We start from the raw sequence: 288358 nt of genomic DNA on the forward strand, positions 1-288358 counted from the left end.
AGCAATCCCATAAGCGAGTCGGTATTAGACTTATATCATGTATCATTTAAAATATGACTTATGTATATAAAAATATTACACGCAAACATTGTTTATTTAATATATGTTAAGATTATTTAATTTTAGATGATTACCGACACATTAATATTTCACAGAATACATCTTATTTACTTTTATTACATTACTGTTGTGTATATCAATAAAATAATTTATATTTTATTATTAACATCTCCCTGGTGTTTGCTTACTATATACATATTTAGTTTCAAAATATAATTCATAATAACTTAAAATACCATTAGTAATTCATTAGTTTGAAAAAAAATGAATCGAAATGTAAATTTTAGCTAACGCATTACTAAAATATATACTTATATTTATAAACAGAAATATATTAGATCAATTATTTACCCAAGATTTCCTAGAAATTATACATTAAAATAATGATAAAAACGTTGACATTTAAAAACCACATACAAGTAGGTATCATAAAGACAAATTATTATAATTTTTCACTCTTTAAATTAATTTGATTTGTATTTCTACACTTCCTCTTCAACTGTAAATAAAAAACTAAATAAACGATGACTTCCTAAATTATTATTAAAAATCAGAAATTATTTGAAAATATTTAAAATCTCAAATGCTGGAGTTTTTCAGAATAAAACATATGAACTAGCACGTCATTTCTGTATACAGGTGTTTATGATTCGAATACCTGAATCGATAAATGGTGCTAATTATTTATTATTTTAATTACTCACTTTGCTATAAAAATTAAAGTATCAGATTATGTACATCATTTATATTTGCATTCGATTCGAAGATTTAATATTATCTTTAAAAGTACGTTGTTCAATAATACAACATTTTTTGTCAAAAAAAAATTTCATGCTCGTAATATTCACGTCTACGTATGTAATCGCACAAAATGCGCTTTGAACTTTACGAGAAAACTAGTAATTCCAAGGCCGTTGAATATCGAGCACCTCACCGCAGGTGTTAATAGATGACGATGACAGCTTGCTGTCAGGTGGACAATTTGCGACAGAACATGTTCTTATGACAAAACTACTTTTCACATTTATGACAGATAAGTATTTTTGTCGGCACGTGTCGCGAATTTTTTTTTTTATAAAAAGAAAGAAATTCCTTGTCTTCTGACCATACTTAACGGGTACTAGCCATTTGTGAGCGAAATATTATAGTACAAAAGTGTCTATGGGAAAACCGGTGATCCCTCTGTTCCCTCACACTTTTGATCCGATGGGATAGCAATAGAACAAGACCAGAGTTTAAGAATAGGACAATCGGCTTTATGTATTTTCCAGAGCACGGAAATGTTAACATCGCCACCTTCCAGGCTCCGGGCTACTACTGAGAATTTCTTGAGATAAAGTCCAGTAACATTTTACTGAACCGATCAATATTAAAACCGAGAACCTCGGGATCTGAAGCCCGCTATAAGATATACGACATGGAATAGGGAGCTCCAAATATGTATGTCTGTAGTGAATGGTTTGTTACAATTGACCATAAGGATAAACGCTGAAGTCTTTCAAAAACACTATATTTATGCAATTTTTGTCGAGTCACTTTTAATTACAAGTTTAATACAATCAGTAGTGTGATTTAAAAATATATTGAAATCAGCAAGTCTTTAACGAATAATATTAAAATGAAACCATAATTGTATGTTTAAATTACCGTTGACGACAAAAATAATTAGACGTACCTTGGTCGGTGTACTCGGTATACTCGATGTGTCGGAGTACGCTTCGAACTAACGAAACGAATTCATATAAAAAGATAAATAAAGTTTTTACAGATTTAAATTGTTACTTATTTAAAATAAAAAATATTTTATAATTTTTTTTCAACAGACTATAAACAATAAAATTAATTAATGTTATAAAAATATCAAAAATCAGAGAAATAAATAAACTTACCCCATATACAAAATATTTTAATCGTTTACAAACTTATTCGAATTCTATTTGGCTTAGCAAAATGCCCATCATTCAGCGATCAATCAAAAAACCTTTAGTCCGGGTCAATAGTTAGACAAAGGCTTAGTAAGATTGTAGTAGTCTCCGGTCGGGTCGAGTCAAATACTTTACGGTGAGTTTATTAATTAAAGCAGCCGACCTTGCGAGCGGCACTTGCAAGGAGGTCGGGCGCGTGCGAGCGAGACGACACTCAATTGCGCAGCTCGCACCTCCTTCTTCGATGCGATAGAATTAGGACTCGTTATTGAAGAGGGATACGCCGAGTTTGAAATCCACTGAACGTTGCATATTGAACGTACTATGTTCAATCCATTGGCAGACATCAATATGTTTTAAAATTTCATTTTAATTAAAATGTCGCAAGGGCGTAGCATCTGATGCGGCGCGTCATCAAGCCGCCATCCGATCGACTCTCCTCATTGACCTTCCGTTATCTGCAGATTATCGGAGCTATAAACACTTTTGCATCATTTCCTGAAAAGCTAAAAATCGTTACTTATAATAACAACTTCTACATTTTTACTAAATTTAATTAACAAATTTTTTTTTATTACTTTATGATTAATAAAGTAATTATTATCGTAAAAATACTAGTTTATGAAAATTCAATAAAATTGACAATAATTGAAAAAATATCAATCTAAATATTCAATAATTACGACGAAACAAGTTTTTTGAGTAAAATTTACATTACAATTTTATGTTTATAATGAAGATACTTTATGCCTGTAACTGCCCAAAGATACGAAAATCAAATAAAACAAACAATTAGTAACAAGTGTTTTAAAACTATATAAATCAACGCGAAACTAATCAACAAAGAGCTTTAAAAGTAGCTTGGACGCCGAGCAATTATGGATGCTAAGAGGCGAATCTACAGTAAGCCGGTACACAATGACGTATCATACCAACACAAACACGCGTCGAGTAGCGGAGAGAACAATCACAGAAGAGCGCGAGCCGGCCGCCGGGAGATCACTCGAAACCGCACCTTAAGCTCATTGTCAAACCGATTACAATAAACAAACAGGGACAGACGCGGTTGGAATCCTGTCAAACAGGCGAGTTCGAGCGTTGACTTATTATCGGTAGAGCATTTCTGTCGCCGAGGTCGTTAACCTAAAATTGTCTTTATATGAATCGAAAAAGGTCCATTTTAGCATGAAGCTCGATTCGTACAGGTAAGACACGGGCGCCGTCGCTTACTGCCCACACACACAAACGCAGCTCTGCGCTGCCATAAATAAAAGATTCCTACAGAAACAATTGTTGCGTGGAGGCGAGTTGAGGCCTCAGTGAATGTACATAGTCGACTAATCGCCGTCAGTCGATCGCGAAAGTAGGTGACCGCCTGTGATTGACGTTCTTACGAAATCTCGTCCGATGACATTTAAACGAGGATGGCCAATATTTTATGCCTTAATTTAATATATTTTTCATTGCAATTTTAATATTTTCATTCATATTAGTAGTTGTAACAACATATAGTAAATCGATATCGACGATATACATTTTCACAGTTGATAAGATTATTGACATAACTGTTAATCAGCAATGATAAGAAATCGGATGATAATAACCAAATTACATGTACAATAAATTATCGCATCGGATGGGTGTTTCTAAAATTAAATCACTTTGGAAAATCAAAGTACTTAAATATAATATTGTTTTATTAATCCGAACTCCACGGAAACCTCTGTTCCGAGATAAAGCCGCTCTACTTAACCTCACCACACAGAGACGCGTAAACATGAAACAATACGGTACAATGCAACAACTTTATTCATGCATTCAATATTACATAATTTATCATATTTTAATCAGTATTGTTATGGAAATAAGGTTCTGATAATGTTTATCGACAACAGTGATGATCTGGATGCCGTATGTACGGCTACGTGTACTCATACAGTCGTAGGCGTGCTACGACATACAAACACATGGAGGGAAAAGTACGTTCACGTAGGTACGCGTTGACGTTAATGTGTGGGAATGCTAGGGAAATTTATACGCGTTGTTCATTTCGTTCAGCATCACACGCCCGACGTAATTCACACATTTGTAACACTTTACAAAACGTTCACTCCTTGTGATATTAACATTAATTGTACTAACTTTACTGATGTGTGTCAAATCAGCAGTATTTATATTTATTGTATTTAAATAATGCAGTTTTGTTCTAAAATCATACTTACTTTTTTATATTTCATGAACTCAATAAAATACTTCGTTTAACATATATTAAGTTTAATAATTTATGTTCATAATCTATTCAATACTTAAAATAAGTTACTTATAATTAACTTGCCTTGGCCCGATAGTGTTTCTTATCTGAATCATTACAGAGAAACTCACTGAGTTTTCACAAATAGTTTTTTTAGTTGCATTACCTCTGTAGGCAATTGGTATATCAATTGCGATATTTGGAATTTCAAAAATGAAGATGTTTTCTATATTATTACAACGCCAATTCCCTTAAGAGAAGATTTTTTAAAACCAATGTATCAATTTTAGTTACTCATAAATAGAAGCATAAACACTTTCATCCTGTTTTTGTTCTCTTTGGTGATAAAGTTGCAAAAAAAGTTTATACAACTGTCTTTAAGACATTAAAAGAATACTAAATACCGATATTCATATTTCTAATATTAGAATTGATGAATTTCCATGCAAACTTTCATCCCCCATTTAAGGAGAGAATCTTTAAAAATCCATCCTTAGTGCCCATCTATATTCGATAAGGAATTCCTGTACAAACTTCATTTCGTTCGATCCAAATGTTAGGATTGTGCTTTGTGTCATATCATTCAATATAAATTTATTATTAAGTGGTAATTTAACTAAAATATGTTCACAAGGAGAGAATGTAATAAAAATATCTTACAAATGTAAAAATTTAAGCAAATGAGTATATAGCAATAAATGTTTTCTAGAACTACGTACAAACACACACACACACACACGCACATCTTTTGGAACTCGGCTATTGAACAATCTACGCCTAATGGTATCGAATCCCTGAGACATTTTCGAAAGTTTTAGTAATGGTCACTTAAAATTTAAATAAGCAATATTCTAATGAGATGCTTCGGATTATTCCCACAAACAAAATTACCTTGAAGAAAAACATAATTCGATTGTCTATAAATATAGTATACAATACGAAGAGTTAAATATTCAAGATTGGTACGTATGGAGTATTTTATTCCAAAATTACATTGTATGTGTAATAGCAGTGAGTTATAAATCTAATATATCTTAAGAGCAAGCTACGGAATCCACTTCTCACACTCTAGACTTATACTTGACCAGACTTGTGTACACATTTGTACTTAGCGAAGCGCGCCCACTCTGATGAACACTCGACCAACCATAATAGTTTTATAAACTGGATACGGTATTTTTAACACTCGTTAATTGCATTTATACATTTTCAAACTATGTAAAAAATAGATATCTTCGTACAAGCATTTTTTATTTAATATTAAACGTGAAACGTATTTCAAATGTTCTTGTAATGTAGTCTCATAATGCTTTATAATGTGATGTATATAAAACTATATTTAATCTGTAGGAAAGATGTATTTTTTTAATACTTCACTCATTTATAGTATTATATATGAAGAAACTATGAAATGAAATTATTTTCTAACTTCTTGTCATTTTATTTGATGCAGCGCTAAGCGAGATGTTAATAGTAACGTCCAACGGGCGCCGTTTTTATTACTAAATGACACCCACGACTATCTCTGAGCTATATAATATTAAGTTAGCTATCGATTCTAGAAAAAAGTATTCTGACACAATGAATGAGTGTTTTCAAAAAATATCTCGAACTACAGAATATATCGAAAATAATTTGTAAAATTTGGTACAAAAATTTTTAAACGTTGTGTAATATACACAAACAACTTCAAATATTTTTATTAAAAAACAAACTAAGTGCCTGTTGCTGATATATATAAATATTGCCCTACGATAAAAAAAAGGAAAAATTAATTCTCTCATAATTTATATGAAGAGGTCTATGAACTTCTAAAACCTACCACTCTCATGAAAGTTATAAATATATCAAATGATTGGAATAATTCATCATCATTGTTTTCAGCTGAACTTGGTCTCTCAACAACGATATAGGTATTGATTTATTAATTCACACACAGCTCCGGGCGGTCATTGAAACTAGACATATCAAGTATTATAGTCGGTTCAGATGTGTGTATAACCCCATTCAATTGATAAACTTCACTACTATATCAATATATTTACTATTTATCGGTTATTTATTGCAACACTGTGAGTAAGCGAAAAAAATAGTAAATACATACAAAATGGTAATTACTGCTCGCACTCATTGTACATTAGAGCATTCAAACTCAATCAACACTTCGTTGATTAAAAGCTCAAAATTAGTCGTATTAAAACAATTTGATTACTAGCAGACAGGTACGAACTAAGTAACTAAGGTAGTAAATAAAAATACTAACCATTGTTTCGTTGCAACATAATGACAGCCTCATAGTTACAACATTTAATTAACAAAAATAAAAACAATAAATTCGAATAACACCTATCACTATTTTAGTATACTTATTCAATTTATATACCAGAGTACTTCTTTTTGTATTTAGCATTAAAATATAAGTAATATATATAATGAATAAGTTGAGGTCTTAGCCTCAAAACGATAAAACGTCAAGTTCGTAAGAGGGACCAATTACATACAAATGTAAAAAATGTAATTATTCAGTAAATTGTGTCGTAACTTAGTTATTTGTTTGCCTTTTACGTCACGCTTTAATGTTCGTATTGTGAAGTGACACGTGATATGTCGTACGTTCGCATATAATACCTACCGCAGCCGTTATGACATCAGGGTAACAAAAATAGGAAATTGAAAAATTTTCTTAACACCTATTTTTGCCTAGATCGTGAGATTTTCAACCTCGCTGAGATTATGTACCTAAGTGTGTTAATAGGTAAATTGTGTTAAAATCTAATAAATATAAATAAACTGAGGGTCGTTTAACCCGGAGCCCGTTTACCTTCTGGATCGCAACTTGAACTTCCGTCCATAACAAATTATATCATCAACTATACATAATTCTATTATTTGTCAAATTTGTACTTTTTTATATGTTGATAAATAATGTCAACATTAACGTGTGTCACACTATGGCGCCATTTAAATGACTTAACAATATTAAATAAAAATCGGTCTAAGAAGTGCATGACGTGGAATGGAGTATAGTAAGAGATCACATATGTTTTTCCTACTATTTTATTATTCAAATAAATCGAGCAAGTACGTAGTCCGTAACTAGTGAAAATATAAGACATACCGAAATTTATTTAAATTAAAATTTTAGTTTATAGTGTAATAAAGCTCTATAAAGCCGATAAAAAGATAATTTTTAAATAATTGTGCGCAAAAAATAAAATACTTTTATGTTTTCTCAACATTATCTAAAATAAGTCTTAATTATATTCACATAAGACTGCATTTTCGTACATTGTTAACTACGTGATTCGTACGTATCACATAGTTAACATTGTACTTAAAAAAATATGATAAAAAAATACTGAAATAAAGTAATGCGAAACAAGGACGCTATGTCCAATAGCTAGAATAATAATAAGAAGTAGTTTTGCTACCTCTACAAGGCCTCGCTTTTGTGACATCATACGTCCGCGTCCAAGATTACAATCGCGACGATTTACATTATTGTCATATTGATTAACTACTACCAAGTATACGTATAACAGCCTGTTATTTATAACGTATTAGAAATTAATTGGCCCAAACCATATAAAAGTTTCGTGTTACTAATTATTCTCCTGTCAACAAAGATGTAATATTAAATAAAGCAGTCTGTAAAATATTCCGGTTGATGATAGATCAGATATACATCAAACTTTATCCGTAAATTAAAATTGATACTATTTCGTATAAATGATTCTTAAGACCACGTTTTTGTGCGTAAAACTTTAACCTATTATAAACTTGTCGTTTGGAACTTATTGAAGTAGGCTACTATTTCTGGGATACTAAATTGATGTCTAAATTGGACGACAATCCAAAATTGAGGTCTGCAAATATCTTACTCAAATAATTGTTATAATTATATTGTCTTTTTTTACTTTTAGAATTCTACCAAAAATAACTTAAAACGAATCTTAAAAAGTATAATTAGTCACAAATTACGTAAAATGGAAATTTGATAATGTTGACTTAATATACTATACTGTTTACAATGGGTCATAGATGCTTTTCTTGATAGATTCAAATAATTTAGCACAACCCGGCGCGGCTTTACCTTTGGATATTTTAATTAAAATATTCAATATACTAAATGTGAATTTTCAGCACGATATAAATTTGTAAAATGTATATGTATCATATGAACATATTCAAATTGACCCATTCAACGAATCGATTGATTGAATTAGTTTAGGGGAATGAAGAGATTACAATAAATATTTTGCTTAATCCTTTCTTATTGTGTTAATTTTATACACATAAATAAATTATCTCCCATTTTTAAGTCTAGTCTAGTCTATTACAGTTTAAGCTGTACTTTGTCCGTCAGACGGACAGGCTGTAAAGCGAATTATTTTAAGAAAATATTAGGTTTCATACGGTTGATATATTTTCCTAGTAGTAAAAATGTTCCTAATGTTATACATAATCACACCGTCTTTACTACATTTTTAATTACAATTCGAAATAGGTAAGGTGTATTTTATGTACCTAGTTGTTTTAAGAAACAATAAGAAAACTATACTAAGTATATAACTATTTATAGAAAACCGTTAATACTTATTTCTATGCTACGGGATAACATTTTACAAACCATATCGATTACAGACTGCCGGCTGAACAGTTAATCAGGTATGTCAACAATCGATTGTCACTTGACACCAGCACGTGGATATGTGATATGTGTTAACCCTGTCTGCTTTTCGACTATCGTATTGATATACCGCTGAATCTAGCTACTGTATATAGCTAATTATATTTGAATTATTTATTTTTCAATCGTCATACATATTTGAATAGTAATCTATGACAAAGAAAAAAAACAGACATGTCTGATCTCGTGAACTTTCGCGAATAGTTGACAGTTACAATTATTTTGTAACTTCCTGACAATTTAAAATAATGCTTCGAAGTCAGTAGCGATGTAATGCCAGACGTCAATAGCACAAATGCCTATTTATCTATCCTAACTACCTAAATGAATGCGAAAGTGACTTTGTCTATGTGTTTGTTCCTCTTTGACGCCTTAACTAATAAACTGATCATCATGAAATTTTGCATACAGTAACATACATAGGGTAACACCTACCATCACATACGATTGAATATATTTACTAATAAAATTTATTTCGCAACTTACAATATTTATATATAAAACGTTGGTATTAAAGTAAACATAAATCAAATGTTTGAAAAAATTATCCTAGAGTAGAAAATAGTTTCCTTATCAAACAATGATTTCCTAGATACTCCGAAAAAGGTCAATTCCAGGACATTAAGCGCCCACGGTGCAACATTGTTATTAGTTACGGATAAGAGTTGCAGAATAATGAACGATAAGTGAGCATTGCGGTAGAAAGAGACAACAAATGTACGACCTCGCGACTCATCTGCCATGCTTAATCGGGTCGAGCGTTCAATGTCACATACGTCATCAAGTTCTTCAAGGGAAGAGAGGACGCGGTTCGCAAATCGCGATATCTATATGCATACTTCGCATTAATTATTATTTTTTATTTTTTTTATATTTGTTATTTTCAGAATTTCATCTATGATTTATTCATTTACTCATTATGCGATTAAGATCAGATTTAATAACCTTATCGTTTTACTTTCTCGATATTTATATTTACTAATAATTTAATCATTATTTATTGACGTGATCTGTAGATAAAATTTTAATTAGATTATCATTACAGTCAGACAATCTTAAATCTTAATTTAAATATTTTGACAGAGCTTAAACATAGAACGAATATTTGTTACAATTCAAGCTTAGCTTATACGATCTTCGATCCGATTTTATCGTTGAAAAATAATCAAAGAGTTCAACCAATATCTTTTTTAAAAGTAGTATTAGTAGTAATTCGACACAAGTCGCGAGATCTTCAGCAAAACAGTAATCATATTGAATGTCGTTTGCAGAATAAAAGTTAACAAGGAATTTACACAGTACTACATAAACAGCTTTTTATCAAAATTCGACTATTTTGGTAATAAGAACTATAAACAAAGTTTTAGACAGGCGTAACATTTTCGAATATTCTAAGTTTTAATATATGATAAGAAAAAAACACGATTATCGCTGTGCTTTATTCTTGTAAACAATCCGCTTAAAACCCTAGTCTGTAGAAAAAATAAAAATAGTTATTTCTAATACATATGATATTCGTAATATTGATCTTGAAATCCTAAAAGTAATTTTGTATAAAAGTTTATATAGAATTCGATGAGATGATTTTAGGTTATTTGTCTCGCGAGTGACTGATATCAACGTATTCGTATGCACGTAGCCGTCTAAAATTAAAAACAAATTGTTCAGAAGACACCTCTACGTAGCAAAACAAAAGTCACTTTGACGAGATTTGTAAATTGTTTATACATACTCGTCTCTAAATAAATTTAACGACGCGCTTGGCATTGTTAAATTAATTAAAAATAAGACAGATTTTCTAACACAGACGTATAGCTAGTGTAATTAGAATTTCACGTTAAAAACAATAGACATGAGTTAAGAGTTAAAAATATTAGTTCGATCAGGTAATTCGCTGGTATGTGATGCACTAAAATTTTATCTCACCAATTAATTCCATACATCCTTGTCAAATAAATTTCAAGCAAAAAATGACTTTGTATCTGTAAAGGTCAAAGTTATAAAATTGTGTCAAATGTTTTAACTACACTACTACGAAATTATACCTACTTCTAAGTATTATCCCTAATAAATTATAATGAATAACGACAATTTAATTTCAACATTTAAAAACTTCAATTGGCTAATCTATAAAATTGTAATATTCACCAACAAAAAACAGTGGCTGACATTCACTTATCAGGTTTAGCTAGCCATAAAATTAAACAAGTACGTCGAAATATATATATGTAATATAAAATATAAATATTAAATATGGTACAAGATATTTTAAAAATTACATACACAACAAGTATATGGATTTTAACAAAGCATACATAAATCAATGATTTCTTTTCCTGATGTATATAATGATCGTTGGTCCGGCCGCGTGTTATGGAAAATTTGTTGACATTTTAAGTAATTATATAACGAGTTCACAGGGAACAGTAATGGCATATTTTATGTGAATAGATGGAATAATTACATTTTCATACTAAATGTATCCGCTATGAATAGGTTTTTAAGATGTCTTATGTATGATTAAAATATATATTATAATACAAATTATAACGTTTTAAAGATTTGAATAATATACTACTACATTTATTACTAATAATTATATTCACGATTTCACAAATTGCCTTTTAATGTCACAAACCATACCTACCTTATAAACATATAATACTATGAAAATTTTATATTTAATTACCTATCCGTACTAGATAGATGTTTTTCGAAAATCGTTTACACAGTAATATATTAATAATATAATAATCATAAATTTTTTACAAAACATATCGTGGTATTTTTGATTTGCTAATTCAATGCATTTTTGTGTCAACATAAATAAAAGATACAGCTAATTTATGGTCATGGTGCCAAGGCAGTTTTAAATAGTTATTCAATGGATAATTAACTGATTTAATAATTAAAATCAATCATAGCTATCGAATGTATCCTTATTCGCTAAATACAATCACTCCTCTGTAACATTCAAACTTGACACGCCATGAATAAACATGACTACTAAACATTTAGTTTTGACATTATCAATCATCGTTAACAAATTAAAAGTTGTACAAGTACTACCGTATTATAAAGACATACTTTACTAATTAATTACATCATTATGCCAGACAGTATTAACATCATTGTAGCATAGTTATGCATTTTATAAATATGCACTGTAAATAAATCAACTAAACGGTAATGCGGTACAAATTTCGATAAAAAAATATATATTTAAGAAATTGAATATGTATTAATATGTCCAAGGTAATATAATTATAGAATATGTATTTGTAATGGACTTATCGGGCAAACGGGGTTAGCTATGACGAGGCACGCACAAACTTACATGTCAAATTAGGCATATGTTGCACAAAATTTGTGTCTTAACCGATACAGCATTCCATGCATCGTTGTATATTAACGCTTCTAGGTTGTATTGAGGACAAGTCGGGCCTAGGAAAGGTAAAGGCTTCAATGCTAGTTGTTATAGAGCGAACGCGGACGGAGAGGCCGGCCGCTCCAACGCTGCGGCCCCGAAACAAATACGCACCATTTGCCAATACACAAATAATCTTAGTCAACGTAGGTAACTGTACTCGTAATCAACGTTGTTTACTATTACACCATTTAAAAAAAAAGAAAAACTGTATTTGAAACCTTATTTTATTAAACTTACTTAAGTTTCATATAAGAGTTCAAATATCGAACAGGGTTTTTTTTTATAAAATTTATTTAATATCAATAGTAATTTATGATTATGAATTTATTAACAGTATCAATAATTATTATATAACATGATTGCAGTTCTTCATTTCCACCAAGTTTACATTACATTCAAGTGCCAAGTAGTATTCAGAGCATTAATTAAGATGGGTTAGATTAATGATTACCCGATAAGATTCTAGAACGATTCAATCATGAACGAAGTGTGAATATGATACTGCAGTTCGCGAGCGCACATTATTTGTCCTCGAGAACACGTGACTCTTCTCGCTCGATTATAACAACAATAACAACCAAAGCCGCGTCAGCATACTACACACGTTAACAGCTATTAGGTCAGATAACGAAGCTCTTATTACCTATCGCAGAGAGACTATAAAATGAAAATATTATATTACTTATCTTGAAACTTTTCAGATTTACTATACTAACTCGTAGTTATTGTTATGATACAATGACTGCAACGTCTATTTTAAATTTTAATATTTTTATTACTTGTTGACATATAAGGTGCATAATTTAAACTGTCTTCTAAGGTATTGTTTGATACGATTCATATATTTTATCCCTATAGACTAGGTTCTTAGGTAGGGCAGACAAACTGGCATCATTGACTATGGCGAAACAGGCATAAAAACATTTCAAGGTAAGTAGTGCAATGGATGCGACGCGGCGGTGCGCGTTCGTATATGGCAAGGTCGGCGGGTGCGCCCGCGCACGCGACATCAGCGCAATCACTTTCACTACGCGTCTTACCAAATGCACGGATATAAACAAGCTGGAACAGGTATGCAAGTGTTATAAAAACTACACAACTCGTGTAGCTCGTGCGAAAGTCGTGGCTCTCATATTAGGAAATTAAAGTTGAAATATACTTGAGATATCATATCATATAAAAATCTAAATTTATTCATTCAGATTAAATTTTATATAATTTCGATTATTTAGTTATATATAGTTTCGATTTATTTAATAGTAATTTTTTTTAAAAACATCAGGCAGTAACAATAAAATACCAAATAATAGCAAAAACAAAATAATTATCACTAAAACGATTGTAAACAGATAAATAAATTACGTAAAAAATTCAGTATAATATTTAATCTGGTTTAAATCACGTGTATGATATGAAAACTAGAGATAACGTTGAACATTATTTTCGTAGGTATACGACTAATTAAATTTTGATAAACGATTAAACAAAACAAAAGTGTATTATAAAATTCTGTGAACGATAATAACAATTTAACTTCCATTGTTATTTAAGCTTTACAAGCTGCATTGCATTATCATGCGTGCAGAAACTACTTTACCTTTATGTTATTTTAACTTCAACTACGAATTAACGAGTAATGGTAAGAAAATCTAGAATATGTTTTTGTTACAAACTTTTCGATTCTAAAGATTCTAAAGACAGGGTGTAATCTTTTTTGACCTATCATGTTAGCTATACAATAACTTTCATAAAATCAATAAAATATTTCCTTTAACCTTATAAGTACACAATTAAAATTACACCAACTAAATTTCCTTTAGTTTTATTTGTAAAATGTTATGTACTGAGCAGTCTTATAAAACATGTTATATTGTGTCTGGGTAAGTAATCATAATGATAATTATTTTTAAATAATCTTACTTTGTTTAATCAGTAATGTCACATCCAGTAAGCTAATCACACACAGTCATATCGGTCTTTGCTTCCTCTTCACACTGCGCTAAATTCATTTCAGTGCGAACTGTATTGTGCTTTCGTAACTTGACTAAGCTCACGTAATCACTGTTACAAAGCACAAACAACATACGATACCCACACCTCGCAGCCTTTCTTAAATAAGAGTTCCTCTAAGCTATATTACTCATTTACACGTCTGTGTGTTATTTAACATTGTAATATTTAACAACCCTTATTTTTACAAGAATACAATATACTTCAATGTAAAATGATCTTAAAAACAATCGTCAATAGGAATATTAATCGTCATTCAAGTAAATGTTAAATAAAAATAAAACACATTTATGTAATGAAAAATAAATGCTTAAGTACATGGGTCTATGTTGAAATAGTCAAAATTATTATATATATTTAAGTCTTTCTTGATGGTCACAATAAGTATGAAATTTCTTTGTGAATTATCTAAAGGTGGAAGTACACGCAGTCATGGCTCATTATTTAAAATACAGTAAAAATCGTGTAAATGTCAATATAACAACAAAATATATATTAATAATTTATTAAAAGACATTAATTAACTCACATTTCGATTGCATGTAAAGATTCCACGTACGGTAAGCGTGAAAAAATTGCTCGAGTGGCGTGCACACATAAAATTAACCGATAACACAGACGTTACAACCAGCATGTAAACTGAACGAATAACGAATTTCAACACGTTTTAAAGATTTGTAAGTAATAAAGCAAAATAAATCAAATAATTATTTATATTCGTTGAAACTTTTTGTATAAATATTTTAAAGGTATTACATACATACATATATATATAACTCTTGCCCTTGGTTTCGTATTGTAGGGTATGATAAAACATTTTTAGAAAATTTTATTATCAGCAACCCGCGGTCGCTGTTTGATAACTGTTGGAAAATAATTTTATATTTGTGTCGCTTTTATTTTAAAAATATAATAAATATATACCGGTTTTAACAATATCTGAAGAAGACCCCAAACTGAAGTTCTTGAAAAATTTTCTTAGTCACTTAAACATTTGTAGTGTCAGTCAGTTCAAGAAATGACATTTCCTGTTTAAACATCAACTATCGTGCGATTGTTCGCACGCCTAAATAGAAATAAGAAACTTTCCACAATTGTTTTACATTTACTATTGAACTTTATTAAAAAATACATTTTAATATTAATAAGGTATTATTATTTTAAAGCTGTCAGTGAATTGATCGATCACTACGAAATAAAACTAAGGAGCTTAACTCAAATATTAGTTGTAAAACTTTATTCGATTTTAATTTACAATCTCCGATTTCTTGTAATCGTGTGAGTGACTTGTTTCATAGAAATCCCAGTGATTCTTTTCATATATACCGCACGTTTGTATATGCAAAGGTACTCAGAATGACTCACATGAACCCAAAAATTTCCAACTCGAGCAAATGACTTCATGCGATGCGGTCAAAATTATCATATGACTGTTTTTTTTACAAAATCCTTTTTATATAAATGTTAGGCTTATAAAAGAGGTTAAATATAAGGTAAGCAGAAGTTATATTATGATGTGCATATAAATAAAATAATACCTAACGTTTTCCAATATTTTAAAATTACTTGACTTATTAATAGATTTTATAAACTCTTGTGATTTTTTTATATAATCAAGTAATTATAAATAAGACTGTAGAGCATCATTTTATATATTACTTAAAATTATATAAACGTTAAAAATAAACAAATTAACGTGGTCAGATTTAAAAATCCGTTCAAATTCCTTTATTTCAACTATTTCACTTAAAAGGCATATTTATGGAGCTAGTATGATATATGTCTCGAGTGACAAAAACAGAATTAATTTCAAAATCAGAGAAACAAAATCATATTGCATGTGTGTCGCACAAATCAGATGGAAAGGTTAAGTTTTTTAATTCCGATTGACAGCTCACCCTGAATAATACACTGATATTGATATACATATATACTGTAAGATAATACTTTACATATCGTGAATGTTATAATAGAAGGTCTCAAAGTCAGTCATTTTTTATAAAATATTAATTAACGCTTTTGGTATATTTCCTATTACCACAATTTTATTACAGTTAGCGTTTTACGATGTCCCTAATGTTTTTACATATTTTATTATACGTTTTGAATTTATTAATATAGTTTTTATACTTGACTGGTTATTTATTGATTGTGTTTCTAGGTCATATAAATTTGAAATACCCTATTTTTTATGGTGACAGGAGGGCTGGTTCGTTTTTAGCCCAGAGGATCGGAATTGCGTTTCAACGGGTCCAACAGGAATCTGTATATACAGCTGTATATGCAGATTCCGGCTGGATGGGTTGGTGAGCTCACCAGTAAACTAAGCCTCGTAGTCGGCGAGGGACCTATTGGAGAAGCATAACGACTTCACACTACACAAGATCAGATAGCATGAGTCTTTTCTTGGCAATTGACATGACCGCAACTACTGAATCCTTTGGCCATTCCTTCTTAAGCGGCTTCCTTTTGACGTCGAGCCGCTTTCAGCTGGGACTTGAGCATCACTTTGTTATTTGTCATCTACACCCAAGTCAGTGAGCGCCGCTGAAGTCAGCTTCGTTCATCACATTGCGCATAGCTAAGGACAAGCCGTGGACTAGGCTCTCTTGATGTTGCGGGAGCGGTCTTTTCAATTACCACCACCCTAGTCACCATTAATTCATACAATCAAATGGGAATTGACACAATTTAAGGTTTAGAAAATTAGAGACGTATAGAGTATAATATGGTAGTTTTCCTAGTTTTTATAATTGTTCATGATAATATTCATAGCCTAGTGACATAAGCAACACATTTAAACTTTGTTCTTTGTAAAAACAAAACTGATTAACAAACCAATATAATTAGGCCTGTTTGAAGCAAATGATTAGTATCAACTATCAAGATGTATCATCTGCAAGTAGCGCGTCATCGAGGCCGAGGCATGGATGAATCAATGATCTGCACTTCTAGGTATGTGCGTCCGTGCAGTCATCATTCTCTGCCTGCACTACAATAATGAATACAAAGGACGGTAATAATTAATTAATTCGTCTAATGTACGAGGAATGTGCGATATGCGATGCGGCTACAGCTCAATGTAACTGGCTCAATCAGGATGTTAGAATATTAAGATATATACACTTGTTTTTTATTCTTACCGCACATGTCAAGAATTATTAAACAACATACATTAAGTACTATTTCAATCATTACTACAAATTATGTCATAGAAAAAAAAAGTACATGTATCTATTCTAAAAAATATTTAAAAAACAGTGATAGAAATATTTTGTGATCACCTGTGATGAATGGATTGGTATAAATAAGAAAACACGACGTCAATAACATATTACATATACACTAAATATGTAAGTCGCTGTTGTCCGATGACGGAAGGCAAAGCAAATAACATCATTATCCGGGTACAGTACATGTTACGAATGACATTCATTCATAGCTATTGTTATAATCGCATGTTTTGTTCAATGTCGCGCAAACTACTCTTTTCAAGCGTTTCGGTTGTTACACGTTTTTAAAACTTTAAACGCTTGCCATTATCAACTCTCGGTTAATATGAAATTATTTTTTATTTTTATATGATTACAGATATTTTCTTCATTGAAAATGATGTTCAATCTATCATATCTAATATACTAATCAATTTACGGTATATCATATGTACCTACATCAGTATAATAATTATTATGTAATACCTCTGTGTTTATAATTCAAATGTAAATATTAACTATAAATAAAAATAAATAATTAAATTTACTCAGACTTTAAGAAACATTATGTGAATAGTTAAATAATTCTATAAATGAAATAAAACTGATTTAAACTCATAACAAATAAACAATTAAAATAAAGCATAATTGCGAAATGTAATGATTTATTTCCCATAAAAATCTATAGTTACGACAAACTGTATTTACACGGTAAAATCTAAACCAATACAATCAACGCTTCAAGGTATGTACTCGTATATAAATGAAGATATTATGAACACTAGCTAGGTGACCGGTTCGCGCTGCATATACTTACAAATACAAGTAATATAGAGTTACAATTAGCTATATTCATAACTATTTACATAAAATAAAAATCATAATTATAATAAGAATATTGAATATAATACAAAATATGAGTAAATTCTACTCAGCTAATTTTGGCCTTTGCGTTGTATAGTCCATTTATAAAAGAAGGTTATAGGATATTTTTATTCACACTAACAAATTTTAATCTACTATTCTTAAGAACAGAGCATTAATTATAAGAGTCAACTAATCTGGCAAACTCTTCCCAACTCATCGTTTGTGTCAAACAGGCTTTTATGTATAATCAAAAATTTAGCGCGGATGAAATCGCGAGACAAAGGCCATAAGTAATAGTATATAAACATAATTTATAACGCGGTCAGATCTAACCAAGCGACCCATCTATACGCCACTACTATATTCGTGTTCTATATTGTATTCAAAATATTGTGTAGTTTTCGTTAGTGTCAAGTTTTAGTTAAGATAATTAATATATCCTGTTCTGAAATCACACGCGTCAATCTGTGTTGATATAAACCTACTAAATTTTACAAATTGGCGGGTGAAACACTTCTCACATTGGGCGGGTTGCAGCAGAAATCGCAACCACGGCGCATGCTCTAAACAGAACGGGGCTACCTCACCCACATTCCTGTCTTCCGGAATTTCACTTACATTGACAGTCATAATTGTAACCATAATATACTGATAATATGGTTGTGTTACCTGAATCGGTATCCTTCAATTATCTCGTTATTTCGCTTGTATATGTGTCTCTAAAATCAACATGTATGACAATATAATTAGGAAATCTAAACCTTATATTTGTAGTTAAATTTTCTATAAGTACTTTGAAATGAAAACAGTAAACACAGTGTGACCTCGCAGGTTCAGCTCAATAGTTTTAACCGATGAAACAAATGACGCCTTTCAATCGTTTTATTAAATAGGTCAGGAAGCTCTTACTGTAATATGTTGTTATAAACTTTATGGGTGCGGCAGATCAATGCAATAATTATGTAATACCGGACTTACCTTAGTAATTTGGTATACATTTTATAAAATATATGATTGTTTAATATACATATTTATTGCATGTACCATTCAATCAATAACAAAAACTATTTCGGAATCATCATAATCATGTCAATTTCTAAAGCGTGTGTTTTACACAGATCAAAAGTGATTCTAAATAATGTATATATCGAAATATCTTTTTTATTATGTAGCTGGTATAAATAAACATTGGAAAATATCTATGCTTATTTCTAAGGCTATATAAGTAGAAAATGAAAATGAGTCGATATAATTAATTCAAAATATAGTAAAATAAAACACTGACCATGTTAAAACTATATATAGTTTGAGTTTTCGATGTTGGCTTGCGGACAGAGACAAAGAATTGCCAATTATTCCACCTGCCCCCGCCGCACCTGGACCGGCTGCTCTTTTTATTTATTTCAACGACGCTTATATTTTTATTGGTAACCTTCTGACGCTACTCAAATGAACACTGAGTGCACTACTTTACTAATGCACCACAGCATTAGGTAAGAAAGAAAAAATATTGAGTTATTATATTAGAACGTAATATACAATACAGATCTATTTTAAAATTGGCAATGCTTTATCTTTGGACGTTATTATACTTAATGTATTTGAACATCGAATTAACATATTTATTGCAATAAACTATGATATTTAATTATAAGCTTCCTTAAAAACCCTTTGATGATAAATTAATGTACGGAGTAACCTTTTGTTCTTATAAGTGCAGCTAATGGATCGATCTTATTTTGTTCATCCAGAACCTCCAGACACAAACAAAAAATACTATAACATTCAAGCTCGGTGGAGAGACCGACTTAACCTAACTGGTTGCAGATAAGAACCACATGATATTGATGTGATTTAAAGATGCGGTTTGTATAAATTGAAATAAGGCAGCATTGACACTTCTTTTTAAAAGTAATTTATTAATATTCACAAAGTTAGGCCACAAAAAACTATACAAGCATATGATAATGTTTTTAAGACAGCGAAACGGAAATTTTCTTAGCAGTGTTTTGTAAGATCTTGTCACAAAATGTCGCAATGAGAGTAGGAGACACTTGTTCAGTCTTACATAACTCCCGAACACAATCATTAATCTCAATTAGACTACAATAGACGTTTCAATCGGTAACTTTCCGAAAAAAAATAAGGTGATAGTGCCACCAGGAAGCTTTCATAAATTATTAAAATCTAATGGTAATTAAGTTTTAATATTTCAGCCGTCTTATTGACTGTATTTGTGCTATTTGCACATGTTATACTCGTAAAGCAGTAACACTTAAAAAGTGTCAGTAGTAAGACACTATCAAAAATCACCATAATGATCCGAAAATATTTAATAAAATAAAGCGAGAAAACACGGACAAGATGCGTCGACATGGTTCATCGACCTCGTCGATATTTCTCGAAATTCGCTGCGGAATCCACGCTCTTTTCGCTTTTTAATTGTAAGTACTCAACTCACCGTCAAGGTGATACATTTTCAACGAATAATTAATGCCATTATCCTCAAACAAAAATCAATGTAATAGCATACATTTAAATGAAACACAAATGATATGAAAGGTATTACGAATCTATAAGTAAATAGAAAACTATTAATAAAGTCCTATATTTGAATATTTCCTGGTAAGAAAAATAAGACCGCACCGCAACCTGTTATGCTAGAGCCCACAGCAGAAGTGGGAAACGCAACTGTTGTGCAAATATTCTACACACCGAATCACGTTCTTCAGCTTTCTATATTTTGGAGGTTAAAAATATCTACATATGAAAACATTATGCTACTGCTGCTACAAAACAAATTCAATGAGATATTGCCGTTTCCCATGTTAAAGTTTTTGATATTATTTCTAATATATGGGTCATTTATAGACAATACAGTCTCCATTTATCGCAAGGTAATTGAAACATATTGGACAAATGAGAAATATAATATTTACTACCATTGGCCTTGGTCTTGCACGTGTATGACTACAAAAAGTTTTAGCTGAAAATATTCTTTAATACAAATGACAGTAAAATAGAAATAATCTAGGAAAATTTTCGATACTGATATCGAAAAATCGTATAATCATTTGATAAGGAGTTTTTGTGGTATACGAGAACAACAAGTAAAGTAATGACTGTATAGTGTCACTTGTCATTAAGAATTAACCCATTATAAATATATTTTTGCATTTCTAATTAAAGAATTCGCGATAAACCGAGTAAAGTAATTATATCGTGCCTTTCTATTGACACTAACGCATACAACACCAATACGTATTTTTAACATGATGTTAAATAAGATACGTTGTGTAGTTGTGTAAAAGACAAAATAATCTAAATTTGAGCAAAATGCAGTTACATTAGGGTTGCTCCATCTATAATGTCAAAAAAAATAAAAAATCGGTAACGCGTAAACAGGAATTGTCAATTTAATAAGTGCCCCTGATTTACATTTTAATGGTAATTATTTAAAAATATTTTTTGCTCAATAGTTTTTTTATTTGTTACTAGATTTTATTATTACCCTATTATTACATCTAGCTTAATATAGCGAAAATTTACTCTTTATACTGTAAAATTAAAGTGTACCTAACGTATTCGTATGTAGAAAATTAACAAAGGACAACATTTTTAAAAATACATTTTCGAGGTGCGACCCTAAGTTACAAACACTCGATGATGTTTAGTCGATTATAATTAGCCGCGCTCCCGCGCGGTGAGTGGTGTAAGTTATGAGATTTATCAAAATTATCTTGTGGTTTAAGAAAAAATATATATTTGTACACAAATTAACACTAGTGACAAAAATACTTTATTAAAAAAAAGTTATGATCTTTACTCAGGTGAAATAATTGTCATAATTCTAATATACATACTTGAATTTTTTTACAACACGTATATGTGCACCCAAAACGTCGCTTATAATAAATATTAAATAAATAATATTTTGTTTAAATTATATTAATTTGTTTTTACATATTCAGTCGTTTACTTAGACTAGATAAGTCTGCAGACGGCTGCATGTAAGCGCGTGCCAGCGCGGGCGCGGGCAGCGGCAGATGTGCGCACAAGGCGCGTATGCGAGCTTGCATACACCTTTGCATAACTCACTCCTATTTACCTAGTGATATACTAAGATCAGTTTAAAAACTAGTTATATCGATAAGTGTACTGAGAAAAAGGTTGTTCATCCAGTATTACTTAAGAAAATAAACGCCAACACATTTTTCACACAATGATATATGATATATGTATAGTCATACAAACATTCATTTCTATTATTATATTGATAGATAATAGAAAAATCATTAAAAACTCACTTAATGCTTGTAGCATTTACCTACTCGTAAATTCAAGTAGGTACATTAGTATGATATATGATTAATTAAAAATGAACAAGTGAGTATACGACACAATATCGTAGAAGCAAATTCAGACGGAGCTACTACCAAAAGAACACTATTACACTTTTATAAATGGAACTTCTGGCACTTTGACTCAGACGCGAGAAATAATAAGGATTCGGAACTATATTTAGTTCATTTGTGCCATGAATAGACGCGCCCACGATGTATAGCTCCGTAAATCAACGCCCGACTAATGTATTACAAACTCAAATTGGTGATGTCTCAGACGGAAACAGAATAAGAGTTCATATTTACAACAAGCTACTCTCATAATTTAAAACTATTTTCTTTTCATTAATATGGAATAACCACATTATTCATCTCACTACATAGTTTAATACAAATCTAATCAATAGTTAAACGATATGGACTTATAGTAAAAACATATCTCCACTATCTAAATTCTCAGGTTGGGACAAATGAAGTACGTGTATAATAATTATATTGATACATAAGACTTAAATTATTTGTATGCATTTACAATATAATATAAAGATAAATATAAATGTGCCAGTAAAGGGCAGAAGCGATATGTCGACACATGCCGGCACACCGCAATGCGGCAATGTTACTCCTCTGTACATATTACGAGCTGCTCTCCACTCCCTAATACTGTTGCTATATTTATAAATACAGAAAGTGTTTCAAATATTTGTAGCTACATCCCTTTTTTAAATATAAACAATATATATATTTTACATATGCTTTTAATCGCTTATAAATTTATACTTCCGAGTTTTCTAAAAACACTTGGTACTTAATTAAAAAAACTGTAGTACAAATCTGAAACATTAAAAAAAAATTGAACGAAAGCACGTAAATATGGTTACAAATTGATAATATGACCCGTAGCGAGCACGCTACTTCCTGTTTTTCCCATAGCTTGTTTTTTTATTGTCAATGGGTTCGATGAGTGTGTTTCATTCAGTGAGCTATACCAACCGCAGATGATTACGTTCGGATTCGTTCTCGATGCGGTTTAGTTGAAACGTTCGCGAGCGATTGAGTTGAGGTGCTGGACGGATGCGTGCGATTATAATTAGGATTGTATTTCTGATTCCGACGAAGCTCGGTATGGCGGACACCACTGAATTCCATCTGAGTCATTGTGCCCGTTCTGTAGCCTTTATTTTCGTAAAACACTTAACCCTTTCACGCGCATCATTGTTTCGCGTCATCTTTACGAGTGTTCGCGCCAATTAAACTTCAATTATACAGTTTTGGTTGTATATTTCAAATTATGTTTTTATATCAATTTAGTATTATAATATTTCTGTATAATTTAAATTGAATACAAATATAAATTTAGCTTTAAATTTTGAAAAAAGTAATTAAAGTTTCAAGTTCTGATGACTGAATCAGTCTATTTTTTTGAGACAGTTCTTCTAGAAGAGCAGAGAAACACCTAGCTAATTTAATGTGAAAGAAAGGGCAAGGGGTGGCGCATTCATGCATTTTATAACTCTTTAACGGAAACAATATGACAATTAGGTATTGATTATATTTGACAAGATATTATATTAAGGAATAATTATCATATTTTTAAAGATGTTAATAGTTAAATAACAAATCAGCTTTGATTAAAATTAATTAAACTTTTTTAGATGTAAAAGCAAAAGCCCTAATACAATTAAATATATTATTATTTCCAAAATAAATGCACTACATACATTGATTATATATACTTAATTCCACAAATATATTCAATCCGTACAAATCTACCCACACAGGCGAAGCTATTGCGAAAAAATACAAATAATTTGCTGTAATGTGGTGTGATGGAAACAAGCCGGTTACCACGCGCGATTGGCGACATATTTTCCGAACGAAGCGCAGAACAGGTTTGTGCATAAGGGAGGTGCATGTAACTGCTTGCGAGTAGCGATGCCGACATACCCGCTTGCCACATTACATTATGTGCTACTTACGACCACTCTAATATACTTTAATTGTAATTACGTTATAATAATCTTAACATTAATATTTTTTTATATAGATATTAAGTTATATTATATAATTTAATTTAATTCGTCTCCATACTATAGCAGCTATATTAATAACTATAAACAATTAACATGCGCTCTTATGAATTTTACATAGTATTTTTTAAACGACGTTATTAATTCTTGTTGGTGCCGCAGACAATATTACGATTTAAATAAATACTTTAGCTTAGTACCTAATTTGTTAAGATAATCCTGATTAACTGACATGAGCTATAGATATATTTTAACTTATAATTAAACCTTAATTATTTAATTAGACGAGGAAAGCAATTTAATAAATAAAATATTACTTATAGATATAAAAATAAGAAAATCTTAAAAATCTATCATTAGGATTCTAATTATGTACTTAGAAAAGTCTTACTAAAGTTGTATGATTACTTAATAAGTTTGAATCAACGTCTGAACGTATCGATCATAAGAAATATAATAGGTTTTAATAACAAAAAAGTTTTACACTTAAAAAATTGTCAAACCTGGGTTTGACGTTTTCTAAAAATAGTTGATGCATATTCAACTATATCCGCTTTTTACGACTCGTGCGCATCAGGGCGGGCGTTGCGGCCACGTTGCAAAACCACTGAGTTGACGATTATAGCTCGATCATAAAATAAACATGGCGAGTGTGATTTATACCAGGTATCCAAAAGAATAAAAATCCTTTTTTTTATGATTCTCTTTGTCGGTGATAATTTCAACAATATATCCAGGTTCTGTTAATCAAAGTATTTATAATTTATACAAAATTTTGTCACGTAGTTATATTTTCATGGTCATTCGGGTAACTATAGGTAAAAATACATTACGTGCTTTTTATTTAGATAACTCATAATCAGCCACGATTTAACGTCATAACATTATCTCTAATGATAAGATTTCTACATAGCTAGAGGTAGTTCTCACTTATATTATAATCAATGCGGTACATTTAAATATTAATTTCACCTAATAGTTTTGCAAAAATATACATACACAAAAAATGGAACTAGATATTTTTTTTAATGTAAGCAAAAACTGAAATCCTAATATTCATCTGAACACATTTATGCAAATAAATAAGTTTGGATATAAAAATTGTAAATTGTATTGTTTTCTTTTAATATTTGACTAAAAGCGAAAAGCAAACTGATAGGAAATAACAACATACTAGGTATTTCTAAATTTATACTACAAATTAGATTTGTTTACGATTTGGATTATGCGCAGGGAAGCGCATCGGAACGCGGACAAATGCGCGTGCGCTTCGCTTTTCTTACTTTCCAGTCAACAGACTGCTGGTGGCTAAACGAAACTTATTGGCATATTGTATATAAACGTTTGCACACTGAATACGGTTCATAAGCAAACATTATTACCACATAACTATGATAATAACCATAGCAAAAATAAAATGTTTTAATTATTATAGATAGTGAGCATATCGATGACTATTTTCTGAATTGTAGGACATATATTTAATGAGAAGATACGAAGTTATCATGTATTAAAGACCGTCATTAAAAGAAGTTGTGTCATAATCTGCACTAAACATATACAACATTGGCGAGCAAGGACATCTCAGGACAAGTCACTTGTCCTCTATCGTCAGGCGCAGGTAGTGACCAGGGGACATGCCCATTGTTTACCGCAGTTAATTATTATGCCTCAACACAGTCGCAGACGGACTCTTGGCAAATGCCGATTGAGCTTGTCGCTGTCCACAATTCTCACGAAAATAACAATTATTACGATACTAATTTTAAACATTTCTGAAATCAGTGTTTTATTGAAGTATTCGTAATTATAAAAAATCATAATACAAAAACATTGTCTTGGAATCTATAACATATCTTAATAGCATTGGATGAAAGATCACTGCGACTATCATACTCGCAGTATCGCGCTCGATTGAGGACCGTTACGTGAAATGAAACATCGAGTACGCGGGGTGGGGTAGGGAGTCGACTTGATGACGATGGCGCCCGAGCTCTGCCGAGTACCGAATGCCGAGACGTCGACATACGGTGGGGGACGCGGGGGTGCGCCACTTTATCGCAGCGAGCTGGCAACGTCGCGCGGGGTGGGAGCGCCCCGCGGCGCAACCTCTCACTCACCGTCGCCGGTTTGCCAGCCAGTGTTACCTTTGACGGTCGAACGTGTGGTTGTTTGATGTCAGTGACGTTGGCGTCGGCACTCGTGCAACACGTCTATCATGTTTCGTTGAATTTAAAGTCAGTCGTTTATGGACGATAACAATTAATATTAGTACCTAATGCTTAAATATAGTGACAAATACAAACAATATTGGATTTGGATGCTCCTCTTGAATTGTGCAGTGACAATTTAATTTTAAGGAACCAAAACAGTGCAGTGAACTACCGAAAGGATTGCTAAGTGGTTTAAAAATTGGATTTTGAAGAAGATATCGGGATTTTTTTACTGCTTACATTGGAAGTGCTCATGATTGATAAAGGAATAGAAGTGCATTAAATAAAAACTTTCAAGGTGTGTGATGGAAGTTGCTAAAATATATTTTTAAATTTTGGCTAAATATTCGTTTAAGTTGAAGTTAAAAAATATATAAATATATTTATATATTTTTAAAGGTTTTCAAAATTTTATTTGTGCTACGTTTAAAACGCTCGTAGGCTTATGCTACGCTACATTTGCCTCAGCTGATCAAAAAAAAAAGAACACGACGATCGAACCGTTCATCGACACATAAAAACTGGAGAACAAAATAAAAAAAACACCGTTACACATCACTATTTGTGTGATTTTTTTTAACACCAAGTGTTGTTGTTTTAAAACTTAAAATATTTTAACGTACCTACGAACATAAAATTATAAAAACCAACGTGTAAATTCGTGTTTTGATGAACGTTTCGTCGTTTAAAGTTATGACGACTAGTTAGTCTGAAAACTTTCGTCTAACGTTAACATTAAAATTGAGAACGATCGAGCGCAAGTGACACGAATGCACGACAATAAAAGGAAACGGGTTGAATCAATTGATTTTGCGTTGACAACAAGGCCAGCTGAGCATCATGAAGGTTATCTACAGTGAAGTGCATCGTGTTTCAGGGGGTGCGTTGAAACGACAGGACGGCGAACTCTGGTAATACGGCAGGATACGCGGGAACGAACATAAGCTACGTGGGAGCACACGCTCCCGATTCTGAAAAACATCATATTCTGCACGATAACATAGGCTACAGAGTCAACGCGCCAAGGTAAGTAGTGAAGTACAAAAAATATAATTCAATTATAAATTTTATTTTAACAATCCTTTTATTTTTCAAAAAAATTAAAAATATTTTTATTGCTGTGGAATTTATTATTGATTGGCTTTATCAGTTAAAATCAAAATTAATTTAAAAGGAACTTTTTATCTCAGATGAATTTACTGTCATCAATTTGAAAACTTAACGTTAACAATTCTAAAACATCGTATTTTTATATAATAAAACCAAAACCACGTTTATACTGCATAGAATGTTTTTATCTTATCCGGAATAAGTTTGTTTACATTTCAACAAAACGCTGAAACGTGACTCGCTTACCTTTGCTTACCTTATCGTAGTTAACAAGCAATAAAATCAAAAATAAAGTATACTTAAAATACCGCAGGTGTACGACATCTACAATTATAATGCTTATTAATTTAAAAAAATTATATCAGTCGATATTAATTAAATTAAACAAATACGTTAATAATTAATAAATCAACCAATCGCTTAGTTATTAAAAGATTGTTACTAATCTTACAAAGCAAAAATGTAACAATTTAAGTGCGCGATGCACATCGCTGCAATTATAATGAAAGAAATGGAAATGTGCTCTTCCATTCACACGCACAGACGCTTTCGGCACCAAGCACGCACACTATCAAATGTTGACGCACACTACGACAAACTAACGCACACACTACCACTTACACTCACACTTACGCGAGATGGGAATGCAAGCGGTGACTGCACTTTAGCTCTTACAATAAACACAAACAAACAACACATTAACACACTAAGCGCATCGACTAATTAAAGGCTCATTAAAATAATTTTAATGCTTCTATATCGCCAATAAAATTAAACAACTAAATATAGAATATAGTGACGTTTTAGAAATTGATTATAAACTAAAATATTTAAATACAATAATTCTTAAAGGCAGATGCGACATCGATTAATGTCATGCAGAATTCTGTTTTTTAAACGCTTGTAATATATTTTAAACTTTAAACGAAACATGAGAAAATAAAATTTTCTTGATACATTCGTAAACTTATGCTAATTACTCGAAGAGACATCAGACTTACAGTTGATATATATTATGTATATATATTTTAAAAAAAGTATGAAATGAAATGTGTTGGAATTGAGTACCAGCAAGATCCTAAATCTATATTAGTACACAACGTATAAGTTAATTTAATGATCAATACGAAAAAACTATTAATAGATTTAATTTATCTTATACGGAAAAACAAATTGTTATCGCAGTATCGTAATAAAGCCCCATATTGACGTGAGCAGGCCCACTTACCCTAAGCGGGCGACTCGGCCTAGTCGACCCTTCCCGCTCATTGTGTCGTATTCACCCCAGAACGCTTGCCTCCATTTGCAACCCCCGGAATTTGCTCCTTGAAGCATGATTCATTCGTTCCCAACTCGGGTGTCAATTGACAAAAATAAGATAAAAATCGATGCAATAACAAACAATACAAATGTATGTATCGAGCTTTAATATTACTTTAGCATTTTAAAAGCAGAGTTTGGTTAAGTTTTACGATAATAATGAGGTATTTAATTAATAGTATAATATTTGTAAACTTATTCTTATCCATGTCATATCTTAATATGCAATATTTTTGTAACAAATATTTTTGGACATAGATGGCGTAATTAATTATTTGGCAATTTTACGACGTAAAAACCATAATACTATTTTGTATGAACAATGTGCTCACAATTTTGAAGTAGTGTTCAAAGGGGGGTGACCAACTGTCAGCTTACATAGGGGCGAACATGCCATGGCTTCACGCTAACTCATTTACAATCTATACGAAACTTATAATGATTAATACCTTATTTAACATCGTGTTAATATTTCAAAACAAAGCTAACAGTAGAAATTTAACATAATGTTATCAATTTAAAAAATATATTTAGCAAGCTTTCGCCTAATTAAGTAACCCATGAAATAAGTTATTACTGTACATAAAAATACATGGAAAGGTTATTTAGTATCATTTTATTTATTTATTTATTATCATCGGAATAGAAGGTTTTTAAAGAAATCAAAATTACACGTGATTATCTAGCTACTGCCAATTAGCTAAGAATTCATCACGTCTGCGCAACAATCTAAAATTAACTGCAGTCTATGTATCAAAATACCTACATGTTACTCGCCCATCTCTCAATAGTATGCCAAACACCTTCCAGCTTCTGAAAATAGCACCGTAGTCATTCAAAATGATTTATTTAGGCGTCCTACGGCAATTGAGAAATAATACATGTGGGACGTCGAAACTACGATATTATATAAAGATTAAATTAAAAACACTAAATCAAATACATATCGTCGATGATAAGTACAGGACACACTGTACTTATCATTGCTATTGTAAAGACATGTTCCAAGAATCGTCACAAAAGAAATTGCTTGCTTTCAAGACCCAAAATATTTTGAGCAGAACGTAAGTTATTATTCGGATGTGGTACCTCTTTACAAAAAACCAGGATGCAGAACACTCTTGATTTTTTGTCGGTCGCGCTCTGTGATCGGCAAAAAGAAAAAGTCTCAGACAAATCTATAAAAAGAAGTGTAGGTCGGGCCGAGTTTACCTAAGAAAAGACCCTTGTAAATCATCTGCAGTGTCGATGTATTGTAAAGCGACGCGACGAGTTGAGCGTTGTTGACTTGTGTTTATTGGCTGTCGACGCTACTAAGTATCTGTTAAGTTATTTATTTTGAAGTATTCTAAAGTGGCATTTATATTAACCAAAACGGTTTTTCATAGCTACAAAGTTAATTCTTTTATATTATAATATTTTTATGTTTTAAACTATTTACACACTCATTATAATTAAGTTTCGTTTCCACGCCTTATTTAAAGAGTTACAATAAAATTTTGTTCTCATATTGTTTTTGTGTGAGTTTATATTCATTATAAAAATATCGCGTAACACAATAGTCCACATTGTAGCACTACTACAGAAGCGAAAGTAACAATAAGCCCGTGCGAGTGTTTGTCGGGCATTTGTCGAATGGGAATTATTAGAAAGGGCTCCGGGAAGGCTCGGGAATTCGCCCCAAAAGCAGTTCACATGAAATGTTCTCCCACTCCGGCAACGTAGAAAAAATCAAACACACATCCCGATTGAAACACAGGGGTAACACGTCACTCACTGTATATGAACATATTGATTTTTTTGTTCGTCATTGTTCACATAATAATAAGATCTCTGTACGTTCTAAAAAATGTCTTACGTCAATAAAATTCGGGTTGAATATTGGGTTTGAGTGTATTAATAATCGATGCGTTAACGCGTGGAATGTAAAATGTAAGACTCTGCAAGGCCACTTGCAATGGAATAGAAACTATTCATATCGTAGGTGAAATAAAATTAACTACAATGATTTCACGTTTTAGTATGTGCTCTGGGTTTGTAACAATAGTGTGACGAGTTACTCTAGTATAATATATATAAATGTATATCTCTATTACTATATTAATATTTGTTACTAAATCGATACAAAATTATACAAACGTATAAGCTGGATAAAATGATTAAATAAAAAAGAATAAAATGAAAATACATATTTTGTCTTTTAGTTTCGGTTCGGTTCATTGTAACGTTAAAGTTGAAATTCATTCCGCATATCGGTTTCCCCGAAACGCGTAAGCAGGCTAAAGGCAACCTTTTTAAAAGCTTTTTCTATTAAAACTTTGTTTCTGTTGCGCCTTTGGATCGATACTAAAATCCACAACAATTAATACCCACTACCATGAGACAACAGAAGGTGTCGTTACAGTTTTTTTCAATTAAACTTTTCAACAATTGAACGAATTCGATATTTAACATTATGCATTTGTTCTAAAGCGGCTATGGGTGCGCCGGCGGTCCGGGCGCGATGAGCGGCGGGGGCGAGAACGCGCAGTTCGGCGCCACCGCCGCGATGGTCGCCGCGGCCACGACGGCCGCGATGCAGGACTCGCAGCCCTTCTCGCAGGTAAATAATATTTAAGACGAGTTCTTAAAGCACGGCTCGATATTGAATTAGTTGATTGTTTTACCTTCTATAGAGGAAGTTCTTTTCCTTTATAAAATAGTTAGATTGCGAGGGTCAATATATTGATTTGTATTATAACTTTTCAGATGCAAAACAATATGACTATGGGAAATCCCCAGTACAGTGCGATGAACGGCTACGGTCAGCAACGCAACCATAACCCCGCTATGACGGGAATGGGAATGGGCGGCAATGGCGGCATGAATGGCATGACTGGCATGGGCCAGATGGGAAACGCTATGAATGGCATGAATCCTATGGCTCAAATGGCCAACATGGGCATGCACGCTAATATGATGTCTTCACAAATGGGTCCAGGACAAATGGGCGGATCAGCAAAAATGGGTCCTGGATACCAAAGGCGACATACGCCGTATCCTTCAGGAACAATGCTTATGGGATCCAGGAAAACTCAATATATGGGGGCACAACCTAGCTTTGGTCCCGGACCTGGCCAATATCCCACAGGTTACGGAGGAAGACCAAGTTTTCAGAGTCAATATCCACCCCAACAACCTCTCGGTCCAAGTGGTAATTTTAATACTGGAATGAGAACTACTATGAGGCAGTCCACGCCACCCTATTCAAACCAAGGCCAATACTTCAATAGTGCTGTTCCGAATCAATTCCCACAGCATCAAGCTGGAAATGGGCAATACGGAAGCCAGTATGGCGGACAATTTGCACAAGAAGTAGCTATGCGATCCAATATGAGTTATCAGCATAGTCCGGTGCCCGGAAACCCTACTCCTCCGCTTACGCCAGCAAGCAGTATGCCACCTTACATCAGTCCAAATGCCGATGTTAAACCTCACTTTAATGAACTGAAACCACCGATCGGCATGCAAAGTAAGAAACGCATTAAAATATGGCAAACGACTTAATTTGATTAACTTATAATTAAAAATGAATTTTTAATGATTGATGAATGTCAAAGTAAAGTAATATATTTAATACAGTGTAATTAATTATTTAATTTATTTCCAGATGATGAGCTCCGGTTAACATTCCCCGTACGAGATGGTATTATATTACCACCTTTTAGATTAGAACATAATTTAGCAGTTAGCAACCATGTATTCCAATTAAAACCTACGGTTCACTCAACACTTATATGGAGGTAAACATTTATCGCATCTATTTAATATACATAATAAAAACTTAAGGAAATGTTCTTTATTTAAAAACACAGTGAAACATATTTTTATCACCACTTGCAGATCGGATCTGGAGCTACAACTTAAATGCTTTCATCATGAAGATCGGCAAATGAACACTAACTGGCCTGCAAGTGTGCAAGTTTCTGTAAATGCAACGCCATTAATCATTGATCGAGGAGAAAACAAAACCTCACACAAACCATTGTACCTGAAAGAAGTATGCCAACCTGGCAGGAATACGATACAGATTACCGTCTCCGCTTGTTGTTGTGTAAGTCGATAGTCTTTAAATATACACTAATTCTACCAAAATATTAAAAATCATCTGAGAAAAATTATAATACATTAATTTCTCCTTTCAGTCACATTTGTTCGTTTTACAATTAGTACACCGGCCGAGCGTACGAAGCGTACTACAAGGATTACTAAGAAAACGGTTGCTTACAGCAGACCATTGCATTGCTAAGATTAAAATGAACTTTAATCAAACTCCAGTCAACCCTAACAATGGTTCTAACCCTACAAGTGATAGAGACAGTGTTGAACAAACAGCCTTGAAAGTATCTTTAAAATGTCCAATCACATTTAAGAAAATAACATTACCCGCGCGAGGGCATGAATGTAAACATATACAATGTTTTGATTTAGAATCGTACCTACAACTAAATTGTGAGAGAGGATCATGGCGATGTCCAGTTTGCAAGTAAGTCATATTATATTATATTTCTTCTAGTCGTAAGTATGGAAAAGTATGAAAGAAATATATATTATATTTTACTATTACAGTAAACCTGCTCAGTTAGAAGGCTTAGAAGTGGATCAGTACATGTGGGGTATCCTAAATACCTTAAACACTTCTGATGTTGATGAAGTAACGATCGATAGTGGGGCAAATTGGAAAGCTACTAAGATAAACACTAATGCTGGTATCAAGGTAAGCAAAAATACTTTAAATAAAATATTTTTTGTTTGTTTCTATGTATGTATGCATATCGTGAATGCGAAAATGGTAAAATTCAAATATACTATTGTAATGAATTACCTATAATATTTCTTGTTTTGTTTCAAAATAAAAACTAGACTTTTGTTTGATTAAAATGTTACTTAACTAACATTTATAGTCAATAAAATTTACTTTACAGCAAGAAGATGATAGCAATGATACACCTGGGAAAAGAAGTAAAGCTGTGTCTCCTGGATCAATGAATATGCCAACAATGAATAATTGGGACATGAATCAAGCTCTATCACCCTATTTACCTCCAGATATGAACACAATTGCTAGCGGTTCTATGATTTCGTCATACAACCAAGGAGGCCAAAACAGGAACTCCGGGTCGAGTAATCAAAACTATGACTTCGGTATGAGCAATGGTCCAGGCAGCAACGAATATGCGGGCAATGGGCCACTTTCACACTTGAATGAGAGCGTAAACTCTTTAGATCCCCTTAATGCAATGGAGAAAAGTCTAAACGAGCAGGTTAGTACTGTATTTATTATAATAAGTATTGTAATTATGTTTTAACTAGGTAAAGTAAAGCCACCTAATAAGAGTATAACTTTAAACATTAAAAGTATAATAAGGATCATCAAATTAAATTATCTAAAAAAATTAACTTTGCAAAATGTCTGTGTGCCAGTCCCGGTAGTGTTCTTACTCATTAATTATCCTAACACCAAACTGTCCAAATCCTTTGTATTTTTTTGATCTGATGTATAATATCAGTAGGAAGCTGTATTTACAGTGTAAGGAAAGTTGACTACTTCTGCAGTGCCTGTGTTGACCACGTACCATCAGGTGGCTCATTTGCTAGTCTGCCTACCTATAATAAATTATTTAAAAAAAACAATAGATGCCGCACACACCTCACACGCCGCACACGCCGGGCTCTGCCCACACGCCGGGTGGAGGCGGCGGCGCACACACGCCGGGCTCCAGTCACACGCCCGGCCCGCCCTCTGTCGACCATCATCCACTAACAGATGTCGACATCCCGGCAGACCTCAACTTTGATCCCGCAGCCGTTATCGATGGGGAAGGCACCGATAATCTCAATGTGAGTATATCTGCAAAAAAATATTCAAACAAAGTAGAAAAAAAAAGACAATTGAAAATATTGTTTTAGGTATTTCATAAAAAATCCTATAGCACGCCTAAACATAGTATTTTCACACAATATTTTTTGTTATTAAAAGACAAAATAAAACTTGTCCAAAGCAACGCGTGTTAACATTAACTCATATTTAACACCAATTTATTTTGGTGGAGGAGATGTCTTAATGTCTAATTGATTATTCATCATTACAGTTGCTTCCGGAGACGAGTGTTGACCCGATGGAATTGCTTTCTTACTTGGATGCACCTGCACTCGGAGAGCTTTTGGCAACTCCGCCTTCATCTTCATCGTCAGCTGGTTCTCATCCACCTCGGGCACCTTCCTCTGACGATCTCCTGGCTCTCTTCGAATGAACCAGAATCATGTAAGAGAGGGCCACAATCTTACGAATGAAAGCTAATGAGGTGAAGAGATCTCGTTTAGTCATTCAGCTTCCACGTGTTTGCCGTGTACGGCCAAAATCCAGCTCTTCATACAAGTGGAGCCCGATATTGTGATACTAGATTTTAGTTCCTTCTCCAGAAGTGAAAACGTTGAGTGTCGCAAAACTTTTCCAAATGTATTACTCTAAAATTAATCATTATAAAGTGAAGAAAGCGACATTTGACATAGTCACGTGTGTCTTGTTAAAACAACGGCGCAGGAGAAAATTTAGTAGGTATAATATTATAGTTAATATTGTATTAAGACGAGCCGTGGGCGGCGCCCGCCATGCACTGCGGTGTTGTGCATGTATAGTTCCTCGCACCGCCGCAAACACGGTGGCGCACCTAAGCTATTCTAAACTGTAGTTTAAAATGTAACACAAATTTAAATTAATTATATATTAATTCAACTTCTTATTCGATTTGATAATATTATCGTCGATTAAAGTTTTTGATTTGTGTCCATACTTTGTGAATAATTTATCATGTGTAAATAAAAGAATATATTTTATTCATATTGTTATTTCGGTAACATACAGGACGTCGCACCGCCTGTAAATATAGATTAAAGCATCGCGACGGTCGCGGGAGGCATCATGAATCTTATAGTTCCTATTTAATGCGAGCGAACTATAATGTTCAATTGCCGTTTATTGTAAGATATTCATTGACGTTTTCGCATATTCTGCATTTTTAAATGGTAAGGTATAGGATACGTGAGTAAAGTGCTACTCGCTTTTTGGGTGATATATTCTAAATGAGTTGTTTCCAATCAACTTTGCGTAACGAATCATTTGTTACTAAACTATATTGTAAATGTGAGTGCAAAATTGAACTCTGTTAAATTATTTTGCGTTATGTGAATCGAAGGATGATAGAAATATATTTTAATTTCTATAAATAAAAGAGTAATGAACTGTATTATTTGTAAATAAGAATCTAGTTAAGAATATTATATTATCTAGTTATATCTAGAAGAACATGGCAGATACTTATATGATGGCCAGTTTTAGTGTAGTATTACTAAATTAAAAATCTACACATGGTTTTACATGTACATACAAATTATAAATACCATATACAAGTCGTTGCGTTCAGAGTGCAGATGTACTGACAATATGCCTTATAACATTTGAATACCATTTACCATTTAAAAAAATTAGTCAAATTTAATAGCTCAATATTTCATAACAAAATAATCATCAGACTTCTTAATTTAAAAACTTATTATATCTTAGTCAAATTATAAAACGAAATGTTTTATTAACAAAAAATATACTTGATTCTGTACTCTGAAACGCTTTTCTTATAGTTCTGAATCTAAGCTATTAGCAAAACCTCTCAATCTTTGCTCATCTTAATTCTACATTGTCAATATCAACTTTATATGCATCTATAGAAAGTCTAATTGAAAGCAATAATCAATAAATACAATATATATACAGACATATATATTATATAATTATCTCTAGATGTTATTTTAAAATATTATATTATATAGTTTTATTAACTGTTGAATAACTGATAAATCAGGAAATTGTGATGAGCATAGTATTGACAAGAACTTGTTTCACATATTTTCAAATGTTTGGTTCTAATTAGATGTTTGTTTATAAAATATTTAAACAATTATAATTTATATTTTGAGATAATTTAATAATAATTATTGAAATCTAAGTGGAATTAAGTTCCCATAAAACAAATCAATACAAAATAGATTTTTGACTCCATTGCTTATTTTGAACTGCCAAGCCAGACTAAATCAAAACAAAGATAAATTACCTAACCCTTGAGATTATTTATAACTCTTAAAAACAGAAAAAAGGATTTGCTTTTTTTGGATAAAAGCTTAGAATCCGAAGATAATTATATGATTCAAACAACTGAAGATACTAACTTATTATGAAAAACTTATTTATTATTACTATCTGCAATCACCACACTTAAACTTTTTATGTTAAAGTCTATTTGGCAGTTCTTTGTTTCTAAACTTTGTATAAATACAATCAAAATGGAGTATATAGAGTAACTAATCATTTGAATATTGAAAACCTACAGTGATAACTTACTCTTTAAAGTTAATGAACAGTTTAAAATAATCTGTAACTTAAGAGTTATATGTATAACTTCTCACTAACTTTTGTAAAAAATTGGTGATTTGTGCATCTTTACTTCATGCTATGAATATGGACGCCTCTTTAGAGTTAGTCAACTATTATGAAAAACAATATAATAAGTCTTATACAAAGCCGTGGTCAATTATTCCTCTATTAAAACATGAAAATGACATTACATCTTATTAAAGTCAATGGTAACAGTAAGTGTAGTTGATCACAGCTTTTAACTTTAAAATACATACTTTTAAGGGACCTTCAATTCCAGTTAGCTAGTTCTATTTATTGTAGTGAATATTGCTATTGGATGGATTATCACATAGATTTTTGCAAGACCAAATCATACTTTTTTACAATTTTACCTTTGTAGGGTAAAAATTAATTTGTTTATATAAAATGAAAAATATCATAAAAATGTATAGCATATCACAGTACAGAAAGCAAAGATCAAATGTGTAATTCATCCAAGATAGTAAATTATTACAATATATTTTGTTGAATATTGTAATGAACTTCTGTCAAATAAAGTAGATTTTGTGCTCATACAATTTTAAGAAGCAGCATTTGGAAATAAGTGAAGAAGCAATTTTAATACAAAATGTAACCGTGACTCAAAGTTCATGGAAAGCCAAACTGTACTTTAGTAGTAATACTTTAAACTTAACATGATAATTCTTAATCAGGTTGGTTTCCACTGGAATTCATTTTGAAATGTGTAAAATGGGAAAACATAACATTTTTATGTTATTGAAAATAAAAGGAATTTAAAACATTACGATAGATCTTTCATTTTACTATCTATTATGAACGAGTCTTCCGTGTTAAATGAAAGTTTATTATTCCAAATTACAGTTCTGCATGTCGTATTCGTCATCATCGTTCGTCATTTCCATTTATATTTATGGCAAATTATAAGCAATAACTATTCTAAAAAGATTTAATAGCAAATAACTTACCTCTGCGCGAAAGAAGTTCTTGTGGTACCTAGTTGTTTTATTGTTATTTTGTCGTAAATAGTTAAATACTTAAAAAATATCTGCACATTACAACTTATACCTTCTTCTTCCTTTATATAATATTTTAATTTTAAATATAAAAATAAATAGAAAACTTGTTAAAATTATATATTACTTGTACAAGTTATACATTATCAATTTTCAATTATTAATTCCGATCGCAGATTTTCTATAGAGTTACCAGTGTATGAAATTAACTCCCGGGAAAACAAATTAATATTTTATGGATTTACAAATTATGTTATAGTATGTAATGAAATTAAAAACACTTAGTAAATCATTAATTATTTAAAAAATGTTTATTTCAAATACGAAGATAATGCAGTTTAAGAACGCCTAATTATAACTTTTGTATGTAGGTTCTCTTTGAAAACTTAATGTGAAGCTCCGTGAAATCTGAATTGGAAAAAAAAGTTATACTCTTTTTATTCAATCTGAATTGACTCTGTTTTTACGTGACTAATAATAGTGAATAAAATTATTTATACATAAGATTACACTACATAGCCAAAATCAAAACCAAATTTAGATTTTTTATTTGATTATTTTTTCCCGGTAGGCATATGACTTCACTCCACCTGACGGTAAGTGGTAGTAGAGTCCAAACGTAAACGGCCAGTACAATCAGAAAGAATGAACTGCACTAGCCGCCCACGCCGTGCCGGACCGCAAGATGCTTTTTTACGCCTCCTTTCAAAGAACCCAGGTTATAAGAGGAGGAGAACACGTATCCACCAGGATAATTTAAGATAATTCAATTTTTCAGCGGTGTGACAAAGAAAAGAGTTGCCAAATTGATGTCACAGTTAGGTTAGGTTAGAGCCAAGGGCAGAGAAAGGAGCAGTAGGAATTACTAGGAATTACAGAAAATAATTCCTTAGAGCACTTACCGTAATACAGACATACAGTCGGTAAAAAGCGTTCAGTGATGCTCTCGCTGGACACAATTGTAAAGGTTTAAAGGTGTTTGTGACATTTGCATCACCAATAATGTGGACCGTACGTCGTTGCAACCGATCAAAAGCCACCATTATTTAGTGAAGTACTTGTGAAGTCATCCCAAAGGTCGTACAACAGTAGCAGTTGTTGTGGCATGAAAAAATGCCGCACTTTGTTCAGGACCATAAGTTTCCGTGAGGCTGTTTTATTCTTGTTCCTTGGATTAAGGTCGCATTAACACTGGAGACTCCACTGCACACTTCTTCAGGACTAGTTGGTTTTCCATCAGGACCGCTAGTTTTCTGTACGGCAAGTGATTGCAGCTAACGTTACCTGATTTTAATGTCAGGTATTGTGTGGCGATTACAGAAATGTATGTAAATAGTTTTGTCAAAAGATCGGCTTTCTCCTTCGGTCTGTGAGCTGGTGATCCATCCGAATATCAGAGCGGTGGCAGTGAAGGTTAGTCGATTTTTTAACAGACTTTGAAAGACGCCTTTGTAAGGTAATGGTTAATCTGAACAATGCTTTGTGTATCCGTGCTTACGAGTATGCATGTGTTCCTTCAGAATTTGGATTCTTTGTTGTAGGTTGCTTTCAGTAAATCAATGTGCGAAGCTCTCCTAACGCCGGCTGCGTTAGGAGAGCTTCGCACATTAATCCACGCGCGAAATTACGCCTTCTTCGATGACCCAGCATCGGAATTACCCCTACTGATAAGATCTGAGTTATGAATGTGGTACTCCATGCCCAACAGGGTCTCACCAGCAATAGTAGCGGCGCTAGTTGTCGGATAAACACAAAATAATCGCGCATACCGTTCCAATCTGCCAACTTATAGTGCCACATGCAACGTGTGCCTACTACTGGAGGCAGCAGTTTTGTCTGTGGCACTTTGGTAGATATCAGGAAGTGATTCGAAGAACAAAAAGAATCTGAACCTTAATCTGATATTCTACTGCCAGAGAATCTTAACTCTTAGATCCTGGTGGGCTGATCAACCAGATAGGTCAAGTCATGCGTGATGGTCAGTTTTGGAGTAGTTCAACTATGATTTATAATGAGCATTGATATACCCCGAAAACACCAATGCCGCGTTAGTAAACGTCTTGTGCGCAACATTTGCCATCCGAATAAGATGGTCAAACAGTCAGCTTGTTGGAGACAAGCTGACTGTTTCGTGTCGTTCAATCGGTAAGGACAAACAGTCAGCTTGTCTCAAAGTCAACATTTTAGGATCTGAAGAGGCACACGTAGACTCGACTCTGACGAACCAAGCCCACATGTACCACCAAGATGGAGAATGAGGGGTCCTCCAAACAACGCAATCATCTTGACAACAAACATTCGTCAACAGCTTTTGCTTTAAAGGACTCTCAAAGCATGTAGCCGAAATAGCTGAGGCAACAGGTATCGACAGTTCGGAGTATTTGTGTCTCCGTAAGAGATAACATCCGGGCGGTCACAAGATGACGGTGAACAGCATTGAGGTTATCGTGGAGTCCACGGATGGTAGCAAACTCAACAGCATATTATTTGTGAAGGAGGTGTGCACCGCTGAACGGCTGTTCTTTCTTACAATATGCGCTACCATGATTGCTATACGAAGAACACAATGCCAAAATGCAATATTTTGAGAATCTGGTTTAGCATCAATTGTTGTTATAAAAATATATTTATTCGCTTTTTAATTTTGTAAACAATAGGTTACTTGATTTTACACACAATATATCCCAATCAGTTAATTTTCTTTTCTTTTTTCTATACATAATATGTAAATCTGACAATATAATATTATATTTATATATTTAGAAGAATCCTTGATCCACACAACTGGCTAGAACTAAAAAAAGAAAAAAAATGAAAGGGCACTTATCTGAATTAAAGCACCATTAATTTTTATTTTTGGGCTAAGAGTTCGGACAGTAGGCGCGACTGATCATTTTTAAAAGTGTTTGTTGTGTTTTATTTGGATTTGTAAGTATGACTTGCTGGTTTATTTATATCAAGATAAATATGAAGATTATTTTTGGTTAATTAGTAAATAGTTTTAAGTAAATTAAATTCTGTTTTTTTAAAAACTATTTATCTTTTGGTATTTCTGCAGCATCGTCACGCAACATGGTAAATTTCAAGAGTTCATTCTGAGCGCTCGCTTTTGTTTTATACTGTGAGCAAATAGTATTGCTATGCTATTTGGTATTATCCTATATGGCGTTTTTATGCGTCGCGTCTATGTTATCTATTGGTCTTAGGATTAAGACTAACATAATGGTTATGGAGTATAGAGGTAAGAAAGTATTTGTATGCAAAAAGTGTACCTCAAACAGTATGAAATGTAGATGGAACACAAGTGCTTTAGCTACTTACATTGGGATCAGAGTAATGTATGTGATGTTGTCCAATATTTATTTTATTTTTTATTTTTATGTGTCATTTATTGACACAAAATGGTAACAATTGGTACAAGTATGTACCATATTTAACTCATATATTAATATATTTTAAAATTTACATAAAATAAAAATAAAAAAAAATAGTAAAAACAATTTGAGAGATTTAAAAATAAGTTCATTTTAATGATTTAGATTAGACTTAGAACATCGTAAAACTGTCTTAGTGTTATAGTATTCCAAGCTCTACTTACGCACTCAAACTAAAAAGAATATATTTTAGCTCTACAAATTTATTAATTATTGAACTTCTATTTAGAATATAAAATTAAACTTAGTTAAATTTGTAGTACTTATTTTAAAATATTATAAAATATAATTTCATAATTCGTGTATCATGCACAAGATGGCAGCAACTTTTTTCTCTCTCACACACGTACTGTAATGTATAACTTTTGTTCCGTTCTTTGACTTCTTTGTGATAGAGGCTTTAGTGAATAGCGATTGGCCAGTCTACAACACGACGGTCTTTGGACAGGTATCGTACTTGCCTTACCGGTTGAACGACACGAAACGATCGAACGAACGTCACTATTTAATTTAATTTTTAAAGCGATTAAACTAGGCACTACAACCCTCTAAATCGTGAAAGCAATGTATTGTGTATTTTATTTATTTTTGTAAGTTTTAAAGTGTTCAGTGAAGTTTTACAAGGAGTCTGTTTTTGTTGCAATAACATGTTTATTTACTAAGTTTTTGTTGGACTTCATCGTTGTTTCTTGATTGTTGAGGTACGTATGGGAAATTTATTAATATAGGTAATTATGTTTTAATATCGTTTTGTTCAAATATGTATGAATAAACTAGCTGAAAAAGTGAACTGAAGCGTGTAAAGTAGGTAATTTTGTAAAAATATCTGAAAATACTCAATTCGAATATAATATTGTCTCGTCAATCTGCACGTAATGAATGAAAACATGGATGGATTATATTAAAAGTCAACATCATCATGTATTTTATCCTTCTTCTACTCTAAGGTATACATATATTATTAATCTAAGTACTTAGCTATTGTTTTACTTGGACTATAATTAAAATTATATGCATAATCGAAAACCAGTTATGTATACCTATCGTTATAATGTTTAAATATTTCCTTGACTGTATAAATTGACAGATTTTTGTGTATTTTTATAAATCAAAACAAAGATAAAAGTCGGCATTTTACAGAAATGTGTTTGCAAACTCTGCCGTCAAGTAAAAACTAGTTGCACATATATTATTGCAAAACATTTTTATTGTTACCTTTCAAGTTCTAAATACAGCACATTTTATAATATAGTAGGTATATTTAAGCTAACGCAATCGTCTTATAAATCCAACGGCGCGATACGTTAACATATTACAATAAACGTTTAGTTATCCCGTCACATTTTTCGTATTAAAGAATAATCATACCAAACATGACTTAAAAAATTGTTAAAGCCTAAAATCAAAAAATCTTTATTCAATATAGAAGCTAAAAAGTTATTTAAATTTTGCCAAAAAAACTCTATCATCGGTTCGGAAAGAAACACCTGATAAAACCGGCAAAAGAAATTCAGCGAATTTTTTATTTTATTTAACAACTGTTATTCTCGGAGCAATTATTTTTATTTATATTTGTAAGCCTGAAGGCGTTTTATTCCCAAAGTGTTTTATCATCTAAGAAGTCATTCGTTTTGTAATGTATACTTTAAGATTTATAGGTAAAAATTCAGTTTTTTTTTTAATTTGAATATGTATAGTGAATATGAATAGTGTGTACTTACATAACAATTTTAGCAACATCTTTAGAATCCTCTTGGGAACATATATCACATTACCCTATATAGGTATTATGCTGAGATGCGTGGGGTCCAGGTTTTTGCGCAAGTAACCCTTCTCTGCACAGACTCATATCACTTATGATGATCAACAACAGCGCTTATTAAATTTCCAATAATCGTCGCCAAAGCTGTGTTTTGAAGAATCAATCAATATAAATTAAATTATTACTTTGCACTATTTTTTTTTATTTTTGTTAAATACCAATTTAATTTAAATATAAAGACATTTTGATGTTCCGATATGTTTTAATATTGTAGCGATAAATCAAATAGATTTAAAAGATATAAAAAAAACAAAGTTAGAAAGTTCAGAGGCCTCAATATGGTTGTCACAATACGCCGTCGCTTATTTTGCCTACATGGTCCTGCATGAATAAAATATCCTACCTTGTAAAAATATTTTTCACTGACGATTCATTAGCTATCTAATAGGTTACTTTCATGGTGTAAGTATAAAGTACCAACCGAACGTGACTCTAACATTAAGAAGATGTTACTTTAACGTGACAAATCACGGCTAATTTATTTTTCATTCACACGCTTTTAATAGAAAATCTTAAATTTTATACATGTAACAATGTTGTAAAAAATTACACTGTAATAAAATATTAAAAACAAATGTTACAAGTGTTTTTAAACTTTCTTTTGTAACCAATATGGTACGTGATATACGAATCGCATAGAAACAAGAATGATACTTGAGACTGACTTTGCTTAGATACATTAGAAAAAATCTTCTTTAAATAAAAATGTAATCCTTAATTCTGTAAACAATAATAATAAATTTAAGTTTAATTTAATTACGTACTTTACCTGTATAAAAATGCGAAGCAATAATATGAGACACCTCGAACACACAGCGTCCTACCGTTACGCAATGGTTCCTAGCATGCGGTGTTTATATAGGTGTATGTATGTTTAGGCAGAGAAGAACGAGAATCAAGTACATGATATATAAATTTATTATGTACGTTAGCAAAACAAATATATACAAATTACCGTTGCAAGTACACCGATCGAGTAGGTATATAATTGAATAAGGTCAATATTTTTATAACTTAATAATTGATATAATATTTAACAAATATGTACTAATGAGAGAATTATTGACCCGAGCGATATCGTAACTCATAAATTCACACATCAGAATTTTAATGGAAAGTACCGTTTTTTCACATTATTATTTTGGAAGAGCTTACAAAAGCAAAATTTGCTTTATACGATCAAACAAAACTTATATAACAACAATATAACACTTTATTTCGTACATTGAAATCAGAAAAGGTAGTAACTTTCTTTTAGTGTAGACGCAACGTTAAACTGAGAGTAGATAACCTACCTAACTCTGTAAAGATATTTACAAAAAATAAATTTCACACTCCGATGGTCGACACCATCGTAAAATGTTTAAAAACTTATGACATTACATATTTCATATCACTTTGTCATTTCACGATCCAATTCTGCATCAAGTTTTAAGTTTGTTCTTACAGAACAGCTTCACAGATCGTTATCAAGTCAGCAAGAAAAATAGTAATCTATCATCCCGAACCATGAACTCAACCAGTTGGAATGAAACTGCAACAAAAACATGTATAAGCATGGCGATGGGCGATCAAGTATAACAACATAGTTGAAACCATTTCCTTCTATAGTAACATTTATATTGTTAACTCCTAGAAATCGATAAGAAATAAATGCCAAGGAGCGTTATAATCGTTTCGTAATTGCACTAACCAAAGTTATAAAATTAGTAACAGTTTAATTAGGTACTTCTGATTTCTTTCCATTGGTTGAAACCTTTTCTTAAGGGCACATTTTACTAGTACGCACCTAACAAAAAAATGTAAAACAAAATTTATCTATGAATTCAATTTATACAAAAATAAATGTACTTTTGGTAGTACATTATTATTTTATTATTTATAATCTGTTTTAATAAAATCATAGTTATACATTTCAAATATATAAATTATAAGTATATTTATTAAAAACTAAATTTTACTTCACTGAGTAGATTAGTCCAGTATATTAATAAATCTAAATATTCGGCCATGCAACGTATTAAAAATCTTAGCCTTTAAAAACTTAAAGATTATTTTGTTACAACGTTGATAAACAAAAAGAAATTGGTGTATATATAAATAAATAAATTATCAATTTATATCTTTTTTTATTTCATACCTCGAACGCAGATGTCTTGGTTTGCAGTATTTATTTATTACTATAAGTATTATTTACATGGAATACTACAATTTATTAAATACAAATCATAATTAAAAACTCCTTTCTTCACAATTTATTTTTATTTTTATAAATTTATGTAACACGTAAGTGTAAGTAAATTGTAAAAATAATATTTGCCACTAATAATCACGTATTTGAGCATTGTAAATAATATAAGATTTAGATGATATAAATAATAGCTTGATTATATCACCCACATCAATTATTTGATTTTAATAGAAGCATAAGACAACAGATTTATGAATTATTCTCTTATTCTCTCAAAAATGTTTGCACTTGTTTTTGATTGAGAAAGTAAGATTGATTGAATGTACTGTTTTTTTATTTGCTGATAAACAGTTATAAGGATCAAGATATGGCTAACGTCTACCTTATAGAGGATCTAGTCATAAATATGGGAAGAACGTTCACCAATATTATGATTCAGTCACAGTAATGCGATGACGCATACTAATGTTGGAAAAAACTTAGGTATAGATAATTCTTTAACAATGGATCTATATAGATATTAGTTAATATTCATTCAAAAATATGTCTTTTGCATATAACATGAAATGTTTAGCTAAAAGAAATCGTCCAGAATAATGAGTGATATGTATATTAATGTATTTACATAAATTATTAAATATATATACATAAATTGGTATATATGAAAGAGCTTATTTAAAATGATACACTTGTTTAGAATGTTAGGGCGTGCGAAATTTTGATTTTAATGGGAGACAAAAAATATTTTATATCATTTAATCTAGCCGTCTAAACCCCTTCTATAAGGAATGACACAAGAAACACTTTGAGAATTTAAAGATCGCATTACTTATTTATGTAAGTACTAGGAACTCACAATAACAATTAAAATAAAAATTACCTTGGAAGTAACTTTTTAATTTCTTTGAGATTTCATTTATGTTGAATTAATATAATTCTGCTTGTTACTACATTTAGCGGTTAGTGGTCGTGCTGTAGCTTGCTCCGTCTGTCATCTTCGAGCTATGTTGCAAGGAGTATCCGCTACCTGTCATTACTAACTGTCGCTATAAAACCATCGTGCTTCCCGTGTCAAGTTAGAACCGTTAACAGTGGGAACAAAGACCTTTATTGCGGGTCTGTATCAAATACTTTTATTTACAGAGAATCCGTATAATAAATAAGAAAAAAATATATTATTATGTGATTGAGAGATGTGCTGTAATATGATAGTAATTGAATATAATAAAATATTATGCTTCTGCTTTCTGATTTTGTATATTAAATATTTACATAATAATAGATGACTTAGAAAACATTATCACAAGCATAAAAATATTTGTCTTTTATAAGTACAGTTACTTGTGCTGTGACTTGTGGCTATACTTATTGCAATGACAATGTAGGAGATGTAATTAACATAATCATTATACTTCTCATCATGATCGTGATCACGTATGAAGGTTATGTGATGTAGAACTAAACATGGTAACTTAGAACAACAACAAAAACGACAGAAGTAATGCCAACATCATGAAAGTAAAAAAAAAAGTAAGGAATTCAAAATATGTAGATTGCAAATTAGATTTCCTTTTTTTAATATTATTTCTTTTGAAATTGGGAAAGAAATGACCTTGATCAAAACAGACTTATTATATATACACAGACTTTGGAAGTAGATATAAAAATGCAATGTAAAATACAAAATATGCTCTAGGTTGTTTAAGATCTTATCTATGAGAGGAATCGGGGCGCGTGTAACTATTTAACTAACAGTACGTAAAATCGTTTATACTTATTCCTGATCAAGTCACTGTGTACATGCGCCTTTATGTCAAATGTTAATATACTTATAATAATCATTTAATTGTCCCAATGAATCCCATTTGTGTATAACTTGCGAATTGGCCGTAATAACATAACTACTAACAAGAAGCAGACTTTATTGAATTTGCCTTATATCTTTTTACAACTCATCTGTTACACTGGTTTTAAGTCATCAATTGAAATAGTAGCATTAAATGTATAATTCGGATTTAATGCTTTCCTTGGTCAGCGTCACTTAAATATGTGGTTTACGAGTAAATAATTATACTAGTATTGCTTAGGCTATTATGTATGCAACGCAGCAAACAGTATGAGCCCGGACGTTGCCCTCGTCGCCCTCACTCCCACTGGCCTATCGTAATATATAATATGAATGAAATACATATAGTTTATAAGAGACAGTGCCTTTTTTCGTCGAATTTTAATTAGATTTATGTTTACGAATTTAAAATGTATAATATAATGTCGAATTATTCTTTAATTTCCATTAAAACGTATGTTTTGCATAATTTTATGTTAATACCAATTAGTCTTATAAATTGCACAAATATGTGTTACTTATACGTATAAAACTTGCAGCGTTGATTGCAACATTTGATTTTAATTTGATACATGCGTGCAATGTTCAGATGCAGAGTGAAATTCACATAATATTGAAATCAGTCGTCAATTTCACCTGTTCTTGATAATTGTGGCAAGCTCTATTGTTTCAAATTATGTGAAAGCAATTGGGTCTCAGTTGTTATATAATATTCATTGACTTATGTCATTTCATGGCTATAAAACTTCAAAATCTATATGATATTCACAGTATAATATACTCATATAAAACCCTGCATGTCTATCGATTTCGTCGTTTTCAGAAAGTTTTTTAACATAAACACCAGTGCCTTTCATAACCAAACTATATAGAGCTCTCTTTCTTTTTTACTAATCGTTCTAATTTACAATTTTCAAATGATATATTTAATAGAAAAATTATTATTAAAATTGCTTAGAATCTTTTACGCAATCCCACGAGTTTTGTTGCGTGTCGTTTCATACCTACAGATAAACTGAGATCATTGCATTTTGTTTAAGCGATTAAAAGATGTTACATATGGTGATGCAATCTTTTAGTCATGATTTATATATATAGATATATATAATACTTCTTTTAAAGCTGAACCAAATGTTTAGAAATGAAAAAAATATAAATAAGACATATTTTGATTGTTATGTCGAAGCCGTCATTATGTAAACAAATTCTATAAATGTACAAATTGTATTAAATATTTAAAAAATATAATTTCTGGAAGATAAAAATATTGAAATAAATCTACTAATGTAGATGTGTTGCAAGTTTTATTTATTGAAACATATAATATTCTTGAAAATCACGATGTTATGCTACCAATTAGTGAAGGCACGCTAAAACGACTTTTTAATTATTTTAAAAATATATTTAATCGTCTATTGCAACCACGATTCGTATCCACGATGAAGCCTAGCTACCTCACGTATGCTGGACAGTTATAATAAATAATATTCGATACAATGTCTGACCCAAAAATAGAGGTTATGATAATGAAGCTTATAAAATAGTACATATCGATATGGTTAAGTATGTTTGTATATTAGGCCAATGCCTGCCATAACCTTTAATAATCTCCAATAAAGGAATATCGAGGAACTATGTATGAGAATGATAGAATAACTTTGAAATAACTTGCACCTGGTTAAAGAGAAAGCCCAAATGTATTTTTACTATAGATATACCTTATTTTAAAAGAGTAAAAGTTATTTAGCGAAGTACCGTCTCGATATACAAAATAAAAAACCAGCGTTATCTGTTAAAGATTATAATTCAACAAGAGCCTTTTAAACAAAATCAATAAATGGATCTATAGATAGTCAACTGGTCTGTTCCGTTATTTCTACAAATCGGCACGCATACTAACATATTTTCAATGCACTCAGACTACGGTCCACACAGAAATGTCGCCCTTCTATATTTATCTCGACAGGTGAATGTTCTGTAAGAACACCTAAAAGATAAGTCGTTTCAATATTGCTTTCATAATTTGTGCCCGATGCAGACAGTCGTTAGCAGCGACTGTTTTTTTTTTTTTAATAAGTGATGAATACAATCAGGCTTGACACTAAGTCAGTACATAGATTTCCATTATCACGTAATATGAAGTAGACATATCGGGAATAGAAAAATTTAATAAATTTGTATATTTGTCTGTTTCCCCGTAAAAAAAATACATTAGAATATGACCTGCTTCTGTTTGTGCGCAAACACAGGTGGATTCTCTTTTCCTTCATTCTTTTAATCTGATCATCCTTTAGGTCAGACATATTTTTACTAACACGTCTACAACCTTTTGTTGTTCTGTTGCAATATATAAGCAATAATAATTAAATAACTTAAAAAACTAAGCTATCTATTTAAAACCAGAAATAACATTAAAATAATCAATAATATTAATATAGTATTAAATAATAATAGGTATATAACGAAAATGTCAACATACACGATGGTATAAATAAATTTACAAAAAATTCTAAATGCTCTTATAAAGATTTATATAAATGAACGACAGGATATATTTTTTTTGCTTAGATATGAATAAAGCTTTATTATTTAAATTCTAATACTAAATTTGGCAAAGTTTGTGAACCAGTTGGGACTGATAAAAAAAGAATATAATATTACAAGTCGAAATGGCCCAGTAATTAGAATACAAGAATCGTAACTGAAGATTGAGAGTTCGAACTCGGACAAGCACTGCTAAATGTTCATTTTTATAAATTCATCGCGCACTCAGCGTTGAAACAAAACATTGTAAGGAAATTTGTATGGGAAGGATGATGATCTGTCACGTGTGTATCCACCAAGCCGGATTGGAGCAGGGAAGTGGGGTAAACTCCAAACAGTCTCCTCAAAAATGAAACCATAGAGCCGGGTAAAGATAGAGATCTTCGCCCGGCTGTGAGACACAATTAAACATAGATAACAGAATAAGTAAGGTACCAACAAGTATATTGTTAGTATCGAGACACTATAGTACTACAAAAGAGAAAGCGAATTTAACTGCACTTTGCATTAACTTACGATAAGTTATTTATATACTTTTAAGTTATCTGATGGTTCGGCTAAAAAATGCAAACACGCAACTTACGTAAACAGAGGAAGCTATTTGTTGATTGAGCCATGATTACAATATATAGTTATAAAAAATAAATACTATATTTTTTAACTAGAAAACTAAGAATCCGGACGAGGATTTTCTTCTTTGATTTTATTGGATAAATATTTATCCTTAAAATAAGATTGAACATGATATTTAAAAAAAAGCTACAAAGGAAGATGACCAGATAGATTTTAACCATTTTTATAAAAAAAGTTTTTGTAATAAAACTCATGAAAATATCATCACGTGTCTTGCCATAGACACGTAGTTTTTTTTATTCCAAATTATCATAGCTTAGTTTACAAATATTCAGGTAATTCTCCTTCTTTTTTAATGTCGTCTATAAAGAATTTAGTCTTTTGTATAGTTGTGCATTTGTAGGATTCTTACCGCGAGTATATTAAAAAAATGACACAGTAGCCAAAATTTTACAATTTAAAGCTAAACTCTTAGAAATGAATTTTTAAAACACTCACGGCCATAGAAGTAGGTACATTTTGTTGTTCATAACTGTATAATGATTATTAATTTTAATGAAGCTATGGCCTTGTAACAGGTATTCGGAGAGAGGTAGCGTAATCAAGGTGACAAACTAGAAAACAATGCATGTGGGCAACACATGTTTTACTATGGAAACTTTACTTAAAGGCCATTACGCACTACTCAATATGTAATGGTACATATCATTTGGATTGTGGCCAAAGAAATAGGGAAACAGACAATTTAAACAGAGCTTAGCTCTATTATCGTTTGTAAATGCATAAATATTAGCAAGCAATCATTTGTTTATCGAGGCTTGTCATAAATAATTAAAGTAATGCTGTACTGAGTACTTGGAATGCAAGTATATAAAACTTATTCATACATATAATGATCTTCTAATAATACGCACAAGTTAATTAAGTATCGTATCGTTGAGTTAATAAAAAGTATCGTATGACGTATCATATAAAACATAATTTAAACCAAATATATAAAATGACTGCTGACTTGAGACAATTATTAGAAAAAATAAATATCTTATATCTGTATAGGTAGGTACTTACTATTCACGTTTAGCGTTATAATGTTTACCATTCATTAATCATTGGTGCGTAAAGACCTTTAAGTATATAATTGTCTGAATATGTAAATACAGTTTTCATAATTATAAAGTTATGTCACTACATATTATATACATCTAACTCTATCTATATGTATTTGGAAACTCTGGTCCTTGATTTATAATTGTTATTGAAATATCCTTATATTGACGAAAATCTTCGCATTATTATACATATTTGAATATTATAATATAATATAAATATTTGTAAACGATGCTATTTTCAAATCGCATTTAATTTAGCTAAATAAATAAGATTTTCACAAAAACATATGAATTATAAAATGAAAATAAGATATTTTATTTATTGTAATTATCAACAACAATAACATTATATTATTTTTTTATATTGATGCCACGACCTTCCCCGTTTAGCTTCTTGTCCTTCAGAGCGTTAGTGAACATTTTCGGCGATAGAACATCACCCTGTCTCACTCCGCGGCGTAGATGGTTCAGTCTGTTGGGTATGTACCAGGATGGTCATCGTTGCGACTTCAAAAATACATCTCATCACTTCGATGTATCGTCAATCGACTTGGTATCCTTGCAAGGAGTCCAAGTCGAGTCGACTTTCAGAACAGACCAGGTTTCGACAGTATCAAAGGCTAGATTATATTATACAATATAGATTGTATTGTATATAGATATAGAAATATATTGTTCTTTTAATTTTATATCATATTTTATTAAAATATTTCGTATAAAATAAATAATAAAAAATGATAATTCAATTTTATGTACCAAAATTAAAAGATACCCATATAATTCTAGAATGGAAAAAGTTCTCAAAGGGAGAGTAGACTAGCCCAGCATTATATAATTATCTACCCATAATACATATTTCTTTGAGTGAATTATTCATACAAAGAAAAAATGTAAGTTATGTTCTATACAACTTTGCAATCATTATGTTATATAGACGTAGAATATTATGTTTTAATACAATAATATTTGATGATGAAATACGACCCTGTTACATTTTCATTATTTGTTTATATTATTAACATTTCAATAGACTTGTGGTTTTTAGTCGGTCTTATGTATAGGAAATAAATTCTTAACGAGACCAGTGTGCGTGACGGAAGACGTAATCCAGTAAAAACTACATCGTTCTACATCAGCAGTGTCTACAATTCAGTTACTATTGTCCGCGATCTTCACACTTCGTTAACGAACTCAATGTCGGTACAAAGAGTAAATATAAACGAATTGTAAGCAAAACGTATTAAAGGAAAGTAAAATAATATATCTATATTTAATTATTTATCTTTAAAAAATAGCTATCTCAACTCATCATTTAAAAAAAAATATCGAAATAAACAGCATACTCTCTAACTCGTTTATTATTTTATTTTTATCTTTAAAAGTTTTTGTATTATTATTTCCTTTTCATTTATTCTATATATGATTTATTTTTAATTTAATTTATTATTTAATAACATGCATGTTCTGTTTAAATATTTTTAAATTAATTTACGAACGTTTTGGCAATACTTGTAATACATTTGGACATATTAGTACTGAAATTACGGATATTGAGATGAAAATGCATGAAATGGAATTCAAATCAAATTTCTCTTATTAATAAACATTTTCATGCAGGCAATTATGTATTCACCGTCCACTGTTTCCGACAATGTCAGTTAATCTAATAGATTACTAATACTACAAATTGTCGGTTATTAAAACAAAACGGTAACCGAATCCTATTCCTCAATTAAATTTTGGTAAAATACTTAAATGGTAACATTTTTCTTCTATCTTGGACCATAATATAATATAGGTACTTTTATTATAGGAACTTAAACTATTAGTTGATCAATAATAATAATTAACTTTTAATAAATGTCACAGAAACAGTCGCTTGTCCGAGTAAACATTAATTCGAAATTTATTATATTATATATACATATATTTGAGGTACCTATATTTTTCTATTCTATTAAAAACTTCTCCGATTTTGCAAAAAAATACAATAAATTTTACCGTAAAATTTTGTACGATAAAAACTATGACTAGGTACGACTCGTTGCAGTTTGTTTTATGAATAATCTATTGTTTAATCTGTAGCATTGCCTTCGACTTTTAATAAATATTTTTATATTATTTATATGGACAATACTCTAGTATTTTTTATTTATTATTAAATTATCAACAATTTATAATAGAGCGGCAATAAATCAAAAACGAGCTTCAAACATTTGCCCTTCTTGATTATTATTTAATATTACTAACGGAAATATTAAAAAAATATTGTAGTAGCTTAGTTTTTTGCTTACATTGTAGGTAATAGGTATTGCCATTTACTTGTCCTAGATATCCAAGTTACTATGTTGAGTAAGAATTGATACATCCTGTCATATAACGCATATAATTTGCATGTATAAATAAGTAGTTGTCAGATGCTACTTATTATTAATTTATGTTTTAAAATATACGTTTTTTTTATCTTATCTCCAAAATAAATAACACCAAATAATATTTTAGCAAAATAATAATGATTTCAATGATGAATTGCAGAAAAATAGAATACTAGTTGAAATCGCGCCTTCGACCGCATATAATTCAGTTTGTTACATCATTACATAGTATAAAACAAAGTCGTTTACCGCTGTCTGTCCCTGTGGATGCTTAGATCTTTAAAATTACACAAGGGATTTTGATGCGGTAAATAGATAGATTGATTGAAGAGGAGGTTTATATATATAATACATGCACAATATAGTAGAACAACACTGATAATATTAGAGGTTTTTGAGATGATGTCGTAAATAAACACACTTTTTGCGCTTATATTGCAAAATCTGGCTGAACCCAACGAGAAAGATCAATAATGTAGTACTGTACACCTGTAATATTGTACAACTTAAAAAGGTCTTCAAAAAAGCTTGCAATGGTATATGTCTATCTCTCAGGGATAACCCACAATAACCATTTTTTATCCTTTACTTTTTACGAGAAATAATTGCTTATTTTCGATGCGATTTTAAGCAATAATCCTTATCCAATTAATTGCGTTAAATACATTGTGCATTTAATATAGATCAATATGGCCCTTTACAGAATGTAATTTATATGAATATTTTCAGAGATATTACAAATTTATAACGCATGGACATAGCGGTTTGTATTGTCTAATTACTGAAAAACTGTGAACGTTGTAAGACATTCTGTAGTATATTTATAGTATCAGCTTTGCACTCATACGAAGCCGGGGCGGGTTTCTAGTATTTATATAAAAGATAGAAAATATTTTCAAAAAGTTAGATCCCACGGCACGCACTGCTAAATTTTGGAGGTTTGTTGACTATTATTTTATTGACTAGTGACTTTTCGCTGCTGTTAACTTATTTTTAACATAAAATCCATTATAGTTAACTTATTTTTTTAAATTATAGAAATATTTATACTTGTATTATATTGTACTTTGTTTTAGATTTATTAATTTTTATTAATATAGGTACAAATCGTAATACATAGTATTTATGTATAACGGACCCTTTAGTCAGAGCACGCGAATAACGCAACTCGGTATCACTTTTTCCTCAAATACCATTATAATATATAGTCTATGTTATTTCTGCTTATATAAGCTTTCTGATGGTGAAAGAGTTATTAAATGCGTTCAGTAGTTTTAGACTTTATTGGTTACAAATAAACAAATATTTTCTTTTTCAACCTTGCAAATTTTCGGGATAACAAATACCATCTTTATTAAACACTATTAGGCAGAAAGGCACATCGCTGCCTTGTTCTGTGAAAAACACCTGGATATAATGTATTTGCTGTTCTATGTATCTCAGTTTCATTCAAATCCGTTTAGTCGTTCTGGCGTGATTGATTAAGAAATATTCATTCATCCAAACTTTCACATATGTGAATGGTATAAAACAAAGTCGCTTTATGTCTCTGTCTGTATCTTTGCCAACTACTTCTAAATAACTTAACGGATTTTGATGATCAGTAATAAAAAAGAACGATAAACGAGGAAGGAGGTTTTATAAATAAAGTTACAAAATATGTTGTACTAAATGTCTACCTTTGACGGATATTTAATGGTAAAAAAAACTTTTATATGCTTACATTAGGTTTATGCTAGCTTAACCTTAGGAGATACATCCAAACAATTTATTAGAAAATCGTAGGTATTAAAAAAGTTTACAAAAAAGTTCCCGACCACATACTTATTATTATTTTCTTCCATTACAGATTAGCAAAAAATAAATGGCTGAAATCTTTATTCAAATATATTGTCATTTGTATTTTTTAAGAATACCTTCAATACTATCACAAGACAAAAGCACATTTACATGTAAGCAGTTCTTGTTTATTTTCATTTTTTTTTAAAAAGATTATCTGTACATATTAACTTTAAGACGGTTCTTTTGTGGATACTATGAATAGATGGATAAATTCTCGTAAAATTAAAATTAAATTACGACTCCCACAACGTAGTTCAAAATAACAATTAAATATTAATAAAATGAATAACAGAAAAAGTTGAATCACTAACTAGCTAACTAGTGAAAGTAAAAAAGAGGTAGGTGAGATCTTTGATTACAAGGCTTCAAGATAAAACAGGAAGGCTGCACGCCAAGAGTAACTACGGATAGATATTCAATACAAATATATGATGTGAAAGCAGATATGATATTACTCTACTCCATTCCAGGCACTAATTATATAATGCAAATTTTATCACAGTAATAATATTATTATTTAAATCACGTTCATATATTTTTATTAAAAATGTATAGGTACATAATATTCTTAGTCCTAATGTTTTAGTTATTTTTAAATTCGTTCTTATAATGCATTTATCATTTAATTCTGATCAATATTTGGCAATAACTATAATTTCCATGCTTCGTTTTTTGTGTCACGTCGAAAAGTTGTAAAAAGAAACGCTAGAGTTATATCTTTAAATTATTTTTTAGTTGCTACGACGCATTCTTTTTGATTAAAACTTCGTAAGTAAAGATATAATTAAACTAGCTGCACGCCACAATTCGTCGAGGTGATATCAGAATTGTATTTACTTCTACTTACCGGGTAAAATCTAAACCAACCAGGGACCCACTCATATAACCACAAAATAATCATCAAAATCGGCCCAATCGTTTAGGGCTTCAGTTACATACACACTTACAGAAGATTTATATGTAGATATATACCTATACTGAACTAAAATATCAACAGTATATTTATTAAGGAAATGCCGCCTGTATTGATTGACAAGTGCTTGTCAAGGCTAGTGCTTATCATTATAATGGCATTTCATTTCACAATATATATTGCATACGAATACCTTATTCCGAACAAAAATACTCCTAATACATATATTTTGATGCAAGCAGATTACAATAAAAAAAATACAAATTAAAGATTAGATACACCAAAGTTCGTGCCTTTGGTGTATCATATCTGTGAAGATACAAATATAACAACAATAATAAAATAATAGATATTTTATTTTCGTTAGCGTACATAATTTTATTATCTCATAAATATTTTGTGTTAATTAATTATTCGAGTACATACATATATATAACTATTTCGTACGTAACGATTGATTGCCTTCATTTTATTTATTTATGTTATTAATATAATCCTTTAAGTAACATAGTTAAAGGCAAATATGTGTGAGTATTTGGTCTGAAATAAACATTTTTTAATTTTACTTTGCGACATTTCATACGTATGAAAAAAAATATTCTCTTTAATTGGTAGGGATGTGTCAACTGGATCCGCTACGATATGTGGTACGATATAATACCATTATGTCATATTGTATATATTTTATTATTTATAAGGATAATTATTATCAAGTTACTTTGTATTTACGTAAGCTGTATATGCGTTTTTAATTCATGTGTTCAGTGGTGAAGTAAAGACACGAAGCAAGCATATTGTTATGAAAATATACCACATATATATCCAATTATAATAAAATAAGCTTTAAATATGTTCTTTAATAATGGTTTGTACAGCGGTAGAGCATATACGGGTGCAGTTAACCAGTCATCGTAAACTTTAGGTTACATTTGATGATCAACCATTTAATAGGCTAAGGTCTCGTTCAAAATACCTTGCACTTAAGTCATATTTAGCGCTATTATACATGCTGGTCTGCAATTATGAGTGCATAGTAATATATTTTAATTACGTACATAATTTCCGCAACAGTTATTTAGCACAGGGCTAATAATCGTAATATTGCGCGTTGTGATCCGTTGATAATTACTGTAACCTACCATGACACATCTGTTTGTATATATTTTTCCGCCTGTATAAAATGCTGCAGATAGACGCTTCCGTGATTTGAATTAATCAATAAAATAAAATGTACATTTTTCTCAACCCGTTGATCGTTCTTTTTATCAATTATTCAATAATAAATAGATAAAGTTTAATAATAAACATAATTTAAAGTGAATCTGGTAAAAAGAAATATGAACCTCAAACCATATAATTTTAAAAACAATTAAATAAGCTAATTACATAAAAATATTCGTTCTCACGTTGTTGTAATGTAAGTAAGTATGATGTCGTCGTTTTGTTATATCGTTGTTATGATAAAAATCTGTTTCTATTGATAGTAAAAGACTATTATATAAAATAGCATCAATCAACAGTTAGTTAAATAATTGTATCATTATACTATTTTTAAAACATGAATACAAGCTAGAAGTTAATCACTTTAAAGAGTAAATTAGTCAAATCGAAGTAAGTTACAAGTTGAAGGTGTTACGTGAAGAAAACTAAACAAGTGATTAAACAAGCAAACAAAGAGCCATAGACCATACGATACCGACCCGCATTGTCTGAGGGCATGGGAAACTTGCAACCTGACTGATTTTTTATGGGAACGTGAACTTGTCATACACATATACTCTGATTACCCCCACAATTATGAGTGTAAATTAGCTTAAACTTACATTTTTATATTTGCCATAGAAAACTTATGTTTGTTATAAAAGTTACTCTAATATTTACATAATATATTTGATGTTGTATGTCAGTCAATTTTCGATTAGTTCTCTCTTGTTTACAAATATATTTTACTTCAATTCTCTTTCAATAGAAATGATTTTTAAATCAACCATTGAATATTTTATCCAAGATTGTTGTATTTGCCGTAAAACTGCTATTTTACAGTCTGTTGCAAGACCAATTCAGGTTAACAGATGCTCTCCGGTTGATTCAGGTTAACATGGTTCCGTTAATTGGTCTCTAAATGTGGATGGCCATTAGATTGATAAAATACTTCACATTCGCACTACAGACTAACGAAAAAATATAAAAACTTTTTTTGTCTTCATTATAAAAATATCAGTAAAATTGAACTCAATTGTAATAAAACATATCATATTTACAACAGAGACTCACAAAAAATTTGAATTACGTTTTTTCGATAGTCATACGTCTCGTATATCCAAAAAATTAACAGAATAATTTAACTAAAAGTACTTTATATTTAACTACATAAGATTAAGAATATCTTCAATAAAATATAAATGAATTTAAAAGAGTATAAACTGATTATAAAAGTAATTTAATTTCGTGTACACAATACGAGGAAAACCAATCGACGATGAGACGATGTAAATATTTCTTTATCTTTTTTATCTTATCGGTCTCTCAAAACAAGTTACAGTGTCAGTTTTTTTCTGTTTGCCTTATTATGTAGATGTTTTCATTTATTTTTTTAATTAACAGTTATTGAGTATTTTCTAATAATGTTATTTTACTTATCTGAATATGAAAATCGCCTCGTAAAAAATATCGTCTTGTCAAGCACAAACAACAGTTCATGGTATTACGTCGCGCCTACTGTAAACTGTGTATATACACTTTATACAGCCAGTTGAACGTTCAGAACCGTTGGCTATGGACGTTACCGCGCTACCTTCTCTAGACCGCGACCTTTGACGAGCAATGTTTCATTTTGCAATCCCACATAGCTACAACATGAAATACCAACTGTCTCTATATTAGAATACAACCTTTGTGCCGCTGTTTTTTAAGATACGATTTGGTATTTTAATTTTTATTTCGCGTAGATAACGTCCTTATGACGTACGTTTGTTTAGTGAAATTGAAGTGATAGGATGCAGTGTAGATAATATTATATTTCTTCGGTTTGCGGTTGTGGTTCGTGTTGAAAGGTACTGTCGCTATATGTATTTAACGTTACATTTCTCCATCTTCTCAATGTGTTCATTTATTAATATGTAAGCAAATGTTAGTAAAAACAAAGGGAATTCTAATAGAAAGGTCAGAGAAACAAGTGAACTAAAACTAATTACTCTTCATTAAATATATTTATAGTACGAAATTATTGATACATATAATATATTGATTTTTGTTTACACGTCGAAATAACTATATACTCTTATTGCTATCAATATAATCTTATTAAGATAAATCGTTTTTCATATAATAAATAGGTTCTGTTTATTTGCTTAAGTTGTTCAATAAAATTTGAGTGTTTATTTTTTATGACTTCAAATCAAAGAATCAAAGCTTATGTTTTTAATAACGATCTAACTGTGTACTTGTAACTTTGTATACAAACAAAAACAGTAAAATGTCAGATAAGATAAAATTTAGTGGATACTTTTAACATAGAATAGTAAAATTCAAACATTGCTACTATAAAAATATCTTATTTAAAATTGAAAATTTACTGAAAATAAGAAATGGAAACAAAACTATACATGACTGATATTTAATAATTAGTTACTTAATAAACTAATTAGTGCTTATGTAAATAATTATTTAATTTATTATATAAGGTACCACGAATCAAAGAACTCCGCTATTCATTAGATTAGCAAAAAACGGGATCAATGGCGTAATTAAAAGCCATTGTCAAAATAATACTACTAACGATTAATTTACACATTCTACACAGTTGTTACACGTTAAATAATAATTGATAGAGCTATTTCTATCAAACCTATTACAAAATATTAATGAAATTATGTAGATAATTAAATAATTGATGTAATTAATCGTATTGTTTAATGTCGGTGAATTGAAAATAAAGTCAATTTATAAACAGCTACTTATATTTTTTCAGATCGCGCAAATGCAGCAACAATGCAGGCTCAAAAAGAATCAAGCAGACCAAAGCGGAGCATGAAAAGGCGCAATTCTAGAAAAAAATCTTTGTCACCGTCAGACTTAAAATTTACTCAAGGGGACACGAAAAGCGAGAACAAATTGAACGGTAAAAGATCATTATCCGAGGGGTCAGTGAAAGTGAGACACAAGAAAAGCAACATACAGAGGACTTTGACCTACCCCATTTCGTGTGCCGATTTCGAAGATGTTTCTATGGACGCAGTGTTTAAGATGAAAGGTGAGCCCGGGCCACCTGAAAGTGACGAATCAAATCTGCCGCCGACTAGTAGTGATAGAGATACAGAGGATGATGTCCGTGTCATGGCTCAACCTTTGCCGCAAAGGCCTCGATGGGATTCGGGAAGCGAAATGGACTCATTGGTCTCCATAGCCGTAAGAAAAGCGTCGGCACGACGACGCCGAACGCCATCTAACCTTGGTAAGTTTTTCTTTGTATTGAATATTTGCATTAAAACGACACGCTCAAATAGGTAGAGGTGGGCATTGTCAACGCTATCCATAGTGTATTGAAGGTATCATATCGTATTCTGTTTTACTTATCTGAAAAAACTCGTGTCGTATGAACCAGTTTCCAGCAGTGCTTAGTCCAGATAAACTGGATTGTAAAATTAGAATGTAGACTAACGAATGAAATAAAACATATTTTTTAATCGATATTTAAACAACAAAATGTGACATTTGTGTTCAGACGTCAAAGTAATTTGAGTAAAGCTCGAGTACTTTAGGTATCTCAATAGATTAAGATCATCTAAATAATTTCATATGCAATAAAACACATATGAATTCAGAGCTTCTTAAACAGGATATAATTACTAAAAATTGTCTTATAATTAAAATATTTTAAATGGAATGGTTGATAATTATTTATAAATTTAAATTCTCAGAATATTTTATCCAATTTCGCAATGTCTTGAACCGCTACAACCGGTCTGAGATTGTCATTTTGCAAAGAAGACCCCAAAAGAAACTAATTATATTAAACATTCACAAATATTTTTTTTTAAAAAACCGTCAATTCAAATGAAAATGCAGCTTCAATGTTAAATTATTTCGACATAAAACTTCGGAAATGTAAAGGTCGTGATTTCTTGCAATATCACCTCTGTTTATAATACAAATATTTATCAAGTGAAGTTAAGCTTTAAATATATAATGTACCGTATATTTAAAGTAGATTATAAATATAATAATGGTTATTGAATTCAGTCTGATACATTTTAGTAATATGATAGTCATTCGTAACTAAACACGTGGTAATTTAGTTGCAGACTTGTGGAAATTATCACCGAGTCAACATTGATTTATTATTTGCACAAACATTCGAATTTGAATTAGTATGAAAATAGTTTGTGTAACCAGTACATAATCACACGTATCTTATAAAAACGTTGCTCAATGTTTTTCTACGATGGATGCAAAGGGACTTATCAGACAGTTATTTGTTATTGTTATATTAATATTATGTTTGAAAATTAACATAGACTACATGAATACAATATTTTGCTGTATAGTTTATGATTAATAACTAATTATGATAAAATATATTGAGATAAACTGTCATATTGTAACATCGTACTGTAATGTATGGACTTCACAAAAACCCATAAAGAAAATTTCTCAAGATTATCTATAGAAAAAGACCAGTTAGTTTAAAAAAATATTTGATCTTTTGTTCCTTTAATAATGATTATAACCTCATCAAAATAATGATTGCAGATATTTTCTATTGAAGGCTTGGTTATAATGCTTATTTAAATACGTTGTTTGGAGGATATAACTTAAATAATGAAAGCTTAAAAAAAGGTGCGGGGCGTCACGGTACTCTTCTAGGTTCAGAACGGAGAGATCACTAGCCACGATAACGATAATTTTTTGTACCTCTGCGGTATTTTGAGTGTCGGTATTAGCCAAAGTAACGCAAATGTGAATTTAGATAAGAACATTGACTAAACGTAACTGATTAGGCATTGTAAATATTTATTTGTTAAACATTATTTTTAAACAATGCTAACAAATTTTAGAGTTGTAAATTTTGTCTCAACATTACAACTGGTACTTTCAATATAAGGACACGACTTAATAACAAATATACAATGTATTATTTCCTATTCGTTAAGAAAATGGTTACTGTGACTATATATGTGAAATATAGAGAAAAGATCTTCAGTTATAAATTATATTTTCGGGTTTTAAAAACCTTTGTGATGTTTGTTTGTAGAATTTCGAAATACAGTTTTTGTGATAATATATTTTTGACATCCTTCACTTAAAAAAATCTTTCTAAATAAATTGAAATAATAATTCCATAAAAATCGTTTTAGAGAAAAACATGGGAAAGATAAACATACTATACTTGTAGATAAAAACATAAACTTTTATTATTACAGATCGAGCGTGAATCTGGAAAGATTAAATAAAAAACCAAGTTACATCTTAAAATATTAGATAACATGTTACTTGGTATATTTTTGTTTGACTTATAAATATAAAGGGATATACAAAATATCTCGATGCAATCTGTTGCTACTTGCGATAGGAACTTTATCAAACGTAATATTATAAAATAATCGAGAATTACTTTTAATAAATTGTCACTTAAAAACAAAGCCCTGCCATCTATACATAGTAAGGTAAACATGGCATCGATGGGTTGTTAATATTCTTATAGTGTTCGGAGTTACCAACAGGTGGCGCTTACGTGAGGTTTTGTGGTATGAAAAAGTAGCTTACTTAAATAATTCTAATAAATACAAATTTCGTATTATTTATTATTAATATATAAATCAAAAAGTAAAAAAAAGGGACCTTGGTCATTTTCTATGAAATAATTTGCCATTAATGGTTTAATTGTATGAGCTGTAGGAATATAATTATAAAGGACTAGGTATTTTATAAAAATATATTTTACGAGTCAAGATCATTATGACTGTCTTGGTAGGTGATCTACGCAGAGGAAGTGTCGGCATCCTGTAGGCTGTATGCGTGTGGGATGCCCTTGGGGAATAGGCCAATGCAACGCTTCTATTATTAAGCGTAGGTAAAGCATTGACATAGAATTGATTTTTAATATAAAATGTTATTGTATACAGTTCTTTGTTGCTCAATCAACAAAATTAAAAAAATACAATTCCCGTTAAGCACTATCTCTGCTAAAGACGTAGAGAAAGAGGACCAAAAAAATTGTATTCAATATTAAATAATTTTAAATAAGTCTTGTATTTATCTCGTATAACCGTTTGTTAAATGAAATAAAAAAAAAACGATAATAATTTATGTGAAAAATAGTCTTTAAATTATAAGTTTAATAGTAATAACCTTACGTTATATGTATACCTATAGTTCCTATCTCAAATATAGGTTATAAAATTATATGTATTTGTTCTACTAAAATATACACATATATACATTCGTAGGTATATACATGTAGGTATTCGTATTTAAACTGTTAATGTTTACCTATAACGTTGCTAGCGTTGAAGTCTTTTACATGTTCGTCTCTTAACCCATGTCTTGGAAACGAAATGATTTAACAAAGTATTAAATATGAATATAACAAAAGTGTCCGTCGTTTTATTGAATTTATTAAATAATTATTTTAATTAAAGTTATTGTCTTACAATGATAATTATTAAAATTAAATTTTAAAATATTTTATGTATAAAGAAAAAAAAATGTTCTCGACCTTCACTAGTGTATTGACCTTCTTTATTTATGACATAATATTAAACCTTGGCTGTAATTGTTAATATAATTTTGTTTCAACAATAACTCGATTTAACGCAGATGTAAGAGTTACCGCGTGCCCAATGGCTGAGTGCAAAGCTGTAATTGCTAAATGTTATATAACTCCGAACTTATTTTTAACAAATCTTCTATTGATGTAAAGTTATTTTATAAATTAGAATACGACAAAGTAATAAAATGTAATCTTTGATTACATTCAGGTTTATCTTTTGTATTTTAAAACTGGCGTTATTGTTACGCACGTGTGCTTGGGCAGGCTTTACTTACACAAGCATACGAATCATACTTTATTTGAAGTTGGCTCTATACTAAACAGTTCTACCTCGCAGGCTGTTTGGGCTAGTTTGCTAACACGAGTTCATTGTTCCTCTAGTGCTGAATATTCGGAGAAGTCTTAACCGCCTACCTGTGTGTGAATCTTTTTTGCACCAAAGTTTGGCCCTCAATAGAGGTAAAGCGTTTTTGTGTATCATCAAAGGTCACTTACGACTTTTTACCATTTAGTTCTATTTTGTTGTTGGCGTTGAGACGCCAGTGAGTCACGACATTAGTTCGTTGAAAATTCGATAAATTTAGTATCGATAAATTTTTAATCGATAATCACTAATCCGAAAAGTACATAAATGTAATTTAATCGGTGGAAAAGAGGAAAAACAGGTTTTCTAGAATATACAGTCTATCAAATCGAAAAGGCAGTACATATAAACAAACCTTAGATTTCAGATATTCCATGCAATCTGCTAATATCTCTGCCATATTTTGCACTACAAACAGTTCTTTGTCTAATATATCTTTATTCTTTATTTATAAAACATGTAATATTCCACTAAACTACTAATATCCCCTTAATTTTTTTAAGACTAAGGTCCGATTACAATTTTACCAACATTCAAAACTATATTTTGGCACGAATCCATAATGATTACGGTAAAAAATATTTAAGATCCCGACAATGATACCACATTATTACGATGTCTATGTTATTTATTTTAATCTTAATTTCTCGTGCGATTGGAATAGCCAATCATTCGGCTTCAGCGGCGGTAGCTTTACAATAATTAACTAAATAATTGAACAAAACTTAAGATTTTATACTCATTAAATACGGTACATATTTAACTTCACTTTTATATTTGATTATTTTAATTTTTACTCTAACAACAATAATAATGTAATGTTACGAAGGGGATAGTAAAATGTAGTATTGACTATTTACTGAGGTTTTCTCTCAATATTCTCAGTTAATGTATTATTATTCATGTAGAAAGACAAAAAAAAAATCAAATACTTAACTAGATTTAATGTGTATATTACCGTAGTATCACCAAAAAAAACATGTCGATAACGAAATAGTCGAACAACTAGATACAACACTAGCCGCGGTGAGCGCAGCAGTCGGCCGGCTCCCTGCGCACATCCGCTTGCGCGCTCAGCCCCGCGCTCGTTCGAAGCCCTACGCATACAAGCCAAAACAAAATACACGTTCCAAACTTAACATAAAAACTCTTTTGAATAAAATATATTTCACATTTAAAATTGTGTTCCATGTGTTTGTACAATTGTGTTGTGTGTTTATGTTGTCCTAAAGTTGCTAGTGTGTGTTGTGACCGTTATACCGAATGTCGTTAAACAATAACTCTTTTAAAGTATTGTAGCGTTTGCAATAAAGTTTTTGTATTAAAATAAGATTAAATAAGACGTATATATGGGAATTTTATTGAATACATCTCATAAAAAGTAAGTAAATATTTAACCGTTTAATATTAGGTAATTGGATAGAGACGAAATAAGTGAGTCAGCGTAGTGTAATTCTATCTAACGTACCTAGTTGCCTTTGTAAGTAAATTAGTAACGAAACCCTTCGCGTTCTCTTTAAATGGATTATGGACCCAGTAAAAGAAACAGTATGTAAACCAATATCGTATAACCACACGTCGTTCTGTATTATATCTAAGAAGAGTGATATTAGTTTAACACATTTGATTATTTACCGCTATTGTATAAACAAACTATATAATTTCATGAAATTGCTATAACACAATACTAAATACGTGTGTCTAAAATAAGAAACCATTACAAAAACTTTGAATTTACCCCAACCTGATCTTAGTATAAAACAAGATGGGGTTTAACCATTTCCAACAAATACGAAATCAATTCGGCATGGGCTTAAGATGACGTAAGGTAAAACCAGCACGCCTTTTGTTACTATGGCATAGATCTTGATTGTGAAGATGACCTAAAAAAACTTTTTTATCTGACAGTCCGTGTGAATTGATTGACTTTTCGTGACTTGTTCGAAATCAGCAAAATGATATGCTATTATGATTAATAGCATCTACGATCACTATGGTGGTAACTCTAAACGCCTATATAATTTTGACTTCCAATCAAAAACATAATATTAAAGGCTTAATACAGATTATTCTTAGAAAACATGCACGATGTATGCATGTTGCACATATTCACCATTGACGTGCACCTCAATCTTAGTAGAATAAAACAATAATATCCAGCGGACCGCGTTGATCAGAATCATAAATCTTCGAGGCAAAAAGTATTACATAAAAGAACTGTGTAAGTTATTGTAATGGTTTTAGGACGTCTTATCTTTTTTTTTGTTAGTCTTAAATGAATATCGATAATATTAGTATTTCAATTTTTGAACGAATATTTCCATGGATTAGGTACTAGGGATGAAGTCCCGATTTTTCTATCGGTTTTCGTTAAACGTAGTTAAAATAAAGTAGTACAGATGGATCGAGATATATTCTTCATCCATAAACAAACAATACAAAACTGTACCATGGTCACATTTGGATCTATTAATCTTATTGCCAAATAAACTAGCCAACTAGTCAAGTTCTATATAAAGAAAGGACAAGCTAAATCTGTGTCCTGGCCTCGCTGCCTCCTCTCGGCCCACACGCAAGAGCCTTGGGCTAGCGCCAACGTCCAAAACCTTACTTTCATTGTTTAGTACCCTAACATATATATAACTAGGTTGTACGCTACTCTTATTAAGAACATAACATAAAAGTGATCATTTTTTGTTAATTGTCTACTAATTAATTTTGCTACCTTCGTTTATTGTTAAATATAATGAATCTTACCATCAAGAACAATTTTCATTTAAAGCTTATTTTATAAATATAAGCCACATATTCGTGTCATTGAACACGTTACAATACCGATTTCATATTGATGTCAATACTATGTAAATACGCGCTATATTAATGGCGTGTTTGCAACAATGTAATATAAGTATATAGCAACTCTACTTTAAAGTCGCGTCACAGGTAGCACATGATACGAATTTTTAATAATCGCATGCTAATTTAACATCTATTGTTCTGCCATTAATATCCAAATTTCATTAATTTATACTGAAAATCATGGCAATACTTAAGGTCTCTTGTTATCAGTTTGATACAGTATGATACATTCTTGTCACGTTGCTCAATACATATATTATACTTTCAGTATAAATTTATGTCCTTATTAAGGTTGGTTTAAAATATAACTCATAAAATTGAAATTAATTTATGTACCACCCACATTATGATTTAGTATTTTAATTTTGAACTTAAACTTTAGTAAAATATAAGCGTTAGTTCTTTTGTAATTTAAACTTGGAATAATCTTGCTCTATTCAGATAATATCATAGATATTTTGTTATGATATTGACTCGTGTGGTACCTTACTTTCGACTCACGACGCTGAACGGGCCACCCATCCGTGGTGCTTTCTAGAGACGAGCATTTTACATTGTAATTTCACGTTATATGAAAATAGCGTGAGACACACGGTTTGTTCGAAATTATTTCAAAGACGGCAAATTATGAGGCAAACTAATTATTATGAATGTTCCGATAATTTGTTTATCTGTAATCATTTATGAAACACGTATCTGTTTAATATTACCTCTCTCAAATATACTCGAAGTTATTTGTTACATCCGAACAACGAGTATATATGAAACATAGATATCACTTAATACGAGCGTAAATAGAATACTTATATTAAAATCAGGAATTAGTTGTAATTAGAATTAGCAAATTCTAATAAATAAATTTTATTATATTTACTATAATTAACTAGGTTACTTATCAGTTTTTAGTGATTGTATTATAATTCATAAATTAAGTATATTTTGATGACAGTATTTTGTTATTTACACAATAGGTACTTGAAAGCATTTTTGATATAACGATATTTAATTATGACATTTCAGTATTAAATGATATTTGAATACTTTTATAGAAGTTATTGATGGTATTTTTTTATACTAATTAAATAAATTAGTTTATTTATACTAATAACCTTTTATTTCACATAAACAAAGAAAGTAACTTAACAATTGAGCAGAACGCCTTACAGTATTTAATACAAATTTGTGAAACCGACGCTTGCCTTTCAATATTCTACAGGAGTAGTTATACGGAATCGCTTCATCACTACTATTTTATTTAACATTAAACTTAGATTTACTACATATATATTTGTTACCTGCATGCTACTAATTTCAATTAGACATTACTACGTCCTCGTAATGATTACGTTAGTTGTTAAATGTTATTATTTCATAGATATACTATAATAATACTAGGATAACTAATAATAAAACTGTAAATAGAAAATAACGCCAGAAAGATGCGTTTTACTTAATTTTGTTTTTGTACGTGTTTTCATAAACCAGACTTAACGCCCACTCAAAAGACTTCGACAAAGGCCGCTGTCGTTTTATTACATATTTGAAATAATTGTTTGAATACATTATATAGTTTATGTAATATTTATTTGTAATTGTAATTTCTTTTAATTTTAGATTGGGGCGTCAATAACGAACAAGGAGAAATAAGTGAACCAGAGGCCGGTCGCATGCGTCCCGAAGACTACCGTCTTGTGTTTCTAAGCTCCGATTCATCGTGCCGCGAAGACACGGAAGACTCAGCATCTACCGCGTCTTCGGCTGCGCCGCCCGCGCCCGACGACTGTGATTGGGATTATTTCGAGCCGGGCGCATCGGCGGCGCAGTCACTACCACCACAATCACCACCAACAAAACATACACCGCAAGCCTGTCTCCGCACTTGTTCTTGTGGCGCTGAACCTCGTATAGTCGCTGTCCCTGTGCCTGTGCCTGTACCGGTTCCCGCGGCGCTTTGGCCGGCTCTTCTTGCTTTCCCAACGCAGACGCCGCCAGCTCCGCATTGGAATACATATCCGGGTTTTCCACCTCTCGATGCTGCGGCTTTCGCCCGTCTCACGACGGCCGCTGCCGTCGCAGTCACCGCTGCCGCCACCGCGTCCGTTTTACCGCAAAATAGACTCGAAATGACTGTAGAAAAAACTGATAAAGCGATTCAGTTCGAGCAACAAGTGCCAACAAGTGGTCTTGATAACGATAAGGACGATAACATTATCGAACGCGCAGTCGAACATGAAACGCCAGATGGAATAAAAGTAATCGCAGAAGACTCTATATCAATTTTGTCGGAAACCGTGGAAACAATGCCAGACCACCTCGATGCGGAGAATGCGTTTGCATCATCCAATGAATCTGCAAATTCAAGTGATTCCGAGACCGGAATTGCACGGAGAAGTTATGACCTCAGAAGTGGCGCCCCCGAAGAACCAGCGACATCGGACGAAGACTCTGACGACTCAGGGGGCGGAGGTGGACAATTTTCACGTGTGTTTGTCGTTAATCCTGCGGATTCTTCCTCAGACATGGAAGATAATGCAGATAGCAGTGGAATCGACTGTGACGATTCTTATGACAAAAAATCCGATAGCTTAGAAATAATGGCTGTGGAAATGCCTTTAGAAAATAACATTAATATTGAACCGGAGGTTGCAAATGAAAGTATTTCGGGAAATAGTGATAATATCGTTATTCTAGGTTCAGTTAATTTTTCCGAAAATTACCCTATGATTAATTTTGATAGTAATAGTGAAGAAAATTGTGAAAATGAGTGTAATAAGTCTAATTTTATAAAGTTTTGCGATGAAAACATGCTTCAAAGTGAAATGTGTGAGAAATTCAATAGTTTTAATACAGTTAGTGACGACTACACGAATAGCTTGGATTATCAAAGTAATTTAGACAATAGTCGGACCAGTGGCATATCAGAAAATATCGAGTACGATTCATTAGATAATTCATTTAACTCGGACTGTAATATAAAAGTGTCTGTCGAGTGTTCTTTTGATAATAATTACGATAAAAACATTTCAAATGAAATAAAAAAAGACTCATACCGAAAACTATCACCCTCGCCGGAACTAAAACAAGCGGATACAAGTTTATTACCATTACCGCCACAGAGCGATGAAAAAATAGACTTGTTTAAAGGTATTGAACGCACGCTCAGTGAGTTATTGAAGAAAGAATTAATGGAGGACCAAGGGGAGGAGAAAATGCACGGTTCGCGGCCGGTTTGCGCTGAGACGGAGGGGAGCGCGGGCGCACCTGTAGCGACAACAGTTTGCCGCTCGCGCACGGCCGAAGCGGACGGGTCCGCGCGTTTCACGAGCCGCGTTATGATAACGCACGATCGTGTCTCCGTTGTCACGTCAGACACGACGCGGCTCATGCGTGACATTATAGTGCATCATACAAACTCGCAAAACGAACCGGAACCGGGCGCTAGTGAACAACAAAACGATACAAACGAACGATTATCCGACGACGAATCGGCGCAACCTTCAGGTGGAGTGACTGTTGTTAGTAATGCCGACACTCTCTCGGCGGTTGTGTGCCTCGAGGAGGGGCTCGCAGATGACGACTCGTGGGTTGAGGACGTTAGCCACGACGATGCCACTTCACCTTCGGACTCAGATTCGGGAGATGAGGCTACACTGCCCGCTCGAGGAGACGATTTTGCATATTGTAGACGTTCCTTAGATTTTACGTTGCATACTATAGTCGAAGAAAGTTGCGAAGAGAGCGAAACAGAACCCACAACAAAGAAACAAAGACCCATCTCAGCTACTGAACTGGAAAAATATTTTTTCTTTGGCTTAGGGGACGGAAGGAACATTCGGGATGATGAAGATCCAGTGTCGGAAACATCAAGCATCTGTAGTGAGGGTGATGAATCAATAGTTGATACGGAACAACCGAAAAGAAGTGTTGATAGTGATGAACTTGTGTCCTCGCGCTTAGAAAACTATTTTTTGTCTGGTTTTATGGGTTTCAACCAAGAACGACGTGATTCTGATGGCTCTGGAAGTGTTGGAAGCGATAGTGAAGGTAAACAAAGTCCCGAGCAAAGACGAAAACGGTTAGTTCGGGCTCGGGGAACACCTCGGTCACATTCTTCATCTTTAGATAACTTATTAACTGGCGATGAACCTTCTCAAGATAATCAGGAAATTTCAGATGGCTCTAGTACTGAAACAGAAGACCGGCATGAATCCCTTGAAAGACTGGATATGCAAGGTGAAACAAAAAGAAAAAAAAGTAAAAAGCCACGAGGTTCACCAGCTGACGAAAGGCGTCAATCAGTTGAATTTCCAGAGGAAACTCGGGATGATACAAGGTCTGTTTCAGAAGGAGAAGATGGAAGGTCATCACCACGAGTTGAATTCCCACCCTTAGGATCTGAGCTTTCAGAGTCAAAAAAACAAACAAGCAGAGATAGTGGTTTTGTAGGTAGCTGTGACGACTTATTAAGGAATGGAGACTCGAGTTCAGAGTTTGCTAGGTCTCACGAACCTAAAACTGAGCTGGAAGAGATAATTGAAGAGGTGCGGCAAGACGTTGATGAGCGTCCAGAACGACCGCTTTCATCCCGACCCCCTCCGAGTCCATTAACAAGAAAAGATAGCTTTAATAATTGGTCATCCGATGAGGAAACGAACCTCATGATGACAAAAATGCGCCAATTTTTCAAACAAATGATTAACACGGCGAACGTTAGAACCTCAACCCCCACATCAAATCCATCCAACACAGAAAGTCCACGTCCGCCAAAGCCGCCGCAATTGCTTTATTTTGAAAGTGAATTAACTCGATTAATGAAAACCGTACCCGGCATTCGAGACGAGGAAGTTCGTGAAATTGTAGAATATTTGTCAAGTGAAGACACGTGGAGTGATTCATACGACTCTTCAGACTACGCCGGTTCCGATTTAGAAGGTACGGCAGCCAATCGGTCAGCATTAAGAAAGCAAATATCTGACAGCTGTAGAGAAATAATTGATGAATTTGATCGCGGAAATAGTGAAGCAGGGTCTCTAGAACGAGATGCTGTTGGCGCTTATCAAAGATTAGCGGCGACGTTGGGACGAGCTGGAGACGGATCACCGCCGTTGTTTGGGAAAGTAATGCGCCATATTGGCGGTAGACTGGTAGCATTAATGCATGAAGTATCAGGTGGTGCATCTCCGAGCACAGATGATGACAGTGCTTCGGAGCCAGGAGCTTTAGCTCGTAGTCGATCTCACGATATCCTTGAGGCTGCGGCGAGTAGAGGAAGTGTTGCGAGTGATTGTGAAAGGTTTTCATGGCGTGGTAGTTTTGAGTCAGCTCTGCTCGCGGCTGACTCCCGGGGAACATTGGGTGGCGGTGGGTGTGAAGCGAGGCGATCCCCAGGCGTTGCCGACCTGGCAGCTCAAAAGTCACACTCAAGAAGTTGTGGGGCAATTAGTGGTAGTGAAGACCGACTATGGCGAGGGAGGAGACGAGCATCGGCTCCTGATGCAGAGGTAAGAAACATTAATTAAAACTACAATGTATTTATTTCAATATATGATACATCTAACTGTACAATAAACGCAGGAAATAAATCAATAGCTAACTAACATTTTAACTTATAGATGAGTGTTCAGTTATAGTAACTTATAAAATATGTTAATCAGGTTAGTAAATATAAGCATAAAACTTACATTGAACAGACATTAATCTTTTCTTAATTCGCATGATCGAAATAAAGCTAACTCACTAATTAGTTAAAATTTGCTTGATACATAAACATCCAAACGTAATTGATTCTACGAAAAGCCGAGAGAGGGCGTACAATCGCCATTTATCATTTAATTCATGCAAAGCCACATATCACAATTAGTTGTCACATCAAAAAGTATAAACTTTTGCTTCAGGCAATCTTTCAATTAGTAATAAAAATTCGATTACAGTTATCTATATGATAAAAAACAGCTATCATAAATATAATAAATCTATTAGTGTTCAGATAAGATCAGAAGATACCTGTGATACAATGAGATTAACGCATGCCTATTTACCGTCTCAACTTATTTTATAGAAATATGAAATAACCAAAACAATCTATCAATTTTAATCACTATAAAGATAAAACTTCATAAGTTTGTATTGGACTAATAAACATATATAAAAAGGATACATTTGACATGCTTATGCAATTACTTGTCAAAGCATAAACTTATAATTACAATACATGCACAAAAATAACAAAGAATTTCTAATAATTACCATAATTGCTTGTAATGTGAGTAATTAATGCCGTAATCTATGTATTGCATTCATGCAATAATGGTGGATAATTACTTTTATTTGAATAATCTAATAGAAAACAAACATAGATACCTACAAATACGCAAATCATCAAAATATACTTCTATTCTTTTGCTGTATAATAACTAATAGATTGCTTCAATTCATTAAACTTAAGCGTTAATTCAACAAAATACATATCTTTATCTTCATTAATTTTTGAAAAACGTACCTACTAAAAATTTAAAACAAAAAATAAATAATTTGAATATATTCCAAGTTTAGTTATTATCATCGTCATAAAGAAATTCACAAATTCATAAAGAAATTCAAAAAGCCACAAATTCAAACGTTCGCAATATTAATAAACTAAAAATCAACTAATATATTTCGATTTTCACTAGTGTAAAGCATTTTTTTATTGATGAATCCAATAATCCACTATTTTATAAGTATATATAATATTTATCAATTAGTTTTAAAATTAAAAACATGTTTACGTGAAGTGATATGATATATTCAGTTGTACGTTGGTGGTAGGCAAACCCGTCTGGGTAGGTAGCAATCTTGTATTGTTGCTCCGATTTGAAGGGTGAGTAACTAGGGTGAGGTACAAGGGTTAGGTGATGTAAAGAATGATTAAAATGGCTTATGATCAGTCAAATTTCGCTAATGTCTATGGGCAGTGGTAAACACTTACAGGTGGCTCATATGTCCGTCTGGAACCTTTGGTAACCTTAGTATACCTTAGTGCCAGCAGGTACAATGTTTGTATAATAAAACTAAAGTGTTGCTTTGTCTACACATCAATTATTTTCCATTAAACGATAATTGACATGTGTAGTGTATACAAAATACACTTGTCCTAGAACTATCTATATATAAATTGACCTTTGTTGGATACGAATTGCTAAATATATTTAACAAATATTACTATGTACTAAATATTTGATTACAAACTGTTTGTGTTCGTCAGAAAATCGATGGAACCGTTAGATATGCAACGTAGTAACATCGAGCATATAATATAGAATTACTTATCTTAAAACGATTTATCTATAACAATAAAAAATATATATCAGCTAAATTAATAGTTTTTTAATAATTAGTTAAGACAAAAGCAAGCAATACATACGTCTTTTAAATATAATAATACATATGAAAATAACAAGACTAAATTTTTAAAAGCTGATGTTATTAGAAAAGTATATAGCACCCACTTAACTGAGATCGGTGGCGTACGAGTTTGGTACATATGTACAGATTGGTAGCGTATCAAAAGGCAGCTGTTATACACGTATTTCTAACGTTATAATAGGTTAAATTAAAAACTTTCGAAAATAAATCGTAATATAACAAATGCAAAACAAAAAATTGTTCAAACAAAAGTAAATTCAAATATTTTATTTTTCGTCTCTTCGTTTTGAAAAATAATAAATGAGTAAGGGTAAATAATATATATGTTAACAAAAATAAATACCTACTTTTTATATAAATAAAATACACTCTTTCTTAAGTTTCTGTTTTTTTTTGTCATAGTCTGAAGAAGAACAACGCGCCGGGTCGCTACCTCGACTTCCGTCTATCACTGGCACAAATACGGTACCGGCAGGGCCGGTAAAATCAGCTCGGTATCGAGCTCCTGGCTTCAGAACTGCGACGAGAGCAGCCTCGGCCCCAGGTCTACACGTTCCCAGACGTAGACGAGCTCCACCAACACCTCAACCCGCAACTCCGTCGGCACCCGCGTCCGCTCCTAGCTTACAAGGTAAGCCATTGAAATTTAGAAAGTCGTTGAATATTTACATATTTTTTTAAATACTTGACAGCTTTAAATATAAAGGAACCGAAAATACCACGAATACAACAATATTTACATACGCAAAACGCACACACACAAGTACACTCGATTAGTAACGACTTGCATTTCAATTGGGCAAAAGCCATAACTTTTGATACATACTCTACATGACCTAGGTATGTGTAATTATGTATTATAATACAATACAAATTGTTTTCCTCACAATGTTTTGTTTAAAAACTGAACAAGAGATAAATTGAAAACTTAAACATGAAAATCAAAAAAGAACTCGTACTGTTTTCAATGTTCATACACAATCAATAATCAACCTACAACGCTTGAATAGTACATTCCTTTGGATTTGAAAATTGTAAACGACTTATTATGAAATGTGAATTCCCGAACAGTGGTTTCTTTACAATAGTGATTGTAAAGAAAAAAATACAAAATACCACAACACAAAATATTTAAGGTATTCGATCGCATCCTTATCGACTCTCGATTTTTCTTATTTCTTTATGGACTTCAAGAGCACAAAAATGCTTCGTATACACTTGCGATATGTTTTACGATAAATCAAACATTGCTTGTCAAAATACATTACTTATAGCTTATTCGTTTTTAAATATATACATAATACATTTTCGATACAAATAATATAAAAGTCGAACCATATAATAACCGTTCTCACGCGAAATATAAGTATTTACAAGAAAAATGAATGCAATGTATATTGTTATACTCTGACGTATTATTTATAATGTCGATCTTTTTATATATTCATCAGAGAAACTAGCTAAGAATTCGTAGCCCAACTTTAAAAAGTTTATTACACGGCGCGTTTTACTTTCGCCTCGGTTGTATAATAAAATCAAATGTCAGAAATTATTACTTTAGATAACACCAGACTGGGATGTCATATTTTTTAAATTAACATTATATGTAAATATTGCAGATAAAATGCGTTTTTTTAATACAAAATTTTGATGTTTGCAATTATAGTGATATTATAGACTTTTTTAATACCTAATAAATTAAATAAAAACGAATTCATAGATGTTGAATTTGATATACTTTTTAAATATATCTAAAAATTAACAAAGATAATGATTCAAAATGCTCTATAATTAATAACTTACGTAACGTACTTTGACGAATTGAATATTTATTCGTTATTATGGTTATATAATAACTCTTAGAAGCGGCTTATATTTGTTATAAACAATTATGAATATATATTAGATATTCAAAGATGCTTGCCCATAACAGGCGATCGAGTCTCATACATAGGTACATATACGTATATAATAATTACTAAAAGTTTAACATAATAATTGATTTTCGTCAATTATACGTTTAAGTTCCATAATATCATGCGCACGTTTGGCTATTAACGATTAAAATTATCCTAAGGATTAGATATAACGCAGTATCCACCATATTCATTTGTATCGAACATTTATAAATGGAACAACGAACTGAGCCGAATTTAATTAAATTTGGTTTGAAACAAGCTTGAACCTCAAGCACGGACATAGAACCCCTGAAACGCGAGCGAAGCTGCGGGCGATAACTAGTAATATATATACCCGCGTCTGATTGTAATCTTTGCTAGGTCATTGTTTGTATCTTATAAGGAAATATTTTTTTAATTTAATGGTGAAACGTAAATGAACTGATTTATTTGATTTTTACCTCTAGGTCTGTGAACTTTTAAAATACATCTTTTCCACGCGCCAATTAGTGGTCACAGATTGTGGTTCCATTATGTTGGGAAAATTTCATCTACAAAATTTATAGTATCAGTTATGAGTGAATTATTTTATTTACTTTTCCTTATATATATTAATTTAATTGTACATACCTGCTCGAGTAATTATATAATGTTTTCATATACATAAAACGTACTTAGGTACTTTCTTATTATTATTTAATCCAAAATAGAAATTGACAGTGAATTATTCAATGCAAAATAGAAAAGGTTTCATTTCTTATTAACTAGACTAAAAAATAATTTAGATTACATACAAATAAACTTATACCCAAATTTTGTATGTATATTTTAAAAAGTATATACTTAATATCGGTTAAAACCCATCACACGCAATTCAGTCGGCAGTCTGTTCCCCAACCCGTCACACCATTATGACCAACTTGACCAGGTTAAAAAGTAGACCTAACTGTTGTATAACTATTTTCTATTCGTGACTCCATTCTTTGTAACCATCGATCCTAAGCATTCAAACTGACACCGTATTTAACGGTTTAAAACAAATGATTAACTAATCCCTAGATATAATACAGCACTTTTCTCGCTTTAAAAGCAGTCGTTGTAAAATACACGCTGAAGGGTCGAGATCAGGTATATGCAGGTATAGGCCAATGTTACGAAGCCAAAAAATCCATAAACGCCAACATGTATTTGTCTTGCTTTTTCATGCAATTTTTATGAGAGAAATATTATTATACTCTTCGGTATTTATCGCCTATATATTATTGTGGTATTTGCTAGATCATAACGTAATACCTTTCAAAAAGAGCTACACTGGTTTCGTGTTTCCGGTTTATCAGATGTAACCGTTCTTGTTTGACTACATCCATACGCAATACAGCATCTGGTTTAATAACTGGGCGCTTTATTAGGCTGACCTTACGATATTTAAGTAAGCCGAAAGTATTACTCAACGTTCACTTGATTTGACCCGGATCCAAATAGTATTGTTTCTGTGCTGTTTCGCAAAAGCTTGCTGTTTAGTCGATTGTTTGATTATTCACACTCTAGTCCTTATGTACCTACGAACATCCTCAAACGAAATATCTTCAGACACTAGTTTGGCATAAGACGTCACTATCAATGTCTACAAAAGTGATAAATTATATTAAATTGCACTGGAACTGAAGACGAAATGTTCATTTTTAATATCATAAATATTTCTTTCACACTACAAAATAAACTTGTTCTTGAAATAGAAAACTGAATTTCAAATCATTTGATAAAAGTTCGGTAAATAGTTTGCAATTTTATTACATAATTAAAATGACTTTTTTTAGCAAAAGTACAATTTATTAATCTATTAAGTAAAAAAAAAAAAAATTAAATATACGTTTACGACATTGTCATATCTATATAATGTTGCGTACTATTTCGTTCACGTTTTTTTTATCTACAAAACAATATATTTGTATTCACGCAAACTATAAAGTATACAACATAAAACTATTTACTTATAATCGCGTAAAAGTTTCATATCAGTCGATCAATTGTTTGTTCAGTCCAAAAGAACAAAAGCAACTGAGTTGTGCGTTTTTAATATTGAAATGATAACACGGTCATGATGACCGATCACCATTGTTTTAAGATAAGTATATGGCATCTACCTACGTACCTCCGTAAATATTGGTAGCGTGTCAGTAAGCAGGTGATTAGAATATTTAATCATTTGACACCATATTGGTATTTATTAGATGAATAAGAAACGTTTAAACGACTAGGAAAATGTTTATCATACTATGGTCAGCTCTGTGACATTATATAAAATTAAACTTTTTATGTACACTTTACAAACTTAAATTAGTTCTGGATAATTTATATATACGTCTCATAAACTTATTTCAAATTTGTCACGTAGGAATCGAAGGTGGGAATTATTTGAACAAAATAAATTTTAAATGCCATCTATTTGTTTTAAATCGTTGACCGTGTTAAAAGTTTTGTTTTTTGAATGGAGCTAAAACACGAATGAAGTATCTTATAATCTAGCTGTTTCCTAATTTTACGCTTAAACGATCACTGTTTATGGTATCCGGTAACAATTTAAGTTTACAAGAATAATGCAATAAACATAATAAGATTCAGGTATTTTCTCCGAATTATTTAAATATATTACAATATATGTTATTTTGATTTGATTTCACTTATCTATATTCAACTCACGTTCTATACATATATGTTTTACTAACTCGTTTTAGATATGTATTCGTAAAACCAATATGTCAAATTTTCAAATTAAATATGTATTGACTTTAGTTTATATTATAATGTTCAGATATATAATATCGAACAATATTATCCATCATTTCTCAATTGCCTTCTTTTTTAGAATTTTTTTTTTTGATTGACAGTATTATTATAAAATAAAAAATGGTCAATGTTAAATTAATTTTATTAAACAATAATTAAGTTATTTATACAAGCTATCTAAGGTGTTTATGTGTCACGTCTGTTGACTACAGCCAGTTTGGACGGAATTATTTTCCTTTATTCAATAAATACAAGTTTAAAAAAGTAATAAACCTGTTGTTAGTGTAGTGTACGGGACTTGTCAAAATAGATCAAATAAGCCGAACTTGAAAGGTTTACCAGTGGCCATGGAAGTGTTCCGTTATGAGATCAGTTTAATGGTACCAAGTTGTTGTATTGATTTTGTTACATTAGGTGAAGCTTATATAAAGCTCGAAAAAAATAACTCTTTTGAATGTGTCCATGTAAGGAGAAAAAGTGATAGCCCAAAATATTTTACTTATCCAAAGAGAAGATACATAATTTAAAACATATCGTTGCGTGAACGAGACTAAACACTTGAGCTATATTCGTATTTTACAAAGTTTTTAGTCAACTTGTTACAAATGATCGATTGGTTCGAATTCCTATTCGTACATTAATCAATATTATAGAAAGTTTAATAATTCATAAAAGATCAATCGATTCCTACTTTATAGCTATTAAGAAAAAACTCGGAAAGCATTGTTAATGAACGCAACAATTTTTATCGTGTACATGTAACCAATTGTGATAGTAGTTACTATATTGACGTGTTATTAATGCTTTCACTCCACTCTTTCTCACAACCGCTGGAGACCAACACTACTATTGTAATTACTGAATAAACAATTAGGTATATTATGAAATAATTTAAATATATACAATATTACACAACTTGATAATATCTAAGGTATATTTATATTTCTTGTTTCATGACAATTGAAATGAAAAGGTCCTTCAATATGTTCGCACGGTTTATTTTAGACGTACCAATTAAATTTGCCATGAAAACTTACATTGGAGTAGCCAATGTCAGAGGAGGGGTTATGGAGGACCCACACTTCTATAAATTTGGGTTTGGATAAAATTATGATTTATTAGGTTTTTATGGCGAGTGTTTTTGGTGCTGTTGGTTAAACGGGGGTCATACCTACCCATCGCCCTACCTGGCTAGGCTAATGTCATCATCACATGTAGTATGACTTATAATATATTAAATATTATTCGTTACTAATTGGTACACCTATTTTAATCAACAATATGGTAAATTATAATAATTTTTGAAATTTATTCAACTATGTAAGTATTTAAATTTTTTGAATAAAAAGAAATATTATTTCGCACCCGATTCGTTTGGAAGTAAAGTCAAAATGTATAGAGGTAGTACAGTCTATGGTTTTGTGACTGTAACTTATGTTTATTGCCCCATCAATTTTCGTCCCCTATAAAAATTAAAAATCATTATTAACGGTGTACGTTATTTGGCTTTATGTCTCCAGTTCTCTCTATCAGATAAACTAATGATACATTAATTTCAGTCTTAGTTCATTGAAGTGCTTGAGCAAGTAATAGCAAAGCAATATTAACAAGTACCTACTACTTTTAAATTGCAATAATATTAAAAGATTATTGCTAAATAATCGAATGTCATAAGCGTGGGATCGTCAACGTTGTGTAAGTGAGTTTCGAGACCTTTATCGTTATGATATTATTACTTTATCTGAAACGCCAATTAATTGCACTTCAACACGTTTTATTCATTTAACAATATGCGCTTGTGTCAAACCTATTTATTTAGGGTTGCAGACTTGCAGTGTAAATCATTTATAAGGATTCGGCAGTTTGACTGCCGGCCGCCTGTTTGATAACCTTGTAAACGCTTTTGTTGATGGGTTGTTTCCATGCCGTAACACGGATGATAAAAGCGCATAAATACTTAATGCTATTAATATTTGCGCTTAATAAAAATCCATTAGTCGGTGGTTACGACACCTGCGATTTAAAATAGAGTGGCCCTATTTTACTTTGCCTCATATGTAGGTACTTATTATTATAAAATAGAATCAGTTCGAGATAATATTACTGTATTATAGTAATATGGAAGCTTGTCGTGACTACTCAACTAAAGGCTTATATTTCGATGAAGTAACTATGCAAATAGAGTGTATGGTACCTCAAGCAATCTTAGTACGCTCCAAATGTCACACCTATCATTTCACTGAATAGCAATACTTAAGCAAACGCCACTAAGACTGGTATCGATATCACTTCACTATCGAGTCTTACACAAGAACAATTTATTATTAAAGTGAATTTTACTCTTTGTCAAGTTTTGCTCATTGAATATAAAATTCTATATCTTGATGATTTGTGTAAAGGTATGAAACATTTATATACGAGGAAGGCGGAGATGTCAGAAACTTAGATCTAACCGAGGTCAACTGGTTCGAGTGACGCAACTCCTTAGATGAGTTTATTTTAACAATAAGTTACCTTCGGAGTTTTAACTTAATTTAAATTTTATTCGCAAAAAATATATGATTAACGTTAGTTGAAAAGACAGATATTTTGAACGTATTATTTTACGCCTTTGTCTTTGAATAATCGGATTGCGAACTACGACACGATACTGAATCAATATTTAAATCACAAATATTAGCTTGCTTTAACTATAATAGCAGTAACTTATGAAGTATCGTTATTATGTTATAAATATATGTATAGCGGTACACATTCCAGTAGAAATCATATCTAGCCACAGCACCTCCTATATATGAAATGTTTACTTTTGCTCCCCGGATCCGTTTACTCGTCTCACCGGTTATCGACCTAACTTGAGAGTAAAACCAGATAAAGCGTGCTGTGGTTCATGGTTATCGTCATAACAAACTAGATGAGCAATAATTAATAAAGCCTCGAACATAATGTCTTCGAATATGCCTTAATGCTTGAATATATCTCGACATATAAGTAAACATATTTTGAAGCATGATATAGTCTTTAAATTACCTAAGGTTATGTAAAAGTCTTAAATAGTTAATTTCTCTGGGATTTGATTATGTATCAAGCTGGTTTATAAAATTTAAATTGAATCATTTTACGGTCTTAATTTTTATTTCGATTAAGTGTTTGTATAATATTTTATGAATTGTGATTAAAAAAAAATCATTACGGTAGAGGTTCCCGCTTAACCACTTTCTATCGTCATCATGGGAAAACAGCATTCGAATGTTCACCCGTGTTTACGTCTAGATGAGAACTTTCTCTATGTCCACGGTGATAATTTACTGACTTCGTAGTCGATAAAACAAGCATAAGTATGTTCCATTGTTCACGCCTCCTATATTCAGCGTCATGCTATAAACATTTATTAAAATGTAAAAGTAAGCGTTAGTATTAGAAATTAATCAAAGTTATTATGAATGTTATGATAAAAATGAAAACAAGCTGACGAGAACTGTTCCTACCAGTTTTTGTATCATAATTGTAAGACGTGGTCTACCTCTGACAAAACTTGCAAAAAAATTAGGTGCCATGTTTCTTTTAATAAAATACGGCACGCATTAAATTAACTTGCCTAAAATCCAGTATTCTAATAAATATCCATTATCATATTTATGAACTTGTTCTTTCTGTTTCTACCGATGTCTTTATTGCAAAATAGTTGCAAGAGGTTTATTATTTTCTAAAAGAAACAAAAAATCGTGCCTGACACATTTAAAAAAAAATCTAATTAGGTTTTTATTACAGTATTCTGGTTGTGATATTTTCTGGAAACAAAAACATGCTGGAATTTAAAAAATAAACTCGTTACAATAAAATAAAAATTAACCAAAGGATGTCTGTTGAGATTTATTATTGAAAAAGAAAATAAATATATCTTATCCTATATGTAGATATTAGATTTCCCAACGAATAAAAAATTAAAAGATTTTTAATATTCATGTCCATCGCAATCTCATATACAATAAATAAATAAAGGGTATTTAGAAATATACATAATGCACACGTCTGAGTTGATCGTTTAGTAGTTTCACAACATTTACAGTGTGCATAGAATTATAATCTTTATTGTCATAAAAATAAAAACTAGAGATGTATCGTCAGGTCACGAGTAAACATATTAAAAGTTGTTTATCAACACTTCAATGGATTCAATGTCAAGGTTGTAAGACTGACAACAGTTGGTAGATTTGCTTGTTCGACTAGGTATGTGGAAACTAAACGTGGAAGAATAATTTAATACCTAAAAGTTTAAACAAATACAAATTGGTAAAAAAAAAAATACTACAAAACCATTGTATATTATAAAGATATTTTTGAATAATTATTCCTTAAAGTAATAAACAAACATAGCAAGTTTATTTTATTTTTCGAAATCTAACTCTGAAATTAAAAGTATTTGGGTGGCCATTCATCATGTATTCTACCGCTAAGCAATACTCAGTATTGTTGTGTTCCGGTTTGAAGGGTGAGGGAGCCAGTGTAACTACAGGCACAAGGCACATAACATCTTAGTACCCAAGGTTGGTGGCGCATTGGTTACGTAAGAAATTATTAAAATTTCATACGGCGCCAATGTATTACTTGTCTAAGTAGTGACCACTTACCATCAGGCGGCGGATTTTCATGTCCGCCTACCGATGCATAAAATAATTGTGTCGCAAGTAGTTTCAATTGCAATGTGTAAATACTATTATTTGAAGTGATGAATAAAAATAATTTAGTAGGTTCCCTGTGGACATAATCTCTATAATTATTTATTTATTTGTTGTTTTGTTCTGTAAATGGTATGGAATTTTTTAATATCCTGGTCTTACAATCAGTGTCATTAAGGCCTAATTATTTTGTCGGTCAGAGTTTTACAGCGCTGTGGTTACCCAACACGATTGATCAATATGCGCAGGCGCCACTTGAGTGTACCTACTGCCTGTAATGGGAGCAAGTATTCGCTATATTTAGCCATTCATATTGGTAACAACATATTTATATAAGGTTTTAAACATGTACACATAGCCGTATTAATTTCTTTCTCGTCCTTTCATTTACAGTTGTATTTAAACATATTATGTACGTGAACCCGTATTTATTATGGAAAATATCCATATAAATTGAGGAGGAAATAGGAAATTCCTTGCTGTGGGACATAGCCTTCAGTTAACTTAATGAAAAATTTACTTTGTATGATATTTTCGTTTGAATATTTTATATGTTTGCTTTAATATATTTGAAAGTAAATTTTAGACAACTTCTAAAATGTTCGATCATCCTGTTAATGTGTGGATAGCACCCATCTTCAAAAAATAAAAATACCGAAATATGTTTGTTTCTTTTATAAAATATATATTATTTTATAAAAGAAACAAACATATTTCGTGAGCGATTTACAATATGCATTAATAAACTGTATTATAATTACAAACCGATTACTTGTTCGAATTGTGGCCAAAGAGCAATCGTTATGCAATAACGCATACCGACAGAACAATTAAAAAATTATCGTTATCGGGTCATCAATTAAAAACTTTTTGTACTGGTCATTTCGAAATGAAGTAAATTATGAGCTCGTTATTAAAGAAAAAACTCGGACTTCAGAGGAAACCAAAAGATCATCTCAAATATTTTTCACCTCGTATTTGTCTCGTGATGGTGACATATACAAGAGTTTGTTCATTTTTCGATAAAAGATTTCCTCCCGAATGTTGCTAATTGTTCAAGTAACATGTGTACTTCGTAATGATGTGTTTCAAGGGTGTTAACATCTTACAAAGAGTGAATGCTCTACATTGATGAAATAAATGGTTTTTTATTACTTTTATGTATACTAGTGTAATGGAAGAAAGTAACTATTTACTTTAAGACATTGTGCTATACAAAAATATGTGTGTTTTTATATAATTCATGCCTTTTTTTCGACACCTACAGATAGTACATAATTAATTTTCAATTTTGTTCTGTATATATTTTATTATTTCATTATTGTAAATAATTTGGAAGTGAATAAAATTCAAACACTTCAAAATAAATTCTAATATAAATTAATTGTACTAATAAAATGTAGCGAAAATAGCTTATCCATAAAATTGATTTAATAGCAATATCGTTTCTTTGTGTTTGAACACCAGTTAGTAGGATTCTTGCAAAATCATGACGATAGAAATGTGTAAATCTAATGATAACATTGAGTCATTGGCGTGAGATATTTCTTTAATGCTACACGAAGTCTGCTTCTTTTTACAAGCTCTTATTTAACTTGACCTGTTGTTGTGTGTGGGGCGTGGGTTGATTCTTGTAACTGACTTTTAAACCAATTCCACACAACTGACTGAGATAACATTTTAGACCCCATTTTGATACAAGTGACAATGTAATCTAATATTGTTGATTAAATAAAAAAAATTAAAGTAAGATACTGTAATGTACACACAAAAGCTTGCAAAAGCTTTCCTTTCCTTATGGAGAAGGTTTGAAGGAGTCTGTATATTAAATTGAACTTAATTTAGTATATAAATGTAAGTTTTTTTTTATGATGATAAATTATCTCGTATGTGTATTACTATAGTCAAATATTTTAAAAGATGCCTGAACTTATGCATCTATGTCAATTGAAACTCTATATATATACTGTTTTCAAAAAATTAAAAATAGTTATATTACAAATAAATATAAGTTATTTAGATTAAAAAAATCGCATGGTAGGTCCTTGTTGGTTGTACTCATTATAAACAGTATCATTAAATCAACATGTAGCAAGTGGGTAGCTATTATATAAGTGGTTCACGTACCACATAGTGTCAAATGAAACACATGACAACTATTTGACCTATTGCTGCATAGAATTGCATTAGCTCACTAACATAGTTCAAATGAAAACAATATTATTAAATAAAAAAAATAGATTCGTGCCTTATATTATTTACGTTCCATGGTAAGATTACAAAAATTATATTTGAATGTATTATTAAAAGTAATTCCTAGAAGTGAAAGAAAAACTTCTAGCCTTATTTGTTTTACCAAATTATTTATAAGGAACGAAAGTAAAAGTTCCGTTCCGTTTGTGTTTTTTCTTCAATTATGCAATTAAAACACGATAAGCTGTAATTAGACTACACCTTATCTGTCAGAGAGAGCGGACAACGATCACACAACGATGTGACAATGGCATTCTTTTTTTTCGGTCACCGTGGACATTAGCCTGAACAATGCCACTTTATGTCCACTATTTTAATTCTTGACTTTACCGAAATTTATTCAAATTTGATCTCTATAACCATAGTATAAAGTCTATATTGCTGTTTCAGCAACATTTATAACAAATACGTGTCGATTATGCTAATTGCAGAAAGTATTTTGAAATTTTTGTCTCTTTATAAACAGTAATCAGATTACATATATTCATTTTAATGTTTTAAATATTTTGGAAGTTATTTTAGAAAATTTATGTTAATTAATGTATTTTGTCTCCTTTGCTTAAATTTCGCAATAAAAGGAAATTACTAATCTGTCTCACATAGACTTTCGCGTATTTTTATGTACTGCTCATGTGTTAAGTCTTTTGTACAAGTGCCTACTACTACTACTTCTGACCTTGTACGAGTGTAATTTAAGTTAATATAATATTCCGGAACTAAGAGTTTCTTACGCTTGTTAACATACACCGGAGTATACACCAAAAGCAATTTTTGACAACTTCAAATAAAAAAAAATATGGCATTTAGAATTGCATTGATAATAATAAAAAAGTACTTTTTAAAATATGTACCAATGCTTGATAAAATTGCGTTTTAAATTTGGAATTTTCAATAATATATTAATGGGTTTATAGTGTGTTTAGTGGGTCTGAGTGGCCAGAACACAACTGTAACCACTGAGCGTTAACTCATGGTTACAATATCAATGAATGTATTGTTGAATATATCAACTATAAATATAAATCTAAAAATCTATGCCTTTATTTTTGTGCAAATACAAAACGTTTACATTTATAGAATAAAAAAATATAGCGTATGAAACTGTCAAATAGTTTACAAACGATGCGAGTGCTGTACCCTATAAGTAGTTTTATGTCCGTGACACACATACCTACTAAGACCAATAAAAGTCTATCGTGATTCGAGTGACAAGACATAGGTGGCGTTGTACATCGATATATTAATTTAAATCGATTTTAATTTAAGTTGTTAACAATTTTACAATTATGTTTAAAAAAAAATCAATATAGCTTTTTGCGTATTTATTGTTTATTTTTTTAAATTAATTTCTAATTCAGTTCCTTGAGATTATTAAGTATTGATATTTTCAATAAAATGTTTTGCTCAGTGGATTTTAGATAAGTCATGTTCCCCGTGTCTTATATTAAATAATCCAATTTTGATAATCATTTTTCCTAGTTGTTATTAAAATAAATAATACTCATTTATAATTAATAATAACTGTTAAAAACTATTTTCAATTACACGTCATTTGGTAATTTGTTACGACGATGATGATGCATCATCATCATCATCAACTCATCACAAATGTTAAAATGTACTAACGTTATTAAACTCTTATTATTATTATTTTATGAGATTTAACTGACCTTATATAAAAATGTCGATTCGATAAATTAAATAAATTAAAATCAATTAAGTACGTAAGATCATAAGGCAAACCTAAATTATATTAACTGTGACCCTTGTAATGATTCACTTAGTCTCAATGTTTCGTGTACGTTTCTATTGCTTGCATACTAATGAATTTGAAATTGAATTATTCGAATGTGATATTAAATATATTTAAATGAATTTAATGTCATATCTGTATTTTAATGACCTACAATGTTGTGTGTTTATAATATGTTATTAAGATCATTGAGGTTTTGATAATAGGCTATCCAATTATCGTAATTAAAATTCTTGCAACAGTTTTTTAATAGTTATTATGCTATTTATAACTTTTATTCGTTAAGTGTCGGTGGTTAATCTGAGTTAAATACGGAAATTAAAGTGGTTTTTTGTCAGTCAAGAACAGTAACAAATTGGATTTATATAATACATATAAATCCTAAATATAATACATATAAAAAATATCATAACCTTGACGCTATTTGCTTAATAAAATGACATACTCAATGATATGTCTAATGAAGACTATTTAAAACCAATAATAATAATGTAAATTGTACATGTTTAAATAAAGACAATTATATATTGTAGTAATATAAGAAACTGATCTGATCAATAATTATAAAAATAAACTTTGAAGGTTTTTTATTGTTGCGCAACTTTTTTATCTATAACATTAAGGTGTCATGAATATTTACGTCGTTTAAAATATATTATATTTTATATAAACCTAACCGGTCTCACCTTATTTAAAGTCTTTACGTCTCGGAGTAGGTTTAGTCTCTTGAGATCCGACAGCTAATAAGGTTGTTTATATTCTTAAGAAGTTGCATCAACATGAGTACAAGTAAATCAAAAGATAAGAGAAGTACTAATAAAAAAGATACCGATGTGATGTGTTGGAATTGTTTTACCTCAGAAGATTTTGACAACCATTTGGAGCCTATCACTTTACCAAAGGTACGACAGGAAAACAGGGAAAAGTTGAAAGTATACGCTTTTTTAGCCTCTGAACTAAATAAACCCAAAGCAGTGTCTTTTAAGCAAAAAGTAAGTGAACATTATTCTGTAAGTAAAAAAATTGATGAAAAAATATTAAAAAAACAGGCAAATGAGCTAGAAAATTCTAGGGATGTTAAAAAATATGGTCAAAATGAAAAATCTGAAAATAAATTAGAAAGTGAAATTGTCGATAAAAATGAATCAATATTAGAACCACCTGGCAGTTTTAGTAATGATTCACATTCTTTCAGTGTAAATAAAAATCAATATGGTTTTACCGATGATTTATCTAAAGAATCTGATAAAGTATCAAAAGACATTAGCCCCGAAGCGTCGGTAAAGCTTACACCACCTTTAGTAAAAAAAGAAGCAGAACAACAATCGGTTGAATCTATCTCTGTAAAAAAGTTAAGTTTATATAGAGATATAAAGATTGGATCAAATAGCATACCACCAAAAAAACTAAAAGAAAAATGTTATATCTCCGAAAAAGAATCACACCAGATAATAGAACCATCCACCAGTGGAAAAACAAGCGATAATTCAAACTTAAAACACATTCTTGTCCGATCTCCTAAACTTTCGCCTAAAAATGTAAAAAACGATTCAATTCCAACTAAAATACCCGTATTAAAACAACATTTAAATAATAGTCCTGTTAATAAATTAATGGATGAACCTAAAAATCAATCACCCAGAAAAAGTAGCTATACTTCGGAAAAAAGTTTATTCATTGATGAAAAGTCATTATCACCCCAAAACACAAGTAAGGAAACTAAAAAAAATGTAGATGAACTTAAAAGAGATTGCAATGTAGAAAATTTAAAATCTATTTTAATATCTGATATGTCATCAAAAGGTACCAAATCACCTTTAAATCAGCCTATTGAAGACGGCAATGATAAAATTGTATATAGATTACAAATCGAAACTTCTACTCCTAAAAGCAAAGATATAGAAAATAGTTATTTGGAGTGCGAAACTAACGAAAAAACATTCCAAACTAAAGAAAACACTGTTGTAAGTTGTGATAAAACAGATAATTCCAGTTCCAACTGCTCTGAATCAGGATACGCAGGTTCTTCGACAACTGTTCAAGATTTTTCCGACGGTGAAAAATTCAATAAAATTAAAATTCTCGATACAAAAACTAAAGAATCAATTGATAAAAACCAAAAGATTATTGGTCTGGAAAACAAAAGGGCATCACTTTCTGTTTTGAATACATTTGGTAAAAAACAGTTACACATATCTTCCTCGTCTTTGTCTACGGGAAATAATGAAACAAAGAAATCATTACGATGTAGCACATTATCAATGGCTCCCCGATCAATCAGTTTTGAAGGTATATTTTAGTACATAGCAAGTTTTCACGCATGAATAATTTTAATTAAAATTAATTTGATTTTTTTTTATATGAAGTTGTTATATATTATTGTGTTAAATTTAGTCCTTTTTTCAGTAATCTTTGTTCTTGTTTTTACCTCTTTTTTAGGCATCTTCTTAAATAATTCGATTTATATTTTAAAATACCTTATAAACCTGTACCAACTTTCACATTTACATCTAGAACTAAATTGGATTGGCTTTATTCTTGTGCTATTATAATGTTACAATTTTATAATCTAAATAAAACTAGTAAGCAACCGCAACAACTAACGGCTGAAATTTATATCTACAATGCCATATTGAAATCGATCTTTTGTATGTACCAATCAATTATCGAAGGATCGATCTTCAACTACGCCCCAATTACAAAATTAAATCTTCACACCTATTAATTAAATAATATATTTGCGAACTGTTCATTCCAGTTTCACGTACAACATAATATCCTATTAATAGTAACTTTTAATTGGTAGCGTTATTATGGCAGTATTAGTTCAGTTTATTGAAGTTTGCGAGACGTATCGCCAATGTAGTACGCAACAGGAAATAATCGCAGCCAGCAGGATGCGATAAAAACGGGATTTATAATTTTACTAAATGAACAAACAGTCACATTTAGTTTCGATACGTCGTGTTCGGAGTTCATCTTATATACCACTATGGCGACTCCTAGTTCAGTACCACAGTCACGTTACCGTTCTTTTGAAAGTAGTGATGTTAGTATTAAAAATCAATCCCAACAGGCAAATGACTGTGAATTTGTTAATATTTATTCTGTAAATTCAGACGGAGATGAAAACCAATCAAAGTTATGCAGTTTTCGTGATTTTTTTTACCGGTACTGTATTTGTTGTAAGAGTAACTCAGACGAAGCTTTTATTTCGCCCATGGACGACCCGAATTCGTCTCTTGTAGGACACATCGGTCACAGATTTACTTTAAATACAGAATCATATGCTCCGGTACAACGAACAAATCCATCTGTCGTTATTACTAACGTAACGGACAATGATTCGATAAAATCAACCACTTTACTTTTACTCTCAAATGAACAAGATGCGAGTGCTATTAGTCTTTCCAAAACAGACGTAAAAAAAAATACTCCTAATGTACGAGACAGTTCAAATGATTCTGGAAATAATAGTGGAAGCAGTACTCTTAGAACTGGTGAGAAAGTGTCATTCATTCGCGAAATTATGAGTTGTCGAGATTCCTTTTTAAGATCTTTGGAGTGGTGTGATAATTCTCTGACAAGGGGAAAAAAGTATCGTTTCGTAAAACGTGACGATTGGCTTGAAAATAAAAATGACGGTACCTAGAAATCTATTTGATTTCTTGGAGCACGCATGTCTTGCATGATGCACTGTTTCAATATATAATGATTGGGTTTTTATTTTTTAAAAAGTAATCTAAATCATATATTTGAATTATCCATATGTCAAACCCAGTTCTTTATACTATCCACATGTAAATGTGGACTTCACCCTACTTCTCATTACGTTATTCATAATATTTTCTATCTTTTTTGTAAGTCTTGTCACCTTTTTATATTAATACTAGTTTAGTTATTAAGCGACAGTTTTTTTTTTATTTGCTTAATGCAGCGAATGTATCATTTGATGTATCATAATAATCTTTTAAATGTTATTCTAAAACGAAGTGTATCCATATATAAAAATGTTTTTTTTTTATTAATAAATATCTTTTATTGTTATTAATATTCAAATATTATCTATAAATAATATATTTTGAAATACTTACCTATTATACTATTCATATTATACTCCCGAAGTGTTACGATTATGATTTAAACTGGATTTCATAAGTCATTAAAACCTTTTTATTCCAGATGAAATGTACATATCAGAAGGGTTATCCCCTGGACACGCTACACTTCCAAGGCGTTCTAACTCACCGCTTCCTCATGATCGCGATATGGACAGAGACAGGTTTCCCATCAATAGAAGTGGTCTACAGGTAAGCTTAGATTATTATGTACAAATTAAAATAAACTCTTTAATAAACAGAATATATATATTGTAATGAACAATGTAAGAAAAGTTCGGAATAAGATCTAATAAATTCTTATAAAGTGTATAATTGTATTACCAAAAAGTTTATATATGAATGTGCCTAACATAAAAAAGTAAAGACACAACAATCCGAAGTTTATGCTGTACTTGGAAATTACGAAACAGAGTGGAAAGATGGATAAGTCGAATGTTTTATTGGCGCTTAAACTTAGTTTGTATAACTGTAAAGTTAGAAACAAGTATTGTTTCGGAGGCCGCGTTTGCAATTGTATTATGTTACCAGCACATTGTCATGACTCTTACAACATGGCCTGCGAAGTGCGAATAACTGGGTTTGCAAAATATTTACTACAAGTATTTAACAAAAGTTTCTCAGTGCGATCATGATTATTAGGTAGAATCGAGATCATTAATGTTTTTAATAACGTCATTTAACTCCAAGAAATGTAAATAGTTTCAATAAGTTTATTGACAAAAACATTTCTTTTTTTTATACGTAAGGTTTTTATAAAATATACATTACTTTCAATATTTTGGAATAATGTATTTCTCAATAATATACGCCTACTTTTTAATATCAAGGCAAACAGGAAATTATTGTATTTATCAATAATCAACAATTAAAATAATTAAAAAGGTAGGTTGATAAAATTAAACAATCGAAGGTTTTTAACTTTGTATTTTGTCCAATTCGATGTACCTCACCTCACTCAGAATTCAAGAACCGTCTCGATCAATTCGAATGAAGGTCTTGTCATGGGATTTCAATGTTACTTTTTGTTGCATAGGTTTACAATAAACAACTTAATTTTATTTACTTAAATGTCGCCATGGAATAACGATAGCCTTCAGTGGATGCATGTTGTGCATAAAATGATGGAAAAGCAATAGGTAGGATAGAATAGTATTATTTCATTAAGGAACACTTAAAAAAATTTAAATTTTCATGTTAAAAAAATATCACGATTACGTGCCTCAGCTCCGGAAAGTAGTTTATGACTTGTTTTTTATCACCGAATATAATAATCTAATTTATATATTATAATGATTAATGTTCGAAAAAGGTTCTAAGTTAATAAGAGAGACCTAATATATATTCTAATGCATTGGATATTTTTCTGAATCATTTTTCAAAAGCCTTAAAGTACAATAAGTATGTTGACATACCGTAATGTCTATTTACTTTATAACATGGAGGCTAAATAAAGTTCTTACTCAACATAGTATGTGGTCCGCCGACCCACTGCATTGCATAATAGACACATATTGATTTAAAAAGTATCGTACCTATGTAACAAAGAATTTCCGTTTAAATTCCTTTACTATTTTAACATATTATACAATTATACATAAAGTAATTTTTGTTATATTATAATGTATTTAGATAATAGTATAAAATGTAATCCGTACTAATATTATAAATGCGAAAGTAACTCTGTCTGTCTGTCTGTCTCGCTTTCACGTCAAAACTACTGGACCGATTTAAATGAAATTTGGTACACAAATAGTCTAGAGCCTGAGAAAGGACATGGGCTACTTTTTGTGGTGTGTCTTAGTGCTGTGAGGGGTTGAAAGGTTGTAAGTTGTTGAAAGTATTGTCATTTTTAGGACTAGAAGCATAAAACTTATATTTTAGTCTGTATAGATATAAACTAACATATCATGACACCCGAATTTTGGAAATTCTACCCCTAAATGGGTGTAATAGGGGTTTAACGTTTGTATGGAAGTCCGTAATTTTTTAAGTTAGAAGCATGAAATTTAATTTTTTGGCTACCGATTAATAATGAGTTGATTCGCATTTAAGCGTTTTTGGATATTTTACGCATAAGGAGGAAAATTGGGTTAACATTCCATATACAGGTTAGTCTGGAAGTCTGTAATTTTTCAAGTTAGAAGCATGAAACTTTATTTTTGGGCTACCGATTAAAAATGAGTTGATTCGCATTTAAGCGTTTCTGAATATTCTACCCTAAGGGCTGAAATACACACCAATGAGTTATACAAAGAGGTCTTAAATTTACGTAATATTTTAAATTAATTTATAAATATATTCATATTTTACGCGAGCGAAGCCGCGGGTAACAGCTAGTACAGAATATAATATATGGACTGTAAACTGTAGTCCAAAAACGAGTAAAAGAATAATACAACTGGTAGGTATGAGTTGGTAGCACGCTCGTACGTTATCGTGTACGCAAAACGAAGGCCAAATATAAAGTCACAACAAACTGTCTGATAAACATTTTAACAGCATGAAAACAGTTTTTAAACATATGCAGACAGACCAAATTAAGAGAAATATAATACCTACCTACGAGAGGATTATGATAATCCGAAATGGTCGTTATTTTATATATCTTTATTTTAATAATGCAGTATATTTTATTTCAACGTTTTTATAAAACTTATAAAAACGAATCGATTCTGTTCAAGAGCAACTCAGAGATTAAATTGGTATATAATTATATTTTGTTGTTGACTTAAGGTCATTTAAAAATAGAAGTCAATTTAATTAGAATAAATTGAAAACATTTGAATAATAAATACATTATGAACGAAGAATTGTATGTTCTCAACATCTCACGTATTATTATGCATATTTTAAAATAAATTAAATTAAATAAATTCTCAAACGTCAGTCAGTAGGAATTTATATAAAAACAGCTTTTATAAAATAATATTTTTTTTAAATAAAATTATATAGAATATTATTATTTGTAAGTGAAATACCTTTATATATAATGTAAGTATATATGTGAGCCAAGACATATTATTAATTTCCAGTTCCAAACACGTTCAAATGATCGGCTATAGGTATTTAGAACGAAACATTTAAGTATAACATACAATTAATACTAAATATAGACACAGGAATTAATCGAAAATAACAACTAATATAAACTAAAAATAATAATATTTATTATTTTTTAGATAAAATTATTAATAATTATGTTGTTTCTAACCAATTGCAATTAATTACTCAAATATAAATTTTATCTGATTGTGTGTTAAGTAGCATTAGCAAAGTGAAGGCAATAAATACATTTTATAGAATTATTAGGTATACCTACTTAATTACAATTTGAAACAATATATTACAACACGAATCTGTTACACATCACACGTGAATCTCAATCGATGATGAAGGTTCAAAAAAAGAACATAAGGAAACCTGCTGGTATCAGATTTAAATTTACCACGTGTACACCAAACCGCTTTGGAACAGCATCGTGTAATAAACCTTCTCCTCAAAAGGAGAGGAGCTGGTACTTACTTTACTCGATGTTAAAAGTAATCCAAACGGTATACAACAGAACTTAAATATATCAAATTTCGAATGCCATTACCTTAGTTTATTTGAGAGTGCGTGTGTACGAACATATGCAAACATGACTGTGATGTTGTCATTGTTACACGTATCTGACGTATCATGTGGCAGGAGATAATAAGCGTAAACAAAAACAATCGAGTCTTGTGTACGCTTGCGACACAATGTACAAAGGGCTCAACGGTCTGTTTTTACACAACTATTAATTTGTGTGAATAATCCTTATACACGATCTGTAACTGTTCGACGTTCAACTCCTTTCAAATGACTAATCGTTGTTAGCATGATACGCTTCAAACGTGCGGAATAAAGTAAATACTATTAATTATTTTAGAAATTATCATTTGTAACAATTTTTCCAGTTGTTGTCTAATCACTTTTTGTTTTACTCAGCTTTGAATGTGTTAATTGAATGGTTTTTTTTTGTTTTGTTTAAAGGCACGATCGGAGTCTATGGCTTCAGTTTATTCGGGAGCGGGAGAGGGTTTGCGAGGGAGTGTGACGGTGCGAGGAGAGGTTCAGTTTTCGTTACTGTACAACTATCGGCTCGGAGCTCTGGAAGTTGGTGTTAAGCGGTGTCGAGATTTGGCTCCCATTGATGTGAAGCGAAACCGCTCGGATCCATATGTCAAGGTATTTATTTTGAACTCTCGCTTGACCTTATACAAACTTGACCCAATACACTTGTTGCAATTCCTATCATCATCATGAAAAAAATGTGTCCAAATAAATCTGCTTATAATTTAGCTGTCGCTTTCAATTCTCATAATATTTTTAATTCGCTGAGTGGGCGGAAACCGTGTCCAGATAAATCTAGATTTATGCACTGAAATCTTTTTCATGTAGTAAATGTACATTTACAGAATTTTATACTTTTCAACTACTTACCTATACCTATATACTTATAAGCATATCTTGACTAAAATCTGTTGCATTTTTAATTATTTAAATTAACAGGTGTTATGTATCGAATTGATGAATAGTACAAAACTTTTTGCTTTATTTTTTAAGTTACCTATTTTGTTTGAATGATAAAAATTTCTATTTTTGTTTTTTAATTTATTTGTGCTATAAATTTGGAGACTGAGTTTGGAGACTTTGGAGACTGAGCTCTGAAAAATATTAAAAACACTTTATAAATGAAAGTCACTTGTAAACGACCCGTCTATTTATTTTTGTAATTAAATAAATATTAAAATGCTCATGAATAAATATATGTTCATCTTATTGAGGTGACTTCTACTTTAAAAATATTTGTAGATTTTGGTGATGATTATTATCATGTGATGTTAAATACTGCTCGTGCGATGTTAAAAAGGATAGCAAATCCATTCACATCGGATTAGTTAAGGGATGGCGTAAGAAGGAACTCATATGTGTATATTTCTCAAATCTAATGTAACTCGTCCGTTCCAGGTCTACTTGTTACCGGACAAGTCTAAAACTGGCAAGAGGAAGACAAAGGTGAAGAAGAACACACTGAGTCCCGTGTTCGAAGAGACGCTGAGCTTCGCGCAGCCGCTCGCCTCGCTGTCCGCGCGGACACTGTGGCTGAGCGTGTGGCACGCGGACATGTTCGGACGGAACGACTTCCTTGGCGAGGTCACGTTGCCGCTGGCCGACGTCGTGTTCGACGACCCCGAGCCCATGTGGTACAAGCTTCACGAGAGGGTATGTTCATACTTCATATAAAGTAACAGCCCGCACAAGACATAACGCTCAATGCTAAGGTCTCCTCTTCCTTTGAGGAGAAGGTATGGAGTTAATTCAGCCATGCTGCTCCAATGCGGGATACATGTGGCCAATTTTATGAAATCAAACACATGCAGGTTCCCTCACGATGTTTTACTTGACCGCCGAGCATGAGATGAATTATAAACATAAATTAAGAACATGGAAATTCAGTGGTTCATGCTTGAGTTTGAACCTGCAATCACCGGTTAAGATACACGCTTTCGAACCATTGGACCATCTCATCTTATATACTCCATGTGTTGATTAATATCTCGTTCTTCCTAGATTTGCATCGATCTGTCTGGATAGTCTGGTTCCCCATTCGAATATTTAGTCAACTCAAATGTTTAATATAGATAAATATTTTCGAAGATATTACAGATTTAAAATGCAGGACGGTTTGTATTGTCGAATGACAAAAAGCTGTAAACGTTGTGTATAGACATTCTGTAGTATATTCAGTATCAGCATAATATCAGCCCTTGCGAAGCCGGGGTAGGTCGCTAGTACATTATATGTAGACAATTACAATATGTACACGCAATAGATATTTTAGACTTATGTACACAGAAATATTATAAGAATTGTAAAAAAAATAATTAAACATTCTTCAGGTGTGCTTATTGCTACCTAGAAAACTTTTAGACTAAAATTTGTTCAACATATTTTTTTTCTGTTCTGGAAATATTAAAAATATGGACTTCAATTTTTTCATTTTATTCAACGTAATTAATTATAATATGTGAAAAACCATCTTAGTTAAGTATAATTTTTCCTAGTACTTTAAGTATATCTTTAAGTATCATATAGACTTATTTGCATATAAATATGTGTATATTTATTTTATATATGCAGACGGAACAATTCGATGAGCACCAAGGCTCGCGAGGTGACCTCATTATCGGTCTAAAGTTCGAACTACAAGACGTCGCCCGCGGAAAGGGCACGCTACACGTACTTGTTAAGGAAGCCAAGAATCTCGTTGCTACTAAACCTAACGGTTTGGCTGATGTGTTTTGTAAAAGGTAAGCAAACATTTATTTTAAATAATTATGTTAATCACATTCCAAAATTTAAAAAATATATACAGCCATATGTAAATAAATAAGTTAACTGTTACGTTTTTTTAATTTAATAAGAAAATACAAAGAAATATGAATTAAAATTATCTTATTTTTTTATATTTAAAATCTGCATTTGTTCGTAATTGTTTTGTAATTATTTTAAAGTAAAATAATTCGTTTCTATTCTCAAGATAATATCAACGATTAAACTACCTATTCATTGAAAATTAATCGTTTCTGACTACATATTTTACTGATTATTATCAGTAGATAAAGTTAAGTAACACTATTGTTAAACTTGTTTACCTTTTAATGGCCTTTATCTACCCGTCAATCCCAGCTACCTGCTGCCGGAGCGCGGGCGGCTCGCGAAGCAGAAGACGTCGGTGAGCCGGCGCACGCTGAGCCCGCGCTGGGAGCACACGTTCGCGTACCGCGGCGTGGCGCTGCGCGAGCTGGCCACGCGCGCGCTCGAGCTCAGCCTGTGGGACCGCGACCGCCTCGCCTCCAACGACTTCATGGGCGCCGTCCGGCTCTCGCTCGGCACCGGTGAGACGCCGTCCGTTTCGTTGACGACGGCCAGGGGTCAACGACCATTGATCCCGGCTATTTATCGTTTTCATTAAAATGCAATTCAAACGTTTATGGGTAGCACCTTCGGCAACATCAGCTAATATATCTATATGTATACTCTACGTTTGTACGGTTTGAAAGGTAAGCGAGCTGATGTCCATTCAGACGCATGAGATATATGTTACTACGTGTAGTGCCATTGTCAAATTGTCAATGTGCGAGGAAACCATTTATTTCGAAACATTTATTCTTGAATTTTTCTGACAGACTTCAGAGTCATATAATATGTATAATATATATAGTATATGTCTTATAATATGAAAATTATAAAAATATCATAATTCAAATCATATATTCGTAATATTAGCTAAACTTTAATTCTGTTAGTAACACATTAAGTACCTGTTATTAACTTTTTAATTTTTGTTAGAAACGTATTTAATATGTATCTACAGCTGAAACTACATTATTCCAATAATAAATGTGTAACGTAATTTTAACATGTCTCTCAGGTACATACATGGGTGCAACAGTTAACTGGATGGACAGCGTGGGTAGAGAAGTTGCTCTCTGGCAAACTATGATGCAGCGTCCTAACTTCTGGGTCGAAGGTTCTCTTCCCTTGAGACCTCAATTGAATAACTAAATACAATTGTAAAATTTACATTGAACACCGATTCTAATTAAAATAGATTATTAAATTACATTTATTTTTCATTGTAAAGTATACACGCGACATTTTTCCACATATTACTTAATAGACTAAGAAATTGTTATCTCATTTGAAGTTTCTAAACGGAAAATTTTTAGATGTATTTTTTAATTGCTATAATTGTTAGATGAAGATTAATATGTTTTAATCTTGCATTTTACTATAATTATATTATCTCAGTGGGGACTATTTAAAATAATACTCTTATTTAGAAACTTTAGTGCTAAGTGTATTGTCTATTTCAGACCTGTAACAACATGTGCCAATCATGTCGTAATTTATTTAATACATAAGTTCGTGGTGGTTGAATATTGATGTTTTATTACGAAACTGCTAGATCTTTAATCTACACAATATATTTCATTCTTAATACTTACTTTTCTACTTGTATTTCGTTTAATATTTACACTCTGACACGATGTAGACTATTTTTAAGTATATTAATGACAATAGTATCCATCTTTAAACTGCCTATTAGGTAATAACTAGGGATATATGTTTAAGTTACGCATTTATAAGTAGGATTATAATGTACAAATTTAAGTTCTCATGAGTCCATAAGTTTCTGCTCATGCATATTGTGATTTATAAATATGTTAAAGTACTAATTAATAAGATGTCATATAAAGAAAGAGTGTTGTAGTTTAAATTGTTTTTGAAAGAAATATTAATGGTATATAACATCGAATTTTCCAGAATACGTCCATAGGTTTATAGCTAATTATTATAAATAACGTTACTAAGCTACTTAAACGTTAAGTATAGTACATTATTTTGTAATAAATATTTTTTATAGAAATATGATTATAATTGAAAATCAAAAACGATTAAATAAATAATTTTGAATATTTGATATTTTAATTTCTTCCCTTTTTCTTCTACTATGCTAATGTCTAATAATTTATGATCTACCAGAAGAAAGTGTAGAGGTGGAAGAAAAATCACCTATAATGCTTGTTCACTTTAAATAATATAAATTTAAGTATCTTATATATATCTACAGTACTTTGGCACGTGGTGACCGAAAACGCCAATGCCAAAGGACAATACGTGCACGTAGTCCTTTGTAGAAAAGTTAGTCCCATTAGGTACAGTTTGATTTAAACAATGGTTGTTAACCATGTACCTGAGGTGGGCCAGCTCGCTTTTATGATTCCTTATGATATGCTTGCCGATTGATTCGTGCATTGTCGGTTTTTCGAGCATACATAACAGCGCACATAAGTTTGCCTCCTATTCAGTAGTAACATTGATTAAACTGATTTATATTAAATTTAGAAAAATAAAAGTTAGTATTGTTAGTATAGAAATAAAATAAATAATATAATTCAACTTACATTGCAATCATTGCATGAACGCAAGTCGTAACCTGATAAGCTTATAACGGCAAGTTTCCGACTCCGCCAAATCAATAAATCTGCGTTGGGGCCACCGGCCAGGTATTTGTCCTTATAATAAAATTCCGCAGGTAATTCTAACTTTCCCGATTCATATCATCATTACATAGTATAAAACAAAGTCGCTTACCGCTGTCTGTCCCTGTGTATGCTTAGATCTTTAAAATTAGAAAACGGATTTTGATGCGGTTTTTTTTAATAAATAGATTGATTGATTGAGGAAGCTTTTATGTATAATATATGCATAATATAGTAGAGAAACACTGATAATTTTAGAGGTTTCTAATGTGATGTCGTAAATAAACACTTTTTTGCGCTTACATTGCAAACGCTGACTAAACCCTACGCGATAGATCAAAATATTGTACACCTTAAAAAGGTCTATCTCTTAGAGATAGCCCACAATAACCATTTTTTATCTTTTACTTATTTGTGAATATTAAAAGATTTTATCTTTCATTATTGCATAAGCCCTAAATATAAGGTAATTTAAATCATTCATAAATGTCGTCTACATTATAGTAGTTTATTATTAATTTTCGGTAAAAGTTAGGACTTCCAGTTATAAGGACTTGTGACTAAATATTGTGATTTATGGTTTTGTACTCTGTGCGGACAATAAGACTAGAGTCCAGACCAAATAAGAATTAGAATAACCAGTAGTGTATTATCTATGCAGTAGTGTCTATTGTCCATTGGTTATTGATGTGTATTTATTGTTTTGGATTAATATTTTAAAATTAAATATTTATTAACACCGCTTTTTTAACAAACGTTGAAAGAAGTAAAGTATAAAAGTTAACGATGTACATAATTACAGCAAAATATGTATTATTTGTTATGTTGACAGCAAATACGTTAAACTCAGGTATTTACGAATTTGAAACGCCCTATTTATTTATTTTTAATTTGCATTACATATACTTTATTTAATATAATATATTATATGTATTAATATTGTTCTAATTAATTGTAGTGAATTCTATAAATTGTTATCAATGCTCTGGAACTGACTCAAACGAACCCTTTGAGTGTAATGAGTATTTAGACACCGACACGGCCTTAATTCCAACAGATTGTAATAGTATTCATGATGCTCAATATTGCATCAAACATGTTGGAAGATTTGAAGGTATATAAAATCATAAATAGATATAAAACCTTGGTGTATGTTTAACAACTACTTATGGTTTTGGCTTAACTAATTAAATAATCACGTTTTGGGGCTACATATATTTGTGTTAATAAATTGAAATTTTTCTACAGCAGTCTCCATATATTGGAATAAAATTGACATTTCGTTATTTTAAAATATCACTTTAAACTGCTTTTTATCAGTGAATATTTTATTTTATAAATCTAATATTGTTTTGAGTATAAAATCACTATAACAATTTTAATAATTCTCAGTTAAAGGTATAGAATGTTTCCAATGTAATTCTTCATCAACATTGGAATGTAGTGATGGGCTTATGACCTTGGATGGTGGGATATTGACAGCGGTTCCTTGTGATCATGTCTACAATGCACAATATTGTATAAAATTAACAGGTGTTGACTAAACTACTAATATATCTCATTTTATAAAGCACATTAATATTTACATAGAATTATGTGTGACAGCTAAAGAGTGTAGCAATTAGCATATCTTAAAGAAAAAATTCTGATCAGTGTGGTTTTCATTTTATGTATTATTAATCTATGAAATTTTATGTTACAACCCTAACAGCTCATAAACCAATGTTGGGCAAAATACATTTTTTTCTGTCCAAGATAGACATACTGCCATGCTTTCCTTAATTTTGGCAAAATTAACTATATATTTCATTTTGCTCTATAGAATAGCTAAAATGGTCACATGAAAAATTTAGTACTACAATGACATTACATACTTAAGACTTGACATTCATAATTCTTACTGAGATGCAGAATTGGAATTGGTTTTTATATATAAGATTTTATGTCCCTTGTGCCTCTAATAACAGTGGCTTATGCCGGCATAAAATTAAATCTATTACAAATAGGTAATACTTTTCAGACATACTTACATATAAGCTTATAACCTGAATTCTAAGCACTATTCATTTAGTCGAAAGTGCTGTTTCTTCTTAGAAATCCTTCTAGTGGAGAAATAATATTTTGAGATTTAGATTTTAACTAAAAAAATAACATGTATGCATGTAAATACTGCAATAATTTGGTGCACAAACAGCTTTTAGAGTTTCACAGCACAGGGTACTGATCATCACTAACAATAAACTTTCCTGGAATATAATTTGGTAAGTACATGGTGAATAGCACCTGCATGCAAATGTGTTTAGTCCATGAAAGATAGAAAAAAGGGTGATTGCAATAATTTTTTTTTCTATGGAATATGTTAGTAGGTAGCTCATTTTATAACTCAATATGAGATTTTATGTGATGATATAGTTGAACGATTTTTTATTGTAGGTTTATTTCAACATTACATTAGTCTGTTTCTAGAATAAAAGCAGTTTTGGCAGTCATTGCAGAACTCAAGCCTCAATTTATATATATACATCATATTTTTGTTTCAGTCTAGATCTAGATAGATAGTATAGTTTATCTAGAAATGTGACATCTTACATATATGCATGCTCTATATGCAATAAATGTTTACAGTTACTAAGTTGTATTTTCAACAATAATTACCACTTATATTTTTAGTTACTTCCAAACTAGTTCCAAAGTTACCTTTTATTTTTCAGAGTTTATTTTTATTACAAGTCAATGATGACAAAGTTTTTAATTACCATAATTTGTATCAGTCTTTATTTATCTTTAGAATAATTTGAATGTACCTGTGTTATAGTACAATCTGAAAATTAAATAAAAATAATCTTAGGTTAGTCTATTTACATCTAATCTATTTTGGCAAGTAGCAAATTAATCTTGTCTTAAAAAATAATATAAAAAGTTTTAAATATACATATATAATTTCACATTTGTCTGAATAGGAAAGATTGATTTACACTAAATGAGCAGACACAAACATATTTCTATTGAAAAAAACATTGTTAGGATTTTCTGTTATGTATAAATAATTAAGTATCATTCTTGGACTAGTATAGCTGAGCTATATTTTATTAGGACTTGTACAAATGTAAAACTGTAAACTAAAGTTAATTTGGTTAGTTTATTTTGAAATGGTAAATGATTTGTACAACTTCCGATAAAATATATTATAATATGTAGAATATATACATATGCATGTATAACAAATGCATGTGTACACAAAACAAGCAGGTTTCTTAGAACAATTTCTTGGTCATATTTATAACTTAATTGTGTATATGTTCACTTATATTGTCTGTTTATTTTCTAGGTGGGATAAGTACAAAGAGATATTGTTCTTCTTTAGATTTAGGAAACTATTGCAATTATGTCCAACAGCCTGGGGATAAACTAGAATACAGGACATGCATTCATACATGTAATACCGATGGATGTAATGGTGCTTCTAGCATTCAAAGTTCTGCAATATTTTCATTACTAGTTTTAAGTATATCCATATGGATTATAAAAGTGTAGGTATTGTGACACTATTTAAGATATTTTTTTGAAATTGTGTTAGTGTTTTTATACTACCTCTTACAATTATGACTTTGTATATTAGAATCTCAATGTAATGTGACATTCCATTTTACAAATGACATCACTAAATATTTACAATTTTTAATAAAATATTTAAGAAATGTAACATTTTCATTTCAGTTAATATATAATAGTTAAAAAGTATATAATAGTTGAATATATATTTTTATTACGTTTGCAAGCTTTGCATAGACTACTAAGTAAATATATTTTTATGACATGAAAAATATAAATAAGCCTCTATGAAAAACTCTATATACTTTATAAACAGCTACTCAAAATCGTACGGTTATAATTTTAAGAGTTATGCCAGGTTTTTTAAAATGGCAATTAAAGAATTAATTGAATATAGTCAATATTTCGCCACCCAATTTATCCAATGAGCTCTCGGTATTATAACTTACGGCATACTTTTATTTCGCTAGCGTCAAGTCTAAATTTATTTTATTAATTATATGCTTTCAAAACATAAAAATTATAACTGTAACTTGATCGTAAAAGGCAGGTATATGCCACAGACTTTATACAAATCTACATATTGTTAGTAACAGTTTTTGAGTATTCATTATATTGTAGCGTGTAGCTATCGTTGAATAGCCTTCAAACCCACTATTTTCTATCATATTAAGCTATATTAAAAAAAAAACACTCAAAATATACCTACTACAATGTATCCAAGTATGACATGAAACAGGGATGTTATGGAGCTCCGTAACCGCAACCGATAAAAAAGTTAAGTTTTATTATTTTGTTTTTACAGTGATTAACTTAGAGAGTAGCTAATAGTATTTTAAAGGTTTTAGTTTTTTTCTGTGATTATATCTTTTATAACTACATCTTTAGGACATCAAAGACAACAGATAGATGTTCAAACATTTATTGAAAATTTGTGCTACACAAGCATAATATAAAAATACACAATAAATATTAACATAGACTTAGCCACAAAACTAAATAACTAATTTAGCTTATATGAAATAATACTTTTTGATTCATTTCACTTACCTAATATCGATGCTTTAAGTGGAATGTAATAAACTACAGTATGAAAATACTTCCCTTATTTTTCAAATATAATTTTAATAAATTTTTAACATGAACAATTGCCTTTACGATTTTGATAGACTACATATTTAGTATTAGTAGAGCTTAATGTCTCAAAATACATATAGTTTATTTTTGATGAAAATTGAATACTAATCTATTCTTTCATATATATTATTTTTAATTAGAAGCCATACATTTTGTTAAAGACATTGATTCTTATAAAAGCTAGCTTACTACAATTACGTTGATTTATATTTTAAGCAATCTTATATCTCAATTAAGCAGAAAGCTGTTCCAGGATGTAGCACCTACTCTAATTCACGTTTAAGAAACTAAACCATTTCATCTCAATATAATATGTACAAAAATTTCAGGTAACATTTTTTGTACACTTTATTTTTAAACTGTTCTTGGCAGTACATTTTTATGCAAATTACAAGTAGAAATACTTGATATACAATGATTAGAAAGTATTACAATAAAAAAATACTAGCTTCTAACTTTAGACAAAAACAAAAGCTACCATATGATATTTTAAATGCTTGTATGTAAGATAAAAAAAATTGATCAACCAGTGACTACATTTACATTCAAACACCAAAACCTAATTTGTAGACATTTCCTGTGTTGTACATAGTGTACATAGTGTCTGTAGACAAGAAATTCAGAACATCGAATATACCTAATATTACATTTTAATCAAACACATACAAAATTGTCACATAAAAAGAAACAAACATTTAAAATTAACAGGTAACAATAATTGTAAATCAGACTAAATTAATTACTAACAAATCAACTTAATAATAAAACTGGGAATAAACTTTAATCATGTGCTTTTTAAAATAGTGCTCTAAGCAGTATTGAATTAATTACATTTAAAAAAAAGATTTCATTCGTAATAACCGTACATGAATTGCACAAATGGAGCTAATTATAGTGTTTAAACGATCTTGTTTCGTTGATCTGCTCGCTTGCTTTCGAAAATTTTATTTATTTACTTTGCTCGGGCGCACATAAAATTCTTCAACATAAGCATTATATACGACGACACGGACAGAAAACAGAACAAAAGGCGGGTTTCTTAATATCGGAGAACAATCAGAGAATTCATAGCATATATGACAAAAATATCATATGCTACTTATCAGATAATAAAGGATAATTTTAATTTTCTATATAAGATGTAAATACAAACAATTTTACTAAAATTATAATCACAGTGTCGAGAGCAAAGGGACTTTTTTATTTTCGCAATTATAGTTGAAAGCAAGGGAGCGATTACGTCAAATAATACATTATTTTTTTTATAAAGAAATCATCACAACTGTCATGTCCTAATTTGTAATAACTATAGCCTTGTAATAATATTTTTATTATAATAAAACATTAGGCCATATAAGTATATAACATACAAATGTAAAAATACTATTATGGAATGATAATTTTGTTCCCACTGGGCTATCGCAAGTCAACGAATTTTATTCCGACAAGTTGTTGCGTTTACACAAATACGAGTAATTTTGTATCAACGAATACATTGAAATACATGTTACATAGTTAATAAGTCACGAAGAATCACATAATACATTGACATAGAAAAAAAAAAGAACCTATTTTATATGCCCAATGTTTTTTACACGGAGCAATATTATCACAAGTACACGAAGAATGAAGTAATAATAATAATATTTTGGTCAACATCTTGTGTACGAGTCTTATATAGTTCAATAAGTCACATTTTAAAAATAATAGTGGAGGATACATCTAGTATCGAAAATATCACTAAATATAAAGGTATCATTGCTGTATTGCCCTTTCTTAAGACAGCTCAAAGTATAATCTTATAATCCAATACAGAACCAACTATACTTAAAGTATACATCAAGCATTGTCTTGTTCGACAAGCTTCGACTTCTGGTTGGCACTACAAAATATTAGTACAAGTGAAGTCCACAACGATTGCCACAGGACACATTCCGCCGGACAAAGTTAAGCACACAGCTTTTAAGACTATTTCATAGTAATGTTTCACAATGCATTAGCTTTAGCATAATGTACTTCAGTTATATTATCTAACATAAAAAAGCCAATTTTCTATAAAGTAGGTGACTATTATATCATGAATCAAGTTGTGCCCAAAAATCAAATGCACAATATATAAAAAATATAATATTGTTTCAATAAAATTTAAAGTTATGTCACTTTTCGAGTAAAACATTAATCACAATCAACTAAATATTATCGATCCAGTTTGATATATAAACATTTGCAAGATCAATCTGAAAGGCGTCGTAGGCAGTGTAATGTTAAGCTTAGGTTTCTTGTTGTAGCCGCGATTGGAGAGACGCGATGTGTTGCTCCAATTCTCTCACCCTCTGCTGACTGTTCTGTAGCTGTCGCTTTACGATTCTCAATTCTTCGCCTTGTCGGTTGAAAGCGAGACGTAACTGGAAATTTTGCATTAAAAGCTTATACAGAATTAAAAAACAAAACAAAACAATTTTTTTACCAAGCCTTTGTTTTTAACAGAAACAACGTTATATTTTGTGCAATAAACAACAAATGTAAACACTTTGATTTATACATTAGACAATTTTTGATAAAAGTTTTCAAGGAAAAAAATGACAGAATTACACAACACGGAATCTAAGGGCGAAGCTGCACAATTCATTTTGTTCACTGTGAATTGTCTGCCAATTACAGGTCTGAATGTCATGTTACTTATGCCTGTAATAGTGGCCGACTCACCGTTCAAACCAGAACAAGCAGTGTTGCTGTTTGGTAGAACTGATAAGTGGTATCCATACAGATGAGCTTGCACAACGTCCTACCGACGATGATCAAACATTTGGATATAATGGGATACTCTACCTCATTCTCAGTGTTGAAGACATCTCCCTGGTTGATCTGCTTGTAAAGTGGCACGGGCTCCGTCTCGCCCGTCTGCTTGCCGAACATTCGTTGCAGCTGATGAAACTTCGTGTTCTGATTTGCGTTTGTCTTCTGACATTTTTCCGTTACTTGCACCTGTTTAAATAGACGGTAACTAAAATATTCTTACTATGTTTATTTTTTTTTAAAGAATAAGTTTATTTATAATTAGTATGCTTTTATTATTTCTTAGATCCTTAAAATATATAAATATTTATGGTGACAAAATGTATCTTGAATGGTTAGACAATTAAATATAACCGCCACGGATTGTAGATTTGCAGAAAACTGAATTAGTCCTTCATTACACATATTCAGTATTGACAATTGACATTGATTAATTTTGTGTAAACAACAAGGAAAAAACAATAAACCTGAGGCGTTTCGTTGTCATGGTTTTCCTGCCAGGTGGCCAGCGGGCGGTAGTCGGGCGTGGTCTCTCGGGAGAGGAACGCGAACTTCTTCCGGTTGTTGGCGTCCTGGGGTTGCAGCGCCGGCGCGTCCTTGTTCGTACGGGGCTTGTGAGTCGATATGGTCACACCTGTATCGTGTTACAATTTAACACTATTATATACAGCCAATATATACCTATATACCAAATGTAGATTAAATATTATTAAGAGTATAAAAGGAATGCATATCTTGTAATTTGGGTAACACTTATTTTACGTGTTTTTATAAATTTTAATTAAATGCTGTTTTTGTTATTTTAGTGCTAGTCAGTAGTTAATTTTTATTAACATATAACATAACATAATCAGCCTGTAAATTTCCCACTGCTGGGCTAAGGCCTCCTCTCCCGTTGAGGAGAAGGTATGGAGCATATTCCACCACGCTGCTCCAATGCGGGTTGGTGGAATACACATGTGGCAGAATTTCGTTGAAATTAGACACATGCAGGTTTCCTCACGATGTTTTCCTTCACCGCCGAGTACGAGATGAATTATAAATACAAATTAAGCACATGAAAATTCAGTGGTGCCTGCCTGGATTTGAACCCGAAATCATCGGTTAAGATGCACGCGTTCTAACCACTGGGCCATCTCGGCATTACTTTTATTAGTTGAAGGAATATCTAAACAAAACATTTTTTTAAATAATCTCACAAGGAACTTTTTTTTAATAAAAACAGTATAGGTGTTTCTATAATACTCTACAATAAAATAATTGCAGTAGCTGCGAGGTCTTTCCAGGCGCCTGGTGTGAGAGCGACAGTTACATGACGCGAACTTAACAACATAGTATCGGTCGGGCCGTACCGGTCTTCATGCTGATGAGCAGCGGCGGCGCGTTGACCCCGCCCAGCCAGTCGCGCGCGCTCACCGCCGGCTGCGGCGCCGCCGTGTCGGGGTACAGGTCCTCCTGCAACCCACGCACAGTCGCGCTCACTGCGTGTCGGTGAACTTGTATGATCGTAATTATTCTAGACCGATGTAATCTTGCAAGCAATTTTAATCCCTACCGTACAATCACGAAATACCTTCGAAACACAAATTGTTTCATTTGAACACACAGCAAGATATATTTGCAGTTGATTTTTTTATTGCCGTGGTACAAACGAAATAATTAAAAAAAAATAGACATAATTATATCCAATTTCGGTTAATAAAACTAGATTACACGGAAACTCAAGTTATATATTGCGACCAAAAATCTTTATCAAGACATTACCATCCTAATATTATGATGTACGTTTTGACTTACTTCTCGGTAGAATCTACTTTCCGAGCCGGTGGTACTGGTAGCTGTACATTTTCTACAATGTAACATGACGATTCAAAGTGCTCCTATGAGCCTACTCGCTTAGAGCCCACACTGCGTGTCGTACCTGGAAGCAGTCGGACTTGCGCGGCACGATCATGGAGATGGGCTCGCACAGGCCGCGCGACGTGTGCAGCTTGTAGAAGCGGAACACCTCGCACGCGCCCGTGTGCACGCCGCGCTTCGGCATGAAGCCCAGCCCGCGCTGCGCACGCGCACGCCGCACGTTATGAATATATAGTATAAGGAAATCGGTTCAGTTAATAATAACAATATAATAAAAACTTAAGGTTAATAATAATTAATTTATGTATGTACAAAAATGTTAACGTCAATTTTTAATGAATATATAATTTAATGAATTCGATTTTAATATTATTCACTTGTTTAGTTTACAAATATTTTTATGTCATTTATTAAACAAATCGATATACTACGTTTATCTTACCTGAGGATTTCCAGATAGAAACTGGTTCAGGAAATGCACGTATGGTGGCTCGTCGACCACCTCGTAGTAGCGTATGTTTCCATCACCTTTGCCAGCGAGATAAACCTGTTGGAAGTAATTATTATTCGACTGAACGATATGATGAAACCGTAGAAAATAATTTTCATCTTTTCTTTTATCGTCTGAGTAGGCGGACGGACAAATAGGCCATCTACGGATACTAAGAAATATTAACCACTAAATATTGCTATTTGGCGGTAGAACATTTGTTGAGTGGGTGGTACCCAGGTGGGGACATGGGCTCTCGCCACCCGCTGCGTCTCACCATGTTGGTGTCGTGGTCGTAGTAGGGGAAGACGACGCCGGAGGAGCTGTCGATGGTCTCCTGCAGCAGCGGCGCGGCCAGGCTGTGCTGGTCCCACAGCGCGTACTGGCGGTCGCTGTGGCGCGAGAAGCCCGTGGTCAGCACGCGGCCCTGGCTCACGAACGTGCACTTGGACGCCTTCGTGCCGCCGTGGCACGTGCCCTCCTGCGCAAACGAGTGCCGTACATTCTCGGGAACTTTCTAACTTGAAACCGAGTATGTCGTATTTTCGAGCATTCGGGACAAAGTGATACTGTGTGACTTTGGATATCGTTTTAAACAAATCCAGTTGCTAGTGTCATAAGTAATAAATTTTTTTAAACGACGAAACAAAAAAAGGAAGTTGTGTGTAATTAGACGCGTACTTTAAATGACCGCGCATAATTATTATTTTATTGGTTAAGATACATTTTGAAATTGATACCGTATGAATAAGGAAATAAGTTTCTATACATAAATGTAAAATAGGATGACTGTTATTAACCCAATAATTTTTACCAGTTAATCAATTCAACCACAAATAAATAGCTAAATAAGTCGAAAGGTTAAGTCATGGGACTTAACGTACGCCTGTATTTACAATGGCTCACTCAAACCTCAAACCAGAAAACAACAATACTACATAGAGCCTACTACTTTATTTATATTACAACACTATTCCACTCAACTACATATAAAAATTTTTATTCCAAATTACCGATAACAATTACGCATTTTAAATGACATTTTGGCAGGAATCCATAATGAGTACCATAGATTACTTTAGATTGCGACCAATGATGTATCTTCAATTCAAGGTCAAAGTTTATTTCGCATTACTCCTGCCATTGCATTGGATATAAAATAATATGGAACAGTTCATAAACAATAGAGAATAAATCGTCAACTAATACAATAAACAATAAAATCTGTTATACTCTATTTGAATAGAATTTAGATAGCGTTTTATTATATAGACTTACCGATAGAACGATCCCTCGCCTCGGTTCGATAACCCTCAACTTCTTGTCCTTACAAGTGGTAGCGAGCAGCGATCCATCGCGGTTGAAGGACATGCAGTAGATGACGTCACTGTGGCAGTCGATCACCTTCACCGCCTCCCCTTTGCCCACGTCCCATACGAAGATCTATAACGAAAAAAAATCATCTAGTGAGCTTCCTAAAAGATATTATAAAGCGTTTTCCACCATAGATTGACTCAAAACGTAAAAAAAAATATTTAATAAAGAGGTTTTACACTTTGCTTATTAAGTGTAAAAAATTTGAAGACCTGAAAACCGACAAAAGAAACTCAGCGAGGTAATTTTTTTGTCTCAAATTTACCAATGTATGTATGTGATGAAGTGATGATTATTACTGAAATTATATTTGAAATGAGCAGGCAATCGTTCCATTCGCAAGGCGTTCGATCATCTAAAAAATCATTGGTATTGGAATATCCCTTAGCAAGAAAAAAATCCTAGACGATTTTTTAAAATTTCACCATTGAATATTTTTAACGCTTACTAGAGTCCCTGTTGTTAAAGCGTATACATTGACCCGCAAGAGTGACTAAATTTTTGTAACAGGTAATAGAAGCTAAAGTTAATATATTTTCCTTGTTAACTTTATATGTACGTAACAATTTCTATACATATTATATAACGTTAGCAAATATATATTGAGAAGAATTATGATTAAAGACAGGGGCGGGTCCGGCCATATTGCTTTTTGGGCTTCAGCCCAGGGCCCCAGCTAAGTCATGTCAATGTCAAAAATAGACGATAATTCGAAAGAATCCATAACTTTATTAAATTAAACAGATCGTATGGTTTGCAGCCCTACGAGTCCTGCAATTAATCAAACCCATTTTAATAAATTAATTCAAGTCTACGTTCAGATGTCTTAGCCCTTTGGGCCCCTGAGTAGTGTTAGCCCAGGGCCCCCTAAACTTCCGGTCCGGCCCTGATTAAAGACATATACAATATACATAAGTTAAATAATTGCAATATATTTGAGAAAAACAGGTTTTGTTTCAATACAGATTGATAGACCCTTTAAATGTATTTTTTTTAAATAACGTTAAATGAATACTTACCAAGTAATCGAACCCAGCGCTAAGTAAGATATTTTCAGCAGTAGGATGCCATTCAATGTATGCAACTCTGCGCTTGTGTCCGTGCAACTCTACGAGCCAGTCGGTCAGGTGCATGGATAAACCTCCATCCGGAATGTGCCATAGTTTTACCTACATAACCATAACAATAAATAATAGCAACACACGAATACATAGAACGATCGTTCTGAATGATAACAGAATTAATTTTTAAAAAGCAGAGTTTCCAATACTTATTTATCCGTATCTTATATAAAAACTTTACTTTTCAATAAATTAACTATCAAATGAACCATTTCACAGTGAATAGTTTTTATACTTTGCTTTTTGCTTGTAGGAAACGCATAATTTTAAATACTTTTCGTACTAATAGTAATGTATTGGGAAGGTGTTGTTTTTTATTATAATGTCAGTATTAATAAAAAAATTATATAAGATCTTACGTCCCTTGTCCAAGCTGACAACACCTTCCTCTTCAATACACAGCAATACAAAATATTTATTAAGTTTCACTAAGTCTTATTATGTACAATGTTCTTTTTCGTTTCTGGCAACATTACTGAATATTCTGTAAGCATGCCTAATGTATGCGTACAGTTCCTTTATAATATTTTATAGGTATGTATGACTGAATTTCAAATACACTTTTGAAACATATTTTATATATCAAGTGGTTCTAAGTCCATAGAGATAGCATATATTGACGGTTTCCATTATTACTTAGTGCTGATAACAAGCATTATCAAGTTCACAAATACAATTTCATTTAGAAATATAGTATAGTCATATATTGTTTCTAATATCCTCGTGATAAAATCATCATCGTTAGAGTCCATACACCTTTCATGAAGCAAATTTAACCGATGTATCGAAATATCTTGTCAGACATAAAAAACAATTATCAGTTTGTCCATGTAAATATAAAATGTTTATATTAAGTATAAATTGAATATCGTTCAATATATAGAAAATCTATACTAATAAATTAGGAGGCTGTTTTATTCAAGCGCTGCTCGAGCAGTTCTGTTTTGTTTACACAGTGACTTTGAGAGATTCAGATTAGAAGAATGTAGAAACTACCCAAGCCAGCTAAGGGACCGCAATCACCGAGGCGTACCTTAACTTTGCCTACAAGTAATTAAATTTATCATTACTTGTGCTCACGTTTTCTTTAAGCACTGTGCTTTATACTCTCTATGTCTTCTATGCACCGTTATCGCTTCAACTAAACCGAAGATGTACAATCGTTTTTTTCGCTTTAACCGCAATCTACATCGACTAAATCGTACTAAAACCTCGTATTTAACTGTCAAAAACAGTTGGAATGGAACACGACCGCGTAATGGGTGCCATTTTCCACGGGCTAATTGGAAACCTGTATTAAAATTGTAACGAAATTACCGTGCAGTCATCGGAACACGAGGCTATGATGTTATCGTTGAACGGATTCCATTTGATGTCGAGTACCGGGCCTTTGTGGCCCGTGACGCGACTCGCATTGAAGTCTAGCCGACCAGTCTGGAAAAATTAAGTTTAATTAGTTTCATCCAAATTTATTAATATATTTGGGTTTTATTGCAAGTGTTTTTTTTCTTGTCTGCTTTTTTAACATCTACTTACTTTCTTGATCTTTCTAAGCCAATGAATTTATACTTATTTAGGTAAAATATATGAAGACTTAACGCTGTAAATGTTTACCCCCTTAGTCGTGCATTATTTTCATTAAAATTATTACATTACGAGTGACTTTGTACAAAGTATCTTTGTCTGATTATTATAAAACGCGAATTAAAAAAAAATAAAATTAAATTACTCTAGCAAATTTACCTCTATGTGTATAATCGAAATATTTCTGATATAATAAACGTTGTTCGTCATCCGGAATTGAAGATAGCTGCGAACGAGTTTATGTTCCGTCAAGCGTTGTTTATGATGGTCACAAATCCGTATTTGAATTTGGCAATTATCATAAATAAACCATAACAAGATTATGGTGGAAAACGTTTGAAACGGTGTTATTTGCGCAGTACCATATGGTATGTTATCATAGCAATAAAATTATTGTTATACATTTAGGGTCTTGATCGGATACGTAATTTATTCAATAAAATTAATACCAGCTGTTTGCCTAAATAAACATATAGTTTAAATCTGTCAGAACACTTCGTTATGTCATCTCTACTACATATTGAAACAATTTGATAAGTCAAAGCGACAAGTTTTAATTTCGTGCAATGACAATGTAGCGACGAATGAGTGACAATTACAAGAAGTAATTACTTCGTAATTCGACACACGAACGCCGTGCTCTCTTGAGACAGATAACTGTGGCAATATTATATTTCGGTTTAATTTCCTCACGCGAGCTATTAGTTTAATTTCACTAAGAATACGGTCAGTCGCGTGTATTAAACTAAACATATAAAATACTTTATTTAGACTTAAGACACAGCTTAAACCAGTAGTTCCCAAACTTATTTTTCTCGTGGACCACTTTCAAAATTTTACTGATTTCGGTGGACCCCCTGCTGCTACATTTCTACCACATTCGTAAAGTCGCCAAAAAATAAAAATTGTGTCGCTCCTGAATTCCGTCCCTATATTCCGATAGGTCAAATAAAAACGAAAATGGTACATTTTATAACACTTAATTTATTAAAAGAATAGAATTACAAGAAAAAATTAATAAGGTAATATAGGTTCAGGTCATAATTTTAATTAATGGGAAGGATGTATTTGATGGAGTATCAGCAAACGATAAATGTTTGGCTTTATTTTTGTGAGCAATAACTGCAAATCCCCCCGCTCTGTGATGTTTAATTTGCTCCTTTTTTTGTTAAGAGGTTTGTAACGACACAAAAACTCCTTTCGACAAGGTATGACGAGGGAAAAGCTATTAAAAGTTTCCCTTTGATTTCCCACAGTCCAGGATATTTTTCGGGTATTTCTGCTTGCAGCCAAAATGTTTGGTAGCCTTTTCTAAATTTCACCTTCAGCTCCTCATTGGTGCTTAGCTCGAGCAGCTCCTCTTGTAATACAACATTGGCCACTTCCGTTTCATCAAATGGATTTATGATCCATGGTGGTATATCCATCGTCAGCATATCTTCAAACCTGGTTTTGAAGTCATCATGCAGGGTACTTAAATGTTGACTGTAGGTATGAATATCCCCAACAATACATTCTACCTGCGACAAGTTTGGAAATTGAGAGAATTCGCGCCGACTAATGTTTTGCTTCATAAATTTCAATTTGCCAAGAAAAGCTGAAATTATCCCCTTTGTTTTTATTAAATTCAGACTGTCACCTTGTATCTGCAAGTTAATATCATTAAATGTTTTAAACAAATCTGCCAAATACGCAATGTCGGCTTTGAATTTGATCAAGTTTTCTTTTAAATCTGGATCTCTACTTTCTAGGAACTCTAATAGGGAATCGAAAACAGAGTAAAATCTCGTTAAGCATGCACCTTTCGACAACCAGCGTACTTCAGTATGTAAGAGCAGCCGTTGGAAGTCTTCATCATTTTCGTCGCACAATTGAGCAAATAAACGCGTATTCAATGCATTGCTTCATCATTGATTTTGTTGACAGCTTTTATTACAAAATGAAGAGATTGGTTCAACCTGTCACTTAAATGTTTTGCCACAAGATGTTGTCGGTGGATTACGCAATGAATAGCTGTAAGTCCTGGTATAATTCTTTTGAGATGACTTATAAACCCACGATATCGCCCGACCATTGCAGGAGCTCCGTCTGTTGCCACTGAAATAATGTTTGTAAATGAAATCGATTTTTCCGTAAAAAAATTACTCAGGACATTAAATATTGATTCGCCTTTAGTGTCAGTCTCCAAAGTTCTGGCAAATAGCAATTCTTCGTGAATTTCTTCCTCCATAATAAATCGGACATATGCCAATAATAATGCTTCAATATCGGGTAAGGTTGACTCGTCCAGTTGCATAGAAAAATGAGTTTTTTTTGCAGATGATTGCACAAAAAATAATTCGATATAATGGAATTCTTTTTAGTACGTCAAATGGAGATTTGTGCAAAACAGTTTTTAAAACCTCTTCAACAGCGGGTAAAATTAATTGTTCTCCGATAGTGTGCGGTTTTCCAGATGTTGCTATAAGTAATGAGATATTGTAAGATGCCCGCAAGCCATCATCGTTACTTTGAGATGTTGAAGCGAACATACTGTGCATGGTGGGTCTCTTTTCATATTTTTCCTTCAATGTTTGAAAATATTTTAAATCTTTACCTATTTTATCAGTATAACACCTTTTTAGTTGATCTTCGAGCTTTGATTGTTTCATAGAGTCATTGCTCAAAACTTTGTTTCATAATAGGCACATGGGCAATTGTTTGTCTGCCTCTGATAGAACAAAACAATATTTCAAATAATCGACACTATATTGTCGACATTTTTTTCTTTACTGTAGCCATGTTTCGTGTCAGTTACCTTACCTGTAAAAAAAATGTTTTAATAACCAAGTTTTTTTCTGAATATAGGTATCACACCGCAGCCTTTGTCAGCACGCGGAAATAGAATTACGGCTTGTAAAGGGACCAACTAATAAACCGCTAAGACAAGTACAGACGTTTTCACAAAACGGTATCAATTTTAAAGTACCTAATTTACCACTAATTTTTAATAGTACAAATAGAAATTGGTGTACTCAGTATCGAATACTGATAAAAACGATAACTAACATTTCATCAAATCAATGAGTTCACGCGCTCCGTGTATTTGCGTATTTTTTGTCTGCGGCTGCATTGTTAAAACGTGACAAACTGGCATCGAAGCTCAAGCCCCTCCCTTTTCCCGTCGCCCGCGCACCGCTCGCTCTTTCCGAAAAGGAATAGTTTTGATAAAATAGTTACTTCAAAATCAATTTAAAATGATTGTGAAATTACTGTTTTATAAAATTAGTAGTTATTTGCAAGAAAAATTACAAAATTAATTGCTCTGCAATATTGCTTATTCGGCCTTTTTAGAGAGGTAGTGCTTTTCTCATGAAAAAACAATCGTGAAATAACGTGCTGTGTTTGTCTTCAAATCGAAAGAGGACAATTAAAATATCTGTAAGTTACTAAGGTACCTATCTATACAAGCAGTTGTGATCAATCGACTAGTACACGTAAACAAAATACTTAAGTATTATAACAAAAAAAAGGTACGTACTTACTTTTCTCCGGCACTAGCAAACACTGATATAAATTTTCTCACACCTTTTTTTCGAAATTCCGGAAACAAATAAATGAGTTTGCCTTTGGCATCAAGTATTTATAGTGGTGATCAAGTTCATGTCTGAACAAGCATTAAGCATTGTCGGGCGGATAGCGCTTTGCAAGTCTGTACACGAAATTGTAAGTAATATCAAATACGCAAGTTTGGACAAGTAACAGTCGCTCGCCTTATTAAAATATTATCTGCTTAGTTAGGTACTTAAAACAATGTAGGTAGGCCCTTATAAAAACTATGCTTACATTTTTGTTCTTTACTATCAAAAGCAGATACATTTTCGTGGACCCCCATTTTTTATTCACGCCTACGTAGACCCCCAGCAAGACTTCCGTGGACCCCTGGGGGTCCACCTGGCCACTTTGGGAATCACTGGCTTAAACAAATGAGTGCAGAAAGCAGACATTTGGAATTGAAAGGTGTGAAGTTGTGTTAATTAACTCTTACGAAGTCGGGACGGGATGCTAGTATATTATATTTGCGCCGTTCGCTTAACGCTCTGCATGTGCAGTGTTACATTATTTCATTATGATAATATGTTAATGCTTTTGCGGTCATGAACTACTAATACAGCATGACTACGAAGAATAAAATATGTTGGAGCGACTACGTGTATTGTTTCAATCAATGTGTGGATGGTCCGAGGTTAAATTATCATTGATATTGTTCACACGTTTAGATATTTGTTGATTTAAACGAAATTATTCAGTATTGATAGCTTCCGATTGTTCATGAAAATCTGGTATAGTTTACATTTATAATATGAAGCGTTAGTGGACATATGGTTGAACGAACTAATTTTTGGGAAGTACCCTTTCAATTCGAATAATTATTTATTCGCACTGAACTGGTAATTACTACCAGTCGTATCTGCCAGGAAGGTTATTAAAGTATAATAAGTACATAAAATCACGGTACTCTAAGGGCTATAAATATAAATAAATAAGCCTCGTGTAAATCATGGTAAATTAAACAGGTATGAAATAAACTCGAGTCTTTTACTTACGTGGTCTAATGGCAGCACGAGGAAGGCACCGCCACCAGCTACCTCCGTCACGATCGCCACGAACTTAGGATTGACCGCACAGAAGTTGGAATCGTGGGCATTCCTTGTTATCTTTATGTTATCATAGCATCGTTCCCGCTTGAATGGCACTCCGTATACGTGGCGGAACTTGGAGCTTCTCACCCCACGGAACCATACCTAAAACATATCATTATACCATTTATGTTTAAAATGCTAATAGTAGTAGGCAAAGTACAGCATGAGATCCTGCCGGTTTCCAGCCAAGAAATATATTAATATTCTTTATTTGATGATATATAAAAACGTGAAAGAACTATGTGCAAGGTAAACCGTCACCAAGACGCCATTTTCTTACAAACCAAAACACATAAGAGGACCAAAGAAAACAGTCGATTGGTTTTAAATTATTGCTAATGCTAATCATGCCAGTGTAGGGAAACCTTATCAAAGTCCTTATCAGTTGCCGTTATTTGTAAATGTAAATTATCATTTATGGAAAAAGTGCTCACAAATTCATTGCGCTTTTATTGCAAATTTGAAAAGATATTGATTTAATTAAATCTCATCTATCTTTGCTCTCTAGTCTTTACCAATTAATAAAAACCAACCAAATACATTTAGTGCCGGGTTACGCACACCAAGAACGTACAACTTGACAAATTGTCAAAGTTACATAAAGATTCACATAAAATGATGTTCAGTTAACACTATAAAGGTGATAATTAGCTGTATTGTTGAAATATTTTTCTCATGCCTTCAAAAAAGCGCCATGTGAACTTCCAGGGGAAAACACAATGTACTCGAAGTAAGAGTTACTAATAACATAATTAACAATTAAAGTTAATTCAGAGTGCGGAAAATATGTAATCACCAACTGTATGTAAGGTTGTACCACTTGTGACCTATGCCAGTAACAGGTTCGATCCTGATCTCTTAAGACTACTGCCGTACCCAATTATAATATAAGAATACTTGGAAACAGGCATTGATAGTATTCTTTAATAAATAATTAAAATGCATAAAATTAACTAAAACCCAAAATATATACTCAATAAAAAAATGTTGCAATTTTCTTAAACAAAAAGCATTTATTCCTTTGATAGCTTACGATAAATATTTTTTAAAAAAAATAAAGCTTGTACCTGAGAATTAGTCATGTCGTCTCCACTACTCGGGTGCGATTTCAAAGCATGCACTACAAAAGATTCACACTCCAAAACTATGAACACTGTGCATTTTACAAAACATAATCACGTAAACAAAGTAATGAAAATTCTGTCGCCCACATCACGAGCTGCGATATAAACACTGAAAATATTAAAGACACAAAAAAAAAAATGATAGACAAAACGGCTACATGAAATTGTGCAAATTAAAGTAACAATACAATACGTAATAGACGTTACATTGCGAATCAACGTTTAAGCAATATGAAACTGTTTTATTATGATAGCGGCAGAGACGCGTGCCTAGAGCGGCAAGCGAAAAAAAAGTGAAAACGCTTTACGATGTAGACTGATGCTGGGACTTGAGAAATTATATTCATTGTGCTGTGTAGCGATAGACTGAATATCAATTAAGTACAATTTAACTAATAAAATTTATTACGTAACGAGTTTTATGCAACACCGTTTAAATATCTTTATAAAACATATGTAAATTTTAAAATAGAAAAGATGCGTTTATGTATGTTATTTTTACTGTAGTCATTCATAATAATTATAATTTAGAAATTTGTTGTTAAATTATCTAATGGATGGTAAGGTGAAATTTAATGGACAGGGTTTGAGCTTATGGTTTTAAATATGATAGTTGATAAAATCAGAATTCAAACTTAGCTATATTTTTTCTAATATTTGTATTATTTTTATTTTAAGCACAGTAGTCAAACAAATTATATTTCAAGTTGGCTAGAAATAAATTATATGGAATAGTATTTGAAGTCTATTCACTTTTATTTACCAATAAAAAATGCCAAACAAATTTTTGTATACCGTAATTTAAACAACCTTCTCTTGGATTACTTCTTTTAAAATTATTTTTAACACAAAAGAATACAGATTTATGATAACAATGTTAAACCCCATCATTCCCCAAAACCCAATTTTGGTGCTATAGCTCTTCTTCCTTTCCACTGACCATATGTATCAAGTGGTTACACTTTTAATCATAGAGATATTGATTTTTTTTTATTAATGTCAGATTGACCATTGCATTCCTCATTTTTTTATTTACACCAAATTTATAATTTTTTTTTTTAAAGTATATAAATTATTTTGCTTAATCAGTAACAACTACTAAATAGAATTACAAAAAACAACATTCATTTAAAATGAAAGCATAAATAGAAATCTAATATAACTTTATGTAACAATACATTAACATGTGCCCAGTGATAGCCATTCTCTAGTTTTACCGATGGATTACTTGTGCTTAACTGGTAAGACTGCAGACATTCATAAGCCACTACTGTTACATCACAGATAATAAAGCAGTTACAAAATAACTAAACAAAGCAAGACATCTGTATATATAATGTAACCATAACAGGGTACATACATTATATAATTTACTTGATAGTGCTATGATAGTACTGGAGTTGATAAATGAACTTTTTTTTAAAATTTATTTAGGTAAGGTAAGCTAATGGGATATCTCATTGTGCTTGCCTTTAGCCATTTTTTTTATGAAATATAAGTCATTCCAAACACCGTCAGTGCTTACACAGGCGCTCACCCTTGAAACAAGAACACGGTACAAACAATTACAGATGTATAATAATAGGACTTCTAGCAACTGTTTTTTACTATCAGGATAAAACTGAGATAGATTTGTACAAAAACTAAACAATGTGTCTTAGTTTATATAAACCTAATAGGTCGAGTTGACCACTCAACACCACAGCGTTTGCTGCATGTAGTAAGAGTTTGACAATTTATTATTTTTTAATTTTGAGACTGGTAAATGTGTAACCAATTTTTTTTTTAAAATGATTTAGTCCTTCTTGCGTTTGATTTAATTGTGATCGGCGACTGTTTAATTATGCCATCTTTGTTATTTATGAACTCAATTTCAAGTTAAACTACTTTGTAAATTATGTAATATAAAATAACTGAATAGTATTTGTAATCCAGATCTAATTGTATCACATCATGAGTTATTAAAAATGTTGCAGTTATGATTAAATAAGTAAAATAAAGAAACCTTGTGTAACTTTTCTAATTTAACCGAGGTTAAAAGTACTTTCTATTGTTATTTAATGTTAATTATTTTCTGTTTTATTTTTAATGATATCCATTTTTAGGTCAGTATACGATTTTTTTATGATTAAAAAAAAGGGATTTTGTAAAGTTATGGATAGATTTGAACTTAATTAATAGTTTGATTTTAAATTAATAAATAAAAATTATTTATTCTTAATCTCAAATATTTCTAATAGTGTAATTATTTAATCTTATCTAATGTACTACATACTAGTCTAACATGATAGAAAACTAATATTCTAGCGATCAATAGCTTGTGGTATTAAGCTATACATAAGCCGATTTATTTTTTATAGATCTTACCTTAGCGGCAGGTTTATTACAAGCTCTTACATCAACGAGTGCCGTCCCTTTTGCTGGACTTTTTTCAGATAAATTTATATCTATACAATTAATTTCTCTTATCAAATCATCCTTTACCGGAGGCATATCCCTAAGCAAAACCTAATATTTGAGGAATAAAAACTATTGATTGCATACACTTTATAAAAAATTAATAGACTCTTGATTTAAGAGGTCTAGTGTCGCTAAAGTTTTTAAGTTTTCTTATTAAAATATAATATTACTTTACAATTCACAATCCGCATGATTAGCATCACATCACGAACAAAAAATCGAATTAAGACTAGTTTCTCATTAGGGTTGCCGGTTCATAAAAAAAATCCCCGATATAAGCTTTAATACCCCGAAAAAAATTAAAGCTATTCTATTAGTATTTATTATTAATTTAATATAGACAGTGTTTTCTTGCGTTATCTTCGAAATATATAAATTGTTACTTAAATTTTAGAAAGCAAATCAAACACAACATGTGGTACAGGTGGTTAAACCATATTAAAATTATTTTTTCAACCTTACACAAGCGCCTTCGTCTCATTTGCTTTGTATAAAAAGTTTAGTTTAACTAAAATAAAAGCCTTTTATATTTAGTATGGAATATGACTAATAAATAACTGACTTAAAGATTTTTTTTCAAAATGTTCAAGAAAAACAACTCATTTTAATGATAATCATATAATGATTTTATTTTAATTTATTTTCTCCAATGTAGTATTGTCGTCCATGATTTTTAGTTAAAATGACAAACCTCGGGAATGAAACAACCATACCATTTTTTTTAAAATATTGTGTTTAAGTTATTATTGTTTTATTTAATGTAAAAAAGTTCGCTGGGTTTCATTGACCGATTTTTAGGTATTTCTTTTTGAATTGATGGAAGATTTTGGATAATTAATAAGTAAGTACATTATTTGTCTTCATAGATAATTTTATATAATATCGGAATAATCGGAATATTTTTTTTCTATTTTAAATTTTTAAGCAAAACAAAAAATAAAATTTACACCTAATAAATATTTAAATAAGTGACTTCAAAATCTACCGTCACGATGTCATATTTTCACAAAGTTTACGGGTGAAGAAACTTAGCTGGTAACCCAAAATATGGTAGACTATAAAAGTCTATAACAGTCACAGATTATAATCCGTTGTCATAATATAAAGATCTTTCTGCACTATCAATAACTTTAAAATTATTTTAATTAAAAACCAGACATAAAAATATATATTTTTTTTTATTCTTGTATATTATACTATTATTTTATTTATTTATTTATTTATTTATTGGAAAAGTTACACCATCAACATATCACTAAGCACTTAAAATTAATATCTGTTGGGTAACATACAAAATGATACGCCATTAAAGGTGTAAACAACATTTTTTTGATATATTTATTTTGATGTATAAAGAATATAAGAAAAATAGCTTTCATATTTTCTTTATGTATTCTTTTTGTATGTATGGGGCACAAGTATCCGACTTCGTTAAAATTTTTAAAATAATTACTTTATCATAAAATTATGATGCTTTATTCGTATTTTATCAACAAATTGAATAAAATGACATATTGCGTCGCAATGTCATAATAAGTCTAGCAAAGAGTAAAATAGCGTTTAAAAGCTATAATAATAAGAGATAGAGTAAAATAATATATACTCGCATCTAGTAAGCCTCTAATTGTTCCAGTCGGCCGCCGTCAATCGGGATGATAATTACCTTTACTTTTCACGAAACCTCATAGCCCTTCGTGAATGCTCGTGTAAGATTGGAGATTAGGACATTGTCTTGTCTCTTATAAAAGAGAGTGCATAGTAGTAATCCTACTTCCTACTAATATTGAAAGTTTGTGTGTATGGATCTGGCTGATTTCTCTGAGGTATGGATGGAAGTTTGTTACTCTTTCACGTAAAAATTACTGAACAGATTTGGATAAAATTTGGCACACAGATAGAATATGTACTGGAATAACATATAGGACACTTTTTATCCCGGGAAAACATAAAATCTCTCGGAAACGCGGGTGAAACCACAGGACGGAAGTAGTAAATAAAATAGTAAAAATAATTAGTAATTATTATAAAATTTATTAATTTAAACAAATCTTATTTATTTTGTTAAAAACGAGTATATCCGCCATTCGTAACAATCACAGCTTGTAGTCGCTGTCGCATTGATCCAACAAGGCGAGAATATATGTTGATTCCTCTGAAGCCCTCCCAGACACTTCGGCAATGTTCTACGACAGCTGCTTTGGTTCTATCGTTATTATTTATCCACCGCTGCACCATCAAACCCCATAGATTTTCGATGGGTATATCCGCCGCTTTTGCAGGCCAACAAATCACCACCACTTCCCGGTGCCGTGGAACCACTCATCACACGTCACGTCATTACATTAACCGTCGCTTAAAATAACGGCCGAATAATATTTGAATCGTTTTTATTCTAAGATTGTAAGATATTGCAAGAACATATATAAAACTGACAGACTTTGACAATTGACAATTAAGATATCATATCTACAATATAATTTAAATCTTGTAATGATTAATTAGGCCATAAAAAAGTTTTTATGTTGATATGACACTAGACGTAGTGCAAAGATGTTACGCTATTTTGGACCAAGTTATCATACCATGTCAGTTTAATTTTATATGCAGTTATCTGTTTAGTGCTTTAGTTTCAAAAGGTACTAAGAGTTTACGACTTGAATGAATGAATTTGAAAACTGACGAAGGTTTTCTTACTCTGACTGTACAATGGTGACAATACGTAGATGCCCAGCTGACTGGCGCCTTACCGAGTAGTATATGATTCATACGCACTTCGAGGTCATTATTAATCGAAAATAATTAACGTTATGACCTCGACGATAATCCAATGTGGTTTTCAATCAATCTATTTACATTTTTTTCGTGCAAAATCGATATCAAAAGGTAAGTAATGTACCAAAAAAAATTAGAAATCCAACACTTCCGAGTGAATGTGTTGTCGCTTATTATTGAATTGAATTTTAGGTAAAAAACTATTCGAAAGCAGGCATGTCTCCAACTTGAGAGAAATTATCGATGTAGATGGTAAACGTATCATCGAGGGAAAAGTTTTACCACAAACTAGGATAACAAACCCTCCGTACGATGTATTGAAGTATGAAGGTATATGAAAAAAATTTTTTTTATGTAAATTGTATTATTAAGATCTGATGCAAACGACACTAAATCATGAATTTTTAGTTACTTGTATAAGGATAACAACTCGTTGAAGCAAATATGCAGGATCGTACAGTCAAACTAAATAAGTATTTTTAGAGTAATTGTAGATTCTAGTTTCATAGCAATTTCATTAGCCTCTTGCACTAATAAATTAATGCTTTGCTCTTTCGTTTTCCTCAAAGCATGATGTATGGCACTGGTGCTGTGGTCCATGTGTGACTAAAAACATAATTTTTGTGTTGTTTTGTTCTTGACAATTATGTGCATCTGTTTGGCAGCCTACACTTATAGAAGTAGACGTCTCTCCAACTTCTTGCAACCCTGAAAAATTCCCGATTTATAGTTTGCTTTTTTTCCATTGTATTCATATTTTTGAAGAAAAATATTTCTGAATTTCCACAAACCTGTTTCGACATTTTCTTGTACTACAGCCTCCACGTGTACCTCCGATGGATTTGAAATCTTTCGTTTCCGGAGTCGATCATGTCGAGCAGCGGCTGCTTGTGATAAAGCCCTTTTTTTATAGATTGGTGGAAAAATCGTTGGGATATACGCTGGGCTTTTTTCAATCGTTGATTTCGCACCGCCAACAAAATGAGCACTGCAGATGCGACTGTTTACGTTCGGCTCCCACGGTTTGTTGTCTGCACTACTAAAAGATAAATATGAAATAACGCATAATGAAAAAAAAAATCCTATTTCCTTATGCATATTTCGTCCGCACTGTCTTATATAGGCATATACAACGATAATTTTGAGAAATAAATAAATAAATGTAATATTGAGTAAAATTTACTCACACTCGTCTCACAGCTTGTATCCACTTTTTCCTTCGGTCAATTTCGTGGCTATTTCTCGGAAACGAGTAAAATTTTAAGTGCCGACTATTTTGTTCGGAGTTGTTGCACCCAATAACACAACAATATCTTTTGGCAGGCATTATTTTCCGATATTTTTAGGTATTTTCACAAGTTCAATCCGTATGCACGGGCTCACTCCGTACGACTGTTGTCACCACATGGCCACACGGGCATCTACTAACTTTCCGATTGAGCCGCGAGGGTGGCGCCACATGCGATGCGCACGGGGCCTATACGATATCACGCCTTCCCTCATTCTTTTGTAATATTCAAACCATTTAATTGTGGCCGTCACTGTCAGTTAAAGCAAAGCGAGGCAAAAAATATTCTATTTTCTTAAAACTTTTTGTTACGCTAATAAATAAAAATGAAATTGGTTTTGTTTCTTTGACCTTTTTTATATATTTACATATATACTATGTTAGTAACTATTATAGGGAGTAGCTATCGTCAACAAAACTTACATAATAGTTCATAATATGTGTAATGTCTTATCTAAGTGATATTCATGCATTAATTTTATTATCTATTGCATGTGCGTTATACCCACGTTTTTCGTTTAAAGTATACAACAATGCGTATAATTATTATTATACCTATCAACATGTTACTCATAAACAGCTATGAAAAAATTACAACAATCTCTCCGTATAGGATCCCCTGATCCTATTAACAAAAACTATTTTTTACCAAGAAGTCCATTTTAAAAATATGGTAAGTATATAATTTCAATGAGTTTATAAAATAAGTTAGAGTTAAAATTATCGGCTGTTTTATAATATTACTATGATTTAAAATAATTATGTACTTTTTTTGTTTTGTTCGCAAGTAATTTGTTTTAACAGTCAAACTATAGCAAGTTATATGTATTTTTAAATATTCGCTTAAAAATAATTCTGACTAAATTGATAAAATTATTTGCGTATGACATAGCGGAATTTCAAGTAGGTATCTTGAGGTACATTTTCATAGTTACTACTCACACTATTTCTATTTAAATAATAAATAAGATTTATAGGACATAAATTTAAAAATATATAAATGAAAAGGCACTTCAAAGTAAATATCCTGTTTAAATGAGGTAAAGTTGTACTGTATATTTTTATTTGCGAAGTTGTAAATGTAAATACAATTCTTTTATATTGATCTTGAAGAAATACAGAATTAGATCGGTTTATCGGATCGAGGACTTGAAGAGGTTCACTAAGAATTGTTACAGATTTGAATAAGGTTCTTACGTAAAGCGAAAGTATCAAAAAGGATTTATTTTAAATTAATATTGCGTCGCATGTTTGAAGTTCGCTTGAGATACATTTTTAAATATAGCATATCTACTTTTTTATTGGTTATGTTTTTTTTTTCAATCGAATCGAATCGAAGAGGATGTGTTTTTAGAGGATATAAAATGTTTTTGGTTCAATTGCTCAGTTTAATAAATTGATTTACAAAATGCGGTGGCAACTGTTGATATTATGCGCGTGTTCTTTATTATATTGACGTAATATAATAACTGGTCAAATAAAAAATAAATTTATATAAACGCGAACTGTGTTCAAGAGTTTACGAAAGAATATTTCATTATATTATCTTTGAACGGTAAACTTTTAGGTTGTGCCTTAATAATTTGTATCTGAGATAATTTTAAATGTTTCTTGTCAATGTTGGTATTTAATAATTAAGTATAAAATTTGATTTGGTGATGAAACAGTAGCGGCTGTGTGCTAAATGTAAACGTAGTATACGTACCTGTAGATATTTATGTAATTGCGACAACCTGTTATCGAAAACAAACTCGTTTGTCCTCAGACAGGTACTACACTAAATAAATATAAGTACCTAAACTATGAATAGTGATGAAGGTAAATATATCGTGAGTCTGTTTAATTTAGTACATTAATTATAATACGAAAATAGGTCATGTGCTTGATTAAATTTAATAAAATCTCCTAACAGCTCCAGCTCATAAACTTCGTTAGGTTGGTTTTAGACTGAGATAATCTATAGACCTTCCTCTAGTAATTCTTATTGCTTGCCAGACACAATATTTTTCTAGCATTACAATTTATCGATTAAATAGAATGATCAAAATTTTGAATTATTGTTAAATAAGTAAAAAACTACTGAGAATTTTTCTAAAAAACATGTATTCCAGCCTGACGTAATAGCATATTTTTATAGCGTAACAAATAGTATAGTTATCACAATATTATCATTTATTGTATGAAACGTTCTTTATATAGCAAATACATTCATCGCGTCAAACCACTTATTCGGACGAAGACCAGTTGTTAGTGATAACTTATACGGGGAACTCGTGTCGTTCGTTTTAAAAACTTTATTTTAAATCATCATGTCTAAAATACACAACTTCGGCGCAGGTCCGGCTAAACTGCCAGAAGAGGTAAGTTGATGATTATCATAACAAAGTTTGTAAGTTGTAAATATTACTTGATTTGAGAATTTAAAATTTCAATGACTTGCTTTAGGTGTACGACATACTTAAGAATGAATTAACTAACTTCGATGGTACGGGAATTAGTTTATTGGAGACCAGTCACCGCTCACCGACGTATTTTAAATTAAATAAAGATGTACAAGATGTTGTACGGAGATTATTGTAAGTATTTTGTGGTTTCTAATATAATTTATTGATCTAGTTTAAACTTTTGTAGTTACGTACCGATGTGAAATTATTACATGAACATTAGTTCAAAACTTTTAAATAATTGTTTTTCATTGCAAAGTTATGTATATTATTTAATTTACAATAAGTTATACGTTAAATTTACAATTTAAGAAAATCAGACACTCCTTAAACAGATTAACTTACTCGAAAACTCGAAGAAGAATTGAAATAGTAATGTGTAAAGCAACAATTTGAATAGGTACTTGAACATTAAAGGCAGTCTCATCATTTGCAACTGAAACCATATGCATAAAATGTAAATGTAACTTTTATTTGATATAGCATCTAACAATACTATAAATTAACAAAGTTTTCGGAGAGTTACCTTAAAATTCGATATACTTACATTTTAATATTTCAAGCTCTTTTTCAAACTAATGTGAGTTATTTGTTTTTCGAAAGACCTTGTCAGGTCTTAAGAGATCTCGTGACAATATTAATAATAAATAATTTTTAATATTATTTTGCGATTTTTAGTAATAATGGTATGTAATTGAAATCTAGTAGACACGAAATTAATAATTGGTTTCATCTTTGCTTTGAATAATTTTATTATTTCATTTGCATTATACTCATTGTTTTCATTGAATTTTTTTAATTTAAATTTTAAATCAGCCACTTCGTCTATCACCGATCTCTGATAAGTACTCATTCTCAAATATAAGATTAAAAGTTTAAGTCTCAAGGAGATTCCATGATCTCAAGAATTACAGTCATAAATTTTTAGAGTATTAAAATACATAGATAACTTGAAAATCGATGTTTTTAAGATTATTTAAGTCGTAACGCTATTATAATTGACGACAAGTTTAAAGGTCAACACGGCATGATATTCGTTTCAGCTCTCAAAAGTAATGTTTTTGATGATATTTCAATTGTACATTGTGCTGAATACTTTGTTGAATATTCATATCAAATTTTGTTTTATTAATTAAATACTATCTACAAATATTTCATATGTTATTTAGTTTTATCATGCATATAGGATTACAATGAAATTATAAGTTATGGAAGTTAATTAAACTCAATGTAACCATTGTCAAATTACGAATATGTTGGAAGTTACTCGTTTATATCAAACAATGATCTTTGGTTGATTGCAAACTGTGTCGACTGTAAAACACCAAATCGTTCGATTTATAAAAAAATATTATTTATCTTTGAACAATTGTATTCTTTGAAAGTATTGTGTATCCTGATATCAATTTCGTGAATTGAACGCCTCCAAGTAATTTTCCGAGCTAAGAAACGTTGTACAATTTTGTTTAATAACGTTATAGGTATCATGAAATTTCTACTGTAAATAAATACATTTTATTTATATTAGCGGGGTAACTGACATTATTTACTATCAAGAACTCAATACTTGATCGATTATTTGCCAAGTTTGATTAGAATCCGTTTACCCGATCGAGCATGATTAAGTAAAAACTCAACTATAATGCAATTTTTAAATGAGTAGGCTTAACTGAATTTTAGTATAGTTATATATATGTAACAAATTAATTAAACTTTGTTTAATATTAAATTATGTAGCTCCGTGGTTTTTCAATAGACACAATTACCTCCTTGTTTAAACGTGTTAACCAATCTTCGTTTTAATACAATTAATAATATATTAATTTGTTTCATTGCATTTTGGGCTGAATATGTGTTATAATAAATATTAAGCCATTTTTCAATATACATGTAATTTGTATACATTCATCAAAAAAATTAATTAATATTTATTTTTATTTTTCAGAAATGTTCCAGACAATTACAAGGTTATCTTCTTGTCTGGAGGGGGTCAGGGTCAGTTTGCAGCAGTGCCACTGAACTTAATATCCAGAACTGGAACAGCAGACTATGTAGTTACAGGTAAATTATAAAATTAAAGTAACAAGTCTGTTAAAGTACCACAGCTGGGCCAAAGCATTTTCCTCTTGAGGAGAAGTCTTAGGTGCTCACACCACAATAGCTCCAATGCTCCAGGCTGGTGAATTCAAGTATGCTATATTTTTATTCGGCGCGTGCAAGTGTTTTCATGATGTTTTCTTCCACCGCCAAGCACAAGATGAATAAACACAAATTAATTACGCAAAAATTTCGGTGATAATAATTGACCGGGGATTGAAACCACAATAATAGGTTATAATTCACGCACTTTAACAATTAGAACCTATCGGCTACTTATAACTAAAGCATATTTAAATCATATGTTACATTAATCTAAATGTCATCTAATTGTAAAATTAACCGCTTTATCTTTTGATATTTAATATTCAGTTACAGTTAATTCTGTCGTAAAAGTGCATTTTAATGAAAATATGGAGAGACTTTCTTTTTTGATCATTTCGCCTTTTTTGAGGACATTTTTAATACATGTTTTAAAAATTATATTATTAATAGATCTCATGATGTAAACAAACATTGATAAGGTTAAAATTATAATCATGAAGTAATAAATTGTATGTGATCAACACTAACGAATTAGCGCTCGTGATGAAGTACGTAAATAATTTACATTGCTAATAACATTAGGTGCTAGTTAAGGAAGGAAAAGCTTATGATTTATTTCACAACCTCGGGTTTTGACTAAAGATAGGTTTATATTCAAGACAATATAGATTTATCGGTGGTTTTATATACTACTATTGTTTGGTCAGTGGTCAAAATTCAACTATAATAATTATTAAAATATTAAGGATAAAATATGTTTCCAACATATTTTTGTACTCTTATTTCAAATTTTTTGGTTTATGATAAACCTGAAGCTGGCCAATAAAAAAAAGAAAGAAAATCGGTTGACAAACAGAGCAGAAAAGTTAAGTATTGTATACCGAGTGCGAGTTTTACGAAATTAGTCGTCTAAATTGACGCCCGCACTCGCTTAATACTAAAAAATCACGGGCAATGTTCTCACTTTCGAATATTAGTCGATCGTCGATACTCATTAATGCGAAGTTAAAATTCAACTCATCAATTGTGATTCCGATTTCTGTTACTAGATGGCATTGGGCGTCAATTCTAGTAGATATCCTAGTACTAGTAGATATATTCTAGTAGAATTGGCGCCCAAAGTCAGTTTATCGCAATCGAATCGAAGCGTTATCGTTGCCGTTCAGCGATATTGTTATCCTACTAACACAAAGATCCAGTTGCGGTTTGGTCGAAGTTGGATCTGATCATAACCAATATAAATAAGATATTAATAAGTAGAATTCGCCCTCAGTTACAATTAAGCCGAGTTTTACTTTCTTAAATAAGTTCAAAGTTAAATGTTAGTAGAATCATAACTGCAGTGTTAGCAGAATTTCCACCCTGTTATGATTCCATACAGATCGCAGTAAACGTCAGCGTTATCAAATAAATTATAAAAACTCTCACTAGACACACAGAACTGTTTTGTCTTTGTCTATTTATACAACATATAAAGAAATATACACATATTTGAATGTAATATATTATACATTCGAATAAATTTATACTTATAATATTACCATCGATATTAGTGTAAACTATTCTTTTAGTACATTGTAGGTAACACTAAATTTTTATTTCAAGGTACATGGTCCGCAAAAGCAGCAAAAGAAGCGAAGAAATACGGCAAAGTGAACTTGGTATTGCCGTCAACTGATCGTTATGTCGACATACCTGACCAGTCCACATGGAACCTCGACCCTAACGCCTCATATGTACACATTTGCACAAATGAGACCATTCACGGTAAGCGTACGACGTGGTAGTTAAGAAAATAATGAAAAGAATTCATATAAAAGGCTCGTCTCGTTAGGCATAAGCACTCCTCGCCTTTTAAGAAGAAGGATTCGCGGTTGAATACGCAACGATGCTCCCTAGATTGACGACGGGCGATATTTGCGTTTTAGAATTTCGTTTTCGTTTCATTAGGAAACAATATATCTTCCTGATATTAAATATAACAAGAGATCATTTGGACTTAGATATAAAAATTAAGAAGGATAATAAAATAAATATAACATGTAGAATGCGGAAAATATTGTTTTCAAATGACATGTTCTGACTTGGCTAGTTAATTCAGTGTAATTATTTAAATAGGAACTGTAAGTTTCGTAGTTACCAAGAGGGTATTTTTTTAATGAGTTAAGCGTTTAAAATTTTTATATTATTTTATATATAATTTTAACTATGTTTATACGATATGGAAGTGTCTTAATTTGTTTGAAATGCATTTATTCTAAGTCCTTTCAATTATACGCGAACAATATTTCAAAATATTTCTTCAACATAATTCTTACAAAGTACGGCACGTGTACGTGGATATTACGTACACGTACAGACACAGTTACCCCAACGAATTTATGTTGCTACATGTCTTATTATTTAAGGTTTATATAATAGATATATTAAAAAGGAAATAAGAAAAAAAAAATCGCCGGCGTATTTATATGATGAAATGTGTTTGTTTTGTTAATATTGAGAATTAATGTTTTTCCAAATTTATAGTAGCTATTCATAGTACTATCCGATCACATAGCGACTGTTGGTTGCTAGTACTTATAAAAAAAAAGACATGTTTATTAGATCGTATTTATCAGATAACATTTTCAATTTGATAAGATTTAAATATTAATAGTTATAGTTTTGTTTGCTTACTGCAAAGCTTATACGATAAATGTAGTTTATTTAAATCCATTAACTGTGTAAATATCGCTTGTGGTAGGCTTTCAATATGAATAATTATCTTACGCGAGTGCTTAATGTAAATAGTGAAATGCAACGAAAAACAAGCTGATTGTCTGATTAAATTAAATTTACATAAATGTTACTCGCTTGGCGTTTTCGTCAGGTGTTTCTGCTTCGTGCCAGAATAGAAGACATCCTCTATATACCTGTATATTTGATTAATATACTTTTCTTTTCACGAAGTTCTGTTGATTTATAATATAAAATAGGATCTCACACGGCGGCACATCTAAAATGTAGGATTCTTTTTCAAAAACTATCAAATTTTTGATCACTTGGTGTGTGGGCTTTGTGTAAGCTCGCCTGGGTAGGTTATTTGTCAACTCTTTTTCTACCGTTGAAATGTTCATATAAATGTTCAGATAATTTGTTGTGTTCAGATTTTAAACGGTGAGTGAACAAATAGCCAATAGGGACTGAACTTCTTGATGTCCAGGATTGATGATGGCATTGGCGATGTAAGGAATGGTTAATATTTTTTACAGCGACAATGTTTATGGGCGGTAGGTTCAGTCGGCCTACATATTACAAATTTAAAAAATCTATCGGATTTGAAAATTAAATGACTTTATTTATTTAAGTTTATGTATAAAATGAATTATTTAATTGTTTTAGGTATTGAATTTGATTTCATACCTGACACGAAAGGAGTACCTCTGGTTGCTGATATGTCCTCAAATTTCATGTCAAAGAAAGTTGATGTTTCCAAGGTCAGTAATTTGTAACAAAAATAAACCTTTATCCTATTTATTATTCCGATTTAATTCGTGACAAATATTACGATAAGCGAATCGAGAAAAGCAATATCAAGTAAAAGTAAATATACATCGTGAATGAAAAATATTTTCAATTTTTTTTTCATAGTTTGGCGTTATCTACGGTGGTGCTCAAAAGAACATTGGTACAGCGGGTGTTGCTCTCGTGATCGTCAGAGAAGATCTCCTCAACCAAGCATTACCGATTTGTCCTTCAATTCTAGATTGGACTGTAAATTCAAAGGCCGATTCTATACTCAACACGCCACCTATGTTTGCGTATGTACTATATACTCAAACAATTGTGTTACAATATGCTTCAAAGTATCTTATACGATTATACACAAATTAATTATATATATACAGATCAAAATGTATATGTATCATAATAATTATTCAAATAATGAATGTATATGTTGACTGATAAATTAGCATAGTTTCGCCGTCGAATTGTAACTCCCACTTATCCTATAGATCTGTTCACTCACGAAGGTGCGTCCTCCAGTTTAAATTTTTTGCTGCAAGCAAAAAAAATATTTCGATAAGATGTAATTTTTGATGCGTTAATTCTTACATTATAGTCATATCACGCACACTAAGAAATCCTGTAAGCATGAACATCATCCTTACTATAATTTAGCTAGAAGGGGCGCGCCTTCCTGAGTGTATAGATCTATACCTACTATTAGTATAGGAAAAGGACATTTCTAACAATATATGTCTTTAGTATATGTACATACCATTAATATCTGTACAATGATTATAGCATGTGGTATATCTCTAAATATGGAAAACTCGTAAAGCCGTTGGTTCTGTGCGTGATCTCTGTGCGGCCGACTTGGATTACCGTCTCATCGGACATTGATAATATTCATAAGGGAATAGAGAGTATCTATGGAGCTTGCACACGCAACCCTATAAAGCCTTCTGCGCAATTTTTTAGTCTGTGAAATAGCCACCGTAGTCGAAATTCGGTCAGGAGGAAATTATACCTAACATAATATACACATTTCAGTAATGTGTACTTTAAATATTTCAGGATCCACGTTATGGGAAGAGTTCTACAATGGATCGAAAGATTAGGAGGTTTGGACACAATGGCCGAACTAGCTAACAAGAAGTCATCATTGATTTACGACATAATCGAACAATCGAATGGCTTTTATTACGCACCTGTCGCTAAGAATGTTAGGAGTAAAATGAACATTCCGTTCAGGATAGGTAAAGCTGATGAGGCTTTAGAGAAAGAGTTCTTGAAAGGCGCAGAGGCCCTAAACCTAATCCAACTTAAAGGACACAGGTGAGAAATGACAACTAAATTATTATCTATCTCTTAAACACCTCTTTTGTTTTTTTTATTCAGATTTGGATATTTTCTAAGATATGCGAGCTTCATTAACACACGGTGGATGAAATGGCGGCAGGTTATGGGAACAATTTGTGACCCCGTATTCCCCTTAAACTTAAGGGGAAGATCTATAAGACCATGGTCAGACCTGCTGTTCTATATGGATCAGAGTGTTGGGCTACAAAAGGGATGACTGAAAGACAACTGCATGTGGCGGAGATGAGAATGCTGAGAGGAATGTGTGGTGTTACGCGAGTGGATAGAGTAAGGAATGAGTACTTAGTAGTAGTGGTAGGGGACGACCCAAGAAACGATGGATGGATTGTGTGAAAGACGATATGGTTAGAAAGAATGTTACTTGTGAGATGACGTGCGACATAGAAGTATGGAAGTAGAAGACATGCTGCGCCGACCCCAAGTAAAATTGGGATAAGGGCAGGATGATGAATGCGAGCTTCATTAAGGTATTATAATATATTTTTTTCACCATGCTTTTATGATTATATAGGGACGTTGGCGGAATACGTGCATCAACTTATAATGCAGTTACAGTCGAAGAAGTGGAGAACCTAGCGAAATACATGAAAGAATTTTATAAGAAGCATGCTAAGTAAATTCTAATAACATCTCTTGTTTTTATAAAGCAACAATTGAAAACGGTTTAATTGTCTCGAATTTGTAATAATGAGTTGTTATTATCTTAATATACTTAACGATTGGCTGTGTTTAAATTGTTATTTTCATAAACTTGCTTATCTAGTTTTATATTTTATCACGAATTAGAATAAGATACAACTCTTTATTTGCCGTTTATGGTGTTGGAAATAAAGATTAATGTAATAAATAAAATCATTTCATATCAAGTTTTTACCTTTAAAAATATCATACTTGTCAAACAAGCATTAGTTTTACCTCAAGAATTTATGTGCAGAACCCAAAAAAATACTCGAAGTGAAACCCTACTTAAATAAAGCTATTAATATTTATCCTAACCTTTCATATGAATAAGTTAAATTGTATTGTAAGTATTGTCATACAAGTATTTGAATAAAACAAAATTTTATTTTATTGATAATTTATCTCTTTGTATGTAGGATACATAAGATAAATTTCTTAATGAGTGTTTTTGTATCTAGTAGAATAATCTATTTAAGTACCGTGTTATCAAATTGATTGCGACTTACAATTAGGTGCTCTATATAATGTTGATATCATTGAAACGGTATTTTTTTGTTTATATGTTGTTACGCATTCGTGAAAAAATGTTGCTATCTAAATATTTTTTTTAGAATTTATGGTTTTAGCAATATACCGTTATGTAGTGTACGTTAAAACGATAACTTTATTTGATTAAATATACATATTTTTAAAATGCGGAGCTTATTAAGAAGAAGTAGTCTGAAAGATAGTCGTAGTTCCGATTTTCAAGAGACGCTTCCGACTTTAAAGTCTACACACACTATTAATTTTAATGATAACCGCAGACAGACACCTTTGACGCGATAACGGCTATAAAAAAACTAACTTTAAATAAGGTTAATACAAAATATTACATGAAATAAAAAAATCAATAAAACATTACTAACATTAATACTAAAGTCAGTAATGTTTTTGTCACACGACATAACTTATAAGATATGTAATCTTTCTTGTCAACAGCCGAATATAGTTATAATGATAAGTCGTAGTATTCTAATGCTATTCTGATTGTGTTATCGTTTTAATCGCCACGACAGCATTAAAAGTGGAAAAATTCCTATGTTTCTATAGTTATTAAGTAATACAAATTTATAATGAATTTGAATGTTTTCATTATCTCTAGATTATGAGAAGTTTTGGTGCGGTAGTAGAGTTAAGATGAAGGACAAAGGATATAATCCTAAAAACGCATACACGGGACACTCGAAATTTCTATGTATAAACAATAACTCATCAGGTTTTTTGCAGAAAACATTAATAATAATGTTTGGATAAACAAAGAAGTTCAAGTCACGACGATACATCCGAAATGTTCAACATTTTTAGGGGAGTAACTATTAACAATGTGTATAATATGTGTATAATGTGTATATTATCTAACTATTCTTTTAATTAGCTTTATATACTATTACCTGAGCCTGCGGCTTTACTCGCTCCAAATTTATAAAACTTTACCTATAGTACACCCCTCGAGGGGTGAATCAAAAGAAGTAGTCTATGTCCTTCTTCGGACTCAAACTATCTCAATATCATAGTTCATCTGTATCGATTCAGCGGTTTAAGCGTCAAGAACTAACAAAGTATAATATTTGTATAGATTCTTTTAAAGATTGTTATATCGTTACTATCCGAATTATTTGAATTTCAAATGAAATTCAAATAATTCGGAATTTCAATTGAATTGAAATTTGAATTAAATGTATTTATGTACTGCTTGTCCCGAATGTTTATACGAATTATGCCTTTATTATTTATTAGCTTTGCCCAGCGGTTTAACCCAAATGCGATTTTATTTATACTTAGTCTTCATATGTATATATGTATGATTCATACACTTCATAACTACGTAACCAAGTGTGTCTCATTATATAAATATAATAATCTGTAGGCTATGTGCAAAACAAAAGGACTCATCGCTAATGAATAAATATTTCATAGGCACCAGTTTTGGTTTCATGGATGGATATTATGCAGTATGTACCAATAAGTAAGAAACCGCCACGGCCATCGTACCATCGTCACCCCAGCCGAGTCGCCTGTGTTTATTATTGTCGCATCTGCTTTCCGTTGCTAAGTTGACGTTCATAATTAGTACTCTAAATAAGCATGAAGGTCCGCTTTTAGTGAGTACATAATTTATAATTTCTTTATAAAAATCAAGACATTCTTATATTTATATATTATCCTTTGAATCGTTATTTTACAAAACTAAATCAAATTTAGTTACCACTACGTCTGAATATAGATACCATCGAGAAGAACGCGCATTGTTGATTATAACAACGGTATATTACTTGACTGATATTTAATGTAAGAATATTGTTTTGACACGATACTATTGCGATAAAAACAAAACAAATAATTATTTATTAACAGGATTCCCGATTTAAAAAAGGTTGTTATTTTTTTTTAATTTTATCACAATAATTTCAATTTTCGTTGAACCATTACTATATATTTCAACAAGAATAAATTTGTAACTAATTGCACTAAAACACAATTATGAAATGTTAAAAATTAATGTGGCTTTGACTCAAACAATCAATATAACAATTATAAGACACTGATCAAAATAGCGTGTCACCATAAGTTGGTTTTCAACTTATCACGATTGAGAAGAGACGTAAGTTCTTGCAGAATATCTCAAATGAGTTGTTAAATCGCTTTTAATTGCATTTAGCACTAAGAGGATATTAGTATTCTTGAACTTTATTATTCACAGTTGACATCTCATTTGTAACCAATTTAATCCGTGATTTATGACAAATTGATGATATGATGTTGAATGATCGACTGATGGATAATACGAAATGATTGATTATTATTAAATATTTTTATTAACCTGATTCACATTTGATTGAATGTTGGAATTAAAATTGCAATAACAATTGATATAGAGGCCCTAAAGACAATGCAATAATGATAGTAAATATCAATATAATTAGAGATACTAATGGCGATAGCGCTAAAAGTATTTTTTTACATATATCTTGAATTTCAAGCGATAATACTAAAACCAAAGCCGATAAATCCTTTATTTTGCAATTTTTTACATTGTATACGATGGGATGGGTGGAATTGAGGTAGTATTTTCTACAATTTTGTCAAAATCTAAGTTACGACATTATTTTATTTCGCAAAATATGTAGTATGATAAATTATTTACCATTAATTTTAGTTGCATAATCTTCTATTATGAATTGTTTTTTTAAGTAGTGGATTAGTTTATTTAATAATGCAATAAAATTACGCAAATTTTTAGTATCAATCGACATCCTAAAATTTTAATTCTTAATTTAAAAGATAAATATTTTTTTAGTTTTTTTGTTATTTAATTAAAACATAAACCATGCCACATTTACTGGCACCCCGATTTGTGGCATTATTACATTAAATTTCATCATTTGGCACGTTTTAATCTAAGTTGTCTATAAAGATATGTGTTTGATAAGGCCTTCTTCGAGTCTGATGTTTTTAAACGCGTTACGTGATTTATATATGAATACAAACTAGGTCATCAATGAATGTTAGAAGTAATATTTACTAAAGGTATTTTTGTTTAATTGGTATTAAAATAAAACGTATGTAAATCAATACGTAATGTTAATTTATTTTCTTTGTAAACATATTACTGTTAAAGTAATCACTAATGTGGTAATAATTGTGATGGGATACAAACCACGCACGAAATCAATGAGTATTATAAAAAATATTATAATTTCAATGTTTATTAATATTATTCATGAGTCCTTAAAACTTCTTAAATTGGACGGTTTATTTTAAATAACATAATAATCATGTTCCCGTATTATAGCAGATTAAATTATATTCACTTTATAAAAAACATCCTATACATTCATTTCACAATATACAACCACACACATTTTTACATATTATATTGATATAAAATACAGTAAGTACAGTCCGGTTTATAATACAAAACGTAAAAATTTAACTTATAATATCAACACAACATTTATGAACCGATCATTGCTCTCGCAATGCTCAATGTATCATAGCTTACACCTAAAATAAACGTAGAATTATAATTAACGCATTTGAGGTCTACTATAAATATACAAAAATATTATAAAGTATATTTACACTTTGTTGTAAGAGCTATAATTGCAGCTGATTGTCTATCTTGTTATAATGTAAAATTCAAATGATAGACCTGCTTTTCGTTATGGCTTTTGCCTAAAATATTTGAGCATTTTATTTTTGTTGATCGTAATCTCAGAACATCAACACATTCACTGTTTCCTGTCAAATAATCTTATGGCAATTAAATTGTCGCTATAAAATTTTGCTTCAGCGCTTAAAGTGATTTGTTGTATAAAAATATTACGTTTGGTGGGGCTGCATGTTAAACAGTGAGTGTGTTAATCTACATAATTTAAATTAAACTAATTAATAAAGCTAGGAGAGTACAAAATTCTATAAAAATATCTCTCGGCAAACTAACCGATAAAATTAAGTCCATAAAAAGTTGTAATTGTATAACAAGGCACCGAGAGTTGAAACTAATACGACATAGTATTATGTAAGTTTGACCAGAATACGACAAAACGCAGTCCTCCGATATATTTATTGACCCTCACTGTCGCTGTCACTCTTATCTGAAACGAAACAAGCGTGTTAACGTTGCATCATTATGATGTCGTCATGCAAATTGTTTATTATGTCTTCATAATAATTACAAAGCGGGAAATAATTTATGTACATAAACGAAACAATTTTAATTATTGGCGAATGCTGATATCGTGCAATATAATTTGAAATAGATGAATAATTCAGTGCGTGTCAATATTTTAATATTGTGTGATAATTTCTGTACAAATATATAAAAATGTTTAACTATCTGAAGTTTAAGTGATATATGATTCATAAAAGTTACAAGTAACAAACTAATAAAGCGATGACGTGTAATGCTGCTTAAGAAAACGAAGTGCGCACTAATCTAAGTGCTCCAAATACCAACCTTTCTTACCCGGATACGCATGCCTTTTTAATCTGTCATACAGATCCTCCTTCGTGCCATAGATGCTGGCGTTCGATCGTGCTAAGCTATTCATTTTTCCGTTCATTCCGTTATGTAAACTCTCTTTCATGTATGTTTCGTTGTAAAAGTTTGGCATTTCCCAGCCGTCTTCTTCGTCGTCGTAATAATGAGCGTACGTGGAGTGATGTGATGGCGCAATAGATTCCGCGTATGGGGTGTGCGCTCCGTAATAGAAGTTCACTTGAGATCCGTTTTGATCTATAGCCGGTGTTAGTGTCTTCTTTGGTTCTCTCTTCTTAGTTGATCTATTTAGAGGTACAGAAAAAATATACATCAAAATTTCCGTTAGGCTTATTTATAATTTAAATCAAATTGTTATAAAAACTATAAAAGATTCTAACCTCGCACAAATCATCCAGACGAGAAGTACAAGGAATATTATGAAGATCACTCCGCCTGCTACACCACTAGCAATGTATGCGAATTCGCTCTTATCTCTGCAATGGCGACCTGTGAAGGAACCGGCGCAGCGACAAGAAGCTTCCCCTCGAGCGTCTTTTACACACTCACCACCGTTATCGCAGAAGTCCTGGCAAACGTCTGGAAATAAAATGAAAAAGTTTAATGATTTGCCATAACACGGAAAATAATAATGTAGATGATACTGAAAATTTTGCAAGTTTGTATTTTACATATTTTTAAAAACATTTAAAGACATTTAGACGAAAATCCATTTTATTTCTAAGTAATATTCAATTCCTGATATTTTAAGCTTTACAAGAATTGTTAAATGATATTATTAGTATCAAGATAAAACGGTACTTATACATCGTATAATATTTGTATAATAATTATACATCATCAGAAAATCTGTAACATATAGTTAAGCTAATCGTAATTATCTTTATCCAAAAAGTATTTTTTTACTGAATAATATGAATTTATTTATTATTTTGTCTTAATTATTGTTAAATATAAGACAGTCTTCTAATGATTTAAATATAGACTTACCAACACAAAATTTGCCAGTTCCATTAAAACCAGGTTTACATTGGCATTTAAATTCACTAGTTTCAGGTATCAGCAAGCAATAGGCGTTGGCGTCGCAGTGCATCTCGGGACCCAAAATTTCGCATGGATTTGTGCAGTCGGATTCTGATGTCTATTTAAAAAAAAAAACAAAACTATCTGATTATCGTTTGCCTTTTCTTGGTTTAATTTTTAATAGGGGAGCACAAATTGATGGTCCACAATGATATTTGTATATTTGGTAGTGAATGACAACGTCCATAGTTAGTAAAATTATCTATGATTTGAAGTAACACTGTAATACTACGTTAGTTGAGGTGTTACTTGTGAAAATTTAACCTGATAATTTTTTTGTAACAGTCGATTTGTCATCCATTTGTGATTGTATTTTGTCAATGTATAATTATTTTGTCAAGTATATTGAGTACGCGGTGTTGCGTAGTTCTTGTTAATAGTATAGGCAATAATGAGGCCCAAGAGCTAATTGTGTAAATGCTTAAATAAACAATAATCAACGTTTGTAAACAGACACACATAATATGTATAGTCTGTATCAGTCTGAATTCTATTTGGTTCATTTATTCGAACTCTGTACACAATTTCGGAACACGCCAATCAACCTCAATTTGTAAATAAGTGTCTCATATGACTGATTGACAATCTATATTATTCGTGTATGCCCAAATTTATTTTTTATATAGGACAGACAAATAAATTTGCTGACAGATGCTATTTAGCGTAAACAACCACTACTTTGTTCGTGCTTAACATTACACTGGCACACTCATTCTGCATCACATAGGAATACACTCACCCTACACTATTTTAAAATATAGAATATCAGTATTAATCAGATTGTTTGCAGTAGACACCTATATTCAAGAGCTTGATGTTAAATACATCACAAAAGGGGTAGTGAATATAGGAAGTATCTTATTGTGCCGGCTTATCTTAGTAAGTAAGGTTATATATATAATTACCGCGCCCGGTCCCTTTGTACTGGTGTTGATCGGGCAAGGAATACATATCGTTTGTTGCATTTCTGATTGGTATGTTCCTTTCTTACATTGTATGCATGTATTCAGAGTCGCGTTGAGGTAGGAACCTGAAATTTAATGACATAAATCAAATATTAAAATGTCAACGATCATTATTTACTAAACCAACGAGGTGGAAAAATAGTAAAGTTTTTGCAAAAAAAATACAAACTATTTTATCGAATGTGGGTAATTTACCTGCTCTGCACACAGGAAGTGAACATTGGTCAGGTGAAGCCGCACCAGCTTGAGGTGTGGTAGTGCCCGACGGGCACGGCGCACATGCTGCGCCAGAGCCATTGGCTCGCCACGTGCCGCGTGGGCAAGGCTCACATCCACCATCACTGCTCAGTTGCTCGCCTGAAATTTGAATAGTTGTCATATGATACTTTTATTAACATACATACATACATACATACAACAACATATGACACATTACTAATGTTGATTGTGATATTTTTTGACAAATCTAATCTTTTAAATAATGAAAATGCTCATGGAAAATTTATATTTGTAAAAGTTTGATAAGTTGCCATTTTTGGTTATCGTGTTGGTAGAATTTTTTGAAATTTTTTGAACATTCTATTGAGTCGGTTACAGTTATCATTGAATCGAACTATCAGTTTTGTTCTTGTATTTAGCCCAAATACACTCTTAACAATATATAAAGAGGAAATTCTGTTCATGACATTTTGCGGTGTTATTAAAATAATTAAATAAATATTTACCTGATGGGCAATCGTCCCTACATTCTGCAGCTGATACTGCCTCAGTGGCTCGTGTTGTTTGACCTCTTGGACACGCAATGCAAGAGAAAGCTCCTTCGCGAGGTTGATAAGAGCCATGACCGCAAGGCCTGCATAGTTCTGCTTCTGCGTCGTAGTATTTGCCAGCGGCGCATCTCTCTAGATTTGACATGAGGATATTGCAATTTATTTCAAAATACATTTACTTTTTACTTGTTGAAAATATAGATGTTTTAACGTTTTCTGATTAAAGATGAATAAGTTACATCTTTAATCAGAAATCACGTATTTGAATAATAATTTGTTTCTGAGGAGTAGTAGTTAGATATTAAGTTAATGATAATTAATTCAACAAGTTATGCAATGGTAGGAAATATAAAATAATGATATTACTACTATTTTTAATTGCGATAATTTACCTTTACAATCAGCTGCACTTCTAGCGCCTGCCGCTTGAGTGACACCAGATTGTCCAGCAATAGCAGGACAGGGCGTACATTGCAATTGACCAGCTTCAGATTGATAAGATCCCGCAGGGCATGGCTGACAAGAATCACTTGCGGCATCAAGGTAAGTACCCACAGCACAAGACACTACAAAGAGATAATATTGTCATGTAAATATTGGTATAAAATGGATAAATATAATATTGTCTACTTCTAAGAACTTACCGCAGTCAGGTGCCATAACTACTTGACCCATAGGACAGGCATAGTCTGATTCGAGTTTTAGACTGGCCGGATCTGGTACAGTATTTGGAAGTATATTTCGTACATCAAATTGTTCGTCTTCGAGGATGAGTTTCTCCAGCAATCGTTTAACAGTAGAGCGTTCATTGTTACCATTGTTGATTACTGGGTCGCTGTAAAGTTTAATTTTGTATTTACTATATGTTATGTGAATAATAATAATATTTTTTCATGTCGTTAAAGGTAAATTATTATTTGAAATATTTCAGCAATATTTTATAAACAATATTAGTGTGTGTTTTAGAAATTATTTTATTGGTTACACCTGGTATTTTCGCATAGATTACGAAATTTCTATTAATTAAGCTAAGATAGAATTAAATTTCAATATCACCAAATATATGAAAAAGAAAACATTTACTTTGAGTTTTACAATAAAATAAACATAATAAATACAGTAGCAAAACTTCTAAGTTTTGTTTTTAAGGTAAATAAATACCTAAAAATCGTTTGAATTTGTATTGATTAGTGTTAATTTAAACACTATGGTGCTAAGTGCAATAAAACTGTTACTTACTTTACAGCCGGAAAAGATAGTTCGATGCTGTATGTGTCTCCGGCTTGACGGCCTTCTCTATTGCTTCTTGTCCTAGGTGCCAAATAAAAGTCATGCAATAGTGTTTGAAGAAAAACATGCGATCTTGATTAAATTTATTATTGTTCGAAGTATTTTGTGCTTGTACTGTTATAAACTTGTAAATATAATCTCTATAGTGATGAAGTGTCTTGTTAAAACTATTACAATAGAAGTGCACTAAAATACAAATAAGTTCGATCTTCTAGCACCTACGCCAAGATTTGAAACTTTTAATATAATTGTTAAAGTAAAGTAGTGACTCGTTATAACTATTAAAAAAGATGTGCACTAAAATACATAGAAGTTTAATCTACTAACAGTTACGCCAACACCTAAGTTATAATATCATTTATTTTCTGGCGCTACTTCTAAGTAATGACAAATTACGTAAATTTTAATATTTGCTTAAAACTTACTCTTCTACTGGTATTATAGCATCAAGTACGTAAGTGTCTTTTGAAGTTGCCGTGGGAGGAGAAGATACTTGTCTAGTTTGTCGGACGTTAGCGCGATGATCACATTTCACATTAATATCCAGTTCCTTACACTCCCTTGTACCTAAAATTAATTTTATACGTGACAAAATATTTAAATATTTTCTACATTATATTAATTAAGATATAAGTACTACTCACCGTCAACAGCGTATGAACAGAAGCTCCAATCTCTATTAAGTTGATTAATAGCACTGCGAACTTTTTGTCGGAGTACTGCTTGTCCAGCGTCATTACAGAGTACAGAACTTGGGAATAACATGGAAATTTTAAAGACTCGTTGTGCAGGAGAAGCCGCTGTAATAATAATAATAAATATCGATATGTTGCATTTTTAAATAATTTGACATATATTTATTTTAGCGTGAAAAACTTACGCGAGCAAGCTGGATATACAAGTGGTAGAGATGGGTCATTTGTAGGTCTCCAAAATCCTTCAGCCCCACATGTATAGAATGGCGGTACAGGTTGAGAAAATCTCAGACCATCGCGACATGCGATTTCACATACCTTAAACTGACCACCTGCACCCCAATCGCGACATGATTGATATCCACCCAGAGGATCAGGCATTGCCGGACAAAATTCAGCTAGAATTAAAAAGAAATACAAAATTATAATTGAGATTATCATAGCTGACATAAAAAAAAAATGAATACATATTATACTTACATAAGACTGTTACTTTGAAAGTACACGTTGCGGCATTTCCGGCAGCATCATAGGCTATGTATGCTATATCGTATGCTCCCCAGGCAAGGTTTTGTCCAGGTTGATGTCCAGATTTTTCAACTACACGTGCTACACCAATAATATCACTAAATACAGGCATATCCCAGCTAACGACAGAAGATCCATTTTTGGCGATTACCCAAAGATCACCAGGACATCTTTCTACTTTCGGAGGTTCCTTATCGACTTGTAGTTGTTGGCATTTAGAACCAGTGTAGCCATTTGGACAGACTCTTTGTCCACAGTGAGATGGCACGATTCTCTCAACACCACCGATAGTATCTTCGTATCCTGCCCAAGTCAACACTAAGTCGCTATAAAGTACTGGTTCAGTCCTACAGTCGCGAACTTGTTTTTGAATTTCGTTAGTTACGTCAAGAGCACGGTTCCATATTTGTACTTTTGTTAAATGTCCTTGGAAGCCTGATTCAGTGTAAGCCTTAGGATTGTCTGATTGTGGTTTTCCTAAAGTTACCCAAACACTGAAAAAAATATTTTAATAAAATATGAATGCAAGATTTTTTTATAATGTCTAATAAATAAATATTGTAGTCTTCTTATTGTTTTAATATCAAAAAAGATAATGCTTACTATGATGGTAATGATTTCCCGCTGCCATAGCCTTCAAGTTTACTTGCAATTAAACCTTCCGTTATAAGAGTTAATTCTCCGCCATTACTACCGTCCCATACTAAGGCCACATGATGCCATTGTCCATCATTGACTGTTGCATATTCACCAAAACTTAAATAAACATCTTGGAGTTCAGGGAAAAGAGATACTTGAACACCGTTTGAGTGGGCTTGTATGATTGTTCTTCTATTAAGAGCTATTTGAGAATTGCTGAAACAACAAATATATTTTATAAGAAATAGTATTTTTTTGTTAACAGTAAAATTAACAAAAAAAAAGAAAAATTACTAACCTCACACCATAAGCAGTAAAGAAGATACCTCCTTCATCTTGCTGTGTATACTGTACCCACATTGCAATAGTCAGACTATCTGCAGATCCCGTTGCAAATGGTACCACTTGGGCAGCACTGGAGCGCATAGGATCACTGAAGTATAGATCATAATCCACGCTGATAGCTATTCGAGTAAAAAAAAAAAAGTTTTATAAAAAACAATCTTCTTCTTTATTTAATTCTAATATTAATAATTCTATTTAATTATTTACTTACTTTTTCTGCAATCGTCACCCGTTAGATTAAATGGACATTGGCAATAAAATCTGCCTGGTAAATCTATGCATGTTGCCGATGGTGGACAAGAGTTTTCTTTACAGTCAATAATATCTTCATCGCAGTTTTTGCCTGTGAATCCAGGAGCACAGATACAAGAATATCCTTCTCCTTCATCCATACACGTAGCACCGTTTTGGCAAAGACCTGCTTCACAAGCATCGAATTCATATTGACAACCAATGCCCATATAGTCTAGCGAACAAGTGCAATTTAGGCCCGATCCAAAATCTTGGCATTTCCCGCCATGCATGCAAGGGCTACCAATACATCTTTCCGGTGCAGTTTCACACTGCTTACCATCAGTCCCACTAGGGCAACTGTAATATAAAAGAAAAACATTAGGTATTTTGCAAAGTATTGGCTTATCTGTATTTTGAAAGGTATTAGCTAAATTAAAAAAAAATTACTGATTTACTTTAATATGTGTACGAAAATTACGTTATATTTATTTATACTTACACACAGAAATAATCTTGGAAGAGATCTATACATTTAGCGTTATTCTGACAGGGTAAATTCATGCAGTTTCCAATATCTCGCTCACATCGTTTGCCTGTCCATCCCGGTTGACAAGAACATTTATAATCACCAACTTCATCTTTACAGGAACCACCATTAAAGCATGGATCGGAAGCACAATCATCAATATTAGTTTCACACATTTCTCCTGTGAAACCTTCACGACATTCACATTTAAATTTATTGTCTAAGTCAATACATCTTTCAGTTCCCGCTGGGTTGCAGGGTTCATTCAGACATTCATCTATTGCTGATTCACATTGCAGACCGATAAATCCTGGTCGGCATTTGCAAGTGAATCCATCAATTTGATCCACACATGTTGCTCCATTTTGACAAGGATCAGAAGCACAATCATCAATAGTATGTTGACATCTCTTGCCTGTATATCCAGGTTCACAGTTACATGTAAAATCGTCTATGGTATCAATACAGCGACCTCCATTTTCGCATGGCGAAATTACACATTCATTAATATTAATATCACATGATGGCCCAGTCCAACCTGGATCACAAACGCATTGATGAACAAACAGTTTGTCAACACAAATACCATGTTTACACGGTGCAGTAGAGCATAGATCTATTTTTTCATGACACCTTTTCCCAGTGAAACCAAGGGGACAAGCACAGCTGAAGTCATTGACTAAATCAGTGCAAGGGGCACCAAGAAGACAGGGTTTTTCAACACAGTCATTTGTGTTAGTTTCACAGAGTTGTCCTTCCCACCCTGGTAAGCATTCACATTTGTATCTGCCTTGTTGGAGAGCTGTACATGACGCTCCATTTTTACAAGGATTTCCATTTGCTGAACAAGGGTCAATCTAAAATGATAAAACGAGGTATTTTAATAATTTACTAGTCTAATAAGTAAGTTATTATTAATAAAGCATAAAAATAAAGTCTTACCGAGATATCGCAATCGATTCCAGTATAACCAGACCTACATAAACACGTATAATTATTAAATCCAGGTTCGTCTTTGCACATTGCACGTTCTGGACATGTATCATTTTTACAGTCGGTTCTCTCTTCTTGACAATTAATTCCACCGTAACCCGTGGGACATGAGCATCTATATCCTTGTGGTAGATCAATGCATTTACCTCCATTATAACAAGGTTGACTTTCGCACTCATCAATATCTATTTCACATCTTCGTCCAGAAAATCCAGCTGGACAATAACATTGAACACCATGTCCTTTTGGCACACACAGTCCACCATGTTGACAAGCACTGTTTGAACATTCAACTGGTAAGCATTCTTCTAATCCTGAAGCACCTGTGCTTACAGTTTTCATATTTGTGGGACACTCCATACATAGTGTTTGGCCAATTGAGTTTTGGTAGAAATTTCTAGGACATTGTGAGCAGGGAGCTAAGCCAGTCGGTGAATATGTGCCTGATGCACATTTTGCTCTACATTTATCTTTTCCAGCAGCTGCTGGTTGATATGTGTAGGTGTTCACCGGACATGCTTGGCAATCTTTAAATCCTCCTAAAGGAGGCTCACCGGTGTAACTATTTCTTGGACATTCTAGACATGGAACCAATCCTGTTGGAGAATATGTTCCATAGCCACATACAGGTACGCAATCAGTTAAATCTTTTGATCCTTCTTCCCTTGTGAAAGTTCCTTGAGGACATTTAAGGCATGATCCTTGACGGGCTTGGTTCTGGAAATATCCCCTCGGACACATTGTGCATGTTTTTTGTTTTTCACCAGCAAAGGTACCAGCGGGACAATGCACTGCAAACCAAATAAAATTTGAAGTTTTATACAATTAAATATTACAGTCTTTAGGATTGATTTGATAAATGTGAAATATACTTACAACATCTGGGTACATCATTTGTATCCATATTAAGTACTTCACCGACGCTACATGTAAAACCGCGTGTTATAGAGCTTCTTATAGCTCTTAATGGTGGACATTGATTGCCAATCGAAGAAACGTTTAGTACTGGCTCAATCAGTGCACTTGCGTAAGGTACTGAGAGGTCAAATATAAGATTTAACGTTGATCCACAAAGATCATACAATTGAGTTTGTCTTATTGCTGGAATTATAGCTAAGACAAAGTCCATTTTGACGACATTTTCGTCGAGGAGACTAGGCATTGCTTTTACGAATGTAACATTAATATTCACGTTTACTGCAGAACAACGCTGTGACAGTCTTTCATTTAATATGTTATCATATTGAGCAAGTAAATCTTTGTATTGTGGTAAGCATGCGTTTGAAACCGCTCCAAGAGCTCGATATTGTACACTTGCTACGACATGGTAAGCAGCTTGTTGAGTATCTAGAAAATAAATAATAAATTTAGTGAATGTTCTAATACGTATCATATTTTTACAAATAAATGTTTGGTAGATATCTTACTTTCAGAAACACAATCTGGCACTACAGCAGATGGAACCCATTGACGTTTAGTTTCACAGACAAAGGTTTTGACTGGTTCACCATCGGTAAATCTAAATCCAGGACTGCACGTTGCTATACATTGAATTCCCCTATCTCCAGGCAAACAGTTTATTGCTCCATGCGCTGGTGGCATAAGTTCCCAATCAACACAAGGTGTAGCTTGAACAGAAACCTAAAATTATATTAGAAAAATTAAAAAGAGCTCTTTTTTTTAAATATGTAACATCTTTTCTCATTCTTTGCTGCATTCTGTGGAAGTGATTTCTCGAAAAGAGACAAAATATGTAACAGGATGCCAGGGAAGCGCGCCCTATTTGATAAATAAATGAGCTATGTGCTACAGTTGGGCGTTATATTTTACCAACCTATTTCACAAGAGGATAAACAGTTAATGTTGCTTATTATTAACATGAGATGTCAGATGCTACACATCATATGCGACTTCATAATAATTGTCAAATATACCTGGAAGTTACATTGAGCCTTGTTTCCGTATTTATCAGAAGCTATAACTGTTACATTTTCATAGCCTCGTATTGGGATAACTGCTCTTTCTGGTATGAACTTTAAGACAACTTCTCCGGAAGCATCAGTAGCGTTAATTCTTCTCCTGGTATCATTAAAATTAACTGCGTAACTGTCTTGTTTATCTACTAGCTCAATAACGTAACTTTGAGGACAACTTAATTTCGGTGGTGTATAATCTGGTACTGTTATATTAACTTCACAAATAGCAACATTGCCGTCGAAGTCAAAGGCTACATATCGTACAACCATATTATGAAAAACTTGTATCGGAGTTCTAAAATGTTGTGGTGTAACTTCTAATCTAGCAATAGCGCCAGAATTATCAGTAGCCGTTGGTTCTGTAAAATTGACTGGCTGTAGGCCTCCATTTACATCAGTTTGTACTATAATAGGATGCTGAGGACAATTCTGGAATACTGGTGGCTCATTATCTGAAAAAATATTAATTCATTTAATTTCAGTTATTTTAGGTATTACAATCAAACAAGATATATTTTTTTATTAAATGATTATCATATCAGGTGAACTGCTATACTCTCGTACCTAGCTAGTGCTAGTGCCAATAAACAGAAACTTTAAAACGTCTCGGTGAAACATGATTTATTTTATTAGGGTTTACATTCAAACGATAAGATGTAGTTATATTAAATTATATTTAATTAAACAATTGTAAGTTCCAGTAACACGTAATAATAATATTTTTATTAAAGTTAATACGAATATAACTTACCCACACAAGGTGAATATCCATAATCGTAACCTAATAATGGCTCGGCGGAAGGTTCATCACATCCCATCAATTCAAATTTGAGGCAAGCGTTGTCCATAAAACTTACGATACCAAGAATAACAAATCTAGCTTGAACATATTTTGGCAGTGTAATCATAGCAAGTTCACCATAATTTCCAGGATCACGCATAGTTAGGTTAAAGTTGGGGAAATATACTACATAGTTTTCATTTTCAGCTTGCTTGTAAAAGAATCTTATTTCTGTTGGACGGCCAACTATGTCCGATGTTACAACACCTTTCACTAGAATAGCTTTAACTCTGTAAACTTTGCCTAAGTCGACGCTAACATAAGTAAAAGCTTCTTGTTTACCACACCATCCAGTCACTGAGTTAAGTCTAATATTTTTTGCTTCATAATTAGGTCTTTCGGAAGTTGCATTGATTGCTGAGTCAGGTATTCTGCCTGAAGCTAAGCCAAGAGGTCTTATAACTTTACATTCCGGTTCACGAATACAACTTATGGGTCTGGGGTTTATTAAAATATAACCAGGTCTTGAACAACCGAATAGAACTTCAGATCCTTGTTCGTAACTTCTAGCTATTTGATACCCATCGGCTGGCCGACCTGGATCTTCACATACGGGTCCTTCACATCTCAAATCTCCAAAGTCCCATATTCCGTTTTGTTGACATCGAACAACGTTATCGTGTTTGCTTGTTTGACCGGCCAATTTAAAAGTGTTTTGACATCCGAAAAAGAAAGAGCTTTGATATCTTGTATCGAGATATTGACCATATTCTGCTCCAGGTGTTGGCATAGGTACGCCACAATCCTTTCGCCGACATTGAGGTTGAGCTCCAGAAAGCCAATAATCGGGAAGACCCTAAAATTAACAAAAACAAAAATTGAATTTATCAATTAAATCTCTAATAGCATAGAATATATGTAAAATTTTGCACTATAACTTACTGGTTTGGGATCATAAACACATTGCCGGAAAGACGAAGTAAGAGTGTTTCGTAATTGACGGCCAGGTGAAGTACAGGTAATAGTAACGTTATCTCTGTATGGCACTAAAACACTTTCAGGGTCGTCTCGAATCACCTTTAGCCCATCATTCTTTTCATCAGATAATGTAACGCATCGTGCATCTGAAAAATAATAAATTAATTATTAGTTACTAAGTATTACAGAGGGTTTTTGTTGTAATCTTTTTAAATATACTTACATTGACATTCGGGAGCTGTACCATTCCACGTTCCACTTGATGTGCAAAGAAGTGAAGAGAAGCCCGACATAACATAGCCAAAATTACACTGGAATTCGACAACATCGCCGAAATGATAGGAACTTTTAGTTGAAAGCAATTGACCGTTTTCAGGTGAAGCAAGAGATGGACACATTACAGGGACACATGATTTATTTCTTTGATATGTATCGCCATCTCGTTCCCCGGTTTCAGAGTTCTCTATAGAGAAGCCGGCCGTTCCATTAAAAGAATATAGTTCGTAACCAATATTACAGGCGCATGAGAAGTTTCCAGGTCTAAAAAAGTATGATTTATATGAAAAATTAACAAAAATTACAAAATATTTAATTAATTAATTAAATTCACAAAATATATTTAATATGCTTAATAGGTACTTACGTATTAATACATTTCTGATCACAGCCACCATTGTTTTCACTACATTCATTTATATCTGAGCAGTCAAGTCTAGCACACCCCATAATTTCTAATTTGAGACAGGGTGCTCCAACATAATCTTGTATTTTGAATTTTATATATTGAGCTTCAATTGGCATTGGTAAGTTTAAGACTGAAAGCGTAGGCTCCAAAATTCGAAATTCCACCGCTGTTCCATCAGGATTTGTGTAATCTTTAAATGTATCGGTCAATTCATTAGTATATTGTATTCTAATTGCAGATGTAAATGCAATATTAGCATCAGCCCTCATAACACTCATCGTGCGGAATCCTCTTATGATTGTTGGAGCTCGAAGATCAACTAAGACCCAGTTTGCACCAGCTTCAAGATTATTGCCACACCAACCTCCTCCATTGTTTAAGCGAATCATCTGTAATACAAAATTGATTTAATTTCAATGTTTACTTATGCTATATTTTAACCCGGGATGCCTCATTGAGATTCCTCGTGCGTACATCTTATAAACACCAAAGTATTCGAATAGCACTTAATTATTAAACAACATTACACCTAAAACTTACGCCTTTATAATATCCAGCTTCGGAAGCGGACGTCGTTATAGACTCATCCGGAATAGCTCCGTTAATTAAACCTAAATCACCAACAGGTTTGCAGTCTAAGCTAGGTGTAAATCCGGGGCGACAAGGGCAGTAGAATCCACCGTGAGTATTTTTACATTCTGTTGAGGCAGAATCACATTGACTGCTTGAGCATTCATTAATATCTTCACAACTTGGAGTTGCATCAAAGTTTTGACCAGGTCCACATTTAATTATGCTGGGTCCGTTTAGTTTATACCCTAAAATATGAAACATAAACATCTATATTTTAAAAAATAACACGTATACAATTAAAGTTATTTCAATTTTTTCTTTATTAAACTTTACCTTTGTAACATTGCACTCTTGCTTCATCGCCAAACATATAGACCCTGGTTTGATCGACAATGAATCCCTTCTTGATTTCAGGAAACTTAGGACAGATAGCTTTAGAACAAGTTGGTACTTCACCGGACCATGTTCCATTGCTCATACAAAGTAGTACAGGTTGGCCAGATCGAACGTAGCCGGGTTCACATTCGAATCGAACTATTGTGCCATAACTGCGACCACCGCCATTCAGTATAGTAACATTAGCATGTGGGACATCAGGAAGTGCCACACATTGTGATGCTGAAATTAAAAAATGATAATTCAGATGTCTTTGACAAAGAGTTAAAACATTCGACCGTTTCTCGAAAATTTACGTAATAATTGTGTTTATAAATCATTGTTTTGAATTTTTATGTAATTAGTAAAATTTTAATTAAGTACCAAGACAAGTTGGAGTTCTTTCCCATCTTCCATCCGATAAACAAGAAATTCTTTCTATTGGTTGTCCGGTTGGAAATGCAAATCCAGCATAACATTGATAAGTTGCTACACCCCTGTAAGTTACGTTCGTTGAGCCAATAGAAAAACCATTATCGATTTGAGGGACCGGACCACAATAGACCTCTGCAAATGAATTAAAATTAAGTACATAGAAGATTTAAAAATCTAATATTATGTTATATTTCAATGTACAAGAATTATCAAATTACCTTGGCAGCTTGGGATATAGGTAGTAGACCAATTTCCGCCTTCTAAACATTGTGTTGTAATTCTAGATTTTCCAGTGGCAAATTCTTGACCGATTGGACATGAAAATGTTATAGTTGTACCAAAAGCAGTATCTCTATTTGATGCTAAAGCTCCTGTGCCAGACTTTAATGGAGGACAATCTGAAAATATAAAGCATTTAATAAGATAAAAATGTAATATAAAAGTGTATAGTAGGTCTGCTTACAATTGAACTAAGATAAATTAATTTAAATATAATAATAAAATTACCAGCTGAAAATGTTGCTCTCCAACCTATACTATTATGAAGAGCATCAGACATAAATCGTATTAGCATTTCCCCACTTGATGCAGTTAATGTTATTCTTGGTTTAACAGTGAATCCATTATCAGAATGTAATCGTAAACCACTTGTGCTCGACCCATCAAAAACTTGCACTACATCGGAAGAGTGAATATTGAACTCATTAAATTTTAAAGACAAGGGTCCTCCGTTTGGATTTTTAATTCTGTATAAACATTCCTGATTATTTGGGTAATTGTTGAGGCCGTAAGCTGGAGAAGTAAATGTTCCATTAGCTGCTATTATTGTAGCTCGGCAACCTTGGGAATATCTCATATTAAATCCTCTTTTAGAATCTCCAAGGCTAGTCCGGAAATACATATATAAGTGGTTTGTAGTCGATATAACTACTTTTTCATTTTCATCACCAGGTCCAGTTAGTCGGGCAAGGACTGAACTAGATGGAGTGTTTCCGTCTTTAATAACAATGTAGTCTCTGTTCATTTCCAATTCCAAATCCTCTATTTCCAATGAAACTATTCTTCCAGGTTGTGCTTCAATAATATACATGCATTCCAAACCACCAGGGTAGCTGTTAGGATAACCAGGTGATGTGAGAACCTGACCTTGAGGAGTTGCTCTAAGAATACCTCCACAGTTTGATGATTCAGTCTTCCATGAGGCACGAAAACCTTTTCTTTCAACGGATCCATCTGAGCTAAATTTGATTATCATAAAGTTAGAAGCAGAAACATACAGTTTATTAGATAAATCTTGTTTTCCTGATAGTGTAGCTAAGTTGACAGATTTATCTTCAGTTCGACCACCTACTAAGATTTGAACAGTATCAAAAGACTTTTCAGTTTCAAAATCTTGGAACTGTAGTACGATGTTTTGTCCTTGAGGTCCTTCGAGTGTCCATTTACATTCACTGAAAGGTGCATATTTGTGAGGATAGTTAGGGCTTTCTACGACATCACCGCTACTAGCCATATAAAAATGACAATCAGTAGTACAGTCCATTTCGTCAGATGAGTCACCACAATCATCTTGTTTGTCGCATTTGAAGGCTGCATTAATGCATCTTCCGTTAGAACAATGGAAGGTTCCTGCGAAGGTATCAATTGTTAAAAATTTCTAAATTACAGTTTTTTTGCTTGTTGTCGATTAAATTTTCTATATAAATAAAAAAATATTTTTAAATTTACCGATTTTATATGAATGCAAAAATAAACGAATTACCTGCAGGACAAGCGGAAGCTCTGCACATAAAAGGAAGAAGGGTTTCACATGTTGTTAATTCCCAAGATTGTCTTTCCGATGTAACGTGAACATCCACACATTCACCATCTTTGGGATTCGGTTGTCTGAGGTCCCAAAATCCTGCATATTGTGAAACTAAAGTCCCTGCAGCTGATTCTAAGGTATTTGTTCTTAGGTCGTCAACAGTTGCAAGGCCAAGCCAATAGTGAGTGTTGCTAGGTGTAGATGGTACCATGCTTGCGGTCATGTTATTTTCAGTGTAACTGTCTATAACCATCAGCTCACTTCCATATCTGAAAATAAATATGAAAATGTTGTAAGTTTCTGATAAGTTAGTTAACATTGTAAGTAATCTCAACTTGTAAAAAGTTTTTTTCCTTGAAATATCTAATTACAATCATACCTTCGGCATAATTCCGCAGCTTTATCCCAAGAATGTCGGATATTAAAAAATTTATAACAATGAAGCCCCTTCAACTCCCAGCCTGAAAAAAAAAAACTTTTATTAAAATACTGTTAAAGGTGGGAGGGCAGCATCAATTAATAGGAAACATAACTTAGCTGGAATATAGTTTAAAAAAAATATATACAATAGATCGGTATGTGTGGGTTTATTAGAAGTAGAAAGAGGTCATGAAAAGGGAAAAGACGATGTTGACTAAAAATATAGAGTAATATTTTTTTTGTTTTTGCTAGAAATTTTATTATTATCGACATTGTAAAATCATGTATTTTAAATTTGTTTCAAAGTTGCATTACATTTACAATATCGAGAAATTTCCATGAATATTTTGTAGAAAATAATGTTGGTAAACAACTTATTCTTCTTTGACGCTTTCTCTTTGGTAAGGGAGTGTCGTATTATGTGTAGAAAATCGTAAATAAACGGTCACACTAAGCATAATTATGAGGTTGTCAGTTCTCACTTAAAAGAAAGTATTGAATGTTGTCTAGAATAATTAATTACGATCAGATAATTATCGTCTAAGTTTTACTTAAAAAAATCAGCTTACAGCTTCGACTGCATTTTTGTTTTTTGGTGATGTTATGATTTTATATGATTAATTTTTAAGTTGACTCTCCATACTACTTAACATTATTTCAGTAGTCATTGGTCTAAAGGGTACTTCCGTGCGTGTGAATGAAAACTTATAGCGACAAATAGAGCGTGTGAGTTCGTCGATCAGCGAAGACTGCGATGGATCCACGCTTCACTGCACTGCGCAACTCGATGCAATGTTTGACCTACTTGTACCATGTTTCTACGGCGAAATTCGACAAACTGCCATTTTGTTCTCGGCATAAATATTAGTCTATGAATAAATGTTAAATCAGTGGCGTTATAAGTTAAACTTGTGCATGTTTACCTGTTTTTCAAATAAGATCAGTGTTGTTGTGTTGTTTATGTAAAGTTGTGCAGGAAGTATAATATTTCTTGGTTAATGTCAAAGTCAATGGAGTTCGTAACTCTTCTACGATTGTATTACGATTGCGTACAGACAACACAATATTTACTATCGTTAGGTTTAATTATTCATAAGTATTTTATTATATATTTTTGAGCTCAAGATATATAATTACTCATTATATATGAATAAACTATTAGATATTATATTTTTACGTTGTATTTTGTTGTTATTTATAATGTTACCAAATATGGCAATAAAGTATAGTAAAGTTATAAATAAACAAATTTATACATTCATAGTATTTTTTAGAGATTATTACATTATAAAATTTAAAGGGAACACTAAGAATTGATTACTAAAACTAGACTGTAAATAAATTATTAATAATTAAATGTAAACAATCAACGTATTCATGAATTTGTGCGCAATGTAGAACATTACATTGCGTAAATACCTGTTAAATAAACTACTTATTGGAACCTGTAGTATAGGCACTATTTATTTTTTTACCAATTAAAAACAATAATTAGAGCTACATTAAAATAGCTGCAATTTTCTTTTTAAATGGCGATTGTACTTGTGGAGTTGTAAATACTGTAAACATATGTTATGCTATGTGGACCCCTGCAGATCTTAAGGAGAAGATATATATTGTAATGTCTGAGTACAATGTAAAGCGACGAATACATGCATAGTATGTAATAATGTCATAAAGTTGACAACTTGACATTTAGTTAAATTACGTGCTTGTCCGTCTTGATGATTTATTCTTACTTAAAATCAAAATATTGTATATTCAATTACCTACATTTTTACAATCACTAATGAATCTTTACTGTATAAGATTAAATTTAATACAAAACTACGATCATAAAACCACAAGAAATTCAGACGTTTACAATAGCAGTAGTTTACAATAATATTGCTTATACATCGGAATAACACAGGCTATAAATATATAATTTGACTTGATAACCAACCCTTAAAACGCGTCGCGTGTGCAATCTATTATTATAATATATTATTTAACAGTCTTAGTTTAGTTTACGTATGTATCTTGTGTGAAAATCAACGAATACTATATATATTTTTTGTAACTACTGCAGAATTTTTTATTATCTATGTAATCTATGTATTTAGTTTATGCGGTTATAAATAGATTTATTGTCTTTATTTGTATAGGTATTAATGACATGTGGAATTAGGGCAAATTTATCATAATTCAAGGACTTTAATTATTCGTTGTATTTCGAAACGTTGTAAAATAGATCCGTTAATTTGCGTTATTTATAGTTATATTTTATTCCCATAACAGTCACGGGTGAGCAGCTTCGTAACTGTAAGACGAGAATCGGATTCCCAGTTCAATCGTCTTGCCAACACTAGAGTTCGAGGCTCGTGTGTGAAGTGCCTCCTTTGAGATTCTATAGCCCTGGATCTACCGGAGATTGAATTACGAATCAACAATCCATTTGCAGGCTTTGTTGTCCAACGTGTGTGTGTCTAAAACCTACGGATTTTATGCAAATGGTTGTGTATGCTACATGCGTTTGGTTTAACATATTTCTTATGAATTTAGAATTGAAATTCATATTCTAATTAACAATTAAAATATTATTGTTATCAATTAAGATTTGACTTTTTATGAAATGTTTTAATATTACTGAAACATATTTTACATTAATATAACATTAATATTGATATTAATAATGTAGTCGACATGCATACCTCGTACAAATAAAAATACAAAAAATACAAATTTACTTTTATTTATCTAATATGCTATTTAAAATATGTTACTCAAAAGTCTGCGGTTAGTCACACAAATATGTATGTGACTGTTGTGTCGCCTTTCACTTATTATGAATGAGCTTTCAAGGTTATTTGTAACGCCTTCATCTATCGACATAGATATTCAAGATAGAAACTTAAATGTCGAAAGAGAAAAAGTCAAAATCAACGTATGCTATGATATAAGTAGACTTATTTATTCAAATTTCATTTTGAAATACTATGGTACCAATTATAAGTGAATCCCTAACATCAAATGCCGCCAATAAACTTAGAAGTCATCTTTCATAGAAATAATATGAATTTCGATAGTTACCATAAGAAATTCATTAAATTTTTTTAGAAATATGGTAGCGTTTGGATTCATATCCAAATGGTACATATTGTGTTGTATTGAATGAGACCAACACACAATAGGAACACCGTTTTAAGAAAATGCCTTATAATTAGTGGAATATCAATATGTTTCTATTATATTAATATTTTAGTCTAAATTTTTTCATTTAACAAATAACGAACATCTATGCAAACATTCAAGTCTAACTTGACGCTATTAGGATATTATTTATTTTAAAACGCTGTATTAAAATTTTTTTTTTTTTTTAAATGAACATAAATACTGTTTAACATATTTTTAACATTACCTATTACGAATTTCCATGCAATCTATCATCCCCAATTTTTCCCCAATTTCCCAAAAATCACTGTAACAACTGTATTAATAAAAACCTAAACACCGATTTATTTTATTCAAACTTTGAATAAAAGCCAAACTTCTGTACAAATTTTCAACTTAAGTTTCATCTTCTTAGGTGATTATTTTTAAAATATGCTAAACCTCCATGTTTAGCTTATTATCCTAAATACGGATTTCGATATTTTTAATATCAGAAATGACTCCCATCCCCCATGTAAATCCCTCAAGAGATGAATTTTGAAAAATTCTTTCTTAGTAATTACCGTTCTAAAAGGACACCTGAGCAAATTTACTCGTTAAACTCGTTGGTTTAGGCAGTGTTTTATATATTATTTAGTCATTTAACAGTGTTATTAATTAGATCCATAAATGTAAGTTCAGTTTTAATAAAGAGGTTGACATGTAGCATTATTTTATATTAATATAAAATATATATTCTTACAAAATTTGAATTTGGAACTTGACTTCAATACAAATATAAAAAAAAAAATGTAATCCATGAAAATATATTTTTTATATATTTTACAGTCATCACAAGCTGATTTGACTTTACGTCGTTAGACTATTCAGGTGCAATCACGATTGTACAAAGAACTGCCGCCTTGCTTCTAAATGCATTATAAATAAATAATTCTGTAACTTGTTCGTTTAACTTATACCACAAGTTACCGTGCATGCATTAGCTGCCTTTCAGCCAATGAATATGTAAAGCTCTTCTTACGTACACAGCAACTCGTTTAAATCTAATTTAAGTATTTTCAAACTCACGCTTCTGACTATTTAGGCTTATTTTAATACTTGGTAAAAATTATGGCTCACTGGTAAATCACGAGAATCTTAAGATAGAAGGTTAAAACCAATTTAATTTTCATGTGCTTAATTCGTGTTTATAATTCATGTCGTACTCAGCGGTGATGAAAATCGGCCACTGCCATACGCTCTCGAATGAGCTCCAAACCTTAGGGGAGAAAGTACGAGGAGAGCAGGCCTTAGCTAGGTAGTGAGACTGATACAGTCTGTTAAAGTAACAGTACTTATAGTAACATTACTTTTTAATACATTTAATTTAGATGATAATTGCTGTAGTTTTTAATTGATTTATATCATGTGTAAATATTAAATGAACGATGAAACCTTATATTATATGCTATACTTTTATGTTATATAATATTATAAAATTACATAGTAGTTATAATACAATGGTTATTGTTTGTAATCACAGCTTTTACCGCGAAATGTGCATTGGTGCTTGATGAAGCGGAACGTCCATTATTGTTAATAAGTAGTATATCATATAGCACAGTTGTATATGTAGGCTTATATGTATATAATGGCTACTAGTATTGTGTGTGGGTTTTATTCGACTCATATAAATAATACGTGTTATTGAAGATAAATAGGAACATATATAATTTCCAAAAATGGTCAATCTTATTATGATTTTAATTTGGTTTTTTGAACAGATGACCGGAGTCAACCAAGATTATTAATATTATAATACACGGAACACTGTAAGAATATTCGCAAGTGTTCCTTTGATGTTAAGAGATCCTAACAAAATGAATATTTTGTAGCGTTAAAATTCATTTTGTAAAAATATAGGAAATTGGTATAATCGTCAAAATCAAATATCAAATTATTGTAGAATTATAGATATTTTTTTAAATAAAAAGAGATAAAATAGGCGATCAAACAAAATAGCCGTCTTATGGTAAGTGGTAATGCCAACCCATGAACATTGGCGCTGCAAATAGTAACCGTTCCTTACATAGCTAATTCGTAGGCATCCTTTGGAACCAATATTTTATATTCCTTATATTAGTTACTGAGTTACTCGCTACACTAATTACTTCTTTTCGGCAGTAGAATATGTGATGAATGGCTACCTACGCAGACGGGTACAAAGCCTTATCACCAAATTAAGAATGATCGGAAGAAAGTTTGGAATAAAAATATTTGCCGAAGGAAGGAGATTTATAAACTTTGTTACGTCATTTTGTTGATAGAATGTTTGTCCCGTATATCCAACTAAGCTACACTATCGATCGTAGATTTAAGATTGGATTGTTTATTAATTTTAGCCGTATGTCGTGTTACTAAGCACCTGACCTAGATCGTGATGTTCCAAATATCACACAATTTGAGAGTTGAGAATGAACTAATAGGCCTATACCGAGACCTAAGAATATAATCTGCTTCCTAAAACATATATTTGGCAGCTGCAATATGCTATTTAGATAGAAAATATTAGTTAAATGCTAAAAACTACATTTATTTAGCCAGTATTCTTAACACGTTCGTTATTTTATATTAATTTATAATTACTCTCGTAATTACTTGTTGTTGCAAATAAAACACTAATTCGTATATCAATAGCAGGTTCTTCCCAAATTTTTTGGCATCAGTCAACTTTAACGATGGAATAACTATAGAATGTTTATGCTACTCATTACTCGAAGTAACAGTAAAAACAGTAACAGCCTGTAAGTTTTCCATTGCTAGGCTAAGGCCTCCTCTCCTATTGATGATAATCTTTGGGGCATGCAATATTTGGGGCAATGCTGCTCCAATGCAGTTTAGTGGATACACATGAGGCAAAATTTCGTTGAAATTAGACACTTGCAGATTTCCTTTTTCCTTCACCGCTGAGCACGAGATGAATTATAAACTCAAATTACAAGCACATGATGAATTCTAAGTACATGAAAATATAGTGGTGCTTGCGTGGGTTTGAACCCACAATCATCGGTTAAGATGCACGCGTTATAACCACTGGGCCATCTCGGCTGTCTCGACGCAACTTGAACAATAAATCCTAGAATGGTTACGATTTACTATCGATAAAAAAATCAATAAAACTATTACATATATAATAATAATGTCATGTATATATTTGACTACAAGGTATAATTCCTTTGGGGAGTGTTATTAGTTATTTTTAAAACGGTAACATCTATGTGTTAAAGCGAGTACGATTAAATTATACGTTTAACATACCAGTCTGGTTGTGATTGAGTTTGAGGCTAGGATAACGGTAAGCTATACGCCAATTACAAATGTAGGTAGCATAGATACGTCGATTGATTAGAATGTAGTGTTACAATATAGTATATTTACTTTATATGTGGATTATATACCCTAAAATGACAGGGTTTATATAGATATATTACTTAAGACGAGGAGAAAGAATAATAACAAATTCGATTTTATAAAATACGATTTAATTAATATATAATTGAAAAAGATTAATCAAATAAAGATCGATGTTATTTCATAAATTATATTGGTAATCCAATCGACCAATCACGTTCTTAGAGTGTGAGAGAGAAAGATGTATCTCCTTTTATGTATTTATAGTTTAACTAGCTGCAAAATATGCTTAAATCGAACGCAAATACAGTAAGATACCACTATTAACAATAGTAATATGTCAGACATATATACAGTTCACTGCATGATGTTGATGTGCAGTTTAATATCAGAATATTAACGATTTCAGTTGAATAATTCAGTAAATATAATCCTTTCAAATAAACGGAACATACAATTCGACACATCACTAGCAATAACAGTGTTAAACTTCAAATAAAGCTTGAGACGGGTAAATTTGTACGACAAGAAGAAAACGAGATCGATTTTTTAAAAAATTCTCATAAGTTTTTAGAACGTTAACACTATTCTATTACTGAATATTTTTCGTGTAGAATTCAAAAAGAAATTCCGGTGTCCAAACAAAGCGAGTTGAGCGTTCTGTCAGTTGCATTCACGTAATACTATCTGGTGGTTTGGTATTTTAGAACTGAGAAAATTCAAGTCCATTCTTATCGTTATAAAATTTGTAACTTTAAATCTAATACCTATCTTATATATAATATATATAAATAGACTAAAAGACAAAACAGTTCAGTACTCTTTCTCTATTAGTGTATGTCCAAAAAAAAAAATAGTAATTTATATATATTCCTTAAAGTATCAATAATGATTATGGTCAAATAAAATTTCCCGTGAGCGATAACTATATAAATATGGACGTGTGTTTGAGATTATTAGACTTCGACATAGTTTGACCGATATCATGAAAGTTATTTTTTACTAATGAGGTTAGTTTCGCATCTCCCTCAATTAACACTTCATGTTTTCATTGCAGCACATTAGTACTGTTTGACCGATCCGATGTTGTCTTGCTTCTACACAAGCAGGAAAATATCTTACGGGTTTTGCTAGTACTATGTAAATTAGGTTAGGCGGTAGACAATACATTAAGCTCAAAACCTGAGTGTTTCTTTTTAATTGGATTTAATTAAAGAATATAGAAAACGAGGAGTCAGCCACCGAATGCTAAGGAATGAAATGTGGTTTCCTAGTAGGACATAATTTTTTTATATTAAAATTATGTACTAGCTTATCTCTCATTACTTGAGGATCGGAGAGAGCGCAAGAATTTCTAGCCTCTTAATTGACAATAGCGCGTCTATTAGGTCAACGCTTAGGAAATTTATATAGGACGTATTTTCAATGACTAATTGAATAGTTTTACAAGTTTTAATAACGAGGGAACTTCTGGTTTTTATCGAGCATGTCTGAATATTAAACGTCCAGCTCCAATTAAATTGAACACAAACGTGGCCTAGTTTTTTATATTCATATTCATTAAGAATAGTGTTAAAAAAAACATTTCTGTAGCTCAACTAAATTATATAAAGGCAGAACATTTGACTTATTTCTAATACTCCCTTGTTCATAAGTGTGTTATTTCTGTTATTTCGCAAGGAGTTAGATTTAGTCGTCACACTGAGCTTCTTGTAGCAAACTTTATTATCCAAACAAAGACAATAATGTGTTCGTAGTTTGTAAACTGCCGGGAACTAGCAAAAGTTACTTTCAAGATATCTAGAGAATCTACTACTAGTTCGTAATTCAAGCGCAAGCAATTCTATTACATAGTATTACGAAATAATTAATTTATCTAAAGTTTTTTTTTCATTAATATTTTATTGCTTTTATAGCGATTGTTCGCAACATTACTTGATTATTTTGTATGAACATTCATATAAAAATTGACGATCCACTTCATCCCTTTCAAATGTAGTTTTAAAACAAATTTCATCCAAAAAAATAAAATATATCAGAAGTTTCTGTACAGAGTTTTCAGTATTTTATATATAGCATAACAGCAAACCGTTATGTCATGCTGATGATGGGACGAAGACTGGGCTCGGTGGTCAATATTAAATGAGACTAGCCAATTGCGCAGGACATACAAAAATGTGTGCCGCGACCACAGGTGCACACGCATTTCTTATTCCTACACGGGCGGATAGTGTTTAATTGAAGGACTTATGCCGTTACTTACTACTAGGTACCGGAGTTTAAACGCTGTATATTTCCAAACTTGAACTTGAACAAAAATATTGAATTCGAATAAGTTCGATGCCAGGTCCTCATGGTGTACAGTCTTTAGACCAATGTTTAAATTAATACAAAAAATATATAATATTTTTAACAGCTTTAAGAAATTAATATAATATTACCACGTTTATTGAGATTACATTCTCAAGACTTGCGGAATCACGCACGATTAATCGGGTATCGAATAACAATGTTAATCAAACACGTCTACGTAATTATGTTACATCAAACAGATTAAACTGATTATTACATAATTTACTTTTAAAATAAGTCTATTTACTTTAAGCTCATCATACTATGGTTACAATAAATAAAATACATACAGTATATCAACTTTTATAAATAGTATAATATAAATCAAAGGATCTATCTTTCTTTGTCTGTATCTTCGATTAAGTGAAGACTCTTAAATTTCTCAACGGATTTTAATACGGTTTTCACTAATAAAAAGAGCGATGGACGAGAAAGGTTTGTATATATAATTTGTAAAGATTTTGTATATAATGACTGAACTATGACATGGTTTCAAAAAACTGTGAAAAATTACTCATAATAACTATTTTCATCAAGTACGAGTTAGTAACAACTGTAGGTTATTTGTAAAACCATTTTCTTATCTATACTACGTCTTTTACGCGATAGCTTTCGAATACTTTGGGCAAAATATGAGCGACAGTAAAAAATAGTTCGTTACGAAACGCAATTACAAGCTGTGTCAATAAAAAAATTGATCTTGCTGTTAAAATTATCCAAGTGAATCTATAAACTGTGGACACATTTCGATTTAAATTTAACAATAACATTATTATTTATATAATTGAATTATGACATACTTACCTTATATGAATTTATAAATAAACAAACTTTGTACATAAAATAAACATACCTACATATTTAATTTTTGCCAATTTAACTTCCAATTTTCTTTATTAATAAATTACACACGAGCGAAGCCGGAGCGGTTTGCTAGTAATGAGGTAAATTACGTCAGTAATTAATCGTTATAACACTACGATAATAGCTTATAGGTATATGTTTCATTGTAGGGTAAAGTCATCTCCGCATAAAGCATTGATGTATTGTAAGTTTGAGCGTCGATGTGAGTTAGCAGCAGCAAAATTCGTAAAACCGATCACATTAGAATTAAGTGTATCTTCAAAATCATAAATCTTTATTAATTTTGTTATGCGAAAATGATCTTTACGTAAACTTAATAATTTGTAATTTCATATAACGAAATACATTCGCCAAATTGACGATTTATTGTATTTTTTTTTAATTGTCGATTCTACATTTAGATTGTGTCGTATTATAGTAGAATTTTGTCGCATACATGCAGGTTTCCTTACGACGTCAATGCCATGTAGGAGATAAATTATAAATACAAATTAAGCTCATGATAACTCAATGATTCAAATCTTGTCGAAGCATTCTTCGGTTAATATTCACGCGTTCTAATCACTGGCCAATTTTTTTCATATTCAACTTTCATTTACCATTAATATTGTGGTGTCCATTGTTACAAAAGCGTAACAATCGTTTTATATAGAACCATAATGGACATTTCTGCTTCTGAATACTAATTTTGGAGTTCGTAAAAGTTGAATCGGCCATATTCAAGTCAAACAGTTTCGTGATTAGATTTCCGAATTACGTAATTAAGTGGTAGATGTCTGATCGTCTCGCCAAACCTAATCATCATTCGCTTGCCCTTAGCTCTTTTTTTTTTGGACAGCTTGGTGTTTGAACTGCATATAGAGAGTTTGGTAGACTTTAACGGCCATCTGCTTGAAGCCACGTGAATTTGCTGGTGTTATTGCACTAATATATTGCACTATACAGGATTTTAATGGTTTCCTAATGTTTTTAAAGAAAACATTTTTTTTTTATAATTTATCCGCGATATATATTGTAAATGCGAAAGTGAGTTCGTTTATTTGATTGTTTACGCTTCATGTCTTAACTACTCAATCAAAAAACATTAATTCCAAATTTAAACATTATATGAGTATTTTATAGTTTAGTAATAATGTGCATTTAACTTGCACTTAGCTTTATTTCTGAGGTGATAGAATCAGTGAGTAAGTCAGTATTTAATTAACGGCACAAAGCAAATTATCACCCCATGGGGTGACGCATGCTTAATCTAACTAACTAATCATCGAGTGTCCCATTTGCCTTTTAATCTTTTAGGAAAAAAAATGACGTCATAAGAATATCCGTAGTTGACATTTATTGTAATTATCTCGGAAAATGTATTGGACCGATAAGCTCTATTGCGGCGCCAGAGCACTATCATTGTATAGAGGTTATTGATGTAATGGTTTGATGAATTGCAGAGATTGACTCTGTGTTGTCATAATCTATCAGATCGATGGTTTGATATTAGCAAAATTAATTAGGAAAATGGCTATGTATATAATAGTGAACGTAAGCAATTAAATAGCTGCTCGAGAACAAGCGAGTTGATTAATGGCGACTACACACGGTAACGATATATCGTAGCGATTTACCTGTGCAGTCCACTTGCGCAGTTTTATCGAACGTGGATAAATATAATTGCACTGGTATGGATCATGAATCGACTTCAACGATTTCGATCGCACACTTAATCGGTGGCAATTGCATTTTTTATTCGATAAATCTTTGTCAATTGCCTCTGCACCGTTTTGTCGTAGCTTACAGGCGGCGTCTAGCTTCTGTGGAGATCGACGCAGAAATCGGTACTGTGTGGAAAACAGTGCGAACTTAAACTGCTACGATATATCGTTTCCGGATCTAGTCAAATGTCATAAGATAGTTTCAATATTTCATTACAAATGATTCACATTTTTAGATTCTCATGTTCTAAGTGCTGCGCCATCTTGACTTGTTTGACTAAATAATTGATTTGAATATTTAATCAAAAAAAAATTGTCTTATTCTTAATATATATTAAACGAAAACGTATATCCATAGTATATATAACTTGATTATCACCTAGAGCTTCGAGATAATTAGATTAACTTTCCGGTTATTCTGCGTGAACTGTCGTTCTTGACTTGGAGTAAATTGGAATCAGCCTCATCTTTCGGTAAAAATAACCATAAACGCGTTTATATTTTTATATTTCAATCTTAGTAAAGTCAAAGAGCATTTCTTAGATTTGTGGCAAAGTATTTAGCTGTGTTATCTTATTTCATAACTATGGGAATTACTTACCCCAAGAAGAACGCATTGACTTTGCGGAATCAGATCCTAAGGTTTGTAAGTTTATCTTTACTTCTATTTTTATTTTAGTCATCGTCCATCTACCGTTCTCATCTGAAAGTTCTCTGTCTATCAGATTAGTAACCTTACCTTTTACTTTAAATAACTTTTCAACTCATGGAAATAGTCAGCATATGGTACTAAGTCGTAACTTTATTTAGTTTAAGTTTCGTAAACGATATCTTGTTCTCAAGCTGTGTCATACTCTTATGTATTAATAGTAGGTACATTCGCAAGGGGCAATTTCTTTACATCAATTATGCGGTTGATGAAGATCCCTAAGACCGGCGACCCGCGCAATTTATATCGCCTCGGCAGACTGTCTGTCTATGGTTAGCAAAATATTAGAATGCTTACATACAGGTTTTAATTAATAAGTAATTATAACTTATCAATATTTATTATGGTACCATAATAATTTATATTTTTTGTTAAAATACAATTCATACCACATTCCAAAGGGTTAAATTAAAAAAACAACCTTCTAAAATAAGAACGTATTCCGTAATGAATTCGAAATATAAAAGCAAAGATTTATCATGATTGGTGTTATATAGTCTATAATATGTTAAACCAGGGTATAACCTATTTCTATTACAAATTAAAACCAAAAAAGTTAACTATTATTTATAACATTAAATATTATGGCCTAGTGGTGATAACGCGTACATCTTAACCGATAATTTCGGGTTCAAACCTAGACAAGCACCACTGAATTTTCCTGAGCTTAATTTGTGTTTATAATTCATCTCGTGCTCGGCGGTGAAGGAAAACATCGTGAGGATACCTGCATGTGTCTAATTTCAACGAAATTTTGCCACATGGGTATTCCACCAACCCGCATTGGAGCAGCGTGGTGGAATATGTTCCAAACCTTCTCCTCAAAGGGAGAGGAGGCCTTAGCCCAGCAGTGGGAAATTTACAGGCTGTTAATGTAAAATCTAATGTAAAAAATATTAAACCAAGGCAATGCACGTCATCTTTGCTCTCTAAAATATATTTTTTCTACAACAACAAAATTTTATTCATATGATTTCATTCCTTCGATTTTATTTTTTAATTATTTTATTTATTTTATAATTGAACTTATTCAATATTTTTCGTTACCAATGATTTTTATAAAGCTTTATATCCAATTTTTGATCTTATCTACACTGCCTAATGAATAATCCGATCCTAGATTAATACAAACATACATATTAATGTGCCAGTTTGGTGATCTATTAATTATAAATAAATATAAACTATCATATTTTTCAATTTTTTTAATATAAATGTGGATATTTGGTTCATATATAAAATATTATAACAAGTTACTTGCATTTGTTATATAGTCAGGTCTTTGCATCTTCAAGATCTGAATTTAAGCGCTCGAGTGCGATGTGCATTCAGTCATAGAATTTCTGATCAAAGGAGTAAGCGTTGGGTTGCGTCTGAAAATTGACACTCGTGATTCAATTCTGATGAATCAGTATAATTCTTTTTTCTTTGATATAACAAGACTTTGTAAATTTCTTAAGATTTTTTAAGCTCCTCAAATTTCGAATTTAGTGACAAAATAACAGACAAAAACGGTTCAAACCGTGAAAAAAAAAATTATAATGAAGCAAATTTTGAAGGCATACAATTAATTAGCCAAATATCTATCCATATTATATAGCTAGATATTTTGTATCATCATTGATTTCAGTTAATTCTACTCGAATAATTATTTCTGCGTTTGATAGTTCGTTTATTCAGAAAGGCTTGACGTTACGACGACGACGACGGCGTATAATATATAATAGTAGAGCGGTAATCTCCAAAGCCAATATACAAATACATATGAGACAGTCAATTCTTGAATTAACACGGCTTATTCGGGGCATAGATAATTTATAGTAAATTGATGTTAATGTCATTTTTATACAAATTACTTTGCTATAGTTAATTGGATTTAATTTAATTGTTTAACAGCTTTTTTGTTTATTGTTTTTAGTGTAGCTTATTTTTATTGACTAGGTGGAAGGACTTTGTAGAAAAGTATGTATTAGCATCCAATCATTAGTTATTCCATTGCTAAGCCTATTTATTGTGGTTTTAAGGTTTAAAGAGCTGAGTCTTTCTCTCACGTTATTTCAAGCTCAAAGAACAAGTTTTCCTCGTTGGTAGAGCATTGGCACTGTATGAAAAGATTAATATTTCTTAAACATCTAGTGACAGTGATCACATCCCTTTAAGTGGTCGGAATAATTAACAATATTTAAACGTTATTATTACATAGTAATATATAATTAAAGTGATTCAAAACAAGAATAGAAACTGTCGTATGTAATTTTAATACTAGAAATGTATTAACTAACTTTCAGTTTACGGAACAAGTTTCTAAATTAATAAGTGCATTTGAATGCAAGGCACGAAAATAAGCAAAAGCAGTTGAGTTTCATCATACTAATGTTATTTGGAAACCCAAATAAGCCGTATAAAGCGGGTTCAACAATAAGTCGTCAAAAAAAGTTCTTTTAGTATATTTCCTTTAACATAACATAAATTATATGTATAAATAGTATGCCTGCCTCTGTCGGTATCTCGGCTTAACTATGCCGGTGTTTTGCTCAAAAACTGTTTTTGTACGCTTATATAGCGAACGCTGGCTAAACCTTAGCAGAAGCAAAAACTGCATTATAACGTGTCTAATCAAATCGTTGTATTCAAATTTGAATTTATCAGCCGTGGACAACAGCTTTTGATCTATGTTTCGCTATACAAATACTGCCATAACAAATTTATTATTATTATTGTTTATAATTTTAATAATTTAGTAATAATAAAATATATAAATATATCTACTCAATATTAATAAATTGCACGCGGCGGATCACTAGCAATAAAACTAAATAAAAGCGAACCTACTTTGTTTCACGGTAACACTACGTCACACTAAAATCCTTAAAGAAAAGTAAAGTCAACGGTAACAGTTCGTCCAATCTACCACGTTCTTCCAATGTGTTTCGGTAGCACACAGACATGTAGGAGATTTATATTCGACACGTGATGTTTTACTCTCGTTGTTTTTGCATTACCGGCAAAAATTAAGTACAATAAAAATTCAGTGATGCTTCCCACTGTCTGTTTTAATCGAACTCCAGCTCGGCCATCTCGGCTCATATAATAAAACACATAACAAAGTATAATGATTCTGGTACGCACACATGACTGTTAAACCAATTATACTATAGATGGTATTTCGTGTGAAATTTTCACCATTAACGCACATTGTCAAATATTATGCGGGTAATATCAGTGTATACAGGCTTTATGAAAATGTATTTTATAAATCAACTTACCATTCGGACAGGTGAAGAGGTTGCCCTGAAAAAAGAATTATGAATTAATATTTTGCAACGTATCTAAATTATAGTTTTCGTTTGTATAAAAATTTTAAAATGTAAGTGCTTAGGTTTTAATTTGAGTAGATCTTACTTATTTAACACACAAAGCTTAAAGTGTACAAAGGGTACGGATTCGCTTTACGGCTTAGTTTTATAAACTATTATATATTTTTTAAATAAAAGATATACATCTGTTTGGTCGTTTTGTATAAATATTTGAGTTATATGTGAATTATTTTGATAATTTCTATTGGTACTGGTTAGTAGGGTTTTCTAGGGGCTCGGGTTGTTACCATCCACTCACATTAAATATTCCACCGTCAAACAGCAATACTTAGTATTATAGTGTTCCGGTTTGAAGGATGAATAAGCCAGTGTACTTACAGCCACCTTGATAGCGCATTGGTGTTGTAAGGAATGGTTAATATTTCTTACAATGGTGGCGGTGGTGATAGGTGGCAGCCTATCTATTTTCAATAAAAAAAAACTCGTTATACCTTTGACAATAAGTATGGGAGTCGTGATATCAAGCATTTGGACCGGCTTGCCAAACAGGGAAAGTGAGATCGAGGCCGCCCGCCACCCGTGACCGCATTCAGATATATTGAAACTAACAAATGTTACGGAACAAAATAATTGGATTGAATGTATAATGCTATTGTTTTAGGAACGTTTCAATTGCTCGATACAAGTTTCATTGTATGTTATATTTTTATAAGCTGTTGTGTTTTTTTATTTGAATGCTTAAATAAGGAGTTGTTTTTGCATTGTTTAATGATAGCGGTAAACAAGTGGATTGATTTTACTCAATAAATGTAAATGATTTTTAATATTAACTTTTTATTGTATTCTTAAACTAATTTCAAAGTAAATTTCATTCTTATTTTCTATTTAATTTTTCTATTTAAATATGAAATAAAACACAGAGTATGATAAATATTTGGGTTGTACTAGAGCTTTTTACGTACACCGCTTCACGGGTTTACAGATATTAAATAAAATAAAAGTAATATTGCAATAACTGATATTATCTATAACATCGTCCACAATAGCTATAATATCGGCATTTTTACTCTGAAAAGTAAACGGCAAAATGTATATAGGTGTACGTACTCATTTTAACTAAATGATTCATATTTCACATTCTCATACAATACCCGTATCGTAACTATACAAATTGTTCGATATGGAAGCTCAATTTTCAACACATCTGGACTTTACGATTATACTCGTATTCAGAATTGCAACATACTTTTTTATTATCTATTCGCGGTTGTATGCCATAATAAGCGGAAACAGACAGATCCTTGTTAGCAATTGATGCGTAATGGCGCTAATAATTTAAGTTTTATTCGATATATATCTTTAATTAAACAATTTTATTTTTTCGATTTAAATTATAATAAAATAAAAGAGACTTGACATTAATAATGTATTTTGTTGTGTTCTTAAGAAAAACATAGAAATGAAATACAAAAATAATTATGTTTCGTGTAATTTCCAAGTCTGGGTAACTAATATTTACGTAGTGACGTGATCTTGTCCGACATATTGCTTAAGTAATTAACAGATTAAAAATGTTGAAATATTATAGTCACGAAAAAATAACACTCCTTATAATACAAGAACTTTGATTAAAACAACAGTATTATGTGACGTTACGTAATTATATAATTAAAACATAAAGTCAACAGTTTCATATTTACACTATACATACGATCGTTGGAAAATATTCGGCTAACATTATTGCTTTTACTAAATCAAATAATGTTGAAAGTGCCCACTCGCACCAAACCATGTTTGTTTAACAAGTTAAATTACGTACTCGCCAATTTGCATCAGCCTCAATAGGATGAAAGTTGTTTAGATTTAGATCTATCTTAGGTAACTGTTTGTTCTAAGCGAGCGACCTCGAAATAGCAAATAGTTTTCAACTATTTATTCACTAATTGCGACAGATTAAGTTATGTTGGAGAAAAATGCACATTGAAGGACAGTAAATTGAGAATGACATCTACATATTTTTGTATTTCACTACAAGCATTTAATAAATGTTCAAGTGTATCGGTGGAAATGGGGTGTGAAAAAAAAATGTATTATCGTCCAATATTTTACATACGACTGTAGAAATTGTTAAAATGATTTACGCGAATGGTGTGTTTAAGTTTTTTTTTAATTTCCTCGGTAATTTCGTGACTGGCTGTGACGATAAATTTAACAGTTTTAATTACACGAGTATTACCATCCAGACTATTAAAGTGCGCCGCTTAACAATAGTTCAGTTCTCATTTAAAATGTCGGCATATAATAAACTGTAATTGCTCATTGTCTGTACTTTTAAACAGTGAAACAATATTGATTTTTTTTATAGATAAATAGAAATTATTATTTATGTTGTTAGTTAAGACGAGACGTTAATGACAAACGACGGAAAAATGCGCCTGTTCTTTATTTACCTTACAAAGGCACGTCCTTTTTCAATTTAGAAATGTCGTGAAATCGGAAGTATTTCTTTCAAATAGCTCACGGTATAATTTAATATTCGTTGAGAGCAAATGTTGTCGAAGCTGTTTAGTTTTAGATTGGATTTTCAAATTTAGTTATATTAATTAATTCTTCGTGATGTGTATAATTTTACTACTATTTTAAATGTTTGTTTGCATTGTTGTATTTCCGTAATAGTTTGAGCCCAGGTTGTGTTCAGAAGCATTTTATTAATGACTTTAAGAGGCATTCCAAAGTACCGGCAAAAGTTTTGGGTTAGAAACACCAAACAAATTTAGCATAGTTTTGATATTATTACAAAATTCAGTCGAAATTATATGTGTATAATATTACTGTATATTTATATACAGTGATATTACACATCGTAAAATAGTAAATATAAGACTAACCTACTCGTAATACTATAACCTACCAACTCGTTTTAAATTATAATATACATATAATGAAACATTGTAATTATTAATATTTGTTTCGAATTTTTAACAAGTAAAATATTTTTTTGAACTTTGAACATTACAAAATATTATATTTTGCATAATCATAATATTAATTTAATACAAAGTTCAAACTCACCTCAGACAATGTCGATGAAACTAGGCAAAGGAACAAGGCGACACCTAGTGCCGCCCGACACCTTATCAACATCGTAAATCTGTAAAGAAAAATAACAAGTTGAAAAAAAAATGTTTTATATAATAAAATTAAGTTTATTTTCATCACAAAACAAAAATTGCCTTTACATGTAAAAAAAAAATAAGATATACATTCTGGTCGTGCATCGTCGGTGCCTGTGTTAGTGATAAACCCGTGTCATAAAATCTTTATCTCTCGGCCGATATTATATACCTAACTCATAATGAATATATTTATTAAAAAAATTGTGTTTGATAGAAATTAAATCAAGCATTTTTAAAAAGTACTTGATTATTGAATCGTCAAAAGCGGACTGCTGTTTCGTAATGTGAATTCTACCGAAGAGACCCGGCTAGAAACTCAATAGTTACTCTTGTTTGCAATTAAATCGATGCACGTTTGTATAAATGGCACACAACTTCTGACAAGTCAATTTCTACATGAGATTCAACAATCAGTAATTCCATGAATCGTTGTCAAATGTAGTTAGTATTCTGATTACCTATTACTCCGTGACATAGGCTTTTACTTGAAAGTTAATTACAGTATATAGGTTCTCCCATAGGTCGCGTCTCCATCACACATAAATCATATTTAAATTTATGACGGTAGTTACTCGGACCTAAATCTTTTTTAAATCACCAGTCATATAATGCAGCTTTACATTCAACACAGTAACATGACGATGAAGAATATTTTGATTTATTTAATAATTAAAACATACAATGTACATTTTATGTTTCGAACAACGTATAATGTCAGGATTAGAAAATATAAATTTCGAATAATAATACTACTATTTCATGAACGTGTCAGCTAAATCCAATAGAAGAGTTTTAAATTAAGTTATTTAGGGACAAACGGATTGTTTATAACCAATCCGTTAATAGGTTTAAAATCTGATATAATAATTACGATATTTTTTATAAAATCTTATTTAACTTGCAATGTTTGTTTGGAAGTTTTGATCCTTCAAGTGGTATTAGAATTACTTGCAGCTCCGATCTTAATGCAGTGTTATAGCAAGCATGACACAATTCTCTAACCAGGATTGGCTCCAGTTCAGAAGAAATTCCTCAACGCTCAACAGCACATACATGAAATTGTGTATACTTATACAAATATAAAAGCTTGTTGTTTGAAAGGATTTTTTAATATTAATTGATTAGACTGACAGTCGAACCCAGTGGTTTCATGCTCAGCTTCTATTTAATGTGTAGTTTGTAAAAATCATTCGCATTGCAGGCCTTTAAACTATTAATGAACATTCGCTAACTTGGCATAACTAATAGTAATTAGTCTTAATACCAACTTTGATGCAGGCGTAGTGACACGGTTCTCGGTTATATAATTAAACGGTTTGTTAATTTAACACAATAGCGGCAAATTAATTGTGACAATCCAAAATTGTTTTCAAGCAAACGTTTATTTAAATGGTTTCCGCTCATGACTTCGCCCTCGTGTTAAGGGATGGCAATCTGTATATGTCTTTTTTGTACCTCTGACGACTTGTAATGCAAAGTTTTATGATATAAGTTTCATTTTTGTTTCAATTTCGCTGTTTTAATATTTGATAGGATTCTTTTGTGGTTACTAAATGTTTATGTAAAACTAAAACTTTGTTAATGTTGCTTTTAATCAATAATAACGAATTATTATAAAATGAATAGCCCACGAAGATTTAAGTGGCCTAATAAACTTACGTTAATGTAACGAACATTAAAATCCTTTCCTGTTTTGTCAGAAAATTCGTCCAAAATTAATGTGTTTAAAAGTCTACATAATTTGCGAAATGCGTAACACTTACCTTTATTAATCTTTATAACAAGCAATTAATCGCTCTTTCGGAATGATAGCTTGGAGGGTCTGGGCAAATTTGTACGGAAAATAAAATATTTGCTAGTATTTTGCAGTCACGTACGTTGCTAATGGGCTTTTAAAGAAGCAGAATTCATTAGGTGGCTTACCCAAATTGGAGCGAGGGAAGTTTCTTAATGTATTGTGCTCGGACTGTTACGTGCTTTACGAATATTTAATACTTATGGTTTCTAGTTTTGTCTTCGAATTATTTTTAAAGAGCTGTCTTTGTTCCATGTCGTTAAGAATAAATATATTTTTTATTGTGTATGTTACATTACAGAAATCGATTAAATGATAAATATAGAGGTGAAAAAAACGTAATGAATGAACAGTGTCGATTTCTACATAATGTGCATATTAAAACTTTACTCGGGAAGTTGCAATGTACGCTTTTACTAGATTACTATGAACTAGTATTTGAGGTGTTTTTTTTTTTCAACTTTTAGTCGCGTTTTATTTCTTAAGTATGTATTTATTGCATTACAACCGCTTGCTCGAAGGTTTTTCGTCATCGTCACTCAGGTGATATCATGCTGTAAAGCCGGTTTTAAAATCGCATATTTTCGTTTCAATGACGTGAGACTCAGAACAATACTTCATTTGTAGCTAAAAAAAAACATTATTAATAATATTACCCTTCAAGATCCCGCGACCTTGAATTCAAGAAGCGTAACTACAGATATTTTATTTTAGTAGTAATTTGAGTATGAAGTATATTTTTGAAGCAATAGTGAAATTACAGGAAACACTGACATTCAACCATTTTTAAACCATTTATCACTAGGGCTTAAACACTTTCAAAATAATTGATAATTACACAGATTTTCTCACAATTATTAGAAGTATGTTGTAAGAAAGGAAACGGACGTATCCAGTAATATTTATGAACGGATGGGGCAATATTATTAGGAAACTTATAATATTTTCGTAGTTAATATATGCTTTTATAGATTAAAATAAAATTAAGTCATTAATTTGCGATTACATTGATACTTTAATTGAACCGTTGTTAGATCAATAATATACGTAGAAAATATTTTCTAATATTATGTATGTATACGTTATGTACGTTTATTTCAATTAAATTGGGTCAAATATTGTTAAAACAGATGCGAAAATGATTATGAAAATTTAAACGACATTAATTACTCATTGATAATGAAAAACAAAGCACCCGCATCGAGTAATGGAATTTAATATCAGATGGATTAATTTATCATTTTCGCTGCATCGAAAGAAACGCTACAGCTTATCTCGTCGATCTAAATTGGCAAATTGTTAAGTTATACAGCAGTCAGATTGTTATATTAATGGTCTTAAAGATAATTCTTTTAAGATTTTTTAAATAAAAGTGAAGTGAAATATCATCCTGTAAATGATACTTGCTGATGACTGCTGGGCTAATGTCTCCTCTCTCTTAGTGGAGAAGGTTTGGAGCGAATAAGCATTGTATCAGCGTACTGGAAAACCAGTACGCTGCTACAATGTGGGTTGGTGGATACACATGTGGCAGAATTTCTTTTTAATTAGTCACATGCAGGTTTCTTTGGGATGTTTTCCTTCAACGCTGACCACTAGATGAAATATAAATATAAATGAAGCACATGAAAATTAAGAGGTTGCTTGGCTTTGAACCCACGATCATCGGTTAAGATGCACGCGTTCTAACCACTCCGCCAACACGGCTAGATATTCTTTTGTTCATTTTTTTTTTTGTGACTAAATAAAATGTTCGAAAATTGGGCTGAAACCTACTTAACTCTTATGAAGACATAATTTGATAATATCAACGCGTACGTACTGTAAATCAAGTAAATCAAGTGTTAAACGGATTAATTAAAATTTTAATAAAACCAATTGTATTAAGATGTCATATACATTATATAAAAGTGTAACATAATATATCTACACTTTAACTTAAAATGCTTTTTAGAAGCTCACTATTGAAGACAATGGGTGCGATTCTCAGACATCGCGAGAGGAGGCCACGAGGGCACGTGAAAGAGATATTACGAATCATTAGGAAGGCCTTCAATACTAGCATTTCCTATTTCTTGGGACAGTTTATTGTTATAAAAATATAAATTCTTAAATATAAGTTCTTAAGGTAGAATGCCTTTAAGTGAATTACTCGATAAATAATAAATAATTAATAATAATCTACACGATTACACGAGGGGTCGTTTTTTTATGTTATGCTTAACTTATTATATAAATTCGCTTCGCAGTTTCGACCGCTTTAAATTTAGACTATTGACGTGACAGGCATGAATTTCATGTTCCTGTATTACAATTAACTTTTAAAGTGGTTTTTAAATGATTAGTAGGTATACCAGCAGATAATCAAAGGAGAAGAAATAATATTCGTTGTATTTTAAGTATATAATTACTTTACGACGATGTAAGTGTTTATTAAATTTGGATGTTATCACATGATATTTTAAGTTTTCTATGAATTATATCTTAGTTCGTGAATTGGTTCAACATTTAAGCGGCACATTTGTAAATCTGCTTCTCGCTACGGTTCATTTTGTAGTAAAGTTTCATATTAATTATTAATCATGATTCAAAATCGTCGACATTAAACTAATAACCTTTAAAAGGAAAGTTAAATATTTGTAAGTTTAATTTATATAATGTTATTTGATTAATTGAATAAATAATTTTTAATGATTAATAATGATTTAGAATTGCTGTCAGATATTGTACAATGCATGTTGCAATGTAAAAAGAGCCCTTCCATGAAGAAGGTACAACATATATAAATTACGAAAGTATTAAAGCAAAATATTATAAAAAAGCTTTTTTAAACGATATATAAAAAATTACAAGTAGAATATATTATTTTAAGTCGTACCTTCTTCATGGTTGGGCTCTTTCTATCGTCAAACAGTAATACTTTTTGGCTTCCGATTAAAATGTTGAGGGAGAAAGGGTCACTACATGTACAAGGGACATAATATCTTACTTTCTAAGTTTGGTGGCACGTTGACGATGTAAGACTGTTCACATTTGTTATAGTGACAATGATAATGAGCGTTGATGATCACTTTCTCAGATGGGACATTGCTATTTTAAATAAATGTTAAAACGCAATATTTAAAGTCAATATTTGTTCCAACAAATAGACAATATATTTGTATGTATACATAGGTGGATGGTTCACACAGGTGTAATCAGTAGCTCACGTTCGGCTATATTATATTATAATTCTTTATCTGACATTCTTTGCTCATCTTACTTTCTAATGTTATCGTGGAGTTCTGAAAGAAATCGATTATATCATCAGATTATTCGTAATAGAAAGTTATTTTTTCGTATTATTAAAAACGGTAGGTATCTTAATTCCATTTAATTATTTTTAATATATTTTATACAAAATTAAACTTATAAAAAGAAAGAACGTATCACGTACAGAGTACTAGCCTTTTTTTTTTAAACTAGACATCGTTCAACATTTATAGTTTGTTTTTTGGTTAATAAATATGATATTTATTTTTCATCGATATTCATAGCGAGTTGAAAACATGAGGACTTTTATGGAAATTCAAAATACTAAATGGTATTTTTAGTAGCGTGTTCTAAACAAACTATAACGTGATATTCGGTGTTGTTATTAAGCTAAATATAAGCTGCCCATAGATCTTAAACGTAAATTATTATACATGTATTTTAATTATGGTTTTTCCCAAATACAGTTAGATTGCAGAAATAGGGCGAGAAGTAACTTTTAATTGACCATTGTCATAATGAGAAGCTTGCTTAAAAGTGACCTCCTTATTCTATATTATTGCGCACTGAATGAACGTTTTGAAATGTTTGTAGTCTCTCACGCTTTTAAATTGATGCTAGGCAAATGCGATAAAATTTTCACAACTACGCCTGCTGAACCGGTTTTGAAGATAATATCATACAAATCAGTGAAATTTGTGATGACAAAAAACGACTTTTGGTTATATAAGTTTTAAGCTATGGTTTGTATTTATAAGATGTAATAGCATCTAACATTAGATTTATTAAAAGTAAGTGTGCTTGGATGGCCCAGCGGTAAGGACATACGAATTTTAACCGAAAATGACACATAGACAAGACACACTTTATTTTCGTGTTGGTGAATTAGGAAACATGCATCGGACGGATGAAATTCTGCTAACTTTAAGCTTTCTCTGCATATATATGTAGTTAATTAATTAGTATGTCTCATCAGTTATGGAATATATTATCTAGCCAATTTTCTATCATTAAGTTATTGAATGTGTCGAAAAAAAATGTCATAATAGAACTTATAAATTAAAATATAAAATGTATAAAAATTACGCAATGGTTTGAACTTTATAATTATTACTTTTATAATTTTAATTTATTAAATAAATTAAAAAATATATGCGTCTTAGGCATAAAAAAAACACTTTTCGGTACAAAATTATGGTAATAAAAACACATTTAAAATAGATGTTATAATATTAATATTTGTGGCATAATAACTAAAAGTGATTGATCAGCGATTAGCTTAGCGCGTAGCTTGAATATTATAAATCGTCCTTATAACCATAAAGAATGTGTGTCAATGGTTTCCGTTATAAAACATACAAGGACAGTTTACAACGGGATTCTAGATTTCTTCGTCCTGAATATTAATAGCTGTCAAATAAATTATTCGACTATGTCAGTCTACATAACGTATAATAATAGTGCCGTTACAAATGGAAGCCTGCTAAACAATTTAATTGATGAATAAATGTTAGCTTTGAGCAATAATTTCAATTGTTTCATGAAAATGATCAGTCAAAATGCTTCTATAGGAATCTAATAATCGTTATTATAACAATAACTGTATCACACTATAACATTGCAGCTGTGTATATTTCAAATGTTACGATTATTAATAGGTATATGAAGTCACAACCAAAAGTTTATTTATATATATTTAAAATATATTATTATTTATAAATAGTTTTTAAATCCAGTTCAAGGAGTTCAATTTTACTTTTTTTTTATGATTTCGGTAGGCGGACGAAAAAAAGGCCTTCTGATGGTAAGTGGTCACCACCGCCCATAGAAAATGGCGTTGTAAGAAATATCAACCATTCCTTAGATCACCAATGCGTCACCAACCTTGGGAACTAAGATGTTACGTCCCTTGTGCCTGTAGTTACACTGGCTCACTCACCCTTCAAACCGGAACACAACAATACTGAGTACTGCTGTTTGGTGGTAGAATATCTGATGAGTGGGTGGTATCTACCCTAACGGGTTTGCACAAAGCCCTACCGACAAGAAACTTCTTGCAAACTTTTTTATAATTATAATTTGTTTTCACGTTAATGTTGATTGTTCATTAATTCTAATCTACGCAGTTGAATATTTTGCCTAAATCCATAATATATAGACAACGAGAATCCAATGCAATAAATAGCACAACTGGAAGCATGCCACCGATTCGAAAGCGTACGAATAAATACGTTTATTTCACTTAGGTATACCGAGGCGAATAGTAATAATTTTAAACCGCAGTAGGCTTTAATAATTTTAAATATTGCCTCCCAGGGATATGCATCATACCGGTAAAATAATTTATTTTAATTTGTAAAACAACAATGTAATCATTTTATTAACGTAGATTTGAGTAGATTCTATCTTCGAAACTAATTATAGACTAGTTGTAATAACGGCTATTGAGTCGCCAAATTCAAGATTAAAATATAAGAATATCACAAAGTGACACTGCTTGTAGCGTAAACGTCAATGTCAGGGGTTGTCAAAGGAAATTCCGTTGACAAAATTTAAAGCTAAATAATATTACTATATTTTCATCCTATAAACTTTATATCAATCTTGTTCGGGATATAATATAGTTTTAAAAGTGAAGCAGACGATTTTGTTGAGAAGACGGGTTGTTATATCCGATTTAGTCGCTCTGCAATGAAAAAATTCATAAGGAAACCCGCAAATAACTGAAAAAAGTTCCGAGATAGGTAAATCCACAAAGTGCTAACGTAGCGGAATCAGATCCTTTTCTTTAAAATGAAAAAAACAATAGTTAAGCCAGCATTTAGACGCAATTAAGTTCTTTTCTTATAATTTCATTGTATTTAAACTACAACTGCCTCATAATTAAATCCACATTATAAAGGAAATCTAAGGAATTTTAATTTTGCGTGAAAGCATTTTTTTTTTACAATCTAATGAGCTTATGTTTACTGTTATATCTTAAAAGCTCTTACCTGTAAGATAAATAGGAGTAATTATTAGCGTAGCAGAGTACGGCAGTCTGATAAAGCTCTGTCAACACTTCGAAGTAGTTTAAGCTCAAAGGTTTATTACATTTTATGAAAATTGTTAGGAGTTCCTTTTCTTTCAATATTTTTCATTGAAAATTAAAACCAAGATGTATTGAGATATATAAACACAATTTTCAATTAACGTTCCATAACAATTATGATTTTGTACTCTATGCATAATGGCAATAGCATATAAAGTTACTAAGCTAAACACACTTTCGATGTTAGCGAATGTAAACTTATATTTATGATATCAATCCATATCAAACATTCCGTCGAGAATAAGTAGCTTTAATTTTCTACTGAAGTGGCATATAAAGGAGCATCGTTCAATTTCGAAAACAATCCAATTCAATAAAAAACATATAAGGAATACTTCGAATATTGGGAGCTTGTTCTACGTTGATCCAATATGGGTTGGTTCATTGGTAAAATATCCAGAATTTCGACTAATACATGCAGGTTTTCTCACATGTTCATTCATCGTTGAACACGAGATGAATTAACACAAAATAACTACACGAACACTTACTCGGCTTTGCCCGAAATCGAACTTGCGAATGCACGCATTCCATCAACTGCTATGTCTATTATGATAACATTCAATGATTCTGTTACACAGCTGCGGCTATACCTAAATACTATTGCTTTATAAAAACAATATTTGAACCCAAAAAAGAACAAATTTGAAACTGTATGTTTCATTTAAAATAAAATCTCTTTTTACTTTAAAATGTTTTGCGTTCGTGCATTCAATATTCCGTATTGGTCAATAACTATTACGTATAAAATATACGTAGCTGTGATTTCATAAAGCGTAAACGGGAAAGTCAAGTGCCGGTGTTTCGGACAATCAATAGCTTTAACTGGTAGGCAATAATTGTGGAATGGACGGTGAGAATTGCTTCTCGAATATTCACTTTCACATAACACACGTGGGTTTAAAAAGATATACGAAGAAAGTGAGAGGCATTGCTTTTTCATTATTCAATGTATTTGAACGAGTGGCTCTTTAATACCCGAAAACGCAAATCGGATATCCGATAGCTCCCTTTCGGCAATAGAGAACCCATTTACCTGGAAAGATAAATAAATCATATTATTTATGTTGATCATGGGAATGGGATGGATAAAGATATGCTGTATACAAATAATGATTTGGTAAAATATTACTATCTACAACAATTGTGATTTTTATTTTTGATTATCTTAAGAATCTGAGAATAAAATTGAAGCTAGTATAAAAATAGCTGATTCATAATTGAGTAAATATATTGAAAATACTTAACGGTAACTAATTTATACGATAAATATTTTAATACCTTTTATTTTTCAATATCTATAACTATAATATAAATTACGACTGCGAACATTTTTAAGAAAACACAGCCTTGGATGAAATTAATAATACTATATATAATAGAAAACATGTCAATGAATATTTTTTAATTTTCCGAAGGCGTAACTGTTATTGGGAGTGGTGGCTTTTATTAGAATTGAGATGGTTAGACGTGTCAATTCGAAATGAATGAATGACATTCGAATTGTTATTAAATCCTTGTCATTTTTTACCTTTCGTTTTATTATTTAAAATTAATATAATTTATCTTATGCAAAAGAAGTAAATTATATTAATTATATTTACTCGTTAGGTATAAATAATAAAATCTAAGCCGATGAATCGAGAAAGTCGGAAGACATGACAAAAATTGTATCAAATATAGAGTACGGAATACTAAAAATTGTTGGCCGACATACTTTAGTTTAATTTCAATTCTCACAAAAAGTGGTTACAGGGAATGTCTAAGTAATAAAGAAATATATACATTCCATTAAAGTAAGATATAATATTCACTGATAACCTAGTCCAATGTGAATGTTCTTAAGACTCAACATAACGGTCACGTTATGCGAACTAAGCGACGCTTCGCTAATCAAGCAGTATCTCGCGGTTTGCTTGCCGCGCAAATCGGAATTTATTTTTTTAAGATTTTTTTATAAATTGAGTACAGTTCAATCAAATGTCCTATAGTAGTTATTTATATACGAGATTGATAAAATAATTTTACCGTTTTTGAGAATTTTGAAAGCCATTAACCAAATAACTTAAATTTATATTAGTTATATTTATTTTCGAAATGTTATCAATACAAGAGCTAATTTAATTTCAGTTTTTCTCTTATATATTTTGCGTGAAGAGTTTGCCTGTAATTCTCGATTTTATTTTTGTAACTTTTGTTTTAATATACTTAAACCTTTTTTTTAAAGTGCATTTTTGTAGTTATGCGCTTACTAAGATGTACAAATATATACATTTATACACGTTTTAATCTTAACGTACAGTCGTAACGTATTCGTTGGGCAATTAACTTTGTAGAGCGAAGAGAAAAATAATAGGACAGTCTCGACAATATTCATGCTAGTTGATCACAAAATTGCGGAAACAGCATTCTTGAAATATGTTACAATTTTGTATTCTACTATATAATATTGTATACAATTAATAAAACGCTAATTGCCTTTTAAATAATTAAATTATATATTCGTGAATAAATTTAGCATACTGAGCAGTTCTCTTACATAAACGATATTACAAAGTTCCGTAATTAAGTAAGATTAGATATTAATCGGCTATTTAAAAAAGAAAACTGTAATAAACCTAGTAACCTATCTCGTACAGTTATGCAGTATATATTAATTAATGAACAAGTAGCACAAAATGTCCTCTCACCACTAAGCTAAGCAAACAATAACTCCAGATAGAAAAGAAAAATAATTGAAACGTATTTAATCTCTGTTTGCGAATCGTTTGTGATGATGCGTTCGAAAGTTAGCCCAGTACGTGCTTTGATCCATGGAAAACCTCCACGTACCACAAAATACGTGACGGACACCTTATACGGAATGCCTCATTGTCAGTGTCACTCGTTCGTTGACTGTTTTACTGTTAGAACCTTTTAAAACCAAATCCGATATGGCGGCCGACGTGTCTTCCATATTCATATATCGTTTCGAAGTGAAAGAGTTTTCAATTGCCATGAAAACAGACAATTAGTATCTAAAATATACTCTTCTCGATATAATAAAGAAAATAATTTTTAAGTATTATCAGATTTTTGTAGCGTATAGTCGGTATATTGCTAAGTTCTAAATAGTTTTAATCGGTTGAATAATTAAACCAATATCCATGTGTAAGGTCGACAGGCTTAACGTACTTACCAAGTAATTACGTTGGAGGGAGCGAACGTCGAACTAAGTAGGTGTTTCCGGACAACCAGGCAATAGCTGAGACACGGGTTTAAGGGAATTACTAGGTCAGTGGGCTAAAGTTTTCCAATCGACAGCCTTCGAGATCGGCAATTATTATCTATTGTTACATGCCTTACGTTATTTTATTTTATCTTTAAAGCCGGATAAACAGAACACGCGATTAGGTTGAACAAATAATAAGTAAAAAAAAAAAATATTATTGTTCCAAACATTTGTTTTTAAAATAAAAATACACTTCAATGATCAGACACATGATTACGTTTATAGCTTTTGTAATTTTAAATGAACACTGTAATATAAAATATCAATAAACATGACACATTACTTAAATGTTAATAGTATGTTTCCAATGAATCTAGAATTTTTAAAGAAGGTCAATTCTTAAGAGACTTGTCAGCTAAGAGGCAAAAAATCTCGTTAGAAAATGGGAAGTCAACAGTCAGTAGCCGGTTGTATAAGCTTGCTTTTAGCAAAAGTATTTAAAGTTTAAATGCGTCTTTATTGATATAATACGAGTTAATTGTACAATATCATATTGTGCTCGTTAGTAAAATTGTACTAACGCAATATGTGTAATCGAAAGTTTTGTTTAAGTATGTTTCAACAATTGACGACTTATATATCTTTCGTAATTAAAAAAAAAAGGTAAAAGTTACAAAAAAGTCATTTGTTGGAAAAGTATGACGCTGATAATAATAAACAGTTTCGTTTTACTCGAATGCGGTGCTCGTATGAGACACAGAAATCCATTTACTCACGTATGAAACGAATTTTGCGGTCAGAAAATGTAGTTTTACTTTTATTTTGTGTTTCATATTTCATTTCTTTACGCTATTACGTATTTTTTTAGATAAATAAAAATAACTAAAGTTTATACGTATAAAATTAATGGTTTGAATTGAAACAACAGTAGAACGTAACGAATTAGATATTCTTTATATGGTTTTCGCTTCCTCTCTTCCTGCTTTATAAAAGGACAACATATGTGCAAGCCACGAATGCGATCTGGCTTCCTCGAGTATGGCAGGTGGTGATATTATTATTAGTACCACTTTCCGTTCGTTGAACTAACACCGTTACTTGGTTTACGCATTTAGTTCTCGCCGCTGGCGAACATGACATTAATAACAATCGACCAATCGGTTAACAGTCATAGAAATAGGATCGTATTAACGGGTTTCTTACCCTGAAGTATCGGGTCAAACGCTTTCGTAGTATAATTTTCATATAAAACGTTATTTATATTTGTAATAATAACTTCTGTAGTAACAGCATAATGAAGACGCCGTTACCTGCACCCATATTATTTCATTATGATTACATTTAATGAATAAAAATATATGAGTATTAAATTACAGAATGGATTACTTGAGTCAAGAGTGCCATTAAAATAATACTCGGTTTATTAGTGTTACTTTTTTGCTCTCGTATGAAAAGCACTTAAGTGTGGCGTTAACATCCGCGTTATTCTAACGTTGATGTAAGCGTTTTTACTTCACCTCTTATTTTCCTGCTGTTCAAGGCGCACTGCGGAATTATATTTTTATGGTAAAAGTGAAAACGTACCCACTGTCGCAGGTTGAATGACACTAAACGTTTCCGATGTTATGGCACGGTTTCCTTATAAAAGTGTTGCTATGAAAGATATAAAATTGTTAACATTAAATTATAATATTAAGCAATATCGTAAAAGTTATAGTAAGAAAGAGGTATTGAAGTTAAGTAATATCTTAATAATATATCTAACATAACTCATAAAAAAGGAATGCATGTTTTTTAAATTATTATTATACATATGTACTTGAATCATTTTTTTAAAACACTGAGTTTAATCAAGACTAATTTTGAATTAACATATTAATAATAAAAGTCTTTTTAAGTAGGAGTTTTATTATTCGTGATTATTCTTAACAATATTATTAACTATTCAAATTTAAAGGAAATACTAAGATTATTACTCACGTTACAATAGGTAGTGACTTAAGTATGAATTCACACTGAACTGTAAGCGCAGATTAAATGTTTTTATAAATATGTAAAGGATTTTATTAAATATTACTAATTTCAAACCATTAAATTGAAATGATTACTATGTCAATTTTTTATTTAATTTATAAGATTGTTATGATTGAAAGTTTATTAATAAGTTATAAATATAAAGACTGTGAAACAGAATAAATATATTTAGCAGAGGAAACGAAAGCAGTGAAATATTGTAACTTTTGTACACAAAAGATAACATCCAGGTTACTCAGAAAGACTTCCCAACTAAATCGTAATAATAATTTTTGTTACCTGATATTTTAAAAGTATTCATTATTTACGGTACCGGCGTGGAATTCCCTCGTTTAGTGTTGTATTATAATAGCCGAATAAAAAAAAATTACTTGCTCGACTTGACCGATGAGTCACCGAAGCCTTATATCCGACATCCTTGAATGAACGAGCACATATTTTTGTAATTAATATACCTTTGAAATGCTTTAATACGTCGCTTAAAATAGTAATGCTATTATTAATTTTATTTATGAATTTGATAAAACAGCAAAACATGAAATAGTCATATGAAAAGATAAACGAAGGTTGCATACTTCAGGTTAGCGGTTTAAAATTCTATTCTTGAACACGTAGGTATCTCCAACCTTTCGTGAAGGCAAACCTGTTTCGCATTTATGATCTTCTAAAGCCAACGTTCTATTCAACGAAATATCAATACCTACGTAAATTTAATTTAATTTATATATTATTAAACTGAGTAGTTGGTATTCTATAATCCTTTTGATATTTCGTTTCATCCGTAAGCTAACTTTTCGAGTGTGTTATTTAGCCAATTAACAATTCTGTCGCGTCTTTATTTCGCTTTGCATGAATACGGCATTCATTAGGCATTGCAGAAAAACAGTGCATACTATTTAAAAGCTACACCGATGGACGAGCGAGGCGTTAATAAAAGCAACAGAAGAATGAGTAACAAAAAGGCCTTTCTAAAGTCCGCGGATACTGGTTGAATGGGACTAACGAGACCGACGCCCCAAAACGATGGTTCGTGTTTTGTGAAGCGAGATATCTTTACTTTTACGTTTAGCGTACTTTTGTGTTTAATTTCGGTCGTCGCTGTCGTCCACTAGCTTTGGTTTTGTTGACAATAGCATTGTTCAGTACCTTCACTGTATACTTTGTAGTTACGAATTTTCGCAGCCAGTTGACGTTGCACGAAGCTTTGACGAACAGTTTTAATTTCTTTTTATTTATCATTTGATAAAATAAATGTTTTACTTCTTTATGTTATCGCCTTTTTAAACTGAGAAATATAATTGTAATGACTTTTTTATGTAATAATATAGTTTAGTTTAAGATCAAGTAGTTTATTGTCATTTTTAAATTAGGTGTATAACATATTGTCGTTGTTATATTATGATGAGTAATTATTCATTATTTTATTCATTTACATATTATTATATTTATTAATCGAAAACATACTGCTTACATACATATCACATACATATTTATGTATTGTGTTAAAAAATTGTATTTACTTTTCTCTCTTTATTTCAGTTATTGGTAATACGCAACATTTGATCACAGAACGCGACACTATTATAATCAACAATAAAATCCGATTAAGGCACGAACAATTTTGTGAAAACATCTTTTTTAAATATCGATTGTAAATATCGATTTCTCACTCGCACACTGCAGTATATTTCACTAGTATATTTAATTTGATAATAATATATTCAAAGTAATATAAATAAACATTAATGACGCAACTGAACTGACTCACACTTTGTCCTTTAAGAGCCTGGTTTTTCACATACCAATCTTATTTATATATAACGTTAGTATTATGTGGTCAGGTATTATGTATAGGAAATCTACTCTTATTCTCTTCAGTATAAGCTCGGTAATTCTATATCCAGTATGGTGAGCAATGATATTTTATAAAGGTAAATTTAATAATTATAAAGGAATTCTCAATAATAATTCTAACTTTGAATCGTTGTTTGCTCTTATAATAGGAACTCGGTAAGGGTAAAGTATTAATCATTAGAGCTTTCCCCTAATAAATTTTATCTTTGATACATCACCCTTTGATAAAATTTGACGTTTAATGATTAACTTTCAAACATTAAACATATATTTCGAATAAATTATCGTTTCCTATCAATCTTTTTGATGAACAAAGTATAATAATATAAAATTCGTTATATTCAAACGGCTCAACCGGTATGGCTAGAATCTGCAACCTCTCAGTAAAGTTAAAAAGGTCAAGGTGGCGATCGCGTGAAGATGTGCGATATTTTTTGAATAAACATTTAAGTTTCGTACTCGTAATAAAACAATATGTGTCAGAGCAGAAAAATAATATCGACTGAAATTTATAATTTAAATTGACTTATACCTACTTATTATTTTGTACTGTTACTTTGTATTATTTTAATACCTACTTTTAGACACAAGAATTTATCATGAGCTGACTCAGACAAAGCAAAGAACACAATTTAAAATATATATTAATATATATGTATAATTCTTTAAAAAATATATGGTAACAATTTAGTTTATGTATACATCTATAATATATTAAATATATAAGAATACGTACCCCTCCAGGAATATAAATAGTTCATGAATATGACTAGATTTACGTAAATGAAATCTGGTTTGAAGGGGTCACTATCAAATGGCAAGATGTCGCGCGTCCCACGCTAAAGGTCACGCTTTGTGATTTTGCTTCATAGCACTCACACCATCATCGTCGTTTTGTTGATTTAATAAAACTTATATACCTTGTACAATTTTAAAATTATGACCTTTTTAAATATTACTTTACTTGTAGGCGGGAGAGTTAACTTGTGATGTGTTTAATAATTCTCAGGACAGCTTTTTGTTTTTTCGTACAATCACAAGAAATTTCTAAGTCATATTAATTTCCGTATAAGTTGACATAGAATTAGTGGTAAAGATTTATTACGTGTTTTTAATTTTTCAGAGCTCTGCGAACCATAAAATCGAAGACATTTGTCCTTTGTGCCTGCAGTCACACATGCTGATTCATCCTTTTTATATGATAACAACATCATAATCTTAGTGTCTACCTCTTCTTAGAGGTTTCTTTTAATAACCTTGGTCTCTATCAAGGGCGCTCGAAATCCTCAATATTAGTTTTGTGACTAGGTTCCTTAAACATTTTCCTCTGTATAGTATATGTGTTTACATGTACAATCATAATTATCCATATTTTATTTAAATGATTTCATACAAAATTACACATTTAGGTAAAATAATAAAATAAACAAGTGCACTCACTATTCCTTCACAATTATTCTCCAATAGGACGGGAAATCGGACACAACCGAATAGTGTTCAAGCGCAGGATTTAGGCTTTACTTGTTTCTCTGCTAGCTTTACTGGGAGTCTAAAGAAACAGCCTGGGGATTGAACCTCGGGATATACAGCCTTATAGCTAATGAAAGCGACAGATGAAATTCAGTATAAAAACATTTCATTCCGGAGGGTTTTTATGAATTCGTAGTAAGTATTTATTTAAAAATCTCTTTAATAAAATGTCGGTTTATTCAGTTATGAATAGCCCAACAGATAATATTATTATAAAACATTTCTCGAGAGAAATAATTTTCAACCTCAGCACTAGAAAGTGGCGATATGATGTTCGGTTTTAATGTATTGCTTCGTCCAAAGATTTATTATTCTGTCCACTATCTGACAATAGCTTACGGACGAAACAGGAATAATAAACATGTCTTTAGAACATCTATCTCAAGGCTCAGATTTGGCTTAAATTTTTACATGCCTTCATGCCGATAACATGACGCAATGAAATGTGTAAATTTTAAATCAATAAATTGTTTGGTAGATATGTAAGCAATACGAATAATGTACAGTGTCTAGATATCTAAGCGATAGGGAAATTTTATATAATTTTCAAATTAAGTCAACTCTGTTTAATCTGATAAGATAGCAGTTAATAAAGTAGATTAAATTATTAGCGACCAGCGAAGCAACCTTATAATAAGAGGGTTCGAATTGCTTTTGATAGCGTGCTAGGCTTTGAAGTGGTTCATGAGATATTTTAGCCATCTCTTAGTAAGTCTTTCAGTAATTTAATTTAATTTCTATTTCAACATACGATTGCAATCTTTTTATATTTGTTATATTAAAAATTATATTAAATGAAAAAATTAAATAAATCTGTAAATCTTCATTCTATGTTTATAATGGCATTTTATTTATGAATATTATTTTTAATTATTATCTACTACATATACATCTCAGTCTTGCCGTAAAAAAATATATATTTTTTAATTTAATATCATTCATAACAAATGAGATTCATACTAATTGAAATTGTTTTAACTAATTTATTATTAAGATATACACAAAAAGCTGATTATTTTGAAAATAAAAAAAAAACAAATATATACTGAATAACATTCTAATAAAGAGAATAAAATTATGTTGATATTTGAAAATAGAATGAGTATTGTGAGCACAACACGTATGTAAGATGAACGTCACGTACTCTCTAGTCGCAGGTTCCATCTATTACATACGTGAGAATATTTGTATAAACTTCCTTTTAGAAATCAGTTATCTGCTAATATAAATAATAGGGTTGTGTCGCTTATGTCATTTACGTTTTTTTTATAAATATTACGTGATTAAATTGATAGTTTTTATTGTAACTGTTGTGTTACTATTATTCTTGGCCTAGATTTCTTTGAAAAGAAAACGATTGCATTACGATAACGATAAAAGTCTATTCTGTTCTTCGTAAATATAAAATATATAAAAATAATATTGATTGAAATATAAATAATGTATACAGAAATGATTGCCTTTGCTGTGTAATCGAAAATAAACAGATAATTTATATCGATATCCGCAAATCCCAATCATGCGGTTTCGGTAAGCGGTGTGCGAGGTGCGAGTCTGTGTGGGTAAGGTTTAGAATAACTTTGTGCAATAACGCCTTGAGGTCGGTGATTAGACAGTGTCGATTATTGTTATGTATATTGTACACAATGAAAACCAGCTTGTTTGCGTGTAAGCAATGTTGTAACCCTTTGTGTTCAGTTCGGAGGCGTAATGCTTTCATCTTAGAAATATAATACTAATTAATTTTAAAAGTACGTAAGTACGTATTACAATGTATTTATTTATTTGGTACTATTAATAAATTACATATTAAAAGTCGAAAGAATTTAGTATTAAAGGCAAGCTTGTCGTTGAAGTTGTGTTGAAGATATTTATTCCAGCTCACTATGCAAGTATAAAAAGAGATAGATAAATAATTATGTATTTAGTTTAAAACTTAAACGTTAAAATATCTCTATATTCGAAGGTGACATTTAAAGTAATTAAAATTAATTTATTTTTATTCAAATATGAATCCATATAAAGCATGTTTTCGTATTTGATACATATTATACCGAACGGAACAGGTTCATCAAATTTATTTATAATGACAACGACGATATCCAGTAGGTAACATCAAACATATTTCGTTTCTCAATATTATTTAATGCATGTTTAATCATTAATAATTATCAAAAATATCTAATACCGAACCAAATTTAAATCAAACGTGTATCTTGCTTCTCAATTAATTGAAGGAACAAGTAGAAGTAGCTTTATTAGTGATTTGTTATTCAGTAGAGGCGGTTCATTTAGCAATATGGCACCGCATTCCAGGCGAAGCTAGAGGTCGACTCATATTGAAATAATACAATACAATTATAATACAAATGTATGCGTATCATGAAGTCTCTAACTATAGTGTTATTATAAAATAAGATCCTAATGTAATATTCAAAAGATAACAATAAAGTCGTCTAAAATTATTTGATACTAATGTTTATATTATGCATACGAGTAAAACTTTCTTCGTAAGATTTCTCCTCATTATTGAGATACCGTTTGAGATATATGATTTTCTTTGTGATTCGTTTTTCATATAACGATATCGTTTAAAGACACACCAGTACTACAGGTTGTAAAAAAGATGTTAACCGATCGTTTCGACTACATCTGCCTCAACTTACTTGTATAGTTTAGTTTATATATATATATTGTCATCGAGCTGTATTATTGGTCGCATTCTTCCGAGGTGAACGACAGCAAGCCTTGCGTGGAGGCAAGGTCACTCGAGTGAAGGGGAGGACTAGTGACTGAACCAGACATATTATAGTTGATAAAAACTTGACAGAAATGAATATACTTCCTACACTGTATTTGGATCAAAGAAAAACTAGTTACGCTTCGACTAGGTTTCATTTTTAAATATTTTTTTGGATAGAATTAGCGTGGTAACGTGACATACATATTATTATAATTAAAAAAATTAAGTTCCTTGTAATACCGACCAAAAGCCTCCTCACTTCTTGAAAGGTTAGTTTAATGCTTTTTCACTGCTGATTCAGTGCAGGTTAGCTTCCTCACGATAATTTCCTTTAACGTCGACCAAGAGATGAATTTAAAAACGTATTGAGGACTAACTAAACTTTGTTGTGCATATCCGGGTTTGAACCCACAATCTCATTAGATAATATTTATGCTTAACCACTGGACCATCTTGGTTTTGCCCTTATTAAGACAGTATTATCATGATAATTTTAAATAAATAAATTTGATATGATTGTTTGTTTCACGTGACGTTATTCTAAAATATTTATAGCAGTTTCAAGTAAATAATTTGAAATTACTTTATAATCTAATTTGTCATTGAAACGTTATTAAGTAGTTATTAAAAATCGTTTAATCTGCTGACTAATCTGACTGATAATATGACTAATGCTATGCATTTTAATTCCAAGTAATAGTACTGTAAAATATTATACAAAACTCTACAACTTTGATTAACACATTTGTGTCTTATAAGTTTCGAGTAGTCCGTTTTAACCTTATTGACACATGTTTTAATAATTATTTTCATATTGCTATCACAAGTGACAAATTTTCACTCAAACTTTTATTCCCCATTTAAATTAATTTTATAAGAGAGGCCGTGGTGGTCCAGTGGTTAGAACGCGTGCATCTTAACCGATGATTTCGAGTTCAAACCCAGGCAAGCACCACTGAATTTTCATGTGCTTAATTTGTGTTTATAATTCATCTCGTGTTCGGCGGTGCAGGTAAACATCGTAAGGAAACCTGCATGTGTCTAACTTCAATGAAATTCTGCCACATGTGTATTCCACCAACCCACATTGGAGCAGCGTGGTGGAATAAGCTCCATACCCGCTCCTCAAAGGGAGAGGAGGCCTTAGCCCAGCAGTGGGAAATTTACAGACTGTTAAAGTGTTAATGTTAATGTGTAATAAGAGATTAATTTTGAAAAACTCTTTCCCAATACAATAATACTTCCTGCACTCGAAAAAAAATCTCTGTGCAAAATTTCATTTGTATGTCAGTCATATGTTTTTTTCATGAGTTAGTAGATATGTGAATTCTTTTGGAATTTGTGCATTGTTTGTGTTTATTTTATCCGTATTATGATATTTTTATTGAAAGCCCATCAATCAATCAGTATTTTTATGTTATTAATTTCTTTAAAGCAGTTTCGAAACGAATAAAACCAGGCACATACGTACACATAGAATCATTTTATAAAAACAGATTCGAAATCGAGCGATTTGAAAAATGTAAAAATTTAGATTATCAGAACATTCGGGGCGATTAAAAAATTCGAAATAGGAAGTAATAAATTAAATGAAAGTCTATATCTATTTATAATTTGGATAAAATAAAGCGTCGTTTTTACAAACAACGATTAAAATCTACAAAAAATCTTATGTTATAATAAAAATAAACTAATTGAAAATTTATTAATTAAATAAAGGTTGTAAAAGATGTTAATTCAACGTTATTTAGATCTGTGACACGATTAGTATAACCTGACTGACCGTTATAGAGAGATTCCTTAGCTGTGCCTAAATGCGTATGTTGGCACGAATGTAAATGAAGGTATGTAGGTGAAGAGTTGGTTCACAGGAAAACGTACCATGGACATTGGTGATGTCCATGGTACGTTTTCGTACTACAGTACAGAGTTTCGTAGCAAAAAATATTGTTTTTAGGGAATGATTCATAAAATAACTTTAAATAATACTTAGTTATTTTCTGAAGGTATTCTCTACGTAACTTTAGTAAAATCGATTCTATAAAGACTTATATTTATTTAATCAATAAAAGTAATTAATTTATTAATCGAAATATACAATTCGATTAATCGTTTACGCTTAGCAAATGCGATATTAAGCGATTTATAATTTCGACACATTTACCAATAAAAGTAATAGCGGTAATAAAATATATTCACGTGGTTCGTTCGTGATTGTCAATGGGTAATTGAAAACGTTTTATGTCTAATACAATCTGATATAAAACAGAAACGTAAAAGTATAACGGATTAATGTTTCGTAAAGAATATTTAAATTATTCTATTCTTACCATTCGTGTAAAACAGGCGTTTTTTACTGAATAACATGATCTTAATGATCATTAAACGTCATTCATATGATTTTGAAATAGGAACGTTATTGATTTTATTTTTGCATGCATATTACAATAAAAACGGGATTTTTATGAATAATTATATGTCATTTGAAACCATACTGTGTCAATGTAAAACCGTATATGATAATCATAAGTTACATTCCTTAAGCATCTAGTTATTTCTAGCTAGATAAATATAAATCTTTAAATTTTACAAATTCTGCGTTAAAAATTTAAATAGGTATTCAAGAAACCAGTTAGACAAGAAAATTTATGCCGTGCCAGATAGTTTAGATGCCTCCGTATAACCGCACAGTATTTGTTCACAATCGAATTTGAATCTTAGTGCGTTGTCATAGAGTGCATATGTAAGATTAGAAATCGCCCTAGTTGACAGACTTGAAAATCACCGAGATTATTCATTTGTGCACTTTGCGCTTCAAAAAGTGTATGAAGAATGATCAATTTTTGCTTTTATACGTGTCGCATGTTCGTTTATTAATTGGTGCAATTTGAAAATAATAGCTGAGAGTATTTGGAAAAAAGACATAAATCCGCGTTTTATCTTTCATCGTCTAGCATGTGTTTGTGTGTTCTTCCTTTTAGAAATTTATGTCGTGCGATTAATTTTGTACTGACGTAAAAAATACAAGAAAGTTTTCTTCTTATGTAATAAAATTTATATAAAAAAAAATATTTCGATCCTGCCAGGATTCGAACCTGGAATCTTCTGATCCGTAGTCAGACGCGTTATCCGTTGCGCCACAGGACCACCAATGAAATATTTCAAAAAGCTGATTAGTTCGAGCTTAAATATAAATATATATCAAATATAACAATAGCCTTATTGCCTACTTCGTATACGTGTGACTGCAATTATAATCACTATTTCAGCAAGCGCTAGCTAATACTCGTCGAAAGTGCGCACGCGACGACTACGACGGCGCGGCGCGGGCGCATGACCTCCTTCGCGGTAACGGATTTGTAACCGTTGGCAAGCACATCTTCGACAGATGTTTCATTTTGCGGTATTCACACTATTATATAAGCAAAACAAACCTCGTAATCACGAATTATTGACATTCTATAATTTTGTAACTGGGTAGAGACGTAACGTACGGGTCAGTTTAAACTTTGAAGTATTTTAATGTTAGAGTTTACGTTTGTATGAATGAATGTAACGGACGCATGTGTAGTTGTGTTAGAACACTTTTATATACATATATGCTTGTCTTATTCTCATTTGATAGTTTGTTAGTTTAAACACAAATCGAACTTGAACGGTCATCAGTGAAGTCAGTAAAACTTATTAATTGACAAAAAAACATTTTATAAATTTGACAACTATTAATCAGATGACGATTCTTCAATTTGAATAAAACCATTAATTATTTTTTTTAACTTTCCTTTCTTTTGTTTTCATTTTTATCCTATTTAACTATTTTAATAATCATAACGAGCTCTTAAAACGTCTATTCATATGTATCTTACAATAGAATGTATTTAAGAAAATTTTACTTTTAAGTTCACATTGTCGACGAAGTGAAATAATTAGCGGTGCTATTAAAAGCGACGATAAAAAAGAGCTCTCATGGAAGATGTGTTCCGGAACAAGGTTTTGCGGGAACCGTAACGTAAGGCTTAGGTTTCCAATTCAGCCAACCTAATTATTCTGTCTGTAAACTCCTACAGGAATTAACTTTGTCGACTTTGAAATTCTTGATGCGGTTGAAATAAAGATTAATGTTTCTTATTGAATAAACAATTTTGAAACAATGACTGTTACGAAATGAAAGATATGTAGGTAGCTTTAATTAAAGTTTTATATTATTTGAATATTACTGTAGATGTGAACGCTTGTAAATACTACAGTTATCAATATATATTGATAAAGGATTTAGAATTTAAAATTTTATAACTTCAGAATTTTAAATTTAACATAATATGATGATACGAGCTTTACATAAACAAGTGAAAATTCCAATTAGCAATATATTTTTCGAGATAATAGGGAAAGCAAACGTACAATTACAACGCTCGAGTAAAAGGGAAGTGACGCTTTTTTATGGTAGGGGATTTACCTTCATCACAAGGGATTAATTTACAAAATTATTCGAAAATATTTATACCGGCCCTTTACTTTGTGAAGCAAAGGTTTATAAGAAGATTTCGTTTCCATCTCACCGATCTTTAATATTCAATATTTATTTAGAATTATATCTGTTTTGTATATATTTTTGTTATAATTTTAAGTCAATTTGACTTCATTTAGTTTAAAGAAAAATACATATATTTAGATTAAATATTTTATATATTTTATTAACATTATCTAAAACGGGATATTTACCATGTAAAATAACATGGTAAATATCCCGTTTTAGATAATGTTAGTAATAAAAATAACCATGTTAATTTAAAATTTTATATATTTTCATCATTTTTTTCGTTACGTTGATGAATTAATTAAGAAATTAACGTAATAAAAAAAATTATAAATAAGAAAAAGAAATGTAATTAAAAAGTTACAAAATCTGTGCAACTCATTAGCAAGACTTATATTTAAACAAAGAAGTCTGGTTAAAAACTATTCTGGATTTTCGAGTACACTAAATTGTAGACAAAAGGCAGCTATGTAAAAAACGAATACCGTTGCTGCACGTTGCTTAAATCCACTTAACCCATGCTTCCAGATTAGTAATGTTTTTAATTTGTTTTTGTAAGAGCTTCGGACGTTTCAGTAGGATGAATTTTGTTTAGATATTATAATTTTTTAAAGAAAATATTTATACTTTTGTGATTATATAATAACTGAACAGAGTAAACAATTCATGAACTTAAGTATCTATCGCGCAAAACCTTCCAAGCGGGAATTACGAATATTTAACTTAGCATTCTAAAGCTGAGAGCTATTTAAAAGTTAATGATGATTGAATAAAGTACCATCAAAGTCTAGGAAGGCTAGAAATGTAAAGCTTTGAATAAATAACGTGTGTTGGAGAATAATGCGGCCACGATGGAGCAATATAACGTAATTAGCGGGCTACTCGCGATCCGCACGACTGGTCGCCTGTTGTTAAGCCATTCTGGGGACTTGGATGTGTCTTAGTGTTTGTATCGTATTTAATATTTACTACTTATGTACTCAGGTTAACCGTAATTTGAGTTTATTGACTTTTGACAATTTATCATAAACAACGATGTTTGTCAACGTTTATAGTTGTAATATTATAGTAGAAATACGGAAACCATTTTTATATCATTTTGGAATTTTCCTGATAGTTTCATCGTAGAGATAAAATTCATAACATTTAAAAGGACATAAGTCAGATTCGTTGTGAAATTGAAAATCGGAGAGTGAAGACGATTTTTATGAAGTCCGTACAGATAAAGCCGCCAGGATACAACCGGTTACGTCTCAACGCAACATGCACTCCACTGTCCTCGTTTACCGATCACGAGTCGTGGCATTGTTTGTGTAGTCGCTTTCCTACAATAAAAACTGATAACAAACCGACTAACAACAAAAATATCTCAGACATATATATATTTTAATGTTATAATTCAACATTTTACGACACATTTAACAGGAAGTCCGCCTTTTGTTGAACGTTAACTTTTTGTACTTCATGATATCATCAGAATACATTAAGAACGTGAAACTTATGCGCGTTGATGTCTTCCCTATCATGACGTTGGCGCAAACATTTTAATTAATATTTCTGATATTGCATTGAAAAAGCGTGTTATAAAATATAAACAATTATAATTAAAACAGACATAAATTATATTTGCAATAAAATTATTGAAAGAAAGTTGTTCAACCATCCGAAAGCTATCTCACGAGATTGGAATTTTGGTCGGTCTGACGAAGCGGCGCGCCCACCTGCTTACACCACACCTGAACCAAAAGTATGTCAACACTACTGACTCCTCGAACTCGGCGATCGATCGTTGAAACTTTCACATTACCTTAAATTAACACTCGGTTGAGCGCGCACTAAGTCTAAACTACAAAATACATTCAAAAATACAAACCTTTTTGCACGCCGCGGGGCGTTCCAAATATAAAATCCGGTTTACACTATCAGGGGTTGGGGTTAACGCACGGACACTGTGCTATAACACACTCACCACACTAGAGTCACAAAGTCTGCCGCATTGTCGGCAGGCCGGTGCGGTCTCGACGGCCGCCAGGTCAGAACTGAGGCTTTCTTTGAGACGACACGCGCACGCGCAGGTAAGAATGAGACTATCGTCATGGCAAGGCACACTACTGCAAGTTTTAGTATCTGTATGTGTACGCAAGATCGTATACCGTTGAGGTTCAGTATTATTATTTTTTAATATTGTTATATTATATAAACAATATTGTAAAAATTAAATTTGTTTTGGTCTGCAGATGACTTGTTCTGCCCCCACACAATTTACATTTTACAACATAAGACAAGAGATTTTGTAGTTATCTTCATTAAAATATCGGCTAAATTAAATCTCATTAAAACTGCATCGGGAATTCCTTTCGACGAAATTTCTTTATGACTAGTCGTGCAACCGATGGGATATTCCATCGGAAATATTATTTTGAAACCTGACAAATTTTCTTAGGTTTTACAATTTTTTCGGTAACTTCCATTGCCGATATCCTTAGTTTATCTCAATCACTGCACACTATCTGTATAACCACGCAAACAAAATCTTTTCAATTCGGCGGCATTTATTTTTTATTTTTCGTCTGCAAATTGAAACGATCTAACTACTATGTAATTAATAAATACTGTTATTAAATTAACACGTGGAGCTATATTTCTTTGTTTCCTTCTTCAATCGATTTTTAGATTTTAAAAGGTACATACATTATTCGAAATCACTATAAAATTGGTGTAATAAATCTATTTCATATAAGAATACTTCTACAAAGTAAATTCTAAATAGGTTAGTTACATGACTCATACGTATAATTTAGAACATAATAACATAGAACCACGAAGAACAGAAGTAGTTAGCTTTATATGTAGCAACTCTCGTGGTAAGGAGAGGGATTTCGAGCTTATACTACAATCCTGATTCACTACGGGTCAAATACATTTGGTAGAATTTCATTTGAAACAGTCATGTAGATTTCCTTCTATCATTTTCCTTCACAATATCTACGTACAGAATGACGTATTAACACAAATTACGTAGGTGGAATTTTGGGGTGATAGTCCGTTAACCCGCGAATATATATAATGTCCGAAGAATAGGATTATTTTCGATTATATTACGTTAATGACATGTAGGTATGAAACATCTTATAATTAAATTTATAAATAAAGTTATAATAATGCATTCTTTGAATGAATAACTTTCGATGTGAGTAGTAATTACCAACACAAAATTGGGCTCTACAAGTATGCGGCACTTTCTCTCAAGGCTGGTGACGTCAGGCTCTGGGTCACAGTGACAACGAAGTTTCGTTTAACAAACAACAATGTAAAGGAAACTTCACTTTACAATTTCAACGACTACGACTCATCGATCAATGGATCTTTGGATAATGATTGAATGGATCATTTGAATTTGCAACTTCTTTGTCTTTTAAATAATCTATGTGAACCTCTAAGTAATGATATCTAGCTTCAAAAACAAAAAAACCCAAAAGAAGAAGATAATGTTCTGTATGAGCTACTTAGTAATTTCCAAAGCGCTGCCAGATTCAAGTGAACCCTATTTTTGTATCTTAGCTCAGTTATGAATCATACGTCATACTAATATTCTTTTGTTTGTTTGTTTTATTTTTCCGGATTCACACAAAACTTCGAATTCGATTATTATGGTACCGTTATAATACTCTATCTTCTAATTGGAGGATGGCTATAGTCTGTATCGTATGTATGTATATTTCATTACGTAGTCTGAGAGAAAATTGTCGGTCCGCGCCCTTTCATAGTGAACGTTATTCAAACATATTATATAGCTGAATACATTATTGAATGTAACTAGACAGATTGATATTTATATGGCTGTCTTTATAAATTCAATTATCTATAATAAATATATGTGTTTATAAATATTTTTCTGTACTGTAGGTTCATGGCAGATTATTGGATAACGCTGCATCGAATTAGTGACCAAAGAGGTGGTAGACGATTTGTTGATGAGAACTGCACAACGATCACTCCAAGATGTCTTCAGACCGAGACACTTAAATGCAGAAAAGCATTTTGCGAGAACTAGTTAATTATGTTATAACTCCTTTTTTATTTCATATAGTTTTATTTGAATTTTATATCTCGTTTTTAAAAGATGTCTGCGTGTCCTTATCAGTCCTGCATCTATTAACATACATATATATACGTATGTAAAGATGCTTATGTATACACCTAGGAACCTAGTAAACTGCAGTTCGTCTTTTATGCCAATTTTAATAATTAAAACTAAATTCAGATATTCGTTGTTATAAGAGTAAGAAACAAATCATTTAAGAATTTAATTAACAACGAATAAAATGTATTTAATTACAATATGACAGTTATAATTGTTAACACGATTCATTTATTTAGATTTCAATTAAATTGGGAAACCATTTTATTATATATTTTTAGCTTAGCTAACGGTTAAAATGTATATTTCAAATAGTTAAAATATAGTAAAAATTTTAGCAATTTTGTTATTGATAAAATTGACACTTATAATTTAGTAGCTGTCACCAGCGGCTTCGCTCGCGTAGAATATGAATATATTTACAAATTAACTTAAAATATTACGTAAATTTAAGACCTCCTCGTATACGATATTGGTGTGCATTTCCCTCCTTAGGCGTAAAATATCCAGAAACGCTTAAATACGCTTTTTCTATATGTACACGAACTGTTTCGTAAATTCAGTTTCAAGTTGATCTATCCTAACAGAATTAGATGCTGTTAATATCCTTAGTAATTTCCTTATTGACCAAGGTCCCTGTATGGCACGAAGAATAGTATATATTTTTTTTCATATTACTGAAATCGATATATCGGTGTTAACTTTAGAGGTATTTCATATCCTGCTATCTATAAATATCACATCACAATGTGCATTGTCTAAAATCGTACAGCGTAAGACCTATCGCTTTGTACAAACGGAAAGCAAGCAATCAAGCAGTCAAACAAGCGTTTGGTAATACTCTTAACAGAATCACAACGTAAAAGGAATAAAATCATGCAAATTCTAGGAAGTTTAACCCGTTCAATTCTTTGGAGGATCGTTTTGACAAATTTCAAACTTTTTGATTTGTTATGAGCTTAACTTTACAATCAACGTAAGTGAAAAGTCGTAGATTTTATTTTTTAATCGGTATTGTTTTGATCGATTCGTTGAAATTTTTATTGCTATTAATTCAGATTTATTTTTGAATTGCGAAGTGTTTTAAATTAAGAAATGACTTCCAATTAGAACCCGTGATTTGGATTTAGAATGTTATACGCAGCTACAACTAGCTTATGCTGCTTTACTCGCCTGCGTTTTCGCTTGTTATGGAGAATTTCAAATCATTCCTTTAAAACAAATATTCAAGCATTTATATTTATTTTTTAATTTAATTATTTACCAATATAAATACATCTGTTATGATAGGATCAAACTAAGATTAAAAACAGACCAAATCTCTGATCCTAAAAAGATGAAATATTGTCAAAGGTTCTATGATATCGAATCTTAAAAGTTAGTGATAATTAGGCTCTTATTTTAAAATAAAGAAAGTATAATGAAGTATTTCAATCATTCAAAATTTTACCCAAAATTGCTGAAATTATGTAGCTAGTATTTTAATGCAGACAGATTTTTAAAATAATGGTTAGATATTTTAAAAACGTAACTTAACGTGTCGCGTAATTTAGGTTAGTTAATAGTAGTGTCCGACCGAAGGTCGTTTTCAGGCCGGAGCCGAATGCAATTAATCGGCTATCACTGCAATCTTTAGCCTTAACTGAAGCCGAAGGTTTAACAATGTTAAGTAATTCAGTTCATGATTGACTAAGAGTTGAATAAGGATATTTTTTTAGGTTCCTATTGACTGTATATAAACAACGAGATGGTCATCTCGATACGTATAAAAATAATAAAAGTAATTTAACAATTGCAGTGAATTTAAAATTTTCTCAATTAGTGTGAATTTTGAGGAGAAAATATTTAATTCAGATTGTTTCTAAACTTTATTCAATAAAATGGACATTTTTGTAAATTAAAAATCAGAGTAATAAACAGGTATAATGTTATAAATATTCAGTGTTTTACCAATAACAAGTTACAATCATTTAACTTATCATAAGATCACTTTAACTGAAGTTAAGTTCAGAATATTTCTACATATAGCTTCCTCGAGAACTTTTCAATGAGATAACTTTTTTTAAATTTCCTATCGTATATAATTTCCTTATTCTGTAATCGTATGTAAATCGTAATAGTTCGTTCAAATTCGATACTTACTAGAAATCTTCGGCTTCGACTAAAACTTCCCAAGAAGTGGTCAAGGTCGAAACCGAAGCCGTAGCCGATGGTTCGGTCGGGCATTAGTTTATAGCTATTTATAAAGACATTCTTATTTTACTTTTATTATATTTATAGATCATATAATATCTATATTTCGTATATCGTATATAATGCAGTGTTTATTATACAGGGCTTTATAAAATTAAAACCTTCATTCCTCAGGCACTTCAGAGATTAGAAAAAATGCGAATATTATACTGAATCCTGTTTTTGTTTACGAAACTAAATATTTACAAAACAAGGAAATATTTCTTTAAATTGCTTTCATAGGTAACAGAGTTTAACCTCAGGGCACCGGCAGTCGGTTGGTTGTTGATTGTCAAAATACAAAAGAAAAACGTATCGAACATAACTGAGAAATTCTCAGCAAATTTAAAGGAACGAAGGCATGTTCACTGGAATCTATTATTATCGGAACTGAATATTTACTTCGTATTTCTTTTTTCTCCGTTGAAGCGGTTTTTTTTGCTTTTTATCCTTATCTCACTTAGGAGTAAAATGCTAATGAGTTTACAGAATTCCTTACAGTGACGACAATTCTAAGGTGGCTTTTGTAAAGGAATTATTTCTGTCATTATAAATTATATAGCTTCTTTGTTAGTTTTACTAATTATGGGACATTATAAATATTTTTTGTAGTATTGTATATTGATGTGTGGATAGATTGATTATAGTTATTATTACTTAAATCTTTTGGGTAGTGTATGCTGCTCTTTGTATGGTAAAACATTAGATGACATCGTAATTTGTGTTGTAGAACTAAGTGAATTACGGAGGAAAGCACCACGATGATAAAGCGTTACGAGAAGTGGAATGATTAAGAGAATGTTGTTGTTGTAGCTATTTCACACTATAAAATGGTGATTGTTTGTTTACATATGCTTTTATAATCTACATTTCACAAACGTTTCAAACCCATGTAGAATTGAGATAAAAAATTGAGTAATCAGGTTAAAGTCGATATTAACGAAGACTATCCTATTCTTATTCCATCGCCGACCTAGAGAAAGATGATTACGAGACGATGTGACAAGTATCTCTATCCACTAATAAAATAAAGATACTCGGAAGGGCCATATTAAGTGTTGTTTGAGAATATTATAAAATAAGGGAGAGACCGATATATTTCAAACCAAAATCTTGTAATAAAGAAATAGCTGTTAATTTGTTGGTTCATGTTTATTATTGCTATGACGATTTGACGGGGATTGCTGAGTGAACATTAGGTTATCATTGATTTTTATACATTTTAATTGGTCCATCGATTCATTATATCAGCGACAAATTTATTTTAAATTGTTTAATGTGGCAAAATATTTTTTTGATTTATTTCAAAGTTTATCTTCGCCATTTAGAGTATTTAAATCAAAAATATTTCTTTATATAAAATTTATATAAAAGATTCATTTACTATTAATTTATTTAATCATTTTTAGTTTTCACTGGACATGGTTAATGTAGCTCGGTCGTGTGTCATTTAATTTACGACAAACATCCTTTAATATGTAAACCTTGTCACTCGACCCTACTTAATACCACATATGCTTGGCCAGCGGCGAAAAGTGAAAAGCGGCAAGCTTAAATGGACAAAGTTTTGGACCTTTCGTATTTTGTACAATGAAATTTGTAATTGGTAAGATTCATCGTATAACAATCCCATTTCATTAAATGTCATGGTGTAAAGCCAACCTAGATTAGAACGAGGAAGAACAATTGAATGATCATACAAATATAATGTCTGTGCATTGACTGTTGAGAAATTCCGTCAGGTTGTCGTCAGGGCGCAACCTTGCGCGCAGCAGCCGGGTTATATGCAATTCAAAACAGGCAATCAGAATTAAATATGTTTAGTAGATTTCGTGTCTGTACTGCTAACCGTTGACGAACGCCCTCGTCGGAACCCAATCCTGGATATAGAACCTCATGCTTAATATAAAAATGGATTTTAATCAAAACTTAATCAATATGTACAATTCTACTCGTATGATAAGATGATGTAGTTCTAATTCAACTTGCAAGATTTGATTAATTGATTGATAGTAGCAAAAATAGCAAATAAAATAAAATCTCTTAAAAGTATGTACGAGTATATCACCTTACCTTTTCCAATTCAGTCAACCAATTCCCGATAAATGAAGATTCAAATCAAATTGTTTATTATTAAATATAAAACTATTACACTTGCTGTTCAAACTCTGTTACCAGTTCGGAAAACAGTACAGATATCATTGTACATTATCTAGGAAGATTTGATGATAATACGATTTAAGGTAAAAAAAGGATGCCAGTGTTGTAATGCATAAATGTCATTGAAATAATAAGCAAAATTTATTTTATTTAGCTTTGAAATATATCGACGTATCCATATGTACGCTTAATTAAATGTTAAGTGATTATTAGTTCAAAATAGGCAAACAATATCTTATAACTACAAGTATCTATAAAATGCAAGCAAAGTTTATTGTGTAGCACCTAAATTATGAATGTTTTCTTAAGCTAAGGCGAACGTGTAATGCTTAACCATATTTTAGTACAAAGGGAAAGTCTTAATTAGCTGGCTTTTATTTTTACCCCAAAGGAACCAAGTTTGAGAAACTACTTAGGTGTCTAATACATCACAATGTACTCGTACATATCTCGAGTAATGCCTTAAAAGTTTGTGAAAGGATTTAGGTCAATACATTAGCATGGATATTTCGTATAATAATAACCATACTTAAGTATATTTTCATTTTTAAGTGGCATATATTTGTTAATAGTGTCTATAGAACCTCGTTTCAAAAGGGATGTGTATCGGTGAACTATTACCTTGAGTGTGTATGTTGTCACTCACAATAGGAATTATTGTATGTAGAAATCTTGGTATGGATTATGAGAAGTTAACAAGGTACAGGGAATTTGAAATGTGTAGCTCGACCTCTGTTTAGCATCACAGAGTAGTGAGCAAACATTTGTTAACAGTAGCTGAATTACTGTGGTTGTGATGAGAGTGACCTTTGAGAGATGTTGTGTGTATGTGGGCAGTTACTTGTTGCATGGCTTAACGCAAAGTTGGCTCAGTGGATAGAACTCATTGGAGCCAAACCAAAAATTGCCGGTTCTTAGATTAAGATCTCGTGAATTCGCGATTGCAATTTATTTTCTTTCCGCACACTAATTTTTAAAATAACAATTGTTTTGGTAATCCTTCTCGTACTCGGCGTTGAAGAAAAATATGTTAAGGAAATGTGCCGTTTTTGTTGAAATTAAATCACATTTATTTATCTGCATGTAGGTAAAGCGTCGCAGTAAAATAGCATGGTGGAATAATTACTAAACCTTCTATTTTAACAAAGTAAGAAGTATTTAGGTTGTAATGATCTTATGCTTCTTACTTACAAAAAAATCATAGTGATCTTTGAGATTCTTCATTCATCACACATTTTAATTTTTTATGCATAAAATCGAATATATATAATATAACAACTCCGCAGTAACATAGTATTTTCGTTTAATAAAAAAATAATGCTTTTTTTAAATTTTCATTTGTATAGAACAATGACACAATTTTACGTTTTAGTTAAATGGTCTAAAATACGGAGCTTAGAGATATAAGTCATGTTCACAGACGACGAGCTAAAAGCTTTAATAATGGTAAAACTTTGTTATAAGAAGGTTCGAAGTTTATATTCTTGGTTTTTATGGACTTGGTTATTATCAAGAGTTAGTGGTGAAAGCACATCAAAACTTAAGCCCAAATTTTCTTGCAGAGAGATTTTGAAGAAACAGTAAATTTTGCCGACATTTTATTGTTGAAAATATAACTTATGTAAGTGTGTATGTTGAGTAAAATTTCAGTCAATCAATGCTAGATTTAACCCACATATGGATACTATTGGAGAAATCAATTTAAAAAAAAAAATCTTTAAATTGGTGTGTAACTCGTGTGTTTCTGAAACCCTCAGTCACTCGGAAAGATTTTCAATTGTTTCAACAATTAGTAGACTTATGTCCAGCCCAGCCTTCTTAGCGAACTTTTGTTTGTGCCAGACTATCATTAGTAATTTATGCGTATAATCCATTTCAATGGCAGGATGAGTAATGATAAACAAACCTTTGATGTACATATTCCATGCAGTTTGCAGATAGTTCTATACTGTATTATGAACAGTCTGTATATATATTAATAGCATAATTATGTGCATCTAGAGGAAATCGATGTTTATAACATGAATAAATAAACTTCACTCATAAAGAAACAATGATATTTTAACTGTATTTGATATAATTTATTATTTTTTATAATCTTACTAATATTTTAAACGCGATAGTTTAGATGGATAGTTGTTTGTTACTCAGTCACGCCAGAACGGCTAAAATGATTGTAATTAAATTTTGTACAGAGATAGATTATAGTCTGGAAAAGCACATAGAAATATACCTAACGCCTGCAGACACCCCCTTCGCCATCCATTTACGAGCGCGAAGTCACGGGTGGAAATTAATATTAATTAATAACAAAAAATAGTAGCATACAACATAACGTAGGTAATGAATATTATATGCGTTGTTGATATAACACTTAAATAAAATTCCATAGTTCTAAAATAAAACTTAATATATTGTAACTAAAAAATAATTTACTGTAGTTCATAAAAACCAAGATTCCTTTTTTTAATACAGCCCAGAGGTCTTTTCGATAATGATGATAATTTTATAGTGAGCGATTACGGTCACACCGCCCATTTATAACGGAGTCTAGCCAATTGCGCTGGATATATTATACACACAATGTGCAAACACAGGTGTTCTCTTTATATCGTCACTCTCTAAGCACGGCAGTCAGACAGGAAAGTGTTCGGGCGAAGGACCAACGGTAAAACCGACAGTGGTTTTAGCCGCTGCACTGGAGTGTAATTATTTCCATTATAATAGACTCTGCAAATTTACCTTTTGGTTTTTAAAAAAGTAAACAATAAAACTTACTTAAATGTGTTTTCAAATTAAATAATTATCGTTCCTGATGTATTTTCGTTTTGATTTAAATGAATTAACTAACGACATAAGATTATTTGCTTTTCTTTTTTATATGTTTAAAATTTCAATCACTCACTCACACACTTTTGGAATGCATAATTTACTTCTTCTACTTGAACAGGTGGCTCCTATTTGACAATTTATTTATTTATTATTTTTGCTTCTTTATAGTTTATATCTAGGGTAATCTCATTTGCTATAATCATTCAAGATTACAGAGTGAATTAAAATAGACCATATAAATAATAGTATTGGTATTACATACATAAACTCGAAAAACATTACCCTCTTTCTGGGCCTATAAGTAAAGAATATAGGCATCTAAACCAAATCCAGCTCGTTCTGAATACAATCTAAAATCTATTACTTGGGCTGTCGTTTAATATATTTACTTCGGGGAGGGTTCAAGAGCTCTTGAACGTTTTGATGACGACCTTTTATAATATTAAAATCCTTTTCGATAAACCGCGCGTCTGCACAGTTCCCAAAGGCTCAACAAACGGTAATCGGGTTCAATTTATTAAACAACTTTACGACGCTTTAGTTTACATCGGTTTTATTAGTTTACGTTGAACACATGATACCGCACTATGTGATGATTTGTAAGGTGTTTTAAAAAAGAAAATACTCTATGTTTAGAATATATTGATATAAAGCGACCTCATCTTAATTCCATACATACATTACAAACATTCACAAAATATAATGTCTGCATTTTTTTTTATTACTCAGAATCTTATTGAGGAACCATGAGCACTCGACTCAGTAGACCTTTTATCTTCATTTTTTAGGTCTGGAACCCTGAACGAAGAACATCCATGAGGGATGTTCTTCGTTTATATAATAATTCTGTTTTTGTAAGAAATTAAAAGTACTTTTTAAGGGCCTTAATTGACTCAAAAACAGTTCGATGATTATAATACACGGTATATAGCCATGCTCGTACAGTCTATCGATTGGCAGACAAAAAGGGTTTCTTTGTAACTGTAACTTTTTAATAGCAATGTACTTTCGTATTTATGGATGTCTTGTTTCTTTTTAAGGAGTTTTCGATGGACTAATTATTTTAAAAAGTGATATGACATAAGCTATTGCATTTATTTAAAAATTATACATATATTTTACTATTAATATTATATAAAACTATATGTAAATAACCACAATAATACGATTACATGTAAAAGTCGTAATCTTTACATAGTATAAAACAAAGTCGCTTTCTCTGTCCCTATGTCCCTTTGTATGCTTAGAGCTATAAGATTTTGATGCGGTTTTTTTAATAGATAGATTGATGAGAGGAAGATTTTTGTATATAATACATAGACAATATAGTTAACACTGATAATTTTAAAAGTTTCTAATGTGATGTCGTAAATTTATACATTTTTTGCGCTTACATTGTAAACGCTGGCTGAACCCTACTAGATAGATCAAAATAATGTACTACAGAATTGTACACCTCAAAAATGTCTACAAAAAAGTCCACGATGGTATATGTATATCTCTTAAAGATAACCCACAATAAACATTTTTTTTATCGTTTACTTTTTACGAGAAATAATGGCTTATTTTCGAAGCGATTTTAAGCAATATAGCATTAATCCTTATCCAATTAGGTACCTTAAATAAATTGTACATCCAATATAGATCAATATGGCCCTTTACAGCATATGATTTAAATAAATATTTTCGAAGATTATACAGTTTTAAAAATTGCATAACGTAGCGTTTGCGGTGGTACCGGCCGGCCGGGGCGGCGGGAGCGTGCTATAGGAGCGTCGGAGGCCGCGGTTCTCCCTGTAGCACTTTGAATTTAGCAGCAATCGGACGTGGTTATTATCGGAGCTCTCTAGCGAGGGAAATAACAATGCGAAAGTAACTCTGTCTGTCTGTTTGTCTGTCTCGTTTTCACGCCAAAACGACTGGACCGATTTAAATTAAATTTGGTACACAAATAGTCTAGAGCCTGAGAAAGGACATAGGCTACTATATTTTTATTTGGAAAAAAGTGCTGTAAAGGGTTGAAAAGGGGGATGAAAGGTTGTAAGTTGTTGAAAGTATTGTCATGTTTAGAATTTTTAGAACTAGAAGCATAAAACTTATATTTTAGGCTAAACACTTATAAACTAACATAACATGACACCCACTCTGGGGGGTTTTTTGGATATTCTACCCCTAAAGGGGTGAAATAGGGGTTGAACGTTCGTATGGAATTTTTTAAGTTATAAACATGAAACTTTATTTTTGGGATACTGATTTAAAAGGAGTAGATACTTATTTAAGTGTTTCTGCATATTCTACCCCTACGGGGGTTATTTTTAAGTTAGGAGCATGAAATTTTATTTTCGGGCTATCGACTAAAAATGAGTTTATTCGCATTTAAGCGTTTTTGAATATTTTACGCCTAAGGAGAGAAAGTGAGTTGACATTTCGTATACAGGTTAGCCTGGAAGCCTGTCATTTTGAAGTTAGAAGAATGAAATTTTATTTTTGAGGTACCGATTAAAAATGAGTTGAATTGCATTTAAGCGTTTTGGATATTTTACGCTTAAGGAGAGAAATTGGGTTGACATTTCTTATATAGAATAGCCTGGAAGTCCGTCATTTTTGAAGTTAGAAGCATGAAACTTTATTTTTGTGCCACTGATTAAAAATGAGTTGATACGTATTTAAGCGTTTCTGGATATTTTACGCCTAAGGGGAGAAATACAGTTTGACATTTCGTATACAAGTTAGTTTGGAAGACCGTCATTTTTGAAGTTAGAAGCATGAAACTTTATTTTTGAGCTACTGATTAAAAATGAGTAGATACGTATTTAAGCGTTTCTTGATATTTTAGGCCTAAAGGAAAAATAGGTGTTAACATTTCATATTCAGGTAAGTCTGGAAGTCTGTAATTTTGAAGTTAGAAGCTCGAAATTTTATTGTTGGGCTACCGATTAAAAATGAGTTGATTCGCATTTAAGCCTTTCTGGATATTCTACCCTAAGGGCTGAAATACACACCAATGTGGTATACAAAGAGGTATTACATTAACGTAACATTTGAAGTTAATTTGTAAATATATTCATATTCTACGCGAGCAAAGCCGCGGTTAACAGCTAGTAATTCAATAAAGAAGCCACAAAGGATTTGACGTATGAGTAGGCTCAAGCATGACGCTAAGGACTCGTTTCCCTCGCAATGAGATCAGATGTTGGATTTACACAAATACTGAAATCCGAACCCTTGTTATACGGTTAAGCACGTTTCGAGTATGAAAAGGGATAATTGCATGTACACCTTACGTTAATATTGTCACTTCATAAAGTCCTGGTTTATGATGAACCTTTAAACATGTCACCGAGATGAATATTTATTTGAGAGAGAGGTATTCCGCACATTACGGATGGTACCATTGTCTTATTTTAAATTGTAAATTCTTGATGTTATTGCTCTAGTTAGCTAGAAAACATTGGCACAATAAAATGTTGAGTACGATGGAGCAGTCTCGTAATTCTTGAATCTCGTGAAGTCATTTTAAATGTGTAGAATAGCTTAGTCTTAACTAAAAACTTACAAATAAATGTTTTAGTTAGTTAGAGCCAAATGTTACACATAATAAATATATACATACCTATATATATATATATATAAACTTTATTTTCTAAAACAATATCTTTAAAACAATATATATATACCTTTTAAATATATTGTCAAACTAATTAATATTATTTAGTGTTGATATGTTACGTACATATGCATCTACGTAGCATATCAACACTAATTTAGCAATTTCAATGTTTATTTTATTAATATATTTTATGTAATATTTCAAATGTTAAGTATATTATTTAAATTCCTTATTTTCGCGGGCTAATTTTTTACTTTAAATATAAATGGTAATCATTGATATCAATAATTCCATAAAGCGGAATCATCAAAACTGACCTACAATCGGCAGATAGATCGACTACCTAACTTAAGCACAAAAGTAAAAAAATAACGACAGTGTTAACCAAGATCTTCTTGTTTGAAATCTGGTAGGAGCATTCCTTGCATAAGCATTAAAAAAACATTTCAAATTAACCGTTTAATCGCATTTATATTTAGCGTACTAATAAATATAAATGTAGATGATTATCTGTCGATGTTCAATTGTTTTATTAATATTCATAGCACAACCAAAATAATAAACGATATGCGAAAAGTAATTTTATGCACATCATGTAATTTGCTTTATAAATGTTGGCAGGCGTAACTAAAATTTCAAATGTAATATGATAGGAGCAGTGCTGACTGTGACTGTCTAAATGTAGTAATAATATGGACAATTAAACAAAGGCTTCTCGTAATTTATCTACATCGCTGCCCATAGTATATAAAAGTAAAAGATTAAAGTAAGTATTCGTGATATTAACGTTCTAATTACAGCATAAAAAGAGCAGGTACGCTTAGTAGGAAATTTAAATTCTTCATGTTTTTAGCTAACATTCTTATTTTAAGTATACATTTTACACAGCATTAAATAATTCGAGAATCATAAACAACTTTTTAAATGTACGTATTCGACGTACTCATTTCTTAATTATCCGACTACAATTTCTACAATTGACATGTTTCTCATCTCTCATCTTCGTAATATTATTCTAATGATGAGGAATCCTGCATATGATTAATTCCAACGAAATCCTGCCTCAAGTGTATCCGCCAACCCGCATTGGAGCAGCGTGGTGTTATATGCCCCAAGCCTTCTCCTCAAAAGGACAAGAGGCCTTAGCAGCAGTGGGAAATTTACAGTCTATTAATGTATCAAATGTTCATTTCTTTATTGAAATATATAAAAAAGAAACGAAGAATGAGGCATAATGTACGGGCTTTGGGCCAGTCGCATAAGGACTAATTAACTCTAGTTGTACTAGAACTTTCTAATAGTGTTAGGGCTTTTGTAGGCCTGAGTGAACACGAACCAACCTCTCACCACTTATATTACATTTACAGAATAGCAATGGATTGCTGTGTCCCGGTTTAAGGGAATATATAACAGTAATAATATTATGTTCTATATTAGTTTTAAACAATTATATAAAAATAATGCTTCAGTACAAAAATTAATAAAAAAAACAATAGTTTTATTACCCGGGATTCGACACATACTATAACAAAAGTGTTGGTGCAGAATCTGTAGTTTATTATACACAAATAGTTTCCGCACGTTTAAGGGAGAAGGGTGCAGGTATTACGGCGTAAAGCGTAACAAACAAACAAAAAATAAACTTATTTTCGTATTTATAATATTAGATACGTCTATCTTAGCGTTAGCATATATTTTTAACTTATCATATATATAACTTTGTGTGAAGCGTATCTTATATTAGACAATAACAGTACAGACGTACCTAAAAAAACTGTCGAATATTATTGTTCGCGAGTTCTTATTAAATATTCAGCTTTTATTAAATATTAGAGCAGCGAGCAACATTGTCTATGTTTGTAGCAAATTTGAAACTGACTTCAAGAAAGGAGGACGTAATAATTATGTTGAACGTAACTTGCCCCTTTATATTAAAAATAGCAATTGCAACTCATTAACAATATTTATTAAAATTCGTGATTTAGAACTAATTATATGATCTACTATTGATATGATCTATTAATATGATCGTTTAAAATATCTTATTCTAAAAAAAAAACCATTGAATTTAAGACAAATATCTGGTTATGGCGATTCAAAAAAAGTTGGTTAAATTGAAAATAATGATTCATAACGTGTAATAAATGGTGTAATAAATAATTAATTCATCAAAGACAAGTCCGGACAAGTGTAAGTCGGACTTGTGTATAGATAGCAGTTATAAACATTTACTAAACAGGAAGAAATGTAATTTAAAAAAAAAAAACAAATTATTATCTTTCTAATATTTAAAACGAAATACCACAGTAACAAAAAATATATTTAACACAAAAGAACAAATCAAACTATTACATAAAACAAGAGATTTTATTTGTAAAGCGAATCTTAAGTAAAAAAATAATAAATAGCAATTAATGTCCTACTTCACGTCAATGTCCCTACATTTCTACGGATATCCTCAACTCCTGACACAATTATATATCATACAACGTGTCAGCTCAAACACTGGCTAGAATGACTTACAAATCAGTCGTAAAATTTGGGTCCGCAAAAACAGTATAGATTTTATACTCGTAATTATAGAGTTATACTCAGTCATTTACAGAGTTAAGATATATAGGTATCTGGTCTATGTTTCTGTATTTTTACTATTATGTTTTAAGCTATTTAATTTCGAATTAAATATATAATTTATGTATTTCTCATTTTCCCAAATTTTTGCTGTTTTTATATAGATGGACAGACAGGTACAAAAATGATTTTATGATACTATAAAAACGGCAATCTGGAAACTGAAACCGACAGTAATTAGTTTTGTACATTACAAAGCAGAAACATTAACTTTTAAATACTTCTCAGTTTGAAGTACTAAAAGAGTTTATTTTATTTAAATAAAAAACACAGTAAGAATGCTCTACCAATTACTTTACCACCGACTCACTGCAGTGGCGAAATTTTTATGTTCCCGTTAAGTACTTTTTGGTTTTAAGCGTCTGTCGTGTTTCGCCATTGCAGTTATGTGGACTCTAAGGTTAGTTACCAAAGACCATAAAGATATCGCCTGTCATACGAGTTCTATTTATAGTTTAGTCAAAAAAGCATTGAAGTCGTTTTTTTATCGAATAATTATAATATCCTACGTATATATTAACTATGTTTAAAACGTAAAAAACATAACAGTCTCCGAAAAATAAAAGTGTTTTATAAAACTTATAAAAGGGTGAAAGAGCTAGAAAAAGTTCGCTATGAAACTGTAGTGCATAAAATCTTATATAGAAGTGGTCGCTTAAGACTTTTTGGCTACATTTAAAACCAAGTTACGGAATTAAATAAAATATTTCGTTTAATCTATCAAATTTTTACAATATTTTTGACTTTTTACATATGTTGTTACAATTTACATGTGACAGATGCAGATATCCTCTCTATTTATTCCTTTACCACTGTAAATATATTCTAAAAACAAGTTTGAATGTTTCCATTCTAAAAGTTCCAGTTAGGATGAATAATAATTATAATAACAATTTTTTTTTTCAAGTCTTTCTTCAATATAGTTTTAGCTTTTGTTTATTATATATTTTTAGATTGAATTAGTTTTAATTCATGGATTAAATAGAAACATGTATAAGTAATAGTTTTTATTAATATATATATATTTTTAATACGTTCAGTTATACATATTTTTTTTAATATTATAGATATAATGTATTTAAATAAGAACTAATGCAAATTTGCAATGGGTTTTGCAAGTGAGTTTCTGGTCTCTAAGAAATGAAAATCTAAACTAGAAGAAAAAAGTTTTAAAATATATTGATTTGGTGGCAGGGCTTTGAGCAGGCCCGTCTGGTTAGGTACCACCCATTCATTAAATATTCTACCGTCAATTAGCAGTACTCAGTATTGTTGTGTTCCGGTTTGAAGGGTGTGTGAGCTAGTGTAACTACAGACACAAGGGACATAACTTCTTAGTTCCCGAGGTTGGTAGCACATTGGCGATATAAGGAATTGTTTATATTTCTTACAGCACCGTTGTCTATGAGCGGTGGTGACCACTTACCATCAGTTGGCCTATGTGCTCGTCCGCCAACATTTATCATAAAAAAAAGAACAACTGCAAATGTTACCAAACAATCATTTTCAATACTCTACCGACTACTGTATTACGACGTGACATAAATAAACATAAAATAATATTTAAAGTTAATATATTAACTTAATTAAAATAATACGCGGATAAAACTAAAATACTAGAACAAGTCCACTAGACCTCAAAACTTATGCATATTGCTGGTGTTCAGTGAATATTCGACAAACTGTGAGAGAGTGTTTGTAAAAGCAGGGCTTCTAAACGTATGTTGTAAAGTTTATAACTAGCTATTTTAAAGTTATCGTAATGTGTTCTACAGTTACCAGATTTATTCTGTATTATTATATATCTGTGTAATATGCAAGGTGAATGTTTCTTTATCGTTCGTTCACATATCTTGATGATCTTATTAATATGCAATGTTTAATCTATATCTGGTTAATTTAATTTAACATTTTTTTCAGTAAGTATAAAATATAGGGGGAGTAAAGGAGTAAAGGTCGAATGGAATATCAATAGAGTGGTTACACTTTTTTTTTACATTTACATTGGTGGCAAACGAGAAGGAGGCTCACCTGATGGAAAGTGACTACCACCGCCCATGGACCTCTGCAACACCGGGGGGCTTGCAGGTGCGTTGACGATGTTTAAGGAAGGAGTACGCTCTTTTCGTGAAGGTTCCCAAGTCGTATCGGTTCGGAAAAACCGCCGGCCAGAGCTGGTTCTACAGAGTGGTTGTGCGAGGCAGAAAAGAAGCAACAGCACATCAAATAGCAACCATTTTAAAGCGATTATGTATATATTTGTAATAAGAGTTTGTATTTATCATTCTCAACACACATATGTTATATATATGATGCTATAACTTTAAGCTAATTTTTGTTACACTTATATGGTAATTGTTCTTATATTATTATCATATTGTTCCTCGTCCATTACCCTACCATTAAATCATTAGCCTGTTAAAACGAACTTAGAAGTATTCTTATTATTGTACATTCGTAAAATGTTTATAATTCATTTTATAACTAAATTAATCGAAATTTTTAATATAGAACGCATTAATTACTTTCAAATATTTATTTTTATTATACAGATCAAACATTAATTCATAAAACGCAAAATTGCAACTGTGGTAGCAACCCCCTGTTTTAGAAGCACTGAGTTACAGGACGCTCAATCGATTCTTAGAATAATTGATTGGGCAGCTGTGTGTGTATTGATTAAGTTTTATTAAGAGCGCGTCTAAATCTACCGAAGGGTAATACCTATTTATGGTATCTCTAATAAAATAAGTAGTCATCTTATATATGTATATTCATAATGTGTTTGTGACGTCAACGCATTAAATGAAAAGCCTATTAATGGCGTTATAAGATCAAACACACAATCAATTACATTCATTAAACTAGCACCATTTTGTTCATTCAGTTAGTAGATATTGTTATATAAATACTAGCGAATGCCGTTTGTACAAGTTATTGAGCTAATATTCTAAATGGTGTTTTACTTTGTTCAATTTCCGTATGAATTATTTTGTTCGAATATTTTACTTTTTCATTATTAAGTACATTTGTATTTTGATAATTTTATCAGCCTTATATATATTATACGAATATGATTCGCCGTTTAATTTAATGTGATAATTTCGGCCCCACTCTTAATATTGATTTCATAATTATAATAACGCGCATTTTTAAATATCATTCACGGTTCATTTGTAATAATGTAATCGTTTTAATTATTTACTAAATTAATTTGCAATAAGAGTACAGTTATTAAAATCTGTGTAATAATTATAATTACAAAACATCAATGTGAAAGAATCTAATATTTAATAAACAATGTAAAACTAAAATAAATACATAACTTTCTGATGAACATTTCAAAGAGGGTTACTATGGATATTGACTAAACATTAGTATAAATTTCGCTAAAGTGCGCTTGCGCGAGCGTTCATTGCAGGATGCTATAGAATCCACGATAATCGTTCTCTGTTCATGGATGACACACGGACCGATCACTGTCCTCTTATATAGCCGTAATTTTAGGATTTTTTTGAAAATATTTGATAATAAAACTATTAATTTTTGTATTTATTGTTATAAATAACAATTTCTTTATGTAATTTTATATAAACTTACCTACTATTTCTATGCGGAGTGTGATTGAATAATGGAAAATACATCATCATCAAGCGAAAACGGTTATCACCGCCTATGTTCGGAAATAAAGACTTGCTATGTCATGCTTTGGTTGCGGTATGTTGTATTCTAGAACCAAATTATCTAGAGGGAAACATTGAGATGGATCTCTTAATTTGGTATGTATCAATTTCATTTGTTGACGTATTACAGCTTTCTGCAAACTGAGTGATTTACTGAAAAGGGACGGAAATGTTTAATAGGAAGACGAGGAAGCGCGTGCTATTTGATTTGACCAATAAGCCCGCATTTCAATAGTGGGCCGTCAAACAGTACCAACCCGTTTTCCGAAGGATATAATCCTGTATATTAATAGTGTAAGCCGATTTTTGTCCCTGTGATTATGGGACGATAGCTGCTCTCATGGTCTCATTTTGAAGAGCTCAGTCGTTGATGTGCAGATGAATAAAGAGGATTCTTGACTGCAATTTATTAAATTGTTACGATTTTATAAATAATTAATTTTAGAGCGTGGAAAAGAGTTACTGGCCAGGTAGAGAGAGGCGCTATGGCTGTTTTTAAAATTAAATAAACTAGTGGAAAACGTGCGAAAAGACGTCGTCAGCTTACAATGAAATTAAATTAAAACAAAACCTGTCATAGGTTTCGAAATTTGTAAATATCAGTTGAATAAACGCGAAGTTTCGCAGGCGACCCACTAGGGTAAATAATCCTTACTATCGAAGTGAGATGCCAGATGTCACAAATCATATGCGATTATAAAAATGATGATAATTCTGATGCTATTTATGTTATACTATTATTATTAAAATAACAAAATTGAGTTTTATTAATAATTTTTGCGTAATTTTTATCTTATTATGTTTAATAGTTAATTTATATTACTGAGCAATTTGGGTAGCAAAGCATTAGCTATTGCATATCCATCCAACTATTCAATAAAAGATTTTATAACACATAAGTATTCTTAATTTTGTAAGTTTATACTTATTCTAATTAATAATTCATGTAATTATATCATAATATATTTAAATTTATGTATATAATTTTTTTGATCTCCTTTAATGAAGTTATTGTCTCCTTCACACATGGTGTCAGCGAGTTGAAATTATTAGACAGTTTTAATAAGGGTTGTTCACACAAATTTGTTAATTGTTCTTTGTCGCTACCCTTTAAATTTGAAACAGAACAATTAAAATATTTATCACTTGGTTGAATGTTTTAATTAATATATTTTTCGTGAAATAACGATCATATGTTTTCTTTTTGAATAAACAGAGTATCGTAATTATATTTTTGTTACCATGTGATTAATAAAATGAAATTCAATATTTATATAAACATAAAACTTCAAATTATGTTGCCCCTTTTGATATATCACTCTTTTTATTTAATATTTTTTTTATAATATAGATAGGCTGACGGGCAAATGGGCCACGTGATGGTAAGTGGTCACCACCACTTGGTAAGTAGACAATGGCGCTGTAAGAAATACTAACCATTCCTTATATTGCCAATGCGCCACCAACTTTGGGAACTAAGATGTAATGTCCCGCGTGTAGTTACACTATTTCGCTCACCCTTAAAACCAGAACAAAACAATATTGGGTACTGCTGTTTGGTGGTAGATTATCTGATGAGTGGGTGGTTTGTGCAAGCCCGTATTATTCTACTCTATTTGTTTATTTAGTACTATTTTTTATAGATATTTATTAACAAAAGAATTAATAACACTAAGTGCTTAAATATAATATAAATATGATTTCCTTAAAAATAGTTACTGTATAAATCTTGACAGCGTGGAATGGTGGCAAGAATGCTCGCAGCATTTTCCCGTTGAAACGCAATTCCGATCCTCTGGGCTAAAAACAAGACCATGTAAATCGAAAGAGTCCACCCCCTTTCCACACGAGCATCTGTGCTCAGAGCACAGCGGTGTTCCCAGTCGGAGACCAATTGATATGCGGAGATATTCATTATCTAAGTGTCCCAAGATTTTTAGAGGGTAATTAATTCAACCAGTGACTTGACTCTTTAGTTGATAACGCTAGAAGCCTGGCACGGTTTTGGGCACTCGTTAAATTTTGTGTCAACTGTGTAGTGTAAAGTGGACCAAAGGCGAATCCCAAAGTTTTTGTTTTGTAACTTCCTTAGGGGTAGCATCATTAGGGCACTTTACCTTCCAGGTCTCTATCGCCTCAGTAACATTTGTGATTTTGATTTTAAAATTTGTGAACAAAGGCCTGAAAGCTATGTACAGAATAAAGAAAGGCCGGAAGGGCAACACTTGAAATTTTTCTCACGCCTATGCCATCAAATGGAATGGGAAGTGTAGCTGGAGTCCAAGAATACTCATCAAGAGATAAATTTAGTTTTTTTTCTAAAGTTTTTTTAAGGATGACATCGATTTGATTGGTAAGACTAGGATATTTCCAAATTAGTACTAAATTAGTTAAATATATGTCAGGATAATTATATGCGTAACTTACTATCAATATACTTTTAGCATTGACTAGAAGGGTTTGAATTCTTGCGAACATTATATTCTTGATATAATAGAACTTCAGATAAGGGTATGACAGCGGTATTCATAGTAACATTTTGGTGACTTTTAGCCGTAATTTTGGGGTTTTCTAGTAAAATAAAGTGAACCCGCAAAAGCAATTTACGCTACCGAGCCTTCTAAACAACAATAAAGCTTCTAAAAATATTAAAGCTATTCGATATAGGGTTTGACGTTTCGTTTAGAGTGTTATTTCGGTTTTTGGGTATTTTATTTTCTATTATTATTTAAGGCGAGTCGAGATAATCTGCAACTCCACGGCGTACTACGGCACGTGATTATCTCGGCTGCCGTACTTCTTAATTTCGTCTAAATAACCGAAGAGAAGTCAGTTATTTCAAAATAGCACGCAAACCACTTATTTCTTCTCGATTTTATGTATTCAAATACATTTTTAGGAGCTTCCGCAGTATTAGACGTCATAAATAAATTAAGTTCCTGCTTATATATAAATAACTAAAAAATATAATAAAAACTAAAATAACAAACTCACCGAGCACAGCAATCAATGCATTCCTAATTTCCAGAGGTGGAAATCTCTGGGAGTGCACGACCTACATGATCAGGCGTGAGACCCGGTGATGTAATTTGTGGTATATTATTAGTGTCCAATAATATAATGAAACGCCTGTTTTTGAATTCGCATCAGTTCTGCAGCCTTACAAGTTAACCACTAGCCCAACGAAATAAATAATTTAATATATCAAGATAATAACAGGATTTAATATTAAGCTGATTTACGTGCGGAAGCAATTTCTACGTAGATTTGAAACCTTGGTATTTAATGTCTCTTGTGATTTTAGTATTCTCGGCTACATTCAAGTAACCATTTAACTTAAACAAGTAAGCGTTCGACGGAAAATGTTAATAATTGTTATTGAAAACGTGTATTCCTTTAAGAAATCTTTATCATTGATTATATACTCGATACATACATGATATTGATTATATTCAATTGTTTGTTAAGTTATGTTGACTTGATCGACATTTAATGTAATAATTTAATCATAAATGTAGCTATATTTATAATTATATATCACCTTCGCAGTTTCCAGCTTCGCACGGGTAGGTTAAGGTCCTACATAAAAGGTTTATTTTGAAGAAAGAAATATTTTAAATAAAAAATGTTTTGGGTCTGGAAACTTTTCGGATATGCAGTTCATCAAGGTTACATCATAATCGGATTAATGGTTTATAAAAACATTTATTTTTATGTATATAAGCAGAGTGTATACTTATTAAAATAAGAATGTCTAATTTTAAAGGTTTTTTATGACTATAGCGATAAATTCATGTGGGCATATTTACTGGCGTTAGACAATGTTTAAAGCGTTCCTTTTGTGACACATTAAAGAGATTCAGGACATTATGCACCATCGCTGTGGCACGTCATTATGGATTACAAACGTGATCAAAACGGTTGCTTTTTATGCTTTGTGCATTCGAAACATATGAACAATTATTTTCGACTACGGCAACATTATCAAATTATCGTTCGTTTCAATTAAAACAAAATTTTGGTAATAGTTTGACTTGAAATAAAAAATATTTGCGTCATGAAACTACCACTGTTTAAAATGAAAACCTAAAAACAGATTTATAAAATGTGAAATATAAAAATGTTGTGTTTCATATTTTTAATAAAGAAAGAAAAAAAAAGAATTAAGTAATTAAATTTTTTCGCCATTCATTAAAAAAAAACTTATTATTAAATATTAGCAGGTGAAATAACATAAGTTAAATAGATATATAGCAGATAAAATGTTGCTACCTGTACAATTTAGACGTTGGGCCTAATTTATGTTGTGGTGAAGTGATGAGAATGAATGTCAAAGGATTGCGGACTGCGGCAAGCCATTTTCCCTTTGTACAACGTTAATCTGTGTTACAGATTTTGACGGTCAAACGTCATTACAGAATACGCAGCCATATTAAATGGTGAGGTGTATACAAATCAGTGAAACTCCTCACTAGGGCTTATATTATGACTGGGTAGGTACTTTGTTCCTACTCGTATAATCCTTACTTTAACAAACAACGGTGTAAAGCCTACCACAAAATCAAAATTTATTTTTCATTTAATAACGATTAAAATTTTAAACTATCTTAAGCCGAAATCATTATTAATCATAATTCTTTTTTATAAATATAATTACAATTTTCTACAGATCATGCGATCAATGTGGTGCGATTTGAGTTTAATTGTTTTTGTATGATTATCATCATCATTCTTTCTCCAAATTGATTCCACCGAGCTGTACGTATACCTATTATATATACGTAGGACTATACGCACGTATATATACGTAGCTATGTATATTCACTAACAACTGTGAGAGGTAAAGTTAGTAAAACGATTTTGATTTATACTTTACCACAGTAAGAATATTTAAAATAAATAAACTGCTACATCTTCTCTTCTTCCGCTCTCTCTCTCTCACAGACATCTCTTTTTATTCTCTTCAACAGTACCTGGTCTTCTGGTCATATCTTCTTAACTCATCTGGTGTTTTTGTACTAATTTCGTTAAAAATGTACCATGAATTAATAAAATGCTAAAACATATGACCTCGATAGCGTTGCTAACGGTACACACAGGCGGCGTTTGATGCCATTTGACGCTTCATTCCAAAACGTCCTATCCTAACAGTATTTGGAACATAATTGCTTTCTAAACATTAAATCGACAGTCAGAGTTGTCTGCTTAATTTAACGCTATGTTTTATTTAATTTGTACATATAAATAAACATATAAATAACAGCTTTTAAATTCACATTCTCACGTAGTAATTTAATAAAACAAAGTAATACAATAAATAAATTTAATATAACTAAACCCACAGCCAAAATTTATATAAATGTTTATATTAATATACCATACTAAATTACTTTTATTACAATATTTTAAATTAAAAATCGTCTTTATCATTTATAAAAAATGTATGCAACATTTAAAATAACAATATGTTGAAAATAAAATTCGAAAAACATATCGTAAAAAACATTTGAATTGGTTCAATAAAAATGACAGTTCTAAAATTTCAACAATTTTATATCGGTCAGTGTTTGCATCAGAAGTACACAGTTAAATTGACGAATTATATTCTATACACAACAAACATACGAATGCAAACTTCAAAAAAATTTAAAATACTTTTCTAAGGCACGAATGCCAGTCACAGAATTTTAAAATGCTTACTGATATTTGCGTTGACTAGCCGCGTCACTATTTATAACGTGGTTTCTTTTGCAAAGCTTCCGTTAACGCAAACATTTGCTTTAAACTAGAAAAAATAATGCAGAGCGATTTCAATCGAAATTGATATATGGTATTTATTAAATTAGTCCGTATCGATTTACTGTTTAACAACTCTATTTCGTACTGTTCTGTTCATGTCAATAATTTTATAGTTGGTATTGTTTAAATGTTTTTTTTTTTTACTTTGTACGTTCACTAGGAACATCTTGTAAAAGCTATTACGTACGCTGTTCCTTTAAATAATAGCTAACCTTGTGTAGACCGGTCACAATTTTAAGTTTGAAACATAAAATCATTAAACCATATAAAAATAATTTGACATTAATGAGGATTTCTTCATGAAGTCGTTAAATATAATGAATATCACCATTTATATTTTCTGTTTCTGAAATCAAAAATTTATTAAACTATTGTCAATTTAGTACTAAATTATTTTTATTAAATGTTACTTTCGAATTAAAATTTTGAATTATCGCTAAAATAATTTTTCAACAATTATTAAACAAGTACTGTGTTATATTTGCTTGTTTTATGGGTTGAGGTATTTTTTTATATTATGAGTGTTCCATTATATACATAGTTATTACTAGTTTACTTGAAATATATCTATTTTATCGAATTCAACTTTAGTAACCAATTTATCTATGATATTTAATAAAAACCTTATATTTTTTCTTCAATTAAAACTTACTTTTTCTCTAAAGTTTATCGGTCTCTTTCTGATTAATTGCTTGCTGTGACTTATTAAGGCATTATAGAACGTTGTCATACGAAGTTGAGTTTCGAATTTCTCGCAATGTTTCAATACAGTTGGGTATAGATATTTCAGTTCCGCGTGGTCGAGTGTTGGAAATAGGTGATGTAGCCCGTGATCGCCAAAGCGAGTGAGTACTTTAAAGTGGTCGCCCGCAAAGTCGACCCTCTCAACTACCGTATCCAGTTGATGAATGCCCCAATCAATAAACTCCTCCCTGAAAATATGGACAGTGATATATTAGGTCGTATATTTTAAGTTATCGAAACTGAAATAGGTCCTCTATACATTTTGTCGAATAAATATATAACTGATATTTTATACTTTTATTTTTTACTTTAAAAGCCTTTTCTTTTTTATTTATCAACAATAATAGTTGCTAATGAGAAATACGCCTACGGTTGTTACTTCAATCCTACGGTTATTTTACGTTAATATTACTGTCATTGCTATCGATTTTAGGCAGACAATAAATTTCATTTTTCAATTTTCTTTCATGTTTCCAGTCTCTCCTTACTACAATAAAATTGTAAATATATTGAAATATACTTAATTTCATTGATAAAGATTTTTATGGAATGATAAAAAAATATATAATATTTAGTTTTAAGTTAGGAGCTTTTTATAGTAGTTTAGAAACAACAGCCTGATTATATAATTATACTTGAGTGTGCTTTACAGATACAAATAATACATAATTTTTAATTTTTCCTTTTTTTTTTTAATTTTAAATATATTCTATTATCAATAATCTATATTTACCTAGGCACATCTCCTTCGAAGAAGTTAGTATGGGCATGATGTCCAGCAGTTAGTCCAGAGATCATAAAGATCAGACTGGACGTCATGATGGTCGCTAGCCAAACGATAATAGTCCAGGGTAGGTATAGTCCACTGATCCACCACATCCATACCGGTATAACAAATGGTATCACATTTTCCCATGATAATTTTTTACCTTCAATACTTAGCACTCCACATGATATCCTAAAATATAATTTAATTGGTTAATAGTAAAAAAATGATTATTTCTTAAATTATTATTTATGTCTTTATGAACATTGATTATTTTAAATATAATTTTTTTTTTTTGCAACATTTTTTATTTTATCACAAACATGTAATCGAAATAAATCTTTTATCGAAATTTTTATTCGAAATAAATCGAAACATTCACATTATGCAATTAGTGTAAAGCATCCGAGGATGTTTTTAATTTTTTATAGATGAAAAATTATTCGATACTCAAAAATATGTATTGTATATAAAATGATATCAAAATTTTGAGAAACAATAACAAAACATACCGCTATACTCACTCTTTTACCATACATCCTAAAGAGGTAAACAAAAATATAACAGGATAAAAAAATGCTCCCATCTGTGCAATTATAGGTTTGTCTGGCCGTGGTAAGTACTGTAAAAATGGCTCTAACATGCTCAATTCAATGTCATTAGCGGTGTTCGTATGGAGATGATGCGAAATCGCGTGCGATACCCGCCACTCACTGAAATATCAAAGAAAAACAAGGCATCGTGTTTAATATATATTTTTGATACGAATCTTCAGATTAAATAAAAATGGTACGTTTGAATATAAGGTGCATCTATATTTAATTATTTGTAAGTGCTAACGAGAGACCTCTTTAATATAGTATAATATTTAGATCTGCAGTGAAATTCAGTATGAAAGCATTTCGTGTCTCACTAATAATAAATAAATAGCAAGAACTATTGACAACCGACATATTTTGACACGCCATTTTGATACATGTATCCCATAAATTTTATAATTATCCAAGTCAATGTCGTATATCACTGTCTGACATTTCAAGCTCGTGTTCTGTGGTGTGTTTCGAGTTTCTTGTTACAGGGTAAACTAACTGAACTTAAAACTAGTAGAGAAGAAAGCGACCTAAAGCAAAATACATGAGATATATTATTAAATTAAACGTAGCTACCTCCGGTTCAGGATGTAGATCCCGTCGAGATTCTAGCTAGATACTCAGTTATTCTTTTTTACTAATTTAACAATGTAAAACAATGAAATCATTATTCGCTTGTGTGATAATCAATAAGAACTAACTTAACGCTTGTTTATCATCTATATAGTCTTACTTATGTACATTATTGTATGTATATGGGATTGTCTTTGTTTTAATTCTCGTGCCTCAGATCCGCCGATAATCCTAATATTGCTTATATAGACGAATGTTGCTCGTGCCTTTTGAGAGTTCTAATAATAGCATGTAGGCTTAACGTGGGTACTATAGTGGCTGATAATACTCGTAATATTCCAGGTAATAATCAATGTAAACCCTTACAAATACTTCATGAAAACGTATTCAACTTTGTATTTACAACTGAATTTTATTTGAATTGCGTTAAAACCTTTTTCCATGACAATCGTTATTGAAAACATTTAAAAAATAAATTTTCATGTGTAGGTAGGTATGTGTTAATTATGTACATGTATAATATTCAGTTTTTTTTTAACAAAATTTAAATAAAGATGTAATAATAGAAAAGTTGCTCTCTGTTTACGCAATTAATTGTTCTTTGCTCCTAAGCTTTCTATCGCAAGATTGTTTTTTGCCATCAGCATATACAATAATACAAAAAAATAGCAACGCCTTTCGCCTATTTGTTTGCAATACATTTTTCATAATATTTTTAACGATTTTTACGTAATTGAGGCGAGTACTTTTCTAAGCAAACATAGAGTATTAGGGGTGTAAGATCTGCGCAGGGATACCTATGTATAAATATCAGAAACGCTCAATTGAGCAAAGTCTATTACGTATCCATATCTTAGTACAATTATATCTTAGTATAATTTCTTAGTATGGCAATTTTATATATTATTTGACTTACGCGTATGAAAGTCCACTAATGTTGTACAGATACATTCGCCAACTATCCGCTCTGTGGAAATAGTTGTGGGCGGAAATGGTGAGGGCACTCAATAATACGCCAACAATCAGTGTAAAAGCAGCTCCGTATATTAAACTCTTTGTCCAAAGCAAGCAACTAAGTGGACTCGAAATCAAAAAACATATTAAAAGCAAATCAGTAACATTATCACTTTTCTTCCTAATGCCCTTTGGCAAGGTTTTTAGCTCATTAGCTACTTTCATTTTCAAAGTCTTATAAAATCCATCTTCTTTGAAAGTAAATGGTGAATTCCGTGGTTTGCTTGCTTTCTTAATAAAATATTTTGGCAACAAAGCTTCAGCTACTCCGCTATTTATGTGGTGTGTTTCAAAGGCTTCCGTAATATCCGTTCCCTGAAAAAAACGCAAAAATATAATTTTGTAATTTTTTTTTGTAACCTGTGTTAATTCGAAAAATAAACTAGTCTGGTTTTGTGCTGTTTTGTGCTCTTCTGTTCTGAGTTTGAAAATAATTTGTTTTTTTTTTTAAATAATTTAATCTAGCCTTGCCAATATTTTGATTAAAAGGTAGTATGACTGTTTTTGGTGGTAAAAAGCAGGAAGCTCTCATTTTCTCATTCACTCATTTTATTCAATAAATTGATAAGTTATTTTTAATCTCGGAAACATTCTTTGCCAGAGCGGATGCTCGTCCAAATAAATTAGAGATTTTCTTTGTAAAAATAGTTAAATCATATTAAAGTTATTAGGTAGGTAATAGTATATCCTAAGTATTTTTGTATGAAGATTTATTTTTAAGGCAACGTCTATCGGCGGCGATGACCACTTACCATCAGGTGACCCATTTGCATATTTCCCTACGTATATCACCAAAAAAATGTATAATATAATAGCGTTGTTCTATAAAAGAGCTAGTTGAACAAATAAACGGCTATTTCTAAGGTGACTGCGAAAAATGTGTATACGTCAATCGATATATAAGATTTAATTTTTTTGCAGGTGAACGTAAACATATAAAACTTCCCGGGCTGGGTATTCTACTTTTGGATAAGATTCTACATAATATATTATTTATATGACAGATGTTATTGTATTTAAATCTTACGTTAAAAAAAAGAAATCACTATACAAGACTCAATAAATGTATGTTTCCATACATATGCTTTTAATTATATATTACTACAAAAATTGTGAGCTGAGAATGTCGTTCATAGAATAAGAAAAGTAATTATAATTATTGTTTACTAACGCGTTACGTGGACTATGATTGTGTATACGAAGGTAGATTGTAATTAAGCCGCTTTGTATTTGAATCTTCTAGGTACGTACATTAAAATAGATATAAAATTTCAGAGAAGTCCATTAAAAATAACTTGTGTTTTTAAATTACCAGCAATTTATTTCTAGAAAAAAACATTATGCAATTGCACTTTGTACGTCTATAGACTTTTATTACTTAATTATATTTATATGTATACAAGTCGTTTCTACAGGTTTCGTCTAGCTAGCTATTCTTTTCTCTGTATTTTATAGGAAAGCTAAGGAAATTATCCTTATTTGCATATATGTATGTATGTACATTCATGTGAATTTCTTCTGTCTTCTGCTTGTGAATTTTTGCCAGAAAAATTAAATAGCTTTTAATGTTCCGTCCCGCGATTTGAATCAAGTTACTCTGGCTCTACAATGAAGAATGTTACTAGGTATGCCAAATCGCTTGAATTTTTTTCTCAGTAAAGCCTGTATGTATACAAATACACTAGTTTTTGTTGTAGTAAAAAATATCTAGTAGTTTTGATTTTATAGGCATTCAAAGTTTCGAAAAATATCGAGTCCCGCTAACAGCCGCGTGAGTGCCTGTGACGTCATATCATCGTACCCCTTAGTATCAAGTCGCCAGCACTTATAGTAGTTGTAATAGCTTGCGCAGTATTTTGTTGTGTTTTCGTTCGCGTATTACGTTAATAGTCTAATAATAGTAAATATTATTATATATATTAATAAAATGGACGAAGGAGTTGAAAAAGGGCAATCGGATAATCTACCTAAAATAGATGGATTAATGTTTGCTCATTATTTATCAACAAATAGTGGTTTTGTTGCCACCGAAATGCGAGGGATAAAAATGCAAAGGTAAGTAAACTTTCCTTACTACTACTTATGTTAATAGTTAGTTAGCTTAATAGTTTATCTGTTCTAAATTGTTTTATCAAAACAAAATACCCAACTAATGTAACGGAAGAATGCAACTTTTAGTGGTATGGTTACCAGTTTAGAGGTGCTATATTACCACTATAAAGATTGTCCGGCGGGAAGTATAATAAACCTACTTCTTGTGTGCATCCCGTAGAGTCGTTTCAGATGGAATGAATGAATTTATTTAAAAATGCACGAGTATATATACAAGCATAGGAGTGAACATAGACAGAGCTAACTTATTTCAATGCACACTTGTTTCAAACGAATGCACAAGTTTTTATACAAAAAAATAGACGTCGCAATAAATAATTATTTTCGGAGAAATAAGTTACAAACGACCGCGTGGTACTTCAAATTCCAATAACAAAAACTGAAAGCTTTTCATTGTTTCAAAAGGGTCGTGTAATAGGTGTGGTATGCGGTTCAAATAAGTTAAGTTTATTAATAGTTAATTACATACTTGACATAAGTTTTGGTTTCTGTTGATAATGCGACGAAGTATTGCTACAAACTCAAATAGTAGAAGTACTTACCTACCATTAAATTTAAAATACGTAAGGCAATTTTATTTTATTTTACTTAATTCTTATTGCAAATATAGATGTTTGGATAGTTGTACTAAACCTTTTTTATTTATTTGTATTTTTTTACTAACAAAATACGTAAGGCCATTTATTTTTATTGAAAACTTATTTCAGATCGGCAAGAGACAGCTATGGCGATGATGCTATTGGTTATGTTCAAGTAAAAAGAGTAGGTGATGTTTGTACGGTTAAATGTTGAATCACGCCAGAACACCGCGTACGTACCACACCTTATCATTACAGTTTAGAATGCAATGAAAAGGATGAAGAAGCGAGGAGCCTTCTACGACTGCTACCAAGTGTTAATGGAAAAAATCTAACCTCTCAGGTATTGGTACCACACTGAAAATGATTAAAGTCAAAGATTTCGGTACAAGTGGCATAACACTTCATTCAGTCGGTCAGAATGGAAATATTTTTTCTGACAAAGTAGCATTAAAACTTAGAGAGCTTCAAATACAATGTTATCTTTCACATTTTATATGTGAAAAAAAAGAACTTGAAAAGATGTCCATTCATTATTTAATTAATCGTTTCAAAAAATCCTGTGTTGGTTTTCACGTTGAAAGTTTTATAACATTTTGTAAGAACGAAATGACGGAATCAAGATGTCATCACGTAAAAGAGGGTACAACAGCTCAATCAGATTCAAATTTGTGGTTTGAGATGCGCTACGGACGTATAACAGCTTCAAAAATGCACGAAGTTGCACAACAAAAGATGGCTTTTTAGTTGAGGAAATATTTGGTGCTGTAACTTTTAATCAAACGAATGCTATCAATAGAGGAAAAAAATTTGAAAAGGATGTCATAGGAGAAGTCTCGAAGCTATATAGTATTGAGATAGTGGATACTGGTCTATTTTTAAAGAATGAGTGGCCTATGATTGGTGCCTCGCCTGACGGACTTACTGATGATTGCGTTCTAGAAGTAAAGTGTCCAACCAAGGCAAACACTTTTACTACGTATTGTAGTCAAGGTAAACTAGGCAAAAAATATTATGCTCAGATACAAACACAAATGCAAATGACCGGAAAAAGGAAAGCCCTATTTTGTATTGCACTAGTTGACTTTGAAACCTCAAGGAAGGTTGATGTGCATGAAGTAGTTTATAATAAGAAATATTGTCATGATATGTTTGAAAAATGTATTAAGTTTTGGAAGGAAAATATTTTTGATAAATTAATAAAATAACATTATCCTAATGTAAGATAGTTTTATTAAAACTCTATAAATAACACAAACATTGATGGAAAATGGAATGTACGTTACCTCAATATTTTATATTTTTAATACAATAAAATAAACTTAAATGTATTTTGCTTAAAACTCTAGGAAGTTACTCTAAATTAAACAGACTGCTTTGAAGATTAACTATTCCACATGCAGAAATCACCACTGAATCTAGCAGGTCGACTTGCTTTAGATCTACACAAGCGTGTGGCAACATGAACTCAAAGAATCTAAGTCTGCCGATAGCTCTTTCAACGTGTATTCGTAACGCTGCAATTTTTTTTGTCTCCAAAACTTCTTTTCGTGTTGGTTTTATTTTAGTGCTCACGCTAGGAGGTTTGATCAGAGTATGTCCATGTTGTTGTAGCAAATGTGCAATATTTTTAAAACCTCTGTCTGCTAATACTGCTGATCCTTCAGGTAAAGTTTGCAAAATATCACAATCTTCAAAAATTAATGAATCTGTTACTCTGCCGCCATACCCTGGTGAAATAAAATTTATTAACCCGCCTGGTGTTATTGAAATTAAATATTTTATTGTGTTACAGTTTTTGTAATCCGACCACGTAAGAGCTTGCTTTACGGTATCAACAGGCTTTTCAATTTGAATCTCAAAACAGTTGATAATGCTTTGAACCTGATTGTAATTTTTTCTAAATGGACTAGGTAGATTCATCTGGACATCGGATGCAGGTGGAAAATATACAAGTGATTTAAGTACAGATGCTATAGCCGGAACAGTAACCCTTATGATTTTAGTAACAGAACTAGTCGACAAACCAAATTCCAAGGCCAGAATAGTATTAGGTTGATACAAGCGTATTTTTTTTAAAGTTATCATAATATTTCGCGGAGTACGTTTTGTTGTTTCAGAAAACATATTAATACAAAAATAGCATTATTTAGGTAAACCTAACAACAGTTGTGGTTCTCTAGATATAGAATATAAAAGAGCAGGCTTTTGCATATAGTTTCTGAAAAAAAGTGTTTCGCATTCCGGATCCGAATCTGAATCTTCATTAGGATTATTTGATTCTTGATCAAGGTTAAACATTTCACGTGAAGAGGCATTTGAAGATGTGTCGATCATACTACTAAAAGATACTGCATCTGATGAAAATATTATTTTACTCTTTTTTTTAGATATTTTTTAACAGTCATGGTTGAATTATGGACACGTTTAGTTTTCAGGTTTACTTGCACTGCCTTACTTTTTTTTGATATTTCTAAACACTGATCATTATTTACAAAACTTAATGGATCCTCTATTTCTATTTCGTCTTCACAACTAGCAACAAATATCTCTTCAGGTTTTTCTAACGCCGAAGTTTCATCTTCATTTAATAGTTTCTCAAAAAATTCTATACGATGACCTTTTTGCACTGCAGATCTCTGAGGTTTTTTATCTTCCTTTTCCTGTTGACATTTGAATTTGTGTGGAACTTTACCCTGTTTTAATTTAATTCTTCACCCGACCAACTTATATTTAGTATAGTTCTCCATATCATTCTCAATCTAAAAAAAGAAAAAATCGTATTAGCCATCTACACCTAGCCTACGCCAGCAGAGCAGGAGGCACAGTCACAAGATATTTAATCTCTTGATCAAACAATCTCAAGATAATATAATATGTAACACTATGTAAAACATAACGGAAAGTTCTGACACCAAAGGTTTTGCACCTCTGACCAGATTTTATATTTATAGGTATTAAATAAATGTAAACTACAAAAGATTAATAGTAATGTCTTTGGTATTCACGATCACTGCATATTATAATGAAACCATTTTTTATCGGATTAATCCCAATCTTATTGATTTTATATTTTTCCTGCCAATCTAAAATCAATAAGCACGCGATTAATCCGATTAGAAATTGATTCATTATAAGATAAAGATAAATATAATCACTATACTTACGTCAAAATGATCTTCACAACAATAAACTGTACTTTTATCTCCAAATGGATCTAATCGCTTCATAGCTTTTATCCATTTTTTTCGCATTTTAGCATCCCTTGGAACTATAAAAAACAACTTTTCCGATTTACTTATAAATCGGAAACTAATTGACCTATCGAATTAATTCTTTAACTATAATCAAAATTAGTTAACATTCTTCTGATGAACGAGGCAACTGACTAACTATTTAGCAAATTAGTTAGTTTTTATTTCAAGCAATAAGTAAGTGTAATACTTATATATTTATTACTTTATTCGTTTATTTTGAATAGGTGTTGTTATTAGTAAATACAACAATGACATACAGACGTATTTTACTTCAACATATATGTAAATTCATGATAATGAACTATACATTAGTTTATACGAGGTCAAAAGTAAATACGTTGTTAAAGTAATTTTCATTCCACCTTTATATAAATTGGTCAATGCTGTTTTATAATGTACACAAGATTTAAAAGGCTAACTAGATTCTTAGTACTAGTCGCAGAAAGCTTAAATATACACCACCATCAAGTTATGGATTTAATAATTGCATGTTTATATTTTATTAATAATAAGGTATTCACAGAAATGTAAATAAAAATTACATGCTTTAATTAATTTCGAACTAATACATATAATGCTCTGTCTATGTCTCAGGGTAATGGGAAAAACCGAATCATTGCGAAAATACTAGAACGATTGCAAAGCTACGGATAATTGGAATCTAAGGAAGGTTTTATAATCATTCGATCAATTTTTATGATCATTGCAAAAAAAAAAATTCTCTATTTCATTCGAACGTCGTTTTTAGTGTCTAATAAATATACAATTCACATCAATCAATCATCGTACGGAACTCGTCTAAACGAACCAAATGAGCCGAAACTTGAACAATTTATTAGCAGTTATTTCCACCAGAAGATTCCACGATTTACCTTTTGGTGCCATAATCAGATCCACTCGATGGTATCAAATTATCGTATTAGGTATAATCCGCAGCAAAGATTCAAATCAATATGACGAAAATTATATTAAAATTTAATCGATTTTAGATTTTTTACTTTACAACTCATGATAGTTGAGTTAGTAAAAATTGTACAAAAAAGAGTAATTCCTGATTTCTTACCGGTTTTAGAATCCATGTTTCGAACCGGTAATACTCCTTTTCGTTTAATTGACATAATGTTCTCGTAAATTGACGACAAAAACTGCTTGCAAGAACTTGTTACTTGAATTAAGTATAAGCCACCTAGTCATGTTTTTATTAAATTCATCCCCAACTTTTAGTTACTTAAATAAGAGGTACAATAATAATTTATGGTATTTGAGCATTTCTACACTTTTGGCATTTCTGCATTTTTTTGGAGTGTTGCATTGTTAAAGATTTTATCACCTTTTGAAGGAATCAGTATTGTAATGGATTTTGCAAGAAAAGTATCTCGACATACCAAGATAAAATAAATATTATTAAAAATATAAGTTGTCTTAGATATCACCTTGGATATTATTATAATTTAAAAAAAGAACATGATTTATTTTTGTTCTAAAATTATGAAGGAACAAACATTGTGCAGTTACGCTCTAATAATAAAATGTCTTACCGGCGCAATGTTACGACTTACGATATGAAAGGTTAAAGGAGTACGTCACAAGGACAAACATTATACAGGTAGATAATTGTTTTGCACCAATTGATTTGATTTATAAAAAAATAGTTTGGTATGATATAATATAGAATTAAAAACAAAGTTTAATTAAGTTTTATCAATATGATAAAACTTAATGACTAATGATTTGATGAGTTTGTATTGAAATAATTAAAAAAATAATCTTTACAATGTTGGTCTACACTATTCATTAGTAAATTGTTAATTACTATACAACCGAAAATTGTATTAGATTGTTGCTTCACTATAATTATCCGCTCGTTTCATCTGCCTTTTGTTAAGATCTAAGTATTTATGATATAAGTAAATTTGATTTATATGGATTAATTAGTTTTTTCATTAATAATATTTATATTTTTTATTTATTATATTTATTCGAATACATATTAACAACACGTAAATGTTTGTTCACTAAAAAACAACTGGGTTGAACTTGAGCTAACCTTAAAAAGGTTATGTGGACCTTATATTGCCGTTGACCTTACAGACACGAAATGAGCTTGACAGTTTCGAATTCACGCAAACGTGGATAGATGCTATATGATTTGCATTTTGCCAGCAAATGTTTTTTTTTAATGAATATGATATAGATTGATTTATATATTAAGGAAACGGATATGGGGCAAACGAATATTAATCTTAATGCTTAACAAAGTCAAAGAAAAGCCATTTCGGTTTTTTTTGCTTATTTTTTTTATCGTCGTATACAGTACAGTACAGTAGAGATGGTCAAATCTATTTTAAAAAATACCTTTGTGAATTCCAGCCATTGTGAGCCACCAGGATGAGAGTTAATAAAATCTGTCAAATCGTAAATGTCATCATGAATCCGCCAAAGTCCTTCGGCGCCATCTTGAATTTGTTTTGCCGTTATCCATTGCTGAGGACTTTTGGGTAAAACATCTCGGAACAACGGATATTTTAATTTGGGAAAGCTGACTTGTCGCTTATCCGGATCTGGCACCATTTTGTCCTTAAAAAAAACAAACAAATAATTATTCGTAATACTTGAATGGTCGTGAATTCATGAACTGTAATATGCGTATAGCGACTATTTTTTACTACGTTTTCTATAATTTCTTATCAACATTTATTAACATTATTATTTACATTTATTAACATCTTATTAACATTAACAGCCTGAAAATTCAGTAGCGCTTGCCTTGGTTTGAACCCGAAATCATCGGTTAAGATACACGCGTTCTAACCACTAGGCCATCTCGGCTCACTCTTAGTTTCAGTCATTTAATATTAAATTTAGCGTTGATTATGTTTTCTATAAATATTTGTATTGTAATAGTAATACGAATAAATTCTGAACTTAAATAAAAAGCTTTAATTTCACATCGATTTAATATTAAAACTACATCGAATATTCGATTTTATTAGTAGATTTTTTCTATCATGCGTCAAGCTGATAGATTTAATAACTATTTTGTTTTTTTTTTTACTTACTCGATAACTTTAAAATGTATACATATAGGTAAATTGATTTACTGGAATCATTTTAAATAAACTATTAAATAGGAATTATATCTATAACCATATGTTTCAAAGGCCTTGAGAAAATTAAGTTATAGTTTTTATTTCTGACGGATGAAATATAATATAATTTTAATTAGAAATATGCTAAATTCAGGTATTATTGACTCGACCTAATTGGTTCCAAGAATTCGCAAGTTGCACGCTGTAGTTGTACTGTAGCTTCCTGCACTAGTAAGTTACTCAAATTTAATTTCTGTATATAAGGTACCTATATTAGATTTTTAGGTATATTTGTTTTTCGTGGTAACATTTTGGCGAGCATTTTTTCATTATCATTTAAAATTACCGTTGAATAATCTCAATTTATCTGTTTTTACTGTAAAGCTTACTTCATAATATTGACTCTTGCCAAACTCCAGTTCCCTAACCTCAACCTCCTTACAAACGATAAAAAAAAAAAAGAAACTAAACGCTACTTTATTCGTTCCTCTTGAGCTTGATATAATTTATGCCGAAGCGAAAATGATAAATGATTTAAAATAGTGTTATTAATGTACGAGAAATATATACGCATGTTTATATAGTAAATATTTTTCACTTGGTATGTTAACAAATTTTATTAATAAATATTATAAATTAATTAACGGATTGGTGACGTCAATCGAAGGTCGATAAATTATTGTCGGGTTTGATGACATATCAATACAAGAGACGTTAAATATTTTCGTAACAGTATTGCGCTGACAAACTAACAAAGGTACTTTCTTTATTTATTTTTGGCTCTTATAGCGAAATACCTACTAAGAAAATCGTTAAGACTTATGTTATTACGAAAAATAACAACTATATATAATATTGGGTTTTAGAAATTTTTAAAACGAAAGTTTGATATTATTTTTATTGTTTTAATAGCATAAGATAAAACTTGATGGTAACGTATAGTTTAATATACAGTTTAAAAGAAGGTATATAGCCTAAGGATATCTTGAAACTATAAACTATCATTAACAGTATCTAAAACGGGATATTTACCATGTTTTTTATTTTTATTTGGTGGAGCTCGATATTTCGACATTATCTACGAATGTCTTGTTCACGAGAGTCTCGTTTTAGATACTGTTAGTAATAAAAATAACCATGTTAATTTAAAATCTTATATAAACTATCATGTTAAAATTCCATCTTCAACCACTAGTTGTATCTAATAAGAAATATATTTCTTATTACCTATGTGTATAATAATGCATAAATTGTATCTAATATAAACAAAATCAGTGTCAATAAGATTAAGTATAATTTTTCTATAATATGTTTTTTATATCTTCAACCAAACTTGTCCGCCTTCGATTTCATCATAAATCATATTGATGATTATTATTTTTTTTTTATTTACTAATCGCAGATTTTATTATGACGTATGAAAAGATAAAATCTCATTATAGAGTTTAAATTTGATATGCTTTCAATGCTATCGTGTGATTAATTGGATGCCTTGTCTGATTTCTTTTTAATTCGCTTAATTACAATTAAAACTCCTTTGATTTTGTTCAAATAATAAAAGTCGAATATTACATATACATAGCTTCAAATTTTCTTAAACATTCAAAGAACTAAAAAAGAACATAATTATAAAATATAATAATCAATTTTATTATTTATATAAAATATAATAATCAATTTTATAATTTATATAAAATAATATAGTTCTATAGTACGAAACTAATATATTTATTCTTGGAAAAATACGACATTAAGCTGTAATTAGCACCGAGACAAGCGACCTCTCCACCTGTAACATGTAATACATCTTACAATATTATATACAATAACAGCGACTGCAGTGCGATTCTGTAAGAATTAACCTCGTATATTACTTGTGAAATTTTGACAACTGCCATACAGTGATACGGCATTTTGATACGTGTATTCTATACGTTTTATAATTAATTATAGGCAATGTTACATGTCACATTTTGACACATCACATTCCTGTTCTGCGTTGAGAGTAAGGGCTTTTCTCATACCTTAATCCTAAATAGAAATTATGTGCCTATATAATTTTTAAGATCTACGATTCAATATTAAATTCAATTGAAGGGTTAAGTCAACGTTAGTCACTGTAAACCAAAATCCATCGAGTAATTTAAAGGAAACAAGCGAGCAAACAGACTGAATTAAAGAGAAACTCAGTTTTATATTGTTTAAAGATAAAGTTTAGCAGCGATCCCTGTGTATTGTGCGTGTGTATAGAAGAAGAAGAAGAAAGAACAATGTCATTTTCCTGTATGCATAAAATCTGTAATTTTAGTTTGGAACACTTCTGTCTTGTATACACATTTTGTAATTCACTTTGGAGTTTAATCAGCGTATCGTTATAATTTCCCTGCATGTGAAACTGTTTATTAAAAAGAACAATCTTGCGTAATACACTAACAACATTGAGACCATCATTCAAAGTTGCCACTGTAATTTGTTCATCAGTTCGTCATTTTCTTCTTCTTCAGCTGGTTGTTCTACAGATATAATTCTCCAAAAACATTAGCCAAATGTGGTCGTTTAATGCGGTATTTCGTAGTAAGCAATTTCGTACAAAGCAATATTTTTGATAAGACAGTTATATAGCATTCAGCCGGGACCGTTGATTTTGGTCAATATAACCGATATGTTGTTCTAAACGATGTCGCCATTAACGGTTTTAATTGTATATTAATAAGACAAGTAAGACGTAACAAAGTAACATTTTTTCATATGAAATTATGTATTTAAATATTCTTAATTAAAAAGCTAACCATTAACCTTTAAGCCATTTAGATTTTTTGCCCAAATTAAAATAGTTTGTTTATAATTTTTTGAACGTCCGGAGTATGTTTTTCAAAAACCGGCTTCGGCATATAATATAGGGCGAACTGTAGCTGAGGCACTTCTTATATTTGTCAAACTAAGCATACCGTAACGGTATGGGTCAAAGAACACAAAGCACCGGTTAAATTCAACAATAGCAATCACACGTTTCAATATACAAAACGAATTTTATTTCATACAACGACTGATGCACTGACAGACGAGGACAATAACCACTTATCTATAGATTCGCGTCGAAAATTAATCTTATTGTAATTAATCGAATTTAAGCTATGTAAGTGTAGTATATAAGTAATTTATAGAAAAAAACCTTTAATTTAAAGCAATAACATTTATTTTTTTATAATTAATTTTACGATTACGCATACATACTTTTTATGTAATTGTGGAACGATGTTCACTACTACTTTTGCACTGTTTTGTTTACTTCGATTTTATTTGTTATCATTAATTTGATATGAAATCGACCGACCCGCGTCGGTGCTTGGCCGTGACTGGTTAAAGTGGTTAAAAATATGCGCATGCGATTCACTTTTGTTGTTCCGTCAATAATGTGATAAACTTATGCTAAGTATTTATTGATTATATAATAATATTCGTTCTTTCGTTTTGAAACGTTTTATTGCCTCTGTGAAGGCATAAGTGACAAAGCAGGTCCCAGTTACCATGAATAGCGGTCAAAGCTTGATGACGGTGATTATTTACCATCACATAGTCTGTTTGCTAGTGGAGGTATCTTTTATATAAATAAATGCATTTTAAAATATATAATAATTACATGTACTTTTAGTTTAAAATTTGTTATCATCTAGATTTTTATGGTGTGTGTGTTTTAAGAGTATATCTGTGTATACCTATGTGTGTGTCTGTCTTCGACCCGAATAACTTTCTTCAAGTTAGTCGATTTGGTAACTGCAAGTGTTTTGAAGCGAAGCGCATAAAGAGCAATTAATTAGGCCTTCATTTGATTGTATTTAGTTCTTAAATACGAGAAGTACAGCATCAAAATTGAATAAATTACGTCCGAGTTACGTTGTTAAGTGGGCAGATGCAATTGCAACCAAAAACATATATATTTTTATACACATTTTGTGCTTAGTAAGTTTTTTAAGTACTGTAGTACAACATAATATTAATATGTTTCAAGTTCGAATGTAACGAAACATTTTGTGGACAAAAGTGTATTTTGAACCTATTTCTAAGTATATCCTTAAATCACCGTAGGGCATGCGATTGATAAAACACAAAACAAAAACTTCAAAATCATATAATTTATATAAATTATTATTTAATTCAGGGCGCCTAATTGGCAACACATTATTACAAGTTTCAAAATCTTTCTTAAAAAAATTTTATATTTATTTCATGCTCTAAAAAAAGAACTGGTGTTTAAAGTATTGGCCCCTCATCTTAATAAAATTTGCTCTCATACAATTTTGTTGTTAATAGTATTTTTTTCATCAATATAAGAATTTAGGTTAGTATGCGGAAATTAATAAAACTGAGAATTATTAATTTATAAATATAAATTTAAAAATATAAATATGACGAATTTACCTCTATAAATTTTATGATATCAAAATACATTATTCTTACAAAACCTGTTCAAGCAACTGCGGAAAAAATTCAAGCATGTACATTCGTTAAACCCTCATGTAACGAACGTACATGCACTTAAATGTTTAACTTGTTTTGATAACAATATGTTTTTTTTTAAATGTAAGAAAGTTAAGTAAAGCCCCTGAAACGTTATAAAAAACACAACTATACTAAGAATTATATTGTATTATTACCTATATTAGTGTATTTGGCGGTAAAGTATATTATGTAACCTACCCAAAGCCTTACCACCAAGTAAAATGTAAATTTTAATTTCAAAATATTAAAAATAAATAATATCGAGGCTGGTACAATTAATATGTTGTAATAAAGCCTTAATTGAGGTAGTTTTAGTGAGTTAAATTTTGTCGAGCGCCGGAAAATTATACCACATTTTTTTGTCTTTATTGACCAGACTATATCGAATGTATGTTGTGTATGTGTGTATTTTATCTAAGCCAATAAATAAATATAATAAATATTTGATAAAGACCTTATGTTTTTATTTTAGTGAAGAGCATTTTCTGAATATAATAATGTGTCGTAAAAATTACACGAATGCCGCCTAGTTATTTTTGAGAAATAAAATTGAAATTATAACTGAGAAGACAATTTTTACGTTATTTTTTAAGTATTCTAAAGTAAAACAGCCAATTAATTAATAAAAAGTAAAAAAAATAATTTATTATAAACATAAAATGTATAAAAGTCAAGTCAAGTTATTGCTTATATTCCGTCATTGTGAGAACTAATATTTTATTAAAGTACTAAAATATATATCTATATTTACAGAATATAACAAAAATGTAAGCAAAACATTTTTATATCAATATAAATACCTAAACAGATTAACCAGATAAAAAAACTAATTACATCATTAGCTCTTGGACTACGAAATTATGAGAATTATTAGACATTGAGATTGACGGAACGGCAACGTCGCATACGTTGACCTTCAGTGTTTAGACACTTTTTGTGAAACAAAGTACTGAATAAAAATTGCCATTCTTCTCTAATTAGTAATATTACATCATTGGGTTGATTGTTTAAATTCAAGTTTATATATTAATCATTCATAAATATTATTTTAAGCGACGTCAATTCGATCATGATTTATTAATTGCCCGATGTAAAAAAGTCAAATAAATAATATAAAATTTACATGAAAATGATTTGACATTTGCTTCAAAGAACTTCTTACATACACAATATCATTGCTTATAAAATCCCCAAACATGCTAAAATTACATAGATACGATTTCACACCCAGGGTCAAAGTATATTGCCCTCAGACTTTACATATTCAAATAATTTTGTAGCACGTTAATAACGTTTACTTAAGTAATAAGTAATTCATTGTTTTTTACCCCGGCATTTGTTTGACTGGCAGAGTGAGTTTTGATTCATTAATATATACAGTGCGGTTGGTTTAATATCTAACTTGTCCGCTCAAATATGCCAAAGTCTTGGGTATTAATCCCGGGTCTCGTTTGTAAAAACCACTTGGTTTTAAGTTAAAATAAATTAAGTATCGGCCCGGAGTTCTGTTGTTTGTAGTGTTGGAATCACATAAAGTTGGTCGCCTAAATTTATTCCAATCGTGTCGTTTGCCACCCCGTCGGATTATAAGTATGAGATAATTTATAGTGTGCAAACTCTTGTTCACAATAATAAAACACAAACAACACAATAATTAACGAAGTTTAAATTATTAAAACTAGATGATAGGAAATAACATTAAAGGATGTACCAGCACTATTGTATTTTCTACCTGATATCATCGTCGGGTATATAAAAAAAATATAATTTTAGATTCTATCATCTAGTTTATTATAATTTAAAATTTCCTTATAACACACCTGTAATTGGATATTTACTTTTCTTACGCGTTCTTTCAAACATCTTTAAATATTTTTTATGTTTGTAATTATAAAATAATAATCTCGAGCAATTAAAGAAAGTGTTCTCGTATTATTTTTTCGGGAATATATACATAGTCATATTATTACTATGAGAGAGGGCGTTACTGTGCCACGGTAAACATAAAAGACCTAAAAAGTGACATTTGAACGGCAAATACTAAATGTATGTAAAGTCAAAGTGATTAGTGATCTGGTGATAAATAAAAGACAGACGTTTATAATTTTCGAAGCAAGCAAATACTGGAAGAAAACAAAGTATACATCAATACCTTTTTTTACTACATTGTGGTCATTGCTGTGTTTTTTCAAGACATTCCATTCCAAGTCGGACTATTTCCTGGGTAAATAAGTAAATAAACATGCAATAAAGTGCTACAAAAACAAAGTGAATAAAAAATATAGCCTTAAGTGATGACTTGCATATTGCTACCATATTTTTAACATCATTGCATACGCAGCGACACCTACTAGAACAAGGTTACACTACACCAACTTGTACCTCAATAACGTCACCAAAGGATTGAGTAAATCAATAGCACCTAATTAGTGCCGAGGCGTACCAATAGAGTGCAGCACCTGTACGACATTTACGATTAACGACATCTGAGGAACTGTGAACGCACTACAACGCAATTCAAAATTATAAAGATAATAACGAACGATCTATATCACTAAAGAGATTAATTATTTTTAAGGCGCACTAATAGGCATCACCTACACCAAAACAAACAACTTGAATCATAAATCATGGAAGAAATTCTGAATACCTTGAACCAAATAACAAAAGAATTGGAAGATCAAAGATTAGAAATCCTTGAAACTGAAAAGAATGTTACAGAACAAGTCACACTAAATATTGGCAGGAAGTTTGAAGAAAAATTTATAGAAATGGAAAAAAGCATGATTACCTGAAAGAAATAGTGGAAAATCAGGACAAAAGAATCTCCTTTTTGGAAAAACAGACCACAGGATAATCAGAGCAATAGTGAAACTAACAAGTCAAAAGAAAAGTAGAGTCAAATTTTCTGGTAGACAAATAAACCAGCTAAAAAGCGAACTAGAAATCTCAAATTACAAGGAAACTTTGTCAACAATGCTATCAAAAACATTTTATCGCCAGAAAAGCACTAAAGTACAAACCCTTTATGACAATATCACTAACGACATCAAGTGTAGTCTAAAATCAGCCCAAATAACAGGAAATGAACATAATCGCAATAAAATATTTTCGGCACGAACATTGAAACTATTACAAAGAAGAAAAGTATTACAGCAAATCAAAAACAAATCTCTTTCGTTAAAAAATGAACTAGCGGCACTCTATAAATTAGTAAACAAATATATAAAATACGACTACGGGAAATACAAAAAAGACATCATAGAAAGACATATAAACCTCACCAGTAGCTCAAAAAAGGCTTATAAGGACCTCAAAATGCATAAAACTTGGATAGAAGGGCTAAAGAAGACTGACAAAGAAGTAAGCAATAATGATATTATCACTATAGCAATCGACTTTTATAAAAACCTATACAGTGGTAACACTCTAACCAAAAATAGACTTTACAACAGCACTAACACAGCTACGCGTTTACTACTCTGCACCACTACACATGATAGCGAAGAAAACATTGAAACAATTACTGAATCCGAAATTATAGAGACAATACAAAGGTTAAAATTAGAAAAATCCCCCGGATCAAATAACATCACGAACGAAGCATTAAAGGCAGCGCATGAAATATTGGCCTCACCACTGGCTCATCTATTCAATTTAATATTACAAACATCTGAAACACCCACACAATGCTCCGAATCCAATAAAATTTTAATTTACAAAAAGGGTGACCCTAAAGACATTGGTAACTATACACCGATAAGCCTATTACCGAGTATGTACAAACTCTTCGCTGCCATCATAACTCAAGAATCAGTCCTGTGATCGATGCCAGACAACCGGTAGAACAGGCAGGTTTCAGAAAGGGACCTTAGAGCTAATTGTAGAGAAATACCGGGAACAACAGACACCTCTTTATCTCGCATTTATTGATTACCAAAAAGCTTTCGACACGGTAACACATGACAGCGTATGGGAAAGCATGAAAGAGCAGGGAGTTAACCAAGTATATATAAATGTCATCAGAAATATATACAACAACAACGTCGGCAAAATAAAGTTAGAATCACTGGGCCCAAGCTTCCCCATAAAAAGAGGTGTGAGACAAAGTCCGCTATCTCCAAATATATTTATTGCCATATTAGAAGCCATCATCAGCTAGCTAGAATGGAATAAACAGGGAATATACATACAAGGAACGTTTTTAAATTACCTCAGATTCGCTGATGACATAGTGCTACTGTCTGAGACAAGCTCACAACTGCAGTACATGGTTGAATCTTTACAGGCAGTAAGCTAAGATGTAGGCTTAGAAATCAATCTCACTAAGACCATGACAATGACAACTAGCAATAAAAACCAATACAAGTTAATGGTAATCCGCTGAAACAGACAGACACATATATATATCTAGGAAAAACAATAAGCTTTCATAAAGAAAACAACAACAAAAAAATAGAAAGAAGAGTTCAACAAACATGGAATACATTTTGGAGTCTAAAATAAATTTTCAAAAGTAACATGCAGACGAGTTTGCAAACTAAGATCATGAACTCTAGCCTCCTACCGTACTTGACATACGCATGCCAGACGTGGAAATTCACGGTCAAAGCTCGGCACAAAATCACCACCTGTCAGCGAGGAATGGAGAGAAGCATGCTCAAGGTAAAGAAACTTGATAAGATACGTCATACAAAAATAAGATCCATTACTAAAACTACTGATGCCCTGATCTACGCTCGAAAACTAAAATGGAAATGGGCAGGCCACGTAGCGAGGCTTAGAGATCAAAGATGGACCGTAAAGGCAACCTTCTGGGATGGCCCGCTAGGAAATCGGGGTAGAGGAAGACCGCTAACACGATGGGAAGACGATATCAGATGAATTGCTGGCCCAAACTGGGGCCAAATAGTACTCAACAGGGAACAATGGCAATCTTTGGAGGAGGCCTTTAACCTAACAAGGGTTCTTGCTTAAATTTATTTTAACATTAATTGGTAAATTTAAATTTATTAGGTTAAATAGGTATAAATAGATAAGTAAAGTAAATTAAATCAACTAGAATAGGGAAACGACTGTAATAAATAAAATAAAATTAAGTAACTTAAAAATGTAAATAGTAACTAAAATTGTATTTAAGTAAAGAAATAAAAGGCTTTTTTATTTTTTTATTTATTTATTAATATTATTACCAATAAATTAAAAAAAAATGTCTGAAAGTCTTTAACTGTTTTGATACATGTTTTTAAGAAATATGCAGTATGCCTGATATATTTTTTTAAACATTATACATTATGTATATTTCACTTCTGTTGCCATTCTTCGGAAAAATCTTTAGTACAATAATATACCTACTAGGGATGTTAGGGAGCTCCGTAACCGTAACCGAAACTATCGGATATCCGATATAAAAAAATATCCGTAACCGATTCATATCCGAATCCGAAATTAAAGTTTCGGATAATATCGGATAGGGGCGGAGCCTAATTGAGACACGTTATGACAAGTTGTTTTGAACGGCCGAGCGCAGCCAACACACAAGCAGCGCGCATTGTTTGATTTCTTCTGTTGTCGCCTTATCATACTTGTAACTAACTAACTTGTGAGCAATTTTACATTCACAAATAGTTCGACAAATTGAAACAAAGGTGTTGTGTTATATAATTGAAATTGAATTGGTACAAAATGCGTCCCAGCTGAAATATTAAGCGCAAGTGACGAAGATGAGCAAAATATAGGTGGTGATGATGATGATACCGTCCACAATAAATTAATTGTTAAAAAGCATTATTAAATGAATGCAATAGAGAGAAAAGACATATAAATAAAACCATTTTATTACCTATTTGTATTTTACTTTTAAAATTCCTTAAAAATTTAATATCCGTAACTAACGGATAATCCGAAATAATTTCATATCTATATCCGTATCCCTATCCGGTATAATAATCATTCCTATATCCGTAACCAATCCCATACCCAAGTCTGTCAGTTGAGGCGTATAAGTGTATGAAATAAATAAATGTATGTGACGAATTGTCAATTAGTTTCCTTAACTCTGAAGGGTAAGCAAAATTTAATTGGAAATTATTTATTGGTAAGTTTAGCGAATATAACTTAAATTGATTGTCTTTTTAACCAGCCTCAAAATTTAGCTTACTTTTCTTTTAGGTCATTATGAAATGTGGTTTTGAATTTCTCGCAATGTTCTAATAGAGTTGCGTATAGATATTGTAGTTGAGAGTGGTTCAGTGTTTGCAAATTTTATTGTAACGCGAAACGCGTTCTTAAAAAGTATTATAGTAGCCAAAGTGAAAGAGTACTTTAAAGTGGTCGCCCGCACCCTCTCAACTATCGTTTTCAGTTGATGAATAACTCAAACAATAGGTTCTTCTTCGAAAATAATAGTAATATATTAATATAATATGTAATAAAGAGTTCAAAAATGTGGAGCATTGTTTCTATTTTAAAAAATAAAGTGTGTTGATGTTAAGTTATGACTATTAAGGGTTATAATACTTTTATTTATTTATTGTGAATATTTTTTTTGTATTTGACTATAATATAGTGCGATTTGTAAAATAATAGCATTATATTTCACTGAAAGCTAAATGCCTTATGTAAGAGAAAACATCTGATAAGGATTTAATAAGGATTTTTTTTCTACGAATAAGTTTAAAATAAATTGCATATCTCATAATTACTTGATATCATATCTCATAATTCAATGATATAGAGAAAGGCGATAAGGATGGGTTTTAAAAAAATATTTTCTTATATTTTTATTTAAATCATAATCAGCCTGTAAATTTCCCACTGTTGGGCTAAGGCCTCCTAAAATAAGAGCCGAGATGGCCCAGTGGTTAGAACGCGTGCATCTTAACCGATGATTTCGGGTTCAAACCCAGGCAGGCACCACTGAATTTACATGTGCTTAATTTGTTTATAATTCATCTCGTGCTCGGCGGTGAAGGAAAACATCGTGAGGAAACCTGCATGTGTCTAATTTCAACGAAATTCTGCCACATGTGTATTCCACCAACCCGCATTGGAGCAGCGTGGTGGAATATGCTCCATACCTTCTCCTCAACGGGAGAGGAGGCCTTAGCCCAGCAGTGGGAAATTTACAGGCTGATTATGTATTTATGTTATTTAAATCCCGGTCTTACAATATAGTCTTTCTTGACTTATTTCTTACTTTAAGACATTTCCTCGAAGAAATGAGTATTGGAATGGCGTCCAGCAATTATTCTGAATGTCATGAGAAATTTCATGATTGTTGCTTGCACTGATCCACCACATCGATATCGGTAGTGCAAATGGTATTGCATTTTGCCTTGATAACTTTTTGCACTCGATGTTCATTATACCAGTCACGGGTCTGAAAAATCGTTAAATACACTTTTATAAAGGCTTTCGGTTTTATACTACATTTTTAAGCTTTATCGAAAACTGTGTTTTGTTTGCACTTTAAGCGTATTAATATGGCATGCATATTAATATTCTAACGTTTAAAACACGTGGGAATAGTGTATAAATTATTTTTTAATCACTGGCCTATAACGGTGCGTTTGATCTTAGAGATTTCAAATAAAGAGTGGTCAAAGATAATTAAAAAGGTTTAAAGCGTATCCATACCATACTGGGGCAGTATTGAAATGTCAACGAGAGAAGCTCAGTATATTGAACCTGAGATTTAAATTATCTTGAATATTTTTTACGTATTGTGAATGTTTTTTTTCTTGGAAACGATACCTTGCACTACGCCAATTGTAAATATTCTGTGGAAAGGATTAAAAACTACGCTTATTTAATTAGACTCAATAAACTACTAAAGCAATTTCTTTGAAGTGGGAGCAGTAAAAGTCTCTAAGTGTCCTATTGCAAGTCCTCCTGTTCTTTTAAAGAAAAAATTATGAATATACGTGAGGGAGATTTTTATCCGACAACCCACTTTGCCATTTTAACTAAGTTTTTCAGATATCAAATGTATGTAAATTGCATTTTGATAGTTATTCTTTTATCCAACATTCTAAGTTGGTAGATCCAAGAGCAATTAGAAAAGGGAATTCTGCTATTTGTCCTCAACTGGATTTAACTGGTTTTGGTAAATATTGTACAATTGGTCCCAATAGACTTACTTTAAAGTCATGAAGTATGTATTAATGTGAAGACAGTGCGTCAATGCATGGAATATTCGCCAGTTAATGGAACAAATAAAATGTGATGCCTGCACAAATATTTGGGAAAAAAATTCAAATCGATGTTAACGGACAAAATTGAGCTATCGCGAACTAACCGTCGGTCTGACCCGCCGCATTAGATGTTTCACATCAAAAATGAAAATACTTGAGTAAAGTTAATCTAATTGCAGAAGTTGCTAACAATTTCCATAATTCGTTATAATTTTGGAAGAGAAATAAAAAACGGAACGTCAAAATACTTGATGAGGTTTAACTTTATAACTATTTATATTTTGAGTTTTTTGGCTTTGTGCGATAGGTAGCTGTTATGAGTTTTGGGAATAAAATAATCGCTTCCAGGACATTTGAAATAAGAGTATCATGTAAAGATTAATAATTTTTACATAAGAGAATAAAATATGCTGAGTAACTTTTGTCGTTCTTCTCAAGTCTAAAGTATTAAGTTCTAAAGTAGTCTAAGTGTCTACAATTAATTTTCTCCGAATTAGTTGCAGGCTTACTTTTTTTTTATGTAGTTATAATGAAATAGGCGTTTGTCTTCCATTGAATAGTTATCCTACTGAAAATTATAAGTACATTATACTTATTACCGTGTTCAGTACTGAAAGGTGAAAAAATTAGTGCTATAACAAGCACAATTTGCATATTAACTAAGACACAATGCTTAAAATAGTATGACAATAACTTTTATAGTAGGAATCACATCCTACAAATTGAAAATATCTTTTGCATACGAATATTTACTGAAGTTGAATATATATATATTTTCTTATGTCATAGGTGGCAAACGAGCAGGAGGCTCACTTGATGGAAAGTAACTACCACCGCCCATGGACATCTGCAATACCGGGGGGCTTGCAGGAGCGTTGCCGGCCTTTAAGGGAGGAGTACGCTCTATTATTGAAGATTCCCAAGTCGTATCGGTTCGGAAAAACCGCCGGCGAAAACTGGTTCCACAGAGTGGTTGTGCGAGGCAGCAAATGTCTTAGAAATCGCTTTGTGAATATGGATATTGGCCAATTATCTGATCTATGTAAATAGTTGTAGACGCATCCAGTGAAGGCGCTTAATAAAATGCCAAGAAACAATGTGGAGGCCGCTCCATATATTAAATTCTTTGCCCAAATTCAACAAAAGCGGGATTGCGAAAAAATATAAAAGTAAATCGGTAACATTGTCACTTTTTTTTCCAATGCCCTTCGGTAAGTCTACTAAATCGGCAGTTGTTATAACATTTAAGGTCGTTTAAAATTCCTCTTTTTTTGAAAATAAAAGGCGTATACCTGTTTGCTTGAATCTTCAATCTGAGTGTTATACCTGAAGATATGTTGGATTAAGATGTACCCACATACATATATAGTCGTTTTAATAAATCAAATATCGAAAAATTCCTGTCCAAGCTATTGATTAGTGTTTATACTTTTTCAATTTTTTTAACATGCCGACACTAATTCTATTAGCCGACATACCGGCCATTCACTGTTCACTGCGTGATTGGTTAACACAATTTGTGCAGTTTACTTTATTTTAATATTTTTTAAAAAAGTGCCTAAAATAAAAATGTGATATTTAAATTAGCAAGTGTATATCAAATTTTACTTCTAATGTGCTATTTAAATTAGCAAGTGTATATCAAATTTTACTTCTATCTACAAATAAATCAAATAATAATAAAAAAGCTAAACTTGCGTACACTGATATTAGAAACGAAGGTAATTCCCGAAACTTTTGCCGGTTAACACTACCACCGTAGCAACTCGAATTTGCCAGAGCATTGTGTTTAAAAGGAGCACAAGTTGAGAACAGTGGTGCAAATGAAATTCCAGTAATTGATTTTCGTTACTGAGTTGTCTCCGACCCGTCCTTATACGGACGAATTGTAATAAACTTCGTGCTGTCTCTACTCTTAGCGTGTCTAGTGATTATCGGTTTATTGTCTAACCATCAATACAGTTCTCATCTAAAACTAAATCATTCGTCATTCGTCCATGGGCGGTGGTAGTCACTTTCCATCAGCTGAGCCTCCTGCTCGTTTGCCACCTCTAACATTAAAAAAAAAAAAGTTGTGTAATATCGTTTGGCAAGTAGTCGCTTGGCTGCAAAACAGGCACTATTGCGGATAGCCAGAACTAAATTTGATTCAACTTAAACACATGTCAACACGACCCATCATACGGCTATATTAAAAAGGTTGATGTTTGTTTTCTGTTATTATTACTCATGCAAAAACCATTAAAGCAATCATATTTGTAAATATGGTATGTCTTTGGAAATGTACTTTTATTAAAATCGTCCAGACGTTGTTGTAACTATTCGTACCGTGCAACTAATCTAAGAAGTACCTTTTGACGTTTCATATTTTAATGTTTTTGCTTGAGCTTGACCATACATATTCACAAAAAAACTTTTACGCAAATATATAAGAGAGTGATATCTACCATTATCTATAATAATTATAACATTGGAAAAATACACGCATCTAAATTGCGTTCGTCCGTAAGTTGACTTTCAACTTTTCATGAATGAGATACGAAGTGAGTTCTTACAAAAAACACTATATAGGCAACAAACAGTTAGGCAATATTGATGCATGTATTACATGAAACAGTTTTATATTAAGATTATATTTTTTAAATATTATACTTTACATATATATACATATATATGTATGTAAAGTATAAATATATATGTCTGGTTAAATACAAAGGCAAGTTCCTAGAGGATAATAAAGAAAATTTAGTAATGATACAGTTTTATACTATCATAATCTTATCCTAGGTAAATATAAGATTTATCGACTTCATTGACCCCTAAATCCACTTGGGTAAGTACCCTCTTCTAGGAGATTTTATCGCCCAGTAATATTTTTCTTGTGTAGACTACACACTGTTTTTTTAAATGAGTCAAAAAATAGCCAAATTATGTTAATTATAAATAAATATTTTAAGTTAATTATAAGTATAAATTAAACTAAGTATTATTTTTCTTGATTGCCAGAACGATATCGCCAATACATGTGCAAAGAGCTGTTCTTTGTGCCTGAAGTAAAATGCTCACTTAAATTTCCAACAGGAGCACAACAATACTAGATATAGTTGTTTGGCGGTAAAATGTGTGATGAGTGCCAGACGGAAAGCCCTACCACCAAGTAACAATGCATTATTGTGTCTTTATTTTACAATTCAAATAAAAGTATATATTAGTACACGACAAAGAGCTATCTTCTTGAAAGCCATATTGTCAGAATTGAATTAACCTTTTCTTCTCAACAGAAACTTTTAATATCCATTACCGTATAACAAAATTGCATTGAGGCTCCATTTTAAAGTAAAATCTCAGGAGCCCATAAATTTTTGCTATCTAGTTGAAAATTATCATTTTTGTTAAGTTAGAGTTAATTTATCCAAAAGGTTACTTCCATAACTTTAGGTTTATTTAAGGGTCCACTAAGATATTGCTAAGCTTTTAAAACGTGGTGAGATTTTAACATTTTCGTGACACTTGACCTACCTTCTACTATAAGTTTTGTATAGTGGACTAACGAGTTTTATGACTGGTATGGTAACTTATGAATCTAACGGGCCTTGATACCAATTTTAGAATTGTTTAGCTAAAATATAGATATAATGAATAATCAATTAAAAAAATGAAAGTCGATATGAACCTGACAATCACCTTCAGCTATAAATATTGGCATAGTAAGAAATATATAAAACATTTCTTAAGCCAAGATACTTTTATGCCAAGCCTTTTGGGCGATAATTAAGCTCATTTACCATTCAAAAGTACAACAAAACAAAGTCTTGATCAGGTACAACTGGATTGCTAAAACAACCGATATCAAATAAACATACACTAAACATGTACCCGATCGGGTATCCGGTATCCCTGCAGTAGTGAAGCCTCAATACCGATTTCCAAATGTCTGACATCAGAAACGACGAACTTTCATACAAAATTAATCTTCTATTTACCCTCCTTGTTGTTCCATAAGAAACTATGCTTCTTTTCATCCTGTGTCGGTCAGTCGTGTTTTAATTTTATAAGCATATATATGCTTATGCTTGACCTGTTATAGCTGGTGATGAGTAGTAATGTACTCTCGCTTGCCTAAAATATGCCTGTTCACGGTTACCTTGAAGATACCCATATTGTAATGCTCAGGAAACTTAGACGCCGGAAGGACATTATACATTTTACACTAATAATATCTCTTAACATATATCCTTTGTCTTGATTTGTTTCTTATAAATATATTTTAACAAACTTGAAACGCTTTAACCAAATGAGAAAGTGTTAAGACATTACAAGCCAAGACAAGACATTTTCATTTAAATAAAATTGTAATAATTCCTATAATTTTAGGTTTGCAACGATATTTTCACACAGGAATTTTCAATTTGTTTTAAGATAATCAGGATATTAAGAGTCAAAGAGAATAGAGAAAAGAGACAATAATAATTGAAAATCTCGACATCGTGTAATGGGGAACTATTTAATTGAACCCTTCGAGGGTTATTCGACTCTGTGGTCGAGTAGTGTGGACACCGGTTTTCATGGGTACGCCACTCCGAGGTCGCGGGTTCGTTTCCCGGCCGAGTCGATGTAGAAAAAGTTATTTTCTATGTAGTCTTGGTTCTGGGTGTTTGTGGTACCGTCGTTACTTCTGATATTCCGTAACACAAGTGCTTTAGCTACTTACATTGGGATCAGACTAATGTATGTGATTATGTCCAATATTTATTTATTTATTACCACATTTTCTGTTGAACAGATTTTCAAAATAAATCATTCGATACATGGAAACCCCTTACATTTTTTAAATTTAACTTGCCGAAAAATCAGTTTAATTTTAAGTATAGATTTAAAAACAAATTAAAACAGTTATTTTATTTAAATTATATTTATTTAACAAATATATTTATATTTTACACTATTTTATAACATGAATCTTTATGACACTACATACAGAGTATAAAGGTACAACTTCAATAATGAAAAAGCTCCTGAAATAATTTTATAGCATATATGAGCCTAACCAATTATTGCAAATACATGCTCACGTATTTGCAATAAAATATTTTTTTAATAGGATGTCTGAAAAACGGTTGAGTAATCTCAGGATTTTGGTTACTGACTTCCTCATTTCGGATATTTGACAAATCTACTACATTGAATCATCAATATGAAGCCTGACATAGTTTACACGGTATTTCCTAGACCGATAGATGGTTGATATTTAGTATAGCACTATTGATGTCATCCAATTTAGTTTTTGAACATAAAAATGATAAGAATTGAGGAAATTAATAAATATAAGACGATAATATTAACTGTTAATTAGGAAAATGATTATGATTACTCAAGATGGTCTGAAACTAATTCCGCTTTGTTAACACAAATGAATCAGTGTCTATTATCAGGCCCTTACTAAGATTTGGGTTAAAATTATTGCTAAATTTTATCATAAGGCGTTTTCTTTTTAAACTTGACATTTTTACCTCCTTCATATTATTTTCAGTATCACAAGATCAGATGAAGAGAACAACAAAAGAACACTTAATTTTCACTAACTTCAAGCGGATTTACGACTTGGCTTCGTTGGTGTAAATTGCTTCCTTTTATGTCATTTTCAGACCTCTTCTTTTCATAGCTGCTTTAAAAATATAATATTCTTTCAATATGTTACCCGTAAAAGGAATATGAAACTCGCATAACATAACCGTATTCTCGTATTTGAGTGTTATGGAGGGTAAATGTTCCCGATCATAAAAAAATAATTGGATGGTTGAATTAAGAAACTTTATAATGTATTGTAAATTTTAAATAATATAATAAAAGTTATTATACTGACAGTACAGCTTACGTTATATATTAGAGTTTTTGTTAACGGTGTCTTCATTATTAAAGTCTATTATTCTATTTAATAACTATAATTATATATTGCGAAATATTAAAAAGTAAATGAAACAAAATAATATTATACACATGCATTACAATTTTTATTACTAAAAAGTTATCCTTAACTGTTGTATATTACCGTGAAACGTCGTTTCATCAATGTCTCCCAATCAAATAAATTCGCAGAACAAATTCAATAAAGCGAACCGGTGTAAATCTCAATGGGGACTCCAGTTTCATCAAGATATCGAATTCAGTAAATAGTCCTAAATAAAGTGAGGATTGTATCCGAATTGTAACATTAGGTATCGAATGCATTCCCCTGTGCTGAGGATTACTCGGGTTGGCACGTTAGGCTTGGAAGTTTTAGTCGAATCCAATTTAGTTTGTTGCCCGTTCTAGTGCTTGTTTTGTGGACCAGTGACTACTTGGCAAACGATTCTACACAACACAACTGTGCAGCTGAACTACATTAAATATTAATTTCTAATATGTTTAAACTATTCACGGAACTGAGAATAAGGGTAGTACTTTTGTAAGGACTAAACAATAATTTTATTTCGCTTTGTATAAAGTGTATTTGATGATATTGTTGATGTCCATCCTATTGACTGACTTTCATTTCCCTCTCATACGATCCGACTTGAAAGCGTTCATATGTATGACCAACGGACCAACTCTGCCAACTTCACACAATTCATAACCTGGGTATTAACTCTTTACTATGAAGGGAATATGAAAATAGTGAAAGTCACATTTCAATTCGCATATTCCTAGAAATTGTGACGTATACATTACATACATTACCTACACAGGAAACAAGCATGAACATGCTATCTCTTTCTTTACAGGGTTACCAGATATTTTGTGAGAAAAACCATCAATGTGCATTTTTGTGATAGAATTTATTAAATTAACTTCCTAATAGACGATACGCATCTCGGAAACGAAACGGGATAGCGAGGCGGGAGGTATCATACACCTACCATGTGTGTGGTAAACCTCAGATGCCAGATGGAGATGATCTTTTTCTTCGTATTACGGTCTTATTATTTTAATCACTCAAACTGCACAACACTTTATTTTTCACTAATACACTTTACTTTCATAACATAGGTATTTATTTGTCAGCACACATTTCTTGTTTGTACCTAGCCAAACGAATGGCTGGATGTCCGACTTTAACTATAAGCTTAATTTCTAGTCTAAATAAAAACCATATTATTAATCAAATAAATATTTAAATCTAAACGGACAGAATTAATTGAAATACTAAAATATTTGTAGGATATATTTTGTGATTTATTAAAGTATTGTATATTTCCGCTTTATTAAACAATGTATCAATATCTAAAGTCGGTAACATACGAGAGTATCAAGTCGTGGAAGGAAGCTGCGTAGCGTGAATGTGAGGAAAGTGCCGCCTAAATATGGCCCTTTACAGCAAATTATTTAAATGAATATTTTCGAAGATATTACAGATTTAAAACGCAGGGACATACCGGTTTGTATTGTCCAACGGCTGAAAAACTGTGCACGTTGTAAGACATTTTGTAGTATATTTAGTGGCAGTATTGCACCCGGGCGAAGCCAGGGCGAGAAGAGCAGAGAGCATCAATTTTACGGCAGGCCGACCACAACTGGCCCAATAACAATCATAATGTGGCATCAAAAAAAGTTCTCAAATTTGTCACTAAAATACATTAAATTTAATTTTATAATACAAGAAACCAGAATATACATTTACTTTGAATACTTTGAATACTTTGACTTCAAATGGCTTCGTGTAACAATTTACATTGGTCCTCAAATAATATCTTCAATATATTGTGACGGTTACCAGATACGGTTAATTTAAATGAGCAATACACATTAGTTTATTTATTTTATATAAACTCGAAGTTCAAACAGATTAGTCCGTACCAACATATAACCGGCGTCTAATGGACAGTGTGTCGTAAAATACTTATTGTGGATTTTATGGCGGCCACCGATGGTTCCATTTTATATTTCATTTCATGCTCCCTGGATAAAGTTAATTGAATTTTATTGTACAAAGAAATGGGCTTATTATTGACTCCTACACCCACAAACAGTAAATTAACTATTTCTTATATATTATTACGAAGCACTTTTGTTTAATCTTTAAAGATTAAAAGTCTCGCTTTTCATTTTCATATTTTTTTACGTTCAACGTGTGGTTTAGTGTCAGAAATGTTTATTGTTTAATTATTTTATGAAGACAACACAAAACATCTAGTTTTTTTCTTAAATAAAGTTCTTTACTCAACATTAAAATGAACTGCCAGATATCGCCAAATAATGAGATGCACTTTGCCCCCTCCAGCCGTAAAACTTATTTTTTGTTTTTCACTAGGGATTTTAATAACTTTTTTGTCATAGTAATTTAATTATTCACAAACGTTGTTAATTTATTTTATCGTGTTATTTAATTAATAAATAATATAAAGCGAAAGTAACTGCAACCGGGTCCTACGACACTTAGCCCTTTTTATTTATTTATTTATAGGTACACAAACATAATACAATCAGAACATACATTAAAATTACGGACTTACAAAATTTTGAGCTAGATTACATTCCTAAGCATGTGTACACGGCATGCTCATTACAATTATATATCAATGCAGTCTGGTGCTATTTTATTTCGTAGACTGTAACTTGAAACTCACCGCAGAACTGTAGTAATTCTAATTAGATTTGTCTTAATCTAACTTAACATTTCACAGATAAGACATGAAATAGCGCAGGTGTTCGAGTCATGATGACAATAGAAACATCCACAATTGTAAATGATAACGTGACAGCATGTTGTAAGTTCTGTTTACAATGCTTAAAACCTCTGGAATAATCTCAATTTATGAGCAACATTTCGTGTTCGGGGTCAATGATATCCTTAGATTACTGTGGGAAATATTGTACTATCCGTTACCTTTTTCATTTGAGGAGCGGATATGTCATATTTAAAAAAAAATCTTTACACTATTATATTCTAGTACATAAACATAATAGTATATATGTATATAAGGAAAAACGTATAAATTTTCTCGTATACCTTCCGCATCTGGAATAATTCGGAAAGAAACGTCACAATTCATCAATTGTTTTTGGCTTTGGAAAACAAGCAAAAGCCCCAGCAGCAGAAAGGTGAAACCCTAAGGAATCTCATTTTTTTCAAATTCGTATTTCGCTATATTTATAGTTACACGGAAATTACTAAACTGTTCAAATATTCTCGTGTTCAGCTTCCGAAGATGTTGCTATAATTAGGCCATTGATGTGAATGAGAAGATCAGATATGTATAAACTTAAACATTTAAAAATGGTTGAAAATTGTATGTCGCTTTCTTATAACAAATTCTATAAATAAAGAATATTAGCTTAGACCGATCGAAGCACCAATAAGTCAAAAGTTATATGACCTTTTCAGGTTGGTAATAAATAAGTTCCTACATTAGCTTAGTTCTTACGTTGAAAGTGCATTAGACAAGGATAATTAAGCATACATTTAATTTTCTTATCAACTAGGTAGTGCATTTTATTCACCTCACGTATAATTAAATTACGGTACAGGGTCTCTTATAACTTCTGTTGAATACAAATTTCCATTATAAAAGGTAAACGCTTTTTTTATTTTCATATTGATTCACAGCAAAAGTTTTAATTAATATATACTCAATCTATTTCAAACATTTTATTTTCCATTTCCGAAAAACAAAAGAAAATCGTGAAATAATTTTTCACGCTCCATTCGTCTTTGTAATACGTATTACATTTATGTTAGATTTATAAAGTGATGCGTGGTATTGATGGTAAAAGCTTGCCTGCGTGATTTGAGAACATCTAACGATTTTGATAAATTACCCTTTGGCAAATAAATTTTCCAAATACGCATACTGATGGGAATATTACGACATTAAACGTTTATTGACAATTCTGTAACATACATACATTTTGTGGAATAATATTAATGTGAGCAGATTAATGACTATATCAAAATGAAAACAGAATCTAGATCTCTGAAATTTATCATTATACTTGTGAGATCATATAAAAATAACATAATGTTATTTTAATTTTAAAAAGAGATAAGTTTTTTTATACATCTACATAAGCAAAGTTAAAAGGTATTTTGTTTGACATGGAATATTCATTCAAATAACGCTTTTCGAATCGTGGGTTTTTAATGATGCCTTAATTCACTATAAGTACAAGAGACTTAAAATTTAGAATGGACGTAAGAAATTATAATAACTACTATTTTTTAAACTTTTGTAATCTTTTGAATACTATGCACAATTCTTTGTTTACCGAATTTATTTTCTATTTATTTTATAAAGTGTGGAAATTGTTTTTCTAATTTATTTTTCGTATAACTATATATAGTTTGAAATACAATTTGATTTGGTGTATTTTAAAGGAAAACTATCCATACATTATTTTATGATTTTGCCTATCTATTTGTATGAATTATAACTGTTAAATCAATAAACACTGTTAGTACTATAGTACTCGAGACCAGTATCACTACATGCACCGGGGACATAACATCTTAACTACCAAGGTTACTGGCACATTGGAATATGAGATAAGAGATAAGGAATATGATAAGAAATGAATATTTAAAAAAAAAAATAATCTTACAGTGCCAATGTCTATGGGCGAATGATCACTTACCATCACCTACCTATTTTATATAAAAAAGGCGGCCAAGTGCGAGTCGGACTCGCCCATAAAGGGTTCCGTAGCAGCAAGTATTTTTATAAATTAAATATAATTTTGAAATTATATGTTTTTATATTTATATTTCTATATTTGAGTTGATTGAATGGAAGGTAAATTGCGGTTTTCGTTTTATGACGTATTAAAAACAAACTACTTACAAGATAACGTTCAAACCAATTTTGGGTGGAAGTTTGCATGGTTATATACATCATATATTTTTTTAGTTTTCTTACTTTAGAAGTTACAGTGGGAACACACATTTTACCACTTTGGAAGTGTCTCTAGCGCAAACTATTCAGTTTAAAAAAAAAATATTAGAAACCTCAATATCATTTTTGAAGACCTATTCATAGATATACCAAACGATGACGAAAAAAAATTTTTTGAGTGTCAGTTCTAAGAATGGGGAAACTCAAAATTTGTTTTTCTATTTTTGTGTGAAAATTTTATTGCGGTTTACAAAATACATCTACTTACCAAGTTTCAACAGCATAGTGCTTATAGTTTCGGAAAAAAGTGGCTGTGACATACGGACGGACAGACAGACAGACATGACGAATCTATAAGGGTTCCGTTTTTGCCATTAGGCTACGGAACCCTAAAAACTACAAATACACCCTGACGTGAATAGAAAAGCTGTACCAGCAGATACATCCTGAGGCGAATCGGATGACATAGTCTCGTTAAGTCTCGATTTCGTGAAACACTAACGACCTACAAGCTCGAATATTTTCCATTTTCACAACCGTCACAACACAAGATCAGGTTTTCTTTATTCACATTTTGTTTAAGTTATTCGGTAGTATAAATAAATAAATAAATATTGGACAACATCACATACATTACTCTGATCCCAATGTAAGTAGCTAAAGCACTTGTGTTATGGAAAATCAGAAGTAACGACGGTACCACAAACACCCAGACCCAAGACAACATAGAAAATTAATGAAATTTTTCTACATCGACTCGGCCGGGAATCGAACCCGGGACCTCAGAGTAGGCTACCCATGAAAACCGGTGTACACACTACTTGACCAAGGAGGTAATACCAGTACAAGTATGTAAACAATGTAGTGTATGTATATAGATGATGGAAACGATATAATTATGTATAGTTCCCAAATGTAAGTGCATCCAAATAGTAGCATTCGACACGTATATCTTCGTCGTTGGTATAAGTTGTTCAATGGGACTAGGAGCAGGATCAGCCCACTTTCACTTAAGCGAGCTAATTCTACGCGCAATGTCGATGACTTTAGTTCTCTGGCGATTCTATCTGCCAGAGAAACTGAAAGCATCGCGCGTTTCATTGCTTGCTGAACGACCTTGAATTTGTGTCCTCCAGTCCAGTTCTACGGTGTGTGTCCACGTCCATGTTTCGCCACCGTAACTCATTATATGTAGGACGCACTGATTAAAGATCCTTAAGAGAACGTGGGATAGACTATCCAAAATTATGACGCAAGCTCCTGAATGCAGCCCAGCCCAAACATATTCTTCTTTAGCCTTCTTCTCAAAGTTATGACGGCCCAGTTATAAAGTTTGGCTTAGGTATGTATGAATTTTTATATTTTCAGTGAGATTACGTCTCTCGATTGGTCTTGTGCTCTGCTCTTGTACATGGACGGTCATGGTTGCGGTTTCGTACAAGCATTTCAACACAGTCCGACAGTCAATTAGACATCTCTGTATGGATTCCAGAACAGTCCAGGTCTCGATGCTATAGAACGCTTTTTCGTAGTCCACAAATGCTGGGCATAGTGGTTGATTATATTCCTCGGTTTTTTGTATTATTGGTGTGTATATGGTCTTCAATAATAAAGTCTTTTCTAAACCCAGCCTGTTCAACGGGTTGGAAGTCATATAATTTAAAAACTACTTATAAACGTTACGTTACTTAAACTAACTAAAGGTAACTTAAGTGTAAGACAGAAGAACACGCCTTTGGCGGAATACCATTGTGGAGGACGGAATTAAATATGTTTGTAAGCTCTATCAGAACTTGTGTTTCTTCTGCTTTAAGAAGTTCTGAGGTATTTCCATCATCTCATGGATCCGTTGTGTTTTCAACTTGTCCACGAGCAATCCTAATTTCATCCAAGTCTCAAAAGGTTGCGTGTCAGTCTGGCTTGTGGGTCATTTGCTCTGCGGGAATCAGGTGGAGGTACTAATGATGAGTATAAATCGCCATAGTACTTTTCGACTTCAGTTAGAATCTCTGCTTTTGAGGTGACGGTTAAGTCTTGTGTGTGTGTGGTTCTGAGTTTTTTCAGGTGATAACCGAAGGGGACTTTGCAAAAATAACTTTTGAGCCGGTATTGAGTGCTATAGCATCTTTAATATTCCGGGTATTAGTTCATCTTGTGTCGTGCCTTAATAGGTTTTTTTAACCTTTCTGCTAAGTGCCTTACACTCAGATGGCGTCATATTATGTTGTTCTCGTCTTCTCGACTTCGACTGAGGTCCGACCGAGTTGGTCTGAGAATCGACTTCATTTATCTGTGATTATTAGTATGTAAACCATGTATAGATTCATTCACTTATGAAGCCGCGTCCCTTCCCATTAAATTTGCGGTATTCGTTAGTATCGAGTGACGCTTGTGCTTACAAGTTGTCTTAGCTTGCGTGACAACTGTCTCACGTAAGCTAACTTGTACAGACAGCAAAAAATATAGAAATTAGATTACATGATACCTTTGTTTCTGTAAGTTAACTTGAAGGTGCGCGTCTTAGTGAGTAAATAAGACCACTTATATTATTGGAGTACTCATTCGGGATTATTAGCTGCAGTCTGCCGTTGTTATAGTCTGGTTAAACAATGATGAATAATAAGCCTGTCGGGCATTTACTGAACCAGCTGGGATTGATCTTAAAGGGACCCGTGTCACCCAGCTAGTTTTATGTAGCCTACTCAAGTGTGAACTAACCTGGCCGAGTTATTTATATAAAAAGGTTCTTCAAAAATCTATAAAAATTAACTGTTCTTAGTTATTGTTATTATTAACCCCAATAATTTTACCCGCAGTACCCGAATTTAGTAATATGGTGCTTAAAAAAAATGTGAAAATCTCCATTATCACATTTTTGTAATATTATTTTATCATTAGTAAGAGTATCAGTTGAAAAACTCGTAAATTAAAATATTTTTAGTATATATATTTTAGTATTTTTAACAATACTTTTTAAATTAATAAATATCATAAAAAGAAGTATGTTACCAGCGAATTCAAAACAAAATAATTGTTTAATTATGAAAACCTTCAAATGGGCCGTGAAGTAGAATATAATGACACTTCTTCTCTTACACCGTACGTGGAGGTAAATAGTCAATTTTCCTGTGAGGTGAAATTGCTGTGATGCCGAGATAAGTTCGGGAAGGTACTTACTTTGAATGAGAGTAATTCCCAAACTCGTGCGTCGGCAAATTGTTTAGAATTATAACGTCCCGCGAAGTTTGTTCTAGAAACGATGGAAATTGGAAAATATACTCGCTTTAATGGAGGTAGCCCTCTAATTAAGAGGCTTTACCGAATTAATGTTCCCTTTAGTCGCTTCATTTTACCAACACTATGATCTTCTTTCACGATATGCAAAAGTTATTTTAGGCGACCCTTTGTATAAAGGATAGAATAAATAGTTATGAGCGACTTATATACGGAGTTATATGCGGTTAAACTTTTGTAAATAATAGAATTCGAAATGATAATTTGGTGTTCTATGAAATTACAGCCAATAATAATTTATATCAGAATCAAATAACCATCAATATGAAATATTGGGAGTTACTATGAAGATAAGTTTATTACCAGACTAGCGACCCTCCCCGGCTTCGGTTGGGTGCAATGCTGATACTAAATGTACTACAGAATGTCTTACAACGTTCACAGTTTTTCAGTCATTAGACAAGACAAACCCATATGTCCCTGAGCTGTAAATCTGTAATATCTTCGAAAATATTCATTTAAATTACACGCTGTGATGGCCCATATTGATCTATATTAAATGCACAATGTATTAAAGGTTCTTAATTGGATAAGGATTAATGCTGTATTGCTTACAAACGCTTCGAAAATAAGCCATTATTTCTCATAAAAGTAAAGGATAAAAATGGTTTTTGTGGGCTATCGCTAAGAGTTAGACATATACCATCGTGGACTTTTTTGAAGACCTTTTTAAGATGTAGAATACTGTAGCACCCACATTATTTTAATCTATCTCGTAGGGTTCAGCCGGCGTTTGCAATGTAAGCGCAAAAAGTGTGTTTATTTACGACATCATTTCAGAAACCTCTAAAATTATCAGTGTTTTTCTACTATATTGTGCATGTATTATACATAAAAAAAAAATTAATAGATAGATTGATTCAAACCAAATCAAATCAAATCAAATCCAGTTTATTCAAGTAAACTTCACAACGAAGCGTTTTTGAATCCTCCTTCCTTCCTCTTGAATCAATCTATCTATTAAAAAAAAACGGTATCAAAATCCGCGGTGTAATTTTAAAGATCTAAGCATACATATGGAGAGACAGCGGTGAGCGTCTTTGTTTTATACTATGTAATGATGATTACTACTATAGCCAATTACTGTAAACTAGCTGTTACCCGCGGCTTCGCTCACGTAGAATATGAATATATTTACAAATTAACTTAAAATATTACGTAAATTTAAAACCTCTTTGTATACCACATTGATGTGTATTTTAGCCCTTAGGGTAGAATATCCAGAAACGCTTAAATGCGAATCAACTCATTTTAATCGGTAGCCCAAAAATAAATGTTCATGCTTCTAACTTAAAAAATGACAGACTAACCTGTATACGGAATGTTAACACAATTTAATTGGTAGCCAAAAAATTAAATTTCATGCTTCTAACTTTAAAAATGACGGACTTCCAGGCTAACTTATATACGAAATGTCAACCCAATGTCCCTCCTTAGGCGTAAAATATCCAGAAGCGTTTAAATACGTATCAACTCATTTTTAATCGGTAGCCCAAAAATAAAATTTCAAGCTTCTAACTTTAAAAATGACGGACTTCAAGACTAACCTGTATACGAAATGTCAACCCCTATTTCTCCCCTTAGGCGTAAAATATCCAGAAACGCTTAAATACGTATCTACACATTTTTCATCAGTATACCAAAAAAAAAAATTTCATGTTATTGATTTAAAAAAATGACGGACTTCCATAAAAACTTTCATCCCTTATTGCAGCCCATCAGAGGTAGAATTTCGAAAAATGCTTAACTACGTAATTACTCATTTTTAATCAGTGTCACAAAAATAAAGTTTCATTGTTTTAACTTAAAAAATGATTGACTTTCATAAAAACTTTCAATCCTTATTTCAACCCCTCAGAGGTAGAATATCAAAAAACGCTTAAATATGTTTTTACTCATTCTTAAGAAGTAACACAAAAATAAAACTTCTTGCTTCTAACTTAAAAAATACGGACTTCCAGACTAATCTATATAAGAAATGTCAACCCCTATTAACCGCTTTGAGGTAGAATTTATAGAAACACTTAAATACGTATTTAATCATTTTTAATCAGTATCCCAAAAATAGTTTCATATTTTTAGCTTAAAAAATGACGACTTCCATAAACACTTTCACCTACGTAGGGGTAGAATGCGCAGAAACACTTAAATAAGTATCTTCGCCTTTTTAATCAATATCCCTAAAATTAAGTTTCATCTTTCTAACTTAAAAAAATACGTACTTCCATACAAACGTTCAACCCCTATTTCACCCCTTTAGGGGTAGAATTTCCAAAATTCCCTTCCTAGTGGGTGTCAGGATATGTTAGTTTATAAGTATACAGACTAAAATATAAGTTTTATGCTTCTAGTCCTAAAAATTACAATACTTTCAACAACTTACATTCATCCCTTCATCCCCCTTTTCAACCCCTTACAGCATTTTTTCCAAATAAAAAGTAGCCTATGTCCTTTCTCAGACTCTAGACTATTTGTGTACCAAATTTCATTTAAATCGGTCCAGTAGTTTTGACGTGAAAGCAAGACAGACAGACAGACAGAGTTACTTTCGCATTTATAATATTAGTATGGAAGTATGTATTGAACGTAGAACCCAATTAATGCTGAAAACTAAGCCAACGAAAGTCACCAAAAGTGGCTCTGTCGATGAATTATAAATGTGTATATATACTGCTATTTGGCGGTAGAATATGTGGTAAATGGGTGGGACCTATCCAGATAGGCTTGCATAAAGCCCTACAAAAAAGTGGATATAACGTTCTGTATACGTTTTTTTGCATACGTTTATTAAACTATTATAGTCTTCATATATGAACACCGTGGGAATGAAGCAACCTCCTCCTTTCTATTTCTTTTTGTATTAAAAATTAATAAAAAAATAATCGCTAAGTTGCTTGTGCCTGTATGTATCCCTGTTTTTCAGACCATTTTAGTTTTTTACTTTGACTACCTACCTATAATCTACTAAGTTAAATATATAACTAAATAGATATAATGACGTTTGATTTTAAAATTTGCATTTAACAATTGCACCATGAGCTGTCATTGGTTGTAGAGGAATTTTATAAAGAAAAAAAACTCACTGCAGAACACGAGCGAGAAATATGATATGCGACATTGGTTATAATAATTATAAAATGTATCTTAATACATGTATCAAAATGGCGTATCACAAAGTCAGTCAACATTTCATGACCGATGCAAAGTGGATCCTTCCAGAATCGCACTGCTGATAGTACTATATTTACCATGTTTCAGATGTTTTTTTAGTTTGCCATTCTAAAATACCGTGGATACAGATAAAATACCACGTATTAAAAACACGAATTCATTTTGTATGTGTATATAAAAACGAAATCAATATTTATTTTCAAAAAAAAATAAATTACATACATATGCTGGTGTTTTGCTATGACGCCAATAATACCGTAATAACTTAAGGCCTAATAGGTAAAATGGTTATTGAAATTCATTGAGCTATATGAGCTACCTGAAAACCTTTTCGTTAGTAATCGTTGTCAAAATAATTTAAAAAATGACAGTATATACCATTAATTGCATTTCCTCTTTGTTTAAAAATATTTAAAAATTATAAGAAAATAATAAGACGTAATAGAAATAAATCCGCAAAACAGACCTTCTGTTTTCGTAATTATTCCCTTTTTGTTTTTAAGATATTTAACACTAGTTTTTTTTGTGAATATCAGTATATTGATTAATCCATCTTTTAAAAAACCTTCGAGTTATTTTTGCGATTTTTTTATCTGTTATATTCAAAAATCCGTTGCATAGTTTTAAAAATCTAAGCATACACAGGGACAGACAGACAGCAGGAAGTGACTTTGTTTTTTACTATGTAGTGATTGTAAACCATTAGATAGAATAGAATCATTGGAATAGTACAGAAAATGCCTAGAATTTAATAATACATAGTACATGGAACAGACTTATGGTTAATTAGCCATTTTCAAGTAACCCTACCGAAAAAGAGACTGAAACAGAGGTTATAAGGAGGTGCAATCTTTTACAAACAAATATTTATACGTGTTGTACAAATGAACAATAGTTAAGTAGATTTTGTTAAGTCATTTTATAAAACACAGCCAGGGTTGATTTATGCAAACCTTTGGAGCCATATCAGTGCATGACAGTTTGATTGCATCCAATTATTGGCAAAGAGTGATGCTAATCAGAATGCAATTACGCGACCCATACGCAAAACAGTTATTAAACATACCTATAAAGTTTTCTCAATTAAGATTCAGTTAGTCACTTAACGTCTTATGTTTAAAGATTTGAAATGTATAGAAACTGCAAAAATGTTAGTAGTGTACTGTATTTTACAGATGAGTAGGATATTTTGAAGTAGGTTTGTATTTAGTCATAAAATATTATTTTTAAAAGGATTCATGGCTCATTCAGTAGGCGTTTTTTTATTTTCTATTAATGTAATATTTTTATAATTTAACTCTACTAGAGTCGTTAATAGTTGACAGTTATCTAGAAAATAAAACAAACGCTTATTGGTGTTTTTAAATAGGTAAGTTTTACGCGTTAAATATCGTTGTTATAAGATTTAAATATCTTGACAAGGAAGGCTCCTCTAAATATTCTATCGATCTCTGACTTTTCAAATCCAATTTGTCCCAGCTATTCATTCATGTTATCTATCTAACGTTTCGTTTGACGTTCTTCACTTTGCTCATTTAACCATTCCCTGAGTGATATGACACATATTCTGTCATTATTTCGATTTTTCTTTTCACTTTCCAAGCTAATATTAATAATTCAAAATTAAATTTTCAATTCACTAAAACTTCAATAAAATGAAATAAAAATATTTATTTTAGTTCAAGTTTACTCATTCAACAATAAGGCCAGAAAAGTTCAGCCTCGATAAAGAAATACTACGTAAACTTCACAGTGAAATATTTCAAAAGTTGCTTCTAGCGCATTTGGTCCTTTTCTTTTCACTTCATTCAATTTCGCACATATCGAAGCTGTTCTTAAGATCTCTTAAGATTGATGGTAATAAGAACCTAAATATCAATAATTTAAAAACAGACTTATATTTGCAGTTCGAGTACAAAGAAAAAGAGACATTATAAATCCTTTGTTTGGAGTACATTGCTGCTTGCTGGAGTTTATTGTTCATTGCTGCTAATGTAGTAAAATAAAACATGTTTAGCAACGTTCAGTATTGGGAATCTTCAATAAAATCTATTTAATCTTAGCCGAAGACTACGGGTTCAGTTATGAGCAAGCATCACTGATTTACATGTGCTTAATTTGTGCTTATAAGTTATGTCGTTCTTCGCAGTGAAGGAAAACATTGTGAAGATTCCTGCATACGTCGGATATAATTCTGCAACGCGTATATCCAACCCGTATTAGAAAAGTAGTGTGGTGGAATAAGCTCCAACCATTCTCCTCAAGAGGAATGAAACCTTTGGATCTATAGTGGGATATTTATAGGACATTTTGCATTTACCTATTAATTATTATTATAGAAAATTTGTGAGGAGTGACAATTCTCGGCAGACATTCTGAGTGTCGATAGGCAAATTCGAACGAAGAGAATATGCTATACACTATAAACTATTAAAGGATTAACTATTCTCTACAAACCTACGAATCGCAATTTGATAAACAATCTTGATTCAAAACAATATTTGTAGTTCCATTTTCGTGCTCCTGAAAAGTATCGTAACGTTATATTTGTAGAATACATTGCATGCCACATTTAAGTGAACCGCAGTGTACGCTGGGTAGTCACGTTGGTTTTATGGGATTACGAAAATATATGAGAGGTTTTATTTCGCGCCTCCCTTATATCTCTCATACTGAATAGAAAAAAAAGCGAAGGAGAAAAGGGTATTGCTAATATAGAATCGTCTATTGTGATCCAACACGTACATGTCAAGCCTATTAAAGGTTTGGAATTGGATTTTATTTTTTGTTGTACACATCACTAAATATAAGTAACATTCCATATTTTTCTGACTTTCATTTAAGAAAGGGTATTTATTTGTATTTATTTATTTATTGTAAAACGGTCACTTTATAAATAATAATTATTTTTATTAAGTGAAACACGAACACCTTCTAAGTAAATATTTAAAGTAATTGATATATAGTATATCTTTAAATGAACAATGTCATGTTTTTTGATAAAATATCGATTGAAATCAAAGATATCGAAGTCTCAAGAGCTCAAAGGAAATGCTGCGTAGCAATGTGAAAGTCGCAAATTCGGGTCTGGACTATTGTTGTCCATAAACTTAAGCTTAAACTAGAGCTTAGAGGTGTCAGACCATTACACCGTCTCATACCAGGACCGTGCAAGGAACGGATGAGAAAAAAAAATTGCATGTAATATTCAAGGTACGTGAAGTGTTAGTCGGTGACGTAATAGTCCATTGAGCATCTTTTCATACTTCTTAATGCAAAGAATATTTTTTTACAACTGATTGAACGGGAACCATACGGATATGATACACGGGTGATATGGTCACTCAAATCATTATGTACGTATGTGATACTCTATTGATACGTTCTAGTGGGCGTAGAGTAGGTTTTCGTATCTGGTACGTCTATGAATTGTCATGCTATAAGACGGTAGTCGGCAGACTTATTAAAAGGATAGAAAATGAAGATTATGAGTAATTATTTGAAATCGGAATCGCAATAAGAACTTCGAGTATTGTCACATTATCATAGCTAAATATTACAATTTTTTTAATGAAAATAACAAAGACATAGAAAGTATTTAATTTTATAAATAAACACGACGAGGATTTTTAGAAAATGTATTTCAATTAGTAAATTTATTGGCCTCATTTAGATAAACTTATGTTATTTTTTACGAGATAAGTTTTCCAAAAAACGGAAAAAGTAGATAAAAATTAAATTTTGAATTCAAATCCTCATCATCAGAATTGAGGTAATGAAATTGAACAAGCAATATATATCTAAAAAGTATCACATTTCCCAATTGAACAAATTCATATTGCCTTATATAGATTAGTAAAAATTTTTCAAACGCGATCTTTATTTTTAATGCAGGTATTCCTGGTTAGTTTTGTGGAAGTAATAACTTTTACTGGCTTAGATAATATAATGTATGCGTATGAAAGTAATTTAAGTAATTAAACTCTTTGAAATATAGCGCATTGCATATTTCTTTGTAAATAACTTGGCTATTTATACTTACCGACATTTTTTTAAGTAAAAAAAATATATTATAAAAGAAATATATTATGAGATAAATGTTGAAATAATTTAAATGTAAAAAAATATTCATATATATTTTCTTTACGTGTAATCAAAATCAAAATGTACTTTATTTAAGTGGGCTTTTAAAAGAACTCATGATCTCTATTTTATAGTAATAAATTGAATGTAAGTCATCTATGATATTGAACGAACAGATTAGACTGTAGATTCTATTGATAGGAATCGGCAAGCAATCGAGTAATTGCCTACTCTTTTTCTTAACTCAAATGTAATAACTTAATTAAATACGTCTTATATTAGGTGAAAATGGACATTAGAATTCTATGCGTTTTGGAATAATAAACAGAATATGTCAATCTCTTAACTTATTTGTATTATACTTAATATTAGTAGATAAAACTTAATTAGTATTATTGTTGTGCTATTAACTGTATTCTAGAATTTTATGATAATTATTATAGCCAATATACATTATATTGTTTTAAATATACTGCGACGCAAATGTAAGTATTCCTCCTTAGTTAAAAACATCCCCATGGGAGTCTTCAGCTCCAAGCTTATAAATAGTCTGAAAAGCTCTCTGCAGAATTACAATAGTTTTAAAATATAATATAGCGTTTTCTCTGAGTAATATGTCGTAAGAAATAATAATATGACTTACCGATGGAAGTATTCATAATTCGGTTTACAAAATGTATAATATTAAAAGGGACGTGCTATATATATTCTTAAACAAGTTTAAAATTGCTTTTTAATTTCTATATTCCAAAAAGGTATATACTGTTAAATTTGTCATACCAATCGAGGATTACCATAATCCACCATCATAATCCACAATCGGGGTAATTAATTATATCAATAGTTTAAACCATTTAACATTAATCACAATAACAAATTAAAATTAAAGAAACAAACTTTGATTCCCTAATTTGTGAATTATGAGGCATTTTAATTACAATAATAATCTATTTTATTAAACAATTGAATATACAAAAATATTCCATAAAACTAATATACATACATACTTTTAATACGAGAAATAGGAATAAACTTGTAACCCCTACTTTCCGTTTGTATACGGCACAGAGAACATTTTTGGGCAAAGGTATATTATACCGGAAAATATAATCAATTTACCATTCAACAAATTTAAAAAGTTCATTAAGACTAAATTAATCAATAAATCTTATTATTCATTAAAAGAATACTTTAAAAAAAAGGCCTGGATTTAGGCTCGAGTTCCATCACAGGACTGATTGAACAGTAATTGTGAATAACAGCATTCTAATTCTGTTTATTTAAAAAGAGCCATGCGAGTTTCTTGCCGTTTCTTCTCGCTGGAGGCTGCTTTCTGAAATGGTGGTAGTGAAGTTTACTTGAATAAAACACACTTGATTTGATTTGATTTATAATATATAAAGAGACTAAAAATGTTCTGAAACAATACAGATTGAAAATCAATCAATACTTAAACCAATTATTATATCCACTTGCAAGCATTGTTTATGTTTATTTATTTGACTCGTCTGTATTATAAGGAAAAATTTGAAAGAAAAAAACAGACAGATGTATTAAAATAAATCAACACAACGTATTTTTTTAATAGATTGCATCCTGGTATTGGGCCATCTGATGATAACTGTGCATAGACATTGGTGCTTTAAGAAATATTAGTCATCGTATATCGCAACCAACTTTGGGATCTAGAATGTCCCTTGTTAGTTAGTTAGCTACCCAAGCTCACTAGAGCTAAAAATATGTAAATATATATTTATGTAGTGATTAGTGATAATAGTTCGACAATATAATTACTTTCAAAGTGTTCCATTATTGAAATTTACATATGAAAAGTGTATATAGAATATTACAAAATAATGTAGATTAGCTGCCGGCCCGATTTCATCCGGGTGAATAAATAATTTTATTTACTTCCTCCTCGCGGCGCTCCACCTTCCGGGTCCAATCAAAACGCTCGAGGGACCCACGTAAATACTAACAAAAAAATCATTGAAATTCGTCCAATCGTTTATAATCAGTTTAGTTACCTACACACGTAAAATTTATACACAAAATTTTACTTTTTACCTTTTAAACTGTAAAATCTCAGGTACAATTGGTGTTCTGCAGATATGGGATACTACCGTGGCACAGACAATTCATAAATATTTGTCGTTCACCTCTAACGCTCGGCTGTTTATTATATTCCAATAATATTATCGATATTACAGTCTTCCACGCAGACGGACTGGTATTTATAGTACCTACGTAATAGAATGGTAAAAACGTATTTATAACAATAGCAGTAAAGAACTCTTTTATTTTTACTGGCGTAAAAGTTTACATAAATCTCTTTATGGTATATACATTTAGGTGACGATAAAGATGCACAAAAATAAATAAATATATTTCACAAAACGAGTGGCCATAATTAACTATATTTGATATTATTTATTACATTTTGCGTGTTCTGGCTGAATATGAGAGAAGATAATATTACTTAAAACATAATTGTTCATACATATTTAATGAAAATTTTGAATCCCAAGTCTTAGTAGTAAATAGTTATTATAAAATATTAGCAACGTGGCTAGCTACTTCGTTGATTTTATATTAATCACTTCAATAATTCCTTTATGTTTTAACCAGCAGCTTAATTTCTGATATTTCTTATTACATATAAATCCTTTCAACGTCTAGCACTGCGATGTCTTGATTACTTAGTGAATAATTATAATTTCAGATGAAAATTAAGAGGTTGCTTAGGCTTGAGAGAATTTTGTTGAAGTTAATTACTTCTCGTTAGCTCGTAGCCTGTTCAAAATAAGTTACACCCACTTGGTTTTCCGTCTATCTTTTATATTATGGAATTACACTAAGAGCTTGTTATCATTCACAACCATCAGATTTTAAAGTATATATACCCATATATTTAATGTTATTTTTATATCGTTTTTTTTTTTATTTGAAAAAATAATAACAGATTTTACAAAATTATTAACTGTTCTATTGTATGATAGTAGCTGTTATATTTTAATATTGACTATTCAAAAACGCTTGGTTCTGAAGTTTACTTGAATAAAATTGATTTGATTTGATTTGTTGTTAATATAAAATTTAATTTGAGTGCTTAAAATTTTGAATAAATGAACATAAAAATATACAAAAAAAACCCTGTTGTTTCGGAAATAGCTATTCAATCTGAATCCGTGAGTTTCACAAGAACAACGTATAGCACACGAGAAATAACATATCCACTCGCAAAAACATTTCTTAGGAAGATTAGCCACCAGCTAGCCATGATTCAGAGATCGGGGAAGAAGATTTGGAGCCCTCTTCAGCAGGCAAGGCGTCAGTGAAAGCGATCCGATCCCTGAGTCACTGGGTTGAGAGAAAGTCGTTGATTCGAGAGGAGTCACGGCATGCTGACATTAAGGCCTACACGGCTGCTCACCGGACACGACTGTTCGGTAAGTAACTTCATGAAAACTTTTCCACGAAATATGTCAATCTCCTGCCATGGGTGTGGTGCGAAGATCTGTCGCTTCCGAGTGTCGTACGTAACGAGAGGTTCTAGCAAGAGGTGGTTCTATTCCTTCTGCGAAAATGTTATGCTGCAGAAGGAAGCCATGGAGTAGGACCACGAGGACTGCCCCTCTCCTGACCCGCTCCCACGAAGAAGATCAGGTACCAAGCGTGAGCGCTATGCGCTGCTTCTCTCCCCGCTACCGTAAACGTTACTAGGTTAGAGGGTTTATCTTTACCCTTGGTATTCGAAGAATGCATAGGTGGGCCAAGAGTCGTGGTGTCTTGACGTCAAGCGATTGCGAGTGTATGTGCAAAAACATAGCCTTTTTTCATTCAGCTTGCTTGCGTTAACCCAGAATGGCATAATGGTAGGAAGATAATGATGATGATGATCCAAGTGAAATTCATTTAAAATATTCATGGTTAATATATGAAGATGAAATAAAGTAACTTGAAATTTCCCACTAAAAGCCTATTAAATGAAATTTATTTTTCATTTTGATTAGTTGCAAATAATAAAAACATGTTTTTTATGTATTTAACAAAAATCATTACATATAGAAATAAAAACATATTAGATCATTTATAAACCAAATATTTCTTCTGGTAAGATTCTGTATAGTTGCATAAAAGTAATTCAATTTGTAAAGGTATAAATTATTATCAACGAAACATATTTAGTGTAATGGAACATTTTAAGTTTTCACCTATAGAACATTATTAATTTATGTTTAAATGAATGAAAACTCATCATACCATGATAATTGGTTGTTTCTGGCGAAAGTTTCACCGCTGAAGTGCCTTAGTTACTTTACGCTTTACGGATTTCGTCGGATATTGTATTATAAAAACTATAATTTGAATAACATTGTCGAACGCAGTCTGATTAAAAAATAACAATTAGTGTGCCAATCTCACTGTATTTGTAATAGAATGTGATGTACGCCGCTAAATTTTAATGTATTTGATCGTTTAAATATGCCAAATATGTGATCGAAACTTCAATCGCCTACTTATTACCTAAATCACTATTGGTTAAAAAATTTAAATAATTACATTTTATCCAATGAAAATGGCGGTGAGCTAATGATGTAACATAGTAAAGATCGTCAGTTGGTTTATATTATCAATTGGATTGTACAATGCCTAGACTGAATGCCCGCTCGGCACACAGTTGTAATCCCTCAGCTGTCGGCTGTCTTTCCGGCGTTGTATGCACAGCTGATTAATGTTTTTATTATTTTTAATATAAATTAGATATCCTTATTGAATTTGAAATAATTTTCCATCTTATATATTATACTATTATTTTACCATTAATTACGCTGCGAAGACAAGAAGTTGGATAAACAAATGTTAAAATTTTTAACTCGTTATCCGAAATGAATTACTTTATATAGTGACCTAAAATTACTTTAAATTTTCAACGTTGCTTCCAGGTTAAAGTAAATTGTACCAAATCATTTACTTATTTATTTTTTTGCTTTCGGTACTGGTAATCCGTTTGCATAGATAAAGTAGATATAATAGCTTCGTTATTATTGAAAGATAAATAAATATAAAATCATTAATTAGAATTGTAATTATATTAGTGTTTAATATTATGTTATTGGTGAAGATGTTTATCAAATGAGTTCCATAACTCACTTTTATGTGAGGATGAATAGGCAATTTGCGGAAAACAAATTGCCGCGATGTGAAGATAAAACGGAGTAATGCCTATTCCACAGGAACTTACAAAAGCATTTGCGAGATGATAATGAAAATTAGTAATATATGAATTGGTTATAAATTATTAGTCAAACACTCTCTGGAGGTGACTCCAGAGAGACGATGTTGTTTAAAGAATATATTACTGCAGAATTTTATATCAATGTTGTTTTTAGTATAGGTAGGTGCAACAAATATTAAACATTCCTTACATTGTCAATGAGCCATCATCCTTGAGATTTAAGATGTCCCTTGTACCTATAGTTACATTCATACAATATATGACGAGTGGGCGGTACCTACCAAGGCGGGCTCGACCAAAGCCCTACCAATACTCAAAGCAATAACTATTTTTATTTTAATGTTATTCAAAACAAGTAAAATTTATATTTAAGTCTAGATCATGTTTAAACTTCAGTGAATAATATTACGTAATATATATTTACTGAAAGAGAATGAATAAACTTGAATGTGTATCGGGAATTTATCTTGAATTTAGTTTCGAATCCATGATGGCTGAACGAATGATGAGAGTAGAAAAACGATCCGTCCATCCATTAGGATTTACGTTTATTGTCTTAACCGATAAACCTTCATTTAGATTAACTTATACGTTACATAAAACTGTGTTTGGTTGGATAAATGAAGCATAAGAGGATCAGATGAAAAGTCGTAGTTCTTTAAATGACATAATTATTTTGGATACAATGGTCTCTTATCAACAGTTTTGAACTCGGTTCGCATTGTTTCTTTAATCTGCCCGATGACTAATTGAAATTGTGTCGACGCCCTGTAGTTTGTTTGATATTTTTCAGAGAATTCTATAAAAATCGGGTGTAAATATTTAAGAATCGAGTGATCTATTGTCGGAAACATGTGATGTAATGCGTGGTCCCCGAAGAGCGTCATAACAGCAAATGTGTTTCCATTAATATCCTTTCGATCAAGAAGTGCTTCCACTTGATGTTCACCCCAGTCTGGAGTTTCGCTTCTGTAAAAATGTATAATAATTTTATTTACTATCTCATGTTATATATTTCTTTTTTATATATTGGATAATATCTTTAGTAAACTAATAAATATGTTGAATTTCTGAAAAAAAGAAACCAAATGGCAAATTTACTTAAATAGGAAAGCCAATATCATTTAAATTGAGAGAAATAGAAACAATTGATAATTAATAAATATGAATTCATCATATAATCATGTAGATATAAATAAATAATAATTAATAATAACTACATATGTAACAGAGCAAAGGTCAAATTAAGATGTAATACGTAAATAAGCATACTATAAGTATGCTTATATTATAAAATTATTATTATTTCAGAACATTTTCATTTTACTGTAAATGTATTTATAGTATACGTAGTTGGTCTTCAGTCGACCAGTGAAACTTACTTAGGTTGGTCGCCATCCTTTAGAGCATCTGGATGGTGATGAGCAGCGTTAACAGCGATGAGGAAAAAAATAAGACTTCCAGTGCAATTGATCCAAAGCCACGTGTAAAGTACATGGAGGAAAGCGCTGCCACTTGTGAACCACATGCATAACGGTAACAAAAAGCCAATGGCATCGTGCCAGCGGTAATGCGCCTTGAAAAACCCTTTCCGTAGGAATATGCTTAGAAATCTGGAATAAGATATTACGTGGTATTGTGAATATTTGGTTACCTACAATTACGCTCGATATAATTTTAAAGGAAACTTTAATAATATCAAATTTAAATGTTATTAAATGTTTGAAAAAAAATCGTCACTTTATTTTAGTAAAAAGTTTAAATTTCATTTAATTTTTCTATAAATTTGATTAAAGATATGTACGTGAAAAATAAGTATAGAAATACAAATAAATACTATAATATATATTTTCAGATTTAAATACAATAAATATTTACCTTTTAGTGAAGGTCAACAGAAATAAGAAAGGGAAAAAAAAGTATTCCGTAATAAATCCAAATCTAGCATGTAATGGTTTATCTTCCCTCGGATTATAAAAAAGGAATGGTTCAAGGGAGCTTATTTCTAAGTCCATTAATGTATTTGTATACAAATGATGCGAAATCACATGAGATACTCGGAAATCTCTGAAAGAAAGCAATATATTTCTTAAATATTAACCTATAAGTTATAGATCTGTGAGCCAAATTATGGTTCATTCAACTTTCAATACATACATTTATATATTATTAAGGTTTGAATAGTTACTATTTCCCGAATTATTAATTTACAAATCTTACCTGTAAGACCACATACTCATATTAAAAAGATACATTCGCCAGTTTGTTCTACGATGAATAAAATTATGACAAGTCACTGTTAACATTGCGAGGCTCACAGATGCAATAATGTACCAAAACGTCGCTATAAAATAATTTTCGCACCAACAAGCTAAAGAGGAGCTACATAGAAGTGTTGCAAACAGTCCATCAGTTATTCTGTCCGCCGTAGCGGATGCTTCCTTTGGTATTTTCTTTAGCTCTTCATGAACTGCTCTTTTCAGACTTTTATAAAAACCGTCTTCGTGGAAAGTGAAGGGTGAATTTCGTGGTGTTTTTGCGTCCCTTATATAAAATTTATTTAGCATCTTCTCGGTTGTCGGGTTTATATGATGAGACTCAAAAGCTTCTGTTATATCAGTACCCTTTAATAATATAAATTGAGAATATCAAAGAACAGATTTATTTACACAGAAATAATTAATTTGCCTTTAAAGTTAAAAATATCTAATAAATACCAGAAATTACCTTAGTCAATTCTAACCATTCTGCCCCACCAGGATGTTTCTTCATAAAACTTGTAAAATCATAAAGCTTGTCATGTATTCGCCATAGATCTTCTGCACCATCATCCAATGCTTTTCCGGTGAGCCATTGCAAAGGATCTCTTAGACCTTCATCTCTCAAGGAAGGATACTTTAGTTGAGGAAAACTAACGTGAGTTTTCTTCTGGGATGCACGCTCGTGAGCTCCTTCTACCCAGTCGGTTTCTTTTGGAGCCATTTCACCGATTTATTTTAATTAATTTGTTCTACTAGTACTACTTGTATATCTCACACTACTACTTGATACGGTTACTTCCGATAAAATGAGCTAAAATGCGTTTGATTACTATAATATTCATATGAACTTTACTCTTAGAGTAAGTCACTTTGATTTGTTATTATTTTAAATACTTGCATGCACATTAAGTACTTTTAAGCGTTATCATTAAGACACACCGCAATCTGCTAAATAATTAGCGACCATAAACAAATTAGGAGTTTATTCAAAGATTAATTTATATAATTACTAGGTAATTGTATATATAATATAAATTCACAAAATTATTTCTTGAAATGTCATTAAATTATCTGTTATTTTTCGGATATAATGTGCATGTCCGTATATAATAAAAGAGAACAAACTTTGTAATTAGTGAAAAGGTCTACTAACTTTAAACTTTTAAAATAATTCTCTTCTGAACTTTTTTGTGGGCGTGAATTACTAAGGCTTTGCAAAGGTCGGTTCATTCAAAGCCTTTTGCATAAAAGGCTAACTAAAAGAGCTTTCATCTAAATAAGAATTTAGATAGATATAAAAAAGATAACGACTATTTGGTGCAGTAATCATAATTTTGCTTTATATGTTTTCGTAATAAAAACAATAATGGTAGGTAATTTTTAACAACATTTGACCTCTTCAGTCTTGCGATGGCAAACATTTATTCATTACATAGAATTGTTTTTCATTCGAATTCATTCAAAGGCTTTGATGTTTTCGAATAGCTTTGATATATCGCGTCTATGTTGAAATTTCGATTTCAAAGTGTGTCACATCGAGATTGCAAAATGTTGTAAATATTATTCCTCAATCTTTAAATACTTCGGAGTTTTTTTTGAGGACTGTTTTGGACCTGTTTTGAAGCTAACAGTTTAAAATATATGTTTGAATTATACATACATCACTATCCTTAAAAAATACCAACTGTGACAAAAAAAGTCGCCACGGGAATTCAGGGTAATAAATAATTTGTACCGGGAGAAAGTCAGCGGAGTGGGGCATAACGGCGTAAGAGGGCATCATGCCGTTTGGCACAAGGAGCGACATTATATATTTCACATAAAAATTGGGGAAACATAACAAAAACTTTAGTTCAATTGTCATAAAGTATTAATCCTTATTTAAATAAATAGCATATTCATTTTAAAAGTTTCTTATTGGTAAGTATTGCCTCTTTGAAATTCGAACCAGTCGTTTTAAAAAATACGAGATATAACAATTATCATGTAAAGAAAACCCAGGGCGTTTTGTAAGATTAGCACATTTATTAGTTAAAAAAGGTTATCTTGGAATATTATTTTAAACACTATACACATAACATATAGTCAGGACGTGCGGCTTGTTATAATAAATTTTCCATCCTATTGACTCCACTGAGCAATTTATAATATCTTTGACAATTACAGTGCGATTAATTCATTATATCCTATAGTGATGCTAACATTGTTGAAATATACAATTTAGTGTCGATAAGTAAACTGTGATCATAATATGTATAAATTAATTGTAGCATACGTTAACCTAAGAAAAAATCATTAAGTAAAAATGTTTTTAACATATCTATACTTTGGTGAAATGAGTTATATCCAAACTCCTACTGTTTTGCACAAATTGTGTGCGGGGAACATTGTTGGCAACCAAAGGCATTCCTCAAAGCTTTGGGCGTTTGACGCATCAATATGGAAAACATTTTGTAACTGTGAAACAACAGCAAAAGTCGTTTAATATATGCATACTATGTATTGAATATATTTTATTAAAAATAATTTTACCTTTTAATAAAAAATATGTATTTTCTTTGATTGTTATCTTGATTAATTGTCTGGATTTGAAATAAAATAATTAGAATACATTTTTATTCTTGTTTTGTAATATATATTTTAATTTATTTAATAACATCGACTAAACATCAGCAGATTGTTTTGTAATATTAATCTCTTCATTGACTCGTTGGCTTAGTGCAAGTTAATAATTGCTGCAGATCTTGAGGTCCTGGGTGTAACCCCGGGACGGGCCAATCACAACGATCGATTTGGTTTCCAAAGAATTCTCAGTAGTTTCGAAGATGGCAGTGTTTACACTCTCGTTTCTTTGAAAGCAGGAAAAGAATTGATTGATCTGAATCAGATTTCTCTCCGGTTGAATCGATTGCCTCATCCGATTAAGAGAATGAGAGAATAAACAGTGCGCCCTTTAATAATTTGTTAGAGTTTAATACATTAATTAATTATAAAATTTGAATCATAAATGTAATAATTATGGTTTTCTACTTTTGTAAGTAACACATAACTTAATTAATAAATTTCAAAATTAAGCAATTTACCGCGTTGTAATTGATCAAAATGGTGTCTGCGTTTCAAATTAGCAAAGATAAAAAATCTCTAAGGGTCGTTCTTTATTTCGACCAAACTTTCTTAAAAATTCAAAAGGGCGCAATTATCATTATAATTCTAATTGTTAATACTTTCATTCCTCCTTGTCTTTGTAGTCAAATTTATATTACTTTCACTTTGTATTGCATCCTTTGTTAAGCGTAATAAGCTGTAGATAAATATATAAGCTATATATATAATTATGTTGCGTATTAACAACGTTTTTTAGAAGTATTTAATAAATTTAATATAATCAAGAGATAATCCTAAGATAGTTGAATGATAACATAATAACAAAATCAGTATATGCTTTGTTTTACTATATGTAGTAGAACCACTTTTCTAAACTTAAGATACCTTAAGGCAAAGGTTTCACGAGCTGTGCCTAAATAAAAAATAAAAAATACCTCTTATCTTACACAATATTTATTTAATTATTTATGTATGAAAATGACTTGTGCTTACAGATTCATGAATGGAGTTTTACAAACTTATAGATTACATCAATATTATGTAAGACGATTTTTCAATATGTTAAACTTGTATTAAAGAATTTCATTTAACATTATATTGTGAATTAATTTTGTTGATTAATTATGACGTTGCGTGATCTGTAACTAAGCGTCTTAATTAGGTAGTTGGATGAATTTCATAATTATGTGATGGATGAGTTTACTAACTAAATGAATGATAAATGTTAATTACTAAGTTAGATACTACCTCGCAAAAAACATAATGTGTTAATTAGCTAATTAATTAATTAATAATTGAAATTACCGACACTAATATTTTTCGTGCCGTTGTAGGTATGTCTTTATGTTCTGGTTTATCTGACTTTTAGGCAGAAACAAAGCGACATTTTTGTCTGTTTTTATATATGTAGATATATAATATATTTCATGGATCATAGTCTTATAAAGATAGTATTATTTTTTAGAAAATCTTCTAAAAAATAATATAATATAATCTTTCTGACTGATTTGCGTCCCTATGGCCATATTCATAGGAAAAAATACATAATAAAG

General features: G+C 31.3%; 9 protein-coding genes and 1 non-coding gene across 15 annotated transcripts; 4 read left to right on the forward strand and 6 right to left on the reverse strand.

Annotated features, from left to right (window-relative positions):
* Positions 1-26942: 26942 nt before the first annotated feature.
* On the forward strand, positions 26943-36227 carry LOC113401129 (zinc finger MIZ domain-containing protein 1). Its single transcript, XM_026640878.2, has 11 exons — positions 26943-27329; positions 27909-28057; positions 31934-32063; positions 32210-32972; positions 33111-33243; positions 33344-33554; positions 33646-33986; positions 34070-34217; positions 34426-34764; positions 35138-35341; positions 35593-36227. Exons 3-11 carry the CDS (start codon positions 31965-31967, stop codon positions 35752-35754), a joined length of 2400 nt encoding a protein of 799 aa, XP_026496663.1. The 5' UTR covers positions 26943-27329; positions 27909-28057; positions 31934-31964; the 3' UTR covers positions 35755-36227.
* A 6563-nt stretch (positions 36228-42790) lies between these two features.
* On the forward strand, positions 42791-101989 carry LOC113401344 (uncharacterized). Of its 3 annotated transcripts, none has more exons than XM_026641217.2 (10): positions 42791-43079; positions 61564-62046; positions 70202-74088; positions 76394-76622; positions 93544-93671; positions 97497-97691; positions 98475-98729; positions 99648-99817; positions 100197-100405; positions 100942-101989. In XM_026641217.2, exons 2-10 carry the CDS (start codon positions 61584-61586, stop codon positions 101073-101075), a joined length of 5670 nt encoding a protein of 1889 aa, XP_026497002.2. In that variant the 5' UTR covers positions 42791-43079; positions 61564-61583; the 3' UTR covers positions 101076-101989. The 3 variants fall into 3 exon arrangements, with proteins under 3 accessions (XP_026497002.2, XP_026497000.2, XP_026497003.2); XM_026641215.2 differs by lacking the exon at positions 42791-43079 and adding an exon at positions 60276-60646; XM_026641218.2 differs by lacking the exons at positions 42791-43079; positions 61564-62046 and adding an exon at positions 67092-67109.
* Positions 101990-103214: 1225 nt separating this feature from the next.
* Positions 103215-106252, forward strand: Bou (boudin). Its single transcript, XM_026641249.2, has 3 exons — positions 103215-103406; positions 103515-103670; positions 105885-106252. Exons 1-3 carry the CDS (start codon positions 103343-103345, stop codon positions 106088-106090), a joined length of 426 nt encoding a protein of 141 aa, XP_026497034.1. The 5' UTR covers positions 103215-103342; the 3' UTR covers positions 106091-106252.
* Positions 106253-107014: 762 nt separating this feature from the next.
* Positions 107015-124982, reverse strand: LOC113401359 (coronin-2B-like). Of its 2 annotated transcripts, XM_026641244.2 has the most exons (13): positions 124644-124982; positions 122220-122385; positions 121057-121254; positions 116204-116320; positions 114785-114934; positions 113670-113834; positions 112669-112872; positions 112344-112448; positions 111963-112100; positions 111394-111496; positions 110509-110675; positions 110075-110230; positions 107015-109650 (listed from the first exon to the last, which is right to left on the reverse strand). In XM_026641244.2, the coding sequence occupies exons 2-13, from the start codon at positions 122232-122234 to the stop codon at positions 109516-109518; spliced, it is 1653 nt and encodes a 550-aa protein (XP_026497029.1). In that variant the 5' UTR covers positions 122235-122385; positions 124644-124982; the 3' UTR covers positions 107015-109515. The 2 variants fall into 2 exon arrangements, with proteins under 2 accessions (XP_026497029.1, XP_026497028.2); XM_026641243.2 differs by lacking the exon at positions 122220-122385.
* Positions 124983-127890: 2908 nt separating this feature from the next.
* LOC113401325 (THAP domain-containing protein 11-like) lies at positions 127891-128980 on the reverse strand. The gene is made up of 3 exons (XM_026641178.2): positions 128696-128980; positions 128300-128547; positions 127891-128216 (listed from the first exon to the last, which is right to left on the reverse strand). The coding sequence occupies exons 1-3, from the start codon at positions 128833-128835 to the stop codon at positions 128047-128049; spliced, it is 558 nt and encodes a 185-aa protein (XP_026496963.2). The 5' UTR covers positions 128836-128980; the 3' UTR covers positions 127891-128046.
* Positions 128981-131001: 2021 nt separating this feature from the next.
* Positions 131002-138902, forward strand: LOC113401360 (probable phosphoserine aminotransferase). The gene is made up of 8 exons (XM_026641248.2): positions 131002-131156; positions 131242-131372; positions 133186-133301; positions 134988-135149; positions 136764-136858; positions 137013-137182; positions 137943-138203; positions 138760-138902. Exons 1-8 carry the CDS (start codon positions 131106-131108, stop codon positions 138863-138865), a joined length of 1092 nt encoding a protein of 363 aa, XP_026497033.2. The 5' UTR covers positions 131002-131105; the 3' UTR covers positions 138866-138902.
* A 3636-nt stretch (positions 138903-142538) lies between these two features.
* LOC113401353 (sushi, von Willebrand factor type A, EGF and pentraxin domain-containing protein 1) lies at positions 142539-204854 on the reverse strand. Of its 3 annotated transcripts, none has more exons than XM_026641232.2 (36): positions 204656-204854; positions 178632-178710; positions 175509-175533; positions 160031-160112; positions 159607-159920; positions 158352-159473; positions 158063-158242; positions 157794-157976; positions 157368-157652; positions 157002-157279; positions 156420-156850; positions 156000-156316; positions 155741-155922; positions 154769-155654; positions 153976-154469; positions 153469-153682; positions 152918-153388; positions 151991-152832; positions 151022-151905; positions 150500-150879; positions 150242-150407; positions 149908-150159; positions 149257-149798; positions 148962-149174; positions 148726-148881; positions 148507-148648; positions 148031-148102; positions 147436-147626; positions 147184-147357; positions 146747-146923; positions 146217-146378; positions 145962-146086; positions 144964-145114; positions 144354-144552; positions 143941-144257; positions 142539-143569 (listed from the first exon to the last, which is right to left on the reverse strand). In XM_026641232.2, the coding sequence occupies exons 2-36, from the start codon at positions 178701-178703 to the stop codon at positions 143538-143540; spliced, it is 10713 nt and encodes a 3570-aa protein (XP_026497017.2). In that variant the 5' UTR covers positions 178704-178710; positions 204656-204854; the 3' UTR covers positions 142539-143537. The 3 variants fall into 3 exon arrangements, with proteins under 3 accessions (XP_026497017.2, XP_026497016.2, XP_026497019.2); XM_026641231.2 differs by having other exon boundaries at positions 143932-144257; positions 204656-204853; XM_026641234.2 differs by lacking the exon at positions 148031-148102 and having other exon boundaries at positions 143932-144257; positions 204656-204853.
* Trnar-acg (transfer RNA arginine (anticodon ACG)) lies at positions 201320-201392 on the reverse strand. The gene has a single exon. It is a non-coding gene; the product is annotated as a tRNA-Arg (tRNA).
* Positions 204855-229974: 25120 nt separating the features above from the next.
* On the reverse strand, positions 229975-245971 carry LOC113401199 (cytochrome b5-related protein-like). The gene is made up of 7 exons (XM_026641018.2): positions 245828-245971; positions 241860-242081; positions 233460-233872; positions 231905-232093; positions 231348-231572; positions 230523-230802; positions 229975-230216 (listed from the first exon to the last, which is right to left on the reverse strand). The coding sequence occupies exons 2-7, from the start codon at positions 242073-242075 to the stop codon at positions 230202-230204; spliced, it is 1338 nt and encodes a 445-aa protein (XP_026496803.2). The 5' UTR covers positions 242076-242081; positions 245828-245971; the 3' UTR covers positions 229975-230201.
* Positions 245972-282469: 36498 nt separating this feature from the next.
* Positions 282470-285015, reverse strand: LOC113401206 (cytochrome b5-related protein-like). The gene is made up of 5 exons (XM_026641023.2): positions 284668-285015; positions 284161-284564; positions 283819-284007; positions 283323-283553; positions 282470-282909 (listed from the first exon to the last, which is right to left on the reverse strand). Exons 1-5 carry the CDS (start codon positions 284920-284922, stop codon positions 282612-282614), a joined length of 1377 nt encoding a protein of 458 aa, XP_026496808.2. The 5' UTR covers positions 284923-285015; the 3' UTR covers positions 282470-282611.
* Positions 285016-288358: the final 3343 nt, after the last annotated feature.

This window comes from Vanessa tameamea, chromosome 7, assembly GCF_037043105.1.
Source record: "Vanessa tameamea isolate UH-Manoa-2023 chromosome 7, ilVanTame1 primary haplotype, whole genome shotgun sequence".
Classification (NCBI taxonomy): Eukaryota; Metazoa; Arthropoda; class Insecta; order Lepidoptera; family Nymphalidae; genus Vanessa; species Vanessa tameamea.

Coding starts and splice junctions, on each gene's coding strand:
- LOC113401359 (XM_026641243.2), bottom strand. CDS start 124,769: ATGCCTCCGGTAAAGGATGATTTGATAAGAGAAATTAATTGTATAGAT. Junction 114,935..116,203: donor CGTGTTCCGATGACTGCACG/GTAATTTCGTTA, acceptor ATGGTTATGTAG/GTAAAACTATGGCACATTCC. Junction 110,231..110,508: donor ATGACAACGAAACGCCTCAG/GTTTATTGTTTT, acceptor CTATTTAAACAG/GTGCAAGTAACGGAAAAATG.
- LOC113401360 (XM_026641248.2), top strand. CDS start 131,106: ATGTCTAAAATACACAACTTCGGCGCAGGTCCGGCTAAACTGCCAGAA. Junction 131,373..133,185: donor GATGTTGTACGGAGATTATT/GTAAGTATTTTG, acceptor TTTATTTTTCAG/AAATGTTCCAGACAATTACA. Junction 136,859..137,012: donor AGAAAGTTGATGTTTCCAAG/GTCAGTAATTTG, acceptor TTTTTTTCATAG/TTTGGCGTTATCTACGGTGG.
- Bou (XM_026641249.2), top strand. CDS start 103,343: ATGTACATAATTACAGCAAAATATGTATTATTTGTTATGTTGACAGCA. Junction 103,407..103,514: donor AGCAAATACGTTAAACTCAG/GTATTTACGAAT, acceptor AATTAATTGTAG/TGAATTCTATAAATTGTTAT. Junction 103,671..105,884: donor ACATGTTGGAAGATTTGAAG/GTATATAAAATC, acceptor TTTATTTTCTAG/GTGGGATAAGTACAAAGAGA.
- LOC113401353 (XM_026641231.2), bottom strand. CDS start 178,703: ATGTTGATAAGGTGTCGGGCGGCACTAGGTGTCGCCTTGTTCCTTTGC. Junction 175,534..178,631: donor TTTCATCGACATTGTCTGAG/GTGAGTTTGAAC, acceptor TTCTTTTTTCAG/GGCAACCTCTTCACCTGTCC. Junction 160,113..175,508: donor CCTCTTCACCTGTCCGAATG/GTAAGTTGATTT, acceptor TTTTTTTTTCAG/GCTGGGAGTTGAAGGGGCTT.
- LOC113401129 (XM_026640878.2), top strand. CDS start 31,965: ATGAGCGGCGGGGGCGAGAACGCGCAGTTCGGCGCCACCGCCGCGATG. Junction 34,765..35,137: donor AGAAAAGTCTAAACGAGCAG/GTTAGTACTGTA, acceptor AAAAAACAATAG/ATGCCGCACACACCTCACAC. Junction 35,342..35,592: donor AAGGCACCGATAATCTCAAT/GTGAGTATATCT, acceptor TCATCATTACAG/TTGCTTCCGGAGACGAGTGT.
- LOC113401325 (XM_026641178.2), bottom strand. CDS start 128,835: ATGCCTGCCAAAAGATATTGTTGTGTTATTGGGTGCAACAACTCCGAA. Junction 128,548..128,695: donor ATACAAGCTGTGAGACGAGT/GTGAGTAAATTT, acceptor TTTATCTTTTAG/TAGTGCAGACAACAAACCGT. Junction 128,217..128,299: donor ACAAGAAAATGTCGAAACAG/GTTTGTGGAAAT, acceptor GGAATTTTTCAG/GGTTGCAAGAAGTTGGAGAG.
- LOC113401206 (XM_026641023.2), bottom strand. CDS start 284,922: ATGGCTCCAAAAGAAACCGACTGGGTAGAAGGAGCTCACGAGCGTGCA. Junction 284,008..284,160: donor ATGAGTATGTGGTCTTACAG/GTAAGATTTGTA, acceptor GCTTTCTTTCAG/AGATTTCCGAGTATCTCATG. Junction 283,554..283,818: donor CTGTTGACCTTCACTAAAAG/GTAAATATTTAT, acceptor ATCTTATTCCAG/ATTTCTAAGCATATTCCTAC.
- LOC113401199 (XM_026641018.2), bottom strand. CDS start 242,075: ATGGTGCCAGATCCGGATAAGCGACAAGTCAGCTTTCCCAAATTAAAA. Junction 231,573..231,904: donor TTAGGATGTATGGTAAAAGA/GTGAGTATAGCG, acceptor ATTATATTTTAG/GATATCATGTGGAGTGCTAA. Junction 230,803..231,347: donor TTCGAAGGAGATGTGCCTAG/GTAAATATAGAT, acceptor CCATATTTTCAG/GGAGGAGTTTATTGATTGGG.
- LOC113401344 (XM_026641217.2), top strand. CDS start 61,584: ATGCAGGCTCAAAAAGAATCAAGCAGACCAAAGCGGAGCATGAAAAGG. Junction 62,047..70,201: donor CCGAACGCCATCTAACCTTG/GTAAGTTTTTCT, acceptor TTTTAATTTTAG/ATTGGGGCGTCAATAACGAA. Junction 97,692..98,474: donor GCTCGGATCCATATGTCAAG/GTATTTATTTTG, acceptor CGTCCGTTCCAG/GTCTACTTGTTACCGGACAA.